The 263,872-nt window shown below is 49.8% G+C and overlaps 8 protein-coding genes and 1 non-coding gene across 18 annotated transcripts; 2 read left to right on the top strand and 7 right to left on the bottom strand.

Annotated features, from left to right (window-relative positions):
* Positions 1 to 12,564: 12,564 nt before the first annotated feature.
* On the bottom strand, positions 12,565 to 43,985 carry UACA (uveal autoantigen with coiled-coil domains and ankyrin repeats). Of its 2 annotated transcripts, none has more exons than XM_061376606.1 (19): positions 43,838 to 43,985; positions 29,719 to 29,852; positions 29,138 to 29,230; positions 28,130 to 28,190; positions 27,504 to 27,561; positions 26,932 to 27,002; positions 26,714 to 26,820; positions 25,575 to 25,756; positions 25,125 to 25,162; positions 24,627 to 24,713; positions 23,376 to 23,483; positions 22,334 to 22,366; positions 21,735 to 21,833; positions 21,514 to 21,550; positions 20,793 to 20,845; positions 16,739 to 19,426; positions 16,031 to 16,183; positions 15,133 to 15,198; positions 12,565 to 14,415 (listed from the first exon to the last, which is right to left on the bottom strand). In XM_061376606.1, exons 1-19 carry the CDS (start codon positions 43,892 to 43,894, stop codon positions 14,344 to 14,346), a joined length of 4,197 nt encoding a protein of 1,398 aa, XP_061232590.1. In that variant the 5' UTR covers positions 43,895 to 43,985; the 3' UTR covers positions 12,565 to 14,343. The 2 variants fall into 2 exon arrangements, with proteins under 2 accessions (XP_061232590.1, XP_061232591.1); XM_061376607.1 differs by lacking the exon at positions 43,838 to 43,985 and adding an exon at positions 33,719 to 34,054.
* Positions 43,986 to 57,815: 13,830 nt separating this feature from the next.
* MORF4L1 (mortality factor 4 like 1) lies at positions 57,816 to 78,164 on the bottom strand. Of its 2 annotated transcripts, XM_061376608.1 has the most exons (13): positions 78,017 to 78,163; positions 75,593 to 75,639; positions 74,200 to 74,267; positions 71,881 to 71,967; positions 71,262 to 71,342; positions 68,683 to 68,745; positions 63,491 to 63,516; positions 62,814 to 62,902; positions 62,431 to 62,532; positions 61,510 to 61,598; positions 60,554 to 60,726; positions 60,125 to 60,209; positions 57,816 to 58,452 (listed from the first exon to the last, which is right to left on the bottom strand). In XM_061376608.1, the coding sequence occupies exons 1-13, from the start codon at positions 78,054 to 78,056 to the stop codon at positions 58,368 to 58,370; spliced, it is 1,035 nt and encodes a 344-aa protein (XP_061232592.1). In that variant the 5' UTR covers positions 78,057 to 78,163; the 3' UTR covers positions 57,816 to 58,367. The 2 variants fall into 2 exon arrangements, with proteins under 2 accessions (XP_061232592.1, XP_061232593.1); XM_061376609.1 differs by lacking the exon at positions 68,683 to 68,745 and having other exon boundaries at positions 78,017 to 78,164.
* A 197-nt stretch (positions 78,165 to 78,361) lies between these two features.
* TRNAK-CUU (transfer RNA lysine (anticodon CUU)) lies at positions 78,362 to 78,434 on the bottom strand. The gene has a single exon. It is a non-coding gene; the product is annotated as a tRNA-Lys (tRNA).
* A 537-nt stretch (positions 78,435 to 78,971) lies between these two features.
* Positions 78,972 to 118,508, top strand: ADAMTS7 (ADAM metallopeptidase with thrombospondin type 1 motif 7). The gene is made up of 24 exons (XM_061376566.1): positions 78,972 to 79,076; positions 79,648 to 80,000; positions 81,313 to 81,484; positions 83,491 to 83,687; positions 84,702 to 84,785; positions 85,514 to 85,638; positions 86,611 to 86,760; positions 87,663 to 87,806; positions 91,137 to 91,281; positions 91,407 to 91,499; positions 92,358 to 92,503; positions 94,842 to 95,011; positions 95,224 to 95,357; positions 96,096 to 96,216; positions 97,228 to 97,472; positions 101,420 to 101,561; positions 103,298 to 103,424; positions 104,259 to 104,472; positions 106,954 to 108,750; positions 109,353 to 109,505; positions 109,901 to 110,074; positions 110,670 to 110,816; positions 110,948 to 111,107; positions 118,334 to 118,508. The coding sequence occupies exons 1-24, from the start codon at positions 78,989 to 78,991 to the stop codon at positions 118,489 to 118,491; spliced, it is 5,439 nt and encodes a 1,812-aa protein (XP_061232550.1). The 5' UTR covers positions 78,972 to 78,988; the 3' UTR covers positions 118,492 to 118,508.
* Positions 118,509 to 122,663: 4,155 nt separating this feature from the next.
* Positions 122,664 to 127,312, bottom strand: CIAO2A (cytosolic iron-sulfur assembly component 2A). 4 transcript variants are annotated; one of them, XM_061376576.1, is made up of 5 exons: positions 127,095 to 127,312; positions 126,035 to 126,199; positions 124,544 to 124,593; positions 123,946 to 123,991; positions 123,112 to 123,224 (listed from the first exon to the last, which is right to left on the bottom strand). In XM_061376576.1, exons 1-5 carry the CDS (start codon positions 127,219 to 127,221, stop codon positions 123,205 to 123,207), a joined length of 408 nt encoding a protein of 135 aa, XP_061232560.1. In that variant the 5' UTR covers positions 127,222 to 127,312; the 3' UTR covers positions 123,112 to 123,204. The 4 variants fall into 4 exon arrangements, with proteins under 4 accessions (XP_061232561.1, XP_061232562.1, XP_061232560.1 ...); XM_061376577.1 differs by lacking the exon at positions 124,544 to 124,593 and having other exon boundaries at positions 122,664 to 123,134; positions 127,095 to 127,311; XM_061376578.1 differs by lacking the exon at positions 124,544 to 124,593 and having other exon boundaries at positions 123,107 to 123,224.
* A 424-nt stretch (positions 127,313 to 127,736) lies between these two features.
* On the top strand, positions 127,737 to 156,399 carry SPG11 (SPG11 vesicle trafficking associated, spatacsin). The gene is made up of 40 exons (XM_061376565.1): positions 127,737 to 128,057; positions 129,007 to 129,188; positions 129,933 to 130,160; positions 130,548 to 130,746; positions 130,897 to 131,034; positions 131,794 to 132,257; positions 132,493 to 132,638; positions 133,140 to 133,272; positions 133,634 to 133,789; positions 135,074 to 135,252; positions 135,415 to 135,591; positions 136,102 to 136,173; positions 136,594 to 136,721; positions 137,378 to 137,553; positions 138,000 to 138,207; positions 138,710 to 138,913; positions 139,822 to 139,928; positions 140,700 to 140,845; positions 140,994 to 141,155; positions 141,884 to 141,950; positions 142,398 to 142,563; positions 143,386 to 143,591; positions 144,189 to 144,297; positions 144,814 to 144,973; positions 145,581 to 145,838; positions 146,047 to 146,247; positions 146,559 to 146,666; positions 147,228 to 147,390; positions 147,777 to 147,991; positions 148,352 to 149,096; positions 149,857 to 149,999; positions 151,450 to 151,648; positions 151,952 to 152,089; positions 152,539 to 152,672; positions 153,352 to 153,459; positions 153,856 to 154,024; positions 154,310 to 154,398; positions 154,863 to 155,018; positions 155,283 to 155,434; positions 155,591 to 156,399. Exons 1-40 carry the CDS (start codon positions 127,846 to 127,848, stop codon positions 155,769 to 155,771), a joined length of 7,284 nt encoding a protein of 2,427 aa, XP_061232549.1. The 5' UTR covers positions 127,737 to 127,845; the 3' UTR covers positions 155,772 to 156,399.
* A 612-nt stretch (positions 156,400 to 157,011) lies between these two features.
* On the bottom strand, positions 157,012 to 165,113 carry EIF3J (eukaryotic translation initiation factor 3 subunit J). Of its 2 annotated transcripts, none has more exons than XM_061376573.1 (8): positions 164,996 to 165,113; positions 164,810 to 164,910; positions 160,841 to 160,898; positions 160,526 to 160,617; positions 160,075 to 160,189; positions 158,910 to 159,068; positions 158,482 to 158,555; positions 157,012 to 157,977 (listed from the first exon to the last, which is right to left on the bottom strand). In XM_061376573.1, exons 1-8 carry the CDS (start codon positions 165,021 to 165,023, stop codon positions 157,846 to 157,848), a joined length of 759 nt encoding a protein of 252 aa, XP_061232557.1. In that variant the 5' UTR covers positions 165,024 to 165,113; the 3' UTR covers positions 157,012 to 157,845. The 2 variants fall into 2 exon arrangements, with proteins under 2 accessions (XP_061232557.1, XP_061232558.1); XM_061376574.1 differs by having other exon boundaries at positions 157,012 to 157,974; positions 164,996 to 165,112.
* A 4,413-nt stretch (positions 165,114 to 169,526) lies between these two features.
* On the bottom strand, positions 169,527 to 204,144 carry CTDSPL2 (CTD small phosphatase like 2). Of its 3 annotated transcripts, none has more exons than XM_061376603.1 (13): positions 203,984 to 204,144; positions 186,515 to 186,723; positions 182,680 to 182,818; positions 181,821 to 181,970; positions 181,172 to 181,387; positions 180,278 to 180,356; positions 179,890 to 180,001; positions 178,956 to 179,042; positions 173,899 to 173,961; positions 173,724 to 173,803; positions 171,534 to 171,660; positions 170,663 to 170,758; positions 169,527 to 170,214 (listed from the first exon to the last, which is right to left on the bottom strand). In XM_061376603.1, the coding sequence occupies exons 2-13, from the start codon at positions 186,698 to 186,700 to the stop codon at positions 170,149 to 170,151; spliced, it is 1,401 nt and encodes a 466-aa protein (XP_061232587.1). In that variant the 5' UTR covers positions 186,701 to 186,723; positions 203,984 to 204,144; the 3' UTR covers positions 169,527 to 170,148. The 3 variants fall into 3 exon arrangements, with proteins under 3 accessions (XP_061232587.1, XP_061232589.1, XP_061232588.1); XM_061376605.1 differs by lacking the exon at positions 203,984 to 204,144 and adding an exon at positions 203,140 to 203,266; XM_061376604.1 differs by lacking the exon at positions 203,984 to 204,144 and adding an exon at positions 199,974 to 202,742.
* Positions 204,145 to 212,865: 8,721 nt separating this feature from the next.
* GOLM2 (golgi membrane protein 2) lies at positions 212,866 to 235,292 on the bottom strand. 2 transcript variants are annotated; one of them, XM_061376601.1, is made up of 10 exons: positions 234,761 to 235,292; positions 228,642 to 228,696; positions 227,433 to 227,535; positions 226,374 to 226,464; positions 225,339 to 225,483; positions 224,699 to 224,779; positions 224,270 to 224,368; positions 222,712 to 222,885; positions 218,364 to 218,531; positions 212,866 to 214,476 (listed from the first exon to the last, which is right to left on the bottom strand). In XM_061376601.1, exons 1-10 carry the CDS (start codon positions 235,085 to 235,087, stop codon positions 214,406 to 214,408), a joined length of 1,314 nt encoding a protein of 437 aa, XP_061232585.1. In that variant the 5' UTR covers positions 235,088 to 235,292; the 3' UTR covers positions 212,866 to 214,405. The 2 variants fall into 2 exon arrangements, with proteins under 2 accessions (XP_061232585.1, XP_061232586.1); XM_061376602.1 differs by lacking the exon at positions 218,364 to 218,531.
* Between the last annotated feature and the right edge of the window lie 28,580 nt (positions 235,293 to 263,872).

The following is a 263,872-nucleotide window of genomic DNA, read 5'->3' on the forward strand; positions in this document are numbered from 1 at the left end:
GACCTGGGACACGCTTGTTCCCCATCGCTTCCCCAGTACCACGGCCCTCCCCGCTTCACCTCCATGGTCAGAGGCTCCCTGAACAGCCCCAGCCCCATTCCCAGCAGGCTGCTCCATCTGGCAATTAGAGCAGGGATGTTAGAGCCAGGTCAGGAGCTCTCCCCCTCCCGCATGCAGGCCGGCACATGAGCCCCTGTGCTGCTGCTTTGAGATGCTGCCATATGGCACAAGCACAGCACAGAACAACCGCAGCAGCTCCTTCCCCAGACCCAGCAGTTAAAAGCTGCAGTTTCTGACCCCTCCTGGAGCACCCGGGCCCTCAGCAGCGTGAGGATGGCTCAGAACAAGCAAAACAAGGCAGGAAGAATCGCATTTCTTAGAGCATCCAAGTTTTCACAGCTGGTGAGAGCAGCAACGGGGAAGGTGGGAGCCAAAGGAAGAGCAATGGGAGAGCAGCAGAGCCCCGGAGCTGAAGATGCACCAGCTATAGCTGGGAAAATTCCCTGCCTTTGAAGGCCAGGTCCTTCTGGAGACAAGCGGCTCTAATCCACGCTCCTGAGCAATTCTCTCTTTGGCAGCACATCATACCGGCCCGGATTCAAACCTCAGGGCAGCTGCACTGCCTTTAATCTAGGGTTTATTTCTGTAAACTACAGTTTCAAGGAGAGCGTTGGCAAAGCGGAGCTGGGGCTGGGTGGCAGGGAGCAGAGCCAGCGGCACTGGTGTCTGCAGTGCAAACACTTGAGCTTCTTCAAGTACAGGGCCCAAATGTGAAGTGCTTTGATCCTGAAGAGCCAACAGGCCTGTGGGAGAGAAAAGGGATCAGCCTCTTCCACTGCTGCTGGGGCAGCTCCCTCTGCTGTCTTTGCTGCTGCCCACAGCCGCAGGTCAGCTCCAGCACCAGTTCATCAGCACGTTCCCATTAGTCTCCTCTGTGAAGTTATCACCTAGGAAGGAAACTGCTCCCCATGGAAACAAGACTTGAGAAGGGAAATGCCATCCCCGCTGCCCCAACTGGCTGGACCGGCCACGGAGAATCCATCACATCCAGAGGCCTCCATCCAGCATCCCTTCCACACACGGTGCCATCGGCCGGGATTCAGCAGAGGAATCGTGCTGGACACGTGTGGCACGGCAGGAGCACGGCCATTGAGCGTGTTTTGACCAAGAAAGCCAGGTCCTCGCAGACTGGTTTGGTGCTGCCCATGATCAGCTCACCCAGTTCATCCCAGCTTCCTCCTAGGATGCTGCCTCTGGTAGGATGGGGTCCTAATATGGGGGGACATGGCAGGAGGTTTCAGCTCTTCTAAAAGAGAAAGAGGCATCCCAACTCTACGCAGTTAATGCTTCCCTAAAAGGCTGTGCTCAGCTGAGCAGGCCCACTGGTTCCAGTATGACCAGAGCTCCCATTCCAGGCTTGTGCTGGGAGCAGAAATCCCCAGGGATTTCCTCCATTGCAAGCTGTTGTTGACCCCAAGTTCCTACCAACTACATGTACTTTAACAGGAAAACAAACGAAATCTGACACCTTTGGGCATTAAGAGACCAACTATTTCAGCCTTGTGGTAGGTGGTAACCAAGGCAGAGATGCTGCTGCTCTCCAGACGTTCTGGCTTCTCAGTGCAGGAATAACCCATCAGCCTGCTTCACTATCCTCATTGGGTTGAGCTGTTTCACACTCTCAGACTCAGAGATTGATTAAAACGCCTTCAAGGACATTCAGACCCAGGGGAGGTGCCCATGAAGCAGCTGGACCACGAGGTGGGATGGGTGGGGGTTTGGTGTGCAGCCCCAGCACACGGGGCTGACAGTGATGTGCCCTTCTTTAGGTATAACCCTCCCCAGTGCATTCAAGAGCAAATCCTGCTGCTTTCTTTGCATCCATCACCCTCCCCTGCACAGGGCCAGGACCAGACCTCACTGGAACCCCCTCGGGTCAGATTTCCTCTCCATTTGCCCTCTCCTCCCAGTGTCACCGGGCGCAGCATCCCCCAGGAGCAGCTTCTGGGTGACAGCACAACCGGGAAGCTCTTGTCCACGGCGCTGGCACCATCTGCAGGTGCCGGTGCCATCCGCAGGCCAGGGCTCCAGCTCCTCCCAAGGGACAGGCAGAGGGTGCCCGGGGAGGCAGGAGCATCTTCAGACCCTGCCTTCAAGCACAGAGAATGAGCACGGGTCCGGTAGCTCCTCTGCTGCAGTCTGCACTGTAATAGCCGGTGTTAACACGGGAGTCACTGCTCTGAGTTCATTCAGGGGAGCAAGGGAAACCAAGAGCGTACATGCGAAGGGCAGTGTGGTGCTTCGGGTGTCTGCAGAGCTCCCTCCGCAGGAGCCAGCCCCATTGCTACCACACCCGATGCTTCCCAAACCTCCAGCGTGTTTCTGCCCCCAAGCCCCTGGACAGGCGCAGCGCTGCGTTGATCATCAGCACGCAGACAGGGAGCCAAAGCCAAGAGGGATTTAAGGACCGAAACCTGGCTGCGGTCAGGCCAAAGCACTGAGCATCTCCCTCCCGCAGCTTCTCAGCTTAGCACGCACAGAGCTTTGCAGCAGGACAGCCAGGACCGTGCAGAGCCTTCAGCATGGGGGAAGTGAATGTTTTCAAAGCCCATGAGCTGAGGCTGACCTGCGGGAGCCTCACAGGGCTGCAGAGCTGATCCCCCATGCCCCTTGCAGCGCTGATCCCATGTGCTCCTTGCAGCGCTGATCCCATGTGCCCCTCGCAGGGCTGCAGCACGCACCCAGCTCTCACCAGGGCTCACTAGAAGCGCTCACAAGCCCATGACAGGGCTGAAAGATGCCCCACGAGGTTCATCCAGCACCGGGAGGCAAGAACACAGCAACCGACAAAGCCTGAGCTCCCCAAATCCAGCCCAGTGTGCTCTTGTTTCCCCTCTCCTCTACTCTCCCATCCACAGGGAAGTGAACAGGCCAGGAAGAGAACACTCCGGGGGTGCACACCCGCTATAGCCCTCCCTTTGATTTGTCCCCCCCATGGTCAAGCCTCTTCCATGAGGAGGGGCCGAGCCCTCAGCCCTGGGCAGCAGCAGCATCCCTGCCCGCTCCATGAGCAGGGTTTCACTCACAGCATCGCCGGGTGCGGTACCCAGCGCCTCCCACAGGCACAACAAACACAGACCCGAGGCCCTGAGGAGCTTTTGGCTCCGGTTTTACCATGGAACGTGCTGAAGATTGCACACTTTCAGTCCTGCTCCTCTGAACACCTGCGAGTGCTTCCTCAGGTACCCACTCAGCATAGCTGAGGCCTGAGCAGACTCCAGAGCCGAGACCTGCACCACAGCATCCTGCATCTCTCAGCAGCGTTGGAGCTGTTCCTCCAGTGATGGATACCAGCTGCAGAAGAGGCAGAGCTCAAGCATGGGGATGGGAAAAGCTTTCCTAAGAAGCTGTGGCTGCCCCATCCCTGGCAGTGCTCAAGGCCAGGCTGGACACAGGGGCTTGGAGCAAGCTGCTCCAGTGGAAGGGGTCCCTGCCTGTGGTTGGAGCTGGATGGGCTCTAAGCTCCCTTCAACCCAAACCAGGCTGGGGCTCTGTGATTTATCCCACTTTATCACCCAAGAGATCTCAGCCATTCCCCCCAGCACAGCGGGAGCCGCAGCGCAAGCACGTTCCCTTCCCAAAGGCTTTGCAGAATACGCTTCATTTCCAGCGGCAGAATCAAAGCCAGGCCCAGCATCAGATGATTAAAGGTTAACTGAGACTTCAAACAAGCACCGAGGATGGGTCATTCTCCAAAGAATGATGGAACATAAACTCGGCTTTGCTTTTAATATCTGCATCTAATTAGGGCCGTGTCTGAAGGCGACGAGCAGAGGAGCACAAGCTTTGTTACAGATGTGCAACCCGCTCTGGAAATCCTTTGGAAAGAGAAATATTGCTGCACCTGCTAGGTGGAAACCACTGATGGCTCCTCAGCACCAGGCAAGGGGTCCTGAGCTTAGAGAGGAATGAAGTTGGAATTGGTTTGAAATGAGCAGGGGATCCCACTTCAATCCAGAGCTGGTTTTGCTCTCTGGGAAACAAGGCCCACTGGTGGCAGATGGGAGAAGGCAAACACGGAGCAGGCTGGAGGGAACGCTGAGCGCGTGGTGCTGCAGCTTGGCTTGGTTTCCCCTCCAGAAACCTGGCCTCTAGGAAGCACAAGTGACTGACACAGCAACGAGGGGAGCAGCCCCCATCACCAGCACTGGAACTCAGCATCTGCTTCCGGGCACATCCTGGTCACACTTCCCTGCATCCCTCACCAAAGCCTAACGGCAGCAGCCTCCTCACTGAAGAGGTGCCTCACTGCACCTTTTCTCCCCTTGATCTGGAGTCAACACCAAACCATAAACCCAGAAATTACAATACTAATTCATAGCCCGTGGCTGGCTCTGGCTCTGTGTGCCATATTGTACACAACGGCTTCCTGCCTCTGCCAATGTACAAACCCAATGCGACCGCTCCAAAAGGGAGGAAAACACCCAATGCCCCCAGCCCCATAGAGCCCTGTAAGGCTTCCTCTAGAGGATGGGCTTCAGCTCTCCCCTCGTCTGAAGTGGGGCCAAGCCTTGGTTCCAATCATCACAGCACAGAGCAGATGAAAGGCAGCGCCCTGCTCCTCCGTGGCTCGAGCCAGGTGTACAACTGGCAGCCGCTGCTGCGCTGGGGCGCGCTCCAGCGAGGACACCTTAAAGCAATAAAGGCAAACGAGGAACATGTGCCTGGAACCGTCTGCACATTCCCCTTCTGCCCCAGGAACGAGCTCTCTCGGGGCAGGGTTTGGGGTTTAGCATCGCCCGGTCCCATAGGGGCTTCCGTGAGAGCGCGATCCCTGCGAGGGCCCACAGTGCCAGCAGCTCCCAGCCTCCTGCTGACTGCTGTGAGCGGCTCCAAGAGCTGATTTGAAACCTTCAAAGGACACGAATTCCTGGGAGGCGAGGTGCCAGAGTTGAGCAAACAATTTGTATGGTATGTTAAGTGCGGGGGGAAGCCGCGGAGCTTGTAATGAAGCCACGTCTGGTGTTCCCAATCCGAGGCAGGCAGGACGAGAGGGGTTATGGCAAGCTACCGAGTGGAACAACAGAGCACGGCGGGTGGGAGAAGGGGAACCGAGGGTGGATTAAAATAGGGTTTGCTGCGGCTTGTTGAGCAACATGACGTCGGTGCTCCTCGCTATGGAGAGGATGGGTGCCTGCAAAGAGCACGGAGCCATCTGCTGCTCGGCACATTCCAAAGCACGTTGTGGAATCCGCGGGTTTGATTAAGGGAAAGAAAGGGATAATGAAAATAAATCACTTGTTTCTGTTGCCCAGCCTAGAGAGCAATGCTGGAGTGAGAGGGTGAGAGGGGGGCTGGAACCAGATGAGCTTTAAGGGCCCTTTCAACCCAAATCATTGGGTGATTCTGTCGGAAGTACTGAGGTCAGCCCCCCCGTGACACTTCAGAGCGGGTTTCAAAGAGCGGGTGGAGTGATGGAGATAGATGGGAAAGAGGAGCAGAACCACATGGAGAGCTTCCCCCACCGCCTGAGCGGGGCTGGTTCCCAAAGGCCGGGCAGCAGCAAGGCTCAGCTGTACACAGGAGGTACCCGATCCATCCTCCAGGGAGCTGCCCACCTCTGGTGTGAAAGGCAGCGTAAAGAACCCCTCCAAGCAGAGAGAGCAGGGAGCAGGCACTGGAGCGGCTGCATCAGCCTCCTCCTAGCACACACCGGAGCCCTCCAGAGCTCAGCCTGGGGATCAACGGGAGTTAACACGGAGCAGGTTGTTGAGAGCAGCTCCAGACTGAGCAGATGAAGTTGAGCCGCTGCCAGGGCTTGTGGAGAACAAGGATTCCCAAGCCTGGAAGAGCCTCACCACCCAGGGAGCACTGCAGAGCTGCTCAGAAACGCAGAGATAAAGCGGCAGCAAGCACTCGGAGTGCAGAACAGCATCTCTGCTGAAGGACAACATCAGCGTCGCATGAAAACGGGTACAGAGCTGGCCATGAACCAGCTCGGGCCAGAAGTGGTGAGCACCAGAGCCATCAAGCAGCAGCTGGGACACTGCAACCTCCAAGGGACATCAGCACCCCATCGCCAGGGTACCAAGAGCCAGACCCCAGGGCAGGGGGGGCCTGCACAACCTGCATGCACTGGCAGAGGTGCTCAGCGATGCTCCTGTGAGCCTTTCATGAGCTCACCCCACACAGGGAGGCCCCCACGTGAACCCCGCACATGGAACAGGGTCAGGGAGCCTTCACCAGGGCTTTAAGGAGTTGATGGAGCAGAACGGGAGCCTTCAGCCTCAAGCTGCTCCCAGCGGCATTGCAGATCCAGCCGTGGGGAGCGTGTCGGAGCAGGCACAACCCAGCTGCTCTGTACATGGCAAGCGTTCAAACCCGGGAGTGATCCCAAAGCACACGGCTTCCCGTCGGCCCGAGCTGCTCTGCTGCCAAGCCAGTGCTCAGCCACCCCTCCTCTTCCAGTGAATCCAATCAGGATGGGGCAAGCTACCTTATATCACAATTAAACACCTTCCCTGAGCCCTCAGAAGCCCTTCTTTCTCCTAATTCTTATTGATGGGAATTCCCATTGTGAGTTTAGAACTATTTCCTTTAAAGGAGTGCACCCCCCACCTCTTTCCCTTCGTATCATGCACATTCCCATAGCAAACATGGCAAGCTTTGAAGTGCCAACACAAGCACTCGCAGAAGGATCACCTCTTCACAGCACCTGACCGGAGCGTGCTGTGCAGCAGACACTCTTCTTCCTACATAACTGCTCCTGCCTGACAGCATTCGTTTCCTATTCATTCCCCTTGGATGCTGTAAGAGCCAGGACTTCTGCCACCTTCTTACCCTCTGATGCTCCTATTAGGCAACACCGGAGCCCTCCAATCCACCCGGCTCTTTCCAGAAGCTGGGAGCTGCTGGTGTGGCCAGGTCCTCGCTAGCCCGAGCTTCCCATGACCCCCAGTTACTGAGCAGAGACTTGGCCTTTGCGCTCCCACAAGCAGCAGTAACACAGCTTTGAGTCCTGCTTTGCTGGCCCCGTGGTGTGGGGGGTGTTAGATCACGGGCTCAGTGGCAGCCCAGGTCCCACACTAAGCACTAAGCTGGTCGGGGGCACACAAGGCACAGCCCTGTAGATGAGCTGCATCTCAACCCCTCCGTGCTGAGCCTCAGGGGGCTCCACATCCAGCCACAAGAGCATCCATCAGACACTGGCCCGCTTTCAGGGCTGCCTCACTGTCCAGCTCCGGCCTGTTCGTTGTGTTCGTTTCTGCTGCTCCTGTCCCCCTGGAGCACATTCCCAGGATTCAGGACAGCCACGTTTACACTTCACAGACAGAGGTAACCCTATTCCTTCTTGCAGCCAAAGGGAAGCCCATCTGCAGCAGCTCTAACCTCTGCAGGGCGGCTATTCAACAGAGACCCAGGAGCATCTCATGCCTGAGATGGGAAGGCACCAGGTAAGCACATTCCTGGGTAAGTGCTTTGTGTTCAGGCAGAGCAGAACCCTCCCTCCTGCGTGCCTGCCCCTGGCACGCTCCTTGGGCAGTGTCTGCCGTGCAGGGTGAACGCTGGCACTTAGGAAAGGGAGCTGGCACCAACCCCTCACAGCCATAGGGCAGAACAGCCTGCAGGCAGCAGCAGCTCTCTAACTACCCGGCAATTAAATGCATCTGAAACCAAGAGGGGGAAGTGCAGCTTTAAGAGACAAACCTGAGAGGAACCTTGACATCTTCTGCCCCCGAAACAGCCCAGCAGCTGGAGCAGCAGCTTTGCCAGTGAGGGTCTACAGCCCCTTCTAGTTCTTTACCTGGCGTAGGAAATGGAGCCTTCCTCCTCCTCCTGGTCCCAGAAACGATGATAAGAAGCTGTTATCTGAGCAATGATACGGCCAAACCCAGCCATGCGCAGAAGAAAACATCACCTCCAAATCTCACCCGCATTTGAGAAGAGAACAGGAATAAACCCAGCTTGCAACACAAGAGCTGCCTAACCCCGGAGGCAGCAGCAACAAGCACAGACATCACTGAGCGGTGGAAGTCTGCTTCAGAGCAGGGAGGCCGAGAGTGGGGTCAGATTTAAGGGGTAGGAAGATAGAGAGAAGCAGATGAGGTTGCCCTGACCAGGGTGATGCTCCTCCTTCAGGCTTCCCTCCCTTCCTTCCACACTAGCAAAGGGAGAGCAGCCAGAAGCGGCTCTGAGGAGACTTTCCCTTGCTGCTCTTGGCCCATGGCATGGCCGAGCCACAGGAGCTGCACCAGCAGCCACCAGAACCTGGATTCTGGGGTTGCAAGGCAGTAACTGCAGTGTCCTTACTTCAGTGGCTACCGGGGCAGGCTGGCAGGGATTAAACCCCAACATCTCCTCAGCAGCCACCCACAGCACTGGATGGGGTTGCTGTGGAGCTGTTGCCTTTTGGTTTTAAGGTCAACTCAACTAGGATGAATCAAAATACCCTTAAACCCCCTGCAGCCAGTCCATGTGTTGGAAGGCACAGGAGCACTTCAGAAGCAGATTGGTTTATTTGTTCCATGCAATTTACTTTACAATGGGTCCCTGGCTTCCCCATCAATTGCAGATGAGATACTGCAAAGGTGACCCGGGAAGTTTCTGTATCACACGCTCTATCAGATGCCACAAGCCATGAGGCAGCCGGAGCTGGGTGTGTGGCAGGGTGTTAAATACCTTCACTTTGCCTTGCCAAGGTCAAGGGAAGGGCTGGAGCCTGCCTGGGCTGTTTGAGATGCAGAGGAAGCATCCGTAAAGCGGAACAGGATGGATGCCCAAGCTGAAGCCCCAGCAGTTTTAAAGCTCTGCATCACCCTTCCTTTATCCCCAAAGTCCTCAGCTCTAGAGCAGCTCATGAGAATAAGCAGATTAAATGCAGGGAACTTACAGGATGAAGCTGTCCCGTGCAATGTCACATCTCTGTCCTCTCCAGGCAGACGCATCCCCTGCGAGCAGCCCACAGCTCTCATTGAGAGGGGAAACAGCACCAGAGGAATGCCAGGATTCCTTAAAGCTGCCCACATTAACATGGATCTGTCCTCCCCTCTCTCCCCAGGTAAACTTGAAGCCCTTGGAGAGCCCTGCTCCCTTTTCCAGACCCTGCTCTCCCTCCACCCTGACCTCCTGTGAGGTTTTGCTTTCCAAGCACTCCTCATCAGTGTCACTACTTAACTGCCCACTGGTTCTACCTTCCAGCAACAGTAGGATGTGAGAGACTCAACTGCCTGAGGCAGGAGGAGGCTGCAAGCAGAGCGTTACCATCTCGCTGCCTCAGCTCTCCTCGTACAGAAATAGGCCTGAGCACCAAAGGCCCCGTTTCCCGAGCACATCACACCCACTCCTTGTGTGCGTGGAAGGTATCAGCACAGCACCTCCAGGAAAGCCTCCAACAGCTTGAGTGTGTCAGACTCCGGAGCTCAGATGCCTACACACAGTTGTCTTCTAGTCACGTTTATAGGAATTCCATAACCCTGGTGAGCTTGGGATGAGAGCAAGCTGCCAACAGCCCAGGAGTCCTAAGGGGAGACAAGGAGATTTTCTTCTGGGCAGGAGACAACATGGATAGCATCATTTGAACAGCCAGGCCCCTCTGCAGTCGATGCAGGGATTCCTGGTCCTGCAAGGTCAGCATGTGAGGGTCTCACACCCATCACCTACCCTTCCAGTTAGCACATCTGCAGCCAAGCACTTCCCCTTGGGATCCAGTGCAAAGCTCCAGGTCTCCTGCCCAGCCAGCAGCAGGGAATTGTGCCAGACCCCTGGTTTCTGCAGGGAGATGCAAGACCAGAGAGCAGCTCCCTCTTGATCAGGAGGCCTTCTCCCTGCCCTGTTTCCAACTGCCCTTCACCATCCTCACCCACCTGGAGGCAGGATGAGGGAAGCACTGCAGGTAAACTCATGATGATAAAGGCAAGAAGTCGCAGCCATGGGGCAGCTTGTGCACTGCAGCAGTGATGCTGTGGCAACAAGCTGTTCCTCAGCAGAAGGGCATCTTCAAGCAACCAACCTCACCAGCTTGGTGGCTCACCCGAGCACACCGCACAATGCAGAGCACCCTGCTCGGTGGCTCGTTTCAGTACGTGTCATGCTAGCATCAGAAAGCACTCACGCATATATTACTTCAGCATCCTGTGAATAGGAGCAGATATGCTGGAGTAATTTCCACTTCAGCTTTGATATACAAAAGGCAGAAGTGGATTTATATCCCTGTCTTCCTGAAGGAAATTGAAGATTTCGGTAATTCCTTGTGTGTTACCATGCAGAACTCAGCCGAGGCTCCCTGTGTTTTTCCAGCTCTAACGCACTCGTAGCAATGCTGCATTTCCTCACTGATGAGCCAACACTGTGTCCTGCTCCAAGAGATGGAGGCTGCCAGCTACTTAAATACCACTTGACGGGTCTCTTGGTGCCTTCCCAACCACCAGCACCACCAGAAAGCAGCATCTTCACAAGCTTCTCTGGGCTGTGATTGCACAGAAGCAGTCGGAGCAGGGGAGGCCAAGTGCCTGTGAATGCTTTCCTCAGCTAAAATTAGAGCTTTCCAGGCTGGGATGGAACTGAGTCCACCCACAGACAGCTCGCTGTCTCCTTGCTGTAGCTCTCCAGCCTAGAGGACACTGCTCCCTCTGATTTTAGGCCATGCTCTGGTAGCTTCAATATCATACCTCAGCACCCATCCTGTGATTTCCAGTAGATCCCCCTAACAGCTCACCAACTGGAATGCATTCCAGTTTCAGGAGTTCAAGCCAGGCCCATAAATACTTAATGGGTATTTCTCAACCCCTTTCTTCTAAAAACCTGGCTATTGTTCTTGCTTGCAGCAAGGGCTCCTTTTAAGTCCTTGGCCTCCTATACACACACAAATAAAAACCACACCAGCTTTGGCTGTTTCCCTGAAGCTCAATGCTCATATTCTGCAGAGGTTTTTATCCCGGTATCCCATGACTGGCACTTCTCTTCCTCCCAGGTTCCTACCTCTCCCCAGGGAATTTTTGCTGACAAAAAGATCTATTTCACCTCTGTCATCCGTGCTTATTTCAGAGGAATTCAGAAGTTGGACTACATCTGCATGCTCAGATCACCCCTTTTGCACAGCTGTGATGTTTAGAGAGAGCTGCCCATAAAGCTTGAGAGCTGCTTGAAGACAAAGCTACTTGTTCAAGTCTGCCCTGACCAGATCACACTATGACTTTGCCTAGTCTATACTCATCATCTGCAAGTTGGCTAATGGGTACATAAGCCAGCATCTTACGAGACCAAAGCCCCAGCAAGTAGCATGGCAACAAAGACACCAACCAGAAGTATCTTTGCACCCAGAAGAATTCTTAGACTACACGTGACCCTCAAGATGAGAGCAAGATCCCATCTTACCCTGCACTGCCCCCATTACAGTATGAAACTAAGTTGATGCCCTGCTGAGAATGTTTAAAGTCTTCCCCACTGTATCCTAAGAGCACATAAGCACAAATCCCAACATTTAATGAAGTGTAAAACTAATTATTATGAAATAAAACTAGCTGCTCAGCGAGTGGAAAACCTTCACATTTTCATGTCCTATTTTCCTTTCTAATGTATTCCCATCATCCAGCATCCCCTGCAAATGTAAAAATAAATACCCTTCACAGCGGAGGGCTGGCTCAAAGGCTCTGAGTCCAACAAGAGAAAGCTTCACAACTTAATGGCCCTTAAATGCTCACCATCTTTTTCACTTAATGTAAAACCCATCTGATGTAATAGCTGCCACAATTACATGTATGTTTTTTCTATTAAAAGTTAATTTTCTGAGTTGGCAGAGCAATGCAGGCATTAGATTAAGGAAAAGAAGCAGTAATCCCTCTGAACTTCCCAGGATGCAGAGAGATTCCAAAGGCTGCTACTCCAAAACTGAAAAGAAGTCACATATTAGCTATAAAAAGTGCTATTGCATAATAGGAACATTGTGCCAACAATCACTTATGGGCTGCATTACCTTACTGAACCTGCTTTACTGGGGTACAAAGCAGCTCCTAAAATCCCTTAAACCTCTTGGATGCATTTCATTTACATTTGACATTCTTGTGCCCTCTCCTTTCTTCCTTCCATTATCAGTGATGTTTGTCCATGAATGCACAAGTATTGAAAGCTTCTTCACTAGGGAGGAGATGCCTTATGGATGTTTTTACCAAGCACATGGATTATCACTGCTATGGGAACTTCACGGCCCAGGCTTTACCTTCACCATCATGCATCCAAGTTCACAGCTTCACACTGAGAACAATCACCACTGAAATAATCTCCCCAGGGAAGAGGTGACTCCCCAGCACTGGACACTGTTAAGGTACAGCTGGGACATCCAGTCTGGGTCATGCTGTGCCTGGAAAGATTGGACCAGGTGGTCCTTGAGGTCCCTTCAACCTGGGATTCTGTGAAACTCTGGAAATAGATAGAAAAAACCCAATACCCCAGAGTGGACACCTAAACCCCAAATGTGTTACCTGGTATTTGGGAGGACTCAAGTGAGTTCAAGACCCTTCACTACCCAGACTTACATTTCTTTACCTTCTACAGAACTGACCACTACAGTAAGAAAAAGAAGAAAACACTTTATTGATGATGTAGGAAGGGAGAAATTTAGAAAAACATAGATAGAACTCCCTCAAGAAGGACCATACAATATCAAAATACGCGGCGTTAGTATATCAAAACAAAGGCTCTCTAATAAGAGTTTCAAGTAATGCAACCCTAAAAGAATTTGGCTAAAAAGTAACACATATACTGAGATGTTTTCTGTAATAGTCCTCTAAGAAATTAAAGGAAAGCAGCAGTAGATCTGTGTAACTACAGACACATACTTAGTAAATATATTAAGTGTATTTATATAATGAAAACTGCCCTGCACATTCATCCCTATGTCTGCATCCTCCTCCATGTGACAGTTGTCTCTTCAATCCCTCAAGACTACCCAAAAAGGGATTAAAAAGGAAACAAACATAACACTACGAAAACAATGGGACCTAAGCCCGCAGCTTGGTGGGAAGCTCAGTCACCACGAAGCAGAGAACTCCACGCTCTGACTTAGGTCCTCACTTCTCAGGAACATGGAAGAGGTTTCTCTCTTCTGCATCAGGATGCCAGGTTCCTAATTTGCTGGTTATAAGCAAATGCTTTCATCCACAGACTGAAGTTCACACAACTACCAACAGCTCTTACACTCTTTGCTCTATTAGAACCACATACCTTACCAGGCTCGTCTTCCAATTACTTCCTTTGAATAGTCCCAGATTTCATGTTTTCTTTCATAAAACTTACTTATGGGAACATCATCCTTCAGTTAAAAACAAAGCCCTGTTTGGCTTAATAGGTAGATTCCAAACAGATCAAAATTCTCCTTCAATTAATCTTTACTATTTGCATCTTTCCCCATAAATAAGATTATAGTACATAATTTACAGCTAAGAGGAAAATACCTTAAACTTCCATGAGATAGTGTTTGAAAATCCAATACCTGAATTGGCTAGTGTGCAGCTTCAGGAGCTGCTCAGTCTACACCCATAGGCCTAATGAAGAATGGAATTATACAGGAGCAGGACTATTGAGTTTAGCTCAAAACGCTGCTCTACAAACCGTGCCACTCCAGTCCCACTGCTCTAGCCTACAGTAATCAATATTACAAAGCATTCCTGAAAAACCCTGGGGGGAAGAGGAGGCAAACATAAAAGTTAGTGTTTTGATGGAAAACCTGATTTTAAATGTTGCAATAAGCAAAAGGCACTACAGCTTAAGCTTATATTTAAATATAAAGTCTGTAACTTGGCCAGCCAAGTTACAACATAGACCTAACCACCTTTCCTTTACCTTTGCAGCTGACTCACTAAACATGTTGTAGTATGTCCTGATCAGCTTATGTGACAAAATAGCCACTTTCTCTTAATCATTAAAGGAGACATACAGCTACAATACTCAGCCAAACTCATTTGAAGCCACTTTATGTTTTAACCATACCATGAGAGTTCAAGTTCTAGGATAAACAGGTTTATGGGTATAGGCCCTGCTTTAAGAGGTCAATCAGACATTAAAAGAATTTAACTACCATGTCATCATTTTGACAGTCAGCTTGTATACCAGCTTTAAAAGATGTTCTACATCTTTTATTAATCTAACAAGTGTCAGATCTGAAACTCAGTAGCCTTATTTTACCATTGTATATGAAGAAAATGTTTCAGCTTTGTAAGTTGTTTCATATTTGGAGGTCCTAATTGCAGCTATATTACCATAACTATATAAACCTCATGAAGGTTATCACTCCCATAACCACAGCACTCCTACAATGCAGCAGCCTTCACGAGCAATGGCACTAACACGTCAGCAAACAAGTCCCTGCCTCATCCGAATGATCTGTAGTAAAGCAGCTTGGACATCTTCATCCATGTGACCCTGGAGGGAGCAAACAGTTAAAAAAACAATTAAAATCCCATAAAGTGTCAACTATCCATCACTAACATTAGGAGATTCTTCAAGATTACCCAAAAGACTTAAATCATTGCTGTATTTTCACCACTCACTGGGAAAATCTGCAGTACTTTTGGCATCCTGTTATTTTTCCCCTCAAATAAGAAGGAGCTGCCTCTTTGACACAGCAGTTTCCTTCATGAAAATATGATGTGGGGAAGAAATTACTGTTCCTATACTCAGGACTCCACAGCCTGCTGCTGTGGTAGCACTCCCTCTTTTGCATGCTCAAGTATCTGGAGTCATAAGACTGGTATGAGTTGATCAGCTCTTTGTTCAGTGAGAGCCACTGGGTAAGCCTGCACTAGGTTTCCAGCTTCTACTGGACTTGTCTCCAGCATTACCTGGGATGATGCAGAACTAAATAACAGGCTCACACCACCAGACACCACCACCCTTCAAAGCAGGTTATGGTTATACAGAGTTACACATAGACCAGGTGTAATAAGAAGATGGCCCAAGTCTAGAGCTGTGGGGTGTGTTTGCTTTTGTTGGATCAGTTCATTCTAAATTAAAACTCTCAACATCAAAACAGGTATTTGAAGATGTTTGAGGTCTTCCAGTATGGCAGCTAGAAGTGGGTCTCAAGAACCTGTTACGCTGAGATGACAGTAAACCAATCTGACCCTGGGACTATCATACCTGTACAGCACTGAGAAGATGTGTCCGATAAACAGAAACTACCTCTTGATGCTGCCTTTTAGCGTCCTATAAAAAGAAGAGAGGAAGAAGAGGTGAAGTCATTGAGTTCTTTTAACATTTACTCTTGCCCATTTCCAACTTTGTGAGCTTGGATTTGTGTACTTACAGACTAGCCGAAGCAGAACATCAAGGTTAAAGTTAGCTGTATCCCCTCCATTAATCAAGAAGAAAGTCACTGCTTTACTTTTGTCACTGCTGATTTGCAGCAAGGCAGTTTTGCTGAAGGCTGGCAGAGGCAGGCTGATCTAGTGTGCTTAGCACAGGTGCCAGGGTGAAAACTTGTTTCACCAACAGCGTTAGCTGTTTGTTTTAAACCACCCAATATAAGAATGCTTTGCCTCATTCGTGAGGTCAACCTCACAAATACTGTTGAAGACACATCTTGCTCTGCACAGATTTACAACTAACCTTGCTCACACACACAGCTTTAATTATGAGCTTTACTGAAGTCACAGGGGCCACAAACATGTTTGTGCACAGTCACAGCACTTGAAGTATTCCCATTTACTGTTAGTACACTTAATGATAAGCAATACCCTTCTGTTTACAGGCAAGGGAACATGGAATCAAATCCATTAAGGAAAGACAACCTCACTTTCTTTTGCAGTGAGAATATACATGGCTGGTGGGCTTTGTAAGAAAATATGAGCTTAGAACTTGCATATAGAAATGCTCTTGGCACAAACTACAGCAGCGTAGCTCATGAGCACAGATTCCAAATTGTCTGTGTCCTTTTTACCTGGAAAAGTTCCCAAATGTTGCAACTCCAATGGGGAGGAAGAAGCAGAAGATTTACAGAGAAGCAAGGAACAAAAATCATGAGATCAGGATTACTTACAGCAAGCTGCTGCTGCAGTGTTTTCACCTGGTTCTGGAGCACTTCAACCTGCTGGTTCTGCCTCTTTGAGGGAATCCCAGTGGTATATGTGAGTTGAGACAAGCCATTAAGAGCTTGTTTTAACCGCTCCACATCATTAAGCAGCTCTGTAATCTTTAAAAACAAAAGTACAAAAAAACCCTCATTTAAGGATGTATCACTTACAAAAACCAGTATTTTTTAACGCTCTTTGAAGTCTGATGAAACCCAGACTGGTTTGTGCTGGAAGGGACCTTAAAGCTCCTCCAGCCCCAACCCCTGCCACGGGCAGGGACCCCTTCCACTGGAGCAGCTTGCTCCAAGCCCCTGTGTCCAACCTGGCCTTGAGCACTGCCAGGGATGGGGCAGCCACAGCTTCTCTGGGCACCCTGTGCCAGCGCCTCAGCACCCTCACAGGGAAGAGCTTCTGCCTAAGAGCTCAGCTCAGTCTCCCCTCGGGCAGGTTCAAGCCATTCCCCTTGGCCTGTCCCTATAGGCCTTTGTTCAGTGCCCCTCTCCAGCCTTCTTTTCGGCCCCAGTTAGGTATTCAGACCACCAAATACACCCACATCACCATGTACTTAATGCTCAGCAGACAAAGTCATGCTTGAACACTAAAGTAGCTGCATTTGCTGTCTAGTTCCTTACCCCTAAACTGAAAGCATCCAGAGCTTAACTGCCATATCCCACCTTGTTATCCTTGGCTTCCACCTGCTTTGCAGATTCCTGTATTCTCTTCTGCAAGTCCATAATTGTTGTCAATGATTTATCACACCTTTCTTTCTGGTCTTTGATTTCTTGCTCAATACTGCAGCTCCGTAACTGAAGCAATTCCTTTTCATCCTTTAAAGAAAGCTCACTCCTTTTAGCTTGCAAAGCCTCCTCACGTGCTTCCTCATACTTTCTATTCATATTGGACAAGCTTTCAGCTATGCTGTTAATCTGGGCCTCCAGAGTACTCTTCATGGATTCGTATTCTGACATGTCAATCACTTCTTTCCTCTGCAGGTCTGTTAAAGCTTGTTGAGTAAGCTGCACCTCCGACTGCAGCTTCGAGATTTCCTTGCTTTTCACTTGGTTTTCTTCTTCCTTTTCTCTCAAGCTGGTTTTCATTGCTACAATTTCTTGTTCTAATGTTTCCTTCATTTGTGCGTATTCTACCAAAGGGATTGAAGATTCTTTCAGACCCGACAACTCCTGCTGCAGTTGTTCTACTTTTAGTGTTTCTTTGTCGTAACATTCCTTCTTACTTCTGAGGGCTTCCCTCAGATCCTCTATAGTGTGGCCAAGAGCATTCTTCAAGGCTTCAATCTGCTCTGCTGAAAGATGCCCAGCCTGCACGGCCATGGGCTGCTCAGGGCTCTCCTGCAGCTCATCCTTCTCTTTTTCCCCTGTGTATTTCTGCAGCAAGTCCCTCAATTGCTTATTCAGCTCCTCCATTTTGCCTGTGAACATTTTCTCCATTTCATGGGATTTCTCAGCCAGGATATAGTTCTGCTGCAAGTCGCTCTGGATGGACAGAACACCGGTTCTGAGCTTCTCATTCTCCTCTTTGCACTTCAGGTTTTCCTCCTCCATTTCTCTGTACTTCTGCTCCTGTTCCTCCAACTGTGCTTTTAGTTCTTTCACTGTGGCCTCAAAGCTTTGTTCTCTGTCTTCAAAGGAGGCAACTGGGGCATATTTGGACTTAATGCACTCTTGAATTGTGTCAAGTTCCTTCTTCTGGGCTTCAATTTCTGCATGCAACTGTAAAATTTCTTCTTGACCCCTCTTATACTCAGCCCTAACTGCAGCATTGTTCTCTTGAAGCTCTTGCATGCTTTTATTTAAAGCAGTCACTGCAGTTTCATGGTCTTTCAAACTTATACACTCTGTTTGCAGTTGATTCTGTAAGAGTTTCACCTTATTTTTCAAGGTTCCATTTTCTTCATTCACCCTCTTGAGTTCCTGCTTTACCTCTTCCATTTTTCCCTTCAGCTCTGACAGCTCCTTGTTGGTTTTTTCGAGGGTGTTATTCAAGGCTGTTTTAACCTCTTCATGTGTTGTAGCCAACACATACTGATCCCCGGGAGTCTCTCTCAGGGCTGTGTTTTCAGAGACCAGTTTGCACACTTTGCTTTGTTCAGCATCATATTTTCTCTGAAGCTCAGCAAGCTGCTTTTCCAGCTCGATACCGCTGCATTTTAAAGCTTCCACCTCTCTTTTGTGCTGCTCTGGAGACAGGTACACAGCTTGGAAGTGGCTCATGTCCTCATTTAAGTTGTTCTTCTCTGCTAGCAACTTTTCAGCTTCTGCTTTGCTTTCATTGTACTTCTTTGTTAGTTCAAAAAGCTTTCTGGTCAGGTCACTGACAGCCAGCTCATTTGTTTTCTTCAATTCCTCATGGATTTTTAAAGGCACATTCTGGCTTTTCAGTTCAGTTTTTAGCATTTGGATTTGTTGCTTAAACACCTTGTTATCAGCCTGCAATCTTTCAAGCTCCTTCTGCAGAGCCTGGTTCTTGTGGGACAATTCAGAAACTGCCTTCCCAAGCTCTTCATTTTTCTTCTCAAACCCCCGCCTCATTTGTTCGTGCTCCTCTGGCTTTACGTGCTGAGCCAGTTTCTCTTTCTGACTCTCGGATTCCCTCTTCAGAAGCAGGATCTCTGCCTGCAGTTTCCCATGCTCTCCTTCCATCTCTGCTAACCTCCTTGCTTTCACATTCACTTCAGTCGATAACAAACTCTTCATGTTTTCAAATGTCTCTGAAGTTACCGAGCGGGCCAACTTTGCCGCTGTTTCTTTGAGCTGCCCTTCTAACTCCATGACATTTCTTCCCCTTTTATCTCGTTCCATCTCCAACTTCACAAGTTCCTTCTGCAACCTTTTATTTTCCTCCACTAGCCTGCCTTCATCTCTCTTGAATTCCGCCACCAGCAATTCGTTTTGCTTAATCTGGTTCCTCAGTTTTCCCACTTCAGCAGAGGCTCCTTCATACTTGCCTTTCATTTCTTTCAACTGCTCCTTCAGCTCCTCTGTTAGCTTACTGTTTCCCAAAGCAGCTTCGTTAGTCAGGTGATCTTTCAGAGCAAGAAAGTGCGTCTGCATTTGCTTAACTTTGCCTTCCGAGTCAAACATTCTTTTCTGCACATCCTTTAAAGCATCCTCCAGCTGTTTTATCTGTCCGTCAGATTCCGCCTTGGTTCTTTCACACTCTGATGCCAAAGCTTTACACTCCGACACCTTGTGAGACAGCTCTCGCTGCAATTTGTTGATTTCTTCCTTTGCAGCACCATAGAGGGTCCTCATGTTGTCAAGTTCCTTCTTTAAAGTTTCCTTCTCTGAAGTGGGTGATTGGTTAGGCAGGGAGAGCTCCAGGGGTCTCAGCATAGACCTGGACTGAAGATGAATTGGCACAAAACAGATACATGTTTACAGGTTTGACAAGCCACGTACATAACTGTCTTAAACCCATGGTGAGATGAGCATAAAACAGCTCTGAGATTTCTTTTCTCCTTAGGAACACGCTCCTCTATTCTTGTCCATATTACAGAACACATGTATTTCGGCTTTTAACAGTGAAAATCTTTGATAGAGCTCTACATTACCATTTCCCAACCACCAGACCCACAGACACTAAAGTTCAAGCACAGTGTATTCATTTCCTTTTCCTTCTTATATTCTTCATATTTATTCACTCATCTGCTAGGAGAAATTTCATTTATGAAGAGATTTCCCCTGGCCCTCAAGCATGGGAGAATAATTTTGAAAGGAATTAGAACAGATACTGTCATGGTTGATGGAAGCTTCTCCCTAAAAACACTCAGGAACACACTCATGTAATTTACCATCCAGGACGGGATCTTTCACAATGCAGTTTTGCCCTCCTATTAGGTGGTTTGCACTACCACCCATCACTTGTTCATGTTCCAAGGGCCAGAAAGCACTAGGCAGCTGTCAGGAGGCTGGAAGCTTGGCTTAGGCTAGCTTAAAGCCACTTAATTCCTCCTTGGGACATGGTTTGGGATTTTGGGTCAGTTTTGCACCCTCCCACCCCCTTTTTCCTTTGTTTTTATGTGAAGAATTACACATCAGTTCATTTTAAACTTCAGATAAAGACAAAGAAATCCTAAGACCACAGGGATAACCTTACATGAAACACAGCAGAAAAGACTGGATTTTTCTGTGTTAGCAGCAGAACATCAAAAACATCTATCAGTGAAATCCAGTCAGAAAGCCCAGGATGTACAGTTTTATTTCCAGCCACTCACCTCCAAAAGCATCACTGAAGTGTAAGAACAGCCTGTCAGTTAGAACCAGTCCCTGTCATGTATGACTCACTGTCAGGGTCTGATGGATCTTGTTTATAACTGAACTGCTGCTTTACAAGGTAGCTAGCTATCAGCCACCAAAGTTGTCAGGAAATAGTTGTAGAGCTGGCAGGAAAATCAAGTTTCCTGAATTTTAACTGAATTAAAACTGGACAAAAAGAATTATGGAGGTGAAAACCAATTGCCCTTTACACTGTTGATCCGGCAGTGTGAATGAGTTGTAAGGATGCTCATTCAGCACCCAGCACCCAGCACTCAGAGCTATGCCACATGTGTAACTCTAGAGGGCACCAGCACTTAAAAGTAACCAAGCAAGTACTAAGGAAAACGTTGTATTCCAAAGCAATGATTAATATACAGACGTTTATAACTACATTTAGCTTTCCCAAGCATAAATATCTTAGAACGCACTCAAGCAGCAACATGTTTATTACCTGTGATTCCCCAGCAAACACTTGTCCTTGTTTAAGTAATAAATCTTCTTTTCCTAGGTTTTCAAAGCAAACACCATTTAGTCTCTGGTTAAAAACAGTAACACAGTCACAGAAACTATGATTTTCCTTCCTCATTTTATTCTGCTCAGTGGGACTATAACGGGCTCAGTAAACCCTTCTGCAGAACAGTCATGAAGAGCACCATGAGCACCAGGGAAAAGCACCCCCTTGCACTCCAAATGAATGACCCCTCCTGACAGGCAGGCAAACAGCTCTCACCATGGCTCATGACAGGTTAAGTGACAGTTTTAAGTTACACAGGTACAAGACAGGCCTGTGACCAAGTTGGACACAAAAGACCATAGTTTTTTTTGTCCTAAGCTAGACAAAAGCGTTGGTTAAGACATAAAGGACAGAGAGAGGAGCTCAGTTGAGAGCACAGGTCCTGCTCAGTTCTTTTTTCATGTTATCAGAAGATGCAGCAGTTACAGTGCATATTTCACAAGACCAGCCACTCGTAAGCAAGACTGATCGATCATGCCTCATGTGCAAACCCAGCTGTGCCCAGCTGAAGCTGACTGGATTCTGAGGTCTCAAGTGTGGACACACACCTTGTGCTTGGCTACAGTTAAGACCAACAAAAGGAAGAGAGAACAGGAAAAACACACCCTTTATCTCTATTCTAACACTGCATGGCAAGATTTAATAACTAAATACTTACTATTAGCAAAGTTACTTCCAGATCCCACAAAATCAACCTAAAAGCAAACACAAAGAAACACAAAATTAAAGCTGAAAACTCATTTCAAAGTTTTACTCTATGTTAAACTAGGGATTAAAGCTTTTATAAGGAGATAACCACTTAAGCTTTTCAACAGTTGCTTAAGTATTTACTACAGTAAATACCAATTGCTGTATTACATTTCAAATCAATTCACATACTTCATAATACTTGAGTTTAGCTTTGAGAGCTTCAATAGTCCTTAAGCTTTCCTCCTGCTGTTTTTCCTTGGTGGTTAGGATTTTCTTCAGTTCATCCTTCTGAAAGAGAAAGAGAAAGAATGCCAAGTAGCCAAAGCCACAAGGAGAGACAGACTGATAAGAACTCAAGCAACTAAGCAACTTCTATAAGGTTTAGGAAGAACTTCAACCAAGACCAGCACTGAAAAGGATTCTTAAATGTTTGATTCTGAAGTTCTTCCACTGCTCCTCCACAAGAGGAGTCTTGAACAATGAGTCAAGGGAATAAGCACCATTATTTGCTACTGTTTAACTTACTCACATTTATTAACCTTGCATTACTGAAAGTCACTAAAGACATTTATAATATTAAGTCTGCTTTAAAGGTGCCACAGGGATTACATATATTATTTGTAGTAACAGAAGTGCTGTGCAGCTGTATAAGCTGAGCACGTACCAGTGGATATTTCATTTAGCATTTACAGGTAGCTTTGCTTTTCTCTCTAGTTTCATATACCATCAGTTAAATGCGATAGAACTGGAGGTAGGGAAGTGACTATCGCTTGCAGGTGATATCGTACCTCATTCTCAAGATCATCTGCAAACATTTGCTCCTGCAAAAATAACAAAGAAAATCCCCCCACAAATCATTTCTGCAATGATGCATAAGGGGCTCATACACAGTTCAGCAGCTGACAAGTCTACCCCATTTTTAATGCTACTCAGTTTACCATCTAAGCTCTGGAAGAGAGGACAAACAGAAGCTCAGAGTCTTTGACAGAGCAGTGTCTCTTGACATGCAAACAAGACAACTGGATTATCTTCAGGTATCTAAATCATACACTACTGAGGCAGAAGAGAACAGTTTCTCAGTAGAAGTTTGTTGATTTTGGAAAGTGAGTATAAAGGAGTTCATTTTATTGGGGCAATGCTTAGAAGAACAGCTCAGATAAGACCACAATTCCAGTAAGAAATATTCTATGCATGTGCTACTTTGAGGGGAAGCTGCACCCTCTTAAAGCGCACGTCTACAAAAATACAGTGAGGGAAACAAGTGCGAGCCTCCACAAAGAGGAAAAACACCCTTGGTTTTATTTTCTTCCTTAATTCTACTGTCAAATTTGTGCCTTTAAGAAGAGGGAACTTTTTTAAACCCAGGGTTTCAAATGTGGGTGAGAAATCCCCTATTGAAAACCTTTGTTTCTGTTTTTACTAATTAAAAGATTTTTCTCGTTTCCACTTAAAGTAAGAGCTGTAAAATGAGCAGCAGCTATGATAAAGGGTAACACACCACCTACATTTAGTGTGGAGGGGAAGTTTACTCTCCATTACAACTGGCCAGAACACTTCACAGTTCACATTATGCCTCAAAGTACAGCCATAAATGTTATTGCTCACATTTACGAGCACCACTGAATGACATTGTAACAGGTCAGATCCTGAATCCTCAGATGCTGATTATTATTGCAAGATGAAAGGCTTTTGCAGTGACACATAGAAATGATTCACGGGAAAGCAGTGAAGACCATATCCTAATCACATATGCTTTCCTTTCTACTTCTAGCAGCCTCCCCTGTCAGCACTGAGTAGCTATTACAGCCTCCATTCCAACATTAGGCTTACCTCACTCAGCTGCAGTTGTAGCCCACTGATTCTATCCAGCAGCATCCTTTGCTCCTCTTGCGCTTCTCTCATTCGATCTTTCAAGTCTTGATTTTCTAACTCCAATTCCTTAGAAGTAAAGATATAAAATTAAAACAAAGCACCACACAATCACACTACACACCCTGGGAAAACCAAAGAACCTGAACCAGCAGACTGAACAGTCACTAGAGACATCAAGCTTTGCCTAGTGAGTCCCCTAATGCTTTTGGGGCCTTACTCCACGTCTGGTTCATACTGAAGTTTTACATAAGCACAAGCTCCAGTCTTTAAGCTTTTCAGCCCAGATAAATCATTCTCTTGTAAGGGTACATACAGGCTTTGAAAGTATGAGCAGAGCAAGATTACATTCGATGCTGACAGCACTCAAGAGGCTGCTTATCTGCTGTCTGTTAACACATAAAAATAGCTGATGTTAAAACAGTTCCTGAAACCCAGCTGCTGCAGCCAAAGGTGTGATGAAAAAGCCTCAACCAGCATGAAGCACAGCAACCCTCCGGTGTGCTAACTGTTCCAAACAACCCCCAGAACCACCCTAGTAACAGGTAAGAAACCCAGCATGTGAAAGTGGTAGGTGTGTGCTCCATCAGTCAGCCCAGTGCTCACATGCAAACAACAAAGCCTCTTTAACTCTTGCCTGATAAGCGCCACCTTAACTGGGGCAACTACTTTAGCTCAAAGCAGAGAAGTTGCCTTTAGAGATCTTTATCCTTTAATTACAAAGCATTTCAGAATGCAGGCCTCTATTTCTCAGTGGTTTGTTCCCCAGAGCTTAAAACGTTGTTTACCTTTCTGAGAACTGCAATGACACAGTAATGAGATGAGAAAAATCAATACTGTTGGTAGAACCATTATAACAGGTTATTTTTAGTGAGATGCATTGAGAATGTTAAAAAATAAGCCTTCCTGGTTTATGATTCTGATTTCACTACAGGTGGAAGTAGACAGAAGGTTAAGAGTCAGGAAAAGTTAAGGCATGAAGAGACTTGCAACTATTTATTACACACACAAGTACGTTTTTCCTGAAGTTAACAGCTTATCTGCACAATTGCCACATTACACAGTTGTGCAATTAAGTTTTAAGTAAACAGCAATATATATGACCTTTAATGGAATCACTAATGCTCTCTTTACAAGCACATCTTGTCTTTAGTGTGTCTGGCTCATTATGCACATGGGAATATGCAAGTCAGAGAAATCCTTCTCACTTACCTGAGCGTTATGTTCCTTCTGATACAGCTTGACATTCACCTCCTCCTGCACATGCAGCCGATTCCACTTCTGTGGCACATTAGTAATCTGTTATTGCAACAGTAAAGTATTAATTTACATTCCTGTTGCACTCTGCAGACATCCATTTCTGGGTAGAGTGAGCTCTGCCTCCATCCTAGCTCCTGCAGGGGGGGGGGCAGTACTACCAGCATTTGCATTTGGGCAGATTGCTTCTCAGCAAGAGGTCACTCATGATCTCATCCAGACAGAAAACGGGATGCTTGTCAAAACTCTAATCCCAAATATGCACATCATCACATATTTCTCAAACAGAAATAACCAGCCCAGCTGATTACAGCGGGAATCTTCCCAGCTACAGATGAAGTTAAGAACTCAAAAATCACTGATCTAGTTTTGCATCACAGCACAATCTTAATCACCCTCTCAGCAACCCTAGGAATATACTGCCTTAGAGACATTTAGTACAAGCAGCCTTACCTTTTGCTCAGGCTGCCCCTTCTTCATGGTATCTCTTCCTAAAAAAGCACCACAAAAGTAGGAAGTTAAAATACGCATTTCAGGCTTATTGAAATTTGATCATTTCAATAATTAGATTTACCACCAACCCAATTAAACCAACATGGAAGCATTCACAAGTGCAGTTTTTCTATAGATGAGCCTAAATAACTCCTATGTTCACTACTGCAATGCCAGGTTCAAGCAATGTTAATGCCTCAACGCATCACAGCCTGCATTTACCTTAAAAGCTTTACTAAAAACAAAACCCCAAAGCCTTCTTTCACCTCCCAAACAGGCAGTTTATCACCTGTATGTTCAAAGGACTACAGCTGCCCTCCAGAAACATAGCTCCTGAAGACACAGCAGTGGGAAGATGCACAATTCAAATCAAAGAACAACAGCAAGCTGTTGTAGCCACGTTGTTCGTACCTTTGCTGGAATCCTCAACGGCAGCTTTTATTAAAGCCAAAATGTCAATATTGTCCCCAATCCTGGCATAGTAAGCACAGTCATGACCAAGGCCATCAGTCAAACTAACATCCGCACCATTTTTGAGCAACACTTCCACTGCATCCCTGCAGCCATATTCACAGCCTAACATTAAGGCAGTCCTGAGGATGGGGAGAAAGAGTGCGTTCAGAGATTTGGGTGCTTGTGCTTTAACAGAGCAATCACAGAAAGAATCCATCATACACTTCTATCTAATCACAGAAGCTTGAGTCAAGGAATCTCTCCTCTATCAAGAGAGGAAATAATCTTTAAGAAGTTATTTTGTCAACAGATAAATATTTGTTAAACAGCAACCAAGCCCACTGTAATAGCAGTATTTTGATGAAACCCAACATAAACCTACTGCCTGTGGGAGAGCCACCAAGTGTTTTGAACTCATACGACTTTGGCTTCCTCTCTATTTAGATACATATCTCAATAGACTCAACAAACAAAACAAGAAGTTTAGACAAAGTTCAGGGTGGGCCAAGTGCAGCTTGAGAGCCCTGGCAGTGCCTTAAAAACAACTTGCCAGCTCCAGAACACACAGTGCATGTATCCACGCTTTGTCCCACAGCAGCCTCGTGTCCACTGGACACCAGGCAGTCACCCTCCCAAAAAACAACTGGCAGAAGTAGCAGCTACAGATAGAAAACTCTTCCCCTGGCCCCTCTCCATGAACACAGAAGTTAAACATTTCAAGGTCCTTAGGTCCTTTTGGAGCTCCAATGAGACTCAAGTACTTCTTGTCAGAATGCTACCTTTGTCATGACCCATTCTGCATGTTGATCCCAAAGGGTGTAAGATGCAGCTTTGGACAGACAAACCCTTAAAACAACCAAGTGCACTTCCTCTGTTGGCAAGCACAAGCCTGTATGTATTTAGGATGCAAGAATAAGCAGTGAAATAAAGCCACGCTTCTCTGCATTATTGAACTGGCACATGTACTTGGAAACTAAATCCCAGGTTCTTTTCCACTGAATTTAGCATATTTATTCTGTAGCCTGAAAGCCAAGTGACAGCTTTTTATTACCCTTTAAATGTCAGTGGGCACTCTGACAAGCCCCTGCATGCATTACCTGTTCTGTTTGTCCCTGGCATTAACATCTGCTCCTCTGTCTAGCAGAAGCTGACAAACGGTGGGACGACACATCTGAGTGGCCAGCACTAGCGGTGTCCTCCCGTCCTGAAGAGAGGAAAGGCAGAAGAAATAAGGGAAGGAGGGAAAGCAGGGAAAGCACACGAACTCCAATAGGGTTTGTGCAGGAGAATGCAACGTTTATTAGCCCCAACTTACTCCATCTTTTGAATTCACTGAGGCCCCGTGATCACACAGTAGTTGTATGCTTGAGGAGCAGTCCGACATAGCTTTCAAGAGAAAAAGAAAAGAGCAGGTTACATTGCTGAAAACAGCCTTTGTGAAACCCCAAACACCTCCTTGGGTATACCTGCTTCAAAAAAATTCATGCAACCAACTTGAAGCACGACAAGGCTCTATGACTTGGCTCTCTCACAACCGTCTCAAAAGCATGTTAAAGAAACCAAACAGGATCATTCAAGACTCTGCATAGCACAATGCAAATGCAGAGTACAGGTATCTCAAACTATTAACATCGTTGCTCTATAACACTGCTCAGGATACTTAAGACTTTACAAGACAATTCATGGGCTCCAGAAGAGACTCAGATCTACAGCCTGTTAAAACCATTAACAGGCTGCTAGTGAGGACAAATATAATGACAGCATAAAACATTTTCTCCTACTACAGTCACAACAACTAAAAGATAAGAATCTGGCCCATCTGAAAGTTAATCCCTTCATTCAACCCAGATTTCATACTGCAGTTACCAGAAAAGCAAGGCCTTTTACCTGCATCATGCAGAGCAGTTCTTCCTTGAAGATCCACATTCTCCGTTGGACAGTTGTACTGTTAAAATAAGCAACCCCAGTTATCCTTTAGGATTTAGACTGCACTTCCAAAACATTAAATGTTTTGAGGTTTGAATTAAAGCATTAAAGAGCGATTGAAGAAAATGTGTTTGTAGTTTACAAATACACTGACGTACACGAAAGAAAAAGCCACAGGTACATGCACTTCCATGCTCTCAATACATTGATCAAGAGTTGTAGAAGTAAATTAAAACCATGCACAATCCCACACTGACTTTTCACAAACACTTTCAGCTATTCTATGTTTCAAAATCTCTGGCTAAGATTTCATGACTCCTTCACTACCAATATCACTATGAGTTCTGGCACTCCACAGAAGATGTGCCATTTGTATCTGCACCGAGACATGCATCATACAAGCACAAGGTGAGAAGAACACATTAAAAGCTAAATATTGAAATGAGCACAAACTGACCAGGAATAAATGCAGATAAACATCATACAAACCTAAGGCAAACCCCCAGTATTGTTTCATTAATGAAGTGTATTAAGAGCACCTTTTCCCCCTCTCAAGAATAAAAACACAGAAGTTGTATTTCCAGTACCTGCAACAGCTTCTGCAAACATAATGCGTGCCCGTACTTTGCAGCGAGGTGCAGTGCATTTCTACCTGAAAACAGAAATCAACATCAACTCAGGATCTATGTTAACATGCATTTAGAAACACCACACACAAGTTCAACATGCCTGTGCTGCTTCTCAGGAAGTCTGTTACTAACCTTGTAAGAATCATTCATAAGACATTCATTTGTACGTCACTAAAGCATTATCATTTCAGCTACAACAGTCCCTGTGCCCCCCTTCAGTTCTGTCAGTGCTATAGCCAGGTCATCTCTTCTGTATTTACTTGATTTTTTACAGTCTTCTCTTGCTTTAGAGAAACTGCAACCAAGGAGTCAAGGTCTATAATGAAGTTAATCTCAAAGTACTGTAAATGACTCCACGTAAGCATTTACAAAGCTGATGAAAGGAGCAGGCTGGGTTATTTCAGCTACGGGAGCTTAAAATAGGAGAATATTCATTAGCCATATTAAATAACCCAAGGCAAAATTAACACTTTTTTAATTACCTCTTCCCCAAGACCTTCACACAAACTCTGATATCACACATGCAAATCCCAAAGGAACGGAGTACAGCCATGCTCTGGATTTTGGTGGGCTCAGTATGGGTGCCCAAACACCTATCACATCATTTAGCTCCAATCCTTGATGTGTGCAGCACTTCACAAAGCTCAGTGAAATACACTTAGTATTTAAATGAACACAGATTCACTTAGAACTGTTCATATACTGGATTCTGAAGCAGAAATGCTCATCTCACAAGTGAGTCTGGAGAATATACCTAGAGCAGCACAAACCCCAAGTTCATGAATGTAGCAGAGCTCAATAACTTACAGGACAGGACATAAGTTTCCTCAAAGCTCAGCAACAAGTCACTATCATTGCTGCAGAAGGGAGGAAAAAAACCCTATCGCAAAGCTCAGCTTAATTCTACTCCAAAACGAAAACCAAGCCAAGAACTGTTGCAAGCTGCACTGGAATGCAAAAGGAAACCTACCTGCAGCATCCGTGGCTGTGATATCAGCTCCATGAATAAGGATAGTGTTCAAGCAATCCAGATTTCCCTTTGATGCTACAACATGGAATCTGCAAATAGAAGATACCTTGCTGAAACCCATCTGGTTTATACACAAAAATAGCAATATTAACCAGAAAAATCAGAGCTGTGTACTGAAATCATTACACAGTACAAACCCAACTCTGGACAGCATCCAAATCCAGCCAAGAGTCTTGCAGATACTACTTTAAGGAACAAGATAGTTTTCCTAAGAAGTAACCATTGAATCAGAGACCCAGAAGAAAAACCAATATGCCTTCCAAGTCTCCTTAATATTCAAATCTGGCAAGAGCAAGTATTTAAATACTCATCTTCTTGTTGAAGTGAAGATTGTTTATGAGAACATCACATTCTGGATACCTGGTATTCAAATCTGGAAGAGATTCTAATCTAACATGATGTACTACACAGGTTTATGTATTAAAAGAAGAGGTTTTAGAGCAGCAGCAAGATTTAGGAATTGACTGGCCTTCAGTGGCTTCCCAGCACCACTATTAGAGCACTGGGAGTTACTTACGCAGATCTCCCTTCCACATCCAGTTTGGTGGGACTGACTCCTTTTTTGGCCAGGATTGATGAAACCTTTTCCACATCTCCCCTTTCAGCTGCTTTCATTAACCTGTCATCATATTTGTTCCAGTCTGTGTTCAGCTGTGTAAGAGAACAGAAAAGCAAGTGAGCTTATGGTACACTATTGATCTACTAAAGGATTGCAATGAAAGGCAGGTTGTTGGCATTGCATGTACAGTGCTCCAAGACTGTCTGGTTAAGCTGCTTTGATCCTAAAGGAGACCTTGAGGATCAAACCTCTTCTGTTTTCCTCATTCTTTGCTCTGTCTAGTAGGCCTAAAACTAAAGCCACACACCGCAGTTCCCTACCCTCGTTTCAAAATGAATGATTTCAGATGGTTTCTCATATTAGGCTGCCTTCAGCCATCTCCTTCTAGCCCCTTTGTGTGCCACACAGAACTGCCTGGATAGCTGTCTTGTCACTGCATCTTTGTTTTCTCTCCTCTCATCATGGATACTTCCATTCTGACCAAAAAATACATTCTCCTATACATGCTGCATAGGGCTCTGATGAACTAAGGCCTTCACTCAACACAAGAAGGGCTACCATGTGCACTTGTACATGTACACAGTTCAGAGAAGAGCAACTTGCAGTATCTCAAGAACCCCACACTGGGGCTAAAAGGGACTTCAGAAGTCATGCAGAGAGGGAGCCCCACACAGCATAGAATCATAGAATGGTTAGGGTTGGAAAGGACCTTAACATCATCAAGTTCCAAGCCCCCTGCCATGCGCAGGGACACCTCACACTAAACCCTCTCACCCAAGCATCACCTATAGCCTGGTGCTTTAATACCTCTCAAGAGCTCCATTGAAGGAATGGTGGAGTGCCCAAGGAGACCTGCACTTCAGTCCTTCCTTCACTGTGTCAGAGAGCATCTTTCCTAATGCCTAGTGATCACTGTTTAATCTCTCCACTCTGCACATTAAGAACTACCCCCTCCTTTTCTCCACAGCAGCTATAGATTTGACAAGCTGTCTCTTCTTTGTCTCATGCCCTTCAGGGAAGGCACATCAACTGCTCTCACATCAGCAAGGCAATTAACTCCATTAACTGAATGAAAACAGGAGGGTTTCCTGCTCATCCTTATTGTCAGTTACTTGACTTGCAAGAGGCTAAATAAGACAATCAAATGTTTCACTTCCACATATTAAATATCTGCACATGCCTCAAAATTTACACATTAATAAACAAGATGCATCACAAAGGAACAGATAAGTCAGTAACTGCAAGTAACAGAGCCTAAAATAGTACTGCTAACAGCTTCTAATCCAAGCAGTCATCCTCAGTCTCAGCTTTTCAGTGTTGATTACAAGTGATTTCATGAGGAAGTGGGCAGATAAATCACAGCTGCTACAGTTTTCCCCCTGTCAACCCATATATAGTGAAAGTACCATGGAGAACTCAACAGGTGAGCTTGGTATGATACTTAAGCAGGACATTATGAAATGTGCAATCAACAGCAGACTGGTTTCATGGATTCAGCAAGACATGAAATATGTACTAAATTTAGCCCTCTAAATTTGTTCAGATTTATCAAGAACAGCTGAGGCTCCAGCTTTCCTGAAGTCACACTGGTTTTCACGTCCAACACCTAACTAAAACCAATGAAAAGCAAAAGGCAGAGCCCAGTTTTCACCTTGCCCATTCACACAACCCGCTTCCTGCTTTTCCTCAGCACAGGCTTCCATCCACTCACAGGATGCAGTTTGCTGCTGCTTCCCATTCCACCAACCCACAGGATGCTGCCAGGAAGAGCATCCCTTCACACCCCTGTGCTTCACATGCCTCAGATCTGATACAGTTGAGACCCCAAACCTGCACTCCACAAAGCTGAATGCTGAAGTGCTGCGAGTCATCATAGGTACACACATGCCATCAGCACAGAAAGGTACTTCATAACAACTCACTCAATTTGGCCAGTCTTAAAAGTAGACCTGAACCAGCTCCATTACGTCCCAAAGCAGGTTTCAGATGTTAACATCAAATGGAGGTGCTAAAAATACATGACAGGACACAGCTTTTCCTGTGTCAGACTGCTCCACTGGGCAAAATTTACCGAAGTGTGTTAGTCAAGAGATGAACATCAATTGAGCTGAGGAAAGAAACTCAAAGTTTATAGCTTTAAATTGCCTGCAATTACCAAAGCAATGTAGAGTGCAGAGGAAGCACGAGTCAGTTATAAATAGACCACTGCACATCTAGCCTCAGACATTCCTCACCCCTCACTTTCTCCTTGTTTACTTCAAATGCAGAGATTCGAGCCCCAGGCCAAGCATCCCACCCTAAAACACGGAGCTGCTTTGCCTCATTGCCAAACCCCCCTTCTGAATGGCTTTATACTCTTCAGGAAATTCTGTTCCATGACAGAAACCTCACAGCCAAGCTGGACACTGATGACTTGGTATGCACAAAGCTTTTAACAGAAGAAAAAGGCTTATGAGGGAATATTATATTCAAATATAACTGTACACAGCAGAAGAATTTACTGATAACAGTGAGACACAGGCAGCCTGCAGGTGCATGAAGTCACTTATCACTGTGGATCAGAAGTTCCACACCTCACTGAACAAAGAACATTAAAACTGATAAACCTAATCATTTCCATAATAGAGCAGCTGAAAACACTTCTGTTTCTTGCAGTGAGAAAGCAGCCCATCAACGCTGTGACCTTCATGCTGGGTTCATCATAACACCCTCCTCTGCCTCCTTAAAGTTCTAAACCTACTATTCAACAGCCTTCACAGTCATCATATGAAAACTAGAAGAACAGATTAAAAGACCCCCAGAACTGTATAATTTTCATGTTAAAAATAAATAGTGACATTCCATCAAGACAGACCTGTATTCCCCTTATGGCTTTGCTACCAGAAAAGACCAACATCTTCCAGGATTTAACATAATAAAGTCCGGAAGATCCACAAAGAACAGTGCCAATGACATGGACAGTTGTCAGTGGACAGAGCCCAGAGTTGTGCAAGGTCTCACCTTGCACCAGAGCCAAGCTTTGCTAGGCAAAAGAGGACATACAGAAAACAGGAGCACCAAAACCCCATTACCAGCCTCTAGAATGATTCATATAACAGAGCTGTAACCATTATTACCCCTATTCCCCATCCTCATGATAAAGAAAGATTACACTAATCATGAAGCCATAGCAATCACTTATTCAGTACAATACATGCTAAAAGTGACCTGAAGCAGTAAAAATAGACAGCTAATGTAATTACAAGCCCCAGTGTTATTCAGCAAAGTACAGAACCCATCTGTCAATCAATGAAAACATGCATTAGGTTAAAAGCCAAGCCAGATTGCTCGGTGTAATGCAGCATCGCACCATGACGTTACTGCTCTCACACAGTGCCAGGGAAGCAGAATTCCCTGGAGCCTCCACCAAAGCCTCCTCTGCCAAGATAACTTGGGCAAGGTTTAGGTTTTATATTAAATACCTTGGGAACTGCACATACCGAGCACCAAGCTCTGTACCTCGGAATTCTTTTGCATGTGACACACTCCACATGCTTGGAGGGAAGGGATCACATCCTGCATGTTTGCTACTGGCTTTAGAGCACCACATTCCACACTTACCGCATACACCTGCTAGCAAAAGCTCATGTAGATCTGCAGAAACCCCTTCACCAGCTATTCCTTGAGCCCATTTCATAAAGCTTCAGGTGAATAAGAGCAGTATTTAAATAAATCATCATTTTAATGGGTTCCCCCCCTTTGGTTGCAACACGTAAGTAAATCGTACCATTTCCTACGAATACTAAATCAAATACTGCCACCAAAACAGCTCACATTCAAGGAAAATTCCTCACAGGACAAGTTGTTAAAGACACATATTACACATTAATTAAACAGAAACTGCCAGTTACAAAACTCAAGCTTTTGCATTTTTGCAGTTGCAAACTGCTGCCACTGATGTGAAACCCAGGATACCTACTGTGTCTTTAGCAGCACAAGAAAACCAACAAGTCATCATCAAACCCACAGCGTCCCGCTGCCAGGAGCAATCAGTTTATCTCACATCAAGTTACAACCCAGGGCAGCTCACAAAGCACTAAGGCAGAGTTCAAGCAGGCTGCTTGGAGAAACGTGCTCTCTCCTCTGCCCTGAATTCATCTTGCTCCATCCTTCACTTCACTTGGATCCTCATGTAAGTTTTCCCCATCCTCAGGATCATCTTCAGACTTCATAACTCTTGCAGAAACCCGGGCTAGGGGCTGATGGAGCCCTCCGTGGTCCAGCTGCCTGCTCCAGGAGAGCCCTGGCAGAGCCTCCCTCTGTTTCTGAGTTGCAACAGACTGCTCAAGTGACTCAGACTCACAAGTAAATGTTGCCCAGACCCGAAATATCTTGTAAACAATGCGTAGACAGTCTCATCAGCCCAGATCTATTTCTGATAGTGCAGTACTTGATAGCCAAGTGATAGAAAGCAATCGCTATTAATACATTCCCCGCGTGCTCCTGCACTGAGTAACGCATTGAGATTTCATGTTAACTAATGAGACAAGCACGCAGGAAGCTGTACTACAGTGTTGTTATGATCTGCAGACATGCAAAGGCTCTCTCTGAAATAACAAACACGTTAGTCAAATTAAGTGTCCACTGACATTAAGGAAGGTCATGCTTAGCACCACTAATAACACAGGAGGACCGAAATACTCGCAGGAGTAATTTTTTCCTATTCCACAAAGCCGAGACCAGACGCAGGATCAGACTTCAGACAGTTACAACGCAGAGCAGATGGAATGCATGAGCCTATTGCGACAGAAATGTAACCCATTTTAAATTAGAAAACACACATGCCTTTGCTTTAAAAGAAATCCTCCTTTTCGAGCACTGAAACCCATCCGAATAGAACCCGGTTTCAGTTTACTGCTGCTGCCAGTCTGTCTCCCAGCATGTTCTAGGAGAGGAGTCGCAGAGGCTGTGAAAACATTCACGAGACAGCATAATGATTAACAGGAGGAGGATGCCGAGTGTGCCTTCACAAGTTTGAGATTCAAATGGAGGTCTCCCCAGTGCAATATTTAGAGGACCAGGTCAGCGTGACAAGCAACCTGCTGTTTAGTCTGCAGAAGAGAAACACGGTGCACAGGCAGGGAAACCACACACACGAGACTGGGAGGGATCCAATAAATGGATCTTCTCAGGGAAGATGCTTTAAATCATTCATTCATATTTGCACAAACTCACTCTGTCTGAGGAACACAATCCCAGGCTCATTTGGGTTGGAAGGGACCTTAAAGCCCATCCGGTGCCAATCCCTGCCACAGGCAGGGACCCCTTCCACTGGAGCAGCTTGCTCCAAGCCCCTGTGTCCAACCTGGCCTTGAGCACTGCCAGGGATGGGGCAGCCACAGCTTCTCTGGGCACCCTGTGCCAGCGCCTCAGCACCCTCACAGGGAAGAGCTTCTGCCTAAGAGCTCAGCTCAGTCTCCCCTCGGGCAGGTTCAAGCCATTCCCCTTGGCCTGTCCCTACAGGCCCTTGTCCAAAGCCCTTCTTCAGCTTTCTTGCAGCCCCTTTATGTATCACCAGACTCACCAGCAGTGCAGATCTCAAAGTGCTGAATTGCCAGACACACCATGGGCTTAACTAAGGCCAGTATTGCTTATTTGCTGTTACCTTTTTCCCAAGCTCAGCTTGACAGGAATTCTTCCCAACTTCAGGTCTCCACAGATAAGGGAGCACCCCATCTGCACCATGCTGCTCAGCTCAAAAGCAGTACTTGTTCCTATCAGCTTGTACCTGGTGTGCTCTCACTTTGAGGGCTGTGTATGAAGCAGACACTCTGGGTGTCTGCACGCACTCTGTGCATCCATCTGGGACCGCAGTGCCTTCGGGAGTGATGCAGAGACACATTCACAGCAGCATGCACAGAGAGAACATCAACTGAACACGCACAGAACACTTCTCCCAGTGCTCTCCTCACTTTCAGTAAATGATTTAAGCTTCCTGGGCTGGAGGGATTCTACCTACATGCTTTGTATTTCTGAATGAAGTGCTTTATTACCCAGTTTTTGCTCAAGTCCAGTCAGCTTTTAGCATCCTCGGCACCCTTTAGTAAGGAACTGTAGAGCTTTGCTAAACGTTTCATGAACCATTATCTACTTCTATTCTCTGAGCCTGAAACCCCTTATCTTACCAGGTATTTAGCAGATCAGAAGTCAAGCTACTTCATCTACCTGCAGTTCTCTTTGGACCACCACATCACAATTACTACGTCCTCCCACCGTGTGCACAGCAACACTCTCTACCAGCACCAGTTCAGGCAGCAGATAAACATCACTCTCAGTTGTTTTTTGACTCTATAGAACAGTTCAGACTTAACATTTATAGGACACTCTTTAAATTACAGCCTTCAAAAACAAGTCTGCTCTCAGCCATCATTACAATTAAGTATTTAAAGATGAGAGCATTGAGAGCACTAGCAATAGCCAACAGAGGTATTTACACTCAGGGCATGTTTGGTACCACTAATTGCTCTCACTGAGCAAGATGTTCTAGTGCTACCAACAGCAGTGAAAGGACACACGAAGGCTGGCAGCGAAAGCCACGGGGTGATACCAGCAGGAGTAGCTCTGACAGGCTACAGAAAACACACATTTGTACACTGCTGACAGCCAGGGAAGTGGAGTTAACCTTTGAAGTTTAGTATGGTTACAGGATATGTATTTACCAATAAACACAGCAGCATGCCTAGGGAATCTGAGCTTGAAACTACCAGGATCTTCTCTCTCTCAACCAGAAGAGGAGCAGGTAGTGTCCTGAAGCGTGCAGAATTTACTGCACAGACACCACACACCCTGGTGCCCCCCACAAATAACTCAGAGCAAGGACAGTGCTTTAGAAGTGATCCCAAGACACAAGAGGAGAGAATACTGGGGTTATGGAGCCCAAAAAGGACAGGCAAATGAGGACTCCAACCTGAAAGCCTCTGGAAAGCAATCCCCAATACCCTTTAATGACAGCAGCCGGAAAGGAGCTCACAAGAGTCCTCAGGCCACCAAGTGGAGATGTTTCTAGTTATCATCTGAGAATACACTCGGTGCACTTTAAAAAGCAACACAGGGCCAGGGATGCAAGAAACACAGGGCTACATGTTGCAGTGAAAAATACTGTGACAAGTTAACTTGCTGTTGAAACAGTATTGCTCAGGAAGCATCCACCTGAGCCCGAACTGCTCATCCAGAGTCTCCACGCACTTTTGGCCACGTAGCTGCAACAGTAATGACATAAACAGCTTATAGATAGAGCATGGGCAAGCTTCAGCAGCCGCCCAGCTCACTGCAGAAACATCAGCTGGAATCCAAAGCTGCTCTTACACCTTTCAGCCTGGGAGCTGACATGAACTTGTGAAAGTGAGCACAGCTCCTGGGCGCTGCTGCCCAGCCCATAATCCTATTAACGAAACCCCAACGGGACACGTCCTCCTCTAATGCCATTAGCGGGTGACATAAGCACATAAATCACTGGGAGCAAAGAGCTCTGGTAATGCGCTGCCCATCACCACCCACAGCGAGTGCTCACAAATGAATGGTCCTAAAAGCTCTCCAGGCAACAGCACTAACATCATAATTTATGGAAACAGTTCTAAACCTGAGAAGAAGGGTCGGGGAGATCTTATCACTGTGTTCCAGCATTTAAAGGACGGCTACAAAGAAGACTCCCTTTTTACAAGGGGTCACACGGAAAAGATGAGAGGTGATGAGCTCAAGTTATTCCTGGAAAGATTCCAACTGACACAAGAGGAAAAGTTTTCCCGATGAGAACAACCAGCCACTGGAATAATCTGCCCAGGGAAGAGGTGACTCCCCAGCACCGGACACTGTTAAGGTTCAGCTGCACAGGGTGAAGATGGGACATCCAGTCTAGGTCGTGCTTTGCCTGGAAAGGCTGAACCAGATGGTCCTTGAGCTCCCTTTGACCTGGGATTCTCTGCAAGCTGCAGTTTCTGAGCTCTGTGAAGACCATGAGATAGAACCCTCCTTGGCAGAGAACAGACACAGAATTCTTAATTTTAGGCCCATCTTTATCCCAAGATATTGTTCCCCAGGTCAGGTCTCATGCAGTTTTCCTACAGAGAAAGACACTCGTTGGCAAGGCAGAGTGACTCTGCAAACATAGCCGTGTCACCCAGCAAGGCGAGCAGGATAAGGGCAGACCCAGCACATCTCTCCATCCGCAAGGTTCAGTTTTCCTGCTCTTTCCACAGAGGTCAGGGTACATTTGTGCTCAAACCAAGGTCAGAACAGACACACCCTGGGACAGCTGCTTTTGAAGTGGTTTGATTTAGTTAAAACGTGCACAGGCTGACAGAATGAAAGGCTAAGTTACACTAACCAATCTGTTCTTGTACAGGTACTCCCCACACACAGCTTCCCCCAAGGTACAGGCACACATCAGCCAATATCCATCTACCTTATCAACTTGTGCTTATCAGCAGCTGCCTAGACAGGCACTGCACACTCCAAGTCTGGGGAAGCATTAGGTCAGTTGGGGAACGAACAGCATTTTATATTTTATAAACATAAGTTATCAGGATGTGTCTGTATTCACACAAATGTGTTGGAGTTTGAAAGTGCACAATAAGATGCACTGTTTAGTCTGCATAAGGGAAAACAGAGCAAGGACAAGGCTCTTGTTTCATCCACAGGTTCCCACAGGCAGCACACTGTTATCACCTCATTTACTGCAACTTCTCCATCATGAAAAGTCACTGCACATTATGGAGTGGGCAAGGCTCAAAACAATCAAAGCCATCAGCCTTCTGAAGACTGCTCTGGGTCTGCACTGCTCAAAAGCTTCCTGCCAAGAATGCATTCAAGAGTTGTGCTGCTTTAAAGGTAACTGTAGCCTGTAATTAATCCAGGTAATTTACTCCTAACGAACAGACTGAAGCAAAACAAACAGTAACCTTCTATAACCTCAACCACTGCTGACTTCACCCTGTTCTTACCCTCCCCCGTACAAGTTAGCATAGCCCTGTAAGAGCTAATTACTAATTAGCAAGAGTATTCAAATCTTCTTCTATCTCTCCCTGTGACATGTCAAACAGTCCCAAGGCTCCAAATCTCAAAGAACACATTTCTGTCTGCAAAGAGCAACATGTCCCGAGCAGCAAACCCGGTGTTGCTCTTTCCACAAAGTTAGGAGGAATAATGACCAGCACCAACTCCAACAGCATATGCGCTGCAGTGGAAGTGTCAGAAGAGCTCCACACACAGCTCCTGAAGGAGGCAAAGTCTGCTAAAACGACTGAAGGTATTTTCTGTTTTGCTTTGAACAACCTCCTCCTGTCTCATTGCCAGCACAGAACTCAAGTGCCCTTTCTGATAAACCATCCTCAAGGTCTCAGCCCTGAGATACAGACCAGCTTGGACACTAATAGAACCGACCAGAACGAGCTCTGTGCTCTGGAAACGAACCAGTGGCTTTGCAGCTGCTCTTAAGACAGATTGTTAAGTACATCTTAAGGTAAGTGGGGCCAGACTTGCACACCCCAAAGTACATTGCACCCTTTTACAGCAACAAGAGCATCGCAGCTTTCAGCACAAAACAGGAGGGAGCCCCAGAGCCCAGGTCCTGCTGCAGCCCAGCGCTGCCCCTGACACTGGAGTATGCCTGGGGGATGAATTTCCCCTTTAAGCAGGGAGAAAGCAGCAGCAGGTCAGAGTCCAGCTGCCTTTGTCTGCACTGAAAGCAGATCGCACACAGCCCTTCCTCGGGCAGCGAGGCCAGGCGTTAGCTTGAAATTATGGGCTCCCCGGTGAGGACTGATTGATTTTACTTCCATTTGTTAATAACAAAGGAGCAGAAAGTGTTAGGGGGGATGAAACACAACATGACTGTTCCATTCCTGGAGCAGGAAGCAGCCTCAAGCACATATGTATGGGGAAAGGAATACCACATTATAGCTTGACTCAATCCCGTCTGGTCACCATTCAGTAATGACAGTATGGAGACAAGTCCAGTCCCCTCCAACACCATAAGCATTTGCTTGCTGATAAATATCAATATTTAAACACTGGCAGAGTACTACAGAAGTTGTATCTGAGCAAAAGGTCAGATGAACTCAAACCAGATAGCCAGCTTTATCTGCAGAACTATGCCTGCAAACCAGCAAGGGTATTGAACCTGCACACAGGCATTCCTCCCGGCTTGAAAACATTTGTAATAGCTGCATTCCAAAGTGAACTGCATTGATAAATGCTCCCTGTCAGAGGAGCCTGAGAATCACAGCGCACCTGGAAACAGGCTGCTGCACAAGGCTTCTGCTGAGCCACAAACTGCCTTGCCTGACCTCCTGTTTGTCCAACATCAGCCACAAACATCACACAAACAAGCCCTAATTCCCTTGAAATGCAAATGAATCTCAAAGTTGTTTTTCCAAGGAACACACACATTACCAGGAGCCTTAATAAAGCTTCCTGGAACCCAAACAGACTCTGAAGAGTAACCAGGGCCAGCCTAGTATCTGCCATTTGAATATTAGTGGCACTTGTTGTGGCCACGTTGCCTGAAGATGGCATCATCCGGTTACCCGAGGCTGCCCTCAGCAGACACAGGGGCAGGGGAGGGAAGAACAACTCTGCTCCGGCCAACAGCAGCGATGCTGGGAAAACCCTGCTGATGGATCACAGCCCTGTGATCGGCGTGGCTGACAAAACCACTGCCTTTGCCCAGGGCAGAGGAACGCCAAAATACCGCAGAAACCTTGCTCGTTTACAAACAGCAGCACAAGCTGTCTTCTGCTTAAGAAGCTCAACACAAAAGTGATCCCGAATCTTTGGTTAAAACTAGGTTACCAAGCACCTATTTTTCACTAACTGAAAGAATGAAGTAATGTGTATTCCACACCACACAAATAATTGTTAATGAAGTTGTTCTGCTGTACATAAAGAGATGTAGCATTGCTGATTCAGGGGCCAATTCAGACCCAAGCAGCATCCTTTCATTCACTTAGTGAAAGAGTCAGGTCAAATGAGGAGGTGGTACCTGCCCTCTGCTGCTGACAGTAGCTGTTTAATTGCATATTGGGTCAACCCACAGAGTTTCACTCCTTACACAGAGGAAAAGTCACCACTGAAACACAGCACAACCTTAAACAAGTTCATCTGCCACTTCACTCCAGAACTTGTTCAGCTATTACATGAATAACCACAGCTCCTCATACCAAGACAAGTGCTCAGATGTCCACCTTTGTCTCTTACACAATGGTTTCCGCTAATTACACACGATGTTCAGTTTCTCTTAATTAAAACAGAACCCAACATCACTTTTCCCAAAGGAGAAAGGACTGATGGAAGTTCTTCCATGGTTTTACTGCTCATTCTCATTACCTGCAGGTGCTCCAGGCAGTGCTGCTGATCTCGGAAGCACACGTGCAGCTCGCACCAGCTCTGCCTTTGATGTCTTAACTCAGGATGCAAAGAGCTCCAGAGAGATGCAACCTGCTCAGTGACACAGCTTCAGCCCTGCTCAAAGCACTGCCAGGAATCCTGTATCCCACAGCAAGCAGCATCCTCAAGCAAGCCAGCCAGAAGCCCCCCCACTTCTGCAGGGAGACACCTTCCACTGGAGCAGCTTGCTCCAAGCCCCTGTGTCCAACCTGCCCTTGGACACTGCCAGGGATGGGGCAGCCACAGCTTCTCTGGGCACCCTGTGCCAGCGCCTCAGCACCCTCAAAGGGCAGGATTCTGCATGCATTCAGCACGTATTCTGGACTCGCAGAAGCAGCAGCAGCACACACTGCCATGGCCACCCCAACAGGACTATGGTAATTAAAATCTACCTTGTAAATACTGGTGCATGAGGCATCACCTCTGATCCAACATGAGGACCATGCCCTCAAGGCTTTGTGCCCCACAGAATCTGATATTTAAGCTCCCAGCCCACACTGCTGCAAACGACAAACGCTTCTCTCACTATTCAGAGCACTGAAGACACCAAACAGGCTGCACAGATTATTTTCCAGGCCCCCCCCAGCCAGCTGGAGTTGGCAAAACCAGATCATTCCATCTTCAGACACAACATTCTGGAGACTTGTGGAATTGGTAATAACTATCACTTTGATTTTCTGCTGCTTTTCGTGGCTCCCCTCCACCACAAGACAGGCAAAGCCATGTCTGACAGTGGAAGAGAGAGGACACAGAACTACCTTAACCTGGAGGAAAACGTTCGGAGGCACAATGAAGGGATTAAGTTTCTCTCCACCCCCCAGGAAATAGCACTGGGTGGGGACAGGAGGGAGGGAAGAATTTCTCAAACAGGGAACTCTTTTAGGCTGGATTTCCAGCAGGATCCCTGCGGCTCCCGCTGGCAGGATCCCCACCCACTTCTCCTTCCCCAGCAATTCCAAACACAGACCCAGCTTCACCCCATCACCCCCCTTCAGCCTCACTATTAACACCCACCCATGGGTGTGAAGTCTTCCCCTCCCCCGTATAGTATGTTTTAAGTTGGTGTTTGACGAGCCAGTGATCATGTAACCAAAATAAGCAATAAAGAGGGTAAGGAAGCATTTCATGGGAACTCACTGAAATAGAGATTTCTTTAAAATACCTTCAGCCCTTACAAGTATTAAGATTGCTCAAACCTCCATTGAAAGGAAAGCCTGTTGAGCTTTCCCCTATCAAGTAAAAGATCCCCATGCCTATTCAGACACAAATAGGGATCTGTTTGTCCACAGTTAATTAGTGTAAGCTTATTCTAAACTAATAAACAGTTCTAAAGTATAGGACAGCTAAAGAATAACATAACCCAGCGCCAGTCTCCACACTACAAATTATCATAACAGCCTCGTGAATCACTCCCCTGCACAGGGAAGTGCTGGGCACAGTGATGCTTCCACAGGAGCTGTCATCTTGTCAGAGGGGTTTGGTCAGCAGTTTACGAGCCTGAGTAGCTACATATCTTTCAAATGAGCTATTATACTCAAGTAATAGCTTCAGATCCAAGACAAACGTGCAGGAGGATTTCAGAGATAGCTAATATATTAAGAGAGGACTGATAAAAGTCAGTGTATCATATTAACCTGCCCTTTTCTGCTATTCAGTGTAGCCAGCGGCAAGGTTAGCAGACAGCAGTAAGCTTCGGAGTGCAACTGCCCCAGCAGACTGCCAGGGAAGGATTTACTGAGAGGTCGCAATTAGAGATGATTTACCACACAGTTATTTCCGAGTACAGCTTCCTTCGGTTACAAAGACCTCTCTCATCTGAGGCCATCGGCAGAGATGAATGAAGTGAAAAAGAAAACCAATAAAACCCTTTAAAGCCTGTTAACACTGCTCTGAGTTTTGGAAGCCACCGAGAACAAGGCACAGCCATCTGCGCCATCACAACAGTACCTGGTTTCCAGGGGCTGCAGCTCCCCCAGACCCAGTTTTAGACTGGATGCTCACAAATCCCAAGTGTGTAAAGTCACCAGCCACTCTGAGTGCTTCCTAAGCAAATCCTCCTCCTGTGCGCTGGGAGACTGGCTCCGATTTTGCCACAGAAATCACTGATGTTGAACGAGCTCCTGGCAATGCCGTGCACACGTACCTCGGCAAGCCCCAGGGCAGGCTGCCAGCCGGAGCTCACACCGGCTCCAAGGCTCTCACGGGGTGGAGGGGAAGGTGTTAATGTCTGCCGGGCCAGACAGCAGAGCCGACGGCAGCCGGAACGCGGTTTGCTTGGTTCCCGAGCCACCGGTCACCCCGGGCAGCCTGAGCAGGAGCCTGGCGCCAGGCTGGGGCACGCTCTCCCCCAGACCAGCGCTGGGACATCCCCAACACCCCGCAGAGCCCACCCGGGGCTCCCCGCCCTCCCTCACCCCCTGGGACCCTGCTCCACGCCTGCCCAGGGCTCGCTCCATTCGGACCCCAGGGACCCCCCCACCGAGCCCCCCGCCCCAGCCCACCCCTCCCCGGAGCTGCACGCTCACAGAGCCCGGCCCCACCGCTCCAACCCCACAGGGCCCGGCCGCCTTCCCTCCCACAGGAGCCCCGGGCCCGCAGCCCCGCGGGGGTGGAACTCTCCCCCACGCTTCCCCGGCCCGGCCCCGCCGGCACCCACCGTGCTGCCCCCGATGACCGCTTCGTGCTTCTTCAGGCGGGACTTGAGGCTCTTCATGGCGCGGCCCTGGGAGGGGGGCGGCCGCGAAACGGCCCCGACGCGCACCCGCCGCCGCCACGGCCGGGACGGGGCGGCTCTGGCCAGCCGCGGCACCTCTATCGGATCGCCCCGCCCACCCGGGACTCCACAGCCAATCATCACCCTCCCGCGCGGGCACTGCGGCCAATCACGAGGCGGAACAGCGAGGGGAGGGACTTCCTCCTTTTAAAGCCCGCCTGAGGGGGGTGTGGCAGGAGCGGCGTGGCGGAGTCGCTATTACCCGTGCGGCACCGCCCACCCGGCAGGGGGCGCGCCGCGGGCGGGGCAGAGGCACGGGGCGGGTCGGGGGGGACCCCGGGGGTACCATAGAGAGGTGGCGGGGCCTGCGGGGCCACGACGGGGTCCCTGAGGGGCGGCCCCATTAAACATCCTCCCTGTTAACAGAGGAGGTGTTTATCCACGAGCTGAGCAGAGGCAGCGCCCGAAGCAGTGAAATGAAGTCCCTGCCGTGGAAGGGAGGTCTGAGGGGGGCAGGCCGCTGCTTGGGAGGCCGCTTTGCTCGGCCCCAGGTCTGTGGAGCATCTCCTGTCCCGCTCGGTACTCAGAGCCCTGCCTCACACCGCAGCCGGCGCCGGGGGCTCTGGGGTCAGGCGGGGTTTGAGACCGTTTCATTCCAACCCGGGGGCTGTGTTGAAGCTCTAAAGCCCTGCTCGCTGCGGCTGGGTTTGAGCTACTCGGTGTGTCTAATGCAGGCAGAGCTCATGTCCCCTGCGTTTTAACCAGTCCAGGTAAGATGTGTGCTCAGACACCGGGGTTTCCCTATGGGTGACCTGTTAGAGGGAAAGAGAACTGTCTTTAAACACACAGCGGAGCTCCGTGCACACCAGGGGCACCGGGAAGCACCGAAATCCCATAGGTTCCAAACCCCACCTAAAAGGGATGAAATCCAGCGGTGAGCTCTTCAGATGCTCCTGCTCTCAACGCCAGGCAACGGGTGCGGGGTTCTCCCCCGGGAGCCGCGCTTACGGCAGCCTCTGTCCTTCCGGGAGCCGCCTCCGTTCCCCCCGGGATGCCTCTGCGCTGCCAAGGGCCAGCACCAGAGCAGGGGCTGGCACCGCTCAGCACCCCTGCCATGCAGCCAGCCCCTTCGAGCCTGGCGCGGCCACCGTCACTGCTGACACAGGAATCCCGCCCCGCCTGGCACAGACCGCAGTGACACGGGGGGGTTAAGGGACAGCAGCAGCTTGGAGCGGGTGGCATCAGGACCCTCCCCGTTGTTTCCACCCGTGGCAATGGGATCCCTTTGGCCGAAGGTGCCGAGCTGAAAACCAGTTCCTTGAGCGCACCCAAGGCACAGCTCCTCCGAAGGTGTTTGCTGGGGATGTGCACAGACGTGAGCCAGCAGTGATCGTGTCCACTCAGGAATCCAGGCGCAGAGCTGAGCCCCAGCCCCGCCTGGGGCACATGGACTGGTCTGAGGTGCTGGGGTCGGAACCACTGCCCAACGAGCTGTCACAGAAAGAGCTGGCTTGTTAAAAATGAGGTTTCATTGCTGAAAGTTGCAGCTTTATAAAATAGGAACTCTCAGGACCAAGCTTTCAGGAGCTTTCTCCTCCTTCCACCATATTTATGCTGTTTAAAGGAAGCTCCTCCTGAGTCACTCCAGGACAAGGGAAAGCAGTGACTCCTCGCTATAATGTCAGTTCAAGGAGCTGCCTCTGAGTGCTCACCAGTTCCAGAGCCATTCCCTGTCCCCACACAATCACACATTGGTCTCTGCTCTTTGGAGGCTGCAGAAGAGGACAGCATCAACCTCAGGAACCAGCTTCCTCCTGCCGGGTGGATGGGGGGGAAGCTGGTTCCAGCCACCCCGTGTTTCTCCCTGGCCACCCCTGTGCAGGGTAAAGCAAGCAGAGTGGAGCCTCCCCTGTTTTCCGCGCTGTTGAAGCATCAAGCTCCCTATCTGAACACCATCAGCCAGCCCCAGCGCCGCACGTGTCAGCGCAGGAACAAGATGTTTCACGTTGAATTACTAGGGGCTGACTTGCACATTTGACTGGCATCCAGGTCAGGCAGATGCAGGAGGGATCCCAGCTCATCTCACTGCCTCCACAGCACACACTGCATCTCCCACCTGGGACTGCCCAGTCCAGGCAGGGCCATAGCCCTGCAGTCCATGCACATGTCTATGATCTGCCTCAGGCCACAGCACCAGGACTGGTCCCTGGTTCTGGACACATCTACTACAGCCTTTTTCCCCAGATTCCTCTCTTTGGTCTCCAATTGATTCAAGCTGCTGCTGTTCACATTCTTGGCGTGTAGTTCCCACTACCTCACCCCTCTCCATGTCCCATCCCCTCTCTGCTATTAGCTAGATGCATCCTCGCTTACTCTGCAGTACGCTCTCACCATCGCTCTGTTGCTGGTTCTTGGCTTCTCTCGCCTCATTGTCTGCACAGACTTTCTCCCAGGTCTCCTGTGAGACAAGTCAATACAGGCTGATCTGCTATGCTTGTGACTGCTTTGCGTGGGCACAACCAGCAGAGCACAACCTGAGGCTGGTTAGATAAGGTCACCTCACTGCTGACAAACAGCATGGAAATCTGGAGATCTTGCTTGAGATTTGTTCCATTGTCTCCTCAAATCAGGGGAGACTTAAAACAGTCTTCCAATACCTAAAGGGGGGCTGCAGGAAACCTGGAGAGGGGCTTGGGACAAGGGCCTGTAGGGACAGGCCAAGGGGAATGGCTTGAACCTGCCCGAGGGGAGACTGAGCTGAGCTCTTAGGCAGAAGCTCTTCCCTGTGAGGGTGCTGAGGCGCTGGCACAGGGTGCCCAGAGAAGCTGTGGCTGCCCCATCCCTGGCAGTGCTCAAGGCCAGGTTGGACACAGGGGCTTGGAGCAAGCTGCTCCAGTGGAAGGGGTCCCTGCCCGTGGCAGGGGTTGGAGCTGGATGGGTTTTAAGGTCCCTTCCAACACAAACCACTCTGTTCTGTCCTCACCCCACAGGTGGCCTGAGCGCTGCTGGGCACAGCCACACTGCACACTGTGGTACCCACTCAGTGCCCTTTCAGTAACCGTGGCTAAACCTGATCTAAACAAGCAGCTTACGTAGGCCAGAAACTGTCACAGGCTGCATCTGCTCTAACGTTCCATGCCTGTGACAACGTGTCCTCGCAGCAGCACAAGGGCTGTGTTTACTCCAGCAGTGTTTGTGAGCAGCACTGACTTCATGGCACACACAATTTGCTGGCCCATTCTCTAACAGGCCTGGGATCTAGTTAATCTCTGGCAAGTCCCTCTGAAGCAGCAGCGGTGTTGGCCTGCACATGCAGCAGTCAATGCAACTAATTGGAGCCAAACGGTACAGTGAGATAGGAGGAAGGGGTGGCTTCAGGAGGGCTTCACCATGGTGGAGGCTTTTCAGAGTCACAGTGCCAAAGTCAGCCTTTCTGCTCATCAGAAGAGCAGCAGTTGTGCAAGTCTCTTACCTGCCATCAAGAAGTATTTGAATCGGTCACAGACTAGCCCAAGGTGAGGTGGTCACACACTCCCCCAAGCAGGGTGGTACCCACTGTGAGCTCATGAGACAGCAGGTTTCCATACTGGCTGTGCCTCCAGGACCTCCTGCCCTGCTCCAGGAGCTTTTCCACAGGAGCTGGCTGGGAGCATCCTCCCACAGACCAACAGCAGTCTGCAGGAGAGCCTGAGCGAGCTTTGGGTCTCAGGCAGAGCAGATCAGCCTGAATGTGTCAGCCTTCCCCAGGCATTTCACTGAGCAGTCACTTTGTACCAGGACATGGAACTCAAACCCCTGCACTGCTGAAAGGGAAACACGCTCCTCACTTTCTGTTCCTACCTGGTCACTGAATTACCCAGCTGCTTCCTGCATCACTTGCTGCCTCCATCATGCAGATAAATTAATCTCCATGCCAGACACGCATGGAGGACGGTGTAATTTTACCCCCCTTTGCTCCATGAAGAGTCACAGCCTTTGCTGCATGGGTACAGCGAGGCCTTGTTCTCTGAGGGCATCCTCCTCCCATCCCATGGCCAGGGTCACCACCGGACACAGCACACCTCTCCCTCCAGTGACCCTGCTGTGGGTGCACACAGGCGAGCAGCAGGAAGCATCCAACAACAGAGCCACAGCAACGCAGTGCCCACACCTTCGTGTTCCTCCTTTCACCCCCGTTTTGCTCTGAGTTCCAAGAAAGGGAGCAGGGAGGAAACACGTTCAGGCAGCAGCCTCCGTGCAGCAGGGTTCACACACTGTGCTCCTGAACCGGCCTGGCCCCGTGCCCAGCAGAGGGGAAAACAAAGCCGGTGCCAGCCTCCAGGGAGCCAAGTCTGACAGGAGCCCGGCTGCCAGCTTGGCTGCTCCCGGGTGTTACCAGAGGCTATTGCAGACAGGCACGGAAAGAGCCCTGTGCATGGAGCAGGGCCCATGGAGAGCAGCACCCATGAGAGCAGCGCCCATGGAGAGCAGGGCCCATGGAGAGCAGCGCCCATGGAGAGCAGCACCCATGGAGAGCAGCGCCCATGGAGAGCAGCGCCCATCGAGAGCAGCACCCATGGAGAGCAGGGCCCATGGAGAGCAGCGCCCATGGAGAGCAGCACCCATGAGAGCAGCGCCCATGGAGAGCAGGGCCCATGGAGAGCAGGGCCCATGGAAAGCAGGACCCATGGAGAGCAGCGCCCATGGAGAGCAGCACTCATGGAGAGCAGCGCCCATGGAGAGCAGCACTCATGGAGAGCAGCGCCCATGGAGAGCAGCGCCCACGGAGAGCAGCACCCACGGAGAGCAGCGCCCACGGAGAGCAGCACCCATGGAGAGCAGCGCCCATGGAGAGCAGCGCCCACGGAGAGCAGCACCCATGGAGAGCAGGGCCCATGGAGAGCAGGGCCCATGGAGAGCAGAGCCCATGGAGAGCAGTACCCATGGAGAGCAGCGCCCATGGAGAGCAGGGCCCATGGAGAGCAGCGCCCATGGAGAGCAGCGCCCATGGAGAGCAGCACCCATGGAGAGCAGCGCCCATGGAGAGCAGGGCCCATGGAGAGCAGCGCCCATGGAGAGCAGGGCCCATGGGGAGCAGTGCCCATGGAGAGCAGCACCCATGGAGAGCAGGGCCCATGGAGAGCAGGGCCCATGGGGAGCGGGGCCCATGGGGAGCGGGGCCCATGGAGAGCAGCACTCATGGAGAGCAGCGCCCATGGAGAGCAGCGCCCATGGAGAGCAGGGCCCATGGAGAGCAGGGCCCATGGAAAGCAGGACCCATGGAGAGCAGCGCCCATGGAGAGCAGCACCCATGGAGAACAGCACCCATGGAGAGCAGCAACCATGGAGAGCAGCACCCATGGAGAGCAGCGCCCATGGAGAGCAGCGCCCACAGAGAGCAGCGCCCACGGAGAGCAGCGCCCATAGAGAGCAGCACCCATGTAGAGCAGCGCCCATGGAGAGCAGGGCCCACGGAGAGCAGCGCCCATGGAGAGCAGGACCCATGGAGAGCAGGGCCCATGGAGAGCAGAGCCCATGGAGAGCAGGGCCCATGGAGAGCAGGGCCCATGGAGAGCAGCGCCCATGGAGAGCAGGGCCCATGGAGAGCAGCGCCCATGGAGAGCAGCGCCCATGGAGAGCAGCGCCCATGGAGAGCAGCGCCCATGGAGAGCAGCGCCCATGGAGAGCAGCGCCCATGGAGAGCAGCGCCCATGGAGAGCAGCGCCCATGGAGAGCAGCGCCCATGGAGAGCAGCGCCCATGGAGAGCAGCGCCCATGGAGAGCAGCGCCCATGGAGAGCAGCGCCCATGGAGAGCAGGGCCCATGGAGAGCAGGGCCCATGGAGAGCAGCGCCCATGGAGAGCAGCGCCCATGGAGAGCAGGGCCCATGGGGAGCAGGGCCCATGGAGAGCAGGGCCCATGGAGAGCAGCACCCATGGGGAGCAGCGCCATGGAGAGCAGCGCCCATGGAGAGCAGCGCCCATGGAGAGCAGCACCCATGGAGAGCAGGGCCCATGGAGAGCAGCGCCCATGGAGAGCAGCGCCCATGGAGAGCAGCGCCCATGGAGAGCAGGGCCCATGGAGAGCAGCGCCCATGGAGAGCAGGGCCCATGGAGAGCAGGGCCCATGGAGAGCAGCGCCCATGGAGAGCAGGGCCCATGGAGAGCAGCGCCCATGGAGAGCAGCGCCCATGGAGAGCAGCGATGGAAACAGGAACAGGTGGGATGTGCCTTTCCAAAGGGGTCCATCAGGACAGAAGTGGGTGTCGAAACCAGGGCTGCTGGCAAGACAGCCAACAGAACAGCCTGTCCTATGGAGTCATTACACACCCCGAGAGGAGAAAAGATAACACCCCAAAGGAAGGGGAGCTGCTTTGGCAGCAGGAGCGGGTGAGGTGCAGGCTGTGGATGAAGGCTGATGCAGAACAGCTCTTCCCACACGCACGTGTTTGCAGGACAGGGTTCAGATAATTTCCACGGCTCCATGGGGCTCCAGTTCCCATTTTAAGGGGAAGGTTTTGGAATAACACTAGGAAAGATTTACACAGAAAGCTTATCTTGGGTCTCCAGGCGTTGCCAAGCACCTCTGCTGCTGCAGGAAGGCAAATATGCTTTCAGGGAAGTGCAGCTGTGATGAGGCAGCGGTAAACCTGGGTTTAGCACTGTGCTCCACTGCATCTGTGGGATGAACTGTATTAACTAAGCAGCACATTGCAACAAGTATAATGGAGCAGAGTTTCCAAGTCAGTGTCACACAGACTGCAGCGCTCACCCCAGAGATGCACCTCGATTCATGCACCACACACAGTCCTTGTACCCGAGGATGTGAACGCTGTGGGGACAGGATCAGAAACAGAAGTGGGTGAAGCAACATGCCAGAAACTCCTCACATTCACTCATGCACCAGGAAATCACTGCCACTGGATGCGGGTTGCCCACAGCACAAACACAAATGGGGTTTGCTGCTGCTTCTGTTTACCAGCAGTAGCAGTGGGTGCTTCAGCAGCACAGGAGCGTGTGTCCGGGGCTCCGAGATGCTGCAGTATCCTGAGGAATGGCAGGGAGTGGAACAGCAAACACTGCGCAGAGAGCGAGCCTGGAGGGTCAGCAAAGCACTTCAGGAATGGCTCTGGAGGCAGAAGCACCTGGAACGCAGAGAGCCTGAGCTCACCCTGTGAACGCTCCCTGACCAGCACCCATCAGTGGCTGGCTCATTGCAGAGAGCTGATGGGGAACCCCAGGGGCTGCTTCATCCTGGCCTTCATCCCTGGCTGCTTCATCCTTGGCTCAGAGCAGAGGCAGAGAGAACCTCAGCACCTCCCTGCCTGCACCAGTGCTTCTGGGGTGGTACCCAGTGAAATAACAACAGAGGGACAAAGCAACGGACTGGTTTGGTCACAGAGATAAAGCTGTACCATAAATACAGTAACTGGGAGGACAGACAAATAGAAGGGATAAAGGCAAGTGATAAGGAGCCTAAAGGAATGTGGAGATCAAACGGAACTTAACCAGCCCCAAATGCCTTCATGCTCCTGATAGAACAGGCTAGCAGGGAGCGACCACACTCCAGTTTAACAACTGGCTCATTTGCAGTGGAAAAGAGAGAGAAAAAAGGTGTTTCAGAGGGAACACGAGCAGAGCTGCGGATGGGTGTGCAGGGGGACGATGCTCTGTGTGTGGGGAGCCAGCCTGGCCCAGAGGAGCTACTCCAGTAGTTGTTTGTCACTGGCACATCTTGCTCCATCCCCGCTGGGCTGGGTTTACTGGCTGGCTGCACTGGAAAGCAGAGCTCCAAGGCAACGCCAACGCAGTTTCCAAAGCTTTAGTGATGGAATCAGTAGCAAAGGGAAAGCTCCTCCTGAGCTTCTGATCCTTGTGAGTATGATGTCCTGGGTTGGACCATCACCAGCTCGGAGCCTTGTCTAAGCTCAAATGGATCAACAGTGAAACCAGAGCCCCACGACCTTCAGTAGCTGCCTCGCACTGTGTCTCCTGGGAGCTCCTGTCAGCACAGGAGAGGTCCTTGGTTCATTTTTAGGTTCACGAGGAGCAAAGCAAGCAGGGTCTCAGTTTAGCAACCATCCAGGCATGGATTTGCGGTATAATAATAGCAACCACGGTGTCTCCCACAACAATCCTAAGCAGCAGCATCTCCCGAAGCCACAGAAACACTACACAGCTCCCCCAGCCTCGCCAAACAGCGTCATTATCTCTGCCACACTTTGCTGTCCATGGTCTGGTCAGCAGGGAGCCAGGTTTGAATCCTTCCTCCTGCTTAGGGAGCAGCAGAACCTGCCACAGCAATGCAGGAGAAGGGGAGATGGAGGCAGGGTTTGCACAAACACAGGGAGGAGTGCTGGGGTGACCTGTGGGGCTGGCACCTCGCACTGGCACTGCCAGCTCCTGCACTTCATGGTGCTCTTTGCACATGGTACAAAATACACCCTCCTCCTGCGTGCTGGCCGGTGGGAACGGGCTGTGAGGTCCCTGTGAGCAGGACTGGGCGCTGGAGAGGAGCTTGGGCTCCAATCTGCACTGATGTGGGAGCTGAGCTGCTGCAGAGCAGTCCGCAGGCTCGGAGCAGCCCTGGATGCAGGCAGCCCCCAGCATCCCGGCTCCTGTGCCTCCCACAGCGTGCAGGACACAGCCGGAGCAATGGAATACCTGCGCCGTGGGCTCAGGGGCCGGGTAACGTGAGCCTGCCCTGCCCTGGCAGAGCTATTCAGGGAAGGCTTTCTCAGCCTTGTCCTTTCAAAGGAGAGGACAAAGGAAAATACCCAAAGTACCCAAAGCACCTGAGAACCGCTGTGAAAGGAGCCCTTCCCTCTGCCCTTCATGTGCAGGGCGCACTCAAAGCATCCACAGACTCCGTTGCGACAGTCAAGAGCTCCTCCAGCTCCCCCAGGCACCACGGAACCTGCGAGCACCCCACCGGCTCCCCAGGGGCTCGCTCCCCTGGTTTCTGTGTTAGATTCAGGGCTTAGGGCTCCTAAATTCAGGGCTGGTTTTAGCTGGAGAGACTCCGGCCCCGCGACCAGCGCCAGCGCTCACCTCGCTCGTGCTTTGTTACTCGAAGGGACCTGTTTGCTCGCTCGGGTGGAGCGGGCTGCATCGCGGCCCCAGGGGTAAACCAGCCTCTGTCCTGCTAACAGGGCAGCTCCTGCCCTATCTCCTCCTTGCAAGAGCCCAAGAGCGGCCCCTGCAGCCAATGCATCTGCTGGCCCCGCGCAGCCCCGCTCCTGCTCCCCCTTGCGCGGCCGGGGGAAGGCAAGAGGAGCGCAAATAAACCCCTGCAGTAAGGAACCCATCAGGATTCCCCTCCCGTCAGATTCCACCCTGAGCAGGCCGCTCCCTGCCCGCATCCTCCCTGCGCTTGCAGCCGGATGGTAACGCGAGGAGGGGGGGTACTTCAGTATTAACTGCAAAGACGTGGCCGATGCGGGTCAGGATAAAGCAGACAGTGAAAGGCACTGAGAGCAGGGACTGAACAGCCTCATGCCAAGTGATAGGAACTTTCCTTTCCTTCTGCAGCCCATGCAGCCCCTGCAGTGTCCACTGCTGCTGTGCTGGTGCAGGGCTGCTCTGGATCCTGGCATGCTGGTGTTGGTACCGGGGGGGAAAAGGCAATCACTCTTATCTTAAGGAAAGCTGAAATCCTGGAGCACAAGACCCAAACATCAGGAAAAGAGCCTGTGGCCACCCTAATCCCAGCACATTTAGCATTCCTGTTCATGGAATGTGGACTGCAGCTAATGCTGATTAACATTTCCATGTTACTTCCCATAACCACCTCCCCGGCTGTGGCAGTGACTGGAAACACACAGTTTGTACCTGTCCCATCACGGAGGAAGCGCGCTCTCCCAGCCAGTGCCATGGAGAATGAAAGGCTACTATGTTTAACTGATCCTAATACGGATCAATTCCTGAACGCAGGAATGGCATCCTTTCCCCATAGACCTCCCCCTGGATAAGCAGAGCTCGGTAGCAGGCTAATCCTGGGCTGGGAGGACGGCGCTTGGCATGGAGCAGGGCAGGCAGAGCGATGGATGGAGCACTGGTAACCGCCAGCCCATAAATAATGCAGCTAATTTTACACCTGCACTCCCTCATTCCTGCGTGCGGGGAGCTCAGGCCCAGAATTAGAGCAGCTTACAGACATGATCCCCAACGTGACAAAGGCAGAGCCATGCCAGTGGGTGCCGTGCCCTCAGCACCCCATTGCTCCACACCGCACAGCCTGCTTGCAGGGTTTGGGCAGCGCGGCACGGACACAGCACCCATGGCAGGGGGTGGAACTGGAGGAGTTTAAGGTCCCATCCTCCCCAACCCATGGCATGGGTCTGTAACGGGACCGCAGCTGCCAGACACAAGGCCCCCGTCCTACTGCCCATTCTCCTTCAGCACCTTCTCCTCCTACCTCCGTTTCCCCTGCTCCTGCAGCAGGAGCACTGGTTTCACCCCTCAGTGCTCAGAGGAGCGGCTCAGGCACTGGTTTGGGATCATTCTGGGGCACCCGGGCTTTCCCTGTTAGAATAACCCCGACCCGTGCTGTGAGCCCGCAGCTCTGGATCACAGTTAGTGCTTATGTACTATTAGTTTTCCCAGGATGGAAAACCCCATGCTGGCCCATGCAGCTGGCACTGGAAGTACTTCTGTTGTGTGGAGGAGGAGTGCTGGAGAGCAGAGGAGCCCTGCGGATGCTGCGTTTGGAGCCGTGCTTCATTCCCCGTGACTGAAGCGATGATGAAGGATGCATAAGAGAATGCACATGAAATGATGGGCAGGGGACGGTGGCTCCTGACCCGCGGCAGGCGGGGCTGCAGCTGCTGCTCAGGTTAAGCTGGGGCTGAGCCGCATCAGAACACATTACAGGGAAGAGCTTCTGATGTGGGACTCCATGAGAAGGAACCAGCGCGAGGAGCTCCTCCCGGCTGCACCCAAGGGCTCAGTGCTGCCAGGGAGGGACCAAGGAGCACGCGGGGAAGGCCCCAGCAGGCCCTGACCCTGCCTTGGGAGGAGGATCAGCACAGAGCCAATGAACCAGCCCCACACCAGTGCCGGGGCCAGAGCGAGAAGCAGCTGGTTTGAGGGCACCACAGCAGCGCTTTAAGCATCGTCTCATTTTGCTATTGAAGGAGCCAGAACTTCCTCAGCTGGGTCCATGTTCACCAATACAGCCCCATTGCTGTGGGGCAGAGGGAGGGCAGCGCCTTCCCCACACCCTGGCTCCCTCCAGGGCAATGGGTTTGGAGGGACCCTGTCCCGCTCCCCAGCTCCACCATCCCAGCAAGCAGCCCCGCAGTGCTGACTCTGCCATGCACCGGCTCCATCCCAGGGCTGCTGCAAGAGCCAAGGAGGGGGGAAGAGGGAAAGGGAACGCCATGGAAATGGAAACCCGGCAGTGCCGGCAGCAGCCAGGGGAGGGTCCCCCAGGAAGGTGGTTTCGGCCCCCCCCGCTCCTTCGCTGCCCCGCAGCAGCCCCATTTCCATGCAGAGGCGCTGACTGTGGCTCCCTGTGGCAGTGCTGACCAGGGCAAAGCCTTGGCTGGATCCCCACGTGGCAGCAGAGCCCCTGCACAGCCCCGCCAGTGCCCGCACTCCAAAGCCCGTTGGAGCCACGCGGGCACTTAACGGCCTTAGGCTCGACCTGTTGTTAGCTCCCGATTCCCGGTGTGAGCTCCCGCTCCCCGGCACGGAGGTGACACCGGCAGGGCCAGCACCCGGATCCTGCCCTTCCTGCGGCAGAGCCAAGGCCCCACGTGTGGGGCAGCTCCAGCCACGTGTGGGGCCGCCGTGGGATGCGCCAGCCCCCGGGACCAAAGCACGGGGACGCCAGGAACGCGCTCACCTGCAGGGATGCCACGGCCGAGCCGGGGGAAGCGCTGGGAGCGCTCTGCTACCTCCTCCCCTCTCCCGTCCCTGAGGATGGAGCAGCACCAGGATCCCACCCGACACAAACCCTGTGCTGGGCAGGCTCTAAACGGCAGCAGGAAAACAAGGCGAGGATGCTCCCAGTCCCCTGCTCCCTGCGCTGCAGGAAACCAGCCTGAGAACGGAGCAAAGGAAGGAAGAAGGTGAAACAATGCATGGGGCAGGATACGGGGCTGAAACCCAGCCGCTGTGCGGCACTGCCTTACCCCCCGAGCCGCAGGCACCCCGAGAGGCACACTGGTGTCCACGGCTCATCCACAGCCTCCCACAAACCCATGTGCAGGAGCAGGAGGGACCCCAGGCAGCGAAGCACCAAGAGGGAGGCAGAAGCCATGGGGCTGTGGTTCCGGCTCCCTGGGGATACACGAACCAGACACAGACCCTGGTGCAGCCCCACTCCCGCTTTCCCATAGGCAGCTCCAAAGAGACCTGGCTGAGGAGGGAGATGAGTCCCTGCAGGGCTCCCTGGGGCAGGCCATGTGCCCTCAGCGCTCGGAGCAGGGGATGCCCGTATCTCAGGGGGTACAAGGCCCATGTTTCAACCCTTCCCCTCAAGAAACAGCCTGGGCTTTAACTGAGCTGAGCCTGGAGCTGCTGCCTGGGAGGGGACGATGAACACCTCAGGCTGGGAGGAGCTCCCCCTTCCAGGAGGAGCCATCAGGAGCAGGCAACCCCCGGCCCATGGGGCTGGGCACCAGGCACATCCCCTCCATGGGGAGACTGAGCACGGCGGGAGCAAACCCTGGGACCCCCCTGTTCCTGCAGCCAAAGCAGCCCCTGCATGGAGCACCCTGGGCCGGGGCTGCAGCGCTGGTGGAGCCCCCAGGGCAGGGCACAGGCGCAGAGCCCGGGGCCAGCCCCCGTTCTTGCTCCCCAGACGCTGCGGTTTCCTGCAATAACAGTGATTAAAGCCTGGGCTCTTGCCTGGAAATAGCAGTGACTGAGAGCAGAGCCAAGGCACGCAACGCTTTCAATAGATCTGACCCAAAACCTCGCTCCTGCTCCCAAACCACGCTGCGCTCTGGGCACAAGGGGCAGAGGGAGCTCAGGGCCGTTACCCACAGGAGGTGAAGGCACTTCCAGGGCTGCTCCAGGTCTAGAATCCCAGTAGGAAAGGATGTGCCACAGAGCACAGGCCTGATGCAGTGAATTGGGTCCTGCGAGCTCCCTTTGGAGCTAAGGTACCGGCTTCAGTGATGAAGCAAGCAGCAGAGCTCACAAACTGGGGGGAGCCCCTGGAAACCTGACCTAAAGGAGCCCTTACAGAGGAGTCTCTGAACAGGCCTAAGGGCAGGAGGAGGTGCAGCCAGAAGCCCTGAGCAGGAGATGGCTCCCACACAGAGGGCTGGAATAGCGAGTTCCCAACGTCAGGATGCTCCAGAACAGCCCGGCTGCCTTAGGAAATACCCAGGGAAACAAAAGGCAGACAGGACAGAGGCACACACCAGGGTGAGGCACACACTGTACCCGGAGCGAATGCCATCAGTGACCTTCCCAGAAGAGGTGTGTGCTCCCAGGGAGCCTGCAGCACCCAGAGGTGAGGGTTACACACCTGATACCGGAGTCAAAGCCAAAAGCAACACAAACCTGCCCCCGGCAGTCACACCCCAAGGGCAGCATCAGCAGCAGTTCAGGCTGCTTATGGCCGTGTCTTCACCTCCTTTTGCCACGGTTCTTCTTGCAGCGCTGCCAAGACAAGAATCGGGAGTACTGGGAACGGCAACAGCTCCAGAACAACACTGAGCAGGCAGCCTGAGCAGTGCAAGTCACAGTGACCCCCACAGGCCTCCAGCAGATAGAATAGAGTGGGAATGGGAAAGCAACCTACAGATCACTGCTTATAGAATATAGAGCCATCCCTGAGAACCCCCTGAACTCACTGGAGCTGGGTGTGTGGCTTCGGTTCCTGCTCCTCTGAATGAGAACAGCAGCTCCAGGGCAGCACTGCAGAGCGGATCACACGCACTGGGTCACTGCCACAAGGGCTGAATGATGCAAACACAACTGGCCAGGATTTGAGGTTAAAAAAGTTTATTTGAAGGTTTGTAAAACAGCTTCTGTGAAAGAGCAACGTTCCCAAGACACGACAATGAGAATTCATTTTCCTATTGTGAGAATATAAAAAGTCACAGTCCTTCAACTACCTAAATCAAAGCACATGTTTATGGACCAGACATTTCATTTCCAACACCGAGAAAGTAAATGGGTTAGAAGTCAGATGAATTCATAGCAGCAGCACTGGCTCACATGAGGGTGGTGAAATCCCCCTGGGTCTGAGTCTGGGTCAGTGAGGCAACCCTTCCCATCAGCACAGACCTAGGAGCACGGCAGAGCTCACACAATGACGTTCACAACGCATCCTTTGTACATCCCACGGAGGCAAACACCAGAGAGCTCCTGTTAACTCCCAGCTTCGGGACAAGAGGTGCTGAGACCCTGCCCAGGCCAGCTCCATTTGACACACACAACTTTATTCACTTGACGTCTACGTAATCTGTGCAAGAGGAGGTGAAGGAGGAGATGTGGCAGCGGGCAGTGGCAGGGACCGGGGTGTCGCTGCGGTATTATACGGCTTTCCGGTGGTACTCGGGAGGAGCCACTTCATAGTCACTGGCACTGAAGAGGGCAGAGGAATTCTTGGCCAAATACCTATGGAACAGAACAAAGAGCTGAAACAACCTCCTTGCCTGAAGTCTCTGCTGTTCAGCACCACGTCTGGCAGCTGCTGAGACCACAAACCATCGTTTCCAGAGTACAAACCTAACGGGGTTTGAGCAAGGAATCAGCTGCAGAAAACACACGGAGATTTGACAGCTCCTGCCAAAACCTCAATCCCAAGCAAGCTGTCAAAACAGCCCTGGGGAGCACGGAGGGGTCATGATCAACAGCATCAAACAGCTCACGTTTGAGCTCAGTCAGCTGCTGTACCAAGAGTTCATTTACTGCAGCTTGTACTCAAGGGGGTGGGCACTGTGAAGCTCTGTCTGCATCAAGAGGGAGCCTGAGTGGCTGAACAAAGGCCAGCCAGAGCAAACCATGGGCCATCAGCAGGAGACAGGCATGAGGAGAGGCCATTCCTGCTCACTGAATGCATCTTTAAGGTCCTTTCCAATCCAAACCCTTCTGTAACTCAGGGGTTCCTGGTCACTGGCTTCACGCTCCTGTGAAGCTCTCGAGCACTTGTGTTTCCCTCAGACTGACCCAACAGACAACGATTACCCCTGACTCTGGGAGCACCTCTGGGCAGGTTTGCCCTGTGCTCGGGCTGTCCCACGTCCAGCTCTGCTGCAGACCCACCTCCGATTTACTGAGTGGTTTCTGTCTCAGCTTCCAACGGCTTATCCGGTCCATTGCTGTTCTATTTACAAGTCAATGTTGCCAAACACTGTCAGTGGGCAACCAAAGCCTTGGATGGAACCACAGAGCATCTCCGCATGACATAATCACACATGGAACTTTATGGCTTTAGTAAATTTGAGCAGGATCTGCCAGGCCAGCACAAGCAAAAGGCTGCACTGATGCCAGGAGCTGGCACACGGCTCAGCAGTGCTGTGCCACAGCCCTGCCCCTCATACACATGTAAATACATTGCAGAAGCACCATAGGAGGTTCCAACAGCGTGGAAGAGATGTGTGGGACACTGTGACACTTCAGGCACTAAACTCAGGTTTAATTCCAGTTCAGAATCTCCCATTCAGGAAATGCCTCCAGGTGAACTGGGCAGCACTGACCCCACAGAGGAAACGTTCCATCACCCACCTGAAATCAGCTCTCTGATTATTTGGTTTAGAACCCTTCCACATTAAATCTTGTATTACTATTTAGGGTGGAGTTTTCATCCTAAATATAACAGGTCTGCAGCACCACAGGGTACTGCGGCCACAGGCACCGTCTGCCCCAGAAATAACCTTAGCAAGGGTCACCAGTTTCTAACATTTGCCCCAGTGCTGTTGAGCAACTGTTGTGTAATGTAACAGTTTGCTCTAATTGTCCTCTGCTTTTCCAGCAGCTACAAGTAAACAGTGAAGCATTGCTTTTGAAACAAGTAACAGGCTGGGAGGGTTTAAAAGTGCAGGCTAATGGATACATAAACACAAAGTAAGTAGCAATAACCTCAGTGTAACTGATGAGGAATTAAACCCACCCCTAACAGGTCCTGGTACAGCAGCTTGAGAAAGCTGAGCTGAAATCCTAAGTGAAGGCCCCACACGCAGGCCCAGGATGATGTATGTGGGTATACACACTGCAAGCAGGCCACATCACAACAGCCTGTGCCTGCTGAGCAACTTCCTTCTTGCTGGAAGCTTGTACAAGTACTTACTTTAAGAAGTCATGCAGATAGTTTAAGAGCAAAGCCAGACTCTTCTCATCCAGAGGAGTGTAAGCAAGCATAGCACCAATTCGTACTGTGTCAAAAGAAGTAGCACTCGTTAGTCATGAACAACAGCTTCACAAGGATCTCAGTACAGGCCATAGCCTTGCAGTTTGCATATAAAAGCAGCCCAGGAATCTATTCCAACATATACACACTCACTCAAAATAACAAGACTGCTGGAAATCCATTTCCATTCCAAAGCCCTGAATGGCTCTGGACATTTTAGGTACACGGAGCAAGGAAAGAATGAAACCAGAGGTTTCACAGTGACCTGTTAAATGTCTGCAGCTCACACCCACTGAGCCTCACGATGGCAAAGGGAAGGGTCTGGATACTTGTGGCTGCCGCTCTTCAGTCCCCAGAGGTGCTACTCACCAAACAACCTCAGGAGGTGAGGGGCCCCATACACTTGAGACATGGGAGCATCCGGGTGATCTGCCAGGATTTCAGCATACTGGGGCCTCTCAAACTTGTAGAGGAGCTGAGTTCCCAGCATGACGTTGAAGTACTCCTTAATCCCAGCCACAACTTCATTGACAGCATACTCCCTGGGCAAGAGAGAAAACACTGCAAGGAACCGCACAGGAATGAGCAGTGACTGCAGGGCTGAGCAGTACAACCCGCACTCCACCCTGCAAACGAGCTCAGAACAGACATTAGGGCAATTGGATGAAAGAACATTCAAACACCCTGACAAGTCAGTAATGAGCTTCCTCTTGAACGGAAGAAAACAGCTTCACACTTCAGGTTTGTCTCCCCTTAAAGAGGAAAGCTTCCTTCAGGAATAACCACCCCTTGCTTGCTGCCAGGACTGCTGGGTAATTACAAACAAGATCTTCAAAGCTATCACTCAAAGCAATTAGCTTTGCCCAGCTGATTGTGGTAAGAGTCATTGCCTACCTCCCTGTCCCCCACCCCTCTACCTCCATGAGAGTCCGCTCATACAGAAACATGTTGTCATCTGCTTGCTGGCTCTTCAGAGGAGTCTGTGCAGCTTGTACACAGCGAGGGCTGCTGAGCCTGTGCTCACCCACCACGGGAAGCCAGAGCTCAGATGGATGGGTGGAGAGCTACTCACTGCCTTGTATCAGCTTCCTTTAGGAAAAGGCTTAGGGAAAGTGGGGGAAGCAGAAATAATGCCCAGAAAGCAGAATGCATCCCTGAATGGCCTCCTCACAGATTTCTACACTCCATATTCTCAAACCAAGGTGATGGAGAAGCTGGACGCGGGGCTGGGACATGGTTAACACCCTTCCTATATTTTCCATGGAATACAAGCCCAACCACAGCAGCAGAACAAGTATTTAAGGTCTGAATCGGCCACTGCTTACTTGTTATCGGTGTTTCCTCGTGATTTCTTGTAGTTTGCATAATCCTCTAAAATGGAGTCCACATTCTTCTTGGCAGGAAGATAGAAGAGCTACAAAGGAAGGAAAACAGAACAAATAATGGTCTAATTTATGCAGATGTTTGTATCTGCAGGCTAAATTTAAGCCAATGCACACAAGGATGAACTTGCTTATGTACACAGGACTGGAATCAAGTTTTTGTGTGTCTGGGATCATGAGAATGGAGACAGTACCTGGGCGCAGCAGTAAGTTAGAGCACGCAATTGCAGTCTAGCAAGCAATGAAAACCAGTATTGTTTTCCATGCTTCTTGCCAATTTTAGTAGTGGCTTCACAAGTAATGATTATTAACACATTTTATGTTCATGAAAGTGGTTTATATGCTTAAAACAGAAAGCAAAGTTTAATTTGCTCTCTCAGGAAGCTGTACATGGATCCAGCCTGGCAGAAGCTGACTCACTTTGCTAAGTGACAACTCGCTGTCAGAGCTGTGGAACAACTCCAGGTACTTGTAGAACTTGGCAGGGAGTGACAGGTAAACAAGGCAGAAAGGAGCTGAAGTAAACCAGGCACCACACGTGATGCACCTACAGCCCAATCCTCCACCAGCTCAGTAAACTGCTCAAAACATTCCAGTGGCCAAGCATGCATAGACTGAACACAGTTAAAGCCTAAATAAGTAAAATGATTTGCCTTTCCAGCTTGAGCTTGATTAGCCCAAGCCTATTCCACATGCAACTCTGTGGGGCCACAGTCCTACTCACAGGTGACCTTTGGTTAAAACCCAGCTAGCATGGAGCTGCCAAGCAGAGCCATGAGGCTGCTGTCAAACTCTACAAGAGATCTCCCTACCCTGCACTTGAAGAGGGGATGAAACTCTAGCTCTGCTCTTCTGCCGCATTACCTGCTTCTGCCTGGTGATCAGGTCCCAGTCATCCACCAGCCACGGCTTCAGCTCTTCTGGGATTTTCACCTTCACTTCAACTCTGTTCATAAATGTCTCCTCCTGAAAACAAGTGAAGGCAGACAAATCACGGCCAGACACCTGCCCAAGCTTGGAGTCACCCCTGTTCCTTGTTCTCACAAGTGAAACACACAACTGGTCTGTGGAATTCCTGCAGTCATTCCTGCAGGCTCCACAGGGAGCAAGGAAATGGCTTAGATTTTTCAAGGCCCCTTGGGAACCTTAGTCCTGCAAGTTGCAGCACTCCACACTGCAGGATGTGATACTGCTGTCTTTCTGAGCAAAGCAACCTTCCGGCTACCCTGTGAGTGAGGGATACCTACACTTTCAACCGTTGGATCTACTCGAGCCCTCTTCTTCCTCGGAGGCTGAGGAGTCTCACTGGTACTGCTCCCCTCTCCAATCCCTGGAGCTGCACAGAACACACACATGACACTGCTGAAGGAACCAGGCAAGTCAGTAAGAAACACCAGTAAAGATTTAGAGGAAGGATTCCAAAGTAAGACTCTGGTATCTCTCAGGTCACATCTTCACTTGTTTTAAGTATGAGCTGCGTTCTGGCAGTGCCACTCATTTGTGACAGTTTAAATTGCTGTCTTCACACTTATCTGCAGATGGAGGTTTCTGCACTAACACCAAACCAATGTCAGTATCTGCAGCACTCTTGGGAAGAGTTTTTGGAGCCAGCAGCTCAGCTTTGCAGATGTTGCACGTCTCCACCCAGTAAGAAAACAAACTTGACTTGTGAAATTGTGTCAACAGATCCACAGCTCTTTTAATCTTTGCTTTTAGTTTGCAAGAGCTCTGGACCAAGGAGTCTGTGTACAAACCAGGAGAGGATGCACTCCTCCTGCCCGACAGGAAGAGACAACTCAAGTCCAGGAGGACCAACACAAGGTGTGAGTAAGTAAACTTAGCTGGAATAAGACCTTAAACCTGCCTCAAGCAAGAATCCTTCCCTAAGGATATCCACTTCCATACAAAATAAAGCCATACTTACTTTTCTGTTTGTTCTTTTTTGTTTTCCTGCAAGAAGAACACAAATTATTGCAAATATAAAGATAACAGTACTTAAAAGAATCAAAAGAATAAAGCCAAAAAAACGTTCACTAAGTTCAGAACAATGAGCGATGCTCAGTGGCCTACAAGGTATTCAGATAAAAGCACATGAAAAGTGTCAGCTCTGACTTAGCATCACAATTATGACACTGCAGGATCTCTCATGTACCAGGGTTGGAACTCACCTGGTTTTGGGGAATCACTAAATGTAAACCTACAGCCCCTCAGCAGACAGGCCAGGAACACCTGAGCATTTAAAACCAGTGCTGACACTTTGCAAGCAACATCTACAGATGATTCCTACTTCCCAAGTGCTCTTGGCAAACCACACCAGATCTGTAGGTGGCTTCTTTCTGTGTTTCAGGGATCACTCAGGGCCAAGTGCTGGGAAGTGTCAGATAAATCTCAAGGCAACTGAATTAGCTTCCAGTGAGGCATTGAAAACACCCCACGCAGTTTTACTGCTACAGCAGAGAGGGAAGTTTAACTAGAACTCTGAGTTATGGGCATGAAGGTTACAATTCCATCACCAGCTCTCAGGGGAGGCCACAATTACACTTGCCACTTGTTAGGAATATTTGGAACAACACTAAATAGCCTTGTCCCTGGTTTTTATTTTCTTCCAGACGCTTCTCTCAGCAGCTATTGTTTGCAATTCACAGCCTTCCCACTCTCTAAAGTCTACCCTCAGCCTTTGCCTTTATTCTAAATTAAAAGCTGTATGTCCAAAAACTTAAGGACACCTGAAATACAATGCCCACAATGTGCAGATATTCAGGTGAGTCAAAAGTATCAATGACCAAACTAAGCTGTCCTATAACAGGTATTTTTGTTCTTACCTGAATTTCGTATAGTTACTAACCAGAACATTCTCATCCAGAGGACTACTACTCATCATGTTTCAATCTGCTCACTATTAGCAGGAGTCCAGTTAAACCTCCTGCAGACTGCGTGGATAAAATTCTTTACCAGAGCAAGATTATTTCCTTGGAAATTCACCCCTATCTCAAGTGACTTCTGTATCCAGCCTTTGAACTGGGTTTATCTGGGCCAGGAAGTAGGCAGAGTTTCTAGGAAGGTCTGCAGATAGCAAGTGTCAGACTCTTTTCAAGCTTCAAGTCAAACAATCATTAATTAGGCTTAAACTGTGGCCAGAATAAAGACCATTCCTCTTCAGGAAGAAGGAACAATTGCCAAGTTAAGTCACTGATAAGGGACTTGTGTATTGAAGAGAAAGTCTTTTCTTCCAAACCTAAACAAGAAGGAACAGAGAGTTCTTTCCAGAAGTAAAATCATAAGGTAAAAATGTCAAGCATTAGTCTAGAAGCGCTGTCTTAAGCTGGAACAGACAGGCTATATAAAGTACCTAAAGAACTACTGCAATTAAGATAGTAAACCACATCTACGTTACTGGAGCACAAAGTCTATCGCAATCCATTCTAGGGAGTTTTGTGCACTCCCACCTCATTCCTTACATTTCAAGTCATATGCCTCTGCTTCAAGTCAAAGCAGCCATCTGTCTGCAAAGTCTAGAACACAAATCTGAGTTAGGGAACAAGCAGAAAGAGCTACGGTTAAAGAGAAAACATCAGCATGTGGCAGGCTCCTGCCTGTACAGCAGGCTGCCTGGAATAACACCTGCATGAGGTGAAGGCTGCTGTGTGCACAGCACCAGAGGCATGGCAGGAAAAGATGCAGCATCTGTATCTTGGAGGCTATAGACAGCCCCACTGATAGAGCTGCAGCCTGACATGAGCAGTGCATGTCAGATAACTACAGCCCATTAATCACACCAGGCAGACTCTTATTTAAGACATACAACTGAAGAGCACCATGCACATTCCTCATGATGGCAGATAATGCCTTCCTGCAAGAACAAATGGAATGCAGGTCCTGAAGCGACACAAGATGAAGCAGATCTAGGGCAGGTTACAACACATCCTTTTGTGCCCCTTCACAGCCACATCACAAACAGCAAGCCTGATACCGCCGCACAGAAGCAGCATCAAGCTTTCATTGACTTCTCAGCCCAGCTCAGCTGCTGTTCTTCATCCACGTTTCTCCTCTGACTGGCATTTTCCCCCACAAACTGACAACTAAAAAGCAGCATGGGAAGTTTCAAGAGAGCTTCTGTGGAAGGAGTGTTAAAAGACTGAGCAGAGGAGCAAGGCGCTAAGGATCTCACAGCTCAGATGTGAAGGGTGCACCCCACTGCAGCCAGACATCACCTCCTCAAAGCAGGGCACTAGCAAGCAGCTCTGGCAAGAGCTACTCCAGCTCTCCTCAAGGGTTGTATTTCAGCAGAGCAAGACAAAGATCTAACAAGGATATTCAAGTGTTAGGGATCAACATGTGAGGCTGAATTAGAAAGCCAAAAATAACTGAACTACTGACATCTGAAATGGTGTAGAAGCAAGAGAAGCAGTAGAAACCAAACAGTGCTACAGTTCACAGAACAGCGCACAACAGTGAAATGCTGAGTATCAAAGGGGTCAGGGTTAGGGAAGGAAAATAAGCAGCCCATGCCACAGGAGCATAACACTGAAATTCCAATCTCAGCATCCAAACCAGGACTGTGCTCATGATCAAATGGCAAGAGTGAGGAGGCTGCCAGAGAAGACAACATAGAGAAGACTGCACTTCACCCTTCTGCAGATCAGAGGAAAGATAACCAAGTATCTGTCACAGAATCTCGGGTACCACCTCAGGAGGCCAGATGACCTGCAGGTCCTTCCCAACCCTGACCATTCTGTGAGTCTATAGAAGAGTGAGTGTTAATGCTCAGAGCTCTAAACTGAAGCGTCTGAAGTGGCTCCTGAGAGGTGTCTTGGGAACTGTGCACAGGAAATAAACCCAGCTTTGAAAACGGAATACAGCACAGACAAATGACACCAGGGACAAACCCCAAGACTTCGGGAGGTTTACTTACTCCACAACAGGTAGGAGTCCATGAGCAGGTAGATAAACATGTTGTGGACAATAACAAGCATTTTACTCTGCCAACATCCATGCACCTTTTAAAGGGACTTGGAGGCCTGTTAGAGCTTCCCTGCAACAGCTGGTTTAGTATGAGCAGCAGAGGATGAAGGTAGCTGCCACTTGGTCTCTGGCATTTGAGTTCAACAGTGCCAGAAAAAGATTAGGCACCAGTTTACTGATAGAGCAAACTAAGCTATATGAAATCAGAAGGCCTCTCCTAATAGGAGGTGTATGGTAATAAAAAAGTATATTAAAAGTGTGAAAGAAGTACACTGTAAAAAAGCACAGTATCAGCTGCTATTGCTCAAGCAGCTTGGTCACTACCTTAGCTGTGAGAAGCAGGATTCCTATGAAGATTCAATTAAACACTAGTAGCAAAAGGATAAAAACCAGAGCTGGGATTACATAGACACATCTCCTGTGCCTCGTCAAGAACCTACCTGTAGAAGCCACACAGTAAAATGAGGAAGAGGTAAAGAGAACAAAGAATAGCTGGCAGTGTACAACAGCTTCTATGCCAGGAGTAACCAGGCAGACAAGAGCTTTCTCAAGGTGACAGCTGGGCAGGAAAGAGAGGGGAAATGCACAAGAGGTGAAGCTCAAAGAACTAATCAGGCTTTCCTCAAGACAGATGAAAGACCAAAACCCGAAGCAGCAGGCAATTAAAGAGGCAGGAGGAGTCATCCTCTTTCCTCTCCTCTGCAAAACAGCACTGAATTAAAATGAGAACATGCTGTGACAAGATGATGGGATGCCAGAAGTCCAAAGGGTTCAGCAACTAATAGATAAATCTAACACAGTCCTACAAAAGGTTATTAAACCCATCACATGGCTACAGCCTCCAGCTCTGAAGACCCTTAATTACAGACTGCTAGAAGCAAGAAGAGTATAGAGGGAAGAGCACCATTCCAGACGTGACTCACTTGGTTATCCCTAAGTATATGTTACTGGTGACCATTAGAGAGCAGAAGAGGTGTGGAAAATCTCCAGCTTGAGCCTCTGTCGTTTTGTTACAGCCCAGGCAACTGGCACGGAGGCAGTGTTCATATGCTGCTTGACATTTGGAGGACTTGAAGTAGCTTGTGAGAGCTACTGGCTGTGCCAGAGACAGCAGAGGATGCCACGAGACGTGCAGCAGGAGCATATGCTTTTGAGAAATAGGTTCAGATTAAGAACAGGACTTCTGTTACAAGAGAACACAGTAACTCCCAAGCAGAGATGCTGTTTCAAGAGCATCTCGGACGAGACTGCTTGCAGATAGATCATTTAAAAACAGATGCTGTTCTCACATTTGTTATTCAGTGCCAAATCTTCCCTCCAGAACACTCTCAGTTGCCCTTCTTATTTGCCAAGCACCCATTAACTCTGACTGTGTACTGGTTTTTGTAAGTTAATCACAGTAAGCCCATGAAAGGAAGCAGAAACTCTCAGAGGCTGGAACTCAGCAGAGCTGAAGTCTGGATAAGCCAGTAGCTGTAGGGTTGTGTTTCATTCTCGGCCACCTGCTATAATCATACAGAAGTTTTCTCTGATAGCTTTTGGTTATCCTAAGATGAAGAATTATTTAAAAAACACAGGTACACAACCTGCATTGCTTGAATATTTGTTTGTTCCAATCTTGCTTACAAACCTCAAAAGCCTCTGAACAGACTCCAGCCAACAATAAAAATACAGCACATTAAGGAGCAGGTTCACACCTCATAGTTGTACCATTGTCCTGCAGCAGCCTCGCTCCAAGCCTTCCAGAGGACTGTGTTGTTTGTCACTGATTTCCACGGAAGCAGAAAGCAGGCTGCAGTGAGCATGCAGAGCAATGCAATGTTCTAGAACTGCCCAGTTTCAAATCTGAAGTCAGTTGTCCTCACTTTTTCAAGAGTGGACACACTGAGTGCATTTGACTCCTCATATTGTACCCTACCCCAACTGAAAAGGCAGACGGTTCAGAGAAACTGAAGTCTGGCAGTCCATACTGGCTTAAAAAAACAACACAAAACCACCCCAAACCAACACACCGCAGTACTTATCATTAACTGCTACCAAAGCTTACATTATTACAACTTAGGACTTTAAGAGTCTCTAAAAGAAATCTATGAAAGGAAGGAGATCTGGATTTCAGGATGAAAATCCTGGTTTGACAATCCATCCTTAACTCACCGCGTCGAGATTGTAGGGGTCTCCAAACAGCAAACTGTGTGCGCTCCATCTCGTCTGAAAAATCTAGGCACAATGGGGGTTGAGTTAAGGAAAGAATGTCAGACCTCGTGTTCAGCCTTAAAGAGAATCTATTTAGGATTCAAACATTTACCTTTTTAGCAGCATACTATAGTCTTACTGAACATTCCTGGAGGATAAGTTGTGCTTAGATTGCTAGTTCCTTTCCATTACTAGTTGGCTATCTGAAGAGAGACTTTCAACCTCTAAGTTACCTTCCCTTTTGCTCCATCCTCCAAGAATGCTACAAAAGGTAAATTTTGAGGCCTAAATAGAATAGTTGCAGGATCAGTTTCTCCCCCTCCCCACCACCAGTACTTTATGTATCTACAATGCCCTTAGATTTACAACAAGAGAACAATCCACAAGTTTTACTTAGGAACTGGATTTTGAGATTCCTCCAAAGCCATCTTGCCTTTAGCTGTAGCAGGACATAAGCACCAGTAGTTTGATCAATAATACATCAGTATCTCAGCCCTGCATCATGCTAGGGTAAGTCAAAGTGTTTCCTCTCCCTCAGCCTTCAAATAGAGAATAAAAAATAGGGAGACTTCATGGAAAGAATCACAGGTCTAATTTAGAAGGATACATTGGATGCTGGTAATGGCTAGAGACTAGGAGCAAGATCAGTGCAACAAGCATATGGGACCCTGTCATAAATAACTTTCCCAACACCAGACTGCTGTTCTAATGACAAGAGTTTTCCTTCTTCTCCTTTGCGACTGAAAATCCACCATCAAGGAATTAGCTTTTCCAATCAACATGAAACAGAAGTTTCAGAGAATTAACTTATTGTCTGGTTTGCTGTGCTGGAAGCTCAGGATAGTGATGACAGCAAAAAAGCAAAGCCACTCCCTTTCCCCAACTGGTTTCAACCAGAGAGTAAAGACAGACCTGGCAACATGCTTTCAAGCTTTATAGTTACACAGAGGCTTAAGTCCAAGTCATTTTTGCTGTGTGGGTCTCCCTTGGATGCCACATTATTAGGTGTGGTTGAGGAGATGAAGCCAACTTTGATTCCAAGCACAGGTTAACATTTACTCAGCCAGAGAGTAACTCATCCCACTGCAATCAGTCTGAACTACCAAGATGACTAAAGCTGGCAGTGTAGGGAACTCAGTCCTCAAGTTACTATCAGGATGCTCTCTGTAATGCAAACTGTAGACATTTACAACTGAGTCATCCCTAATGTGTCAAAAGTTACACATGAAATTAATCCTACGCCTGCTGACTAAAATGCAGACAGCTCAGGTGCAGCAACCCCTTAAGCAGTGAAATTAGCAACAGTCATAATTTAGATCTATTTTAATTAGATTTTAATGACATTCGTTAGGAACTGCCTAAACAGGCATTTGTTTTGTTTTTTCAGCCTCAAATGAAGCCAAAGGGGTCAGTAGGTGCCTGTGCTGACTGAGCACCCCAGACTGGTGGTGGTAAAGCACCTCAGCACCCACAGTGACAGCCCACAGGCGAGCATGCACACAGCATTACAGCCAGATCCATCACTCCTCATTCCAGGATCAAGAGCCAATTTCCAGCCTTGCCCAGGCTGCCAATAATGCCAATGTGAAATGTGCATTCAGGATCTAGAGCAATACCATGTTTCTGTACCCACTACCAGATCAACCATACACATTTCAGAGCATAAAGCTGCCCATAAATGAGACATGAAATCTGAGGCTGCTGCCAAATGCTCTTCATAAGAACTGATGTCATTTCAGCAGCTTCCTCATGAAGACTAGAATCATAAATGAAGTCAGCAGGTTAGAACATCACAATAGTAATGATGATCATCACTAAGTGAAGTACTACCCAAACAGAAGAGTTTCATGGCACATGAGTACAGTAGAGCTGGACTGATTGTATGAGACTCTACATATCACACCATAGAAGCCTACTCTGGAAAAACAAAAAGGATGGAATGAAAGAAATCTGACAGTTACATCCCGAGATCCATTTTTCTAAGAAATGTCTGAGCTTGCTTCTGGTCTCTTAAAGATTCCAAACCATTTTTAACAGCACATGGGTTTAGTTTTGTCAAAAACAGCAAAATAAAGACTCGTGCAATGCAGTTTGAACAACTGTACAGAAAGAAGGCAAGGCATTAAGGATTTTATTCCAAACTGCTTGCGCAGCCTGGAAGAACTGTAATGTTCTCTACAGAAAGTGATTTCACTGAGATACATGAGTCTTATGAGGACTCACCACTTTGAGTGCCAGTTCACTAACTTAAGAGGAACAAAGTGCAAAAAAAGCAGTGTTAGTGTCTACTCAGTCCCTTCATTCAGCATTGAAGAGTGCACAACCTAAGAAGAGAGCTTTCATAAAGTAATTCAACAAAGGCCTTTTGATATCACAAAAGTGAGACATGGCTTTTGTATGGGTTGTGTCTGAAGCAATGTAGTTCAGCCTGCAGACCCATTCTAAAAATATCCTCTTTAAAGATCAATAGCAAAACTGGCAGGTAAAAGTTTGGAGGGGGTTTTGGCTTTGGGGGGTTTTATAAAACAAAAGCTTCTTACACTTCAACATTTTTCTGCTGCAGCCCAGAAGTCTTCTTCCCTGGAGCAGCGCCTCTCATCTTCCCCTCTGCATATTGTTCCCTTTAAAAAGAATTTATCCATAAATCAACCTTTAATGGGAAAAGAAGCTTTTTCTCTCCCCTCAGAGGAAACCAGGTCATGCAAAACATTTAGAGAATGTGTAGTAAATGGATTTATGAAACAGTGTGTCAGGAGCAGGAACAAATTCAGTTCATTATCAGAAAGATTTAGGCTTCTTCATACAATACTTGGCAGTGTGAACAGCCATTTCCTCCCACTCCCACCATCCTCATTCTGAATCATGTGGAAGCAGCACAGTGCTGCTGAAAAACATCAACCAAGCTCTCAATTAAAGCATTTCTATTATAGAAACACAAGATTAGCACTCATAAAAATCAAAGTATTTATAGGTGTTCTGAAGCTGATCAGAGCACCTCTGTGAGCCAAAGCATCTCAACAGCAGATGAGCATAGGAACACCTTTTGAAAGTGTTTTGTTTCATTTCTAAACTCACTAACTTCCCTTGATATACACTGGTTGGATTGAAGCTCTATAAAAACCCCTACTTACTGCCAAGGACTTCTGAAAACATACTCACTGATTGGCCTTTTGAAGTTCTTTTTGTTTCTGCAGATTGGTATCCACGTATTTGAGCACTCTGCTTTCTGGAACCCATTCATCCCAGCTGAAATAAGAATCCAGAAATCAAACCATCATTCAAAACCATGACACAATTGCATTCTACACGCAACAGTCAAGTAAAAGCTTCACAGAACTGGAGGCTGAACTCTGCTTTGGTGTCAGGTCATGAAGTGTAAGTTACCAAACGCATTCCCCACTGACTGAAGCTGTAACGTTCTCTAGGGAAGTGGGACCCTCAGTCATTTCCAAAGTTTCCCAAAGTTGAAGGATGGGCAATTTAGGAGGGAGGGGAATGTCTTTCATTTAAAAGCATCATCTCAGGAAAGAAAAAAAATAACCTACACTTACTAAATGATGGGACACCTGTAGCCATAGCTATGTTACAAAGCAAGTTTCCTTTAGCTATTCCAACATTTTATAGGTTAACAAATTCAGCAATAATATCTTACTGTAAGAAGAAGAGTTCTGATTTCTGTCTGTGAAGAAAACCAAGATGGCATGAATATTTGAAGAATCTGAACGATTTAAGAGAACAGGTGTTGGGGAAATTGCCATTAGGAGCAAGAATTCCACTTGACAAAGAGTGGATCATCTAAGCAATCTGACAACTTATTTCAAATAGAACACATTAAAAGTGGCCAAGTTATTCTAAAGGACGCAAACTAAAGTTTACATGGGAAAAGTTCTGTGTCATTTTCATTTCATGGCAACAACTCTCAGTCTTGGAATACCAAGGTGGCAAAACCAATAATGCTACAGGAGTACAAGGTCTCCAGGAGCGTTAAGGCAAGACAAGCTCAGCAAACAAGGGTTACAGAGAACCTCCCATCCAGCTGTACCCCTCTAAGACTATGTGCTTAGGATAGTGCTCTAGTTAAGATATTTAAGCCACTTATCTTACTCCTGCCTGTATAGCTGCATGGGACCTTCAAAAGAAGTGCTATATAACTGTAGCACATTATCTGTACAATGAAGAAACTCTCTGGGATCCTAACTGTTGATATTGCAAAAAAACCCAAACTATTAAGTCAAGCAATTAACAAGTAACAAAGGACCATAATTACAGGAACCAAAGGTAAGGAGTCACACTGCCCCAGCTGTCTGATCTTGCAGCAATACCACTTTTAATGCAGTTAATTGGAAGCTTGAAGGCAAATAAACTCCAACAGTGCAAGCAAGGAAAGCAGGGATCATGGCATCACTTACAGCACCCTCCATCAGAGAGAAACAGGGGAGGAAGGATCCCATTTATGCTGCCTCACTGACAGACAGCAGCCTCCAGAAGAACCAATTACACTTCCTGGAACTGTAGGTGTTTACAGTAAAACATTTATCTCCTGGCAGGGTGTGTGGGTGCATTTGAACAAGTTACACACTAAAACATGAAGTTCAGCTTTTAGTCATGTCGCTGAGATTGAGACACCAGTGACTGGAGTCTGCAGCACTGAAATGACACAAACCCAAAGAGGGAGGTGTTCTCTGAAAGACTTGTACAGTCTGAAGAGCTGAAGCTTTTAATTACCAAGCAAAACAACTCCATTTTGTCTAAATTCAAACCCTCATGGCAGAACAGAATTTAAATGAAAGAAAAAGCCACAAGTACATAAATGAAACAAGCTCATGAAAGGGTTCACCTTTAGTGAGGGCTCAACGTTTATTTCATGGAGACACATGTATTCAGCAATCTCTCACCTAGAATCCTACCATTTTGCAGAGGGGGAAAGTATCTTTACCTTCGCATGAGAGGCAAGAACTGAAATACAGACTAAACCTGCTCCTGTGAAGGGCTAAACCAGAGAGCCTTCCCCACTCTGAACGCAGCCTTCTGTAACACATTCCTCCAAACCTCTGCTGCCAGAAGTGGTGTAAGAGTGAAGCACACTGTATCTGAGCAGAGTTTTGCTCCACCTCAGCAGGGGTTGTCTCTCCTACAACACGTAACAGGGAAGTTTTTGCACCAGCTATTTCTGCCAGGGGGAATTACAGCGGCTATTTTCAAACTAGAACAGACTGCCATACTAAAGCATTCCCATCACTCTCCTGACGCCCTGAGCTGGTTTGTCTCTACAAGCAAAGCTCTGGAGGAAACGGTTAGTTAGACAATGTTTTCTTTGTGTTGCTATAAATCATTTGCTGATGTGTAAAACCATCTAGGTCTATTTCAGAAACATACTCCTAACAGCAGGGACACAGCAGGGCTCATCCATCAAGCTGACAAAGCTTCATTTTCCCATAAAGGAAATTAACTACTGCTTTCATTTTATGCAATACTTACTTTTTATTCCAACCACTGTAATGGATAAAGTATTTCACTTGCTTGTCCTTTATGGCAACCTTTACACACTGGAACAGAGAAGAAAGTTCGGTCAGTACCAAAGAGAACAGAGAGATCTGAATGAGTTTTGCTTTTTCAGCTTCCAGAGTTCAAGCATGCAGAGATTTCCATGCAAGTGACTGAAATACCAGCAGCTATTTCACAGCCAGAAGTAAGTTCTCTACCACAAATTACTGCCTGGGTACAAATAGGGAAGGGCTGGGTGGGCTCAGCTGTCCAAAGGAACACCTTCATTCACAAGAAGGATCAGAAACCCCTGAGGAAGACCAGAAGAGTAAACAAGCCACTTCCCTACCCCCAGTTGGCCCAAAGCCATTCACTAGAAAGCTGGCTCACATGCAGGCCCCTACCTCACAGGCAGGTAAGCTGGCTGAAGTAGAGGAGTCTTCAAAAGTAAAATAAATGACATGGATCTCTACAGCCACAGAGAGAACACTGTATTCAGTAGAAAGAGTTGCAGTAGAACCATAGAACAGTTTGAGCCGGAAAGGACCTTAGAGATCATCCAGCTCCAACCCCTGCCATGGGCAGGGACACCTTCCACTAGAGCAGGTAGCTCCAAGCCCCATCCAGCCTGGCCTTGAACACTGCCAGGGATGGAGCAATCACAGCTTCCTTGAGCAGTCTATTCCAACCACAGTAAAGAATTTCTTCCCTATGTCTAATGTAAATCTCTCCTGTTTAAGTCTGAACTCATTGCCTCTTGTCCTAATTTGAACAGCCCCAACTTCCTCACCCTGTCTCTATACAGGAGGTGCTTCAGCACCTGCTCATCCTCGTGGTCTCCTCTGGACTTGCTCCAACAGCTCCATGTCCTTGTGTTAAGGATACCAGAACTGCACACTGTGCTGCAAGTGGGGTCTCAAGAGAGCAAAGGGACACAGTCACCTCCTCTGACCTGCTGGTCTCTGTTCTTCTGATACAGCCCAGGACACAGCTGGCTTATCTTCTGCGCTGTGGTCCCATGTGAAGCCCATCGATTGCACTCAGTCACCTACACCTCTGAGGAAGCTCAAACTGCAGCTTACTAGCTCATGCATTAGCACCAGTATCACATCCTATGAGCACAAATGCTTTCCGGCGTTCTGGCAACACAGGTTTAGAGGATGTTCAGCACACAAGCCCACCCAGCCTTTAGTAGTTCACCAGAATAACTGCATAGTAGCACTGGGTTTTCTGAAAGAACATAGAGCTCCAGGATTTAAAACCTATTTTCTACATTACCAGGTTTTCATTCATTCGAGTTTCAGTCCTTAATCCAACCTAGTGAGGTATTCCTTATTCTCCTGTTGAGCAGTGAGAACCACCTGCAGCAGCAAGCGAGCACACATACCTTTGCTTCATAAAGGAGAGGTCCATGAAAACAAAGCACCCGTTCACCTGAAAGAAAGTTGCAGACAAACATCTTAGAACACCACCAAGGTGCCATTTCTGTAAAACGCATCAAGTACAACACAGCATGAAGCTGGCGTCAACCTGGACATTCAAAGGCAGGTATTGATCTGAGAAGCTGATTCACCCTCATGCAATAGAGGATCAGAGCTCTGGTGAAGACCTGGCACAGGGTGCCCAGAGAAGCTGTGGCTGCCCCATCCCTGGCAGTGCTCAAGGCCAGGTTGGACACAGGGGCTTGGAGCAAGCTGCTCCAGTGGAAGGGGTCCCTGCCCACAGCAGGGGCTGGAACTCCCAACCTAACCCATTCTGTGATTCTATGAAGTGTCCTTAGTGCTCCTTTTCCTGCAGGAAGTTCACCACCTGGTATTTCTAGCTCAGCAAGTCAGGAAGAGAGACCCCAACATTGTTTCTCCATCCGACTTGTGGGACAGAATGCCAGCTTTGTGCAATGGCAAGAAAAAAAATGTTCACTTTGTGGTTTTCAAGTGGGAAGAGATTGTTCTTCAGTCTGTTTTCTTTTCTCCTTAATGGCAAGGTCTTATTGTGTGGTTACGTTGTGGGAATTTGAATGTACTTCACACAGGATATCTGAGTACAGATGTTTCCTTCTGGAAAGCTACAGGACCTCATTTTCAGAGGGACAGGCTTCATAATGCATTGCCCAGGACATTGTGGACAGAAGAGCTGCAGCTGCACCAATGCTGATCTCGCTTCTCATGCCTACATAAAAGCATCAGTCCCTTCATTTCAAGGGGTACTTGTACCTCCAGCTTGACAGTTAGGTTTTCCTGGCTCTTACAGGTCTCCACAACAAATTCAGACCCCTCCTCACTCTTTGCTTTGTGAAAAAAAGCCAACAGAGACAACTTCCAAGTCCACCTCCTGCTCCCTGATGTGCATTTAGCTACAAAATCTGCAATTAAAATCATTCCATTGGTCATGTTGCAACCAATGGCCAATAAAGCATTTCAGTTTCAGGCCTGCAGGAAGATTTATCCACACCACTTTTCTCCCTTTTAATGTTGCATTTCAGATCACAAACACATTTACAGCGTGGAAAAATGCCTAAAAACCTTCTGTACTAAATTTAGATTGCTCACATTCCTACAACTGTGAGCATAATTTCAGCCCGGATTTTTACTTAGCTTTCATTTCTGCAGCTCACTTAATTGCACATTTATTATTATACTGTGATTCATACATTAGAATCTTGATTATTTCTGCAGGTTAACAATTCCATTGGCATTAGTGCATGGCACGGAACGCTGATGCAGGACCGGACACATCCCCGTGCCAGCAGCCACGAAGCGCACACAGGGACAGCGTTGTTCCAGCTGCCCAGCGTGGCCAACTTCCCGTGGTGCTGCTGCAAACTGTGCTTTTAAAGCCAAATCACACCCGTGTGGGAAGCCCTGCTTGGAAACCAGAGTGAGGGGCGGCAGAGGAGAAAGGAGGATGTTGGTTTCTATTTCCCTTTGTCTATCATTTTCTTTCACATATAGTACTATCGACCACAATGATGACCTAAACCCCACAATGTCTGCAAAGTAAGGCTCCTAAAAAGCATAATTCTAAGCCTTATTCACCTAAAAATTTGCAATGATCTGGTGCTTTGTTGCAAATATGGATTCCTTCATAACCTGCAGTCCAAATGCTGCTCCCATGAATCCTCCTGCATGAGGATCCCTAACTGAGCTCTCCTGCAAGGAAGGGTAAGCAATAACCACGCCTGACACTCAATAAAATGAAAACCTGGCAGATTTCTGCAGTTTTAACGCCAATGAATGCCTATGGCTGCGGGAAAACGGTGCCTATTTAGAATAACGGGGGATAGGAAGGCCCCACCTCTTCTCGGCCGGGCAGAGGCTCAGGAAGCCAGACAAAGACCGCAGGAATTCGTTCCTTCCCCACGTATTCTCTCGGTGTCAGGGCTGAGCAGCGAGAGCCAGCCCCCAAACCGCCCTCCGTGCGGAGGCCGCGGGCACTGCGAGCCCGAGCTCTGCATCCCCTCCGCTCCGGCACAAAGGGAAGGCCCGAGGGCAGAGCCCCCTCCCGCCCGGCCCGCACCGGGTCAGGCCGGAGCCAGCGGCCTGCGCGGAGCCTGCCCCGCCACAGCGGCCCCGCAGCGCGGCACAGGCCGAGCCCCGGGGGGTTCACCGGGCCTTCCCCGCCATCAGCCCCTTGCCTTTGTTTCCTCCCGGCGCACCCACCCCGGCCAGGACCGGCAGCAGCGGATGAGAGCCGGCATTAACAGCGGGCGCTGCAGACGCGGAGCGGCACCCGCCGCCCCCTCAGCGGACGCGGACCCCACAACCACCCGCTCCTCAGGCCTCCTTTCCCGCACCCCCCCCCATGCACTCACCCTCCTGGAATTTAGGCTTGGGGTCCTGCTTGGGCGCCATTTATAAGTGGCTCTGCCTCCTCCCGCCCCCTCCCCGCGGGGGCCTCACCACCTCCGCCGCGTTCGGCGCGGCCGGTCCCGGCCCCCCCCACCCCACCCCGCGCCGCTCCGCGCAGCCGCGCTGCTCCCGCCGCTCCCCCGCGGCATGATGGGGCTTGGAGTCTGCGGCGGGGAGCGCCGTGCCCGCAGCCGCATTGCGGAGCGGTGCCGTACCGGTTCCACTGCCCGGGTTTGGCGGCGGGGGCTGTGAAGAGAGAGAGGGCGGGGGGGAAAGGCATAAAAAAAGAGAAGAGGAAAAATTCGATGCGCCCAACGTGGGGCTCGAACCCACGACCCTGGGATTAAGAGTCCCATGCTCTACCGACTGAGCTAGCCGGGCGCTGCGGTCGATGCTTCCCTTCACACTACTCTGCAGCGCCCCCATGCCCTGAGCGCTGCCCGTTCCCCAGCGCGGCCGCCAGGGAGCGTGCTCGCGCGGGGCTCAGGCCTTATTTGCATACTTAATAACGCTTTAATTAAGCGATTTCATCCCCCGGGGCTGGCGGCAGCGGCTACAGCGCTCCCGGGCACGCCGCGAGCTGCCCCCGAGGGGTGACTGCATTAGCACCAAATCATCCCGCTCCTCCGCTGCCAGCTCATTATCACTGGGAAACATAATTAAGGTAATTAAGCCAGGCGCACGCGCACGCACGCACAGACGCCGCACGGGAAGCCGCGGCCCCGGCTCCGTTTCTCATTCTCGGACCGAATTCTCCCGGGGCTCCGTGAGGGAGCTCCTCGCCGCCACCGCCAGGGGGCGCCGCTGCGCCGCGCCGTGGTGGCCGCAGGCTCTCGCTGCCCGCGCCCCCCTCCCCACACACCCCGAGAGGCGGAGCCGCCCCCCGCCACCGGCGTGCCCGAGCCCCGCCGCGCCGAGCCGCGCCGCCCGCACCGATGCCGGCCCCGGCCGCGCTCCTCAGCCTCGCCGCCGCGCTGGCGGTGGCCGCGGGCGCGCAGCCGGGCGGAGGCACCGAGCGGACAGGTCCGGAGCGGAGCGGGGCGGGGGGGAACGGACGGGCCGCGGGAGCGGGCGGGACGCGCGGGATGTCCGCGGGTGCGGGGCAGCCCCCGGTGCCCTCCGCGGTGCAGAGCGGTTGGCTGGGCAGGGAGCCCCGGTTCCCCGCGGTTCCCCGCGGTTCCCCCCGGTTCCCTCGCTTCTACCCAGCCGGGGCAGTGCTCAGCGCCGGGGGATGCTTTTCCCCCAGGGCCGGCTTCCAAACGCCGTTTCACACCGGGATTTGGGGGGTTTCGGTGTCTTTTGGCTGGGTTGGGTTGGGTTCTTTTAACCCGCAGCTGTAACGGAACAACGGGAATGTGCGTGTGGAAACGGGAGCTGCGGGACCCCCGTTACCCGCCTCCATCCTCTCGAAAGGGAGCCCGGCCCGGACCCGGTGGGGTCCATGCGCCCCATGGCTGTGGGGCTCTGCCTGTGCCCCCCCGGGGACACCAGGTCCAGCTGTTGTCTGGGTACCAGACCCCACCGGGCTGCCCCGGGGGTTCAGCGTGAGGGGGGATGAGCCCCAAAGGTAACCACCGGACCCCTTCCCCCCCAGAGCCCGCTCCGCCATACTCCAGCAGCGACATCGTTCATCCCGTTAAGGTGGACGAGAGGGGCTCCTTCCTCTCCTATGACCTGGCGCACCGAGCCCTCCACCGCAGGTCCCCTTCCTCCAGGAGCAAGTTTCCTGCCTTCTATGAGCTGCATTACAAAGGACAACCCCTGAAATTCAACCTGAGCCTCAACAACAACCTCCTGGCGCCCGGCTTCGTCACCGAGAGGCGATTCGGGGGCATCGCCAGCGCCAAGATCCAGTCTCACCCCTACAACTCCTGCCATATGATCGGGGAGGTTCGGAGCCGGGCGCTGCAGGGGGGTCCGGCCGCGCTCAGCACCTGCGATGGCCTGGTGAGTATGGATCCGTCCTGCACAGGACAGAGCAGGGGCTGCGGGAAAGCCTTTTTGCTGCTGAAGCAATAGCAAAGCTCCTCCCGACAGCAGTGAGCCGGGATCCTCAGCCCCTGGGTTCGGCGCAGCTGTGGATGAGCTGACTGTAGATTTCCCATGGATTCCAGCGGTTTGGGAGCTCTCCGGGAGTGTTTACTTGGTTGTGATCGAATTCCCAAAGAGCAGCTCTCATTTCGCCTCTGCCTTCTAGTACTGAACGTGGGATGATGAGGAACACATTGAGAGCAAGGTGCTGGGTGCCCGGGGGTGTTCAGATAGCACAGCTGCTGTGCAGGGAAACCACTTCGTGTTTTGTGGGCACCTCCACTGCCCTGTCCCACTGCAGAGGGGTTTGAAGTGTGCTGAAAGCTTTCCCCCAAGGAAAGGGAAATTCAGGACTTCAACCATAGAATCCCAGACTGGTTTGGGCTGAAGAGACCTTAAAGCTCATCCAGAAAACTCCTCTTTGTGCATTAAACACAAACAGGAGAGCAAAAGAAGAAGTTACTTGCTGAGTGATTTGCCACCCATCTATTGTGTCACTTGAAAACACCCATTCCGTTGTGGTGTTTGGTGAACACCATCACTGAGGTCTGTAAAGTGTGTTGAAAATGAACAGTATCGTGCTGGGATTACTACTGGTTTTTATGATGCAGAAGTTGTTCACTCACTCAAGGCATCAGCACAAGGTTGTGAGGGGTCTGCAGCCCATAATCGGTGAGCAGAACTCAGCCTGAAGTTGCTTTAAACCTTCTCTACCCAGTATGAAATCACCGTGGCTCTGTGGCAGCGAAGTGGTGCTGCAAAAGGCACAAAGCAACGGCTGCGTCTGAGGAGGTTTTGCTCAGGAAGCACCTCTGTTGGTGCAAGGCTTGCTCACAGCACTGGTGCTGCGCTGCGGTCAGAGCCATCCTTTGGGCTCCCCAGGGTGTCTCCAGGAAGGTCAGGAGAGGTGCAGGGGGAATGGTCTGATGCTTTATGTGTGCCCTGGTTCTCTGGAGGAGGCATTTCTCAGCGTCCCTGCATCCCCTGAGCTCTGCACTGTCAGACACCCCCTGGGCTCACCGCCCATCCCTACTTTGTGATGGGAGCTTTTTAGCTTTTTGCTGTCTTCCCGATTGCTCCATGCTGGTTTGTTCTCTTTTGTCTGGGAGTTTAGAGCCCAAAACAGCCACAGTACCAGCTGCAAGCCCTCTCCCATTCCCGGGTTCTTCATGTGGGTCTGTGCCTGATGCAGACAGCTTCACAGCGACGCTTTGTCTCTCCCTGCCAGAAAGGTGTGTTCCGGCTCATGGATGAGGACTACTTCATCGAGCCAGTGTCCAGCAGCTTTCAGGAGGATGGAGCAGCACAGCCCCACAGGATATACAAGCGCCAGGCACCCGAGCTGGGGACAGAGCCAGGCAGGAGGCCACCAGCTCCACAGGAGACTTGTGGTGTGCAAGGTAAGGTCCCCTTCCTCTTGCAGTTCTGCAGTGAGCCGGCAGCAGCTGGGTCCTGTGGTTCGTATGAAGCACCTCAAACACAAAGAGAGCAGGTCCAAGCCTTAACCCACTGCCTCCACACTCATTATATCTGGCATTCAGCTCCCATCTCAACTTCCAGCATCCACCAATGACGCTCATGGCTCTTAGTCTGAGTTTTTCTGAAGGTTCCCTTTGCCACGTAAGCTGGCAAGAAGGAAAACCCTCACCCCAAAATAGTGAACCACCACGATGCTGCTGGTGGGTGAGCATCTGACAGCCTGGAGCTGCCCATGGGGAACAGCCCCATGCCCCAGGGGTACCAATGCAGCCATTCCACAGGCAGTTTTATCATGGGAGGGCTCATCCACGAGCCACGGGCATTGCTGCACACAGGCTTGGGGTTATTTTTCTCCTGCCCAATTTCTGTGTTTGTTTGTCACATACCTGACTCAGCCCACGCTGAGCCTCAGGCCTCTCATTCCCCTCTCCTCCTGGCCCTGCTACAAAGCCCCCTGTGCCCTGGAGACTGAGGGTTCGTTTCCATTTCCTTGCAAACGCCGGTTTCTGACCTGCTGGGGCCTTGGACTTTGGGAGTGAAACCCGGTCGCTGCCCCAGAGTCAGTCAGTGTGGGGCAGAGGGTTCCTGCTGGTTCCTGCCCCTCTGTCCTGAGCAGATGGGCTGGAGAAACTCCCAAAGCCAAGATTTCAAGTGCTGAGGGATTCAGCGCATCCCCAGCAGCTCAGGGGCGCTTTACTCCTCATCTGCATCAGTGGAACTGCATCTTCCCACAGTGCATCTTGGTCTGCACACTTCTTAGAGCTCTCTGCTTCCAGAAAAGGGGGTTTTCCTGCAATCAGGCTATTTTGAGGCATTCTTCTGTTAATCTAAGTTTATTATTTAATCTATGATAACAACCATAAGGGCTCTTTCTAGACTTCAAAGTCTATTCATAGTAAATGAATTTCACTGGGTGTAATAGAGCCTGTGTGAATCCCTTTTGCAGTCTGGGCTAGCAGAGTGGATGTGAAGTGTGCCCTGGGAAGGAAACCAGAAGTCTGCAGGGCTTTAATTACTGCAAGCCTTTTGTTTTGTGTGATGGATTGCTGGGTTGCAAAGCACTGTGCAGCCAGCTGGTGTTAGGCTGTTAGGTGTTAGTTAGCCTCTGTCAATACTGAGGGCAGGCTGTGTGTGCAGCTGGGCAAGAGTTTAAGAGGGACCTCAAAGGGAAAATGCCTCCCTGGGAGCCCTCTGCCCCATCCTCTCTGCAGTACCTTCACGTCCTGGCTGGAAGCTTAGCAGCAAAGGACACAATGGGAACAAGCTCCAAGGAAGCTGTTGTGATTAAACTGTCACAGTGGTATTAGCAGTGCCTCAAATTATCGAGATAGTTGGGATTTTTCAGGCTGGGGGATAAAACTCTCTTTCCCAGCTAACGTACAGTCTAGTCCATGAAATGTGAAAGTCCATTGTTGAAGTAAGGCTGAGCCCGTAGAAACTGGTCATAAAAGCAATTCCCATTGTGTGGGATGTGGTTTGTAAAGCCTTTACCCAGCTTGGGACTGACCCTGACCTTGATCTTGGAGCAGTGTCACAGGAAAAGTCTCTGCTTGAGAATTCCCAGTTGTTGGTGTGCGTGAGGAGCATCCGAGCTCTCCTCCGGTCCCTTTTCAGCCCCATGAATGTTCCTGTTGTTTATCTATGGGAAGGAGCAGAGTTCAGTCCCTGTGTGGCTGAAGGGATCTCTGTGCGGTGCTGCAGCACCCCAGCCTGCCCAGGACACTGATGATCTTTGGGATCTGGCTCAAGGCATCAGTCCAGCCTTAGGGGTGCAGAGCATACGGTACTGGGGAGCTGCCTCTGCCTGGGGTGACAGTCACAGACACTGGGGGTTGTTTCTCGGTGGTGCACGCTCGGGCATCTCTTGATGATGCTTTAGCAAAGCCTCAAAAACCAAAGCCTTTTTTCCCCTCCTTTGATCCCTCAGAATCCCAGGAAAGCCTGGAGAGGTCTGAGAAGCGGAGGGAGAGATGGGAGCAGAAGCAGCACAGGAGGAGAAGAATAAAGCAGCGCTCCATCAGCAAGGAGAAGTGGGTGGAAACGCTGGTGGTGGCAGACACCAAGATGATAGAGTATCACGGGAGCGAGAACATCGAGAAGTACGTGCTGACCGTGATGAACATGGTGAGTCCTGCTCCTCCCATGGCCCAGCCACTGCCTGCTCGGGGACATGGCTGTGAGACATAGAGACCACTGGGCTTGCCAGGACTCATCCCTGGTGGGACCTCAGCAGACCTCTCTCCAGACTGGGCCATTCCCACCCGTGCAGTGGCTTTTCTGCATTGCTCAGAGCTGCATCCACCATGGGAGGATGGGTTGGTGTCTGAGCCTGAGGCCAGAATCAGTGCAGGGAGACTTGGGCACGGGGATGAAGCTGAAACCACCCTGGAACCTGTACAAGGGCCATCCATGACCCTCTGCATGATAAGGAAACCTCCTTAGAGCAGGAGAAACCCACAGGGACCTGGGAGTTTAGGCTCAGAGTCATTCACACTCGGGGCTGGCCATGTCCGCAGAGGGATCCGGTGCCAGCACTAGCCTGGTTAGCAGGAGAGACAGGAACAACGCTCCTGGGAAGGTGCCACTTAGGACGGTTAAGGGAAGGAGAACCACACTGTGGGGGGCTCCACTGGGAATCTGCAGGAACTTGCTGGTGCCATAAAAGAAACAGCTCAATCAGTGTGAGTTGGTTCAGTCTGTTCGTTCTTCAGCCGCTGTGGTAGCACCTATTTGCATTTCAGAAGAGAGCTTTGGTTGATGGCCAGAAAAGAGGGTGGGATTGGGCAGGGGACCTCAGAAACATCCCCGGGTTTCTGGGGTTGATGAAGGCACCCAGGGAGGTCAGGCTTGCTTTGAGATGTTAAACACCTCTGTTGGTGAAGGCAGAGGTGTTCCCCCAGGCATTGCTGGGTGAGTTTCAATGTGCTACACAAATTAGATCAGTTTTGTATGGGTATCATCACACTCCAAACACTTCAGTCCAGGTGTGCATCTGCTCTTGTTTTGGGGAAATCCCGGAGATGTTGTCAGCAGCATTTGGTGTTCCCCTCGAGCTGTGCTCCCTGCACTCCTTCCCAGCAGTGACACAGGGCAAGGTCTTCCCTTCAGGCTTCATTTCTTTGGCTCTTGCTGTTGCAGGTGGCAGGTTTGTTCCACCACGCCAGCATTGGGAACCCCATCAACATCGCCATAGTGCGACTCATCCTGCTGGAGGATGAAGAGGTAAGGAGAAAACACAGTGACTCACTCTCACCCTGGCAGCCAGGCTGGGGTGCACTGAGAACTGACCTTGAAAGCCCATAGCCTCTCTCTTGTGCTGCCTTCATGGGTTTGTGTAAGAGCAATGCAGGTGCCTGTGCCTTGCCTGTCTTTGTGGGCTGCAGCCCTGGTGAGGTCAGGGGCACGGCCAGGGGAGCTCTGCAGTCTGATTCCCAGGATAACTCACGGTAACTCAGCATCACCACCGGTAGCAGGGGGATGTGAATCACTGGATGTTTGTGCTCCCAGCTGCAGCGGGGCTCTCGGGGATCCTGATGCCACTCCAATGGGCTCCCAGCTGCATCCTTTGCCATCAGGCAGGATGGGAGATTTCCCTGCAGTGTTTCTTAACCCCCATTACCAGATGAGTTAATGTTTTGGTTGAATTAGAGATGACAGAAAAGCAGAAAGGGACTGTATTCCCAAACAGCACTGTATTCCCACCCAGCACTGTATTCCCACCCAGCACTGTATTCCCACCCAGCACTGTATTCCCACCCAGCACTGTATTCCCACCCAGCACTGTATTCCCACCCTGCCTACAACCTATAAATATGGAGCAATTCCATCCTCATGGCAGTTACTCCCAATTCCACTCTGCTGAGTCTGAAACCAGGCCCTTCCCCGCTGCATCCTAAAACCCAGAAGGATCCAGCACCAGTATCACAGCAGACTTTTATTTACATCGGCAGGAGGATCTGAAGATCTCCCACCATGCAGACAACACCTTGAAAAGCTTTTGCAAATGGCAGAAGAGCATCAACGTCAAAGGAGATTCCCATCCCCTGCATCACGACGTCGCAGTCCTGCTCACAAGGTATTGTGCATGTGCTGATTTTATGCTGTAGGTGCTGTTCTGGCGGCCAGAAACATCTGCAGGGAGGAGGACATCTCAGTGGGAGCTGTTGGAAACTTGCTCTCCATGCCTAAGCCCTGCCTGGACACCTGCACATCAGGTGTGTGACATGAAATGTGAAGGGAGCCTGGGCCTGATGCTGGAACTGCTCTCGCATCTCAGGTTTAGACCTGGAAACAGCTCCCAGTTGAGTAGAAGTGGAGGCTTCCAAACCAGGTTTTCACCATGGCCCTGTTGCCAAGCCCAAGAATGGCTGGATCCTGTCAGGAGATGTACACGGGGCTTAACTCTCTTTTTCCCCTTGGAAGCTAATGCAGGTTGGCAGAGGAGCTTCTGAAAAGGCCCCTGACCCCCCATGAAGCTCACAGGAATTCATACCCCTGGCCAAGTTTCTACACCTTGCAGTCAAAGAAAAGCAGTTTGATGGTTTCAGGCTGCAGGGACTTGGCTGCTGGAGGTATCCTGGTGGTTTGTGTGATGATTCACAACCCACAACACTTTTATCTTCTTTAGGCAGTTTGCTTTGTAGCAGAAATAAAGCACTTAAGGCCCTGCACTTCACTGGAGTTGTTCTTCCTGGGTGGCTGGAGCTGCTCTGCCCTGGACCACAGCACTCCTGGGATGTGCTTCCTCAAGCAATGTAGTAATTGCTTCATTATTCCCAGCATCAGCTTTATTTACACAATGGAATATCGTAGCCAGGCTGGCTAGCACTTCCCATTAATCAGGCTTCATAATAAGCCAGGGACCCTGGGAGAGTAAAGGGGAAGGGAAAGGTCGTAAATCTTTCCATTGCGGAAAGCCGTTGGATGTCCCCATTCTCACTTCTGTTTGGCCCCTGTCCATGTGTCTTCCTCATGGGCTGGGCTGCATCCCATGCTCCTGCCCGCCTCAACCCCCCTCTCTGCTCTGTGTCTGTGTTGGTCCCCCAAGGAAGGACATCTGCGCAGCGATGAACAGACCCTGCGAGACCCTGGGGCTGTCCCACGTGGCGGGGATGTGCCAGCCCCACAGGAGCTGCAACATCAACGAGGACACGGGGCTGCCGCTGGCCTTCACCGTGGCCCATGAGCTCGGACACAGGTACCTCAGCCTCCTCCTCCTCTCCTCTGCCCTCTGTCCCCTGCGCTGCTCAGGCAGGGCTCGCGAAGGCGCGGGTGCAAGCTGGGAGGAGGTTGCCAAGCGGTTCCTCACTGGTGCAGACCTTCCGCACCCAGGAGAGCTCTCGGGGGAATTCGGCTTCAGATTTAAGGTTTTGGTTGCTCCAGGTTTGAGGAAAATCACCCAGGGCAAGGCAGCCTGGAGGACCTGCGCGTGTCTGTTGTGTGTTATCCCGGGTTGCTGATGCTGAAGGTTCTGGAGAGGGGGCTGCCCATTGGGAAGTTTTAAAATAGGACCTGTGTATAGAATCAGCAACAAATTTGCTTGCCACAATGCCAATTACCTTTTGACAGACCACTTGAACATCATAGTAAATAATACGGAATCATAGAGTGGTTGTGATGGTTGGGGGATGATGTGCATCATCCCATGTGCTAGTACCTGAATAGGCAAGCTCATCCTGAGGAGCACCAGTGTCATAGAACCATGGAATGGTTTGGGTTGGAAGGAGCCTTAAAGCTCATCCAGTTCCAACCCCCTGCCATGGGCAGGGACACTTCCCACTAGAGCAGCTTGCTCCAAGTATCTTTGTGTGGTAAAAACCCCTACCCGGTCGGTTTAATGAACCTGATCTCGTTCCATGCTCCCATTACTTTGTGCTTGGCTGAGTTTTCACTAAGACAGCTGAACTCAAAGCACGGGACAGAGGTCGGAGCAGTGTCCCTGCTGTCACCGAGTGTCCCCCGCAGCCAGGGCCAGTGTCAGTGACCGAGTCCCCCAGAGCTGGGCTGGTTTGTGGTGTCCTTGTGCTGGGAGCAGAGAGGCTGCGCGGTTGTAGCGGCGTGCGGCTCACCTCTCCTTTGTGGGGCTGTGCTCTTACACAGTTTTGGGATTCAGCATGATGGAAGCAGCAATGACTGTGAGCCAGTTGGGAAAAGACCTTTCATCATGTCTCCACAGCTCCTGTATGACACGTCCCCACTCACCTGGTCCCGCTGCAGCCGGGAGTACATCACACGATTCCTCGAGTAAGTCCTCCCTTCCTCTTCTTCCTCACTCATGGGGTGCTGGGGCTGGCTCAGGGCTTGGGTCTGTGGGTGGGAGCCGACCCAGGGGATGCTTTTGTCTCCCTTGGTTGCCTCAGGCCTTGCTGTGAAGGATGGGTTTGAACACAGCAGCAGCACGAGTGTTTGGGCAGTGGCACAGGGCTTGGGGCTTGAACAGAGCCAGAGGTTTCCTTCAGTGCTCTGTGCAGTTCTCCTCGGTGCTCTGCAGCTGATGCTTGCATGGAGCAGGAGGCACCACGTGAGGGAACGACACTGAGCCAGATTCTTCTGTGCATCTGTGTATTTTTAGCAGCCCGTGGCTGTGTTCAGCCTGTTGTTCTGAAGCTCCTAGGAACGCAGCCCAGAGATGTGTGCTCCTCAGCCAGGGGCTTGCACTGGGGAATCGTTTCCCTTCCTTGCTACAGGAAGGTTAGAAACCAGTGAGAGCATCAGCAAGAAACAGCGGTGGGCAGAGCTGGGTGAGGAGCACGGGGAGGCTGCCTGGGGCTGAGCTCCGTTTCCAGATCCCATCCCAGAGCACATGGGCCTGGCTCCACGCAGGGGGATGGTTGTTGATCTGTGGCTCTTGGTGGAACGGAGCTTTCTCATATTCAGTGTTCTTGGCCTTCTGCTTTTAAACTTCACTTCGGAGTTAAGCATTTCCTGCTTGCGATAACCTTGGGCTGCGAGGGGGAAGAAAGGGAGTAGCTGGATGCTTCCCTGCTTGGGTTTGGGTCTCTTTGTCCCCAAAGAAGGGGCAGCTCTTCCTTGAGAGTGGAGCAGATCCTGGCAGGCGTCTTCCACCGGCTGTGACATCCCCCAGGCAAGGGAGAGGCTCATTGCCAGCACAGACATGAGTGCCTTATAATAGGATGTTGGCAGGAGGATGGGAAGGAATGAGCCAGAAAATGAGACCCAGCTGACCTGGGGTTGCTGGATGTGCTTGGAAGGGACCTTGTGTTTGAAAACAGGAATTGCACTCAGATGATGCTGATTATTTTACAAAAGTTTATTATTTTACAAGCACATGTAAGCATCTTTGAGCCCTTTTTGGCATTCCGTGGTTTCCCCCCCTCTAACCCTCGGAGGAGTCAGAAGATGCTGTGGGCTCTTTGCTCTCCACCCTCATGCTGACATGAGCTCTTTCACAGCCTGCCTGGTGGAATACCCTGACGAAACAGGATCCAGTGTCTCATGGATGCCCTGCCTGCACCCCAGGCGTGCAATGGCACAGAGCAGCCTCCCTTCATCTCAGCAGCAGCCTTGGCACAGCTGCAGGTTTCATCTCCCTTCAGCCTTTTCTCTAGACCAGACAACCAGGTTTTCAGTCCCTTTGCACAGTGCTGCTGCTTTTCTACCATCATCCTTCCATGGGCTCCTTCCAGGAGCCTGGGGATGACTGGTCTTCCCCTGCCTTTGAGTTCTGCCAATTCCCTGTTTGTGCAGCTGATTCTTCCCAAACTCCACTTTGTTTTTATTGAATTCCATCTTGGCTTTTTGGACCCTTCCTCCAGCTCTCCGAGAGCTTTCGGGATGTTAATCCTGCTCTCAGCTGTGGCTGCAGATCCTCCCAGCCTGCTCCCATCTGGAGGTTTAATCATCCTGCCATCCCCTCCATCACCCGCCTCATTAATGAACGGCTGAAGCAGGCAGACCCTGCGTGGTTTCCATGCAGAGTGTGGTTTACTGCATCCCCCTGCCAAGCCACAGGGAACCTTCTGCCAGGTTCTGCTGGCTCAGAAATGTGGTTTGGCCAATGGAAGGCACCAGTAGGATGACTGTAAAATATTTAATGAAGAAATAGGTTTTGAACATAGCACTGGAGAGCTGACAGCAAATCTAAATCACCCCCATGCTGGGACAGAGATCTGCCCCGTAAGCTGGGACAAGACAGAAAGTGACTCAAAGCAGATCAGAGGACAATGGGGGTTGTGGTGGTTTGGGGATGATGTGCATCATCCCATGTGCTAGTACCTGAATAGGCAAGCTCATCCTGAGGAACACCAGTGTCGTAGACCCATGGAATGGTTTGGGTTGGAAGGGACTTTAAAGCTCCTCCAGTTCCAACCCCTGCCATGGGCAGGGATGCCTTCCACTGGAGCAGCTTGCTCCAAGCCCCATCAACCTGCCTGGGAGAGGAAGGATGCTCCCGCTGTTGTGAACGTGGAACAGAGACTTTCAGGCCCCTGGACTGCTGAAAGCAATCTGATTCTTCCAAAAGGGAGGTGCTTATAAAGCAATACAAGGTATTTTAAGAGCTATCCCCAGCCAAGTGAGCTGTTTACAGTGTGGACTTCACTGGGGTGGGATGGGAAGGGACTGCCAGCCCCCCAGGCAGGAGCTCTGCCGTGCTGCTGACCCTTGCTTCTGTGTTGCTGGTTTGGGTTAAAAGAGCCTTGGTTCACATTCATTTAAACCTGTTCCCAATCACAACAAGCCCAAGTAATCTAATCTGCTGAGGAGCGCTCGCCAGGGGCTCTGCCTTGCTGGAAACAGGCTTGTTTGGATCAACACTGGAGGCTAAACCAGTGACAGCTTCTTGTGTGTGTGAAGTATGGTAGCGAAGGCACTGGGAGCAGAGAGCCCCATGCAGGGCTGTCCCTGCGGCTCCGCAGCCTGGCTGCCTGCCACCAGCCACCTCGGGGGCTCAGCTGCACCATCCCTTTGCTGTCCTGTCCAGCACAGGGCGGGAACAGTTTGCAGCAGCAGATAGGAGGGTGAATGGGTTTTGCTGCTGGCAATCAACCTCATTGCTATCAGCAGGGCACTGACACGCGGGTTGTGGCGTCCGGGGGGATGTTTCTGGGGTCAGGGTGATGTATGAACACAGGGACAGCATCTGCTTCTGAGCAGTGAGATGTTTGTTCAGCAGAGCTCTTGCCTTGAATGGTGGAGGCAGGGTCCTGGCTGAGGGCCTGTTCACAGAGCAAAAATCCAGGGGGTTGTTCTGAGGAAAAATGGCATTTCTGGCTCTCTGACAGGGGCATCTCAGAGGGGAAAAGGGGAGGGTGCAAGGCACTGGCCTGGAAGCTGCATGGGGAAGCTGCTGCTGCCTTTGCCTTCCCCATAAGCCTCTATTCCCAGGGCCTGTGGGGTGATCGCTCTGGGAGCAGGTACCCCAAGTGCCCACCCGTGTGCTGGAGCAGCTCTGGGGTTGATTTGAGAGCCAGGGTCATAGCAGCAGAAACACTAATTGCTGCTCATGGTGGTGGGACAGGAATGAGATGTTTGGGTCCCCCCTTAGCCACTGCTGGAGCGCTGTTATGGGTGTGCGGGGCTGGGGGTGACGCTGCTGTGACCTCTCTCTTTCAGCCGAGGCTGGGGGCTGTGCCTGGATGACCCCCCAGCCCGTGAGGTGCTGGACTACCCCTTGGTACCCCCGGGTGTCCTCTATGATGTGAGCCACCAGTGCCGGCTGCAGTACGGCGCCTACTCCACCTTCTGTGATGACATGGATGTAAGCTATGGGTACCCCCACATGTAACAGGGGCTGGTGCAGCTCTCAGGGCCTCTCCCTGCAAGTTAAATGGATGCTGATGCCATTGCAGTAACCGTGTCCTGCATGTCTGTGTTTCCCTGCAGAGCGTCTGCAACACGCTGTGGTGCACGGTGGGGAACACGTGCCACTCCAAGCTGGACGCTGCTGTTGATGGCACGGCGTGCGGGGAGAACAAGGTAACGGGGAGCAGAGCCCCCTGGTGCTGCACACAGGGACGGGCTCAGCTCACTGCCCCTGCTCTGCACAAAGCCCACTGCTGCCGGGGAGGGACTGCCTCCAGGGGAGCTGAAAATGCCTCGAGAAGGTGGAACCCACAGCTCATTGCCATGGCAGGAGGGCACAAGGCTTCTCCTGCTCCCCATCCGCTGCTCTCCATCCAGTGCTCGTCTGCAGGACTGGTATCCCTGCAGGGGAAGCGCCTCTCCCACATCTGGGGTGTGGAGGGTCCAGGAGCACCCATGAGAGCTCAGTGGGTGCTGCATGGGGTGTGGAGGGGACCAGGTGTCTGCAGCCAGGCCTGGTCACCCTCGCATGGGTGATGATGGAGCAGGGCAGCCCTGGAACGGAGCTGTCACATGTTGCTCCTCTAGACCAGGGTTTTCCTGCCCAAGACAGCGTAAAACTACAGGGTTACAAAACCAGCTGTAGATGTCTCTCATGGTCTGGTTCAGTGTCCCCTCTCCTGGCCCCAGAGCACCAGGAATGGCCACGGGCTTAGACATTGCTCCTTGTGACACCTCCACTTTGCCTGTGGCTGTGCTTGGCTGGTTCTCCCCTCCGGGCTGAGGGGTCCCAGGGCAGTTCTGGCTGTGTTCCCTCAGACAGATGCTCAAAGCAGCCCAGCTTCTCCGAGTTCCCCATTGCTTAGGGCTGTGCGAGGCTCTGGCCCGTCCCAGCTGACCCCAGGTACCTCTGTGTGAAAGCAGCACAGATGCTCCTGGAGCAGCATGGGTGCTGGGCACTCCCCTCATTCGGGCTCTCTGACTCGGTGTCAGTTGTTGCAGCCTTAAACCTTGCTTTGTGTCCCTTGGCAGTGGTGCTTCAACGGCGAGTGCGTGCCCGTGGGCTTCCGTCCCGACGCCATCAATGGTGGCTGGAGCCCCTGGAGCTCCTGGGCTGCCTGCTCCCGCAGCTGCGGCGCGGGCGTGCAGAGCGCAGAGAGGCACTGCAGCAGCCCCACGTAAGTGAGCCTGGGCCCCTGCACAGGGCCCTGCTGAGCAGAGGAGCCCAGCGTGTCCTCATCGCCCCATGAAGCATGGCAAAACCTCTGCTCCGCTCTGGGAGCCCCCCTGCAGTCCTGTGTCCAGCACCAGAGGGACCTGGAGCTGCTGGAATGAGCCCAGAGGAGGCCATGGAGATGCTGCGAGGGCTGGAGCAGCTCTGCTCTGGAGCCAGGCTGAGAGAGCTGGGCTGGGGCAGCCTGGAGAAGAGAAGGCTCCTGAAGGGGAGACCTGAGAGCAGCTCCAGTGCCTGAAGGGGCTGCAGGGAACCTGGAGAGGGGCTTGGGACAAGGGCTGTAGGGACAGGCCAAGGGGAATGGCTTGAACCTGCCCGAGGGGAGACTGAGCTGAGCTCTTAGGCAGAAGCTCTTCCCTGTGAGGGTGCTGAGGCGCTGGCACAGGGTGCCCAGAGAAGCTGTGGCTGCCCCATCCCTGGCAGTGCTCAAGGCCAGGTTGGACACAGGGGCTTGGAGCAAGCTGCTCCAGTGGAAGGGGTCCCTGCCTGTGGCAGGGGTTGGAGCTGGAGGAGTTTTGAAGTCCTTCAACCCAAACCAGTCTGGGATTCTGTGCTTACGCAGTTATTGGTCTGAATGATGTGCTTTTGAAGTGCTATGGGCACTCCAAGGTTATCCCACCACTGGGCAATGGCAGCTTCTGGAAGAGCAGTTTTCTCTGTCTCCTTCCACTTACAAGTCACTCCTGCAGGCAGAGAGCAGTTGCAATATGACTCAAAGAAAGAGCAAAGACTCCCTGCTTCCAGATACAAAACACATCCAGTGTCCTTTAGCAACAGGAAAGAAAACCCGTCGTTCTTTGAGCCTGACTCAGAGCCCTTTTGACAAATCCCACTGCTGTTTATCACCCCATTGCATTCCAGGAGGGATCTCTGCTCTGTGCCCGGCTGGAGGCTGCCTCCACCCAGCCTGCTGCCCCCACAGCCAGCACTGGCTCCCCCCTGGAAGCATCCAGGCAGTGATGGAGGAGCAGCCTGCTCCACCCCAGGATTTTTAGGGTGCCCTGTATGCTCCCCAGATGCCCCTCGGTCACCAAATCACTGTTGCATTGGATTCAGCAAAGCCCTGGCTGTCAGAGCGCTTTTCTCACAGGGGATGGGAGAGAAAAGGACTTTTGAGCATCGTCCCAGTGGCAGTGGCTTTTCAGTGGCTTGAGGAGCTCTGAAAGCTACGGGAGCAGGCTCTCTTGAGAGCCCAGATGTGCTTTCTCTTCCTTGGCCCGTTGTTTTTAGCACATGCAGGCGGGCTGCCTCGAGCAGCGCTGTCACCTCGGTCCCAGGTCAAGGGCTGGGTTAGTGTTTGACATGGGTTTAGTGGCAGAAGTGCTGCTGCAGTTGATGGAGTGTTTCAAACACAGCTGCGGGCAGGCAGGAGAGCAAACACTGGGAGCAGCAGAACTTCCCTGGCAGTTGTTTGCTTTGGCCGCTGCTGCCGAGTCCTCAGCTTTGCCTTTTGGATGGAGTGAACAAATGTGTGTGCAGGGCAGGCTCCTCCCGCAGGCGTTTCCTCAGGCAGGGCATGGAAACACAGCCCTAAAGTAATGGTGAGCTTCATTCTGTTCAGCAAAGAGTGCCCAGACCCTGCTGATCAGGGGCCAAGTGGTGTCCATGTGGTGTGGGGATGTGGGCATGGAGAGTGCTGGGGCAGGAGGAAAAGGCACCAGGAGGCAGTGGCAGCACTTTGGGAGCCTGATGGCATCAGAGGAAAACCTGTTGTTACCTTTGACTTTGAGAAGGCCATGGGCCATGGCTTCCATGGGTACCAAAAGCTTGCTCTGTGGTTTGGGGATCCTCCTGCAGTGGATGTCGGGTTCGCAGCCAGCTTCCTTACATGAACACTGCAGCAGGGCGAGGGGCAGGTTGGAACTGGGAGAGCTCCCTGCTGACCCCAGGGGGGTTCAGGCTTGATCAAACCTCAGCAGCAGGTACAAACCCACCCTCCCTTAGCTGTGAATAGAAAGGGAGTTTCCCCTTGTGTGTGGTAGGTCTTTATTTGATAGAACAGGGGCAACAGGTTTAACCTGCCCGAGGGGAGACTGAGCTGAGCTCTTAGGCAGAAGCTCTTCCCTGTGAGGGTGCTGAGGCGCTGGCACAGGGTGCCCAGAGAAGCTGTGGCTGCCCCATCCCTGGCAGTGCTCAAGGCCAGGTTGGACACAGGGGCTTGGAGCAAGCTGCTCCAGTGGAAGGGGTCCCTGCCCGTGGCAGGGGTTGGGGCTGGATGAGCTTTAAGGTCCCTTCCAGCCAAACCCTTTGTGACTCTGCTTTTCCCCCTTCCCTGTGGACAGGCCCAAGTACGGGGGCAGGTACTGCCTGGGGGAGCGGAAGCGGTTCCGGATCTGCAACGTGCGGCTGTGTCCCCCGGACAAGCCCTCCTTCCGCCAGGTGCAGTGCAGCCAGTTCAACCCCATGCTCTACAAAGGGAAGTTCTACAAGTGGACACCAGTGCCCAACAACAGTGAGTGGGGGCAAAGCCCGCTGCCAGGGTCCTGCCTGCAGCCCCAATGAGAAACCCTCTTGCTGAGGGCTTGACTTTGCCATTCGTGCGCAGGGTCTGCCTGGCAGCGTGTTATGCTGTATTGTATGTGATGGATGGGCTTGCGGGTTTGGGGTACGTTTGTGGCGATGGCCCCCAGCTGCTGGGGTCAGTTCCTGCTGTTGCGTTCCCAGTTAACCCCTGCGAGCTGCACTGCCGCCCCGAGCACGAGTACTTTGCAGAGAAGCTGCGGGACGCCGTCATTGACGGGACACCCTGCTACGAGATGAACGCCAGCCGCGACCTCTGCATCAACGGCATCTGCAAGGTGGGTCCCACACTGGGGAGGGAGCCCAAGGAGCCCCGGGCTCAGGGAATGCAGGGGGATGCTGTTATCCATCCCTTAGGTGAGCACCATCCTCCCCCTCGCGCACAGCGATGGGCTGAGCTGACTCGTTTTGTCATTCACCACTTCTAAAGTGTCCTGACGTCCATGAGATCCATGGTAAAGATTTATTTCATCTCTGTGCTGGCCTCAAGGGATTGAGCACAACCAAGGCCAGGTTGGACAGGGCTTGGAGCAAGCTGCTCCAGTGGACGGTATCCCTACCCCATGGCAGGGGGTTGGAACTGGATGAGCTCTAAGGTCCCTTCCAACCCAAACTATGATTCTGTGATGCCATCATTTGGCATGAGGTGTAGTGACTTAGCACAATATAGAAAAGGGTTTTGGGAAGTGTTTTGAAACAGAACTAGCAGGGCCAAGGACCAAGGGGCTTTCCCACCTTGACTGAGCACATAACCTCCTGAGAGGCTCTTGGGTAGGAAAAGGTGAAAATATGATCCTTATGATCCCCACTGTGTGGGAACAGGGCAGCAGGACCCTGAGGATATGCTGGAGAAACCTGCACTGCAGCCGATGTGGCTGTGTCACTGCCCATCCCATGTTCCTTATTCCCCATCACTGAGGACCAAGGCTGGTCCTCCTCTCCCTCGCTGGTGCCTGTGGGTGGGAGCAGGTCAGGGGGTGCACGGGGAGCGGGTACTGACGGGGCTGCCTTTGCAGAACGTGGGCTGTGACTACGAGATCGACTCGAACGCGGTGGAGGACCGGTGCGGGGTGTGCCATGGGGACGGCTCCACGTGCCACACCGTCCAGAAGACCTTCGAGGACAGTGAAGGGCTGGGTAAGGGCGCTCAGCTCCATCCCTGACACACTGTGTTCCACACCGAGCCAGGCTCGCTGCTGCTGTTTGCAGCCTGGGTTTTAATCCCAACTTCCCAATCGTGATGGGGTAAGACCCCAGCAGCAGCATGGGGAGATGCGGCGTTGGCGTTCGTGTTCCACTTCTTGCTCCTTGGAAGGAAAACATCTCCTGATGGCTCTTTTGTGTCTAAAGGCCTGAAACCAAATCTGTGCGTGCTGGAGCTGGTTTGGAGAGGTTTAAGGGGTTTGTGTGTTGACAAGGACACACTCAAGGTGTGGTAAATGCCTTTCCAGTGCCCACGTGGGAAATGCCTCACCCAGCAATGGGCTCTCCCAGCAGGGAACCAGCCGGGCTCAGTGCCTGCTGGTGCCTTACAGAGATGTCAGGATTGACATGATGCTGGCACCCAGGGGATGCTAGGACCCACCTAAAGGCACAGATCATCTCTGCCACATCTTTGACTTGGTTCCATTCCCAGGTTACGTTGATATTGGGATTATCCATTCCCAGGTTACGTTGATATTGGGATTATCCATTCCCAGGTTACGTTGATATTGGGATTATCCATTCCCAGGTTACGTTGATATTGGGATTATCCGTTCCCAGGTTACGTTGATATTGGGATTATCCGTTCCCAGGTTACGTTGATATTGGGATTATCCATTCCCAGGTTACGTTGATATTGGGATTATCCATTCCCAGGTTACGTTGATATTGGGATTATCCATTCCCAGGTTACGTTGATATTGGGATTATCCATTCCCAGGTTACGTTGATATTGGGATTATCCATTCCCAGGTTACGTTGATATTGGGATTATCCGTTCCCAGGTTACGTTGATATTGGGATTATCCATTCCCAGGTTACGTTGATATTGGGATTATCCATTCCCAGGTTACGTTGATATTGGGATTATCCATTCCCAGGTTACGTTGATATTGGGATTATCCATTCCCAGGTTACGTTGATATTGGGATTATCCGTTCCCAGGTTACGTTGATATTGGGATCATCCCTGTTGGAGCCCGTGAGATCCGGATTGAAGAAGTTGCAGAAGCCGGGAATTTTTTGGCACTGCGGAGCGAGGACCCAGAGAAGTATTTCCTGAATGGGGGCTGGACCATCCAGTGGAACGGGGACTACAGGGTGGCAGGAACCACCTTCACCTATAAGAGGACAGGAAACTGGGAGAACCTCACCTCGCCAGGGCCCACTGTGGAGCCTGTGTGGATCCAGGTACGCTCTGGGCGGCGCTGGTGGTTGGGATGCACAGTGGGAAGGGGACAGAGCCGATGGATCCCCTGCCTTCCCATGAGCTGCTGTTGTCCATCACAGCCCTCCCCTGCCCCCTGAGGGTGTGTTTCTGTGGGAGCAGGCATTGGGAGCAGCCAAGCACCCGCTGCTGCCCCAGGGAGTGTTTCCAGCCCACGCCTTGTCCCCTTTGCAGCATTCCTCAACCTATTTACACAGGAGAGAGAGCATGAGGAGAAAGAGCCCATTTCCTGAGGCCTTTCCCATAGCTTATCAAGAGCAGGGAAGAGCCCGTGGTGCTTCTGGCAGGGCTGGAGGTGGTGAGAGCTGGGAGCTGTTGTGGTGACAGAGGGCAGCTCAGCGGCTCCATCAGCAATGCTGTGCTCCCACCAGCACCGTGGCCAGGAGCTCAGCTCATGGGTAATGCTCCATGGCCCCCACACGTGTGCTGCAGGTCACTTCTGATTGCTCACAGAAGCCCTTGAGGCAGAAGGTAAAGATCCCAAAGGATCATTTAAAGTCCTCTGAATCCAGAAATGTCAAGTTTTTACTCTTTGTGCACGTTTGCTTCCTGCAGCTGGGAGCCTGCTCATGGTTTCTGAAGGCAAAATTGCTTCCCCAAGCTTGGGCAGCTGCCCAGGGGCTGGTCCTGCTCCAAGCCCCTTCCCTTCTTGCATTCCCACCTGGTGCATCCTCCAAATGCTTTACATATGAGCCCAAGTTGCTAATCCCCTCCTGCACTGCAGCAGCCGCAGCTCTGGGGCTGCTCTGGAGATGGCTTTATTTGGGGAGCTAATCCCACTCTCTTAATTTTCACCTTGTATCCATGGTAGAGGTGCCTGGGGAATCACTTTCAGCCTGGCTTTATATTTCAGTGAGCTTTACAGGGGTTATAAATATCAGGGGTGGGGGTAATGGGATGGCAGCACAGTGTGAGGACTCTGCAATTCCTTCCCCTGGGAATGGCCACTGCAATGGTCAGGGGTGAGGGATCTGCCTGTTAATGGCTGTCAGGAGCTAACATAGAATCCCAGCCTGGTTTGGGTTGGAAGGGACCTTAAAGCCCATCCAGCTCCAACCCCTGCCACGGGCAGGGACCCCTTCCACTGGAGCAGCTTGCTCCAAGCCCCTGTGTCCAACCTGGCCTTGAGCACTGCCAGGGATGGGGCAGCCCCAGCTTCTCTGGGCACCCTGTGCCAGCGCCTCAGCACCCTCACAGGGAAGAGCTTCTGCCTAAGAGCTCAGCTCAGTCTCCCCTCGGGCAGGTTCAAGCCATTCCCTGTTGTCATCAGCATCAGCCCTTTCGTGCAGTCTCAGGGTGAAATGTGAGCAGGATGCTGGGCTTGTCTGCTGCCAAGTGCTGCTGGAGCTGGGCACGCTGCTGGTGCTGGGCGTGCTGCTGGTGCTGGGCACGCTGCTGGTGCTGGGCACGCTGCTGGTGCTGGGCACGCTGCTGGTGCTGGGCATGCTGCTGGTGCTGGGCACGCTGCTGGAGCTGGGCACGCTGCTGGAGCTGGGCACGCTGCTGGTGCTGGGTGTGCTGCTGGAGCTGGACACGCTGCTGGTGCTGGGCACGCTGCTGGAGCTGGGCACGCTGCTGGTGCTGGGCGTGCTGCTGGAGCTGGGCACGCTGCTGGAGCTGGGCACGCTGCTGGAGCTGGGCACGCTGCTGGTGCTGGGCACGCTGCTGGTGCTGGGCGTGCTGCTGGTGCTGGGCGTGCTGCTGGAGCTGGGCGTGCTGCTGGAGCTGGGCATGCTGCTGGTGCTGGGCATGCTGCTGGTGCTGGGCGTGCTGCTGGAGCTGGGCACGCTGCTGGAGCTGGGCACGCTGCTGGTGCTGGGTGTGCTGCTGGAGCTGGACACGCTGCTGGTGCTGGGCACGCTGCTGGAGCTGGGCACGCTGCTGGTGCTGGGCGTGCTGCTGGAGCTGGGCACACTGCTGGAGCTGGGCACGCTGCTGGTGCTGGGCGTGCTGCTGGAGCTGGGCACGCTGCTGGAGCTGGGCACGCTGCTGGAGCTGGGCACGCTGCTGGAGCTGGGCACGCTGCTGGTGCTGGGCGTGCTGCTGGTGCTGGGCACGCTGCTGGTGGGCACGCTGCTGGTGCTGGGCACGCTGCTGGTGGTGGGCACGCTGCTGGAGCTGGGCACGCTGCTGGAGCTGGGCGTGCTGCTGGTGCTGGGCACGCTGCTGGAGCTGGGCACGCTGCTGGTGGTGGGCACGCTGCTGGAGCTGGGCGTGCTGCTGGAGCTGGGCGTGCTGCTGGTGCTGGGCATGCTGCTGGTGCTGGGCACGCTGCTGGTGCTGGGCACGCTGCTGGAGCTGGGCACGCTGCTGGGCTGCTGGAGCTGGGCGCTGCTGGAGCTGGGCGTGCTGCTGGTGCTGGGCGTGCTGCTGGTGCTGGGCACGCTGCTGGAGCTGGGCACGCTGCTGGTGCTGGGCACGCTGCTGGTGCTGGGCACGCTGCTGGTGCTGGGCATGCTGCTGGTGGTGGGCATGCTGCTGGAGCTGGGCGTGCTGCTGGAGCTGGGCGTGCTGCTGGAGCTGGGCGTGCTGCTGGTGCTGGGCACGCTGCTGGAGCTGGGCACGCTGCTGGTGCTGGGCATGCTGCTGGTGCTGGGCATGCTGCTGGTGCTGGGCATGCTGCTGGTGCTGGGCATGCTGCTGGAGCTGGGCTCAGCACCCACAAAGCCCTTTCTGGGATTCATGAGCTAATGAAAACCTTTTGACAGGAACGTGTCAATATTCATGGAGAGGGTTTGGAAAGGCGCCCTCGCTCCTGCCACAGCTCCAACAACAACAAAGCTTTGGCAATAATGGGAGCGCTCAGGCTAAGAAAAACACGGATAAACCCCCAGCCTTTGGGAGCGGGTGCAGGAGGGGCTGGGCAGGATCTGTCAACTGCAGGAGCCGCTTGGTGGGTGCTGAGAGCAGCAGGAGCCCGCTTCAAGTTGGGGCAATCAGGGAAATCCCTTCAGATGTGTGTCACCTCCAGCCATCACTGGAGTTTGCTCCCTGGGACACACGGAGGTGAGGAGATTGGAGACCTCCTCCTCTGGGCTGCACTCGTGCTGCCATCCCGAGGCACACATCACAGTGACTGATGGTCACCTGAGTGTGCATCCATCTGGACCAGCCTGCATCAGCTCAGCACGTGGGGCTGGGAGCAGTGAGAGCCTCCCTGCAGCTGTACCACCCCTTGCTGGAGAGCTCAGGAGGGGTTATGGAGAGGCAGATATTCAGCATCCTCCTGGCCACCAGGAGGGTCATTCCTGCCCCACGGCTGCAGCCTGGGGGCGAAACCTCCTGCAGCAGCTGACTGCAGGGTAAGGGATGGAGAAGAGGATGTCTGGAGATCCCAGGCCCTTCACCATGCTCAGCCTTGAGAAGGTCCTTGGATGGGGCTGCATGCATCAGTAGCAGGGTTTACAGGGGATCCTTCCAGGCTCTTCATCAGGGGAGACACAAAGCCAAGCTCCCTGTGGTCACAGTATCACAGTATCACAGTATGTTAGAGATTGGAAGGGACCTCAGACCATCATCCAGTCCAATCCCCTTGCAGAGCAGGAACACCCAGATAAGGTTACACAGGAACGTGTCCAGGCGGGTTTTGAATGTCTCCAGAGGAGACTCCACAACCTCCCTGGGCAGCCTGTTCCAGTGTTCTGTCACCCTCACTGAGAAGAAGTTTAAGTGGAACCTCTTGTGTTCCAGTTTGTACCCATTGCCCCTTGTCCTATCATTGTTTGCCACTGAAACAGTGGTCCCCAGTGTAACCATTACCTGACATTGCCCAAGCCCAGCGCCCTGAGCAGGGGCAGCTCCTCTGCTCCTCCGCTGCTCCAGCTGTTTGCTGCCCCATTGATGAGATGCTCCAGGGCTGCTGCTGGGGTGCAGGTGCTGCAGCCACCCCCTGACCGCTGTCCTCCCGCAGCTGCTGTTCCAGGAGACCAACCCGGGTGTGCGGTACCAGTACACGATCCAGCGCCCCGCCGACAGCGACAACGCCGTCGAGCAGCCCGAGTTCCTCTGGCGCTTTGGCTCCTGGACCACGTGCACGGCCACGTGCGGCACCGGTGAGTCCGGTTCCCCAGCCGCGGCGAGGCCTTAGGCATCCTGCGGCGGCGGTTCCAGGAGGTTTGGATGGGGGGATAAAACGGCAACAACTGCTGCAGCCACTGCACTGCAGCCGGGACCCCAGCCTGAGCAGCGCTTGCCTCGGTGTCTGTTACTGTGCCGGGTGCTCCTTGGCTCAGGGTGATGGGGACAAAGGAGCTTTGGAGGATTCCAGGGAGCGTGGAAGGGCTCCTGCCTGGCTGGGCATCACTTACAGGGGTTTATGGGGGGAACCATGGGAGGGTGCCTGGTGCAAGCAGAGCACTGGGCTCCCGCACTGACCCACTTGCGTTCCTCCCATCCCACCCTATTGGGCATCCCAGGGTCCCCAGAGCAGCTTTTGGGGTGGCCAATGGAGGGCGATGGTCCTAGCACTCTGCAAGAGGGGAGGCTTGAACCAGCGAGTGCTTCCTCAAGAGCTGCTGCCACTGAAGGAAGGGAATTGAAGGACACTCACACTCCCTAGGTAGCACAGAGTGCTGGGAGCTGTTTCCTGCCTGTTCCTGGGAGACAGGGGTGAGTTCCTGCTTGGAGCAGGACGGTTGCAGTGCACCAGGAGCTGGTGGGGTGTTTTACATGCATTTATGCTTGAATTTATTGCTGTGGGTTTGTATGGGCACTGCAGTGCGGGGAGACGAGGAGGATGGGAGCGGAAGGCACTTGATTTCATTTAAAACCAGCTTTCCTTTGCAAGGTTTGGCTTCCAGAGCAGGAGGGAAACACAGGTCAGGCGGTGGGGTGAGGATTCTCACCCTGTCCAGCTGCAGGCCAGCAGCTGGAGTTCACTGAGCCCCTCTCCCTGGGCTGGGTGATGGTGGGAGCCGGGACATGGGTTTGGGAGAGCTCCGACTGAGCTGATTCTGCAGGGCCAGCCCCAGGGCTCCAGCCCCACTGGCCCTATCAGCTCTCAAGAGCTTGAGCCCAAGCACAGCTCAGCAGCTTCAGCAGGGCTGCATCAATCTCAGCTGTTGGCAGGGGTTTCGAGCTGCAGCTCTCCAAGTCAGGGGTCAAGTACGTGTTGCAAAAGGAAGGCCAGAAGCAGGCAGCATGTTGAGGGGGAAATGTCACCGTGTAAGCACTGCAGATGGGGACACGAGGCTTTGGCAGTGATTTATCCGTGAGCTGGGGCAGAAGCTGCCAAAGAGAGCGGTGCTGCTGCCAGCTGGCTCCTCTTCGGACACAGCCCCAAAGTCTCGGGGTGTGTGTGTGTGTACATGGGTGCCCTGTCCCCCGCTGACAGGAGATGCAGGGTGCCCACTGTGATGTCCATCCATGCCCACAGGGGTGTGTGTGTGTGTACATGGGTGCCCTGTCTCCCGCTGGCAGGGGATGCAGGGTGCCCACTGTGATGTCCATCCATGCCCACAGGGGTGTGTGTGTGTGTACATGGGTGCCCTGTCCCCCGCTGGCAGGGGATGCAGGGTCCCCACTCTGATGTCCCTCCGTGCCCACAGGGGTGTGTGTGTGGGTGCCCTGTCCCCCGCTGGCAGGGGATGCAGGGTCCCCACTCTGATGTCCCTCCGTGCCCACAGGGGTGGGTGTGTGTGTGGGTGCCCTGTCCCCCGCTGGCAGGGGATGCAGGGTCCCCACTCTGATGTCCCTCCATGCCCGCAGGGGTGTGTGTGTGTGTGGGTGCCCTGTCCCCCGCTGGCAGGGGATGCAGGGTCCCCACTCTGATGTCCCTCCATGCCCGCAGGGGTGCAGCGCCAGGTCGTGCACTGCGTGGAGAAGCTGTCGGGCATCGTGGAGGAGCGGCACTGCGACGCGCTCACCCGCCCCGATGACCAGCAGCGCACGTGCAGCGAGGAGCCCTGCCCGGCCAGGTCTGCTGCCCCTTGGGCCAAGCGTTGATGTCCAAAGGGGGGACCAGCGGGGGGGACCTCGGTAGCTGCCCCGCTGCACTGCAGCATGATGTGTGCAGTGATTTGCCCCCTGGGTTTGCACCTCTCCTCAGTCTCCTGCTTGAGAATGGATCCCAGACCCTGTGTTGGGCCAGGAGAGCTCATCCCTGTGCTTGCCCGACCACCACGGTGTGTTCCTTGCCCACATGGGAAGGCACCATCCAGGCAGGGCCTCTCCATGTAGATAAACATCCCTGGACCAACACAGGGGCTGATCCAGTGAGTCAGAAGAAAAGGAGGCTCAGACAGGACCTTATTGCTCTCTGCAGCTGCCTGGCAGGAGGTTGTAGTGAGGTGGGGTTGGTCTCTGCTCCCAAGGAGCAAGGGATGGGACAAGAGGAACCGGCCTCAAGCTGCACCAGGGCAGGGTTAGGTGGAGCTGAGGAACAATTCCTGCCCCAGAGGGTGCTCAGGCATTGGAACAGGCTGCCCAGGGCAGGGCTGCAGGCACCGGCCCTGCAAGGGTTCATACCCCGTGGAGACGAGGCCTCAGTGCCATGGGGTAGGGGTGGCCTTGGCAGTGCTGGGGAGCGGTTGGACTGGATGAGCTTGAAGGGCTTTTCCAAGCTGGTTGATTCCATGGTTCCATGATCCCTGCCTCTGGGTCTCTGTTCCCTGCCCTTGGGCTGCAGCGCAAGCTGCGCTTGGGACCATAACTAACTCCCCCATGGCCCCAGCTCATCACTGCAGGCTGCCGAAGCCCACGGGCACCTCGGACACCTCCTGGCTCAGACCTTTCCCTTCCTCGTGTCCCAGGTGGTGGGTCGGGGAGTGGCAGGAGTGCTCGGTCACCTGCGGGCCCGCGGGGCTGATGAAGAGGCCGGTGCTGTGCATCCAGAGCGTGGGGCTGGACGAGCAGAGGGCCCTGCGGCACGCCGACTGCCAGCACCTCGCCAAGCCGGACGCCACCGCGCCCTGTGCCCAGGACATCCCCTGTCCCTCCCAGTGGGCCGTGGGGAACTGGTCCGAGGTGAGGAGGAGCATCGGGGGGGTCTTGATGTCTTGTAAAGCTGGTGGGAGATGGGGACAAGGCACCCCCAGACATCCTCATCCTCATCCTCAGCCTGCCTGGGAGCACTGGGAGGGTTCCTGGATGTGTTTCCATGGGTGCATGCCCTAGCACCAGCTCACAGGCACGGGAATCCCATTGCATATGGAGGTCTTAGGGTGAGGAAGGAGCACCGGGCTGCTTGCCTCTGCCCCATCGACTCCAAACCTCACTGCTCCCTCCATCAGCGTGGAGCCTGCGCTCCGTGCTTCTGACGCAAGGAGGGCAGAAAGAAGAGGCTTCCAGCCCTTCCTTGTGTTTTCCAGCACCACAGCTCTTCCCCTTATTTGTAAGGCTTGTGCCAAAACAATTTCTTGCCTGAGGCACATTGATCAGGGCAAGCCAGGATCTGGGTGCACTGTGATGTGTGTGTGTGCTGCAGGGGTGGTCGGACACGGACCCCTCAGTGATGCTGCTGGGGAATGATGGGGGCATCCTATGTTTTTCAACACCTTTTTTATGAAAGAGAGGAGAAGGCCCCAAAGCCCCATGTATAAAACACCACAGCCCTGGGACACCCCGGGTAGCCTTCATTTATTTCTGTGCTGCTGTGGATCAGCTTAGCCACAGGTTGAGGCTTTAACCAGAGAATCACCACTGCTGATGTAAGCAGAAGCTGCCGGAGCGTTCAGTGCGAAGGCAAATACCAGGGGAGAAACGTGAGCCTGGGAAGGGAGCTGGTTGCTAAGAAACAAAGGGAGTCCAAATGTGACCAGAAAACTGAAGGTTAAATGGGAGCCGGTGGGAAAGGTTTTCCTTGGGCCCCCCAAGAGCCACAGTTGCAGGGCTGAGGCAGCGCGGAGCCAGCACAAGGCACCAGCTGTCCCCCGTGCTGGTGGCACTGATGGACCTGGAATGTGCTGCATCTCCGGAGGTGGCAGGCACTTTCTGCCCTGTTTTCAGAGCCTCCTCCTCCTCCAATCCCCCCACTACCAGCAGGAGGGAGAGGAGACTCCATTTCTCTGCCTACCATGGGAAGTTGAGAGAGATCTGAGGGGCCTGGGAGCTTCCCAGGAGCGCGGTTCTCTGCCCAGTGATGATAACAGGGGGCTGTTGCTCTCTCCCTGCTTGCAGACCCTCTGGCCAGGCAGCCTGTGAAGCCTACAGGGTTATCTGAGGTTTGGGTAGCTCAACAAAGTGCTCAAACCAGCCCTCGGTGCCTTTGAAAGGACCCTAAAGCGATGTATGCCCAGCTTCATGGCCCTGCCAAAGCAGTTACCAGCGCAGCCTGGAGTACAATGTGTTGTCCATTAATACACAGAGAGGGGCATCTGTCTCCTGGCAGGAGCATGTGCCTCCATGCCCCCTGAGTGATGCCTCTGGGAGGAGCTGTGCCGTGGGTGGGCACTCATCAGGACAGGCACAGCGAGTGGGGCAGGTCCCGGGGCTCAGAACCCAGCAGGATGCATTGCCTGAGGAGCACAGCTCCTGGCCAGCCCAGCGCAGTCCACCCCAACCCCTTCATTTCCATCTGCTGGTGGCTGTGCATCAAATCCTCGCCTCAGCCCATCCATTCTCATCCAGATAACAGGATTTCAGCTCCGTTGGGTTTGTTTGCCTTGCTGACCATTTGTTCTCCTTGGCTGGCTTGTCCAAGGCGCTTTGATGTACGTGACTGATGCTCTGTGCCTCTGTCACCCAGACTGCAGGGCCTGTGGCTTGTGCAGCCACATGTGACGTTGGTAGCACTGGGATTTACTTACCCAGCCGCAAGCTTTGCTGTCATCCCTTCCAGTTTGTGGGGTTTTTGTGTTCTGAGCAACCTCAAAGAGACTCTTATGTAGGAGGGGCTGCCCTCAACAAAGCTCCTTATTGACCCTGGCTTTTTCCCTACTAGGACTACACCCATGTTATTATTCCCTGCTTCACAAAGTTCCCTTCTAGAAGAGGAGATGCAATTCATGGTGATAGGTCACACAAAAGACCTATTAGATCATCTTACCCCGTGCCCTTCACCATGGCCATCTCCCGGGAGGATTATTTCTGGCTGGAGTGCAGGTCAGGGATCACCCTGAGCAAAGTACCCTGCAATTCCAGCCCTGCCTGGGATGGGCTCCAATGGGGAGACATCCCCGGCTCTGGATGTGGCCAGTAATAACACTGCTTACTGGTGTGACCGGTACCTCCTGCTCCTGACTCCTGGTGCAGGGGACCCCATGCCGTCGGTGGGACTGGCACAGGAGATGTCCTGGGACTCAGGTGGGGGGTGGGAGTGTGGTAGAGGGACCTGGAGCCCCTTCTCCCTGTGCCCAAAGCATTGTGGCACGTGGGATGGTTGGGTACCTGCTTTGGTACCTCAGAGGTGAGCATCAGTGAGGGGCATGGGCTCCTTCCTGGCTCTTCCTGCTGCCCCCTGCATTGGCTGTGCTCCCATCCCTGACACCGCTGTCTCTCCTTTCCCAGTGCTCTGCCACGTGTGGCAATGGGACCCAGAGGCGCCCTGTTTACTGCAGCAACAGCACTGGAGCCGCCTGTGACCCTGCAGAAAGACCCAGCTCGGAAACTATTTGCTCCTTACCACAGTGCCAGAAGAAATGGGACAGTGCCAGCACGGACTGGTCTGGCAGCGGGTCCTCCAGCAGGGAGATACTGAATGAAATCCATTACATTCCCAGCAAGCACATTCCTAAATTTAACCCCTTAATTCCAAATATTCCGGAGTCCAATGATGTCAACATCATACCTGAGGAGGACTTCTCAGCCAGAAAGGGAAACGTCTTTGTTGATGATTTTTACTATGATTACAACTTTATCAACTTCCATGAGGATCTCTCTTATTATCCCTTCACGGAGAAGGAGACCAAAGGTGGGGAGCCTAAGCCAGGGCTGAGCACCAACGATGTGGAGGGGCCCCATGAGATGCCAGCTGATGTCCTGCACAGCCCTGTGCTGGGAGGAGCAGCAAGTGAGGACCCTCTGGTGCCCAATGAAGCAAACACTTCTGCTCCTGTGCACGGTGAAGGGGAGACGGAGCCTGAGGGTTTTCATGCCAACGACCTCCTGAGCGTGGTCCCTGAGGATGCGGGCACTGCTGTTCCCAGATCCACCAACCCCAGCTTTGTGGGTGAGGAGGAGGAAGTGACACCTCTGCCCCGCTCTGGGCAGCACTCACCCACCCAGAGCACCACGAGTCACAGCCGTGACCACCCGCCCGTGGATGAGCCCTGGGGAGCTGTGCCCACAAGGACCAGTGCTGGGCAGGATGCTCCAGCCGAGGGCCTCGCTCCCCAGGCTCCTTCCCCAGCTGAGCCCTCCCCACCACTGCCCACTGGCAGGGGCAGAGCTGGCACAGACGCGTCTGACAGCCATGGAGAGCGGGGGAGCCATGGTGAGGGGCACGTGAGCACCGAGGGGATGGCTAACACCAGCAGTGAGCAGCACCACGTGGCCGGGTCTGCAGGGAGAGCCCATGGAGGCACAAGGAAAATGGCTCTTGTCATCACTGGTGATGCTGATGGTGCTGCCCCCAAGACCACAGAGCAGGAAGGGTGGGAAGAGATGCCAGAGGGGCCAGTGGGCACACACACAGTGCCAGCAGCTGATGAGCAATCCCATGGGACAGAGCAGGTGGATCTTTCCTTCCCCACTCCTCAGGGACCGCGGTGGGAGATGGAGATGGGAAGGGGCACTGGCAGCACCCATCTCCCTGCAAGTTCCTATCCCATGGGCGCTGATGGCAGCTCTGCAGGGCAGCCAGAGCTCCCCACCGCCCTGACCTTGCCCCCCTTGGTGGCCACTACAGCCCCTCCAGCAGCAGTGTCCTTGTCCCCTGCCATGCCCGGAGCAGCCACCCCGCTCACCTCCAGTGGCCTCACCCAGCAAGATGCCCCCGCACCAGCCATGCCCACAGCTCCAGCTCACAGCCCTCCTGTGCACCCAGTGGGAGCATCAGCCTCCGAGTCCCCCCCGCCATGGTGGACCATGGGGGTGGCCCAGAACCCAGAGCTGGGATCATTCCATGAAGAGCAGAGCTCCCATGGGGCCCCACTCAGCAGCACCACATCAGGGGAGCTCTCACTGTGGGCAACCTCAGGGATGTTTGCTTTCCATGATGGGGAGCACGAGCTATCCCAGCCCACCCCTGTCCCCCCGCCGCCCTGGGAGGATGAAAACATGGAGAAGGAGGAGGCTTTGCTTCTACCATTGACCACGGAGGGAGCCACTGTGATGCCCAGCTGGGAGGTCGGGAACTGGAGCGAGGTATGTGTTGAGTCCTGTTTGATGTGGTTGGGGTGGAGGTGAGAGACCTGTCCCTCTCCTGGCAGATCTCTGGGGCATTGCTTTTGCATGCAGAAAACATGCAGGGCTCACACAGGCACTTCTGGGGTTTCATAGAATCACAGAACCAGGGAATGGTTTGGGTTGAAGGGACCTTAAAGCCCATCCAGCCCCAACCCCTGCCACGGGCAGGGACCCCTTCCACTGGAGCAGCTTGCTCCAAGCCCCTGTGTCCAACCTGGCCTTGAGCACTGCCAGGGATGGGGCAGCCACAGCTTCTCTGGGCACCCTGTGCCATGCCAGCCAGTGCTGGGCACAGTGTCTGGGTAAGCTCCTCTCTCCACACCCTCCCACAGCCCTGCTCCGCACACCCTGGTTTTACTGGCACCCTCCCAGTGCCTCCCAGGAGCATTTCTGCTGGGCCACTGGTTTCCATCCTTGGCCAGAGCCAGGCCCAGGGCATGGGGGCACCAGGGAGCAGCCCCGCTGGGGCTGGCGGGAGGGGAGAGGAGAGGATGAGGATGAGGATGAGGATGAGGATGAGGATGAGGATGAGGATGAGGAGCCCATCTCCTGTGTTGCAGTGCTCGGTCACATGCGGCGTGGGTGCGATCTGGAGGAGCGTGCGCTGCAGTGCCGGCAGTGATGCTGCTTGCGCTGCTGCCAACAAACCCGTGCCTGCTCGGAGGTGTTCCCTGAGGCCCTGCTCCACGTGGCGTGTGGGGAACTGGAGCAAGGTAAGTGGGAATGCAGCCGGTGGGGTCCTGGAAAACCCTGGCTGCTCTGCACTGCCAGGGGCATTTGCAGTGGGGTTGGGTGAATCTGGTGAGTTCAGCAATGGGGAACAAACCTTGCTTTGGGTGGCTGCTGTTTCTTGGCACCGTCAGTTATCCGATGTGCAAAGACTTTGTTGCTGTTACAGCTGGAAACCAATTGTGTTCAGAGGGATGGTAACGACAGGCTCGGAGCTGCATGTGCTTTCCTGTAGCTTGGTCTAGAGAAAGAGGTTGAGCATCAACCCAATCCAGCCCAAGGCAGAGCGTGTCCCTGGGGTCAGCTCCCGCCGCCAAAGGGGTCCCCCTGCACCAGCCCTCGCTGCCTGTCCCTGCCTGATGCCCCTGCTGTTTTGCAGTGCTCCAGGAGCTGCGGTGGAGGCACGAAGGTTCGGGACGTGCACTGCATCGACACCAGGGACCAGCGGCTGCTCCGGCCCTTCCACTGCCAGGCTGTCCTGTACAAGCCGCCTGCGCAGCTGCCCTGCCGCAGCGCGCCCTGCCTGGACTGGTACACGTCCTCCTGGAGAGAGGTGCGCGCTGCTGGGATGGGGATGAGGCGGGCGGGCAGTGCTCAGCACATGCTGGGCTCCAGCACTTCTTTTTCCTCCCTGCCCCGAAGCGAGCTCGGCCGGTGCTCGGCGTTTGCTTGCCCAGAGCAGGTCATAGAACCATGGAATGGTTGGGGTGGAAGGGACCGTTAGAGCTCATCCAGTCCATCCCCTGCGGTGAGCAGGGACATCTTCAACTAGACCAGGCTGCCCAGAGCCACATCCAGCCTGGCCTTGACTGCTCAGTGCCTGGGGCAGAGCTGCCTGCAGGGATGGGTCTCACTGGAGCCCCCCAGTCGTTGCTGCAGGCATGCAGCAGCCTTAGCCTGTCCCTTCGCATGCCTGCAAGGCGTCAGCCGCAGTTGCAGTGGGTCTGCTCCATCCTCCTGCCTCCAGCCGAGCAGTTGCAAGCACGGAGAAGGAAATGCCCCCCTGGCAGCAGGGGAGGCTGCGGAGCGAGTGCTGCACGTGGGAAGTGGGGTTTGTGCATCCGCAGCGTGGGGTTGCAGTGTGTCCCCTGAAGCCCCCATGCATGGAGTGCGTTGTGCTTCCCCTCCCATGGCTTGTGTCTCGGCAGTGCTCGGAGCCGTGCGGCGGCGGGGAGCAGGAGCGGTTGGTGACGTGCCCGGAGCCGGGGCGCTGCGAGGAGCCGCTGCGGCCCAAGCCCACCCGGCCCTGCAACACGCACCCCTGCACCACCTGGCTGGTGGGCTCCTGGGGAGAGGTGAGCGCAGGGCCTGGAACGCAGGCATCGGGGGGGGGAACAGCCCTCAAAGCCCAGCGGGAGGCACTGGGGGTGCCTCTGCATGGTGTGGGACGGGTCCCCCGGGCTGATGGGGCTGCCCTGTTCCGCAGTGCACGGCTCCCTGCGGCGGGGGCATCCAGCGCCGCCAGGTCAAGTGCATCAACACCAAGACGGGGCTGGCCGAGGAGGACAGCAGCCTCTGCGACCACGAGCCCTGGCCCGAGAGCACCCAGAAGTGCAACCCGCAGGACTGCGAGAGCTCCGAGCCAGGTAAGCAGCACCCCCCGGCCCTGCCGCCCCTCCTGCAAGCTGAACGCTTTGGCTGTAGTGGGGTTACGCTCCCCGTGCAGCAGCAGCACCCGGGGTGGAACAGTCTGGGTGCCACAGCCAAGCCTGGCATCCGGGCACAGGGAAGGGCAATGGGGACATTGAGCTTGAGGTGCTGCCCAACGGGGAGCTGCAGCTGCCTGCAACAAGGGGGTGAGGGGAGGGAGGAAAAGGCAGTCAGCCACTGAAAGCGATGTCTGTGGGAAGATGGAGGGGATGCTTTGTGCATGAACTGTGTAAGGCTGGCTCGGCTGATCGATAATGAAGTGGGAATGTTATAACCGTCTATAAACGTCTGGAGTGTTTGGGTCTCAGGGGGCTGAGTGTGGTTTTATACTGGCATGAGGATGCGCTTGTTGGGGAAGCCATGCTCCAGCATCTTTGGGTCTGTCTGCGCAGGCTCTGCAGGGAGTTGGTGGCATGAGAGCCATGCAGAGTGCCCACAGCTTCATTTACCTGCTCTGGCTGCAGCCGCAGTGCTTGGCCATGCCACAGGCACTCACTTGGCTTCTCCTCTTGCTGTCACTCAGGGAGGTAGATCCCAGGGCACCAGGCAGTTCTGTGTAAGCCAGGAATCTGTGGGCTGCAGGGGGTTAACAGCACTTGAAGGGAAAGCCGTGTAATGACAGGATTAGATGTCATTGATATGAGGATGCACACCTCCGTGCAGGTTCCCCTCTGCAGCCTGGGACATCCATCCTCATCCTTTCAGCTGGTTTTGTTCTGTATCCAGCTGTGTTTCCCCTAACACCTATCCTGGGGAGGGCAAAAGCATCGGCTTTGGTTACCTAGGATCTGGAGACTGACTGCTGGCCATCAGGATGCTTTCAGCCATCAAACCACTCCTGCTGGTTTGGCTGCGTGTCCCTCCTGCGTTTGCAGGTCCGTTGGGGAGTTCAGCACTTAGGAAATGATTACTCAGGCTCGCTGCAGAAATGATGTGTGGTTCCGGCTGGTTTTGTCAAGGGCAGATTTCCGTGCAGGGTTTGCTGATGGGAGCTGTGGAGCCACGCAGCGCAGCCAAGGCTGCACCAGAGAAACCACTCACTTGTGTAGGAAGCCCAGAAATAAATGTGAAAATCCTGGATTAAGGATGACATAAATGCTCTGGCTGCAGCCCAGGGCAGGAAACGCCTCTTGGAAATACAAACATCTCCTGCCAAAGCCTGAAGAGGAACAAGACTTTCACATGGCAGGAAATCACAGATGTGTAAATCCACAGGCAGAGGCTCCCAGAAAAGGCATGAGCACAAACCCCAGCCCTTTCCTGTCTTCTAAGGGATCCTCACTGCACAAGATGAATGCAGGCTGGAGTGATTCTTGTGTTTGTGCTGGGAGCGCAAGGAGCCTCCATCTCTAACATGAGCTGCACCGATACCAGCAAAATCATGTTTGCCTTTGGGAGCAGTCGTGTTCCTGCTGGACACACAAATACAGTGACCCCAGTGGAGTCTGAATGTTACAGCCACCATGCACTGGAGTTTGGACAGCGGTGGAGCAGACGGAGCACAAAGGAACATCTGCCCGGCCAGCAGCTCAGAATTCATTAGAGCAGGGTCCTGCTCTGCTCCCAGCACATACATGGGTGGAAGGTTACACAGAGGGTAGTTTTAAACGTGCCTGTGGTTTTACAGCTGCACCCAGCTGTGAGCAGAGACATTGGGGTTGGCCATGTCCCTGCATGGCTCCTGGGGAGCGCTGAGCCCATCAGGTACCCATGTACCTCCGTGGGATGCCCTTGGGAGAGACCAGGGACATTTCTAAGACAAGGAGCTCAAACCAATGCAACTCCAGCACAGGAAAACCTGCCCGAGGGCTGGGAGCTGCTGCTCTCACCTTGCCCTAGGGAGCTGGGAAAGCCCTGAAGCTCCACACTGGCATCCAGAGAATGGGGAGGACATCGCTGTCCCCCTGACAGCCCAGCCAGGGCAATGGGAGCTGGAACAGCTTCGCTGGAGCTGGGCAGGTCTGCGGGAGATAAGAGCAGCTCTGGCTCAGGAAAGCCTGTTGCTGTCTGATTGCACCGTGCCGAGGCCGGGCCCGAGCAGGGCTCTCACCCCCACACCGCTCACTCCCGTTACCGGATCATTTCTTGTAAGTCAGAGCTGGAAGGAAGCCCTCAGTGTGTTGACTGCTGTGCTGAAGAATTACCCGTTGGTTTATGGCCACCTTGGAAGGGAGGAGCAGCAGGTCCCACGCGAATGCTCGGAGAAACCGGTGCTGGGTCATCCAGCAGGTCAAAGAGATCTCAAACACAGGAGCAGCAATTGCTTCACACTGGAGGAGGATGGATGGGCAGGACAAAGGGAATGGCTTTAACCTGCCAGAGGGGAGATTGAGGTGAGCCCTTAGACAGCTCTTCCCTATTAGGGTGCCCAGCGAAGCTGTGGCTGCTCCATCCCTGGCAGCGTTCAAGGCAGGTTCAGCACCAGGGCAAACCCCTGGTGCCCTTTCCAACTGCTGCTGTTTGTGCTGCTCTGGGCTCACGATTCAGGCTCTGGTTGTGTTTCAAGCCTAATTGGCAATTAAAGGTTATATTCCTGCTTGCTTTGAGTAGAGAAATGAAATTATCCACAGTTCTGCCTGTGGCCGCGTTTGTCCACGGGGAATACGTGCTCAAAGTAATTGCAGCACATTCCAATTTTCTCTGTCATTTGAGCACGCAGCTCTGTGTGCAAGTGGCAAGACAGAGAGGTGCTGCTGGAGTTAAGTGCCCTTTACCTACTGCTAACAGGAGGTGCCAGTGGAAAAGGGATGCTTGGGAGAGGATTCCCCGGGTTTTGTTAAATGTAAATCACAATGGACCTGAGCAGAGTACAAGAATCTGCTTCCCTTCTGCCTTGGGAGCTTGTGTGTGGACACCAAGCATCCTGTGTGGGCACCCAGGGGACACCTCTGCCAGGATCCTCTTGCCCAGGCTGGCAGGGAGGAGGCGAAGCCTAATCCCAGCAGTGCAAGGTTAACCCCTGCTTAGCTTTGAAAGCCCTCCAGAGTGCATCCAGAGCGTGTTTTGGGGGCAGAAGACTGCCCTTCAGCAGAGAGGATGCTGCCCTTGGAGTGCTGCAAACAGAGAAAGCAAAGGCCCAAGTGCAGGAGTGGAGCACAGGTACCTGGCTGGAGGATGAGCCCTGCTCAGCCACCGCAGTTACGCTCTGGGGTCCTGCCTGGGGTCGGTTTCCCTCGGTGTTGAGCCAGAGGAGGGCTCAGGGCTGCTGCCAGGCTCCGTTCCCCTCCCTGACCGGTGTCTTTAGGGAAAGCAGGAGGAGCAAAGGCTCCATTGGTGGGTCCTGGATCTGGCCCGGCTGTGGGAAGCTCTGGATGCAGCGTGGTCAAAGCGGCTGGGGATCCTGGAGAGGCAGGCAGGTCATGGCCAGTGACCCGTTTCACAGCGCCGGCTGCTTCTCCCCCTCCCTGCAGTCGTGAGAATCAAGGGGAACACAATGAGGAGTGAAGGGAGAGGCCTGGCTTGGCTGCAGCTCTTTGGAAATGAGAATTCCTCTCTCTTGGATCCAGGGACTCTAAAACTGGATAATCCCCTCTCAGCATCTTAGAGAGCACCAGCATTTCCTCCTCCCAGGCTGGATGCTATGGGGGGGGTCAGTGGGAGCTCTGGGATGGTGCTGAGTGAGACGTGCCAAGAGCAGAGCTGACACTGTGCAGGCAAACCTGGCAGCTCGAGTGCTGCCTTCGGCAGGGCTCATTCCCAGGGGAGGGCACCGCAGCTCCAGAGCAGGAGCCTGGGATAATGCTTGTTAAAGCCTGGCACTGGCTCTGGGAGCATCCCCAAGGGCAGAGGTCAGCAGTTTAACTCGCTGGTTGTGCTGAGCTCAGCTCCGAGCCCCACCTATCCCTGTTCTCACACAGCCTGCTCCAGGGAGTTTATTGTCCCCAGCACAGGGGTAAATGCTTTAGGGCTGGACGGCAGGAGCTGAAATGAAATTTAAAGCGGCTTCCACTTGAAAAAACAGCCAGGAAAGTGGGGGGCTCAGCCTCCAATGTGCTGACTGAGCCTGGATGCTAAAGCCCTGCTTTAAGCTATTTCTTTAGAGGAGAATTTGGCACAGGCTCGCAGAGCCCGTGTTCAAATGAAGTGTTAGGATTGCATCAAAAATTGTTAATAGGAAAAAACCAGCAGTAAAAGGATTAAATGCACCGTGGGTCGGTCCTGCAGGGACCTCTGCGGAGAGCTGACAAATGAAGTGCTTATTGCAGCTTCCCTTGCCCAAGAGCAGATTCCAGGGAGGACTCGGGAGCTCCGCCGGGGTTTCAGACCTGAGCGTGACCCCGTGCACACCCAGCTTAGATGCTGCATTGACCAGAGCCTGATGTGGGACTGCAGCTCCCCTTGACCTCGTGCGATGCAGCACGCTGGGAGCCCGGGTCCCACGGGAGGTGATGGAGGGGTTGTGGCGGTGCCTCTTCCCCACCCTCTGCTCAGCCCATCCCCGCTGCTCCTCCGCAGCAGGCTCATACCTCTGCAGATAACGTGGTGTGGGAAGAGCAGTAACTCCTGCCGGCACACCGATGGGCTCATTCCCACTGTGCATGGCTCCGGTAGAGCGGGTACCGAGCTTCCTACGGGTACCCAGGGTTTTGTGGCATAGGAAAGGGATGGGAGCAGAGCCAACCCATCACCCCTGGTCCTGGAAAGCGGCGAGCGGCCCCAGCAGCCTCCCAGCTCTTTCAAGGGAAGGCAGGAGGCAACTTGGTTGTGATCCATAAATAGCTTTCTAGGAAGGCTGCTGCGATAAGGGAGGGCTGGTGCGTGGGGACCAGCCCAGCGAGGCACAGCGGCAGTGACTGCAAATAGCGCGGTGCTGGCAGGGGGCAGGCACTGACCCCCCGGAGCACCGGCGGCATTCCCAGCCTGCCAGGAGGGATTTTGAGCTGCGTTCTGAACGCTGGGGAGGTTTTACTACTGGTACACTTGTCCCATGCACTGCAGTGAACAGTTAACCCCCGGAGCACACCAGTGTCTGTGCCTGCCGGGAGCCATGGCTGAGTTCTCTGTTGCTCCTGTTCAATATTGCTTCCAATCCCAGCAACCTGAACCACCGGGAGTTCTAAATCCCATGGGAAGCTCAGGTCGGGCAGGTGGGGGGTACCCAGCGGTCATGCCCCGGTGAAGAGTCAATGATTAGTGAATGCTGCAGGAGGGGGGGATGGCTGAGGTCAGGGAGCTCAGGAGCCATGCAGTGGTTTGCATTGGAAGGGACCTTAAAGCTCCTCCAGCTCCAACCCCTGCCACGGGCAGGGACAGCTTCCACTGGAGCAGCTTGCTCCAAGCCATGTATTGGTGTGCCTCAATGTCCCAGTGCAGAAGGGTCCTGGCGGTTCAGAGAATGCTCTGCAGAGCTGCAGGGATGCTCCCAGGGAATCCCATCCCTCAGACCCCAATGGAGCATCACATGAGCAAACTATTCCCCTTTCCTGAGCGGCTCTGCCTGCACCGGGATTTCTGCTCGACCAGCAGGATAAACCCGCATTGTCCTGCAGCTCCCAGGGCTTGCAGCAACCCCCAGCCCAGGAGTCTGCTGCGGGGCTGGGACCCAGAGCTTGATCCCGGCCTGGAGGCAGCCGTTGGATCCAACAGCACTGGCAAGGAGCAGCTTCTGTGTTAAAGGGTTTGTTGAGGGCACAGAGATGCTCTTGCTGGGCAGAAAGAGCTGGAGAGGAAGAGAGGAAATACCTCTGCCGAAAGAGGAGGTTAATTTTAGAGCCCTCCCTGCGGAGGGGTGGGGGGAGGGCTCTCATTGAAATCCCAACGGGGGAACAGTCTCTGCTCTGCATCTGCTGCATCCTTCACATCAGCGGCTGCAGCCGGCTCGTCCCGTGGGAATCGGGGCTGCAGCTTTTCCCTGAGCACAGCCTTCCTTCACAGAGGGCTGATGGTGAGAGGTGACGCTCACTGAGAGCCCCCCAGCCCCATCCCTGTGCTTCCCAGCTGGGAAGTGTCCTGAGAAAGAGAAAAGCCCGTTTTTGCCCCATTTGTGCCCCACGGTCCCAGGCGGAGGGTGCCCAGGGAGAGGCAGTGGAGGGGACTGGGGGGTGATGGCCCTGGGGAGCACCAACCCTTGTCAGACACAAACTGTCATTTAGACTGATCACTTGTGTGGGAGGCACAATCAGAGCTGATGCAGGTTAAATGAGTCTCACACAATGGGGTGAGGTGCTGGAGGCCTGGTGAGGTGCACGCTCGTTTTGATATGGAGAAGAACAGGAGGAAGCTAAAAGTTAAACCAAAACCATGTTCTTACAACAGTGGTGATGGGTCTGGGTTGCCTGACTGAGCCTGGCCTGGCTGGTGATGGAGCTGGGAGCTGCTGGGGCTGACACCTGCAGGAAGGGAACCAGGCGCTGCAGGCTCTCAAAACAAACACAGTGGAGGACAATGAGGTCTCTCCTAGCAGGGCTGGCACTGGGAGCAGTTTGTCACCTCTCCCCGGCCTTCAGCATGGAGCCTCCTTGCCAGGAGCGAGCCCTGGGCTCAGCCCCACTCGCCCATACCCAGCCCTAGCGAGGTGTGTCTGGTTCTGGGCTCCCCAGTAACAAGAAAGACAAGGAGCTACTGGAGAGGGGCCGGTGGAGGCCACGGAGCATCTTTCCTATGAGGAGAGATCGCAGGAGCTGGGCCTGTTAGTCTGGAAAAGAGCAGACTGAGAGGGGACCTCATCAGTGCAGATCAGGATCTCTTTTCAGTGGTGCCCAGTGGCAGGATGAGGAGCAATGGCCATAAACCAAAACACAACAAGTTCCCTCAACATGAGGATGAACTTCTTAATGCTGAGGGTTGGCATAATGCTGAGCCCTGGCACAGGCTGCCCAGGGGAGTCACAGCATCCCTCTCTTTAGAGACACTCAAAACCCACCTGGGCTCCTGTGTAACCTGCTCTGGGTGGCCCTGCCTTGGCAGGGGTTGGACTGGACGATCTCCAGACATCCCTTCCAACCCCTATGGTTTTGGTACCCTGAGAAGATGCTGCAGAGAGCAGCGCAGGTGTTGCTCCTGCTGGCAGTTAGAAACGATGAGGATGCTGGTACCCAGGTGAAGGTGGGCTCTGCAGTCGGTGCCGGCCATCCTTGTCTCTGCCAACCACACCCCAGTGTTCACATCCGACACCAGTGACACCGCTCACAACCCCGTCCTCTCCTTCTTTGCCTCCCTCCAGGCCTCGCCTGCGAGCGCGACCGCTTGACATTCGCCTTCTGCCAGACCCTGCGGCTCCTGGGCCGGTGCCACCTCCCCACGGTCCATGTCCAGTGCTGCCGGAGCTGCCGCCAGCACGGGCCCCGGGAGCGCGGGGACGAGCGGGCCTCCCGGAGGTGACAGCACCGTCCCCACGGACCAGGGGACCCGGACCCACGGTGCTCATCCCCCCGGGAAGGGCTCGGTTCTTGTGCCTGTGCTACACTAACGGTGCTCAACCATCGCTCTGAAAGTAAGGTCTGGCGTGGGCCGGGTGTGCGGGTCCCACCGCTCCCACGGGAGGTGCTGGGGCAGCCGGGACCCTCTGCCAGGGTCCCACTGCTGCTTTGGGGATGGGAAACTGAAAGCAGCAACAGTCATGGGAGACCTCTCTGCCGTGCTCATGGTGCTATCATTGGACACTCTCAGCCTCTCGATGGTGTTGGCAGGCCAGCACAAACCCCCTGACCTTTATTGTTATTTTAGGTGCCTGAAGGAGCACTCAGCGCTCCAGCAGCGCAGCCACCGCTCGGGTTAGAGCATTGCCTTTACTCCTTATGGGACTTGAAGCTGACAGCCCATTTCTGTAACTTGCATTAAAATGTTTACACACTGAAGCTAAACAGCCGTCATTTAGGATGTGGAGACAGAGCAGAGGAATAAAACATCGGCTTCGGTGACCCCCATGAGGCCAGAGCTCGTGGTAGGTGCAGAGGCTCCATCCCCTCATCTCCCCACTGCTGGCTTTCTCTGCTGAAGCCATTGCCTGGGTATGGTCAGGGACCCCAAGGCATGAGCGAGGTGACAAATGGGTCTGGAGTCCCACAGTGGGTGTGTTTGTGAAGGAGGGGAACGCTGCTCTGCCCCAGTGGTGAGCAGCAGAGCACTCACATCCCTGGGTTTCTGTATGCAGTTGTGGTGTAGCAGTTGAATGGTTGGTTAAGGTGTTTTTCTGTGTTCTTACAAGCTAAACCCCTTTATTCCTGCGTATATAGATTCACCTCTGTTAAGTTTAGCTGACTTTTTTAACTAGAGTATCCAATATTGCATGAAGAGTGGCACTCAGCCAGCACAGGGAGTGCCATGTGTAAAACCCTCCTGTCTTTGGGAACATTTGCTCTTGGGTTGGTCCCTGGAGGGGGGTCAGGAGCATTTAGGTAGGAATCCCTTTCCGTGTTATCTTCAGGCTATGAGAATGGCCAAAACTGGGGGATCCTGGTTGTATTGAAGGCTGGAGCCCAGCATCGGGCCCACAGCTCAGGGTGCTTTTCTTTGCCGGTGCTGCCAGGAACAACACTGAGTCCCAGAACGGGAAATTCCTGTGTGTAATGTGTATGTAAAACACAAGCCATGACTTCACCATTTGTGTTTGATTCCTTTCCAACATGGTGTAAATCTGTACGTCACAAGAGCCTGTGTCCAGTGCTGGTTTCCTTCGCACCGGCTCCATCCATCCCGTGCTTCTGTCACACTCCCAGGTCGTGCTAAGAGACAGCCACTGTGTCGGGGTTAATGGCTGGAGCTCATGGGTGTATTAAATTGAACAGTTACTGAAGGAAATAGCAGGGTTTCAGGGTTTCTCTTTCCCTTGGGGGATTTGTCCTTGAAGGCACGGTTAAGTGCAGCCAGTTCAGGCCCTGGCAGCAGCAGGGGGGTGGTTACTCTCACTGCAGCAGAAATGGGCCATCAGTTTGCATCTGGGCATCACTGAAAGCTGTGGTTTGCAGCTGGGGTTTGTGTGATTAAAACCTGAGCTGGGTCGATGGGGAAGATGCTGGTGGACCGAAAGGCTCCAGCTTCTGTGCCGTGTGCGTGCCTACAATGGCTTTACAAAGCAGTTCATTGCAGTGGTAACGGTGCTGGTGAGCATCCCCTGCAGTACCTGTCTGTGCAGAGCAGGTCCCTGCAGCACAGGGAATGTGGTGATGCACTGGTCATGCCAAGAACACCAGCAGAGCCTTCCCCTCTGTGCTCCCAAAGAGCCCAGACAGAAGGGAAGCCCTAAATCATGCTCCTCATTAGCGGTACAGGATGCGCGGCGACCAGCACCATTCACTTTGTCATTCTAAGATACTTTTGGTTCATTACTTCAGAAAGAGCCATTGAAGAGCAGCGCTGCGAGCTCACATGCTTCATTTGGCACACAGTAAAGGGGGGATTCCCCTCATTGTGAGCTCGAGCAATGGGGGTGTCCAAGTCTCCCCGACCTTTGGCCACTGGGTTTCACTTGGCCTGTTTGAAAACCAGCTGGTTTCTCCACTAGGCTGTGGGAGGTTGCAGGGAATTGTGCTCTTGCAGCCTGGTTGCCAACTCCAACTGGGTTAACTGGGGCTGAGGGCTGGGGTTTGAGGCAGGAAGGTACATTTATCCAGATTTTAAACAGCCACCTTGGCTGGGTGACTGGGAGATGGGTGACTGGGAGATGGGTGACTGGCAGCAGCATCCCAGCAGTCAGCACCAGGATGATGCTCACAAACACTTTGAGACTCCTCCTGACTGCAGCATTGCAGAACCTGCACAAGGTGTTAGGGCACTTACCTGTAGCTCGTGTTTTGCTGTTGCTTCTGTTTATTCACCTGAGAGGAGCCAGAAGCTTTGGCTTCAGGTTAGAAATCAGACATTGTTCCTCCCCTGGTCAGCTGCAGACACTTGCAGAGCTGGAGCCAGGAAGGAACCATGAGCTCGTTAGCTGGGAAGCAGCATTTTATGGAGGAGGTTGTTTATGTCTCATATTAACAATAACACTTGAACCACTTCCGCATCTCCAGCAGCATCTGGGTCACCCCATCAGAGCACCTGCGCTGTGCAGGCCCTCAGCCCTTTAACCAAGTGCTTCTGTCCAGACCAGATGATCTCAGCTGGAGTGTTCTAATCCCCAAAGTGCCAGGGGGGTCACCAACAACCAGTTGGACTCGATGATGTTAAAGGTGTTTTCCAACCTAAATGATTCTATGATGGGTGAGGGGTGTGGACCCATGCACAGGAGGAGGAGGCAAAGACGAGGAATAGCTCACCCCATCCTTCCATGTCTCTTCAGCTAAGAGATGGTTTAATTTCCCTTGTTCTTAAACCCTCTAGCCCTGTGTGACACAGACAGGTTTGCTCCCCCTCCCGATGAAGCACCCAGGAGGTGCCATCCTGGGGACAGGGAATCGGGTGCAGGCCGAGGTGGGCAGCGGGAGCCGGGGCAGGGGTGCAGCAGTTACCTACTGTGGTATCACTCTGCAACTTGTTGCTGCCCTCTGCAGTTGTCTCTCCTTATTGTAAATGCAAAATATTGGTAAATTATTGGGATAATTCTACCACTTTATGATAGTGAGTGAAGGCAGGGACACGGCCTGTCTACTCGGGTTTGGAGAAACACCCCATGTTCCTCATGCACCCCAAATCCTGCCCACGTGACCCTCCTTCCTTCTCCCCCACGCTGTGTAACGTTCAGCACTGCTGGAGCCCACTCAATCCTTTCATGCCTTGAGGAAAGCATTATGTGGCTCATCATTAAAATGGTTACAAATCCCTGAAATCTCAACAGACGTTTGCACTGAGCTCCCAGGAACTCTCAGTGTGTAACCAAGTTCAAGCCCACCAGACAATCCCTGTTTCACAAAGGAACTAAATCCCTCATGAACCGCTGCAGGAGGGACTACTCTGCACTGACCAGGAAACACACCCCTGAGATAGCCGAATAGTTCATGGGACATGTACCACCGAGGGCCTCCTGTGGCTGCACAGGAGCATCAGCATGTGCTGAGCATCACTCCCACTGGGATGACAGCTGAGAGAGCAACATCTGCCTAATTCGTCAGGAAAAGGTAAATCCATGGTCAAATCCACAGCTGCGATGGAATCCAACCCTGGGGAACTTCCCCAGTGAGCAAATGGTAAAGCTGGCAACAGTTGGGACAGCCCAGATCAGATTAGAGAGCAAGCAGCAACAAGAAACAGGACACTGGGAACCAGAGGGATGAAGGGCTGGGGGATTGTGTCACCTCTGCCTTACAGGGAAGTTGTTAAGACAAAGCAAGGTCAAACTGGCAAGATCTGTCCCGTAGGAAAGCTTTACCCTCAGGTAACAAGAAAGCAAAGCCTCCAGAGTCAGAAACATGAACTTAACAGTTGGAAAACCATAAATATTTAGCAGGAACAGTGCCCCAGTAAGGATCTACCTTGAATAGCCCAGTCCTTTGGTTCCAAACTCTTTTTCTGAATTCATTTCAGCTTCCCCCACGAGGAAGTTGAATGAAATGTTTCCTTCTCTAACAGCAAGCTAAACCTAAGCCTAAAGAGAAAGTCTCTGAGCTCAGAAAGCAGCATCTCCATACAAGAATCTCTTTTATTTTTACAGCGCAGTGATTGAAACAACGTAGAAATTCCCCTCTCAAAACTGCATTTACATCACAATGTCTGTCAGAAGGCAATGCCTGTGTGTTGCTCTGTTTTTAATCACAAAATACTTCTCTGGACACCAGAAATCAGAGTTCTGAACACTATAAACTTTACTATTCCAAAGACTAACTCGTCATAATTTAAATCTATCTTATAAACAATTCCTTTAAAAAAAAACATGGAAGATAAAAAGAACTCAAGTATTAAACTCAAGAATTTGATTATTATTATTTTCTCCATTTTTTAAACAAAGATACTTTAAGAAATGTATCAAAACGGTAAGTGTGGCTGCCCCAGCTGCTAGTCAGGCTCTGTGACACACTGCTCCACGATTTCACGCAGGTTCGGGTTCTCCATCGCAGCTGCTACTCTCTCCTTGTCATTGATTTGCTTGTTGACTGCAAAACACCACATGAGAAGGGAAGTCAGAAGCAGTTTCTTCTCAGTTTTCTCTTTAGGTGGAAGATGTTATTTGCATAATGCCCCAGCTGAAATCAGAACAAGAGCTGACAGGGCACTGGAAGTTCAAGTTACACGGGTGAGTATAAGCAGCTTGTGCCAGGCACAGTAGAAGGATGACAAGACAAGAAGCATATGAGGGTGCTCAAGAGCCAGCAGTCAAAGGAGAGAGGGTTAATAGGGGATTGGGAACAAAGCAAATGAAAGCTCAGTCACAAAAACAACCACCAGAAACCAAACGTTTTTGTTACTTTTCTAGTTCAGGAAACAAACGAAGATGCTTTAATGACATATCTTGAAATGAAGGGTGAAATTTGTGGCTAATTAGTACCCCAGGTGCTATTTCTAGTCACTGAATCAAAAAATACTTGATTTTTGCCAAAGACAGCTGATGCTTAAGAACAGAAAGTCCTGGGACACTGCCTGGCCAAAGGCTGTGAAAACCTCCTTCAGATGGTGATGGGCCACAGCTCTGCAAGAATTCCAGTGTCCTCTAAGCTTTATTTTAAACACTGATTGAGAAACATATATTTTTGTATGATGATGCTAAGATAGTGAGATTAACCAGTCAGGCAGCTCTTCATGTTAATTATTCAGCAGCACAGACTGCGGGGATTTCTGCTTGTTTCATTTTAAAGCTTTGACAGTGTATGCATTTAGACAAGGTTTGTAAGGTAGGGGAAGAAAAGGACTTCTCAAAAGCACACAGACACAAGGCTGAGGCAGCACTCATTCACAAGCTCCACTTACTGTCTTCTTCAGTGGAATGTGTACCTTCAGTTATGTAGATTTCCAGCTGGAGGGGAGAGCAGCAGTGTTAGATGCACACATCAACAGCTGAATATATTCATTCCTGGAGGAAAAACTTGCACAGCACACAAGCAGTGTTTGTCACGAACACTGCTACAAGTGTACAGACAATGGAAGGGGATCAGCAGCAAGAGCTGAGCTTAGACTTCACTGCAACACAGTCACAAGACAACCCCCTCCGTCATCTCAGAGCAACAGCACTAATACTTCAATTATTTGAAACACTGGATTTGAAATCACCCTCTTCCATCAGGCAAGAACCCAAATGACAGCTGCTGAGGTGAGGAAACCCCCTGAAGCCCAGCATTCAGACGTGCAGCAAGAAATGGTCTTTTGTAAAGGAAAGAACCAAGCTATTCGCAGATCCCTTCAGATGCTACACTGTGCTCCCAACATCCCCTCCCTCCACAGGCAAAGGACAAGCTCTAAAAAGACCCCACAGCTTGGAAGTTAGTTGACCCTGCAGCACACACCCTCTTCAAGAGAGCTTGGCATGCACTCATGTAGTTTAAAGGAAGTTCTACAAAAGGTACTTTACCTTATGTCTAAAAGGCAAACATCTCTGAAGTTTTATTCTTAAACAAAGGCCTGTTTAAACAAAAGAGAGAAGAGATTTTCTTCTAAAATTCAAGGTTTGAGGTGCATTTTCAGAGAGTTCACATTTAACAACCAGAAACCAGTATAATTGAGAACCTTCTTTTGTGTTCTGAGCAGCACAAGCCACAGGAGACTGAGCAGTTTGACCCTTTGGATGTGGCTTCTCAGTTAAGCTCACACCTGCCTGACAAGCTTAGGAGGTCTCTAAACACCTCTTTAGATACAGGAACGTGGAGGAGTGCTGTAGTTCATCTTTGGGAGTGAGATCTAAGTTCAGGGATACCCCAGCACCAGCCCTTTGCAGTTTCCCCACAAGGCCTGGCTTTGCGATGAGTTACACACAGACACAGCCACACCACAGCTCCAGTTTGTCCTTGGGCTGAGCCAGTGGTACCAGCAATAGAAGATACGCCCCAGAAGAGAAAATACTCCTCAATTAGAGTACTCTGTATAGACAGAGAAGTTTGGGAAACAAAACCCAAACTATTTACTGCCTCCATTCTTACATACACTACCCAGCTCTTCCCACAGCAGTGTCGTGTAACAGCAGGAGTTGCTGTGCTTCAAAGGTCACAGGACACTGATAACAACTCACAATCAAACAGCCACCACAGGTGTGGTGGACATTTAAGGGCTGAGAACACGATCAGCACAATGTTTAAGATCTGGTATGTGCATCATTGATCCTCAGGCCCGAGCCTTAACCCAGTGACATTCCTAACAGGGTCAGCCTATAAATAACTTACTAGTGCTTGGCATGCTAATGCTTTACTGCCTGTACTTTACTCCCTGCATAAACTTGCAAAGGTTTATTTAGGCATAAATACATGTACTTCTGCATTACATTAAAGACTTATTTTCCCTTGAATCTTTAAGATGCACTGGGAAGTCTCAGCATTGATATATAATGGTAAGAGATGATAATCTTGGCACATTTAAATCATTTTAGAGAACTCAGACATGATTTTCCAGATGCAATCTCAGCATAAATAAGAAAAAGAAAAAAAAAAGGAAAAGCAGCTAGTGTAGATTCTCATTCAACTCAATGGCTTCCAAACTCCTAAGGGTTCCGACCCTTCTTTGGTATCCTTGTTTTGCAGCGTGGGCTTGTTGTATGTGTGTGGGAATGAAGAACAGCCCTGCAGGTAAGGGGAAGATCAGAGAGATTTGGAGAACATGAAGAAGGAATTCTGGGCTACTTCCCACCAGATTTGAGAGCTTCTCTTTGAAGAGTTTCCCTAACTTGCTGAAAACAGATGGGTGTCCCCACATTTCCTCTGCTTTTGTGTCTGTTTCACTGCTGGCAGGGCTCTCAAGATGGTCAAACTGCTGACAAAGAAATACTCACTTTTAACCAAGACCGGTATTATTCAAACAACCTAAAGTTAACTTTACACTCACTGATGCAGATGTAATGAAACGGGAATCTTACCAATGAGAGTAGCCAAAGAGCAATGAGGTACTGTTGGTGTAAACCTGATGATAACCAGATACTCCTCTTCTCCTATCTCCTGCACTTCAACACAGTTTTCTGTTACCACTTCCAGTTCTTCCAAAGTATTTGGCTTCTCCGGGTCCCGGATAGTACGGATTATATCTACAGCAGAGCACAAGTGACCAACGATAAAGGTGAAAGGCTCTTTTATTAGAAACCAGCCTTTCTGTTGTTTGTTTGCCACTCCTTCCCCTTTTATTCTTTTTAGATAAAGCTGCAGGGTGCTGCATAAACTCCTCAATGCCTACAACCCAGCAGTGCCTCACAGCTCAATGATGCGTTTGGAATCCTCCAGGATCCTCAATGCAGCATTTCCAGAGGTAAAACCTCTCCATACTTTACAGTAACAGCAGTCACTCAGTAACAGCGATCTCCTCTCCACTGGCTCACTGGCTGACCCTTCTGGAATGACTTGCCTTTCCAGGTGTGTCCAGCTCCTTTTATCCAAGGTGATGAAACATTCCGGGAAGAAGCAGCAGCAGCACCCACGGCTCAAAGGGAGCAGGGATTCAGTTCCCAGCACGTTCCTTGCTCCGCATCCCACTAACAGGGACCGTGGCACATGCCCCGTCCCAAGGTCACAGCATCCAGCCACAGCCGGGGGCTGGCGGTGGGGCTGGGGGAAGCTCGCAGGCGCCCACGGGAGGCGCTTCCCGTGCTCCCCAGCACCCCAAGGGTGCCCCCTCCGCACCCCACAGCCCTGACAGCGGTTCCAGCCCTCAAGCGGGACAAACACCCTGCCCTCCAGCCCCACTCCCCGAGCAGCCGCCTGCACCCCAGCCTCTCAGGGCCGCAGGGCTCCACACGCACCCCCTCGGCGCCCACGGGGGCTGGTCAGGGCAGGGCCCTGCTTTCCCTCACCTCACCCCGCCAAGGGCACAGCAGCCGCGGCCGCCCTGTCCCCCCGCAGCCCCCCGCTCCTTCACCATCCGTCCCACAGCCCCTGCCCCATAGCCCTCTCGCCCCAGCCCTCCTCGAGGGACCCCCCGACACTCACCGTAAACCTCGAGCGCCTTGTCCTGCTCCATGGCGTGGCTCCGCGGGGCATGGCAGCCCCTACGCAGCCCGGAGTACCTCAGCACCCTGCTCAGCGTGTGCGACAGCAGCCCCAGCACCAGCGACATTCTCCCGCTCCGCCATGGGAGAGCGCGAAACGGGCCCTCGCGGCCACCGTCCTCCGCCAGCGGGAGCGGCTGAGGGGCGGAGCCTGACGGCGATGGGCGGGGCCACGCCACGGAGCTTCCGCTCACTGTGGGGTGTGGCGCTGGCGCGGCTGTTGCCCGTTTCCCGCTGTTGTTGACCCCTCTCCGGTACCGCGGCGCCGTTAGGCCCGTCCGCTCCCGCACAAACACCCCGTCCCGCCGGGCTTTGCCCCTGGGAGCCGCACGCTTGGCAGCGGTCAAGCTTCTAACGGGCCATGTCGGAGGGAGCCCGTTCCAGCTTCCTCAGGCGGCTCAGCCGTTCGCAGGGCCTGCGCATAGGCCGCCGGAGGCAGCCGCCTGCCTCGGTCCCACCGGCCTCAGGCAGGGCAGGGGACGGAAGCGACATCCTCGCCCGCGGCGGCTCAGAGAGACTGCAGCTCCCAGCGGGCATTGCTTCCCCGCCGGGCAGTGCTGGCCCGCGGGGCCTGCTGGGAGTTGTAGTCCCGGCGCGGGACTGGTGAGCGCCGTCAGCTGAGAGGAAGGAAGGGATGTCCCGCCCAAGATGGCGGGGTGCCGGTAGGCCGGTGGCGGCGGCTCCCTGAGGAGATGGAGCGGGCGAGGCGGGAGCTGCGGGTGCTGCTGGCGCCCCTGTCCCGGGACGCGCGGGGCTCCCTGAGGGACGCGGCCCGCGTCCGGCTGAGCAGGGGCCAGGACGCTCTGGGCAGCCTCCTGCTCCCTGGTGGGATCTACCTGGAGTCCCTGGTGCCGGGCGGAGGCGGCCGGACCCGGGGCAGCGTCCTCCCGGGCGCCTGGGCTGAGTAAGTGACGGGGTGCGGGCAGGGCAAGGGGAGGGGAGGCCGGACGGGGTTCCCGGCACCGCCCCGCTTCGGCGAGAGGCGCTGGGTGGGCCCCGGGGCCGAGGGGGCGCCCCGGGAGGGAGGAGGCGCATGGCAGGGGCTGAGGGGGCCTTACAGAGCCTGGTTTGGAATGGGAGGCTCTCCATGGAAATCCCTTTGCTGGAGGAGCGTTGGTTTATATGGAGTTGTTTGTTCAGCTGTGGGTGTATTAATTATGGGAGATCGCAAAGGGAAAAAGGCAAAGAAGAAAATGTGTGTGGTTTTGTCGAGTTTCTGGTGAACAGTTTCATAGTGCCCTGACTTCCCTGTCCGTGAGCAGGGGCAGGCCCCTGTGTGGGACAGCCGGCAATCACATGATGTTTTTCATCTGCTTTGGTAGCTCCTAATGCTGAGTCAAACCCACGGCCGCACGGCAATTCTAAGTGTCTGGTGACGAGCAATAGCAGCACTGCTGGGGGTTTCACTGAGGGGCCTCTCCCTGCTTCCTCTGCTCATTTCCCTCTTGTAGGAGAGCAGGGGTTGGAGACACACCTGGAGAGTTTCTCAGCCTGAGCCAAGGGGAGGCAAAGCGTATGGGAATGGGTAGAATGCTCTGACAGTGCTGGTGCTCCTCGTCCAGGTCCCGAAGCATGGCTCTGCTCACACTCATGCATGACTAAAAGAAAGAAACACACAAGGATAGAAATCCCCTGTATTCTTGAGAGGAAGAGCAGTAGGGATTCCTCCTGTGCTGTCTTGCATTGCAGCCTCTGCTGGGGTGAAATACCTTCTAGTGTTGGGGAGGGATGGGGCAGGGGCAGCATCTGCACTGCAGAAGGTTAAGGTTACAATGTCCATCATCCAGAACTGTTCAGTGTGTGGAAGGTGGAAAGAGTGAGGTCAATAAACATACTGACTGTTGTCTCTTCAGCTTCATGTGGGAGAGCACAGAAGATGATCCACAAGCGGGCAAGACCAAAATACTGGCTCTTGGTAAAAGTCATGAGCTGTTTGTCTATGAGTTCACTCTAGAAGATGGAAAATACAACCCAGCTTCCCTGCACAGTTGTAAGGAAGATACACTTAGAAAGCTCCTTGAAGTTAAAAACATTAGTGAGTACATTTCCATGTGTATTCTGTATTTGAAAGTATTCTACTTCTGCTTCTCCTGGTGGAAAAACGGAGGCAGTAGTGTTGCACGGGAGGGACATGTCCCACTCACTTGAAGTGATCAGTAGCAGCGTTAGTGAAAAATAATAGTGACATTTCTGTGTTCAAAGATGATGTTGTTGGGGGGAATGAAACTGTTGTCGGGTGAGAGGAAATTAAAATACACTTTAATAAATGATAATCATGCACCCTGCTAGCTCAAACTTCCCCTTTGATCCTGGAACTGATGGGAAGGAAACAGAGAAGGGTCTTCTCTAACCCTTCAAAGAATAATGATGTGTTCAAGCTCATGTTCTATGATTAGCACATGTAGTGTGCAGTTAGGATGCACAGTCACTGCAGGGCCTTTGATCTTCCACATGTTAAACAGTCTCTCTGGCTAAAGTGTTTATTTCCTAAATGTAGCTTTTATTTTCAGTGCTGACCATTATGTGGTGATTTTCTGTGTTCTCCGTAGTACTCCACATAAAATTCCAGCACTATTTTAGGCAGCTGTTGTAAAATTAGTGCTCCTGGTGTAGAAAGTGGGATTTAAACCAAAGCAAGTCATGTGTGTGTCTCCCTCCATGCCAACTTTTATTAAGGTGGTAGCAGAGGCAGTGAATTTGAGCTGCAATTTTCTTGAGCTGTCTTTACAAGTAGAAGGTACCAGACTATTATAATCCTAAAATACCTTTACATTTACAGGTGTGTCTTCGATTTTCTCTTTGAGGATACTGTCTTTTAAAAACAACAAGTGCACGCTGCTGCTCAATACGTTCATTGTTGTACACCTTGCCTTTTGTGGAGAAGACTCATCCTTAGAGACAAGCAACTGCTTTACCCTTGATTTACCTCCACAAGTTTTGGATAGAATCACAGATGTCCACTTCTGCAGAGGGATCCTGTTCCTGTTGGATAGCTCCGGCTGGATTTGTATCCTTTGTGGCAGTGAGTAGCTGTCAGTGTAAATGATCTGGAAGTACAAAGTTGTTTCTCTTTTCTGTCATGGTTAAGCAGAAACTTCTTCAAAGACATTGGGGCATCTGTTTAGAAGATGCTTTCAATAAAAGGTTGTGTAGGGAAATGCCAGATATTGCTGTAAAAATGTTGTAGTCATGTATCAAATGTAGTTTTACAATGTGCCACTGGGAATCATTTTCACACCAGAGTAATGGTTTTCAGTGTTTCGATAGGTGGGTTCCACATGTTGTGTTGTGCAGAGATGGACCGCAAAGTCAGCAGCAGGTCACCCTCTTCTACTTCTATGTCATTTTTGTTGCTCAGTCTCAGGCCTGGTGTTTCCTTTGACACTTTTTAAAGACATCTTTGACTCTTTTGATGGTGCAAATCTAGGAAGCGTCAATGTAGCACTGTGGCAGGGGGACGTGCAGGGTGAGGCCATGGGTCCAACCACTGCAGTGCCGCTCACTGCATTGAGAGTGTCTCACGATCTCAGTGCTGCTGTGATCATCAGTTCCTCCCACTGCGCCATCCTGGTGGATCTGAACATGTACTTCAGGTGTGTTTGTAGCAGAATTCCTGAGTGAAAGGTTTGAGTACAACTAACAAAAAGTGCCTGACCTTGGTACTGTAGTAGTTGAGGTGCTGAGCTTTTTAGTTTCAGTTCCGGCTCTGTGATAGAGGTGAAGTTTAACATATTTCTTTTCAGACAGTTCCCTGAGCATTTGCTCTGTAAGAGAGATCCTGAAAAACTTCCACTGAAGCCTCCTGAAGGACTTGATGAGGATGACCTTGCTAGTTCTGACTATAGCATGCAGCTCCTGTCCTTGCCTTTCCGCACAGACAGGTAGGTACATAATGAACATACCTCTAAACCAGGCTGGGGTTTGCCTCCTTTACATCACTGATAACAAACTGCTACCTCTTCTTTAACTGGAGTTGTGGCAAGTAAAATCAGCTCACTTTCCTTTAAATCTTTTGATGTTAGGAAATGGGCCGAGACAAGTTTACATATGTCATGCAGCAGCTTCCAAATTGTAATTGCTGTTTAGGGTGTTACTTTTAGTTTGAACCAGTATTGACAGATCTTTGTATTCCAGGTACTTCACAGTTGTGTGTTTAGCACAGATAAGCGCATGTGTATTTTGTGTTCATGTAAAACTTTTTAACCATGTTGTGACCATTAGTATTAGAGGCATTAATATGGATAAAATATGTTAATTATAACTAGATGCAAGTGTAAGAAATACTCAATTCTGGAATTAATTTAATCTCACTTTTTTCTTAACCAGTGGGGCATTTTCTATGGAGAAAAGAAAATATTCTGCTAAAAATTCTCAGCTTGAGGGACATTGTCAGCTAATGCAGCTATGATCATTTAGCTTAGCTGCAAACAATATTTACATAGAAATAAACAGGACATGTGAAGGTTAAAATGCAAGGTGCTGTGTGGCATCTATAAGCTTAAAATACATGTTATTTAACTGAGAAAACTCATTATTCTTGGGGTAATACCTGGTGCTGTAATACATGTTATTTAGCTGAGAAAACTCATTATTCCTGGGGTAATACCTGGTATTGTAGGTTACTTGTTTCTTCACCCCAGGTCCTGGAAGGCACACTTATCCTCGTTGTATGATAAAGTAAGGAGAAGAAAACCAGGTTCTCCAGATGTGGTGAATGACTTGAATTTACCTTGGTACCAGTTTTTGAACCATCTTGAAGATCATCATCCTGAAATCTGTGAAGATTCTAAAACAGTGGTATCTTTTGTTCCATGGGTTCTTACCTGGGCACTGTCCAAGCCATCACAGAGCAGTGGTACAAACCCCAGGAATGCACCACAGCAATGGAAGCGAATCCCCAAAGAAGCACCACAAGAAGTGGTGAAACTGGAGTGTAAATTGGTAACTGGAGTTAAAGCCCTGTTTGTAGTACTGACAAATAACAGAGGGTTGACTCTTGCTCTCTGGGATTTCGAGTCGCAAGATGTGACCTATTACAGCTTTGGCAAAAATAGCGTGTATGTGGATTGCAGTGAGGAGCTGCCACTGTCTCTGCTTCTGACAGGTGAGGGGGTTTATAGAATTCTCCTGTAGCCTTCAGATAAAAGCCTTTTTTTTTTTTTCTTACTGCTCTTCTGTCCCCTGTTGTCTGATTTTTAATGCATTCTTGCTGAGGTGAAATCCAAATGGAGCCAGTGCAGCTTTGCATCATTATTTAGGAAGAGAGGCGCTAGATAGAAATGCTGCTGTGTAGCAACTTGCTGACTTATTTGTAATTGTGGTTTCATTCTTTCATTCAGAGCATGGTCTGTCCTTAGTTCTCTTTGGTGTAACTCAAGAAGAGTTTCTGAATAGACTGATGATCTACGGCAGCGCTGGAGTTGTAGATGCTGTTTGTCACCTCAATGGATGGGTTCGGTGTTCAATTCCCATACAAGCACTAGAGGTAAAGAAATCTGGTTTGTGTCTTACAGATGACAGAAATGCTTCTTTGAAGTAATGAATGCAGTTTAGCAATGTTAATGGTAGGTTTAGATGCAATTAAAAGTATGCTTCAGTAACCTAGGGACAAAAAGTAGTGGTTTAGTTATTAAATAAACCATTCAAACAACGAGTAACGCAGGTGAATAACCCAAAGGAAGTATTCAGAGTCCTGATTCTCACCGTACTTATTTTATATCCCAAACCAAACTCTGTAATAAATTGCTAAATTAACATTTTGCCTCTGAAGATAAGGGGCAGGGTTTTTGCAAAGCCTGTTAAAGGAGCATGGCAGGTACCTACCAGGTCACCTTGTTATTTTGGGCTACAGGTACTCATAGTTTAAATGTCTTCTTTTTTTATGCATGTTCACTTGTCACCAAGTCTGAAGTACAACTATGAGCAGTGAGCATACAGTATGTATTTTAGAATACATAGCTAATTGTTCTGCTGCATGTTTGTCTAGGCAGGTTTGGAAAATCGTCAACTAGACACAGTAAACTTGTTTTTAAAAAGCAAAGAAAGTCTTTTCAGTCTGTCTGCACCCAGCTCTGGACCAGAGCAGTCTCCTCATAGCACATCCCAGTCTTACCTGAAAAGTAAGTAAAAGACTTTCAGCTACATAGAGGTTTAAATTTAATTGCCTTGGTATCTGTGGCTGTGTTTGTAAGAACAGATTGAATTGCCTGTGCCCCTGTGTGTTTGGATGATGCTATATGGCAGCTTCTCTACTTCTGGAAAATAAGGGAGAAATGATACATAATGTAAGGGGTTTTCTGGTTGTGTTCTGGTATTGGCGTATGCATTGTAAGCATCTTGATGTGAAGGCAAAGCATATTACATACATTGTTTGGCACGTTTTGTAGCATACCTTTATGACTTTCCACTGGAAGTTTAAATCTATGTGAGCAGACATATGGTGGGATGCAGATGGTTTAACTTCTTGTGTAAATGTTGCAGATTTGGAAGAGCTGAGGCCAGCTTTAAACTTGCTTTGCTCAGCAATCAAAGAAAATGATACAGAGTCTCACAGCAAACACTTTTCTGAGCAGCTGCTAAACCTCACCTTGACTTTCCTCACCAAGCAACTGGACGAAATCTTTGTGCACACAGAGGGTGAGATTACTCATTTTGAACCATATGTAGTAATGTGTCATTAGTTGTTAGAACCACTAAATTTTTTATATTAAAAAGCCTAGATTTGCCTAGAAATAACAACCAAAAAGTGCTAGAAAGAAGTGAGTGAAAGATATTGCTTAAAGGGAAACATGAGAAATTAATCTGGATAGAGTATCTGTGTTAGCCCAAACAACTACAGTCAGGTTCTCAGATCAGCCAGGATACTATCAACAGGATCCTTTTGGGATGCCTAAGAATGGCATGATGGGACTTGCAGCTATTGCTAAATGCTTGGTGGCAGTGCTGTCAAGTGGCATGAGCAGCCCTCAGCTGCTCCTGCTTTTCACAGTTCTACCACTGAAAATACTCTGGCAAAATATTTGTGTGGCTGTGGAATGGAATAGACCAGTTTAAGAAACTGATACAGCTGAAAATAAGTAGCCTACCAGGTTATTTTTTATCTGGATCACTTCCCAGTCCGATTAACTGTGTGGCAAGAGGGTCACACATCCCAGGATAACCCGAGGGGTGGCTGGGAGCAAGAGGCAGTGTCTGGTAGGTTGCAGACTGGATGTGAGAGTGTGGGAGTGCTTACTCTGGCACAGTTGTGGAAATATTGCTCTTTGCACTACAGCCTGAAAGGTTCAAGAACAGACCCACAGCTCATAACTAGTGAGTATTAACATGACAGCATTCCAGAGGGCAATTCTGTTTTGCTAGAGAAAGCTGTTGAGAGGGAGTGCCATGTCCCACCATATACAGCATGCTGTCCTGCTGCTTGGGTCTGGACTGCTGCCTCAGCAATGCTTCATAGTCAGTGGACCAACAGGCTCTGCATGTTAAAGCAGAACTTATTTCTTCCGAGAGTAAATGGTGCAGACCAGTAACTGTTCCTCTCTTTTTTTCCTACATGATTTTTAGTAGTCTTTGTTTCTTACTGCATGAATGTTAAGTTGAAAAGTCCCTGCATTTTAAATGGGACTTATCGTGGTAATAATGGGTTGGATTGATAAAAAAATTCAGTTCTTGTTTGCTTGTCCCTGAAGGAGAAAACACACAGTGAGGACAGGGGATGCCTCTGGAGAATTGTGACTGTGTCCTGGCAGTGTGCTGGTAGCGGTGGGCAGTATCAGTATTTGCCCAGGTCACACTGCAGGACAGAGCTCCCACCTCTGAGGTGTGTTCTGCTTATTAGTCAGGAGAACACACTCAACATTGCCAAGCATTAAAAGTGCTGTATTGTTCATTCTGTTTAACTGGTATCTTGGATGCTTTTGACAGAACCTGATGAATTCCTGCAGAAGGCTGCAGATATTTTGACTGATTACGTTATTAAACTGAGACAATTCCAGAGAAAATATCCTCAACCACAAATAAATCCAGTGCACCCAGGAAGTGATCCTGACGAAGAACTGCCTGAACTAGAAGAAAGCCACATGTGGGAAAAACTCACCCCAGAGGTAAAAATGAGTAATCAATTTTTTATAATGCTTGTTAAGTATATTTAAGGAAATTACTGATATTGAAATGTATTTAAAATGTGGAAAAAAATCGATGTAAACCAAAGATAGTAACCCTGAAGATTATTGATATCAGTTTGTTCCTTTTTTTCCCCTTTTTAGGAAGTCATTGCTGAGGCCATCTTGAACAACAAAATGCCAGAGGCCCAGACCTTCTTCCGGAAGCATCAGCATCCTGCTCAAAGTCTTCAGGAATTTACTCAGACGGGTTTGAACCTGGTCTATGACCGGCTTCTGAAGGACAACACCAGAGAGGCCTCCGAACTGTTAAGAAACATGGTGAGAGGTGTTCAGTAAGCATGCTGATCTCAACCCTTCTTGGTGACTAATGAAATAAATTAGTGCTGAAAGGATGGGGAGAATTTAGGTGTCTTATGGATGCATCAGTTCTGCCACATACATGTATCACAGTGAAAATTAACTTGTTTTAAAGAACTGTTCAATCACTAATGCCTTCAGAGTGCTGAGGAGCCTATTTATGTGTATTGACTGATGTGATGTTCAGCAAAGTGTAAAGGTGATTCTGGCAAGTCAGGTAGTAAAGGGTACACATGCTGGAGACATATCCAGCATATCCTGATGTCATATCCAGACATGCTGGAGACATCTGGCAGACCCCTGAGTTATGCCATCTGTGGTAACTGGTGAAGTGAATATCACAGTTTGCCTTTAAAAGGTTATGTGCTTTGGAAAGTGAGCAGATGCCTTTATTCTGTCACTGTACAGTTTCTGTACACTGCACACTGCATTTGTACAGTTTGCAAACAATGAGTGTCTCCTTTTTGTCAGGGCTTTGATGTGAAGGAGGAATTGCGTAAGATCTGTTTCTACACAGTTGATAAACACGTACGAGATCTGTTGGTAAGTGTAGCTTTCTGTCCAACTGATGTTATCAGGTCTGAAGTCTGATGTGTAGTTATGCTGAGAAGTAACTGTATTGATCATGCTTTCAGAATGGGAACAGGCAGGTTTGTCCCTGCGTCCTTACAGTGCAGTCGCTGGAACACGCCATTCACATGCCTGTGCTCTTTTGTATTTGCAGTTAAAGTAAAAACGGATTAAGAAGTCATTTCTGTGTTCTGGCTCTGATCTAGTTCCCATCTGCTTGCACACAGTGGGAAGTTCTGGCCCTCTTCTAATTTCAGTGCATTCACTCAATGTTTCCAACTTTATTTCCTACAGTTGGTTGGTTAACTGCTTACACTTACAGGATCATTTACAACTTTAATATCTTATAAGTAAAAATTGTAATTGGAGATTATACTTTAATTTGAATTAAAGGTGAAAATTTTACGAGAAGAAAACTATTTTTCTGAGAAAGAGAAGAAAATGATAGAATTTGTGCATCAGGTTGAAAGCTTTTACTCGGAATCCTCCCAAGAAAATAGAGAGATTCAATCTCTTGCCAGGTAAAGCGGGTTATCAGTTCTCATTATTAATTAATAATGTTAATAGGATTTATAATATGCTGGTTTCTTCATTCCTTATGATTTATTGCACTAACAAACACAGTATTCTGTAATTTAATTGTTTTCATGCTGGTCTTCATTTGCAGAACCAAGGGTCAGTGTGGGAACTGATTACTTGTTTCATTAATGTAACAATCAGTTGCTGTCATGTTCTTTCCAGACTAAGCCATGATGTACTGTTATCAGTGTAACAGAAGTCTTCTCTTCATGTCATCACCTCCATAAATGAAGTATTTTTATAACAAATGATATAATTAGCATTATTAATCAAATGAAACATGTTCAGATGGAATATTTGCTCTATTTTTGATTGCCATAATAAAGCAATCTCCTCGAAAAATCATTTTACAGTTAATTGGAAAATGTCATGGTATTTATCAGTTGCTATGCCAGTTTGGGAAAATGAGGTAATTCTCTGCTCATTGCTCTCGCATGAATTCTCAGACTTGTAGCTGAAGTAAGTCCCTCTTCAGGGGGAAGAACAACCCTCTTCAAAATGGACTGGCAAAATTTGTTGACCCTTGCATCATCCTCTATTTGTTAGACTGTTTTTAAAAGAGTACTAAAGAAGGTTCTAATGCAATTCTTCATTGCAGTTTCAAGAACTGGAGGAAGGAACAAGACCTTTCTGGACATTCAGCTGTTCTGGACTCCTTGAGTTACGATAGACGTCGGGTTCCCAATAGGAGAGTCAGAGTGATGTTTAACTGGGCCCAGTGGTGGGATGAGCTCATTCAGGAAATGATTCTTCTCCCCAGAAAACCACGCCAAGGCAAGTGTTGCGTTACTGAGGATTCAGAAGAATTTGGAACTAAAAATGGGTCTTTGACATAGTATTGTGTAGGAGTGGCACTGATACAAATAAAGTTTTGTGCTTCCACAGTAGCTCATTCAATTTTTGTCAGTGAAAATGGGTGAAACAAGTGCTTTTATTCTGTTGTCTTCTGGCAGGGTTCTGTGTTTTTCCTGTAGAGAAAAACTTGGAACTAGCTGAAAGGGACTTTTAAATGTCATCTTCTGCTACATTTTGTAGAGCTTATTACACTGTGGTATTACATTTAGCTTTTCCAACATAAAGCTGTAGCAAGCTGTAACAGCATGCTTAATCTCAACGTGATATTTGCAACTATTCATTAAAACTATGTACATGCATAAGTGTCACTATTTCCCTTGGTGGTGTCTGTGCTGGTTTCATCACTTTGCCTTTCCGAAACACAGAGCTCAAGACATGTAATCCTGAGGTCCTTTGGATGCACTTGACAGCCCGGCATGATTGGCTTAATATTTGTTCCTGGATTGAAGAATCTGAGCTCAGCCAGGCCTTGTGTGGAGAAGCTAACTGGCCCCTACTTACTCCAGACATCATTGACAGGAACATGTTATGTAGTAGCTACATGAGGAATGACATATTAAACAAGCTGGCGAGGTATGTGCCTTTGATGCATTGTACAGCTTTCAGTCTTAGCTGAAGCCAAAATCAGATATTTAGAGCAGTACATGTTAGTAACATCTTTGATATGTATTGATTTTTATATTGTATTTAGTGCCTTTTTTTAAAACGGCACAAATCCATTAATAAATTGAATTTTAGTCTTGTACTTGCACTTTGTTATCTGAAAACAGTGAGAAACATGAGAGCAATAAAAATCCTCCATCAGCCCTTTCACAATGATTACATTTCTGATGCCCATTTTAATGCACAGAGCATGTCACTCTTTATGCCTCATTCTCTGCAGTGAACTGTAGTAACTGTGGTATTGTTTGATACTGTCAAATGTATTCTGGCATGTTGTGTTTACCTCAGTAGTGAAGGTACTTCCCCAAGAAGGAAAGGTCTGCTTTGTTATTTTGAACTGAAAACGCCCTTCAGAGCTTGCTGGAGAGGTAACTGTCTCATCAGTGCCTGTGCTTTCTCTCTTCCCTGATAGAAATGGAGTTTTTGTCTCTTCTGAGTTGGAAGATTTTGAACTTCTGCTCCAGAGACTGTCCTACCTCGGGGGAGTTCTGCAAACTCCTCACCCTGTTCCGATGCACAGTGCTGCAGGTGGTTTGGACTTCCACGCTCATTTCGTCCTTCACTGTTTAGAACATAATTTGCAGTATCTGTTATACACTTACTTAGACTATTACAGGTATGGAGGCTTTTCACCCCTCAAATCTTGTGCATATTTAAATAATGAAACACTTCTAATAGTTGGCAGTGAGAGTTTCCTCAACCCTTCTTGTTTGGCAAGAAAGGCTGCTTGGGTCACAGCAGGGTCGTGCAGTGAAACACTGTGTGAGGGTTCATGCTGTATTCTGAAGCTTTATTTAGGTCGTCTCATCAATATGAATTTGTGCATCAGTCATCAAAGGAAACAATTACAGTTGTAGTTAGTATAATGTTATAAGCAATAGAATCTTAAAGGCACCAGGACAGATGGTTCTTCAGAAACTCTCTCACTTGAGCACAAGTATGAGTTCAGTCTTGATACATTCACAAAGAAAGAAATTGCTGGTTTCCATCTAAATAAGGATTAGCTGGGGTTGGAAGGATAAAGTAATATTCGCTATTGCAACTATATGAATGCGTTCCTCTTAATGAGTATCTTGCAGTTACAATTTCTTAGCTGTAGCTCCACTGTAACAGTGTAATTATTAAGAAAATAGAAATGGACCACAAAAAAGCCAATAAGCTTTTTTGGGGGGGATTGTTTGTTTGTATAATCAATTTTAGTTTGCTTAAAATACTTAGACTGTGCAGAGTGGTATTTGTGAGTCAGGTCCCTTCTTCAGAAAGTGTTTGGGGTTGGCAGGTCTGGAAACTATTAGTTTGATTTACAGAAGCAAACAAGCACAGGAACAGAGAAGGGAGATGTCAGTGATGCCACATGGGCTAAAGCTGCACATCTTGTGGAGAAGGGTGGTGTGATTTGGCTCTTTCATACAAGTGAATGGAAAAAGCCACTGTAGCACCAAGTTAGATGCTCTTAATTTTTTAATGCAGTGTTATACTGGGGCAGAGGATGGTTACAAATCCTGTAATTTCACTCGTTTCCAGTTTAACTTCTTCAAATTGTCCTATTTTGGATAACAAGGAATTGCATGAAGCACATCCCTGGTTCGAATTCCTGGTGCAGTGTCGAGGTGTTGCCAATAACCCACAAGGTAGGAGTCCAGCCATGCAGGACCTGGTCCCATGTTTATGCTGCTGAGTCTGGGGCACAGTTGGGTTTAATTCTCTGCTTTACTGCAGACCCTTTCCTGTCCATGGCAAATCATCTGTATGTGCATTAATTCCTCATCTCTAAATTGAGGATTACAATTCTGCTTAAACTGGACATAAAGATTTGGAGGCTGTAGATATGTGAGGATTTTTTTGTGTATCATCATTACTTCTAATTTGGTTACATTCCCAGCAGATTGAACAGGAGAATTCGTAAGAAAATCCATATATGTTAAAAGTAAAGATTCCTCTAGTTCTTGTGGTGCATTTTTAGTTCACTGCCCCTTGGATTATGTGTTTGCTTTTGGGGGGTTTTGTTCTTGCCATTGAAAATCAGTAGAATTTGTGCCCTTTCACTTTTTTGGGGAGCATCTCAGCTTTTGTAGAGCCACACATTGACAAATGATAAAAATAAGCTCAAGTGAAGCTTTTTCAGGAAGTGTGAGCAGTGTCGGATAAAGAATTGAACCAATACAATGCTGAACTGTGGCACTCAATCCAAATCCACCTGTGTAGGTTAAGCTGTGGTTCGAAACTGGGAAAAGCTTAGTAAAATTTAGGACAGCTTTTCTGTGTTTATAAGTAAATTGAGAAAAATAACTGTTAACGAGAAAACCCTAACATTTTTCCTGGTCACAGAACAGTTGTAATGCATGATTTAATGATGTAGTACTGGTTTTGCATGAAATTAAATCTTTCTGCTTTTCTTTCAGATCCAAAGATGATTTTTCAGGCTAGTCTAGCAAATGCTCAGATCCTGATTCCTAGTAACCAAGCTAGTGTGAGTAGCATGCTACTGGAAGGACGTACACTGTTAGCACTTGCTACTACAATGTATGCACCTGGAGGCATCGATCAGGTACTGTGTGCAGCAAATGAGACTTTCTGTGTTATCACCATATGCCAGGTTCCCATGAGGTAGTTTGGTGCATTCAGAGACTGTTTTATTATGATCTTAATGCAGTTACTCCTTCCTAACGGAATCATTTTGCTTCCTTGCAATGCAGGTTCTTCAGAATGAAGATACAGAAAATCCTCTAAAGAAGGTTGATCCACAGCTCCTAAAAATGGCATTGACTCCTTATCCCAAGCTCAAAGCTGCTCTCTTTCCACCATGTACTCCTCATGGAATTCTGCCACCTGACATCTCTCTCTACCATCTTCTTCAGGTACACAGAGTGCTTCTCAGTAGTGCTTTTTGGCAGAACAAAAGTAAACTAAGAGCAGCTTATTTTCAGCTAATGCCTGGAGGGTGGGGACCACATGTTATTTCTTTGGAATCCTTCACTTGGAGCTAAAGCTTATAGCTTCATTCTGAACAGGTTTTTAAATGGTATCTAAGTGGTGTGAGTCGCTTCCCCCTGTTCCCCAGACAGGTACAGAGAGTGTTTAACCGCAGCAGTCTGGCCTGTCGGAGCAGTGATACTCTTGCTGTATTTAGTGGGTAGGTTGTTCAGTATTACAGAAGTTAAAATGTTTTTGAAATTTAGGATTAAAGGATAGCGTCTCCTGGAATGCCCTAGCACATTCCTGGGCAAATGCCTTTCACTTCAGATCTGTGGTATGAGATAACCTGAATGCTGGAAGAAATATTATGTATTATTCATTATTAGGGAAGTGCTGGCCTTGCTAACATCACAGTTTAGAAAACACTTAAGCATGTTCTTCCCCTTTTGCCCTAGATCAAAGTTTAAACCTTTCCTTGCACTTGTTTGTATTCAGATCATGCAGAGTAGATAAATATGCACCTTTGAGAGAGAGCTGCACAAGGTAGATCACTGCCGGTTAGCAGCACAGGCCATTCCTGATCCTCTGCTACTGTAGCTCCCTAAAATATTCCATAGTCTGATGTGAAAATCTTAAGCTGTCTCAATATATTTTGTTTCTAATCTTTCAGTCATTAGCGCCCTTTGATCCCACTAAACTGTTCGGCTGGCAGTCAGCAAATACTCTTGCTGTGTCAGGTATGTTACTTTTCAAGTTTTCTATGCTTTCCTAGCCTGAGCACCTGGGATAAAACACCTTCCCTTGGAGTGATTTGGCAGATAAAACTTACTCAAAATGTCAATTCTTTTATGAAAGAAAATAGGGTCATTTACTAAAATTTCTTTTGAAATTAAGTTCTCAATAGGTTCCCTTTCTCCATTAAGCTCTTCACAGAGTTCTGTCTAAAGATATTATGAGACAGAAAAGCAGTATTTTCTTTTAAAAGCAAGTTGAGGGTTTATAAGTGATCCAGAGTTCTGATTTTACAATGAGAATCGGAATTTCAGTGGGTTTGGGTATGCTGAGATTTGAATTAAAGCAAGAGGAGGGGTGCCTGATTGTCAGCTCATGTTTTGTAGCTGCAAGTCATTTTCTGTATGTAATTCAACTGTTTATCAGCTCATAATAATAATGATTCTTTCTAGATGCATCAAGTGACTTTCCTCACTTTTCATCCCCTGATCTGGTGAACAAATATGCTATAATGGAACGACTGGACTTTTTGTACTATTTGCACCATGGACGTCCATCATTTGCTTTTGGTACATTTTTGGTCCAGCAGTTAGTAAAGAGCAAATCCCCCAAACAGTTGTAAGTCTTCTCAACAATGACAGTCAGATAGTTCTTTTGAAGTTATAATCTAGCACATGGAGTAACATTTAATCCTCCCCAACAGCCATCAGGTGGTGTGCATGGCATCACTTGAAATTTTAGATCTCATAGGAGACTATTCAGTCTAGCATCGAGTAGGATAAAAATCAAATATCACCTGAGTGAGGGTGAGCTTTGTATTGAATTGCCTAAATAAATCTGCACAGTGAAAGCAAGGGATGAAAACGATTCCAGTCATATCAAACACAGGTAGGCTTCTCTTCCAAGGACCTGAGCCTCTAGATCACTGTAGAAACAAGATGCCCCTTTGACTTTTCGTTTAGTTATATTAATAATACAAATTTACTGGAGATTAAGAAGATAAATCTACTGGAGATTGAAGGAATTAAATGTTCTGGCTGAAGCTTCAAAACTTTGTGGTCAAAAGGATACTTTCAAATTACACATCTTGCTTGAATATGTTGAATTTACTATGAAGTATATTCAAAATCAGTAGGAGTTACATCAGAACAAATCGCTTTGTTTCTAGAATGCCTAGAATGCAGCTGTGCATTAGTCACTGTTTCTTTTCCTCATTTCTATACAAATCAGTTTCTCTTATGTAAACAGCAAAGATGATAAAATATAAATACGAAACTTGTTATTAATATAGATATGAAACTTATGGGTTGTAAGTACCTTTCATGCTACTAAAGGCTGTACATTTAGTAAATCTTGTAAGTACTTGTTTATGGGGGGAATATTCATGTTTGGAAATTGGTTACAAATCATGTGTGCTAACTGTTGCTCTTTCTGTTCCAGGATTCAGCAGGCAGGGAACGAAGCCTACGGTTTAGCTCTTTCTCTCTTCAGTGCACCTTCAGTAGGAGCAGCCTGTGCCTGTTTCCTGGAATTACTCGGTCTTGACAGCCTCAAACTCAGGGTTGATGTTAAAGTTGCAAACATGATTTTCAGTTACAGAACAAGACATAAAGATTCTCAGCACAGTCAAATAAGAGAATCTTTGGGTAAGGGTGTCTTCTGTTTGCTTTCAGATAGGGTACTCTGTATATGTTGGGAAGAGAAGCAGGGATGGGTTGAAAGATGCTTCTCAGGAATGCAGTAAAAGCATCCTGTTCATTGAAGGGCTGAGAATTTTGCTCTTTTATTCCTGCTATCATACTGATTTTGAGTGCACGTCAAACAGGGCAGAAGGACTGTAATGTGACATGCAGCCAGAACTGCAGGAGCATCTAAAAGACACTATGCAACAGCTGCTGAAGGCTTAGTTTAATACTTAGTAAGATTCAGCCTAATGTAATAATACAACTAGAGGATTAAATAAGGGGTCATTTCCAAATCTCTTTTCTCTGTCATACTTGAAAACTATCTTAGAGCTCCAGTGAAATCAGATGTTTAAAGCTTTAATGGAATTATTAAATTTATAATAATAATTATTACTAAGGATTTATCCTAGGAATAACTTTAGAAACTTGAATTTCTAACGATAGGTCCACAGGTGTCTTTTTGTCCTAACTAGGAAACTATTTGGTACTTTTGAAAATATTACCCTTACTCTAATCCCAAATAACATCTCAGAAATAATCATATGTTCTTTTAAACAGTTGAAAAGTTAAGAAAATTGGCTGATGGTGAAAAAGCAGCCGCAGCAGAAATTCTTATTTCCTTAGAAGAAGCCTTTTGGGATGCAGTTGAGCAGCAAGGAATAAAGAAGTGAGTAAAACATGATTTAAAGAATTATGCTGGCAAATGGAATTGAGCACTGAATTTTACCATATATGAGTTCAGATAATACTAAAAATATCCACATGGGCTTTATTGCAGTAAACTGAACAACAGTGTTTGAATTTAGAGTGTTGTCCTGGTATTTCAAATACTAGAGGCAGTACAGGTATGTGGCAAGAATAAGGAGGTGCAGTCAGCATGTTGGACAAGCTGCTCCACAGAGTTCTTGCAGCACATTGAGAAGGGAAGATCATTGACTTAATTTCAAACCAAACACTGTCCAGGTAGGACAATGTATGTGCTGTAGTGGGTGGGAATGTCCACAGGGTGCAGTACTGGAGCTCCCACAATGGAATGTGACTTAATCTGTGGTGAAGTCCACGGAAGTGCTGGTGTGGCCATTTGCAGGCAGTGGATCTCAGGCCACGTGATGAGATTGTACATTGTTAACATCTGATATAAATACCAGTTTATTACAGCTGAAGCTCTTTAAATCCCATACAGGACATGCAGTGACTCTAGAAGGCAGTGGTCTTTGGTAATGCAGTTCTGTAAACTCCATAATATCAGACTGAGTACGTCTTACCTGAAGGAATGTGCCAAATGCAATGACTGGCTGCAGTTCATCATCCAAAGCCAGCTGTACAGCTACCAGCCAGATGAGGTAAGCTAACTTTGTCTGATTTTAATTGAAGACAGAGTTTGTCAAGAGTGTTCTTCGCCTGTGATACTGAGAAAAAAGAGAAAAAAATAGATCCTTTTAACAAGGGAATATTACATTGTGGAGACAACATAAAGAGAAACCAAATCTTCCATTTTTGGTTTAGAATGTAATTTAAAAATTAAGAAGGTATTACCAATATGTAAAAATGAAAAGCAATTTGGGAAGGGTAATGTGAGGAGGCTAACTGGAGAATTCCAGGTAAGATGATAACGAGCAGGCCTAGAAATTTAACTTGGATCTTTTCACTGTGATCTTGAAAAATGTGTAATTACACAACAGCAACTAGCTAGACACTTTTCATGGTGTGTTGGTAGTATGAGAGAGGTGACAAAAACGAGTGTCTCTATGAGGCATTTTAGCTTCATATAGGAGGATGAACTTCAGTATTTTATTAGACAGAACACTTCTCTAGGTCTCCAAAATTGTTCTAAAAGTCAGAATTGAAGAATGCTTTGTATTTTCTATGTATTTAATGCTTTGGTCCTTCTGCCCCCTCTTTCTCTTTGGATCTCACTCTGTATAGATGCTTTTGGTTCTCTTTTCCTAGGTCATTTCTGTCCTTCAAGATTTCACTCCCACTTTACACGATCACTTGACGTTGGCTTTGGAGAAGCTACCGGGTGTGTGTCCTGCTGCAGGGAGTGCTGGAAGCAGCACTGCCAGTGTGCTCAAGGGCAGACATGCAGATAGCCTCTTCCAAATCCTTCTTCAGTGTCAGGGGAACTCAAACCCTTCACATTACCTTTTGACTGCAGGATTGAGAGAGCAGGCTCCCATTCTGAGTGTCTTAGCAGCATGTTTCCAAGTGAGTATTGATGAAGTTATTCATCTCTTAGAAGAATAAGTAATGAAAAAGTGATGGTTGTGCATAATTATGTGCAATGGTAGATATGATTCTGTGATTCATTGAGGGGTTTTCTTGGTGTTTGTAACAATTGTGACTATTATGACACATTTCACCAAGTAGTACATAATGAGGTTATTCTATAAACCATCATTTTGTCATCTGCCAGGATGCAAACATTCTTCATTGTCTCTGCGTTTGGGTAATTACTGCTGTGGATGATGCTACCAGAGCTGAAGCAACAAACCATATTCAGAGCTCAGCAGAAAACCATGAATGGGATCTTCATGACCTGGAGGTTATCTGGAAAGTGTTTTTAAGACAGCAAAAAAGTAGAACACTTCTAAATGGCTTCCAGCTCTTTTTAAAGGTAAGGTAATGTCTTTTTAATGGTATCTTTAAGTGTATCTGATATAGTGTTGAAGAGGTAGCCTACAGATTCTCTCTGTCTTACTGTTTGTGGCCTGGATAACCTGGGTGCAGTCCACTGAAAATCCCAACCAAGTAGGAAAATCTTGAATGGAAGTTCTTCCAGTTATTACACATTTGCAAATCATGTATCAGCCTTGCATGCAGTTTTAGTAAATTGGAAGTTTATTGCTCTGCTACTGAGGAAGATCAATGCTACATTTATTGAAGTACTTTTAGAAAAGAATTCTAACCTGGTTTTGTGTCTGGAAGGATTCCCCTTTACTGCATATCCTGGAGGTGTATGAACTGTGTATGAACTGTAAAAAATACAGCGAAGCTAAAACCAAACTGGGCAAGTTTCAGGAAAGTCTCACAAAAGTAAGTACTCGTTTTCTCTAAATGCCATTTAGAGATGGGAAAGAGATCTAATGCTGTATATGAAAATAGTGGACAAGATGTTTCACAAATGATTTCAGTTCTTCCCTTTCCATCACAGTTTTCTAGTTCCCTGAGTATCCTGGTAATGAACATTTCATGTCATTAGTGGTTTTCCTTCCTGCAATTCAAGCTAGAGCTACACCAGTTTACCTGTGTGCTGCTCACACAGCATATATGCTTATCAAGTATACAGAAGTATGACAGGAGCTATTGATCTAGCAATTTATTTTATCTATCAATTTCTGATCCTCCTTGCATCTTTAATCTCTTCCATGATTGTCAGGAGTAATTTTTGGTCACCCTTTCATAAAATTTACTACTTTCAGATCAAAGTCAAACTTGCATCTGTAATAGATTGGTGTCCCTTTAGCAATGGCAGTTCATTGTTTCTTAAAGGAGGAAACAGATCCGGTACCTTCCATTTCCAGCACAATTCCCACCAAAATGCAGAGTACAGTTGCAAAAGAAAAACCCAACTCTTAAAAGACTTTATCTACACAGCTTAGAACTGAAGATGAACCAGCAGCTTCAGAATTCCCCGTGCAGTGGTTGGAATCACAAACCTTGTTTCTTCTTGAATTGATGATGCAGCAATGTAGAACGGAATATGAATTGGGAAAGCTCTTACAGCTGCTTGCTGCAGCAGATGGTCTTCTGCTTGATGGTAAATATGGCTTCCTCTGTTAGCTGATGTACCTCTTTAATCTAAAGACCACATAGAGTGTTCCTGGAGTGACTGAAAATATTTACTTTAGGTGTATTCATGCTGTCTAAGGATTTATACAACCAGACTTGGTCCTTAGAGTGGGTTGCAGTCGTGAAAGTATAACTGTGTGTAAGTCTGGGAGAGTGATTACGTGCAAGTGTTGTGGAGGAGCACACAGATTATCTGTAGAAGTATTTTAGTTATGGATTTAGAGCTGACTTTCAGTCTTGTGAAAGCTTTAGAGTGTAAGGTCTGTGCTCCTCTGGCAGGGTTGCACGCTGAAATAAGCAACACTATTTCCTCAGGTTTAAAAGCCTTTAGATGTTTGTACTCTCTTACAACAGGCCCCTACGTGAAGAAACTCTGTGCACTCAGTGAGATCCTGAAGGATTCCTCCATAGCAATTAATCGCTCCATCCTAACCAGTTCTGATCTGGAGACATTCCAGAGTGAGTGCAGACTGATTCTGGAACAGCTGCAAGAGAAAGGGATGTTCTCACTGGCTCGGGAGGTAGCAGCACTGGCCGAATTGCCCGTGGACAGCGTAGTTACACAAGAGGTACAGTAGAGTTAAGTAGTGATACTCACCTCTTACTCCTCCCAGTACTGGCAGTGTTGAGAATGTTACTTCTCAGCCATCTTGAAAACCAGTTTTTTCTTTTAATCACTTTTTATTTTAAGTGCAAGTACAGCAGACAAGTTGGCTGTGGGTGCTGAGCTGAAAGGGACAGTGTAGCTTTCCTTATTCTCCTACTCTTTTTCCTTGCTATGCAATCAGTTTTATTGGGTGAGAAAAATAGGTGGATTTGTTGCATATTTTGAGACACTGAATCTCAGTTCAGTTTCTCACTATGTTGGCCATCCAGTATGAATTTCCTTTTTTGGAAAGATGGGTGTTTAAACTCTCTGAATTTTGCAGGTTCTAAGAGATCTGCACTGTTTAAGAGAGCTTGGATTGTGGCACCAAACCCAGACAAGAACTGAATTCTGGAAGAAATGTAACGACAGCTTCATGAAAAACTCAGTCTCCAGCAAAGCTGCATCTCGTTTCTTTTTTGACCAGGCAAACACGGTATTTGAATCTTCAGCTCATGAGAAGGTAACCAGCATCATGGAGAGGCATTTATTGCTTACCCTGGCTGGCCACTGGCTTGCCAAGAGTGACTCAGTGTCATTGCATGAGTTAGAGGCAATAGAGAAGCAGATCTGGATTTGTCGCATCGCACAGCAACCATCACCCACTGCTGAGGGGTCAGCCACAGCAAGATTCTCCTCCCCTGTTGCTGTGAGCCCAGAGCTTACCTTTGATGACTTAGCAAAGGAATTTTCTTTCTCAAAGCTACCTGCTCTCAACACACCAGAGTACTTAAAATTAGAGAGGCTTGCATTCAGAGAGTCTCAGCAGACCTTGACTCGTGATGAGGAGCAGTCACTCAAGGTTCTGGTTGGGTGCCTCCTCGATGAAGGCAGCGTGCATGAAGCCAGCCGTGTTTGCCAGTATTTCCACTTCTACAGCAGAGATGTTTCACTGGTTTTGCACTGCAGAGCTCTGGCCTCAGGGGAAGCTGATCTAGAGAGCTTACACCCAGATATTCAGACTCTCCTTATAGCAAGAGAGAAGTCATCTGAAAGCAGCATGTGCGAGCACAGCAGAGTCCTGAGTGGTGAGTAACTTCAGCCACGTCACAAGTAATACTATTGTTGGGTTCCACTGGATTCTCCTCTTCTGTGACGGTGTTAATTTCCCTCAACATTTCTGCAGGAAATAAGGTGTCTATGGCAGTGGGTTATCTCCTTGGTTCATAAACCCTCTCCTGAAAGGAATTTCAAGCCTTGTAATATACATTGCTTGTATGTGCTGCAGGCAGGGTGCTTCTGTAAAAGAGTATCTATAGTCTCTTAACCATTCATTTTTTTATACTTCACATTTCTGTTCTGGTAAAGTAGCACTGAGCTTCGTCAATGGTCCTGCTTTTAGAAGACACACACTAGTAAATCTTGAGTGTGTTTCTGGAGCTGAAACAAGGATATGCTTTAAGTAATGATTCTCTGAATACTTTGTACGTTGTAAAGGGTTTAGTGTTTTGTATTAATAGCAAGGCTAAGGCTGATAATGTTGATATATAAAGTACTCTGTGCATATTTATGAAGTCTGAATGAGAAAGCTGTCAGCTGGAACATTACTTTCTGATATTAACATATGTAAAGTTTAATAGAAGGGAATAAATGAAGCCTAAGCTGCTGAACCCTTATGTTCTTGGATGCCTAGAAATTGTACATCCGAGGTATTACTGAGTTCAGTTTTCAAAGACCGAGGAAGTGCTATGTGTTTGCTGCAGATACCTGGAGTCTAGCTCCAAGGATAAAGCTTGTTGGTGTTACCTGTCTTCATGAGAAAGGAATTGACAGTGGTTTTGTTTCCAGCATCAGGCTTAGAAGACTGGACACACATTGTGGCTCCACCTCCAGAGGATCAAGTTGTTATCAGCCTGAAGGCTCTTATAGAAGAATGTGTCCATGGCAGGAATTACTGCAGACAGGTTCTCTGTTTATATGAGCTTTCTAAGGTATGTGTCTAGTAACATTACTGAGGAAACATGTGGTTTGTATCAAGCTGTGCTGTGGAAGTTTCTGGAGGAAAGAATAATGAGTGGTGGAAGTGCTCACTGGGTGCCTGCAGCAAGCTTCAGAGGGGGAAATGGCCAAACCTTTGTGTGGGAACATAGCCAGACGCTTCCTAGGTGTGAAGTGCTGGGGTGAACTCACCTCCCAGGCTCCCCAGGCCCCTGCTCTGACTCCTCTGAGCCAGATTGCAGCCTGGCTCTCTTTGATGTGCCTTTTTCATAATCTTTCAAGCAGATGTTGTTCATCTCGCACTTTGCTTCAGGCCTTTGTTGTGGGATGCCTTCATAATGAGCCCCAACCCAGGAGCAGACAAAGAGATAGCAGCTGCCTTAGAAGTTTAGCACAGAAGTGCTCTGCAGGCTCCACAGTGACAGCTCCTTACTCAGAGGCTGCTCAGAGGAGTGGGTAATAACTTCCAACTGATTTGACCCAGACGGTGTCAGGACGGGCAGCAGACTGTTGTTTGCTGCCTCTGTGCTCCTTGACCTTCATAACTGCCTTCAGCCCATCTCTGCTTCTGCTTCAGAGGTGTTGCTGAACACTTCTTTCAGGGTGCAGAACCCTTTTCCATGGTATTTGCTTGTACTTTTGAAACATAGCATTAGGTTTTCCTGAATAAAAGCAGCAGTTTGTGTGCTGAAGACTTTAAAATTGCCTTTATCACAGAGTTTCCTTGATTTTCCTACAGAATTTTGCATACCTCAGATATTCAGAGGGAGGGCTTTAGGTTTGAGCTGCTATGTAGTATGGTTGGCTTGTTGCCTTTTATACCACTCATATACTTCTTGCCTGAAGCTGCACGTGTCCCTACTATTGAATTAAGAGCTGATCATTGTGTTTAGGAGGTACATTTTTCAATGAATCTGGACATATATAAAGCTGTTGTTTGTCACAGGAGAGTATTTACAGAGTCTCACCTCTGCCAGATGTAAGCCAGTGTAAAAACAAGGATGTCTTTTTCACTGTGAGCTTGTGGTATGTAGAGAAGAGGAGAAAGAACCTCAGGAGTAAAACCTACTCAGTAAAACACAATTCTTCCTTTGGGAGGAAATGCTCCTGTCTTTCTTCTATGTATTTCAAGGGTTAAGGTTTATATTGGGCTAGGAAAATATCTCTGTTCTCGACAACCACTCTGTGAGTATTAAACTTCAAAGGCAGAGTAGTTACATGTCACCCTGATCTGGAGAGCACTAACACTTAAGATACCCAGGTGAACGTTACCTGACCTAAGGACAGATGATGTTTGCAGGTTTTGAACCTGGGTTCTGTCTGTTCTCCAGCTCTCCTGTCCTGCATCACCTCATTGTTACCAAGTCATACTGGAGGTCAATAGATGTTCTGCACTGGACCCTTTGCAGCGTAGGACATTCTAAGTGCATGTGTGTTTCTTAGGAGCTGAACTGCTGCTACAGTGAGATGTCAGCCCAGGACCCTGAGAAGCTGCTTCGTGCCATCCTGTCATCCCGCCAGCCGGAGCGGTGCAAGAAGGCGCAGGCGTTCATCACCACACAGGCTCTGCAGCCCAGCACCGTGGCAGAGCTGGTGGCTGAGGAGATCATGCAGGAGCTACTGGCATCTTCAGAAGGGAAAGGTAGTAAAGAGGCTTGGTTTTGTATGTTAGCAGGTTTGGTTTGTAAGTGTCATGTTCCTGTGTCTGCTAAACAGCCCTTGCTCTCGAGATATCTGAGTGTTGATTAGAGTCAGTAATGTTTGGGCAGCTCTTGTACAAGGCTTGTAAACCTTGTGTACCTTACCTAGGGTTTCGTATAAAATGTTTGCATACTTGTTCAGAGTGGATGAGTGGTTTGTTTGATTTATTTTTCTATTAACATAGCTAATCTCACCCTAACAAGTAGCACTTGGAACGTAACTCACTCTCCCTCTGTGGACACAGGACAGAAACAGGTTGTGAACCCAGCAGCTGAGAGTCAGGCATTCCTACAGCTTGCTAAGCTCTGCCAGGATCATACACTGGTTGGCATGAAGTTACTGGATAAGATTTCCTCCGTACCTCGTGGGGAACTGTCGTGCAGTAAGTAAATGGCAATTAACACTTGATGTAAGTAGTGCGTTACTGAACATGGCATTACCTGGGTTAAGATCACAGCACAGAGCACGGATGCAGAGCTGCCTGGTAGCAGTGGGGTGCTGGTGTATTCCTACACGTTTGTCAGCCTGCTTCTGCTGGGGGAGGTTGGAAGTTTTGAGTGTGGAATAAAATAATGTGTCAGAAAATGATCCAGAAAAACCCAGACTTTCCCACAGCTTGAGAAGCCAGACTGGATGCGCGCTGTTATAGAAACTGTTACTACTTGAAACTGCATAGGACAGACCATAACAGCTCAGCTTTCTAATCCAGTTCTGCTGTCTGTAACTGGAAGGGCTGTGTGTCCTCAGCAGCAATAGCATCAGTGGAGTGAGGCACAGGAATTAACCTCCTCGGTTTATTAACTGAAGTACCTGAGCTCTTCCATTCTTCAGTTACAGAACTGCTGATCTTGGCTCACAGCTGCTTCAGTTTGACTTGCCACATGGAGGGCATCACTCGAGTCCTCCAAGCAGCACGACTCCTCACGGATGAGTATCTGGCACCTAATGAAGAGTACGGAGTCATGGTAGGGGTCTTGATGCCCTGTGTGGTTATCCGGGTGTGTGCAGAGGGTTCCATGTGCACATCAGCAGTAACTCTGCTGATGAGCAGTGCAGGGGGAGCTGGGGGGGAGTGGAATGGACACAGTCCTCCTCCTCTGCACAACTGCCTTGTCCTACCTGGCCCTAGAAGCTAAAAGTGGGTGTTTGGTCTGATGTGTGCAGGTCACAGCTGCTCTTAGAAGACTTCTCTGGAAAACAGAGGAGGAGACAGGGGAATGGTGAAATGGCAGCAGTGAAGTAGATCAGGATGGGAATGTCAGAGTAATTCAGCTGCTGGTCAAAGTGAGGATTTGCGTCACTGGGCTGTTGCACGTCTTTAAGTCCTGCCTTGGAAGGACTCCTGGAGTTGGAGACATGCCCAGTGTGAAGGTGGCATTGCTGAAGGGGCACTGCCTATTTTCATTTGGTTAGATTACATCCTCTCACCTCACAGGAAAAAGGATGCAGGTGGTTGGTTGAAAACTTAAACCTCCATGGCTTGAGGGAGCATCTGCCTGCCTGATGCCCCTCACTGTGCCCTGTATCTGTATCAGCCAGCCCAGCACTGCCGCATGCAGCCTCCTCCCTGCCATAGCCCTGGCTGCTCAGAGAGCAGGGTTTCTGCTTGCTTTGGGCTTAAGGTTCTCACTGCTGTTTCCACAGGTTCGTCTTCTCACTGGAATTGGCAGGTACAACGAGATGACCTACATATTCGAGCTGCTGCATGAGAAACACTACTTCGAAGTGCTCATGAGGAAGAAGTTAGACCCAGTAAGTGGAGGGGTACAAAACAGGGGGGAGCTTGGGGAGCTGTGTGGCTGCATCAGAACTGGTATTTACACAACAGAGTGGAGTTACCTGGGGATTTGAATTGCTGGAGTGTGGGAAACCTCAGTCAAGTTTTGTAGGAATAAGCTAATTGTGGGGTTTGTTCTGGTTTTAGTTCAACGATTTCAAATTAGTCCAGTGCTGCACCAAGTGCAGTGTTGAAACTTCAAGCTCTGCAATGTCACTCAGAGATTTCCTGTCCTGCTTTGGATTTACTTCCAGTTTAAGGCTTTAAAAATCAGAAATATTTAATATTTAAAAACATCAGAAATACTTACTAAAATGGGAGTAAAACAAAGGCTCTTCAAACCTTGATGGGATTTTCCTTCATCTGACCAGAGCGGGACGCTGAAGACGGCTCTGCTGGATTACATCAAGCGCTGCCGGCCTGGGGACAGTGAGAAGCACAACATGATAGCCCTGTGCTTCAGCATGTGTCGAGAGATCGGCGAGAATCACGAGGCTGCTGCTTGCATACAGCTCAAACTCATTGAATCTCAGCCCTGGGGTGAGTGGAAACCAAGTCTCTTTCAGGAGGAGGACATGCAGGGTGACTGTGGGTTTGATGCCCTGTCTGGTCCTCATAACATCCTTCGGCTTCCAGCAATGGCTTTGCTCCATTAACCGAGCAGTCAGTGCTGTTTCTTTGTGCTTTTTTAGTACAAAATATCTTTTGTCAGACTTTTGTTGCTCTGAGGCTCCCCTCGGGGAGGGCACACTTGATATCAGGAGGTATTTTTGTAACTTACTTTGTCACATTACAAATAATTGGTTCTTTTTTCCCCCATTTCAGAAGAGTCTCTTCGGGATGTTGTGAATTTAAAGAAACTGCTGATGAAAGCCCTGACGCTCTTCATCGATGCAGCAGAAAGTTATTCTAAGGTAAAATGAGATGGAATTGTAGCTGTACAGAACAGGGAGCACATACATAAGGAGTGAGCTGAATGGGGAGGTCAAAGCAAGCTGTGCTAGGGAGGGAATGTGGAATCCTGTCCCAGGAGAAGAGGAGCAGAGGAATAATCTGTCGCAGCATCCCCCTGGTAGCACTGCTGTGTCCACAAGCAGATGACTGTTCCTTGTTTAGGTTCTACACTTTAGGGTTATAGTTGGGTTCCCCACTTTTAGGAGTGGCCATGAGCTTAACTAGCAGGAGTAGAACAATATAATGAGTTTAAAACCTGGGCTGGTTATGATGAAAGTAGTTCTGGTGGTGCATGAAGCTTTGTTTAAGGCTCACAGTGATAACCCTGCAGTGATCCAGAAGGTGAAGTGCTGGGTAACTGGACTCATGCTTGCTGTCAGGAACTTCCCTTGAGAAACAAGCTCCTGTTTTGGTGTGTTTACAGGACTCCTGTGTGCGCCAGGCCCTGCGCTGCCGGCGGCTGACAAAGCTCATAACGCTCCAGCTGCACTTCCTCAGCACGGGTCAGAGCACGAGGCTCATCAACCTCAGCAGGCAGGAGCTGATGGACTCCATCGTGGCCTTGCCTCGGTTCTACCAGGTGAGCTCAGCTCCCTCATCTGTTGCTGCTTCTGACCAGGGTTGTTTTACACAGCGGGTACCTGAGCACAGGGCTCAGCTCTGCCACGTGGCCACCACGCCTGTGACTGTTATCCCATGATACTGCCCAGTCAGGAGCCAGCCTGGAGACAGAAGCACAGCCCTGATGGGGACCTACAGTATTTTCAGTATCCTAAATACAGGAATGTCTCTGTGCCAGAGCCACCTCTTTCTGCTCGGTCACTGCAGCTCTGTTCCCCTGCAGGCAGCCATTGTGGCCGAGGCATATGAGTTTGTGCCGGACTGGGCTGAAGTTCTGTACCAGCAAGTGGTCACCAAGGGAGACTTCACGTACTTAGAGGAATTCAAACAACAAAGACCACTGAAGGCCAGCGTGTTTGAGGAGATCGCCAAGAAGTGAGTATTGTGTGGACAAGCTGGGATGTTCTTTCCCACTGGCTGCTTTAGAGGAGCACAGCCTCTTTTTAGGAAGTGCAGTTCTTAGAGGTCTGGAGCAAATCAGTGGTGACTGTGAGGCCTTTCTAGTTCACGTATGTGTTCAATTATTTCCAGAGTTAAACAGCACCCACCTACTGAAGCTGCTCTGAGGAACCTGAAGAAGCTGCTCACGTACTGCGAGGACATCTACACCTACTACAGGTTGGCTTATGACAACAAGTTCTACGACGTGGTGAACACGCTCCTGAAGGACGCTCAGACTGGCTGCTGCCTCAATGACATGTTGTCAAACTAGAGCCCAGCTTCCCGCAGGGTTGGTACTGACTCTTTAACAGGTATTTTATCCATCTGCTTATAGCAACGTGCTGCTACGTGAAGGCTGCTCCAGAGAACTGGTGGTGGTTGTAAATATTGCAAGGGCTGAGAGTGGGTTAACCTAAAACTGTGTTTTGTATAATAAATCTGTTTACAAAACACGTGAGTAAGGAGCCCCTGCAGCCAGGGCCGGCCCCTTGGAACCACGGGGAGCCAGCAGCCACTCATGTCAGGCTGTGGCTCACCAGGGGAATGGTGTCCAAGCCAGCAACCAGCTGGAGGAGCAGGCACAGAGTAGCCCGTACGTGGTGATGGAGTCAGTGGGAGAGTTAGTGAGCTCCTTTGGAAGGCTGAGGTACGTGCCCAGATGATCCATGCTTTGGCTCCCATCTGATCAGACTGGTTTTGGTTCTTAGCTTAGTGATCGAGTGAATGCCTTGTACAACAACCCCTTAGGCTGTACAGCAGATACTAACCTGCTGCTGGGAGTAAAAAAGTAGGGATGTATTCTTATGGATCCTGAGTCCCCTCCGTGCTTGGGGGGTGGTTGGCTCTGACACCAGCTCAGGAGCTGCAGTAAGCACCCTGCTGCTGAGGTGTTTTGGCAAGTCGGGAGGGCGGCTAAGACTTGGATGCTGCTTCAGGCAGAAACTGGGGTTCAGCTTGGGTTCAGTACTTGCCCCGAGTAACAGCAGCCTGCAGACCTCCTGGCTCACATAGACACTGACTCCTGCCACAGAGCCGGGGGGGGGCTCACAGCTGGCACCACAGACACAGATGGCTTCTAAGTAAAATCAAGCAATGGGATCCCACTATCTCTAAACACTACCCCAGCAAAACCACCATTGCCATGGCAACCCAGCTAATTAGCAAAGATCTTAACTTGGGTTTACAGCTTAGAGCCTCCTCCTGGTTGCTGCACACCAGTGAGGATGCTTCCCCTGTGCAGTGGGCCAGCTCTAGGGGTTGTACCCAGGTATGGTCATGGGGCACACAGGTACCACCATAGTTCAGGTCACTGTGCCTCTAAGAAAGAGGATGTGTTGGGCAGGGAGGAGTAAGCCTGAGCAGAGCCCTACTGCAAAGTGCAGTGCTAGTCAGGCTTGTAAGAGAAATGAGCCCAAGCTGTTGTGGTTAGCCCAAGCTGGGAGTCCCAGCACCGCAACCCCACCACCTCTTATTTTAAGACACTAAAAGAACGGGTCCAAAGGCAGCCGGGGTGAGGTCCTCAATAGTGATTTTTATTAAATTAGTTGCTTTATAAAACACTGCAGATGTTGTAATTGTTAACATAACAATTTGCCCAACTGTAGCAACTCTTGCAGTTTGCTAAGCAAGTTTTGTTGGTTTTAAATGAAAGAAAATGGCCAAGTTGTGAAAGATCTACCACAACCCAGGACAGCCCAAAAGGAAGTCCTGGGTTTTTACACTTAAACCAGGCAATTAACTGTTAAGGAATCCCAAACCCATACTGCTGCATTAGTAGAAATCCAGATGAATGGAAACTAAACTTCATACTCAAGCCACAGAATCGTTCCTTTCCGATCAGGTACCCCCGGGTCATGCCCACCCCGTGCCCACTCGAGCAGCGTCTCGAGTGCAGGATCCTCACACTGAAGTTAGTGGCTCTCCTTCACAATACCCCAAATCCTCAAGCTCTACTGTAAGACAAAGCAATCGTAATACTAAGTGCACACCACACCCTGGCTGCAAACTGCGCTGGTTCAGCACAGGTCACTTAGGTAAGGCCAAGTCACTGAACCCTGCTGGGAGTAACATTGTGTGCTGTTGAAACTCCAATTTAGTGGCTGTTACTATTGAGTCAAATAGCAACAGTTACCCTGCATGAGAATTTGGAGGGGCTTACTGCAATTTACATAGCTTTGAAGCATCCTGGGTGTAAGCCGTGACCAGGCACCCATCTGGAGTTAAACCACCAGCACAGATACTGCAACTCTGATTGTAGCATTTGGCAGAATTTAAAGGAAGAAAAGTTGTGCTACATGTTTAAGGGATTATGGGCAACAGAAAAACAACAGAAAGGGAGATAAATGTCACATGAAGTCTTCGAAGTCTTGTACATATTCACCATCGTATCCTCCATAGTCAGCCAGGTCGTCTTTCATCGTAGCCTTTAAACCACCGCCCGGAACAACACCTTTTTTCTTCTTTTTGGCTTTATTCTGCTTAAATAGGAAGAGCACGTTGACTTTCAGCTCCATAGCAATGAGTCATTACCCCAATTCCAGTAACACCTCACGTCTCTAGGTATGAGCACTCACACAGCCACGCAATGAGCACCACTCCTACCCTGTGTTTCACCCTGCAATGCCGTCAATTACAATCCATTCCTAGCAAAGCTGGGGTATTTTCATGTGTCCCACAGCTCCCTCGTGGACTTGCCCAGGTTTTGTCTGTCATCCTATTTTACCCAGGCTCTAAACAAGTAGAGTAACAAAGTAAATGCAGCATCTGGAGTTCAGCTCTGTGGAATCACCAGTTTAATGAAGGAATTAAATGGTGCCCAGAGAAGCTGTGGCTGCCCCAGCCATGGCAGTGTTCAAGGCCAGGGTGGATGTGTGATCCTTTAATCTCCTGCTACTCCCAAACCACAACCAGCAGCTGGAGCAGTGTCCAAGCAGTGCCCTCACCAGCCCAGCCCTTGCAGCACCACCATGCAGAAGCCTTACCTTTTCCTGTTTCTGTTTTTCACTGCATAGTACTGTCAAGGTATTTGTGATCTTTTTCAAATCATCAACTTCCACTAAGTCAGGAAAAGAAAAAGGAGTCTGTGTCAGTATCGTTTTCAAAGGCAGTTAAAGAACCCAACACCACCACTCTCCAAAATGCAGAAGTAAGCATCCCTGAGGAGGATGGGCAATCACTTGGTTTAAATCAGCAGAACACAGGCTGCGTGAGTCTGGTCCCTGGAATCACAGTTACTGTTTGAAGGCCCCCAAACAAGCAGCCTCCTGCACAGGGAGACAATCCTTAATGCAGTTTGTGGGAATGGATTCCTCCTTCAATCAGTGTAAAGTACCCAGCTCAGTCGTGACACAGCCTCGGGCATTACAGCTCCGGCAGCAGCATGCTCTAGAAGGGCTCCCATGACACTTACATGAAATACACACGTCCCGAACTAAGGCTTCCAAGAAGCTGGCGTAATGTAAGGACTTCTCATACTGTGTGATTTTCTCTTTTAGTAGTTTGCCAAATTCCGTAAAGTCATCTTTGGAGGAGGGATTCATGGCATCTATTCCACAAGTGTTATTTACACCTGCACGGGAAGACAGAGGTGTTACACAAACAGCTGTGAGCCCCAGGGTGACACCAGAGGAAGCAGTAACCTCGCTGATATTCGGGTCCAAACCCCCAGCAAAGCTCCACAAAGCCAAAGCTGAGCTCTGCTCACTGCTTCCAGCACATCAAAGCCAACAGCCCCAGTTACGAGCCTCTATGGAAAGGTGTTTTACTCCAGAATGTAGTAATTTGCACCAGCTATTCCCATTCCCTGGAGCAGTGCTCTCTACAGGAAGCCTCTTTCCCTTAAATAAAGAATTCCCATCTTGAGCTCCCCAGTGCAAAGTTTAGCTGGTTCTTTGCAGCTGTATTTGGTGCATCCTCCGCCTGTACTCTGCCAAGGACTCACAGAGCAGCATTTCAACCGAGTAGTAGCTGGATAATTCACTATAATGAAGGAAACACGCTTTCATGTGTGGAGGATGCTGCTGTGAGTCAGGATCTCTGCTGATGCTGTCAGAGCACAAAACCAGGCTGATCTGCTCTAAATCTGCTTCGTCTCCACCATCTCACTGCTCTGACCTGCCTGGCTTTCCCTGCTCCTGGCTTGCCACAGTTTGCCTGAAGGGAAGCACACTGGAGCGAGTTCTGCTGTGCCACCCTCCTCTGAAGCCTTGTTCAACCCCTCTTGTAAAGCACTCAGAACATTCAGAGACAGCACTTCTTGGTTTTCTTTTTACACACTCGTCTCACTCGGCTTTACCACAAGTACCAATATATACCAATGCAATGTTGGAAACTTCAGCCAGCCACCTCTTTCTCCTATGGGCTCCTACTATGACCTGCTAAGGAAAAGCGCCTCCTGTGCTAAAGATGGTTTTGTGGTTCTTCCAGTTAGTCCCTATCACCAAGACGTGGCTCCAGCAGCTCCAGTGTAACCCCTCTTTAGTCTGTGTGTGTGCAGTCAGGTCCCGCTCAGTTCCCTCTGCAGGTCCCCCCCCCAGCCCTCCGGTGCTGCTGCAGTTGCACCAACTCGCACTTACCAAAGGTTTCTTTTGCTAACTCCAGGTCTGACTCCTCTTGCAATTTCTTTAGTCGTAGCTTGTCTGCTAACTGTTCTTCTGGGCTGAGCTCCTTCTGCTCCTCGGGGGCCTCTAACTGCAGCAAGGAGCATAGACAGGGACAGCGCTGTTATTTCTGCCCCGGAGCGGGGTGACAGCACCACATCGCTTAACAAATGGTCTACAAATGCGAAGCAGCACCTTAGTTCTGTGTTTCAGCACTGCATGTTGTACCATGAGCAGCAGAGATGAGCATCACTTCAGTAACTGGCCCAATGACACATATTAAAGCTGATGCCCCCCACCCGTGTTACTCAGTGCAAGACTGAGGTTTGTTTTATCAGCCAAGAGCTTTACAGGGCTTGTTCAACCTCAAAGGAATCAAACCGCCCCTGTCCTCTACACCTCAGACCCAGAAGGAAACAGGAGTTACCCTTTTTCTAAGCTCCTCTTGCTTCTTCTTCTGTAGCTTTTCTTTTTCTTTTATTTTTTCTGCTATTTTCTTTTTTTCGGAGACTTTTGGTTCTGTAACACATGGACACCAAAGCTCTCAACAACCAGGGCTTACTCCCAGCAAGCGCAGTCATCCCTGGAGCTCCATCAGTGACATCTGAACCCAGGGAGCTCCAGGACACACTTTGTCAGACCAAACCCAACCCCATCTAGTGGGTTTGATTCTTCAGATACACTCCAAACAAACCAACGTCTGCTCTGCTGTGCACAGAGCCATGTGTGCTTTAAGTCTTACCTTGTTTTACCTCCGTCTCCTTGACTTCCTCCTCTTCCTCCTCATCATCCCAGTTATCCTACAAAAAGAGCCTGAATTAAGATTTTTACAGATACTTGTTTAGGTAACAAATGCAAAGAGCAGCAGCTCATGTACCCCCTCTTTAACTCCATTAATCTTATGCATGGAGTGAGGAAGTGGGGAGGACGTTGAGAGCTGGGGAGCAGCAGTGGGCAGAGGGGATGCAGGGGTCTGGTGCCACACAGGAATACCGGCCTCTAACAATCCCCACGCCGATGGCTCCTTCCTCACCAAGGAGCTATTGACAGACTCTTCCCACAAACAAGTCACTTAAAAGCTCTCCAACAGCCACCACGTCCTCAAGCAGACTCGGTTGCGATGTCTGCAGTAACTCTGCCTCCAGCTTTCACCTCCAGCAACCTTCAAGGCCAGGTTGGACACAGGGGCTTGGAGCAAGCTGCTCCAGTGGAAGGGGTCCCTGCCCGTGGCAGGGGTTGGAGCTGGATGGGCTTTAAGGTCCCTTCCAAGCCAAACTGTTCTATTCCCACTGTCCCTCACACCTCCTGGCCACAGTGGATGATCCATGGTTCAAGCAAATACAGAAGCAGCACTGTGTCTGCAGAGCTGAGCTGCCAGTGTCACCTGCAGACTCTATAGCAGTAATTCCAGTTTCTTCCTGGTTGTTCCCTAGACCAGGGTTATGGGAATCCATATTCTTGTCCTAACCCCACTGCACGTTCAAGCCCGCGTCCTCCATGTGGAAATCACTGCTCTAAACTGGATCTGAAGGCACGTGCCAAGACCACACGATGCTCACACCATGAGTTAAAGGCAAGAAACTCACAGGAGTTCAAACTTCAGTTACTGGTTTCCACTCAACTTGCAGGCTCACGCGATGGCATCTGACAAGACCTCATTTACCCCAAATCACACTCACCGTCAGGGCACCATTACAGACAAGCTTAAACCCCAGAAGTCCTGAACATCGTGATTTCACCTCACCCAGCAATGCACATAATTGATTAAATCAAGTGATTTATTCAATCCTGAGGTTGCTACAGCACAGCAAAGAGAAGGCAGTGGTGGAAGCACTCAGGACTTCAATGTGCTGACCCAAGCAAGGGAGCCACCGAGTCCATCCACCAGCTCACTCCAGTTAATTGGCACCTGGGAGGGCTCCAGCTTCCTTCCCCATTCCAAGGAGCTGACTTGAATTTGGAGCAGCATTATTTTAGCTCCCAACTCATTAAGAGTTTGTTACACCCACTTCTTAAATAGCTCCTTCCATTACTGCTGCCTCAGCCCTTGCCCCGTCCTTCATGGGTCTTAAAGTCAAGTACCAGAGAGTGCAAAACCCCAGAGCAGGGCACCCTGACCCTGTCCGTGGGGTAAAGGTACCCGCGGGCTGAGGGCAGCTATTGCATGTCACCAGTATGGGATGAGAGGCTCTCCCCTTCCCCACGTGCCTGCGCAGGGACAGGACACGATGGCAGAGCTTATTTGAATGGAGAGTATTTGTAACTGGGGGCAGGGGAGCACCCGCACCTATTCCTGGGGTTCAGGAATTGCAGGGAACCTTCTAGAAGGGACAGAAAACTGCTCTCCTGTTGTATCTTCGCACTGATACGAAGTAACTCAAAGATGGCTTCTTTATCCCAATGTTTCAGCAGTACATAGGTGTGCTGAACTGAATTGAGGCTCCTGAAAACACCTTCATGCCGTGTCAACAGGCCCCTGAGGAGAGCAGCTCCCTCATGACTTCATACGCTCCATCACATGTACCTTAAACACACAATAATGCACATGCTGCCCCCCAAACCCAGAAGACACAACTGGGGAGCAACAGCCCCTCCAGCACACAGATTCCCACCAGACCCATGAGCTCTCCTCCCTTGGGAGCTCAGTGTCCGGGTGGCCCTGGCTTTGCTACACACAGAATGGCCCAGGAGCGAGATGCGAGTTCCTTGGCTGGAGGCCCATCCTCTGGGAAACCGGTGCTCTGGGAAGCACCAGAGAGTTTGGTCACTGATGAAGATGCTAATTTTAAACCCAGGGAAGCCAAAGTTTCCCAACTTAACAGCTCCTGCAAGTTCATTCCTGAAAAATCTTCCAAAATAAACGCCAGGATCTGAATATAGAAACCCCGTTCCAAACTGGGAAATACCAACCCTAAAGCTCCTGCTCAGAAACCACACAGAGCTGCTGGTTTAGACCATGTCCTCTAGCTCACACAGGCACTTCCCAAGGTGCAAACAGGGAACGCAGAGCCCAACAACCACCACAGGCTCAGCTCTGTGACCTTAGGCCTTCTGCAGAAGAGCAGATCAAAGAACAGAGCAGCCTTCTCTGCTGGACCACTTCTCCTCTCCAAACACAGCTCCAGCTCTAAACCATGACTCCTCTGAAAGAGTTAAGTAGTTGCATGCTTACTACATGTGGAAGAACCTTGTGTCCTTACCAAAGCCCAAGGCAGAGGTGTCCTTGAAGGGTAACCCCTGAGAGCAGCTCTCTTGGACACATTCTATCATGGCAGAGAAGTGCCTCGATTTCAAAGGCAGGAGGAAAAGCCTCACAGAAACAATGTCTCTAAGAGAGGTGTGTGCATACACAGCTACATAGAGAACTCAGGTACATGCCCACAGTTACATGTTAACCACACTTCAAAGGACTGCAGCTACTCTTTGCGCAGACACCTTCACTTTGCCTGCTGCAGTGAGATACTTTTGGGAACTGAAGCGTGTGGGTGTTGCTACATTGAAAGAGGGAAATGGACAGCTTGTAACTCACACCAACACCTTCACTGCTCTTCTGAGAGGAGAACTGCTTCTGTCACAGCGACTGCAGCTCGGCCCCCACGCAAGGGCAGCGGCGCTGCTGCTATCAGAGGTCCGGAGGCAGCCAGTGGCCTCACCAACAAACCCAACGTGGCCTCACCCCATGAGCAGCAGCACTGCTCCAGAGGTGACCAACAGCACCCAGGTCACCGGGGCCTGGCCACTGCTGCACTGAACAGAAAGGCCTTTTCAGTTGGCCTGTTTCCATTCTTTGCACTCGCTCCTGCCCTGCTGCCTGGCATCAGTTCCCTCCTGTCCATACGAACGTGGCACAAACCGAGGTTTCTGTGGCCTCCAGCCACAGGGGCAGCTGGAACGAGCTTTTGGAAGCATCAGAAGTGAACATCTGCAACTTTTTAACCCTGATTCCACGCAGACACCACTCGTGAAACACAGCAAACCCCCCTGTCATATAATAAACCGGTTTTAAGCAATTCAGGCACTACCAAATGCACAACCACACAGTGAGGCTGCTGCCTTTTCAAGTGATGAGGCCAAAGTGTGTGTGAAGTAGGCAAAAGGGGGGAAAGGACAACGCAGACGTCTCTGGTCAACAACAGAAGCTCCGACTTAAAGCGTCCTTTAAATCCCGTCCCAGCGCTCCCCCAGGAGCTCACCCACACTCAGAGCAAGGGTCTGTAGCGCTGCGGGAGGCAGCGGGAGGGCAGCCAGGGCTGGCAGGCAGCTGGGAAGCAGCAGGTGGATTCCCCTGAGCCTCTTGAGGCCTGTAAAGCGCCTCTGGGTCCGCCCTTCCCTCCCCGGGAAGGCCCGCGGGCAGCGGGGTGCAGCCCGGGCGGCTCCGCCCGCTCGGAGCAGGGACTGGGGACACCGGGCCCTGTCAGACGCGTCCTCCCCCTCCATTCCGGCCATTGCCACCCGCGGCCGGCGCTGTCCTGTGGGGCACCGGCACCCGGGCCCGGAGCGGCCCCGCCGCAGACGCGTGGCCGCGGCCGCCCGACCTCCCCCGCCGGGGCCTCCCCGCCCCACCCGCGGCCCCAGCCCGACCTCCCCCGCCGGGCCCGCGGCCCCCGCACACGAGGCACCATATGGCAGCGGCCCGCGGTGGGCCCGGCCCCGCTCCCCGCCGGCCCCACGGCCACTCCCGGCCCGGCGCAGGGCGAGGGCCCGGCCGCACCTTCACGTCGTCCTCCTCATCCTCGCCGGCCCAGCGGTCTCCGGCCACTCCCGGCACCAGCCGCTTCGCCACCGACTCCACCACCTCGAAGCTGTCGGCATCTGTAGGGAAGAGGAGAGCGGGTGAGAGCGGTGAGCGCAGGGGGCGCGGACCGGGGGCACCGGCGGGGGCAGCGCCCGCACCTACCCCACGAATCCACCGCCTCCGCCGCCATCTTCCCCGCCACCACTCGCAGGGCACGGTGAGGCGGCCGCTCCAGAGCGGCACGGCCAGAGCCGCGCGCGGTGCACGCCGGGACGGTGGCGGACCGCCGGAGCTCCGCCCACCGCGGGGCGGGGCGGGCGGCAGTGGTGGAGCTGAGCGGCCCCGGCCCCGGCCCCGCGGGCGCTATCGCGGGGCGGCAGCTGCGGAGGGAGAGGGTCCCGATGGCGCGTTCCGGGGGCCGATACCGGTGAGTCCGGACCAGGGCAGAGCTGGTCTGGCCGCGGCCGCACCGGTGCGGGCCCTTCTCCCTCCTCAAGTGACAGCTGGGAAGGTCCCAGGCGCCTCCCAGAGCTGCGGGAGCCTGAGGGGGAAAGGAGAGGGAGGAGGTGAAGGCGGCCGCTTGAGCACCCGCCTGGGTTTAGCCTTTGGCCAGGCACTACAGGTACCAACAGCTACGGAGCTGCAGCTCAGGTAACCCCGACCAGAGCAGCACCAACAGCCCAGCGGCATCCGCACCTCCGTGAGCTCCCTTCGCCTGAGGGCAGTTATGGAAGTGCCAAGAGCCGTGGAACACGATGAAAACCGTGCCTGGATTCACACAGCACACCTCAGGTCAGTTCAGCGTCTGGAATAATGAGTGAGGAATTGCTCCCATTGCGCAGATGGGGAAATGAAGTCGCAAAGGCCAAAAAACCCCACTCGAGCCCAGCGTGGAGTGAGGGGAAGCACCCTGGAGGGCAGCAAATGGCTCAGCCTCAGCATCTCTGCTTAGGAGAAGAAACTGACACTGTTCATCCCATTCCTGCTTTATTCTACTCACAGAATGGGTCTGAAAGCCCCTTTTAACTCCAGTCCTCAAAGCAGTCTCTCGGTCTGAAGAGACACACGATGGATTCCTTCTCCCAGGAAGAGGCACTTCCAAACCCAAAGCCATTCACCTGCCTGCCTGTGTGACTCCAGTTTTTCAGGTATTGGTCTGTGAGAAGGGGTTCCATGGCATGAAATACGGAAGTGGCCTCACTGGGGATCAAAGGTGCCGTCTGTCATCCTGCCACACACATCCAAGGAAGTCCCTTCACCAGAAAAATGCTGCTTGTGAAGCCCAGTGCTCTCCGTACAGTGAAGGCATTAACAGAGGAGTGATTTGTGTCCCGTGGCACCTGCTGGCACACACTCCTCCCTCCGAGCTGGTTTCCCACAGTAGGTACTGTCAGTTTTAAACCGGCAGCAGGATGTGGGTGTTTGCTCTGGGGCTTTGACTTGCATTGGGTTCCAGTTTATCCATCTGCACCACACAGGCATTCATTTCACGTGGAAATCCAAGCTTTGCAAAGGTCTCCTCTCCACGTCCTCCAAGGGGAGCATCCCAGGAGCGCTGCAGCGAGTGGGGGGATGAAGGCACAGTTCTCTTTTCTCATTCCCCATACTTGGGCAGTCTCAGCACTAATCCCATCCTCACGTGGGAGAGGAACAGTCCCAAGGGGCACAGGGCTGGTGCAGGCTGGGGCTTGCCTTGGGTCCTGTAGAAACATCCAAGTTCCAATCCCATCATCTACTTCAACACGCTGATGTTGACTCAGGTTTGTTCAGGCAGAGTAAAGGCTACGACTGGCCACACAGTGCTGTGAGGAGGGCAGAGCCAGGAGGAAAAGGAAAGGAATCTGGGTATTTACCTGGTAAAGTCACAATGGGTTTGTGTTTCTGGACGGGTCTCTTTACTGCACAAGCAACTCCGCTGCTAAAGGCCCTGCCGGAGGCATCCACTCACCCTCTCCTCACCCACAGCTTCCTGGTCTCACACTTGGGCATCCATTGGGAAGAGCTGCACACAGGGAGGGGACACTGTGTGTGCCATGGAAGGATGCTGGCTTCTTGCAGCAGGAGCAGCCCCAGGTTTGCCTCGTCCTGCTCCTGCAGCCCGGCTGTGGCTGCTCAGGGGCTTTGTTTGAAGGCAGTCTCCCTCCTCAGTGTGCCTGTGCTCCACAGCACTCATGTGGGAGACCTTTAATCAGGTCTTGCCATGTTCCAGCCTTTCAGATACATTCCAAAAGTAATGACACGTTTTCCTACCCAGATGGAAGGTGAGATGAATCAGTGGTGGAAAGGAAGCTAGGAACACCGAGGTGCACACTGTTCTAGCTGCAGAGCAACTGAAAAAACCCCAAACACGTTGAACATGTACTGCCAAAATAAGCATGAAAGACATTACTTTGCTGTCAGAACGGAGAATGCTCCAACCTCCAACAGAGTACATATGGACACGATTGCCAGGCTCAAGGAAAAGGCCACAAAACGAGACAAACTTTGGAAATAGGATGCTGTGTTTTCTAAGATTACACAGAATTGGAATCAGGGATAGAGCTGCAGGACTGCTGCACAGCTCTGCATGCAGAACTCGAGCAGTGCATGGAGTGGAGCCTCCCCACCACCCGTGCCACCTCTGGCACACACAGTCCATCTGGACCCATGTCAGAGGTAAAGCTGAGCCTCCCCCTCAAGACTAACCAGGTGAAACTAGACCCTGAAGGGTTATACCTTTGCTCCATGCAAAGAGCCTTCACAGCAGGGTGTTTGACGTGTTCAGGAGCTTACATCTGGGGAAGGTGGACTCATTCTGCAAAGGAAGCTCAGGGTGATAAATACCAGACTTGCAGCACATTACAATATGACTACTTCCTATGTTCAGTCAGCAGTCTCTGTTACTTCTGCTCTGCAGTGATAGAACTAAACCCTCTGCTTACGTTTCCCCCCCCAGACACAGCTGTAATGTGCAACGTATGCTTTGGTTTCCTCAACTAAAGCAAGCACTCCTAGAATGGGTCAGCCAAAGAGAGGACCCACGTGCCCAGGGACACGCTCTGAACAGATGATGGTCTCTTTACCGGTAGAGAAGAGCACGAGCTACTCAACAAAACCCTCTGGCTGAGCAGTGAACCTTGAAGCAGCTCTGTCCTGGCACTGACTTGGGAGCCAGGTGGCAGGATTCCACAGCACGCAGGCATTCACTGGTAAAGGAGTTCACAATCCCAGGTTTAGGTTTACACTGTAAGGAACAACCGAAGAAAGGGTTGGCAAAGCATGGAGCGATTCAAACCCCGACCGCTTTCAGACCCCACAAACACTTGAGAACCATCTCATGGCCACAAACCCGGGGCGGGGGGCTGCAGGAGGACGCGTCTGTGCAGAAGCAGATATAAAGGTCATGTTATGTACAGTTTATTTCAATAAAGACATAAGACAAACAGCGTAAAGATGCCCAGATGCCCTAGAGATAAATACATTTAAAAGATTCTCATTAAAATGAATCCATAGTATTTCTTTCCTGCAAGCAAAATACCTTTCTTTAAATACAAAAAAAATCAGTATTCTGAATTGCAAATGTTTTCACTTCTTTTGCAGAAAATCTGCCATGATGGTTTGCTTTTTAATGAGGAAGGATTTTCCACAAAACAGGCTTGCTCTACATGCTAAGTTCTTTAAACAGTTCAGTGACACAATGTGCTAGCTACATACACAACAGAGAATATAGTAAGAAAACACTCAACCTGATGAAAAGTTAAAATCTTCATTAATACACTGGAAAAAGTTGACATAACTCATGCCTTTTAAAATCAAAAATACAAAAATTAAATGTTTTCCTAAAAAGATTTTCCTTATTTTAAGGACTCATTTGAAAATGAAGCTGCATGTAATTTGTACAATAAAATTGTACAAGTAAACAGGTAATATACATAAAAAATTAATTGACATACTTCTCCCTTAGCAGTTGTCCACCTTTAATCTCCAATACTGTACTTTCTGAACAAGCATACAAAATATCAAACTTCTCTTTAGAAAAAGTGCCGTTCTGTGACATCTCTTACACAAAACCAGTCCGAGCCTGGGCCGTGGTCATGCGGTCGGAGGCGTCCAACGTCTGCAACCTAAACCCTCGGGGGAAAGCCTCCTGCGGAGGAGATGGACTCGGACTCACCGCTGGAACCGCCCGGCGCCGAGGCTGCCGGCCCCTTCCCGGGGAGCGCAGGGCCCACGGCGGCAGCGAGGGGCTGCGGAGCGGGGGTACCCCGGGGTTGTGCGTGGCTCCGGCCGGGTACCCCCGCCCTGCACGCAGCTCCGCAGCCACCGGCACCACCACCAGCAGACACAGCGGCAGGAGCCCAGCACGGCAGCGACCCCGCCGCCCGGCCCCGCGCCGGTGCTGTGCTCCTCTCCAGACCTGCACCCACTGCATCGTCTGAGGTATTCCTTGTCCGTCTGTGCCACCGCGAGATACTGTCTGTCCAGCGCACGGGCCATCAACGCTTTAAAATAGTCTGAATATTAGTAACTCTTACATCTTCTTATCTAGCCAGTCTCTTGATTTGCTGAAAAGATTCCAACTACAGTAGAGTATTACAGAAAGAAAAGATAAATGCAGGGTGGGTTTTTTTCCTCTTTCTAAATGAAACTTACGTGGGCTAAAACTAGAGAGTATTTTTAAACAAATATACAGTATGCAGGCAGACAAAGCAGGAAAACGGCCATCAACTGTTTAATAAAAAACTAGGAAAATTTGGCTATTTCCAGAAAAACTATGAAGCGCCTCAACTAAAAGGAATGCATAATGAAATTCTAATCTAATACAGGTCAAAAATGTAAAAAGGTTATAAACCTTAACAGGAAAAATAAAACAACTTTTTACTGGCCATTCCTGTTGAAATGAGAATCTTAAAAGTAACAGAAAAGTGGCTACAAACCCACTTAGAGCACCGAACAGAGAGAAAACACGAGTCCATTTTCAATCTCTGTTGTATCATAAAATCCTGTGTTTCTACAGGTCAAACTGCTGGTGGCAGAAACAGAATTCTTTATAAACCGCAGATGTCCTGGACATACAAAAACGTGTTGGAGTTGCACTAGTTCTAAAGACTCTTCTGTTCTAGCCTACCCACGGGCTTGTACGGTGGAGTACTGAACGTGTTCAACCTCAGCCATAGAAAGTCTCTTCCTGTAACCCTTGATTATTGTTGGGCACCAAAGATAAGAAAAGCAAGACGGGGTACAAAAATGCAAAATTTCAACAGTAATGGCAATGTTTTGTTTTAGTCCAAAAGGGTCCTGCATTTTCTCCCCCTTCAGTAACGAGGCAAAAGGCTTTAATCGGGGGGTAGCAAGTCATGCAAGCGAAATCTGTCTCTGATGTGAGGTCGGACATCTTCATTCTGCAGGGAGGGGAGAGAGAAAACAAAGGTGCAGGTTTCAGGACACACACCTCTGTAAACCCCACTACTTCAACAAGGTCAACTTTCTACCACTGGCATTTTAATACAACAAAACATAAGCAGTCTCCCACTGCCTAAAGGGGCCAACGAGAAACCTGGAGAGGGGCTTGGGACAAGGGCCTGTAGGGACAGGCCAAGGGGAATGGCTTGAACCTGCCCGAGGGGAGACTGAGCTGAGCTCTTAGGCAGAAGCTCTTCCCTGTGAGGGTGCTGAGGCGCTGGCACAGGGTGCCCAGAGAAGCTGTGGCTGCCCCATCCCTGGCAGTGCTCAAGGCCAGGTTGGACACAGGGGCTTGGAGCAAGCTGCTCTAGACCATACAAATACCTAAAAGAGATACCTAAGGTTTGGGCAGTGGGTGGGGAAGAGCCACCTCAAGGAAACACTTACCAGCTCTACAAGTTTCTCCAGAAATGGAATCAATTTTAGGAGTTCATTGTCATTTTTATCCATGAACCAGCTTTCTATAGGAATTCCATTCGAAAGCTAACAAAGAGAGAATAAAACCATCAACACATGGTTTATACTTAATTTGTCTAAAAATGTAACTTGTGAAATAGCACTCTGAGGAAAAATGTTTCAAGCTGAAGTTTATTAATATATATTTTCCCTCTGAAGTTTGCACTGAACTTCACTTCCAAAATGCCTGCTTCCTTTGCATACCTCACTACACAGATTTCCACCTCAAAGCTGCAACAGAACTAGCTCTCAAAGCTCTGCAGATGGGAAAGGCGCTGCTGTTCTGAGGCACCCTCACACTAAAGCACTGGTGGATGCTGTGTGTGTGCAAGTGAGGCTGAGCCAAAGAACTCTTTGTTTTGCTGCTGCTTTGATGGAGGTGAGACGTTGGGGATCCCTCTCTGCATGTCATCCTCAGTGTGACAGGCTACCTGGCTGCTGGGAATGTCCCCCACCCAGTGTGTAACCCCATAGTACCTCAGCAGGAGCCATTTTCACAGCTGTGGTCACCTCAGCCAGAGATCTGATCCTAATCCCTTCACTAGCATTAAGGAATGAACTCCATGCTAGAGACCAAGCACCAGACTGCTGGCTTCTGCCAAACAGCTGAGTGAGAAGCAAACGTGACGGGTTACATGGTTCACCAGAAGTCACTCGCTTTGCACTTGATCAGCTCTTCACTAAATATAAGAGAAAGGCAAGCAAACCTGGCTGCTTTGGTAGGATTTGGCTCACGAGCCATGTGGAAGCTGTTAAATCAGGCTGCAGTGTTTCACCTCTCCCCCAGCAGCACCATCCTCACCTGGTAAGCAAAGGCTTGCGGTGAATTGTCAATGATGATGGTTTTTGAAAGGTCTCTACCAAGAATGTTTAAATCCTTGATGTAGTTTCCTTGTACACAAACACAATGCTCGCGGAAGAGTCGATGCCTGCAAGTAAAGCAGAACACTAATGAATGACACCAACTTACACAGCATGGGGAAGAGCTGACTCTGCCAGACGTTAGCCAGTTCTCCCATCCACCAGCTCCTTTTAAAAACTCTTCCCTTTTTCCCGTTCTCTTTTGAGCTTTTTCCCAGTAAAATGACCATTGAAGGTGATTTTACATCAGCCTCATTCTGAGGGCAGCTCTTTGTATTTACCCAGAAAAGCTCCACTCGGATGCAAGCAGTATCTGTGAGCAGGGCCCCCAGACTATTGTGATGGATCAACACAGGGACCCATGATACTCAAATGGTTTTGCAAGGCTCAAAGAGCAGAGATTCATCCTGCACAGGAGCCAACTTACTGGCTTTTATTGTCCTTTCCTTTTGCTGTCACAGCCTGTGGCCTCCCCACACCACTACATGCCAGAATACCATGTACCACAAGTGTCCTATGCTACCCCTGCTTGCAATTAACCTATTTCAGTTATTAGAACCTGAAAAAAGCCTTGAAGCCAAAACATTCCAGTGAGTTCTTCCTTTCCCATTAGCCTACTCCCTTTCCATTTATTACACAAGAAATGGATGGAGGGACTAAAAGGACCCAGTTTTAAAACAAACCAGGAATAACACATTTCATGGAGCATCACTATAACTTAGAAACAAATTGTAAACCAGACAGATGTGGGCTCTCACGGGGTTACTTCAGCATGCAGTGTCTTTAATGCTGCTTGCATTTTTAAGTGAAGCTTTCAGAAGCTGCACACAGTGTGCTCAGCTTCAGAGAGGGGCTGAGTTCCTAATGTTGCTATGGAGGAAAATAAGCTGATGCCTCAGCAGCGAATGAATTTAAATATAGATTCTGAGTCACATGTGTGGAGCGCTGACAAGTCTACCTTGAGGCTGATGCCAAAGGGACTCATGCCTCCATGTCAGCTTTTCAGTGGCACATGATTCACAGCTAAATTCATTCATCACATGAGTCTTTGTGCAGTTCTCAGAAGACTCTCTGGCTGTGTGGTTTGTTGCCATTCCCCTGCTCTAAACCCAGCTCTTGGAGGAAGATTTTGAACACTAGGGACGCACACTTGGACATGCAACCTTCCTTAACACGCATCCCCTCTGGCCGTGTGACGCAGGTAAGCTCAGACACTCCCAGGACTGGAAGTATCTGAAAGCCCAGTTTTAGCTGCCTGCTCAAAATGCAGTGGCAAGTCAGGCTAGCAAAGCCAAAGCAGGGTTCTGCTGTGCACGCCGTGTGAAAACAAGCAGTGAGATGACTGTTCCTGGATGAAAACCAGCAAACAGTTTATCTTCACACTCATCCAGAAAATGAGTTACTATGTGCCCAAACTACCCAGCGAAAACAATGGATGCAGGCATCATCTCTGTCCAAATGGTTGCTTTATTACGTGTGTAATTAAAATCAAGTCTTTCCTGACAACTATTACAATAAAATGCTGCGGTGACATACCAAGGGCAGCATTTACACAGGCCTGGCCCTGTCCAGTTTATGCCCTTACTGGGGTTACCCTGTGCAGGTGAATCCCTGAGAGGAGTCCTCTTTGGATTCAGCTTCCCCATGTAACATCCCACCTCCTAGATAGGAATAACAGGAAGAATCTCATCCAGCACAACATCTTTCTGCCCTAAGGAGCTGTTCTTGCAAAATGCCCATCACTGCCAAGCAAACTTGCCTATTAGGAAATGAAAAACTAAACCAGCTCCAATAGAAAAGCCACAAACAAATTACTTTGTGAGTAAGAAAGAAAACCATGCTGACTGTAAGGGTAACTATACAATTCACAACTTATAAGCAATCAGTAGTTCAGACCAAATGAATGGCTATGGGGTTTGGCCCCAGAGGGCGGTGTGAAGCTGCCTGGATTCATTCTACCCCCAAGGCAATAGCTCCATTCACTTCATTTTTCTCTCACTCTTAGACCAGACAAACCCACAAAGACTCAGTTCAGTGAGACATGCCATCAGCACATGCTTCAGCACACTGGATGGGAAACAGCACTTAGTTTGCTTAGAAACACCAGGTACATTCAGTTTTCTGGGTTTACCTGACCAGTTGCTTTTTAGGGTCTAGTATGTTCAATAACTTGTCTGCATACACCTTCTTAGAAGCGGTAAAAAGAATGATCTGTGGATTCAAGAGGGAAAAGCAATCATTTTGGGTATAAGGGTGTGAATATAATTTGACAGTGAAATTCAGAGGTAGCATCTGATGGGTTTTACCTCATAAATCTGAGACATACGTTCCAGGAATTCTCGGAAGAATGGCCTTAATCGGACATACACCTGCAGCAGAAATAGACTTCAATGAAGATTCAAAACACCTCAGCTATCACCTGCACTAAGCACCAGTTTGTAAAGACAAGGTCAAAATGAGCATTATGAACAAGGTAAACAGCAAATACTGACTCCCTGCAGAGTAAGAACTGAATTAAACCAATATTGCATTAGCTCACAGCCCAGGCAGCTCTAAGTGAAAGCATCAGGTGATAGAATCAGGCTTAACAAATTCACTGGAACATTTGGTGGAATTAGAAATAACTTCAGCTACAACCTAAAAGTTGGACAAGCCAAACCGAAACTGGTTGCTTTAAGCAGACATCCTGAATGAGCTTCACCAGTTGGACAACAAGCCAAACCGAAGCTGGTTGCTTTAAGCAGACATCCTGAATGAGCTTCACCAGCTGGACAACAAGCCAAACCGAAACTGGTTGCTTTAAGCAGACATCCTGAACGAGCTTCACCAGCTGGGCAGCACCAAAGCAGCTTCCAGCTGATGTGTGCCAGCACTGAAAGGGTATTAATGCTTTCCCTGCACACAGATTACAGCTGCTAATGGGAGTAGGTAGAGAGGATGGTATTTGGTTTGGAGATCTTCTTCAAGGGCTTGATTTCAAACTGAAAAGCTTACCCCCCGTTATGGAAGAAACACAGATGTCACCTCAGGAACAGCCTCTTCAGTATCTCTCCTACAAACTCTCCTGGCAACCAAAGCGGGCAGCCAAGTGATCTGCCAGTACTTCAACTGCTGCTGATCTCATTTATTGTTCCTTTTACAGCTGGATGGAACTGTATCGGTCACAGCAGCCAGTTACAAGGGGTTTTAGCATCACTGCGTTAGATCAGAGATCAGTTACGGCTGTCGGGCTCCTCGGGTGGACACTGCTCCTGCCTTGGTTTTTAGTTTGGTTTTTTAGTCCTGGGATAACCGCAGCATTGTAAGATGTTTTAGTTGTGATACTGCCAAGCAGTTATAAATGGGCATCTACCTTAACACAACCTCTATCTCAGTATCGATCTTTCTCTAAGGTGACATCTGAATGCAAATGAGAGATCCAGGAAACCCACTTTCCTGTCAGAACCTGTATTTCTCATTGCCACTTGCACAAACACACACTTCATTTAACAGTGCCCCCGGGTGCAGGCTCACTGCTCTGCTTTCTCTGGCTTGCGGCACTGGCACAGCGTAAGGCAACGACATCACTGCCCCAGCTACACCGACCTGGCACAGAACTCTGACCCAAGCAGAGGAATCAAGTAACCAAAGCAGAACAAAACACATCCCTCCCTGCCATGACTAAATGTGAGAGTACTTTTGAAAATAGAAGCCTAACAGTCATTTTCACTGGTTTTAATGACTGGAAGTTTGTCAACAGCAACACGTGCTGTCGCCTGCTTCAAAGTCACTTCACACTCACAAATGAACAATATGTATGCAAAGACCCCTCACAGCTCTATAGCAGGTTTTCTTGGTTATGTTTCTTCCCCCCCAAACGATCAACTCATGCCATTGTTTCAATGGCAACAAGATCTGAACTGTCAGTGTCTTCCTTGTTCAAAACACACAGGACTTGAGCTCTTTCCAGGTGGAACTGGAAGGAAACAGTATTCCTTTCTGCGTTAGAAAACCTGAACAAGACACGTGTGTTCCACTTGGTGCCAAAATCCCTGGAATTACCAGACAGAAGTGCCTGAAGCGCAGCCAGCTGTGGCTCTTCAAGGGCCAGAAGTGTAATTCTAGAGGCTCTACTGGACTAAAATGAAGTTATAGAATCAAATAGGTTGGAAAAGACCTTTAAGATCATCAGGTCCAACCACTGAGTGAATGCTGCCAAATCCACCACTAAATCATGTCACTAAGTGCCACATCAACATGAGACCTATCCCCACCTCACTACAACCTCCTTTCAGGTAGCTGTAGAGAGTGTCTTCCCAACCTAAGCCCAGATTTCTTGGTGGATATGCCAAAGAAACACCAATGCTTCCTGGCCTCCAGATCCAAAGCTTTATGGCTCTTCTGATATTCCCAAGAAACAGAGGGGGTCACTCAAAGGGAAAGCCAGAATTCCCAAGCATTGCTTGCTTCATTCCACTGCAGGTACAAAGTAAAGCAGTGATTGGTGACAATGAGATGGAACACATGTAACCCTGTATTCAGTAACTACAAGTGACCTATGGAGTTCCATAACGTCTTTCAAGGATCACAAAAGTCAAAGGGAATTATTCTGAGGCAGAGCAGTAAAGATGCACTTCCAGTGAAGAACAGAAAGGACCTGCCTTTTGACTACAGGCAGGGAGCAGGGAAGGCAGCTCCAGAGTGAAACAAAGGGAGGAGACGATCTCATACGTGGGACCTGAAGTCAGCAACAGAAACAAAACCTCTTTACCAAGAAAAAGATAAATTGCTTCAGAAGACAAGCTGCTTATCTCACTTATGTAAAGTAAGACAAAGTCTGAAGTCTACAGCTGAAGACCTGTCATTGGTTTTTGTTTTCCAGTCAGATGGAAGGCAGCACTTCACAGCGCTTAAGAAAACTTGAGCTGTGCAAAGGCTGGATTTTTACTAAGCCCAGAACTTAAAAACTGCCTTAGAGACTTTTTTTTTTCCCATGCAGAAAACAGGAACAAATTCATTGCCTCAGAAGCCTGACCTAAGCAAGCCCAACTGTGCCCGTCTCACAGATAGCTTTTTTAATAGAAATCAGCTCCGTGACTCAACCCAAGGTTTAAACCCTGTGTGTCAGTGCTGGAATCACACTAATGTCATCTTTCAGCTGGCAGAACGCTGCTCCATGCTCAGTTCTTCTGCGTAACTCCAGGGAAGTTGTGAGAAATCACTTGGAGCAAACAAACCTTTCTTTAAAACCAGACCCTCACCTGCAGTCACTGAAGCAAGCACCAAGAGAGCCATGTTCCTGGATGTAAAACTTGTGCTTGACTCACAGGCCAATGGAGTTTGGCTGGATTTTATAGGAGGCCTTCTAGAACCTGAGCCAGTCTGGTTCTTATCATTGCAGTACCCTGGGATGGCCAGGTCTGGAACATCTTTTCAGGAAAGTGCCTGGTTTGCCATACTCTTGCTGCAAGAGCACTGTCTTGATGCCTTCTGATTGGGAAGGAAATGGAAATGCTATGAACCCAGGCTCCCATCTGCAGTATTAACCAGGCCTAATGTGAGAAAGAGCAGATATTCAGCAGCAAAAGAAGTGCTGTTTATTCTTTCTTAAAAAGAATGAATAGAGAACTGTCCAATATTTCTGGAAAACCTACATGGAAGTGGTACATAATACTAATGGAAAACATCTTCAGCAATGTCTCTTCCACATCTTGGAGTTTTTCAGTGGGATATATTATGCAATCCTTTATATATAGTAACTTGCTGGCTTCTACTTTGCTGGGACAGCTCAGTTGGCTGCTTCTCTGCTGCCAGCTGAAATTACTGCCAAAAGGAAATGCGGAGATGTGAAATCAGCACAGGGCTGGTCCAGAGGTGCTGGTCAGACTGATAAGCAAAAGAAATACGCAAGAGAAAGTTTTATAAGCTGGTAAACAGCCACTCACTGACTAAAGCTGCTAAGAAGGGTATGAAATAACAAACTTCTTTCCAACTTTCATCACAGAAGATTTTTGCATATTAAACCCTAGTGAAAGATGAACTTAACTGTACCCTTAAGATACTCATCTTGCTTATTAGCTATTACCTAGTAAGAGATGAATGTTTGTCAGTGTCTAGTGATGAAAAAGCAGTAAAAACCAAATAGTGACCAGGAGAGTGTGCTTGAAGATAGCAGCTGCCTTTCTCAGGCCTGCAAGAAGCTACTGTTCCTCAGCAAATCCAGGCTGGACTCCAGAGAGAGCTAAGAGAAAACTCCAGCACCCACACAGTAGCTGTACTGTGTCAAGGGCTATACAGGCTTGTGTACAATGCCACTGAATAAAGCTTTAGAAATACTGCAAGTCACTCTCTCCATTGACTTCAGTTTCCTAAAGGCAAAAGCATAAACACACAGTCACTAAAAGAGCCGGTTATAGACAGAAAGTACTTGAATCATACTGAGATCTAAGAGAAGGAAGGGAAAACCTGAAGCTTTAGTCTTCCTGATGCTGTTAACAGTGTCAAGAGCCTCTAAAGAACTACTTCTAATGCTCCTTCCAAGGTCACCCTGGGAAGGAACTGTGCATGGCCATCACCAACTAAGTGATATGATAAACCCATGTTTAAAGTTTATTCCAGATTCCAAAGGGGTTTATATGCAACAGCAAAGAAAAGCACTTTTAGAATCAGGAAAAATACCAGGACAAGTGTCCTTTTAAGATGCCTGATGACTGCCTCATTCTTCAAAGACACTACAGTGGGGTCCAATATCGTGTGAACTACATGGTGGGGAAGCTGTGGCTGCTCCCACGTACACCACACAAAGGGACCTGAGAACAACAGCCTGGATCAGTGCAGCATCTCTGGTAGTTGCTGGAAGACAGCTCCTTCTTCCCACTTGTTCCTCTAGAGCAGGTCAATGTAAGACACACACAGCAACCATCTCCTGAGGCAGAACAAACCTGAACCCTAGCAATCCCCACAGGACAGTCAAACCATGCTAATACCCAGCAGGCTGGGTACATCACTGGGGAGTAACGAAGTAGAAGTGGCATTGGTGAAGTGTGCAACAAGACTGATGACTGGTCAGAACCTATTCAGTGTCAGGTACTGAAGATGTCTTCTCTACAGAGGGAAATGCCCAGCCAATGTGGACTGCTTTTCCCTGCCAAGGGAGGAATGTTAACAGTTGGCAATGAGCTGCTCCTGGGCAATGGCTAAACCACTGGTGCTCCTGCCTCCACCTGCAGCATCTCTAACCCAGGACAACCCCATCTGCCAAAGATGATACATTTATAACCAGACTAGACAGTTTGTTACCTCTCTTGAAACAAGACGGTAACAAATACACACAGCAAGAATTCCTATGTTAAAAGCTCTGTATTTTTCCATGCACAGTAATTACCTGGTAAATGACATCTTGAAAAAGAACTGGAAAAGTGAGTGCAGCATCTTCTAATTCATTTAGACTACAGTGCACTAATGTTTCATCCTATTAAAACAAGAAAAGATGGCATAAAGGAAAGAAAACACTGTGAAAGGAGTATTAAAAATAGATGTGAGTTTCTGGATTTTTATGCTCATTTTAAGGTAGGTTTATTTAGTCTAGAAAATATTTTTATGCAAGTGCTGTCAAGATTGAAGAACTCTTAAAATGAATAAATCCATTATTCTTGCAGGGTTTTTTAAATCACAACTGTGCACTGGGGGCACAGTTATAAGCAGATATCTTCATTTTGTAGGCTCTCCTGTCAGTCAAACCTGCACCCATCATTGTGAATAACATATCTGTTTATAGGGCACCAGCATCACTTGCCATGATAAACTAAACTAATGTTCCTGCAATCATTAACAGGCTCTGAAACGACTTTTCAAACAGGGAGACAAAGAGAACTTATTATCAAGACAAATATATTTTCTATGGATATTTGAAAAATCAACTTGTGACCTCTGAGCATAAAAACGTTGTAAGAATTAAAAGATTTGTTCTTGATCAACCCTGATGCAAGACACGAAGCTGAATTTTCCCAGTTGTTCCATCTCAGTTTTCCCACACTGGATTTAGGAAAGCTTTATGGGGACAGATAACTCTTTGTTTGAGACAGTAAGAGTTGTAATGCTTTTCTTCAGGCAGGATGCTAAGCACGCAGCCCGCACAACAAGCTTTCTGCTCTCGCCACTATCATCTTTTCCCAATGCAAACTATATTTAACTGAAAATTGTGTAACATTGACAAAGCCTTTTTGTTGAAAGCAAACACTTCTAATTTCAGCAACAAACAAAATGACAGAAGTGCTGCAGAGCCCCTGCTTTTGGAACGTGTTTATAACGACACTTACCAAGTCTAGAACTAAGGAGAATTCTGGTGTGCTTCTTGTTTTCAGTGGAAGAGCTGGCTTCCTGTTCAGTTGTTCTTCTGTTAGTGGTGGAACGTGTTTGATGAAATAATACCTGGAAAGAACACAGATTGGGCTGTAGATATTTATCTCACATTCATTACATTATGTTGAAGCCCAACTTAATATTTCAAATATTTAAGGCTGCACAAGACGTATTTTAAATTGAAAGAACCCCACATCAATATACACTTCTTTTTTTTTTTTTTAAGTTAAGAGCTTTTGGAGTTCATTTCCATAATATAAAAATCTTCCAACCTAAATAAGAACGCCTTAGTCTAACACCCAAAGCCACCAATTTAGTATTTGCAGTACAAACAGTAGCACTTACGGATCAAAGACTTCCCAGTCTTCTTCATAGGTAGCTTCTGCATGGGCTGATGAGTAGCCACTGTCTGGAGATACTGGTGCTAAAATTCAACGAAAATGACCAAACCAAAAAATAAAACAAAACACCACAAGAGCTGGTCTTATTAGTGCAGTCTGCAGAAGTGACAGCGTGCCCTTGGTATGCCATGCCCCAGACAGCAGTGCAAATCTCTCCCTGCAGCCCACCCTCTGTCCCCATGTGTCCTCAGAAATGGCCTGCACAGCTCCCATGGAAGCCACCTGAGAGCCCAGTGTCCTCTCACGCCACAGAACATCATGACCTGGCTGAGCTGGGAGACCCCACACAGCCTCTGGTGGTGGCTGGATGCACACACACACCAGCCGAAGAAGGTAGGCACAGCTCTTCCACCAGCACCTCCCACAGCTGAGGGGCCCTCTGGAAACACAGCAACACACCAGACCAGAAGGTCTGCACCAGACCCATGTATCCCACACCAGCCCCTCTATGCAGAGGTTAAATTCACTTCCCTGGAATTTCTAATACAAGAGATCAAAATGCTGCAAATTGCTCTTCTGTGATCAGCAAGCTCAGGATGTGCATTTCTAATGGAGTGGCAGGCTTCAGTATTCATTCTGGAATCTTTTGTTTTCATCTGAGGAAGTGTTATGAAGTCTACTGAGCCGTACTAGGAATAATAAGCTTTGACAAAACTGTGTCTTGGGTGCATAAACCAGGTTTGTCTATTAGAATAAAAATCACTGTTCCTACTGTTTGCATGCCCTAAGCAAATGTGAAATATTAGTTTCTAGAGAATGCAGGTGTTGGGGTTTCCCAGAGAGTACAAATCACACACAGCTTCTACACCTGAGTGCAAGGCAAGCACAGGTTTCTTACCTGTAAGTGGTGGCAGGTCCCGATCATTTGTTTCCTCCACCTCTTCCAAACCATTGTTGACGGTGGACCTGACCTGCACTGCTTGGCTCGTGTAAGCTGCCCCGTTGGTTGATGTTGCAGTACTTGTGGTAATCTCATCAACCTGTTCCATATCAAGCTGTTTGACTATCTCTTCAGCTTCAACAGCTTGTCCTGGAGAATCTGATCCTGATGTTCCTGGATTAAGATTTCAGTACATTCACAGTCATTAGCAGGCTGAGTTACCCACCAGAATGCTGGTATTACCAACCACACAAACAAATGATTCCAGAATAACTGAAGACAGTCACCTCTGACCCATGTTACAAAAATAAGACCCAAAATGAAGGTCATGACAAGTGCCTCTTACGTTTGGGACAAGGAACTTAATACCAGTTACTATCACATTTTTTTAATGAAAGATACACCACTGGGTACTTACACCTATAAAAGAAATAGCCTAAGGCTTCTTTTATTAATTATCAACCCTTCAAACCCTTGGGGAGCCCTTTATCAGGCAGTAGTAACTCCTGGTCTGTAAATCAGCACGTGAAGCGTACTGCTACTCAAAAGAGCTTGTTCCTGAAAACCCCTACCATTCTGAGCTTTAACACGACCAGATAATACTCACCATTTTTATTTGCTGGTGAAAAAAAATTGAAAACAGGAGAAAATATGGTTCCCAGTAACGTGGTTCGGGGGGGGCTGCCAGTGGTAGGATTATCTTCTAGTTTCCCATTTTGCTTTACATGTTGGTTTGTCATTTCATAACTTCCAGCTTCTGTAAAAGAAAACTCATGAGGTACAACGCCACCCTTCTGGTTTTCACACATCCTCCCTTTAATCAGTATCATTTTCATCATAGGAGAGATCCCTCTTGTTTACAGTTCAACTTGGGCAACAACAACAACAAAGCAGCCACCCAGTCTCGAGATAAAAGCTTAGCACCATCTCAGCCCTACAAATTAGGAAGCACTCCTTGTTTATAGAAATTCTGCTACACATTAACAAACAGTAGAAGTTTTAATCCTTTAAATGAGCTTGATAATGGAAGACACTTCAAGCAGCTGTGCATCCTTCCCAGCACACAGCTGACAGTATCAGTGGGGTTCCACTAGATGGAGGCAAGAGAAAGTGTCAGTGAACTCCAGTGCCTGGAACCTCTAAGCTTCCCTATAATTAATGCTTCCCACACACAAACACACATCAAATACGGTTATGAAGTAAAACCCTTTTTAGTTGTTATCACAGATAACAAAGGGCACAGAATAAATCTTCACATTACAAAACAACACATAACAGTAAAGGTTTTCCATAAATGTGCATGTGCAGCAAGGTACATCCTAGAACTAGGAACTGCCATCTCAGGCCTGAGCTCCAAGACACAGCTCTGAGCCTGGAATAAAGAGGAGTTATTTACTTCCCAGTAACAGGTCTCTGTGCTGTCTGTACAACTACTGCAGCAACACAGGATTAGAGTGTTCACAAACCTCCATTCATCTGACTTTTCCGTCGCACTCGAGAGATCTGTTTGTTAGGCTTTTCTCCTGCTTGAGGTGTGGATGTGATCAAGTTGTTATCGATATCCCGCTCGATCCTACTTCTTTTTGCAGGATTTTCTCTTTCTTCCTTAAAATAGAAAAGGAGGAAAAAAAGGAACATACTGAATAGTGCCTCTTTTCTCCAGTGGATACTACCAGAAAATGTCAGCTGTTAGAGGAAGTTTCACAAAAGATCCATTTATTGTTCCACTTCTAGATGCACAACATGCGACATGTATCTGGCCAGCTGGACATTCAAACTGACACAGCTCAAGGTAAACAGCAAAATATCAGGAAAGAAAACCTGGAACTTCTGTAGTAGAAAAACTGGCTTTAAGTTCTATTGCTCTGGATAGCCCATTTATTAATACTTGAGTGCTGTGCAGCTTGGGATCTGTAGGTACAAGGCAACTAAAATTACAGGGAACTTGATTTCTCTGTCTGTGAGACATCCAGGAAGCAAAGTTTACAATAGCCCATGTGGAGGTCGCCACCATGCTCCCTACACAAAGTGGGTTCCTCAGTTGTATACCTGGACAGAACCTGCTGCTATCCAGTCCCTATCAGATGGCAAAACTCAGCTGTTAAGAACACTGTAGACAAGGGTTATGGCTCAGTGAGTCTTCTTACCTTAAGTAAATGGCTACTCTTTGCTGTGGCACTTGCATGAATGATACAGAACCAAACATTTTTGCCCGTTTTCTGTGCGTGAGTATACATACAGACACCCATGTTTAAGACCCAAACCATTCTACGAGTGTATTCCATGATTCTAAGACAGGTTTCTTGCTCTCTTCCCCCAAAGCACCTACTACAGCTTAATAAAATGGCAATCTGAAATCTAAAGCAGAACCATACAGAGGACACTGAAATGTAAGCTGTGAGACAATGCAAAATGAATTACAGATCAAAATAAATGAGGACAGAGACCATGCCAAAGTCAATGAACATTTCCATTTGAGAGTTACAGAATTACCCTCCTGGAACTGCAGTTTCACAGCTTTAAAAAGAAAAAAGGTTTTGTGTGCTCCAAAAAAAGTAACTGGATCTTGTAGAAAATTTAATCTAAAGCCCATGTGAAGAGTACAGTGGCTGAGAGAAATACTAACACACATGGAAGCGGGCTGCCATGTGTCTCCCTGACCTGATATAAGAACAGGATGGCAGCTCAGCTCCTAGGACATCTGTGCAAAAGTTCAACACTGGGGAAAATGGGGGAAATTCACTTGTAAAAGCTATCAATTGGCCTTCATAAAATGAGCTGTGCTCTTGGTCTGCTTTATGGAAAACAAGTGTAGAAACACTCTAATAATTACACTGGCAACAGGTACCAGCAGAGGCAGGAAGAACTCACTGACCTGGGAGGTCCCTCTCATGCTCCAGAAGAGGAGCTGTCACAATGTGGTCAGACAGCTCCCACTGCTGTGCCTGTGTTGTACTGGTCAATAGAATTCAATTGTGAGATCAGTGATGATGCTATTGTGCTACTTGCTTTATACACTGAAAATTCAATTGGACAGGTATAGGATTAAATGTACCCTGTTTTATGTATTTATATAACAATCTATTTGAATTCTATGATCTATTCAACTCAGGATAACCCATTATGATCAATAACTGTGCCATAAGAAACACGGTGATGTCACACCAACACAAACATGTTGTTTGCTGTTAGGTTGCTTGCAGAAATCCCGTGTGTATCAGGGAATGGGCTACACTGAGTTGGAAGGTTGGAGCTCAGTGCACTGTCTGACAGCGCTAGTGCTAGAGCCCCAAATCAGGCAAGTTGAGAGGAACCTCTACAACATCTCCACTGTTAATATTTAGGAATGCTCACAGTACTCCCCACAGGCACCCATGTAGTGGTTTTTCTGGTGTATCAGATCTGACATTTTGGAAATGACACTGTTGTGTTCTCCATGCTATTGCTGACTTGCCAGTGGGCTCTGTGCTAGTAAAGGACCTCAAGACCAGACCTGTCACCATCCACACTCAGAGCCATATGTTAGTCTCTGGTTTCTCCAACTTGAATAGCTTGAGGCTTTTTCAGGGTCTGTTTGTTTGAGGAGTATTTCCAACAAGGCATCTTTACCACACCAGATAATGACCTGTGACTATGATCGCAACCCAGATATACTTGTTCCAGAGACAGTTATTGCCCTAAATCCACATCCCCTCAGTGCACACCCAGAAAGAAGCCACTCCTCAAGTCATACCCATGCACTATCGCAAAGAGTTCTAACGTTTCCATGGCAGCCTCCAGACTACTTGGTTAAGTCATTAGCACTCTGGAAGATAGCCCGGCACTATCAATATCGTGCCATACTAATGCCACTGGAACCACTCCAAGTCCTGCTAGGAGAGGACATGAAAGGAAACAGAGGAAAATGTGGACACTTTATATTAAAAAACCTGTCAAGGAAATGAAGAACAAAATGTAATCCAAAGCTTTGGGAGAGGAAGAGAAGCGGGGGAGAGGGAAAGTGAACCCAGCCTCCCAGAGACAAAGGGAAGGAAAAGCAGACATACTTCCCTTATCTTAGAATTCCAGCCTAAAATGTTTTGCTTAGATTTCAGCATTTATTGCATGGGTTTTGCAGCCAAACTGTTGCACTGCTGAGCTACATTATCGATGGTGAATGCAGAAGAGATTAATTGTCGTGCCGTAATGAAAACCAAGATGTGATTTAACCCTTTCTCCTCACTGCAGTGCTCCTTTGTGGGTACCTCAGTGTTTCTACGGCAGTTAACACACGCCAGGAAACATGAACTTCCACTCTAGTTTTACAATTTAAGAAGACACTGTTACTTTAACTGAAGTTATTTCTACTTCACCTTGTTACAAACTTAGGGCTTCAACACTTGGGTCAAACCTCAGAAAATACTTCAGGACTTTCGATTTTTAGGTCTCATCTAGTTACTTTGGGATACATTTTAACTCACTTCTGACTTCGTGGCTACTCTTCTTTACAATGTACAGCTACATAATGACAATGGTTGGGCTGCTGTGACCAAATTAAACCTCCTTTTTCAACTGGCCTCCCTTCACACAAAAGAAACTTGTTTCTTGAAGGCTTTGGAAGCAATTGCAAGGTTACATTCAGCCCATCAAAGTTACATATATATATATATATATGTGTGTGTGTGTGTTTCACTCTCAAAACATACATTAAACAGGTTCTAACAAGTGAAAATGAGTAAGGTTGGGGTTTCTGAATGAAGACAGCTGAGATACAGTGGTTTAGCCCTGACAGCGTTTGTTTGACCCGCTGAGGGGCAGCATTCACTGTAGTAATACACTGAGTAGTCACAGCAATGTCAGGAGAGTTGAACTTGTGAGGTTTAACCTTTATTGACTGAGGAACTCCTACACAACTGTGAATCAAATGGCTAAAATACTGAGCAACTTCATACTTACAGAACTGCTTTTCTTAGTTGCCAATTTTGGTAATTCCTAAGTTTCGGGAATGCTTCAAACAGAACTTAAAAATCTACTGAATTTATCAGTCAACGTTTTCACAAAGCAATACCTTGGTGGTAAATCCTGGGCCTTCCTGAGCTGCCTTAAACACACCTACCACTGACTCCTGTAGGCTTTGCAGGTCTGCTCTGGGTCATTTAATACCTGCTACAACCAGCACAGGGGTTTGCTGTCTTCTAACTCTTGACAAGTATCTCTTGCTTCCATCACATTAAGAACAATTTCTTACAGAAACGTTTTAAATCAGATTTAACTGAACGTGCCCCAGTGAAACAGCAAAAGCAGCAGCCCCCTGCTGCGTACCTTGGGCGTGCTTCCTTTGATGAACTTTTTGATGGATGACAGCAGGCCGGTGTCATTCTTGGCGGGCCTGCCTCCGCTGACAGGTAAGCTCTCCTCCACCTCCGAGTGTTTCCTCTTTGCCCTCAAAGCACGTGCTTTGTGGATCTGATTCGACTGCTGAGAAGCTTTCCGCGTTCTCAGCCTCATTTTCCTGTGTACCACATGTAAAGCTATAAAAGGAAAAAACACCAGGAATACTTTAGTCATTGAAGAAAAGAACTGAGCTCCAGAGCCTGAATTCAAAACATTATATAACACTGACAGTGTTCTGATGCACTAAGCTTTTACATCATGTAGATGGCTTAATTTAAATCAAAGAGAAGAGCTATTTAAGTTAAAGCGTAACACTGGCAGAAGAACAAATGAGTATAATCTGGCTGTGGGTACATCTAACCATTAGATCAATGAGGTTTTTGCATAACCCTCCAATCCAAGTAGTAGGAACAAAAATTCTACCTGCTTTTAAGATGAGGATTGTGTGTTAGCTGGTGTCTTCAGCATCAAGTGACTAGACCCAGTGACCTAGGCAGCCCTCTCCAGCCCTGTCCTCCTCATAATACTTCATTTTAAGTCTCCACATTAAATTTGAGCTGAGGCATAGATCTATATTCATGTCAAGTGTTCATAGAAGAAGAAATGAAACAAGACTGTGTATTCAGCTTGGTGAGGGTACAGCAGCCCAGCAACAGAACCCACGATTGCTCTTCAATACAACTCTATCTGGGGATAAGATCCAACCACAGCAAAACTTGTGCAAGGGTGATATTTATTAAAGCTGACTAAAGGACCATTCCAGGGAATGTGTCCCATTTATCTCTAACCTTTAACTGGACCCCTGGTACAGCCAAATGTAACTGCTCATCTGGGCCGAGGGACACTTCTCCAGCTGACAGAAGCTCCCACTCAGGTCAGTTTGAATGGGGGCTACTCCTGTGCTTAAAATGATGCACAGACAGGATGAGGAGCAGAAAAAAAGCAGCAGTAAGAAATCCCTGCGAGCTGTACTGCACACAAACACTGGTAAGCCACTAACAGGCATTTCCCAGCTGAACTCATGGCAAAAAGCATTTTTTTTAAAGGAAAGCATATGCTTATCCTGATGGGAATGGGTATTTGCTTTTCTGAAGTTCATTTAGCAGGCATCTTACTGCTGAAGAGACAGAATAAATAGTCTGTAACGTTTAAAATACAAGCAATGTCACAACAGCTCTTCTGTTCAGGAAAAGGCAATGGTGGCACTGGAATGATTCAGCCACACTGGGATAACAGCCTTCAAAAGCTGTTCACAGCTAATGAGGAATACAATAACTACTGACACCACTGCTGGAAGGCTTAGCAGAAAAAGTGCTCAAGTGGTATAGTCAAGAGTGAAGTACTTCACTTACATACAATATTTAACTGCCAGCAAACAGGGGATTTCAGTTCTCAGAGGCACATGTCCAGCACTTTCCATCAGCACATCATACAACTGTTTTCAGGGGAAGTCAACATTCCTAAAGGACAAAGCTACAGTGGAAGTGGACTCGTATGTGAGGTTCAAGGGAAGACAACAGAAAACCATAGTCTACATTGATAAAAACTGGTTCTCACAACCTTGTGTCCTCTAGTAACAGAAGCATTAGAACTCCCAAGTCCATGAAAGCATCTTTTCATTATTAGTATTTGCACTTTGTTTAAAAGGATCCACTGTCCATGGAGGAAAGCGATGCAGAGAAATAATGAAAATAATCCCAGAGATTTTAGTTCAATTTCCTGTCCCTGCTCCTTGCACCAGGAAAATAAAGAGAAACATTCCTATAGCAAGACATGAACTCACCCTGCCCGTTATCAGAACCTGCATCTCCACTTTGCTGTCTCACAAAGCGCTGCCAGGGGAAGTTCTAATTAATCACCTGTGGTCTCAAGCCACTCCAACTGCACAAACTACAGTCAACCCTCTGTGCTAGAAGCAATCTGCAAAGGGTGTGTTACACACAACAGCAGCAGTCAGAGAGATCGCTCATCCCTAAAATAGATGTTGAATATATAAACGTGTATACAAGTGAGATTCTTATTTACCTAGTTCATAAACCTCTGTGAGGTGGGAAGAGAGCTGCACTGAATTGCTCCAAGTTTATGATAGAGGATGAACAACTGCTTCCCATGGGGAATTAGGAGTTAAGTAAATGACACTAAACCGCAGTGGGATTTCCTATCTTCAAAGACGTAAAGCACACGCACTGAAATGTTACTTACACATTTTGAAAACCTGGAAAACACCCTGCAACGTGACTGTGTGAAACAGCAGGCTTAAAACGCAAGGGGAATATGTAAGACACCGAAAGACAACCGACACCAGTGAGATTCCAGTGTGAGAATGAAACTATTGCTTCATTTGCTATCCTGCAAGTTGCCCAATTTTTCTAGAACTGAAGGAACTATCAGGCAGCCACAAGATGAACCAATATAATGTCTGTCAATGAGAGTATGTATTTATCCAGCAAGGAACCATTCAACTCATCTGTATACTGCTGCCAGAGTTCTTTGGCTCATTTCACACCCTGGATATCAAGCCTGGGGTTATAAATATCTCTAATGGACTTAGCAACAGCTCCCTACAATCCTCTCAGTGACAGAAGTTTGCTTTCCTGATGCCCGAGACCTTTGGCATGGATGGGTTTTGACTTACAGCCGTGTTTCTTTCCTGAAAGCAGCACAATGCAGACTCAGACACTTCACATCCTCACTCAAAGCACTCAAGCCTAAACACGCAGGTGATTTCCTTCCCTGGGCTCACTCAGGCTGGGTCTCCCTGCTCATGCCATCAGTGTGAGCCCCTGAAGGGCTGTGTCACCACAGACTGCCACAGCCACCCAACGGGGCTGTGCTTGGGTCTTGCACTGGGACAACAACCCAACAGTCAGTGCATGGGGGCATCACACCAACCTACCCCAAGTGACTTCTGCTCTTCAGTTCTCTTTCAACAGGTTCTCTTTCAAGAGCTTGCAGCTCAAAATCTTCCCTCTGTGCAGCCCTCTAATTCCTCCTCATTGAGAAAAGTTGGTACTGAACCACAGCATCATGAACCTGAAGCCAACTAAACACATGAGCAGCAAATATGCTGAACATTTAAAAACCCAACTGATGTTTCTGTTCTATGTGTTAAATTCTCAAACCCCCTTCTTTCCTGAATTCCTTCTACAGTTCCAGTAAACCCAAAGAGTGGGGGGAAAGAAATCCCGCATCCTTCAAAAGAGAAATACACAGCAAAGAGGGACTAAATGGGATTCTCACTGAACAACGCATGAGACAGGAAAACAAGGAATGAAGGAGCTGTTAAAAAGCAGCAGCAGAGGAGCTACAGCTGCAGTAAATCCCCATTTTCCTGCATCCCCACACCCCAAGCTGTCAGGCACACCACCCTGTAAGTACTGCTCTGACTCCATGGCATGGGTAGGGTGTACCTACAGGAGAAACATTCCTGTGAATGACTCACTTCTCTAAGAGCATGCCTCCATGAGCTTTTCACTTGGGGAACTACCCCCCCACATGCAGTACTACTGCTTTACCTGCTTTTCCCCAAAGTGCTGAAGGAAATGAGGTGAGGCCCATCTAATGACAGGGTTTAAGACTTCCTGATACATTGGATGGAAAGGGTGCATTTGTTTCTCTCTCTCATCAGTTTCTCTCACACTGCAATGCCCATGCCTCTCCCAGGCAGACCAGAGGCTACAAGCTCTCCCTGCACCTTGGAGAAGGTCCCAAGTTCCCCAGCACCAGCAGAAGGGATATGCAGAGCTGGAGAGAGCTCGGGCACTCACCCAGCCACGCTCCATGGGGCTGAGATGGACTCTGAGCTTCTCCTGGGAAGTGAGAAATAAATGGAAGAGGAAAGGATGGAACGTGTAGGACAAGAGGAACCGGCCTCAAGCTGCACCAGGGCAGGGTTAGATGGAGCTGAGGACCAATTCCTGCCCCAGAGGGTGCTCAGGCATTGGAACAGGCTGCCCAGGGCAGGGCTGCAGGCACCGGCCCTGCAAGTGTTCACACCCCATGGAGACGAGGCCTCAGTGCCATGGGTTAGGGGTGGCCTTGGCAGTGCTGGGGGAAAGGTGTTTTCCAACCTGGCTGATTCTACAGTTCTATCGCATCAGCTCTGCTGGGACCCTCAACAAGAGAGCTTCTGCTGCTACAGATGACATTAACCTCCCCCTGTGGACATGGCCTGTGTTGAGGGAGTATGTTTTCCTACTGCCATAGCACACCTCCTTCTCAAGCAATGCAACTCCACGGCATAAGGCTCCCTGTGCCCATTCATCAGCTTTGGCCATCACGGGGCTGATGATCAGCGAGTGTGAAAAATTCACACTGCAAAACAAAGCATGCTGAAAAAAAGCTGTGGAATACATGCCATTAACCATCACAACATTCTTCTTGCATTCCTTCCACAGCATTTCTTGAAACATTTCTTACACAAAGCCAAGAAGGCAGTAAAATTTGTTCTTTTTTCAAGATTTTTGAGTGAGTGTCAACACGTGCTGTATATGCTGTAGACAGAGATGGATATGTGCCCAACGCACACAAAGCTGGGAACCATCCCCAAAGCTGACAGCATCAGTGACAACTGATGTCTGGCTTTGAATCTGTGAGGTACCAGTGGCAGGTTCAGCATCCCACCATCAACCAGTTCAGATAATGCGGACTTCACTGCTGAGAAACTGTGCTCCCTTCTCCAGGGATTTGAGGACACACAAGCTGGAGCACAGCAGATGGATCCAGAGAAAGAGGAGCCAAACCCAAGTATTTCTTCCGTTTCCTTTTAAACAAATAATGCCAGTCATGTTTCATCAGCACATTTCCTTACTGTGACGTGACCCAGATTTCGAGTATGAAGAAACATCCCAACAAGACGATGTGCTCATGGAGCTGGCTCCAGTCCATTCACACTGGTGATGCTTTCAAGAAACACGAGATCTCATGCTAGTGTACACAGAAGCCTGAGGCACCATGGAAAATGGACAAGAAGGTGGTAAGCCTTTGCCTGGTGGGGAGAGAGAAATACGGGACAAATGATAATCCTTGTGTGATGAGATACCTGCCTGGACTCACAACAAAGCCAAGGAAAATGACTTACAGATAAAGCCTTTCATGAGGACAGGCCCCAAAGCGCTTCACAGACTTGAAGGAAATGCTTGTTGTTAGTTCAGAGATGTTGAGACTTTCCCCCCTCAAACACTTTTGGCCTTTCTTTACCAACTTATTCTCCTTCCCTGGAAAACTACAGCAATTTCATGCTACTGCAGGCGACGTATTTTGGTTTTTACAACACACTGGATTACTGGCCACATCTCAAATATTTCAGTGTGTTTTCTGCAACTGTCTGCTAAAGAGACAATTACTAACCAGGAAACCACGATTCGAGGAAGCCTGCAGTACAGTGCAGGTAAGAGCAAAATGAAAAGACAACGATTTCTAGAAACAGCCGAGCACACTATGTGCTACTCAGCTGGTGGTGCTTGGTTATGAAATCTGGATAAACATGTAAAGAAACCACAAGGTCCCTCAAAACAGTAGCTGGCAACTACAACACTGGAAGATGCAATGCAACCCGCACCTCTCACTTCCCATCTTTCATGGAAAGCACCTCTCCTCCTCCCCATCTTTCAGGTTACAGTCATTCCAATCCTAAATAAAGTCATGCTTGAAGCCCCTGGTCTTCAGCCCCTCATGTGAACCCCTGCTCCTCAGGGTGTCTGCCTGGGGCTCACACCCATCCCTCTGCTTTCCCAGAGCTCAAGCACTTCCCCTAAAAGACACACTTTCTAAGAAAGACTTTGCCAAACAACAAAGAAGGCTTTTTATAACTGGCCTTAACAGGAGAAAGCTTTTCTGGTACTTCACTCTCTACCCCAGCAGTCACATTTCTAGGCACCATTGTTCTGCCAGTGAGGCTTTGTTTTGGATATACTGCACGCATTAGGAACCAAAAGTTTATTCCCTCTTGGCCAAGATATTTTTCTCTTTGCAGCTTGTAATTAATTCAGTCTTCTCGCTTTGGATCTGACCACTAACCAAGCAAGAGAAATGGAGAGCTAGGTTGGTTGTAGGAGAGTTAATGTCAGAGCAGAACCCCAAAACCTGCTGCTGAAGACAGATCCTATTCACAACGAGCGATGTTCCTGAGACAAGAATTCGATATTAGTCATCACTGGACCCTGGCGCTCACCAGTAGCTGTGATGGTTTGAGAGGGGAGTTTGCAGCACCCGAGTTTTAGCCGAGAGGGTAACAAATCCCCCCAGAACCAGCAGTGATCCTGGGCTGGGCTGGAGCAGCTGTCCCCAGGCACACTGGGTGCTCCGGACACTTAATCCATGCTGCAGGCACAGAGCAAGCCTATTTTTGGAAGTCATCTCCTTCTTGTTACAAGCCGTGGTAGAGCCAGGTTGCTAAACACTTCCTGAACAGCCCTTCCAGGATGCTGGCTGACCACAGACAAATCCTAATGACTTACTGGGTTTGATTGTTGTTTAATTGCTGCTCCGCACCAGTTCTCTTTTTAATTGAGAAAAACCCAACTAAACCACCCAACAGCAGTAACAAGCCCCACTGAGTCCTTGTTGGACTGTGGAAGCCACAGAGTAACTGGTGTGTTTGTTATGAGAAGCTAGTAATTTTTGCAAGGTCCACACAGAGAAGAGAGCTGCATTTTGCTTAACTGCTCCAGAAACCCTAATCTTGCTGTTCTTCACCTTAATCGCCCTGTGGGATCAGAACCACAATCACACATCCTGCAGGACTCTGTCGGGTTGCTACCTTTTAAAGGCTAGATAAGGCTTTCGGCTGCTCTTTTGGCCTTAAAAACAGCAGAGGGTTTTATTGTAGGATAAAACCTCTTTAAATGATAATACCATTCTTACTGCCCTGGAAAACAGTTTTCCTTGGTGCACTCTGTAGCTTCAGAACCTTTACAAATAGCTTACACCGTGCTCTCTGCCTCACCAGGGGCCGCTGCCATGCTCCTCTCACACCTGGCTTTCCTGATTTCAAACACAAAACTCAAGCACCTCTGTTGTTAAAAGCAGGGAAATGCCATCCCAGCCAAGATTCCATCAGCCCCTGTCGCACACATTTGAAACTTGCCCTTTTCCATGAACATGCTGCTTTAACCCTGACACATTCATTGCCCTTTCTGGCCTGTTTCTCACATGGAGAGCTTCATTCTTATAAACCGCAGTCTCCGAGATGAATGTGCTCATTTGTGCATGTACACAAGTTAAAACGGATATGAACACAACTGCTCAGGTTTTAAGAGCCTTACCAGTGAGGGATGGTGTGTTTTTACACCCAACCTTAAAAACACAATGTTGATACATTAGGAACTTGAATCACATTGTGTTTCAAGAAGGAACTGAACTGAGGACCTGTCTGATCCCATCCCAACGAGGCTATCTTACACACCTTATTTTCTTTCATTATTCTTTTCCCTATTATATTTTGGGTGAAAAATCCACAAGGAGAAAACAAACCTCAGTGGCTACTCAGTGGGAAGTCATAGGACATTTCAATATGCCAGTATTACAAAGTGTAACAAGCACAAGCCACTGACAGCAGCAGAAGTCCTGTACCCAGAACTGATTCACATCCACACTATAATCTTCCACTCTTTGATGCTCCCCTGAATTCTGCTTCTTTATTTCCCTAGGTAATTGCTTCCACTTTGGTCTAACATATCTCTGCCACTTTGAAATGCCTGAGGTGTAATGAAATAACTTTATGGCTGTAGAGCAGCAGATATGGCTCTGGAAGCAAACAGGGAACTGCTCTGTTGAGCAAGAAGACAGTTTGCCTCGTGCCTTCCATTGGAAAGCTGCATCTGAGGAAAAGTTGGGAGCTACAGAACTATTAATGTGACTGTCAGTGATGCCTTGTGGTGCGGGTTTACATCCTGCATGCGTCTGTCACACTAGTAAACCCCAATGGAAGAGAGGTGGCTGAAGCCTCCACCTCCACACTCAACCCTTAACCTGTATCTATAGATTTTAAAGCAGAGAAATGTGCAAGAACCAGAAGTGCTGATGCCACCCATAAACCTACACAGTTGCTGGATTTTAATTCCTCCTGGTTTGAGGAAGAAACCTGGCCTCCCCATCAGGGATCCCACAGAACAGGAGGGCCCAGCCATGCTCCAAAGCAATGCCAGTCTGTTTGACAGCGGTTCACTCATTCCATTCCAAAGCAGTTACACTAATTTGGAAAAGCTTTCCAGATACTGAGGAGAGCTAATTTATCTTAAATAGCAAACACTTGGAAGCAAGTTAGCTGTCACCCATGTGCCACATGCTACAGACGATGATACGCCCAACACTTTGCATTAGAAGCACTGCAGAAACAATTTAGCAAAATCACACCAAAGTATTTTTGATATTTAGAAGTGTTCTAAGGAAAACAGCAGGGATGGAGCCCTCCCTCCCCTGCACCCCCTCCAGCTCAGGGGTACTTTCTCCCTGTGCATTGTGGCCAGGCAGAAGGAAGGGGAAGGCAGTTCAAGGAGCCAGCTGTCCATGGCACAGGGGGCTCAGCGCCTGTCCCCGCTCAGCTCTCACTCCATGGCAGGGCTGCAGCTCTGGCACAGCCCAAGCCCATCTAAACACCACCATAGCCCTGTACCCTGCCTGAGGCCGTGCTGGCACACAGGAGCCCTTCATTTAGCCATAGCTTTAGGCCAGCTTAGTAAACTGCAGTGTTCCAGCACAGGAACAAGGGGTGGAACACAGCTCCTGGCAGGAGGCAGGGCAGCTACAGTAGTAAACCAGCAAGCCCAAGGCATGGGGGTGAAGCACTGTACCACAACCTCCCATGGTTAACTGCAGAACTTAACACAACTACTCACTGCTGAGCTCTCTGGCAGTCAGATGGTATTGCTGGCACAGGGCTCTCCTGGATGGGGCTCAGAGCAGCTCACAGCAATACACAGGAGAGAGCTGGTCCCTACAGGCAGGACAGAGGAGGTCTCCCTGTTTAAAGCTTCACCAGGAGGATACAACCTGCGTCACTGTGTGCTCTCCAGGCCAAGGAGCACATCCTGGCCTGTGCCACTGACTGGTCAATGGGACTGTAGCAGCCCTGACTGCTCCAGGCTGCTTTGGAAGCACAGCCTCGTCTGCTTCACTATCAGCATGAGGCTGGGCTTGTGCTGATGCGATCATTGAAACTATTCAGGTTTCAAGTTTTCCTTTTCTAGCACGTTATTTTAACTAAGACCATCCATCACAGATTTTTTAAGCAACAGTATTTTATGCCATGGGTTTCATTTGCTTATTGTACTCTTTGATGGGCTGCATTCTTTAGCATTAACATGAACAAGCTTTTTCTGTTACAGCTGATTTTTTACAGCCTTGTTTCTAGAGAAAATAAGGCTTATACAACAGCACTGTCCACAAGTGTGTGCCAGTCCTCCTCTGGGAAACGGAACCCACTGACCGACAGCAACCAATTCTACAGGAGGGAAATCTCAAACTACCAAGTTCCTCCAAGTTCAAGGGAAATCAGAAGCTCTGTAGGTAGGTCAGACCCTTTTAACACCTCCAACAAGCATCAAAAGGGCCCCAGCCCAGCCCTTCCCCACATCCCCTCTGGCTGCACTTCCTAGCCTAACTCCAAAGGCCAGCTCCCAGCAGAGCCTGGGCAGTGGAGGAACAACCACACACCCACTCCCAGCACAGCCATCAGCCAGCTCCCAGTGCAGGCACTGCAGGAGGGACTCCAGGGGAGGTGGGGGTACCCAAAACACTGCAGCCAGGGTACTGGGCAGAATTACAGGAGAGGAGGGGCTGGAAGGCACAGAGGACTAGAGCCTGTGCAACAGACTGTGCTAACTCTGCTGTTCAAGAAACAATATAAAACCAACTGGAATATTTTAGCTTGTGCCTATTTTATTAACAAGATATTGATGATGCAACGTGACAATAACTCAAAAGCAGAGTTTGCAGAAAAATGCTGAGCACACCATTCATGTAGACAGTTAACATCTTTTGCCCCTGTCCACTACAGGGGTCGAAACTCCCACCCACATTTCAAAACCTGCACATTAAAGTGTGTGTGGGGGGAATCATTCTCATCCTTTCAGTTTCATCTATGTTATAACACAGAAATCAGGTTTCTAAACTCTCTGAACACAGAGGATAAACCAAGTCCATCCTGACTAAACAAGCACCTATCTCAAACCAAGTTAGCCCAGCAGCCAGTGGGCAGACCCCAGTGACGAGTGTCCATCTATCCACACGGAGAAGAGCAGAGCTAAGCTATGAACTCGCGTAGCAGATGAAAAAGCATCTGCTCAGACATCCAGGAAACTGCACAGATTCACAGAGTCTCATTCTATCCTGGGATGGTTGACAGAAGGCTTTTAGCTGTCTTTTACACCCCCTCTTCACACCAGATTTACCTCTTCTTCCATTACTGCCATGTACTTCTCCTTTCACAAGGAGCTTAACACAAACAAAAACTTCAGAAGTGGCAAGGCATCTTCTGCCTTCCCATAAAGCAAAGTGATGTTTGACACAAACCTGCACCAACGCTTCAGTTTGGGTCTAGTGTAGGCTTTTGAAACAATTCTTACCACCCTCTTTTACAGTGCTTGGGTGCCCATAACAAAGCACCTGGAGTGCTCAGAGTGAAACTGAACTGGAACATACACATCAACCACTGAAGCACATAGGACCAGACCACAGTAAAGCCTCCAGAAATGCAAACAATATGGACATGGGGTCCTCGGCACCAACAGGCTCATTCTATGGGCCCATTCCTCCCGCACCACAGTACTTGACAATACAGATGAAGACTGACAACACCCTGAGTAAGCTGATGTAACAGTAGCGGGCTCATCAGTGATTACTTTAGTTTAAAACTAAAACTAACCCAGCAAACAAAAAAAGCCCATCCCTTTCCCCTGTGATGCTGACAACGCATCAGCTACCTGAGGCACAGAGCTTCCAAACGTCCAGCAAACAGCACACGGACAGCTACACGCACGCCTCTAACCCCACAGTACCTGAGCTAAAAGGGAACAGAAAACACACGAAGAGGAGGCAAAGCAAAGGGCAATCTGCTTGAATAAACTTCCTACCATTGCAAGTGTGGACCACTGATGACAAGTGGTTATTTTCTAGTCTTAAGCTGTTTTCTGGTTTGGAACCCTATTATGTTAACTGACTCAGGACCTTTGAGAGTGAACATTATCAAACATTTTCCAGGTATATAATAAACCCAGCTTGTATCAAAAGAGAATCATCTTCAAGTAAGTCCAAGAGGGTAATTAAACACGACACCTCTTCACCTGATCTGTATCTACAGAGCCCATTCTCCAACTGAGCTTTCAAAGGCTTTGCTCTTAAGAGCGCTAGTAAGCTTTCTAGTCCCCAGCAACACAAAACTAAAGAACTCAACATCCAGTAACTACAGCTGCTTAAGTACCACTGCAGCTACACTGGAATCTTCCAAAGCTTCTTCTAAATCTGTATTTTTAAGTATTAAAAGTATCAGATTTCCATTATGCTTCTTGTTTTCTTCTTTAATATTCCTCAGCTCTGTCTTGATAAGGAAAATGCACAAGCTTTCCCAAGTGTATTTAAAGTGATTTAATTACAACTACTTGGTCTTGATGAGAGCTTAAGGTGTCAAATAAATTGAGCTAGGTAATTCAATCAAACATCCTATATTTAAATTTAGCTACACCAAGCCCCTAACTTAAATGTTAAAGTACCTTTCATGTTCTCACAGGTAATTCTGCTACCTGCACCTCCCGCCCCTCACCGAAAACATACCTTAAAACTTCAGTCCATACTAAGCTTTTCTTTTGCAAACACAGAAATACAACTGCTGCCCGTGTAACTACTACTAACTAACTTGCTCTTACACTCCTAATGTATTGCTTAACTAGTAACAGACGCTGCTCTTCATCATTTCTCAGGCACAGACAGACATTCAAGAGAGCAGGCTGAGCCCTCACCTACAGGATTTATCTCCCCCCAGGTGATGGATTTGAGTCAGGTGACCAGGCACTGCACCACAGCCCAAAGGCATTATTTCAGATAAAAGGAAGCCTGCTGCACCTAAATGAGCTCCCCCAGGACAGCAAAGTGAGAGAAGTACCTAGGAAAGGGAGAAAAGAGAAGCACCTCAGGTAGTGTTACCTCTTATGAAAAGAGATATTGGGAAATGAATTGAGGACAAAGGAGACCACGGAACCTTCAGAGCCAGCCCACTCCTTCCTGAAACAGTGAATACTTCAAAAACACCAGCTATAAGATGTAAACTACAGAAGAAAGAGCCTAGAGGAAACTACAGTGGATGAGGATCCCACCACAGGGGTAAGAAATAAGTACACCTGTATTAGACTGTCTGTCCCAGCATCTTCAGCCCCCAGGTACCAAGCAGGAAATACTGAGTGTCTCTGAAGCTCTATCTAAACTGAGGAAATCTACACTGGACTGTGTCTAAACCAAATGCTGCCTGTTAGAAATGTGAAAGGAAGGGGAAATACTGGTTTTCCCTAGTCACCCACAGCTAGGGTTGCAAGCGTCCCAGTTAGTACAAGTGCAACTCGTGCTGCCAAAAGGAACCCCTCTGTGTAGGGGTTTTACCACTAACTAGGCTGGTGTGGCTGTGCCAGGGAAGTCCTTGTGGGATAGTCTAATCCTCAGATTGAATTACCTGCCTTCTGCTAATTAGCACCTTCTAAAATACAGGGTGAATCAAAGCAATCATGTTTAGAATGGCCTCAAGTAAACAGTTATGATTTACACTGAATCAGTGCAGCTGAAGCTTACAACAACTGCTCTGATTTGATGGGAGTTCCTGTTCATTTATTAACTTAAATTAGCTATTCCTAAATGTAGCCTAAACAAGGACAGGTTCCTTTCCTTGCATGCGAGGCTTCAAGGATGCCAATGTGCCCTGCAGTATCACCTTCTGAGCCTCACTCTGCCGATAATGACACTCCTGCTGTGCTGCTGCTGTGTGTGGTTGTGTATATAAAATAAAGTAATTTATTTATAGGTAAATTCTAATCCAAACGTCTTCCACTCAGATTTTTTTCTCCTTCTTACACTTGGTACTCTGGCAATAAATAGCAGGATCCACTTTTTAGCATTGTACTGCTTTAAGCATGCACAGCTTATTTTCCAGAGGCAGTGAACAACTCCTTCTACTTACCCTCGCTTTCATTATAATGTTATACTTGTAGTTTGGAATTCATATTTATTGTAGTGCTGTAATTTCAAGTGGTTTACGCCCTCTAACCAGACCCCTCACCCAACAGAAAGAAGTTCTGACTGCACACAGGAGTTGGGAACCCTTCAATTTCCATCCTCTTACACATGCGCCTCAAGTATCCCCACCCACCCCTCAGCAGGCTGAGCATCCTCATTGCACTGAACTCACCAGCTAGCCAGCTGCCCTTCAGGGTCTTTCTTAGCCAGGTGCATGGTGCTCTGATGGGGCTGAGCTCTCAAACATTTCCCCATGGGGAGGTGGATTTCTTATGTCACAATACACCAGAACCCAATGTGGTGGCTGGATTAAGCCTGTCCTCCAGTGGCTGCCCATCCTCTCCCCTTGTCCCCAGACCACAGCATCACCACAACTGCTGACCCATCATGCAGTGAAACTGAGGCAGTGAGGACCAGTATCTGATCCCACAGCTGGTGGGGCTGGCAGTGGTGACACTCAGCTCATTACTTGCTTGCACCAGATTGTCCTGATAAGTATTTTCCTGGGATCACGAGGTGCAATGAAAGAACTTCTCTGTAGTGAAGAGGACCTTCAGTTACTAATCAAAGTAATTACTGAAACCGATCTGATTGGGAAGTCATTTATTTACACCAAGTTAGGACTGCCAACTGGGAAGCCACTATCCAGCCCCTGAGACTGATTGCTTTAGATGGGGATGATTTCACACTTAATTTTTCAAGTGCTATTGAAAATGTCTTCATCTGTGAATGTAAAATATTTATTTTTCTAGAACACTAAATAATGGCCACGGAGGCAGCTCAGCCTGCAAACAGCACGCTGCATTGGCTGCAGAGTACCTCGCCTATGGGAGCTTCTCCTCTGGGCAACCACAAGAGATGCACCACGCTGCACTCAACTCTGCACTTGAGCAAATTAACCCATGTTCATTTGGGTCTGACACCACCAAACCCTCTCCCTGAGACAGCTCCTCTTTTGAACGAGCCTGGAAAGAGCTTACAGCTCCCTTACAGTAGCAACAATGTGGTTCAATTTAAACAGTCTGGCCCTAAACACTGCAATCTAGGATGAATCTGATGCATCAGCTGGGCACTTCAGGTGGGTATGTGCATTTCCTGAAGACTTAACTGGGATCTATAAACATCAAAGGAACTTTTCATATGCAAGAGATGGAAAACAAGCTCCCATTTAAAATTTACAAGAGATTGGTGCCAGCACTTAGTGGTAATGGAAGCTGCCAGCAAATGAAAGAATTTCATTCAGACTTAGTCCTTTACTTTCTGGGCTAACAGGAGTAAGAGCCATCATATCTGATCTAGTCACAGTAATGAATCAGAAAGGCACTTGACAGAGGAATGCTCCTGAGAAAGTATGGAATAAGGATGCAGTGGCAGGGCAAGTATGTGTGTGTGGGGGGCAGCCTTTGAATCTGGGATGATCTTAATAGTCCTATGGGGACATGATCCAAGCCAAAAACCATCGCACATAGAACCAGCTCCCCTGTGGGGACAAGGCTGAAACCACACGGATGGGGAAGGACTTGCAGGGGTTTGAACAGGGAAAGCTGCAAACCCGTACCGTCGGAGAGGCAGTGTTAGAGTTGTACAGTCCCTCTGGCTCCAGCTGGGATCCTGCAACTATGACAGTGATGTCTTGGAACTTCCAGATATTCCTTCAAAAGGGCAAGAAATCACAAGCTCCTGTCAGAGCACACGTGTGTCTAGAAATGCACATGAATTCTGAACTTCTGGGGAATTCCAGCCCTACTCCACACATCCTGATTTTACGGACTCCTGGAATGGTGGAGGTTGGAAGGGAACTCGGGAGGTCACCTCAACCCCCCCTGCTCGAGCTTTTCTGGTGAGCTCTTGCCAAAGTAATTCTGTTTGACTGTCGGTACCTGTTCTTACAAAACCAGGCAACTATTCCAAGTTATTATTCCACTTATACCTATGGAAAAAGTTTCTTCCACAGGAATGAAATCTTTGCATAGAAAACGTGATTCTCAAAGTCTCCTGCAAGCACTGTTTTTGCTGGTGTCGACCTCAGCAGCAGCACAAGTGATCAGAGAAAAGAGAAGGCAGTACAGTATGGAAAAACTCCGTAAGATGAAGACTACGTTTCCTTTTGAATTCAGCAGGCTCTTTTCTTTTTAACTGCTTAATGCTCCTCAGCAGTGGTCGCATCAGTGTGGAGTTATCAGCACTTGTGGTGGAAGTCTGAAGGTCGAAAACTACTTTTAAATGATGAAAAGCCAAGTCCAGCTCCAGCATTTGTGGGGTGTTTCCATGGGTGGAGAAGTGACCCAACTGTGCCACTAAATCTCTGGGCCACACTGACAAGGGAATTTGTTCGCTAACTACAGAACCTTCTCAAATGAAGCAGGAATGTCAGCTTCAGTGCGTACTCCACCAACTGGAACGGGATCAAGTCTTAACTAAGTTCCACACAATGTTTTCAGGGGAAAAGTGGAGAATGTTTTATGGAATTTAAGTCGGGATTTGGCCTGCGTCCTAGAACATATATCTTGTTATGAAAACTGCTGAAACACTTTCAAGTGGGCAAGCCACAAGTGTCCTTGGAGCTATCCAGTCAAGTGGAAGTCACACAGGCAAACCCTCCTCAAGCAGAAAAGCTTGAAATTGGAAGGGGGGGGAGTGAGGGAGGGGCAAATAATCTTGGAAACTTATCTGTTATACAGAATGGTTCGCTTGTGCCTACAGCATGAAGTAGTTACAACTTGTTTTCTGCTATTGTCACAGATCCAATATGTTACTCCAGCTAAATCATAATCTCTTCCTGCCTCGGTTCATCCATGTGTAAACCTGGTTCACTAACTCTTACCTTAATGTGTCATGGGGCTTAATTAATAACACTCAGGTCTTTTAAGCCCTCTACAAACATTAACTACTTCTTGTAACAACTCTCTGAGGTATTATTATCCACATTTTACTGATGGAGAAAGGCAAAAGAGGCTGCAAGTCGTCGAAGGTAACAGAGGAACAGTTACACTTAGAGATCCGCTTCACAGACTAACGTATTGTTAACAGTGGAAACTTATCAAGAAAGGCAAAGGCGATAACTACAATCTCAAAATTACTTTGTGAAGTGCATCACAAGCAACTGAAGACTGTGAAAAACCCCACCAGACACAATAGGCTTGGGATCAGCACAAGTGCTACAACCATCATCACAGAGGAAGAAACAGCCGAGGCTGAAGCTCACCAGAACAGCCACAAAGAAACGCTAAGACCTGTCCTCTCACGCGCTCCCAAGTACCATCAATTCGAGCAACAGGCTGCGCAGTCCTCCTTAGTAAGCGAGCAGACAATCAATGCGGCATGCAACATGCTAATACCTTCCGCCGCGTTCCCGGTATTGACAGGGATGCCAATACCGGGCTGAGATGGCGGTGGTCCCGCGCGTTACCGGCACAGCGCGGCCGCCGGCCCCACCTCACGAGTGACAGCACACAAAGTTGGTGTCCGCCGCCCGGGATCTCTGCCCGGGCAGCCCGCGGCGTCGCGCCGGGGCCCGGCATCCGCCCGGGAGGCAGCGGGGCGGCAGCCGCCCCCCCCGGAGCCGCTGACAGGCGCGTCCAGCGCTGCCGCCAGCAACAGGCGCGTTCTGCGCGCTCGCCCCGCGGAGCCGGGCTCGGCCCGCCCGTGCGCGGCAGGGGCCGGGATGGAGCCCGCGGAGCTACGCCCCCTGAGCCAGCCCAGCCCGGCCCGGCCGGGACGCGCCCCTGCCGCCCCCCGGGGCGCACAACGCAGCCCCCGCGGCGCGGAATGGGACGGGGCGGTGGAACGGGACGGGACGGGGGGCGGCCGGGAGGCGGAGGCGCTCCGCAGGCCTCGGCCTAGAGGGGGAGGCGGGGGGTGTCGGCGCGGGGGTGACAGCCGCGCCGCCCGCTCCTCCGGCGGCAGGGGGTTGGCCCGGGCGGGCTGCGCCGCCGCTCCGGCGCGGCCGGGGCTGTCCGGCCTCTGCGGCCGGCGAGGGGAGGCTGAGCGGGGAGGGACGGGGTGTCTCCGCAGGCAGCAGAGCGCGGCGGGAGGACGGCCGGGGCCGCGGGGCGCAGGGGCTCGCCGCGGGGCAGGCCCTGAGGGGAGGCTCCCGCCGGTCACTCCGTAGCGGCCACCCTTCGCCCTCCCACCTGATCCCGGGCTGGGACCCCGCGCTGCCCGAGCCGCCGCGTCGGTTACCTGCGGGTGCGGGGTGCCGGGGAGCAGGGCCCCGGTGTCCGGGCTCCCGGCGGCAGGGCCGGGCCGGGCCGCGCGGGCCGGGCGGGCTCCGCTGTGTTTACACCGCCGCCGGGGCTCCGCGCTCCGCAGCCGCTCAGCAGCCAGTCGCCATTTCCCGCCTACCGACCTGCTACACCGCACGGAGGGACCCGGATGGGGAGAGGGGCCGCCGCGCAGGCGCAGCCCGGCCGGGGGAGGGGGGCCCGGGGACGGAGGCGCCGGGGCAGGCCGGGAAGGAGGGAAGCCGGGGCCTGGCGCGGGGAGCGGCGCCCGGAGGCGGCGGGGACGGCGGGCGGGCCGAGCGCGGCGGGGCTGCGGGAGAGGGCCCGGCCGCCTGTTCCCCGGGCCGGGAGCCGCCGCCGAGGGCGGGAGGCTGCGCTTCGGGCGCCGGGACCGAGGGTACCTCACACGGCGGAGGCAGCGGCCGCCTCGTTCTGTTGGCGCCGGGCCGAGCCGGCCGCCCGCGGCCCCTGAGGTGAGGCGAGGGGCGAGCGCTGCGGGGCCCCGCGGAGCACAGGGAGGGGGGACGCGGGCGGGCACGCAGTGAGGTGCGGGGGCGGCCGCGCTCCCGCTGAGGCGCCCCAGGCGAGGGGAGGCCGCCGCTGGCGGCCCCCGGGAGGGAGCGTTCCCCGGAGGGGCGGCGCGGCTGCGGCCGGGAGGAGCTTCCCTGCGCTCCCCGGGGAGGAAGCGGCGCGGCGGGAAGCGCCGGGGAGGGTTGGTCGCGGCCGGAGTGCGGCCGCTGCAGCCGGAGGGGCGGGCGGCCCCGGGGGAGGCAGCCCCCGGTCAGCGGCCGCTTCCCTCCCTTCCCCGGCTGCCGCTCGCGTTCCGGGCTCGTGAGGCTTCATCTCTTCCGAGCACAGGCAGCGCTGGTTCTGCGGTTTGAGCGGCTGCTGCAAGCCCCAGCGGGGCGCAGTGTGAAGTTGTAGTTGCACTTTCTCTTTGTTCTGTTTTGTTGTTTAGGCAGCCTTTTCCGTGTGAAGTGTTGAGGATGCTGCGGGCTGTAGCGGGTGAATGACTTAACGAAATAGCTTGACAGTCTCATTCAGCAAAGTTTTAAGAGGGTGTAGTGAGGTTTAGGTGTATAATGGGAATCCTGCTGAACCTCTAGATTTGATTTTTCTTTCTGTTGGGGATCGGTTTTATTCATGAACCTTTTCAAACAGGAATCTTCAGCTCTTAGGTTAAAGCATGTTACATTAGGATAACTCCTCAAGGTATTGCTCAAAATGGCATGTTTTTACAGAAGTAGCTTGTGTCCTCATTCCCTAACTTAGCTGTATGCAGAACCCCACACAGGTGCTGTTTCCTGTTCCTAGTACCCGTTCACTGTCTTAGCTTTTAAACCTGGGTCATATTATGGCAGTCCCAGCTCTGTAATCACTTCAGACATTTATTGGCTTGTTAAACTGAGCCACATCTGCGGCTGCAAAGCCAAGATTTGGTTTAAAATTCTAACACGGGACGCTATATTCTTTAGCAGAAGACATAAAGCTAATTTTACCCTAGCTTCCTAAGGAAAGAGGGAATAAGGAGGCAGTGGAACGGTGCTGTCCTCATTCGGAACAGGCAGCCTTGTTCCTTTACAGCACTGAAGGATTTCTAGGCACACTCATTACCCACAGCATCTGAGTGCTTTTTCTGCGATCAGCTGTGAAGGAGGTGAGTGTGGACATGTTAGACCTGCCCAAAGGGTGTCAGTCCTTTCAGAGGAACGAGTACGGCGGGATAACTGTGTGATGGCTCACAGCGTAAGCCTAAAAGGACATTCACTGGTGCTTAGGAAGTAGGAGTTCTGCAAACTGGTAGGTGGAAATGCTTCCTCAAAGTGTGTAATTAGAAGGAAAGTGGCTGCCAGGGGAAATCCTTCAGCAGGATCTGAAGTAAGCAGAGCTGCGTGTGAACAACAAACCAGCCACATGCATTTATAATGAGAGCCAAAAACCCTTCAGAGGAGAGATTAAAGCCTATGACTGAGGGTTCAAACTCATCTCTACGGGTACGAGTTGTACTTCTCTGAGATATGGAATATTAAAGCCTGCCTCCTGCAGAGGTGGTGTGCTCTCATTGTGTTACCTGGTGCTGAGCCGTGTCAGGAAGGGGGCTGGGAGCTTTGCCACATGCCAGGTGGGGATGTGTGAAATCCTACTGCTGATGGGCAGTGCTGTGAAGGCAAGAGTTCAGAGGTCTGCCTGCTGTAACCTGCTCCCCACACTGGAGCATGTACCGGGGGAAGAGCATCAGCTCTTCAGTGTGTGAAACGGCAAGAGGCTGCATAACACCGTGTCTGCCTGCGGACACGGGAAGCGTTAGAGGCTTGGACCATGCAGTTGGTTCAGCAGCAGTGGGTTTTCCCCTGGCAGCGGGTTTCAGGCTCTCTGTCTGAGGTGTTCTAGGTGTGTATCTTCTTCACTTTACAGGGAAATGAAGGGAAGGATGTGTAGCTGCCAGGACGTTGGGCACTCCTGAGATGGTGTACCCCGAATGTGCACTGGAAGGGCCGCTCATCAAGGTTTTATAATTTCCTCTCACCTTTTTTCCCCCCAAGTCTTGTTGATCCATTGGCTTTGTGTTCATATGCTCATGTAAAATGACGTGCTTTAGAGCAGTGTCCCTGTCTGTTGTTGAGATCGAGCTCTGGTGAGTTCACCAGTTTCTCTGGTACTTCAGATACCTGCAGTTAGAGGATGTATTTCATTTCAGGTTCCAGTTTGCCATGCAGCGCTTCACAGCAAGATTCACGCACTGCTGGAGTCCTCTGTGTGTCAGGACCCGTGTGCAGGGATCGCATTGTCCCTCCGAGTTCTGTCCCATAAGCTAAAACCCTAAACCTTGCCTTACCTTTTCTTTTTCAGGTGAAAAAGGTTTGATTCCCTGAGTAATCTGGGGGTTAAGACTCCTCATTTAAGTTCTCTCTGGTATCTCCCCATCCTTGTTGCAGAGATGCTTTGTGCTTTGAGTACAGTGGTTCAATGCAGTTTATTTGGCTAAACTGCAAGCAGCTGTGACAGACTGAGAGCTGTTGTGTAAACAAACCAGTTCTTGTCTGGGTTTATATTCCTTAAATTACCTATTCCCAGTATTTGTTGTTTCTTTGCTTATCTGAGGGGAATAAATGTTGTTCACCAGGTAAACAGAGCCCGGAGCCTCCCTGAACTGAGAAGCAGCTCCCAGGCTGTGATGGCTGGGATCCAGTCTGTCCAGCCAGAGACTCCCCGTTCACACTGCTGACAATCCTGCTGATGGGAGTCAGGGTTCAGATGGCACCGTATCCCCCGACAGGAACCAAGGCAAGCACAGCTTTAAGTGAACCTTTATGTGTGTTTGATCTAGCACATGTTTGATCATGAAACAATCCTGTAGGAATAGAAATGAACACCCACAAGTGGGCAGCTCCAGCTTTAGGAGGTTAAACTGAGGGGTATCCACACTGGGAACCCTGGTGTGGCTGGGGTTTAATAGAGGCTGAGGCATTAGAATGTTATGGGGTTTGCATTGGCATGAAGTTCTTGCATAAATACCATCACTCTGTTTCTGGCTGGCCTGAAAATTCCACTGCATTCTAGTCAATAGACAGAGGCCCCCAGGTGGGTGGGTGGGTTTGGGGGTTTTGTTGCTTTGCTTTGGGATTTTTTTCCTTTCTATTTTATTTGGTCCAGTGCTATACTAGAGAAATACTTGGTCTCCCGAGTCCTGGAGGGAGCTGGGAAGCTCTAGCTAGTGCAGAGCACTGCTGTTTCTCCACAGTGGCATACTGCACCAGTCTCACTTTTCCTAGTTAACTGTGGTAAGATGTTTTGATCCTATTCAATATTCTCATCTTTCTCCTCCACGAAAGGTCCCAGGTTACTTAAGGTTTAACTGAAAGTTCCATACTTGGATCCCAGGTTACTTTAAGATCCATATGTATCCTGGAGTAAGGACTGCAGGTGACAGCTGGATTTATGGCATGCTGGAGTTCTCCACAATGCAGGTAAAGTAGTTATTTGCCAGGTACAGATGTTTTTCCAGAGGCTGGTGTTGAACAGTGAAATGGAATCTGTGAAGAGAAGAATTCGGGACCTCAAGGAGCTTACTTCAAGTAAACCAGCATTTTCGGACGCAGCTTTTCTCCAATACATAAACAGTTATATGAAATGTGTAGAGCAAAACCTTTTGTACACTCCAGCACTTAAAATTCTCTTCCCTTGGGAACATGTAAGAACATTTGGACAGCTCTTAATCACTTTTGTTGATTCACTGCTTTGAGGATGTGCATCTGGCGTTGATGCACACTGTGTTTTGAGTAACACAGTGTCAGGAGTTCAGCTGAAACCTGGGCTTTTCTGGTAGCATATGGAAGTTGAAGGGATTGCTTTTGCTGTGCTCTGCTGGGGGGTGTAAATCCTTTAGCTGCAGTAAGATACTCGAAGGAGTGAACTTGTGGAGTGGCAGCGGGTTCTCCACAACCACCAGCTCGCACCACACTTGTTCAGGCAAATCCAGGAGAGCTTGAAGTGAGCAGGGAACAGTTACGTGCGCAGAGAAGTGCCTGATTGTGGGTGTACATCAAGTGACAGACAAAGACCTGGCTCCTCTTTTAGCACTGGTTTGGCCTTGGGCAGGCCACACTGGATGGGGGAGGAGATTTAATGTAGCATGGTATAACTGAGTTTATGCAGAGGGTCTCCTGCACGTGGCAGTGCTAAGGTGAAGCAGAAGCAGATGGTGACGTGTGTCAGGTGTAGTCAGCCTATTTTCCAGGCATATTGTGGTGTGATTCACCAAAAACAATGTTCTGTTGCCAAACACTTGCTTAGGAGAGGGCTTTTGTTCTGCAGGCTTTGGGTTTTTCACTGTTGATGGTTTTGGCTGTATGGAAATGTGAAATGAGATTTAATAAAGTACACCATTAGCTATTTAATGTCTGTTTCCATCTGGTCATTTTGAAGCAGAATGCTCGTTGCAGCTGCTAAAGTCCTGAAGGCTGTGGTTGGGTTTGCTCCATTTCACATGGAGCCGGTTTTACCTTCTGCTGAGAGTTCACCATCAGCTCCTTTGGGTTTCCAACTGTTTAAACTAAACCAGGCTCGGTGGCAAGTCTTGGCTCTTGTGGGATCCCTGTGACTTTGGGAAGGCCTCAGCAAAGCTGCGTACTGCAAACCACAAGATGGGACAGCGGGGAGGAGCTGGAGTAAATGGAGTCATTTGTCCCTGCAGGTGCCTGCATCTCATCCTTCAGCCTCGGCAGCAGAGTCCTTGGCTTGCTGTTGTGTTCTGTCTGTGTTACAGAGATACTTGGAATCATGTGGCCATGCCTGTGCTGACCTGGCAGGATGGACCCCTCTGGCTTCACGCTTAACTACATTCGACGACTGAGTCAAATTATCCAATTGCTTTAAGAGGCAAATGTAGTATTTAGCATCATCAGTAGTTAGTTTGCTCTCAATTCTTTTTTCTGGGGGGTAGAGGAAGGGCCATGGAAGCAGGGAGGAGGTGAGAGAACTGGCAGAGAGGACACAAAGTGAATTCTGGTTGGTGGGAGGATTTTTCCCCTCCTCAGCAAGCTCAGCCTTTACCAGCTCCAAGCTCCCTGCGTACCTCTGAGGTACAGGGAAGGACCCGTGTTTTAAACTGGAACACAGATTTATTCTCTCATCTTCAGCAACCTGATTGATCCGAGCTGCAACGGAGCAACTGTTGCGTAAGCTCAGGGCCCATGTGTATGCTAATGTCTCTTCACATCAGGTTTCTCTCTGGGGCCAGGCATAAACCCAAGGATCAAAACCGACTCAGGAATATGTAGTTTCTTAGTTTAACCTTGGGCAAAACGTTTTGGCACCTCAGCATTCATTTACATGGCTTGGGAGTGCTTTTCCAGTACAGCCCTTTGTAATGGGGGTGGCAGGTTTGGTTCTTTATGCAGAGGTGGTTTGTTCCATAGTTTTGCATTTGAAATCCTGAGGAAATGGGACAATTGCAAGAGTTTTCTTGGCCTTTGATATGGTACCAGCTCTGGGTGGTGGAGGAATGCGGTGTTTTCCTCAGCCAGGTGCATGTTCATGAGTTGCTGCCTGGTCCGTGCTTTAAGGCTGTACAATGCTGCTGTTCTGTCATTAAAACATGGGTAGAGATGCTGGTGTTCACATGGATGCAGATAATTCAGTGTGTTCAAAGCAGCTTACCCATACCCTGCTGCCACAGGGTTGAATATCCCCATTAGTCCCCTGGGTACCAAGGCCCGGGTTGTGCTCCTTATCCCTCAGGGAGGATGAGGCCCTTGGCTGTCCTCACACTTGACACCACGTGTAACAGCTGTCGAACCTGTGCAGCTTCCATCCCTCCTTGGGCTGGGCATGTAGGAGCCCGTAGCTCAGGAGCTGCCGTGTTCCAGCACAGCGGCAGAGCGCAGCATCTCTCTCTGGAGGAGCCTGTTCCCTTCTGTGTGTTCATGCAGTAACTGACATCATTCCAAGCTCTCCAGTGCACTCACAACACAGCGGCTGATGCTTCCTCCCTTTTCCTTCGGCTCCAGGTCTACCGTTGGGAAGTCTCTGGGCTGTTGTGGTGAGGAGCCATGTTTGATTCCTCTTGTGAACCAGTCCCACCCAACCCAGGAGCCAGTTTCATGTCAGAGCCTGGCTGGTGCTTTGGGGGAAGCAGATGTGGAAGTCGCTTGCTCAGGAATGTGGAGAGGTTTTGTGTGCTGCCATTTCCATGGAAACAGGTACAGGCTCGGCCCAGGGACCTCAATCCCATTTATAAACCAAAACCTGACAGGTTCAGCACTTTCAGTCATGACCACAGCCAGTGGTGCTGAGCAGAGCCTGGCCCTTGGCTGGGTATCCTCATGCAAGTCAGCAGAGCAGTGACTGTTTCAAACTAATGCTTTTAAAGGTGAGGTGGTGTTTGTTCACCTTTTATTAGGGAAACAGGCATTGGTTGAGTTGTGGTCAACACATGCTGTTCTGCACAATCACACTTTATCACCTCTTCAGGCCTCACCCTCCTCAAAGGGGGGGCAATAGGGGTTGGATGAGAACTGTGCTAGTGACTCCACTTGTAAAGAGCTGGTAAGTGGCTCCTAAGCACAGATGGATCACTGGATGGCTGCAGCCCTTAGCATCATGTGGAAAGAAGCAAGCCCTATTTCTGGGAGCTACTTTGCCTCTGGGGACACTTGCTTTAGTAAGAGCCCACCTACAGCCAAAGAGGTTATCCCCATTCAAGCATCACTACAGCACTCACAAATAGGGTAAAGCTAGCAGGATTTTGCACAAGAACAACTCTGACCTGGAGGATGAGGAGCTCCTGAATGATGAAGGTGCCTGGCTGTGGTCCTGCACCTTCAGCGTGATGGTTCAGGTGGTGTCTTCCAGCTCAAGCAGTGGCTGGATGCTGCTCCTCACTGAAGCAAGGGCCCTGATGCTCTGGAGCCATGGTCCCAGCTGTTGGAAGCAGGCACAGTGGGAGGAGGAGGGCAGTGAGGAACCGCTGCAGGCTGGAGGAGCCCCAGGAAGGGCAAGGTGGGACAGGGCTGGCTGGGGGAAGAAGGAGCAAGAGCCGCATGTGAGAGAGGGGAGAGGGAAGAGCCATGAGGAAGCCACCTCCAGCCACCCCGAGCATGGGGTGTTGCTCAACACAATCTGGCCCCTTCCCAAAAGAACACAGGATTGGCTTTTTTTACCAAAGTGGAATTTGACAGAACAATTCCCCTTAGAAATAAAATTCTTTAAGCATTGTATCACGGAGTAACGAAGGGTAAAGTGCTTGGTCACCTAAACTGGATTCCTTAAAAGGATACCCACCAAGATCAAACTGCTTCTGCAGGGGCTCTGCTAATGCCAAATACTTCCCAAAACAGAGGCAGAGCAGGCGCTGCTGCTGGAGGAGCTCAGTGCTTGTGGAAAGGGAAGCAGTAGCACTCACCCTTGGTGAACCTTCACTGAGCCTGGGGGTGCGTCATGAGCCACCCTCCTCCTGCTCTCCCAGGAGGCACCGGCCACGGTAGAGGTGAAATCTTCCTCCAGGACAGATGCTTGTGTGTCACCTCCATGTCTGTATTGCCCCTTCCTTGGCTGATCATGAAATAAGCCATAAAACTGTATCAGTTTCTCAAACAAAGAACAGAGTAACCCACAAAGTGCAGGAGTTGAGGCCAAGCATCCCCCTGCGCCAGGGTCAGGCTGTTTCACCAGCTTCAAATACTATGAAAAACACCAATTTCTTGGTTTGCCCAACCAATTCTGACCTGTAAGTACATGCCCAGACCCAGTGGGTGCATTGCAAGGCTGCTGCAGCAACCATTTCAGCGATGGAGGGGCAGGGGGTCAGCCCAGGAAGCTAAGGATAAGTGTCCTTTTCAGTTTTACTGTCGCTGACCTGAAGAAACAATGTAGGGCTTTTTTAAACATAAAGTAAGAGACAGCCTGGGGCAAGAAGACAAGAAAAGTTCTATGTAATGAACTGATTGTACATACAGTAATTATAGCAAAACTATAAGGATAAAATTCCCCCGTTTCCCAGCATCAGTTATCCAACAGCTTTGTCACTCTGCATCATGTCCAGCAGTAACCAGGCTACAGAGAAGGTCAGAATGAACAGAAGCACCTTAAGGAATCCGTCCTGCCACTTACCACCTCGCTCAAGATGGTAAATGTACTAACACAGGCCCTGGGCACCAAGGGACCACTCTGCTTGTGACACAGAAAAGGGGGGGTCTGTTGTTTTCCAAAGCCCCCAGTCGAGCAGATTCAATGAAATGGGTTTAGTGTTCTAAGAGGCAAGCAGCTAAAAGCACCTCAGCTTTCACAAAGCCCAGTTAGTCCAACTGTAGAAAGTCAAAGAGAAACACCAGAAGCCTCACATACCTTAAACAATTTATTAGAACCCATAACTGTCGCTTTCATTAGAAGAATTCAAGTTAACACCTAATTCAGGGTGAAATTACATTGTAAGACAAAAAATAAATCATAGAGCTTAAATAGAGCATTTGCTGAAGGCTGCAGTTCCTGGAGCCCTGGCACGAGTTCCTGCTTCTTGTGGGGTTTTAGTAAGGGAGCTAATGCTGAGCAGGTTCAGTGTCTGGTTTTCACACCATGCAAAGGGCTCTTCCCCATCTGCCTCCCAGAAGCGTGGAATGAAGAACTCAAGCCTCAAACAAAACCCCCTTGGGATGCCGTGCCAGAGGCTGAAAGGTTTATTTCTTCTCTATGTGAAACCGGGGTCAGAGATCCCTGCAGCCTAATAAAGAATTGTACAACTTGTGGTCTGTTGGAGGTTCACTGACGGGCACTGAGCAAACCTCAGCTGTGGCTCCAGATCAGAACCTGAGTACAGAGAGAACATCCACCCGCCCGGGTCCCGGGCCCCCTGTTCACAGTAGCCCTTTTGGAGAAGCAGGTTGGGTTCAGAACCTTAATTTCCACAAGTGCAGACCAACAGAATCATTCCCAGGAAGTTCAGGAAGTGCTGAAACACAGAATGCAACAAGTATTGAACTTGCAAACCTGCTACAGCAAACCAAAACGTGGAACGTGGCAGACAGAGCTGCATCAAAGCATTAAACTACAAATTAACTCGTATGACAACAGGATGGATGCTGCTGGACAGCAGGAGCACACACAACGTCCCTGCAGAGCTGCACAGACCTGCCCGCCTCTCCCTAACACAAGTGCTCTCTTTAGCACATCCCCACAGGTCTCCTACAAGCCCTGCTGCTTTATTTCTATCACCTTTTAAACCAAGCTATTACTTACACAACTATTTCAGGCTGTTTCAAAGCACTGCAGTTCTAATAACTGCTGCTTTCCAGCTCTACCTATGAGATTTGGTCGCTGTGATGAGAACTGAGGTGGTTTGTGCTGCCAGGGAGCGGCACTTCCCTCGGATACATGGAGGAGGAAGCAGTTCAAACATCCTGTTCTCATTCCCAACTGATAGCTCACCTGCAGAACACAACACGGCACGCATGAGGAAGGTGGGAGTGCTGGCCCTCAGACAGGTACTGTAGAAAAGGAGTCCTTTGGCTGTACAGTGTTTCCACAGTGGATTTGTTACATGAGATACAAACTGTACAAGTTCTCCAGTTTATAAAGTAGTCTAAATGGCAGAAACAAGTCAGCCCGTATTTATAACACCAGTTGGAAGTGTAAAGATTATTACAGAGAAGGAACAGTCTAAGTAATTGGCTCAATGTAACAACAAAAATGTAGTTTTAATACAATCTGCAATAGTACAACTATGCACATATGTACACAACGGCCTCCTGGTACTCGCTGACTTTGAGTATGTGATGCTTATTTGTTACCAGCTCCCTTTAAGGTGAGGAACCTGAAGCAGGAATGGTTCAGTTCTGCAGCACGTCGGGTCCCTTGGGTGCAGCCTCGTCCTGTCCCTGTTCACAGCTCACAGGACGCCATCACTGAAGCGGGGCTTGCCATAGTCGAGGTCGTTCTGTAGGTCCCGTTCTTCATCATCTACAAGTGAAGCACTCAGGTCAAACCTGATGTAATGCCACTAAAAAGACATCTAAGCAGCTACCACGTACATCCACACTTAATGTGTGCCTGGGTTTGGGAATGAACTCATTGGGGAGCACACAGAGAACACACATGAGCCTGGGGTGGCTGTTGGCTCCTGGGACAGCATCCTCAGCTCTGCTGCTGCAACCCTGCTGCAGAGATGGAGTTAACTCAGGAGGTGATGAAATAGTTTAAACTCACTGCTGTGATTTGAGAGTTTTCCTATGAGGATTTCAAACTCGCCCACTACAGCCCAGCTCCACGCCCAGCTGCTTTGCAAAGCTCCATTAATGCTTTCAGCCCATTCTGGAGCTCAGAGGCTGGCATCTCATGTGCACCTCAGGGTGGTAGCACCCCCTCCAGGCTACAGTGGCACTGTTCCCACCCACTGCTCCGGCTGCACCACGGGTGACTTCCACCCCAAGGTGGCTGCTGCATCTTCCACTGCTGCTGAAGCCAGCCCTGCTGTCAGTGCCTCACACACCGCCACCTCCCATCTCTCACCTCCAACCCGCCGGTGAGAGTTGGAGAAAGGCTTTTAACAACAGGAACAGCAGCTCCCACCCAGCCCCTTCCAGGCTCTTGCCAGTGAAATCCCCCTTCTCCCCCCCAGCACTGCTGAAGAACCAGCAACACATTCTGCTCTTCACAGCTGCACAAGCCTACACTGATACACACCTGACCCACCAGGCAAGATGCCTCCTCTTGACCTGCACAGTAGCTGCGTGCTCCGCTGGGAGCACAGAGCAAGGCCAGTACATTGCCACTCCAGGCTGCCACATCCTTCAGCTCATCCTTACAATGGATTTAGAGCTTTGTCCTGGATAGGAAGGGTGAAGATGCCCCATCCCTGGCAGTGCTCAAGGCCAGGTTGGACACAGGGGCTTGGAGCAAGCTGCTCCAGTGGAAGGGGTCCCTGCCCATGGCAGGGGTTGGAGCTGGAGGAGCTTTAAGGTCCCTTCCAACACAAACCAGGCTGGGAATCTCTTCAGATGTTCCACCTTGTTTTTCAGACCCACACTGCCCATCTCTCCACCACTCTGCTCTGTCCTGCTTCTTGATTTCTGCTCCTTGGATTTTGGTTTTTGAGCCTCATGAAAAACCATAAAGTTAAAACCCCCACCTGGTGCACCTTCAGAACACCCATTTCCTGCAGCACATGCAAAAAATCCATCATGGAAATGCACATTCAGTGTTTCTTCAAGTGATGTTTTAAAATACATTCTAATACTCTGCCCTCTACCTGCACTAACTCCACTCTGTCCCGAGCGGGTTCCGGCCTCCTTCCCCCAGGAACTGACCAAGCCCTAAAACTTCCCTTATTTCCTTTCACAGCTTCCTGTGCTTCAGAGCTGGGCTGTGCCTTTACGGTCAGCAAAGATGCTGGTTCACAGGAATGGAAAGCAAAGATGTCCCTTGGTGTGAAGCTGTCTGAAGCCCTACAACACAACAACAATCCAGCAGCCCTTGAGCGAGGTGGGCACCTGCTGGGCACCTCCTCCCAGCAGCAAGCCTGAAGCTGACCTACAAGATGTGCTGCTGTTAGTGAGGAGCCACTCGCACAGCACAGGGTACCACTTGATGCATGGGCTCCTCCACTGCCCGCCCACCACAAACCACACTGGCTGCAGCAGAAGCCAACACTGTTCCAATCCCCGCAGGCAGGGGCAGGGATGGACACTGGGCTGCCAGGCTGGACACATCCCTCAGGGTTGTGTGTTTGCCTCTCGTAACTTCAGCCCAAGGCCCACACGTTCCTAGTGGCCACAGAAACCATGTCTGATGGAGCTGCTTTGTTTGCATGTGCCCTGTGCCTTGCTCCAGCCTGATGCAAAACCAGGTGATGTTTTCCTAATCATTTTTAGACAGGAATTATTTCTTTCCTCCCCTACCCAAGTCCAACCCCCTCCTGAACCCCTTCCATGATCCCACCCTCACACACGTCCCTGTGAAGAACACTACCCCTGGAAGCACCTCTCCCTGTGCTGTTGTGACTTGTGCCTTGGGACAAGTCAGCAACAAGTCATTAGAAACAGCACAACAGAGGGCTTGGAAAGCTGGGTTTGAGGCAGTAACATGCGCTGCTCAGGGCACTGCTCGTTAAAAGGCTTCCAGAAGTCACTCTGTCTTCACCACCAGGTAGTCAACCATTATCTCTGTACAGAGATACAGGGCAGGGGGATCAAATAACAGGTTTTCACCAAGTCCAAATGTAAGGCCAGCCCAGCAGTGAGCTGACAGGTACCACATCTATGGGGAGCCTGCTCTACAAAGCCACTTTCACCAAGAGCTCTTACTTTTACAAACATCCCTTGCACAACAAGCTACCTGAGCACAATCTGTGGTCTTTAACACTTCCCTACACTAATGCCTGTATCCTCCCCACCCTTTTGTACATGGTGTGCAGGAACACTGTTCACACTGCTGGCAATAGCTGTAACAAGCATGGGATTAACTCTTGCTACCTAAAGCCCTTAGTGATGGCCACTGTAGTGATGTCCTTATGCCAACAAGGACACCAGTGCGGAGCTCTGAGGCCTCCTCCTGCCTCTTCCCATACACCTGGTAAGACAGGCCCCAGGGCTAAGGCGGGTGGTAGAAGTTGGGGCAGCTTCAGGAACAGTTCCTTGGCCTTGGTTAAAGTGCCAGGACTTGTCTTGTGCAGTCCAGTTAGGGGCCTGGTGAGGAGCAGGGCATCACCCCCTGCTCACCAAGGGGAACTGACCTAAACCTGAAGCATCCAAGCCACTGCCTACTTGGGCAGAGCTTGCACACACACACAGTGACCCACCCTTGCCAGTGACACGACCGTAACCACTGCTTGAGGGTACCAACCAGAATGCACTGCTAGCTCAGAGCAGAGTGTAACAGAGCAGCAGCACAGCTCTCATTTCTATCAGCAAGTGCACTGATTGCCCTGGTTCTGATCCACGCTTTCCTTTCGCTTGCTCAGGAGTTTCAAACCACCAGCCTGGCCAAAAACCTGCTTACACTGCACAGCTCAATGCGTGCCCACAGGAATCAGGTGCTTTGTACCAGCTTTCCCCATTAATTATGCTCGGACAGCAACTGAATACATGTTTGAAACACTACCATGAGAAACTGCGTTACAGGGATAAAAATCAGGATGCCCACAGAACATCAATGAGGGTTTGGAGGGGGGAGGTCCCCTCTATTTCGCACTCAATGAAAATACTATATATGCTTATGGGAATGTTTTCCCCTCCAGACATGCAAACCTCTCAGACTGTGACCAACAACAGGTGGAGGATGGCAGAGAGCATGGCGGGTCCACAGCACACAGCGATGGAGGTGATGCTCAGCAGCACATGCAGAGGTGGTGACATGCACGGGTGGGTGTTAGGCTGCACCGGGTCAGCCGCTCGCAAGGTGGGTTAGAGGAAAGCAGGAGCCTGTTGAATCTGTGTACAAGGCACAAAGATCACACTGGGGATCTCCAGCTGAGACCTTGCTGTGTGCGGCCTCAGGGTGGATACGACAAAAGGAGTAGTCACAAAAACTACACTTCTGTGTTTGAAATGGCTTTAGGAGCATCCAAGGCTGCATCCCAGTGAGCTGGGAACCACATCTGGGAAATTTGAGTGCCTTGATTCTCCAGCAGAAGCTGCACAACCAAAATAAGGTACTAGAAGACTCACTGCCCACAGCCAGGGCATCGCTCTCAAGCATGAGCAGGGCCAAATTTAAGGACTGCCTAAAGCTCATTCATTTCATATGGGAAGTTTGGGATCAGGTCAATGTAGAAAGGCTTTACACAAATTCAACAAGTAAACTCAGAATGGATTTTGTCACAATGGGATGGAGGTAAGGCCCAAGCTCACCTTGGACGTCTTCTTCTCCACCATCACCATCCTCTTCCTCATTGTAAGCCAGCTCAGCCTGTTTGTCTGCCTCATACTCACCCACGTTACCATCATCCCCATTATAATCTGCCAGTTTAGAACCCTGCTGCGGATCAACAGGGGACTCATTCTCATCAAAGAATCGGCCTGTGAAGTAGGCAAAGGATTAAGTCAGAAGCAGAGAGAAAAGAAACAGGAAGACTCTAAATGAAAGCAGACGGCAGGTTAGGAGAGGGCTGGGGTAGCTTCAGCTGGAGGAGGAAGGGGGACAGGGGAGAAGCAAGTCATGGAATATCTCCATGCTGAGTCCCTCAGCATTTGGCTCATTACAAGCTTCACTCTCAGAGGAAAGGGCTGGAGTAAGAGCCCAAACAAAACCTCCACCTTCCATGACCCAAGCGCCAGCACAAGTTCTCTGAACACGCTGAAGAGCAGACACAGGGGGTTGGACCCAGGCTTTATGGCTGAGGACCACCAGCATTTTCCTACTTACAGCAGAGCAACAGATTGCAGACCCTGTATGCGGGTCCCTCTGCTGAGCACACGCTGCACCATCAAGGCTGAAAACCCAGCAAAGCTCTGCCTGGTGCCTCTGAAGTGACTGTTTTTAACTACCTAATTGATTTGGCTTTACACTCGGGTTTCCTATTAGGCTTCAACTGTTTCCAAAATGTTCTGAATCCAGTATTTTTGTCTCCCAGCAAAGAATTAAGAATAGTTCCAGACACTGAAACAATGCACAAAAAGCCACAAGAATTAGCTGGAGCTCCGCAACAACGAGAGAGTCGCCCAAGCACACAATGAAAGATTAATGGTGTGATGTCAAGTTCAGAGCTGGTGGTTAATGGGGTACAAGCAGATCTGTTCAAGTCAACGCAGTTCACTCTGCGTGCCCGTCGCTTCAGGAATGTGACACTGGGCCTGCAGAGGATCTGAGTCCTGAGGGATGATGTGGAAATGAAACAAAATAGGATTAAAGTGCGATACAATCGTTACAGGCTGGAAAGGGACTGAGAACACACTCTGCTGGGGCAAATGTTAAGCAATTCACAGTGGAAGCAATTAAAGAGGGAATTAAAGCTGAAGGACATGAGTTTAGCACCAGGATTAAAGAGAAGCTGGGGTTGCAATGGACAGGTGCAAAACTGGAATGATTTCTTAATGAAAACTCTCCGATGTGGCAGCACATAAAGCCCAGCACAGAACCAGTAACACACTGCTGTTTGGAGGGGGAGGAAAAGCAGAGGAATGGCATCTAGTGAGGCTCAGGTGTACAGAAACAGGAATTAGCTATTTTCACAAACTAGAAGAAACTATGATCTGCTTAGAAATGAGAAGTGTAGCGTCTTATTCTCTGATCACCCCCAACCAAGTAATCCTTGCTGTTTGTATTTTTGGCCTCTACCTCCTATGTAAAAAGCAGACAGAACTGTACAATTCACACTTTTCAAATATAAAACAAGCCATGGAAGACACCCAAGTGCCCTGAAAAACTGTGCCCAGCTCTGTACCTTGCTATGAAAATTTAAAAGGAAAACACATTTTGGGAAGAAATTCCCTGATTCTGAAAGCAGGGAGATAGGCCAGATCCCCTGACCACTGGTTACCGGTCCATGGGCTGGGTGCACAACAAGGTCTGAAGCATTCAGTAACCAACACCCAGCCAGGCAACCACCTCCAGTGGAAGCTGTGTGCCAGACTGGGCTCCTCCACATGAGGGGCACGGATGTGCCACTGATGGACCCTCCCAAACAGCCACTGCTGACCACTGGGAAATAAATGTGCCACAAACCTGGAGCAGCTGTTTGAATGGGTGATAAAGTCTCTCCCTCACTGCATTGTTACATCAAAGCTACTGCAGATATGAAGGAGCAAAGAGAAAAGGAAATGTGACGATAACCGACTTGCAGCCTGCAGTGGAGCCATCCCACTCACTGCTCCTGCCTGCAAAGCCAGGTCCCTTCATTCTCCCTTTCCCAGGGAGGACAGCGCATCCATTTGAAGACCCCAACCACTGAAACATGAAGCTCTGTCACTTCAACTGTGGGCACCTGGCAAGCACAGGGTCTCCAAGCAGCTCCTTTGATAAAACTGTGTTGTACCTCTCAGGATACAGGGTGGAAGCACAGCTTGCCAGGTACACGTCGGTTCTGAATACACCTATCCCTGCTTCAACAGAACATCCATAGGGATATTAAAATCCCTGAAGCCTTCCCAAAAGATCTGTTTCTGAAGACAACACTAAATTAATGCCTGTTCCCTACCTCTTCAGCCCTTTGCTTTTCAGAGCTTTTTCTCCTCTCAAACTAAACCCTGTTTTTTCTCTCCCCTGAATTCCTTCCAGCTTCCCATCACCTTTGATATTTAAAGCCAGAGGATGGCCTAGGTAAAACAGAGTTAGCTACTGCATCTCATCATCCTGACATGCTGTTATCACATCCCAGAGGAAAATCCTCACTTCAAACGTTCATTAGTGACCAACACCCACTGTTGCCCACATCGGTTTGCCCCAACTGCTCACTTGCTGTTCATCACTCACTCTGGGCAGGAGCTCCTCTGTTCCTGATTGCAGACTGCTTCATGTTCACAAGCTTTTATGTTGTGAAGCTGAATCTACATTGGTGGTCATCCAGCACTCAAAATACCAACCACCACCAAGCAGAGGATGCACCTTTGTGAACCTCACAGAAGCTTCGCAAATAAAACCATTAGCAATACCTATGCCTGGAATAGTCTTTTGTGCACCCACCAAACAGCAGTTTGTTCCTGACCAGGTCTCCATTCATCTGCCTACAATAAAGCCACGTTCCTGCTTTTACTGCTCTCTTTGCTTTGAAGACACACTTTCAGATCCCTTCCCTTGGTCACAGTCTGTTCCTGAGAGATCCGTGCTAACCACTTGTCATGTTTAAACTGATGGAGGACTTGTTCTGGTGCCTTTCCAGGTCGCAGAGCTGCTGGGTCTCTGGAATTCCTCACATCCTCCCTCCATTCACTTTCTAAAGGTGTCTTTCTGAGAGAGGTGACATCACACCACAGAGCTGTTAATGGTTCTGAAGCCATTCCAAGTGGCCTCTTAAACCTCTCAGGCACTATCAATTATCTGCAAGTTTACTCTAAGGAAGGGAACTTCCCAAGCTAAAACTTGTGACAGAAGTGAATTCACAATTTCATGTCCCTGAGAGTGACTCCAGCTTCCAGAATCCTCTTCACTGGTCACTGAAACCAGCTCAGGATTCTACTTCAACAAAACCACTATTTCTGTACCACTGTGTATCTGACCCACAGCATTCATACAGGTCTCTGTTAGGAGGCTACAGAATCCTTTTCTCCTCACAGTTCTCATGGCTCTGAGGATGCTGCTTTGATGTAACAACCTGTCATCTTGCAGTACAGAACAATTTTGGTAATAGAAACCAAAGCCTAAATGGAAACTACTGAGCTGTGAGCACAAAGTGGTGTAAAGTTGAATTTATAACATCTATAGAAAGAAAAATATTATTTGGCTTTACAAAAACCCCACAAAACAACCCAAAAATATGTTTCAGTACATGGTTTCTTTCTTCCAAGTTCCCCTTCCTCACCCAATGCTTAACAATCAGAATTAGGTTTTTTAAAATAACTAGGTTACAGTATACCCAGTCAGAATACTCTATACTATACTGTATACTAATACTTAGGAGTGTTGTATCTCCACTGATACCATAGGAAACTTCAGTGTGATGTTCCTACAGGAAGATGCTGTAGGTGTTACGACAGAGACATCTCACAACCATGCATGGCTGTGCAAGTTCTTACCTGCTGCCTGCCCACTAAGCCTCAGCAGCATCACCCCCATCACACACAACACACACATGATTTGCTCCTGTCTGTCGGCTTCTTCCTTGAGCAGACACGGAAGAGAAGGGTTCTGGAAGACTTCTCAGAGAGAAGGACAAACCTCTGGCCAGTACAAATGCACCACCCAAAGACCCTCTATATAAGGGCTGAACTCTTATGATACTGTCCAAAACATCATTTAAGTAATAGTGTGAATATAAGTAACTATCATACACGTGTCAAAGGCTTTGACTTAATCTATTTAAATGTGTAGTAACTTCCAAAAGCATTTGTAATTCCTGTAAGCAAGTATTTTTCTTAATGCCTGAATATATATATACATATATAGATGAAAGATGCCTCATTAAGATGTATCTTTTACACACTAACACATTACATCTCCAGAAGACCACCCGCTGTAATGGTTCCCACTTCCCAGACAGGCACTATTACAGACAGAAACTGAAGTGATTTTACTCTATTGAAGCATATGATATTAGCAACTTACTTTGCTTCATCTTCTGCAAGTCACTAACTCTGCTCTTTGGGATTTTGATATGGTCTGTCTCAATTTTCTGTTCCTTCTGGCCTTCCACGTTTTCTTCAAAATTCAAGTGCTGGAGAGAATTGGGAGGGATCTGCTTCACAATGTCTGCGTTTCCATCAGCATCACTGTGCACACCTACAGAACAAGGAAGCATGTTTGGTTTTACATGGTTCCAAATGCAGGCTGTAAAGTTACTGCAAAAGAGAATTCATCACAGTTAATTCACAATCAATCCAAGTCATCACCTTCTCAGGTGATTTTCTGTATGTACTTAAGTGCTTGATGAAGCCCAGAACAATCATACGTTCATGTATTTCTTTATCCTCCTGGTAAAATCCAGCTTTTCAAGTCTACTGAGCATCATTTCTTGTTTCAGAGCTATGATATGAGAAGAAGCTTGCAGAGGTCACCGCAGTTATGCTGCAAATAATAACTCTAATAACACATAACCAAGGAATACAGAAAGCCCTGATCCCCCCTGAAATCCCCATCAACCTGCTGCTGCTGAACTCCAAGTTTCACTCAGCAAGCTTTTCACTTGCTGTCTTTAATGTTTCCTCGTTAATCAAAGTCAAAAAGCACTTCCTCAGAACAACAGGAAAGGAACTATTTAAAAGATTTGACATTTAGAAATAATAAACTCTAAATGCATACAGAGGCTTTGAGCTCACCAGTTCTGGTGCCCTCATCTGCTTATGCAGCCACTGCCAAAGGAAAGAAATGCTTCTGCTGCCCCTTTGTTCAAAGGGCCCAAGGATGGGCATAATAAACTTGAAGCTGTTTGTTGTGTCACACACATGTAACAAGTGTGTTACACTGAATGGTTGTTAGCAGGGCAGTATTTGAACTTGCCAAAGGTGCAGATAGCACCTAACCTTATTTTTGACATTAAAGCAAAGTGACTTGATCCATGAGCATTAAATTTCAGTGTATTTTATATGGATTCATGCCTTTTCTAACTGCAATTCTTCAACCCCTTTCACTGCAGTACTTTTAATTCTCTCATATCCCAACTCTTCCCCAGTCACCCTCAAGTGAGCTGCTCACAGGAACAGGAGGACATTGAGCAACTTAACCACTGTTTAATCTCCAAATAGAACAGGCTACCAACAGATCTACAATCAACTCCCAGTGATGTGTTGCAGCCCTGTGTAATGAGTACCCCCAAGGGGAGATACCAATTACACCAATTTCAATTACTCTCCTCTGCACTGGGCAGAGATCTTGAAGCACTTTTCTTTGAAACTTGTAACCCTCACAGTTGGCTGAAGTTGGTCAAAAGACTCCGAAATGACTGGGGGATGGACAAAAAGATCACAGAACCTCAGTGCCCCAGGAAGCCAGGCTAAGGACACACACAGCCTTGTATCCTGCAGAGACTGATCATTGGCTTGCTCTTTGCAAGCACATCAAACACCACGAAGGGTCTGGCTATGCACATCTGACACTCAGGGCAGCAGACATTAACAGTGGGTTTCCTACAAAATGCTGACTTGCCACCTGCTAGTAAGAACTTTACCTGCTGCCAGATTTGGAGCATGGGGCTGTTCAGTTGGAAGATTTAACACAGGTTGATGAGCTTCACTTTTAGGAGCTGAAATAAGTGGCTTCTTTAAAGCTAAAACAAAATGCAAGGACAAAAGCATGAAAGAGGCAGTGTATACCAGGTCTTCCCCTAACAATCCTGCCAACTTTGTTGTTTTCTTGGCTTTAAGCCACAGATTAATATATAAAAGACAAGATTTCTGGGATGAAAAGAATGAAGTTATCAGCATTCAGCTGAGAACTCAAACCTCAAAAGCACAGTAAAAAATTACCCCGTTTTACACCCCACTTGAATATTATTACCATAGATTTAAAACTTTGCTTTCACTATGAAACACGGTATTCAAACAGAATATATACAACACCAAGAACCCAAATGTGAAAGTATGAGAATATTTCTAACCAGTGGGAGTGTCTTCAGCTTTAGCAGGGTCATTATCCTCTATTTCAGGCATTCCTGCATCTCCTCCTGGTTTGATTTTCTCTGTAAGACAAGAACAGAATATGCTGCCTTATTAATAGTCAATCTCCCTCTTGTGGAAGGCCCTAGGATCAGGAGAAAAGTCCTTTATCCACAGAACACATCCGATATTGATAACACAGCTACAACACTCCTTGTGCTGCACTGCAGACTGCTCTGGAGCAGCACTCCCAAAATCAGTGCAGTCTCCAGAAAAGGATGGGAAACAGATGTACTGCTCTTGGGAGCTGAGTACAAAAAGCCTGCTGCAAGAAGCTGACTGGAACAGACACTGAACTGATACCAAAATGTGCTGATTCAGCAGCACAAGAAGTAGAAACAGAGGGAACCCCCATCTGTCTTTCAATGAGGCCTTCAGGGAGGACACAACCACAATAATTACTCATTAGGAGCCTCCTGTACAGCTGCTGATAACCAGAGGTTTCCACTGTTCCTCCCAGCTAGACATTGCTCAGTGGTTTCAAGGCTCCTCACCCCCAGCCACCAGAGAACTGCAGGATTCTGTATGAGGACACCACAGACTGGCTCATTATCCATCAGAAATAACAAACCTGACAAATACCTTTGCCATTTGCAACGTGATCTGAAGGCTGCTCATTCTTTACTGTGTTTTTATCCTCTGTCTCTGGAACAGTCTTAGGTATCGGCTGGTCATCATTATTGGGACTGACTTCAGTGTCTTTACTGGACTGAATTTTTTGTGTGTCCTGTTAAAACAAATTCAGAAGGAACCAGCATTAAACACATCCCTGAAAATGACAAACCAAACACCCTCAAATTCATGATTACTTTGGGTAAGCAAAATGGCATTTCTGAATTATACGATCACCGAAGTGACCAACAGCAGAATTCCTCCATCTACAAACCTGAGTCCTGGGGTAGGAGATGACAGGATGGACACAGGACACAAAATGTGAAATAAAGCGGGGCTGTGAGACATTTATATTGGTGCATGTGGCTCAGGTGTAAAACAAACAGGTTAAGGTGTCACTGGCCTTGAGCTTCAGATCAGAGACTTTGAAACTATTCTAGATTTTAAGACTGAAATCTACTTTATCTTATCATTGCCTGTTTGTAAACAGAGACAAGTAAGGAAACTAGATTTAAAGAATTGCAGGTTATTTCATCTGCTTGTAGGAAAGAGGCCCATGTTCTACTGGCAGCTTGCACCACATAATTACACCCCTGATACCATTCAAACGCCATTGTTATTTGCATCACATTAGCACCTCAAGGCCTCAACAGAGATCAGGTTCCCCTTTGCAGTAACCTATACAAGGCTGTAAGGACACAGATCCTGCCCTAGAGAGCTGTAAAGTAATATCCATTTTACAGAGAAGAAACTGAAATCCTTCACAATGATGTCATGTAGGAAGGCTGCAGCAGATCAAGGAGTTAAGCCCCATCTCCAAGGCTCAGTTCACTTACTGAGCACAACAGGCAGATGTCTGTACTCTGATACTCATTTAGGGCTGCTCAGGAAGATATTTAACCAAAAGTTAGGGCAGAAATGTCCAAAGCCTCCACATATTTGCAATGCTCAGTCAAACAAACAGGACATCAGACTCTAACTCAACAAAACTTTGCTGTGCATTACCTTCTGTTCCCGCACAACTTGGTCCATTAATTTCTTGATGTTTTCTTCATGCTGCAGTCTCATTTCCTTGATCTGCTGCCCACACTGCAGACTTGATTAGAAACACATTGTTAGTTACATTTCATTTGTTGCATCTGCTCTCCCAGAAATAAAATAAGGGGAAAAATATGAAGCACCACAGAAAGCCAAACCTGAGTTATAACAAGAATAGTGCGTCCAAAAAGCCTTGTCCTGGAATGGAGTGGAATGGACTGAATACAGAAAGAAAGCAGAACTGGATAAAAACAGGGACAGAGCAGAAAAAACAGGAAAACCAACAGAAAGGCCTTGAATGTGTCTCCAAACCCTGGAAAGCAAAGGGAAAGTCAAACTCCACAGTTAACCTGTCAGCATACATTAACTCCTCCAGGAAAGCAGGATCTCCCCTCATGGCTCTCAAAAAAAGAAGATGCACAACTACCACTATCAGTTACTGACACCAACTCAAATAACAGGATCTGGATGACACAGCTCAGGATCCCAATTTTTCCAATGAGCCACATCAACATCAACCCAATTCAACAAAACTCCTGTCTCCCACAAACCCACTAATACTCAACACCACACAAAGAGTAAAGAATAAAGAATATAAATAAAGGTTGAGGTCAGCTTCAAATTTCAATCTACACAATGCTTTCTACTTCAGCGAGAGAAATAAAATTACACTCCTAGAGCTGTGTCCTAGAGAATCACAGAACAGTCAACTGGACTCCTCCAAGCATTTGTTAACCAAGATCTTCTAGTTAGAAAAAATGCATTGACTTAAAATTGTCCAGTGTTGAACAGCTCCAGGAAGTGAGATTTTTCTTGGATCATGAGTTACTTTAGGGGGAGGAGCAGAACACCACGAAAAACAGAACTCTGAAATCAAACAACCAGCTAAGTCATGGTCACACCACCAAGTGAGCACACGCAAATTCAAGGATTAGCAGAAACAGCATTAATTGGCACTTTTTGCTAAGCACAGACTTCCACTACACATACAGAAACCCACAGTTACCATCATTTTTGAAGCCCTACCTGTCATACTCCAGCCTCCTTGCAAGGTAAGTGTTGTTCTTCTTGTACTCGTGCAGCTGATCCTCCTGGCGAATGAACTCCTGACGCAGCTCTGCCAGTTGCTCTATAGCAAACAGCAAAAACCAACATGGAACAGAAACAGAAGGAGATACAACTGGCAGTATTGCCAAATAAATTAAAAATACGCTCAAGCTTTATGTTACTCCTTCTAGATATACTTGAAAGATTCTTTAAGTAACTTGACAAAGATGCCAATTTACCCGTGTTTGCCAGATGCTGGTGTGAACTATAGAACAATTCTCATACCATGCCAAAACCCCAAAGCTTTTCTTTCCCTTTCCACTCAGAAGACTCACACAATGCTAGTTCACCCATCTGTTGGAAATCTCCTTCATTTCCTAAAAGATTCTGCCATTCTGAGTGACACAGAAGCACTACTAGGTTGGTGATGATGAAATATTCTTTCTCTGCAGTAAGTGTACAACAAAAGGTACCTTCACACTACCCATAAAGCCAATACATATTTCCTGTCTTCACAGTTGTTCTGGAAGTTCCTCTCCCTGCTCCTCAGGCTACAAATAATTGTCATGCTTCCTGCTCTTTTAACTAGCACCTCCAGAGACAGAGGCAGAAGTGCCAAGTATGTTGTCTGCAGGCGTGTTCAAAGTTTGGCATCAGCTGCTAGAGGTCACTCTGAAACCCACACAGGAGCACTGCAGGCACTGTAATCATGGCTGCATAGAACAGCCCCAGCAGATGTTTTCTGGACCTTTTCCAACTCAAACGTTGAGTATCACAATGCTGCTGATTCAAACTGGACTGAAGTGTGTATTTGGTCATGAAAATGATTCTAGTCTCTTGGAAGTGAGCAGTGTCAGAACATGTTCTTTCTGCAGAGAGTAGAGCAAAAGCCAGCCTTTTGCTTACCCAGAGTAGGCAATAAACACATATAGTGACACTTCATAGAATGGTTGGGTTGAAGGGACCTTAAAGCTCCTCCAGCTCCAACTCCCCGCCATGGGCAGGGGCACCTTGCTCCAAGCTCCATCCAGCCTGGCCTTGAACACTGCCAGGGATGGGGCATTTCACTTTATACGATGCTCCAGCACCACTTGGTCTCTCATTTAAGATGTTTTCTGCAGTACCCAGGCAATGAAAACAGAGAACTTCCCAGCCTGCCAAACCACCGTTTAGCCATGAGTTCCTTACCCTTCAAACGATGTATGTCTGCCATTTGATAGGATATGTTGTTCTGCAGCTTAATCTGAAAGGAAGAAACAGTGGTGTAAGTACAGAGCATCAGCAGGTCAGAGGCTGAAGGCTCAGGCATGTTTGTTTGCTTTGTAAAGACATTGTACATAAAGGATTATCAGAGTGACGTGTGGAGCTCTGTAAACACAAGGGATGTATATTTAGTTACCTGTAAGTGATATCACCAACCTGAGTGCTGTCTTTAGGCCTTGCTAACAAGGACTTCAATTGATTTCCAGAACATATTTCTATCCAAAAAAGCCCATTCTGTCAGCACTAAAGAAGCACACTGCATCCTGACACTGCAGGAGGCCTCGGAGCATCGCCAGTGTCGAAGGCAAGAGTATAAAAATAAGCACAGCATCAGCAGCACAACCACTCTTTACCTAATGGCTATTTAAAGTAAATCAGTGATGTGATGCTACCAAATATTCCCCACACATGCTTTATTTTTAAGAGGGAATCCGACACCACAGCCTTCCACACCAGCTTTTCATTGGGTATTTTTAGTAAGGAAATAAATAGCAGTTACAAGAAATGAGAAATGCATGTGCATTAAGTAAAGATGCTTTGTCTTGTTCTTACACAAAGCCATATGTAAAGAAAAAACACAGCAGAAACAAAGAGAAAGATGCACATGTAGAACGTACTGAGAAAGGAGGACAAACCCCACAGCTCATCAGGCAACACTGATGCTGTAATTCTTTCTCTTGCAGCTTCATGATGGATGTAAGCAGTAACTCTAGAAAGGGAGCTGAAACAGGGCTGTGACTCTCGGGTTGCAAGGTCAGAACTACCTCTCGAATAGCAAACTGAGGCACAAGCAGCCCTGCTCTGGCATGGGATGTACTCAGGCTACTGCAATACCCACAGGGATTCTGAGGCTCAGTGGCTGAGTTGGTTACCTACGTTTCCTGTCGAACCAAACAAGAGACATATGTCCTTACTTTAAGGCTTCCTCCACCCACCTCTGCCTTCCCTTTCAGTAAATTATTCATGCCTTTAAACACAAAACCATGCATGAAGTGTTTTTAAGAGACAGACAGACTCTGGACCCTGGGATTCAATGCGTCCCACATGGCTGAGGCAGCACTTCCAACTTCAGGAGCTCTCCGGCCATAGCAGAGCTGCTGAGGCCGTGATGTTCCGCAGAACACAGCGTACAGAGAGGCACGGGTCCAGGGAAGAGCTCCAGCCACATCCCAGAGGCTCCTCACAGAACAGAGCGCTCCGGCCAGCACTTGCTCTGCGCCAGACTGCAGCGCCCGGGCTCAGCACTGCATACATGGGCAATGCTGGCAGCAAACCCTGCCCCAGGCTGAGAACCAAGCCAAGAGGTACCACCACAACGCTCCCACCTTCGGGGGGAAGGCCCAGCCACTTCCCAGGCTTTTCCCAAAACTAGGAAGAATGGCAAATGATGCAATCTCCTGGTAACCTGAGATCCCTGACCACGTTGCTCTGAAACACATACAAAACAGGAACAGCCCAGGGATGCTTCAGGAGTAGCCTTGGCACATCCAAGCCACGCATTGGAGCAACCGTCACACACGTGCTCTGCCCACCAAGAGGTTCATGGCACTCCAGTTACAGGATGCACAAGAACAACACCCAGTTAAATGAAAGCCTGTGTTGGACTTCCCATAGAAGCACAGGCAGAAGTAACCATCAAGCCCTTCTATTCCAACAGGCACCAAGCTCTCCATCAAGCCAACACCAGAATGGGTGAACAGGTATAAACCATGATTGCTGAGCATTAACCAAAAGCAACCTTGGTATTTCGCAAAGCCACTGGCAATAATGACCAAATCTTTCCTCTCCTCTGCTCTAAAGTGGTTCTTTCCCAGAGCCCAGTAAATCTACCAACAAAGGAGGGAATTGGCAGGTTCTGTTTTCAAACCTTCATCTATCAGAATTCATCATACATGAAGTCTTCCTCCTGGCTTGCTTCTGCCCATCCCATAAAACACTGGACTCGCCACAGGCTGGGGGAGGGCTGCCTGTCTGCTACAGGGTTTGATTTGGAGCTAGCATCAGTTTTATCACAATCTTTCATCTCGGTGATGTTGAGTTCCAGAGAGAAGTGACAGGATTTATATCCAAAACAGCTCAGCTGACAGCAACCGTCCCTCATCTGAAGGAGAGGAAGGGAAGAAGCTTTTTTATGATTCATGGGATCTGTTCCACCTACACATGCAAAAAACCACACTCCACAAACCATGGCACAAGTCCAGTTCTTTCTGAGCTGTGTCCTCCTTTAGTCCTATTTGTATGTTCTGTTTCTCAGCGGCTTCTCAGATCCATTCCAAAGCATTTGGGATGTACAAAAGAAATTCCCTGGAGCCCAATGAGCTCCGAAAACATCGGAAATCTTGTGCATGCCAGGGCTCTGTACATGCAAGACAACCCTCCCAGTGCTGCCTGGAGGGTAACATAGTGTCATGTAATGAAAGGTGAGGTGAGAAGAGGAAGTCAGGAGCAGGCTGGAGCTTATCTCTATGGATGGTGGGACAGAACACAGGTGATGCTGCTTTCTGATAATGATAAACAGTCACAAGGTAACTTCCTCGGGGAGCATTTCCTTACCCAACAAGAGCACCCATCCAAACAGCACAAGTGTCCATGCCAACACATTGCTAAGGCATGTGCAGGAGCAGCACAGGAGAGCTGCTCAAAAGCCTCTTTGCACAAGACTCTCCTAATGTTGCCAACTGCCTTTTTCAGAATAGACTCTGCTCTGACCATGCTATTAGTATAGCATCAGGGATGACACTGAGCATCAGGAACATGTGGTAAGCACAGAAGATCATTCAGTATCACAGCTTTGCAAACTGAGGAGCTATCAGGGAGTTCTGGCAACAAATAACATAGCCAGCTGCTCCCAAGGATGTTTTACCCCACAGCTCCATCCTGTGAAGCACCACTCAGGGCACCAGCCATAGCTCTGGGATGAGACAGGCGCAATGGCAACCACAGAGCTCTGAACCCCCACACACCGGGTGGCTGCCATCTGGCAGCTCTCCACCACACATCCCTGCCCTTCAGTCATCTTACTGAGCTTACTGCAAAGGGATGTGTAAAGTGATGGGGGGGAAGCCTCCTCACAGTATGCTGCAAAGGAAACTAATGGTACCCACACACAGCAGGGCAATCACTGCCTGCCTGCCTCCAGGAGAGCTCCTCTGGTTGTTCCATGGTCCAAGAGACCACCATGAGCTCATCACATCGTGACAGGAGAAGAAAACCCCAAGCACTCAGGCGTTTTGTTTTCTAACTGAAACCCCACAAGACACTAGGTCACAATCCTACACTTGCTCCCAAGAGCAAACATCCTGGTGCAGTGAATGGCATCCTGCAAACGTGGCAGGAGGGAGGAGACACACAAGGGTCTGGGCTCGAGTACAGACACCACTGCCTGCAAAAACCCAAGTTGCCTCAACACTGGGAAATGAACACCCAGTTTGCATTAGCACAAGGCAAAGAAAGCATTAAAGAAACCACCAGAGAAGCATCTCTCACAGGAGTCTTCTACGAAACAAGCAAAGACCTGCTGTGATCACTTGCTACCTGGGAGTTACCAGCGATGGTGTTTGGGTCTGGCTTTTGCATTTTACAAATGGATTGTTGGTAAAACCCAGTTTGTTCCAAGAACATCCTTGCCAAATTCTGAGAGAAAAGCAGTTATCCTTCAAGCCTTTTTTGGTCAGACACTTTATACCTTCTACTCACTACTTCTTTCTATGACAGATCTTTATTCCCTGAAGCAGAGCTTTACTCCCTAATCACTTAAAGGGGTTTTCTTAGAAGGAAAAAAAACAACCAGGATTGTTGCCACTGAGAACATTATAGGAGTTCCCATGGGAGGAAAGGAGAAAGGGACAGGGACTGGTTATTGATAAACCAGGCTGCTGCTCTTGCCTGTTAAGGCCCACTGAACATTATGAGCAAAAGAAGAGGGGATATTCAAAAGCTACTGGCTCCTTTGGCCTTAAGTGGCAGTTTCTAGAAGAAAGAATGAGGATCCAAGGCATCTACTGCAGCATGCACACAATAACCATAAAATTAAGTGGTGCATTTTACTGCTCACATTTCTCCTGGTCCCCTCCCGACTCAGAGTGTCCAAAGATTGGACAGGTTTATGGAGAACAAAGTGGTCAGCAGGCAGGTGCAGCTCAACAGCACCTTGGTTTGCATCATGCATCAGAGCAGGCTCTGGCTTCCAGCAACCCTTGCCAGGCACCCTCACCTCACCCCCTCATTTCCTTGCCTGGTGTCCTATTGTAAAACATCACAGACTTACAGAAATATACAAAAAGTCTTGTATTAAAAGCCACACAGCCCAGTGACTGACAGCTTACTTGAACATCACTGAGGAGCTGGATGCCTGGCAGCCAATGATGCACGAAACAAGTTCATTGCCCTGTGAATGCAGGCTCAGTAACAGGAACCCAACCTCATCCACAGAAAGAACAGCCACACCACCAGCATCCACTTACAGTACTCCCCTTGAAGATCCTTGTCCACTTCTCCAACAGCCTGCAGCTTGGAGGCAGTTTCAATGCATCTACCAACCATCAGCAGCCTTCCTCCGTTGATTTCTCCAGCCTAGCTTTGAGCTCCCCTTATTTTAGTACCCTCAACAGCCCAAGAAAGGGAGCTCCAGCTCGGGGCACTGATCACTGCCTGTACTGTTTTTAAGCTACTCCCACCTTTGGATGCTTGCTTTTACTGAAGAGGGCAAAGAACAACTAAACCTATTTGTCCTCTATTTGCATGTAGAATTTCAATTCAAAAAAGCCAACAATGAAAAAAAAACAACAAACCCAAACCAAAACACCCAAACGTTTTAAAAGCTACTGGTTTTCTGCCTTCTACAAGGGGAAACAGCTTTGTTACAACCTAACTGCTCTGGAATCACAGAATCATTCAGGCTGGAATACAACCGCTTCACTCTCAGTTCAGCTCTTACTCAGACTTTGATGTGGATAGAATACTTATTTATTAATTAAACCTAGATTTCAGAGTATCACAGGATTATTCATCCATCCCGGTGTTAGAGGCATTAGTTTCCAGCGGAGAGCACTGGTATCTCCTGTGACAAATCTGATCAGGCTTTTTATTCCAATCTCAGAAAACAAACTCAAAGTGCCACGTTTGCTGAACACACAAATGGGTTCATTTTAATGGTTCAGCAGGAAAGAAAACATAACTTCAACACAAAGTTCATCGGTTTGAAGGAGGCTCATCCTGTAATGAGATGTGCATGTATTCAGCTTCTTCTGGGACAATTAAATGCATTTTCTTACACTGCTCATCAAATGTGTCTTATGAAAGGGCCCGAAAACAAATTCAGAGAGCAACGAGACTGAGAGCGTGACATTTCCATAAATCCCATGGAGATAAACAGCGTTCACCCAGCAGAACCGGGAACTGCATACAAATAGAGTACCCGCTGCCGTGCACAGCTGAGTACAAGAGCTCGCCCGTCTAACTCCTCTGTACCAGCTGCCTGGGATCATCATGAAAGTTGATGCACGAACTCCTCCTCCCTTCCACAACAAAAGAAAACCCCAGGCCGCCCCCACACAACAGGGCAGGCTGGATTTCACACTGGCCTGTTCCTTCCCAGCTAAGGAAAATGACACGTTGCCTGAGCAGGGTTTTATGCCCCAAGCACAGGCAGGGACCAGGCTGTTCTGTGCCAGGGGAGCTCGGGGCGCTGCACCTGAGCGTTAGACTTGTGTCATTTTCCTTGAGGCCAAACTAACCGTTGTTTTAAGGCTGTGAGCAGCTTTTTGATCACATAAGATCAGCAGACGAGGAAAGCTGAAGGAAAATGAACACATTTAAAAACAGCAGTCTGGAAAGCAGCGAGCTCTCGGGTTTCCACTGTCTGCACACACACTGCCCATGCTGGGCATTTTCAGCTCTTTCCTGGGATGCTTTCAGAAACCCGAGCATACTGCGAATGTTCCAACTGCGACCAAGCCCGACACACCTCCGGGGGTCCGGTTCACCCGCCCGGGGCTGCGGGGAGCCCGGCCACCGGGCAGAGCCTCCTGTCTCCCCCTCTTTACCTTGCTGTCCTCGCACTTCTTCACCTGGCCGTCCCTGGCCTGCAGCTGGCTGCTCAGGTGGCTGTAGTCGGCCTCCTTCTGCTCTAGTTGCTTCTTGTGGGAGTCCACCTTGCCCATGAGGTCCGAGTTCCTCTTCTCCAGCCGGCCCCGGGCCACCTCGGTGCGCTTGGCCTGGCTCTGCAGCTCGGCCAGCTCCTCCTGCAGCAGCGCCTGGCGGGACGAGGCGTTCCAGCAGTTGAAGGCGAGGATGGCGATCACCACCACCAGCGCCACGAACACGAGCGAGGGCAGCCGGCCGCCCCTCCGGTTCGCCCCGAAGCCCACCATGGGGGAGAGCGCCGGGCGGGGCCTTCACCCGCTCCCCGCCTCCGCCCGAGCCTCACAGGGGAGCAGCAGGGTCAGGCTGGGGGCGCGAGGAAGGCTGCTCAGGGAGCCCAACGCCGCGCAGAGGCGCTGCCCCGGGAGGCCGGGCGCATCCCCGGCGGCGGGGGAGAGCGAAGCGGCTGCGCGGGGCGGGCGGACACGGCTCCAGGCCGGGCTCTACCCGCGGTACCGGAGCTGGGTCAGGCCGCAGCGCTGCGCTGGGGCCGCCACCGCGGCGCCCCGCCCACCGCGCCGGCCGGCACCGGGCTCTTCCGCCTGGAGCCCCGCCTCTTCCGCCGCTGCCTCTCACGAGAGCCTGGCTTCCTGCCGGCACGCGGCCGCCATCTTGTGCGGGAGAGGCGGGGAGGGCGGTGTGGGGGGGCTGGTTTTGTACCGGGACACAGGCACAAGGAACCGACACCAACAGCAGCACCAAGGCGTCCATCCCCTGTGGCACCGGGACCCGGGGCTGCGGGCTGGGCCGAAACCACAGGGGAATAAGCGGTGTTGGCTGCTCAGCGCTTCTGACACGCGTTTCCTGAGGGGAGGCGGATGATAACAAAGTCGGGCTGCACCGCCTCAGAACCTGCACACACACCCCCCTTTCTGTGGTGGTAGTCAGGGAGTTCCACTGCACTCCTGTGCCCAAGTACTTCGGGCAGGAGGGAGGGCTTGAAGCGATTTGTACAACCGGAGCCCTTCAGGCTGCAGGACGGTGCTGGGGGGATGTGCAGAACCAAGGGGAGCGGTTTTCCTCCGGAAAGGAGTAAAAAGAACACCATTTAAGGAATAACGTGCAAAACACATTGCTGAGGTGCAGCACACAACATGCAGAATCTGTCAGCTGTGGTGGTGTCACACTGTGTATGTATCCCTTTCTCTCTTGCACCTCACTCTATACCATATTCGCATGCCAATATTTGCATATTGGCACTTTTAATTGCTTCTGTGCTGGTAGGCAATTAATTTGCCAATCTGCTTGCTGCAGATGGCGGTGTCGGTTCGTGTTCTAAATGTAGCTGGCAAATCCCAGCTCATGGTGCAGCTGAGCCTCACAGGGGCTCCGCTCCGCTCCGTTGAGGCCGGTCTGTCCAGTGCACCCCTTTTGTGCAGACGTGAAAGCTGTGGGGAAGGAGATGTTTGTCTCAATAATGTGAATGCAGCGTAAGCAGAACGAGATGGAGCTCAGAACAGCAGGGGTTCAGGTGCGCTGGCTTCTTATCAACCTGTGCAAGTCCGCTCAGAAATCTCTCTTCATAGAATCACAGAACCAGGGAATGGTTTGGGTTGGAAGGGACCTTAAAGCCCATCCAGCTCCAACCCCAGCCACGGGCAGGGACCCCTTCCACTGGAGCAGCTTGCTCCAAGCCCCTGTGTCCAACCTGGCCTTGAGCACTGCCAGGGATGGGGCAGCCACAGCTTCTCTGGGCACCCTGTGCCAGCGCCTCAGCACCCTCACAGGGAAGAGCTTCTGCCTAAGAGCTCAGCTCAGTCTCCCCTCGGGCAGGTTCAAGCCATTCCCCTTGGCCTGTCCCTCCATCCCTTGTCCCTCTCCAGTGTTCCTGCTGGGGCTTCCTTTGGTGTTTCTTGGCTGCAGCGTTGCTCTGACTCACTCCAGAGTATTTTTTCTTTTTAAATAGTGGAGCTACAACTGTCGAGTTAAGAATGTTCTACATAATTAGATCTAGAATAGTGGGTACACTGCATGAGAGAGCACGCTGATTTAATAATCTATTCAGCACTACAGAAAATTAAGAGGTTTTAAAAGCATATAATTAAATAGCCTAAGATACTGTTCCCTCCCAACTGCAGCAGAGCGAGCTCTTCTTCTCGCATGTATTACAAACTTGTATTTTTTGCAAGCATTCTGAATACAGAACTCAAATTAGCCCCGACTTTAGCATACACTTTCAAAAGCGATTAACATGCTCCATCTGTTGGTAAGCGGAGCAACTGTCCAGATGAGCCGCAGAGCCCACTACCGTTCCTGTGCAGAGCCGTAAGAGTGCAGTGAAGGAGCAAGGCATTGGTACCCAAAAGGGAGTAGCAGGGTGGTGCAGGGGTGCTCAATGTGATTGTTTCAGCTACTGGCTGAGGGAGATGCTCAGCGTACAGGGGTCTTGCGAAGTGGCTGCCACCTCCTCAGAGCTGTGTCAAGCATTTTGGTTGTTAGAATAGCAGTCAGTAAAGACAGTTAATTTCAATTTCAGCCCATTTCAGGAGTCCTCACATGTGCTCATTTTGGAGGATGCTGTTAGGCCTCTGTAGGGACCATCCAGTCACAGCCTGGGTTTGTGTCAGCTTGAGAACGACATACATCACAGAGCTGGGGTACGTTGGAACCCGTTGTGTACCATTTCTACGTTGAGCATCTACTCATACTTTGATTACCATTGTCTGGTTGGTTTGTCTTTGGGTTGAAAAGCAACAACTGCTGTGGTTTGTTCCCATAAAACTTTGTTAAGTCGGAGCACAGGTGAAGTGCTTGGTGTGATTAAACCCAGCAGCAGTGGAGCTCTAAATGAACACTAAATATATATTGAAATGAATATATCTGGCACTGGGCACTGACACAGCACTCTGCAGAAAGGTGAGACATTTCCTCCTCTTACAGCAAAACACTGAAGCATAAAGTTGCAGAAACAGTGACACAGAGAGAGGCATGATGGGCATGCTGCTGTTACATTAGTGTGCTGTTCTCACGAGCCGATGCTGTGTTAGTGTAATCCCATACCTTCCCGACAACTCTTCCTTCATTTGGGTTTGTATCAAAACTCATTGCAACAGGAAGATAGATTGAACAGTGTTTTGAGGGTTAGTAAGTGTTTGTGTCTTGGAAGAACCTTTGTGTCTTTAAGGGTGATCTGTCGTGTCAAAATCAGAAGAGGCTCCATTCCTCCAGCACTTCCAGAGAGCTCAGGTGCTACTTCCCGTGTGCTGTTCCAGAGGGAGCAGAGAGGAGCAGACTGTGACTTACAGAGAGTATGAAAGATGTGAAAAAAGCTGCAGGCTGTCACACCATCACATCGTGCACACGTGTGCCTGGACATACATGTGCATGTTACAAGTACACATAATAATAAAGCACTGCATGCAAGCTCATCACATTTTATGCTGCTGCTTTTTCCTTACTTACTTCCAGGCATTTTGCTGTATTTGCACGTTCCCATCATGCATCAAAAGCTTCTTTTATCCTTGGAGTAGTGACAAAAGGGGAACTTCTGAGCCCAAGGTCAGGCAGGCAGCCCATCAGTTCAGGCTTCTCTTTTGAGCACACCCTTGGGCAGACCTGCTCAGCAGGGTACCAGTTCTTAGGGCTAGAGGGCAACATGCAGTAGGGATTACCTACCTGTACCTTCAGTTGTGCAACCCCAATTGAATACTTAAGGGGGGGGGGGGGGGTGGAAAGAAAAAAAAATAGGGAAGAAAAGCTAGAAAGAAAACATCATTTGAGGAGTGGAAGAAGGAGTGAGTGGATCGTGGTACCTGGGTCAGGGTAAAGAATCTAGGCAGAGGTGCACAAGGAGGCACAGACCCACTTCCTTGGTTCTGAGTGTGATTCAGAAGCATCTCAGCCCCATCTTCGCCATGTCTGAAATGAAAGGTAACTTTGTCTGCAAAAGACATTTAAGGCATGTTGGCTTCTAAGGAAAATGTTTGCTTTTTCCTCTTAAGGATAAAGGTGGCATTTAGAACAGCTTGAAAAGAGGGTGCGATGGAAACAGTCCATTTTTATGTATGTGGCTGAAATGGTATCAAGTTTGTTTATGGGCACCTGAGATCTGTAAATCTGGCTGAGGATCAGTAATGTGGAGCGGGGTATCAGCATCGCTCTCCTGGAACACGTTGCGTTATGAAAACAAGCACAGGAACATCTGGGCTGCCTCATCAAATGGCAGCACCTTCTGAAGAAAGCCCTTCCTGCAGAGTGCAGCTGTATCCCGGGAATCGAGCTTGGCTCGGAGCCCCTGCCAGGTTGGGAGCGGGAGCGCATCTGTTGTGAGGAGCAGCTGGGGAGGTGCAGTGCAGTTTGGCATTTAGGAAAGAGGTGCTTTTCCACATGTGGAAGGTTGTTTTCCTTTTCACATGGCAGCCACAGCTCCTTATGCAGCTCCCAGGTGCCTCTGGAATCCCTCTAACAGCAGGTGACATCCACAGATGTTGGCAGGAGCTCCTGTAGGTTATTGCAGTAATTATTGACAAGGCAAGGCACAGATTTGGGCTGCCTGTTTGCAGGGAGCTGCCGTGTGGGGAGTGAAGAGCCAGTCTTTGTAACCGGGCTTCAGAGGGAAGCTGAGGATGGCAGCTGAGGATGGAGGCTCTGTGGTTCCTTCCCAGAGGAAGGAGCTCCTGGGGGATGCAGACTGGACTGGGGATGCACGGAGCCGGTGCAGGGAGGGAGACCTCCGTTTTCCCTGGAGCAGGAGGGGAAAGCATCGCTGCAGGTTTCTATGAAAAGAGAGCAGCCTCAAAAGCACAGAACTGCAGCAGGTCCCTGTGGCTGCAGGAATCTGGGGTGCAGGCACACACCAAGGGGATGCTCCCTTCTGTGCTGGGGGAGCTTGCAGGGGGCAATGCCACCCAGTCCCCAGGGCAGAGAGCCAGTTGTGAACCCTGCAGAGAGCCCAGAGCGGGAGGAAAAAGGTAGTATCCCTGGGGAAGGGGGAAGCTGAGGCCCCTGAGTAGGTGTGGAAAGCTTCTGGGGATTCCCTGCCCTCCAGGGGAGAGGTTCATGTGCTGTGAAGAGGCTGCTGTGGCTCAGCGAGGGTGAGGACAAGTATTTTAATGCGGTGGTTGTGGCTCTTTTGTCTCCAGTGTGGTTGTGGCTCCACAAAGCATCCATATTCCATTGCTGGTTTGGTTTGTTGCTGGGAAACGCAAGCAAAGCAGGAAAAGAGCAGTTCACACTTAACTTTGCTAAATGTAAATGGGATTCTGTGGGACAAAGGGAGCACTTCTCTGGCCTGAGGGGGTGATGCTGTGCCAGGTCTCAAAGGCCCCACTACAGCCAATGGAATTCATGGAGCAGCTTAAAACATCATGAGCATTTATATAGAAACGTTTTAGGCAACACAAATCGCAGGCTTGGCTGTCAGGAGGGGGTGGGATGGTTCTGGAAGTCACACAAGGGTGTATCCGTGTGGGGGGAATTACTACTGGATGTCCTAGAACCACAGAACGCATTCATCTGTGGGAATTAGAGTCCAGGGTGATACAAGTTCCAGACCATGCCCTTAAAGCTTCAGGAAGATGTACCAGGATGCGTGTGTTACCTGCTTTCCCCGTTCATTATGGTCATAATACACACATTTATACATTCCAAGGGCAGGTACTCTCTAATTTTCCTCACCCTAGGACAATGAAGCCCTGTCTCAACGATGGTTGCTGGAATTGCCTTCTAATAAAGACTCCATATGCAGAATTAAATCAATGCATAAATTTAAATGCTCAATCTAGATGGGGTAACGGTTGCACTTGATGATCTTAAAGGTCTTTTCCAACCTAGCTGATTCTATGGTTCTGTGACAGTGTCCTGGTGTCCAGCGCCTGGCATCCTGGCACTAGATGGTGCCAGGCACCACCGCGGCTCCATGGAGAGGAGATCCAATTGCACAGGCAATGAAGCGAGGCTTCCATCTGCACCGAGAGCTGTAAAACCCCTCTGCAAACAGTGCTCATCAGTTATGGCAGAAGTGCTGGGTTCAGATAAAATCAGCAATTAAGGACAAACACTTATTAAGGATTAAGGGATTCCAGGAGAGCTGCTGAGCTGTGAGAAGTCGTGCTAGAACCTGGCTAATTCTTTTGTTTTCCCCAACTTACACACAAATGGAGGTGCTCTTTACTGCTGATGCTCTGGAAGACAATTGGAAATGCCAATTCCAAGGAAGAGTTTTAAACACAGAGTAATTTGGTACATGCACGTGTACCTGATTTGTGGATCTGCTCCAACGTGTCCAGAGGAGGCCATGGAGATGCTGCGAGGGCTGGAGCAGCTCTGCTCTGGAACCAGGCTGAGAGAGCTGGGCTGGGGCAGCCTGGAGAAGAGAAGGCTCCTGAAGGGGAGACCTGAGAGCAGCTCCAGTGCCTAAAGGGGCTGCAGGGAACCTGGAGAGGGGCTTGGGACAAGGGCCTGTAGGGACAGGCCAAGGGGAATGGCTTGAACCTGCCCGAGGGGAGACTGAGCTGAGCTCTTAGGCAGAAGCTCTTCCCTGTGAGGGTGCTGAGGCGCTGGCACAGGGTGCCCAGAGAAGCTGTGGCTGCCCCATCCCTGGCAGTGCTCAAGGCCAGGTTGGACACAGGGGCTTGGAGCAAGCTGCTCCAGTGGAAGGGGTCCCTGCCCGTGGCAGGGGTTGGAGCTGGAGGAGCTTTGAGGTCCCTTCCAACCCGACCCAGTCTGGGATTCTCTGATACTATGTCTGCTGAGTGCAGAAGTGCCACTGTCTCTACAGGTGAGTTCCTGACGTTCCTCATGCACCTCATGCAGTTTCCAGTTATGATTCCTAGGTTAGGTGGGTTTGTTTATTTTCTGGTAGACACCTTCCTTTGTCCTCAGCAGAAAGGAGAACAAGTGATAATTACAACACAGGGATGGGAAAGCGCTTTTGTCATCCTGGAGAAGCTCCTGTATTTGTTTCTTCCTTCACGGTAGAAACCCCAGAAGTTGAATGATAAACCCTGCTCAGGATTTTGGCAGGTTTTCTGCATCGCTCTAGAGGAACTGGCATTGCAGTGTGGGAAAAGCAGCACTTTATTGAGCTGAGGACTGCAGGAGCCGTCCGTGCACGTTGTGCCTTGTCCTGTTCTCAGTGATCTGAAGCGTGTGCATTTCCAGGTTAATGGGGGTGTCAGTAAAAGAGCAGCCATCGCAAGGGTTGACATTTACTGCCTGTCCAGCACAGAGCTGCGCTCAGCCCTGCTCCCGCTGTGCTCATCACCTAATGGAGGGGTCATCCTGGCTGGGACTCCTGCAGGCTGGGAGCCTTCCAGAGAGCAGCGAGCAGCACCGACAGCCTGGGCAGGGGCAGAGGAGGAAAGAGGAGACCCTTGGCAGTGGTCTCCCCGCTCACTGATGTGCTGCGGTCTGGATCAGGTGGGTTACAGAGCCCTCAAAACCCAGAGGTGCTGGAGTCCTTCTGAGCAGAGGCAGACAGGACACGTGCTTTAAGGTGACTTCCCAAGCCTCTTCTAGATCCCTTAACTGTCAGTCGCTGTAGGGAATCCTGCTCTCCAATCTGAAGGGCAGCAGAAGCTCGTGCTGTGTAGATGCTCCTGCGAAGGTGAGAGGAGTATCGAGCTGGGTTAAGGAAAAGCTGACACCGGTCAGGAATGTGATACGTTTTCAAGAGCAAATGGCTCCATTAAGGTCAGGGAAGTGCTTGTGTCCTTGGAAGTTAGAGCTGGCCTGGAGTACCATGTCCGTGCAGGGCACTGGGGAACTGAACAGTCTTTGATGTGATAAATTAGGCTGCAAATGATCTAAATAATGCTTCCAGAGAATATTTCTATTACCTTACCACTGTGAATATGATTCTTCCTATTCCTGCCTGTGCTCCCTGGCCTTCCTTAACGCACCCGCTCCAAATTCCTTGTTGTTTTCCAAGTGCCAAATAGCTTCCCTGTCGTCACCCACTTCTTTAACTGGTCAGTCTCATTAAGCCCTGTGAGCCACGAGATGCAGAACAAGAGGGTCAATTGTGCTCCTTGGTGTGCTCCCATGGTGGGAGCCTGGAGGAACCCCACGGAATGCACTGCAGGGAATTTCCATCAGCTTCAGCAGTTGCTGGGGACTGGCGGTGCAGGGGGAGCCGGCTCAGAGCGCTCGCACCCTCCGGTGCAGGGGGAGCCGGCTCAGGGCGCTCGCACCCTCCGGTGCAGGGGGAGCCGGCTCAGGGCGCTCGCACCCTCCGGTGCAGGGGGAGCCGGCTCAGGGCGCTCGCACCCTCCGGTGCAGGGGGAGCCGGCTCAGGGCGCTCGCACCCTCCGGTGCAGGGGGAGCCGGCTCAGGGCGCTCGCACCCTCCGGTGCAGGGGGAGCCGGCTCAGGGCGCTCGCACCCTCCGGTGCAGGGGGAGCCGGCTCAGGGCGCTCCGGAGGGCAGTGAAGAAAAGCCATTCCTGTGAGGAGCTGCTCCCAGGAAGCTGGGACACCACTGCACGGGAGTGGGAAGAGGGAAATGCTGTGGGAGCCAGCCAGGCTGCCTCGGAACTGAGGTGTCCTGGGAGTGCTGCTGCAGGGGAGCCTCATCCTGCCAGGGTCTGGGAGAGGGAGAAGCAGGGCAGGTGGACACAGGGAAACACCTTGAACAGCCGGAGCAGCCTTCCCTCTCCCATCACCAGTATCCTGCCCACCTTTACTGCACGCACTGGTTTCTCAAGGAGCAGAGCAGCCACTGTGACTGGGAGAAACAGCAGTGGTGCCTTCGAGACTCAGCTTCTCTCTTCCGAGAGCAGAGCTGATGCCTTCTGACCTCCCTCCCTCCTTGAGGGCATGTTAGAAGCTGAGTTCTTGTTCCTCCGATGAGGAGAAATGATGGAGCTTTTCACAGCAGCTGGTTTACTTTTCTCCCTTCTAAATCCTTTTTCCAGTGGACTGCAGTTGGCATCAAGAGCATTCCTGGGAGGAGCAGAGAGATCAGGAAGAAAAATGACTCTCACGGCTGCTTCAGCAATGGGCCTAATTTAATGGGATGGCTGCGACCCAGGTTGAAGGTTGAGGAGTGAAGAGATGCAATTCAGAGAAGAGAGGATAGGTCATGTAAATAACACTATCACCCAGTGTTGCTGTGAGCAAGCAGAATGTGAGCTGGGGAGGAATCTGTCTTTGTCAGGGACTCCTGCTGAGCCATTTTTCTGTGGATCAGCTGCACGTAAACTTAATCTGCTTATACAGCAGCTGAGATGCCCTCGATGCCCTCATCTCTTCCCTGCATCTAGCTGGAGTCACCAGATACCAGGGGAGCACAAATTCCATCTACATTTGGTGTGTGAGCACTCTCAAGCCTCTCTCCACCGCAGGTCACTGGGCAGGACAGGCTTGAGGGGTGAAGCCCTGTCTGAGTGGAAACGGATGGGCAGCAGCATCACCAGGACTCCTGTGGCTGAGTCCCAGCCTCACAAGCATCTTACCCCGAGCACTGTGTGCTGGGGGCTCAGCAGAGGAACGCCTGGGCAGTGGGGTTGGAGCAGCAGCACTGTGTGCCCTGGGTACAACCCCAGGAGCTCAGCGGTCACAATAAGAAAATGCAGAATCGATCTATTTTAGTCCTAATTTTAAATCACCTCAGTGTGTAGGTTGTGCAGTTCAGTATCATGTTTGTAAGCACGAGTAACAAGTGTGTACTTTAACCTGCTTCCTTTTCTGTCTCTTTCATTGAGAGTCTCATTTAGCTCACCCTTTGTTTTATAATAACATCTTTAATAGCATTGCAAGGGCCAGTCAGAATTAACCCATGATTCTTCCCCCCGATTCACTGTTGATTTGTAGACAGAAACACAGGGATTCATTTGCATTCAATACAGTCAATTGTTTCCCACACACGATCCTTTGACCTGTTATTACCTTGCCTGTATGGACCAGTACAACTCCTGGCCTTCTGTAATCTAGTGCTACCTTCAGGTGCACATGGGAGACACTACAGTGGCTATTCAATCCACAGTGAACTCATCAAGGCCTGTGCTCCTGTAATTTCCTGTAACAAATGCTTGCAAGGTCATTGCCATGGGGATGATTCACGGTAGAGTGCCAGGGATGCTGCTACCTGCTCCTGCAGAGCTCTGCAGCATCCAGCTCCACGCTGGGCACGTTCCAGTTCCAGTCTCCAATACTTATCTGTGCAAAACACCTGATGTCAGGACACTCCTTTCCAGCTGCATCACAACAGAGCAGGGAGGCCTTTGGAGGGACTGTTTGACAGATTGAGGGAACCCTGTGTTTCCGTGGCAAAGCGTTTGGATTGGGAAGGTCTGGGGTCAGTCCGTGCACCCTTGACTTCCCTGTTGTAGCTGGTGTTCTGTAGGCACGATCGCATACCCCCCAAAATGTGCTTTAAGGGGTGCTTTTTTAGCTTTTCTCTCTGGAGGAGGCCCACGGCCTAAGCAGGCTGAAAATGCTTCTTCCCATTGCTTTACCTTTCCAGTCCTATTTTAGAAGATCAGCAAGGCCTCCCTAGCTTTAAACTGCTGTGCCCTAAGAAGAACACACAGCTTGTTTTTCACACCCCCCCCCATCCTCACAACCCTTGAGAGTGCTCTTGGTTAGCACCACACACAGCAACACCCCCTTGTCATCACCTGAGCTCCTCCAACAGTCTCAGTCTCAAAATTAATTAGATTAAAGTGTTTAAAAGAATCCCTTTCACATTGAGCCATGGGCAGGAAGCAAGATGCTGCTCACTGAAGAAGGCAGGACTCATATCAGTTAATTGGTTCAACTAAAACCTGGATAATTCACTTACTTCAGAGTGACTGGGATTTAATAACAAGCCCCATTGATGTAATAGCATCGCAGTGCTCAGATGCATGGAGAGGGGCAGCAGGTTCCACGCAGGCAAAGCCGCACGCATGGGGTTGGGACGATGAATCGAGTCCTGTGTGGTGCTGAGCGTGGCTGCAGCTGAAGAGCAGGCGCTGAGGGCAAGAGCCTGATGGGGATGAAGGGAGGAGACGACAGCAGGCGGCCAGAGAAGAGCAATTACTGCTGGGGACCTCTTGAGAGAGGTCAGCCTCAAGTGGCTTCGTGCGGCCTCCAACGCCGGCTCCTCAGGACTGTTCCAGTGATCTACATTCATAGCCCAGTTCTTCCGTGCAGTGGAGCTCTGCAGCCACACCATTGCCTGTCTGCAAGACCCCCCCATGGTCTTGTGCCTGCTCGTGGCAGCAGTGTCAGCCTGTGTGACCAGAAAGTGGTGCCTGCCACTGAAGCCTGAGGGAAGGACTGGAGACCCCTCAGGAGGTGTATGTAGGGGCAGGACATGGATGCTTTGGAAATCAGGCGGCTTTAGTTCTGCTGTTCACTGAATTATTGTTCTTTCTCCCCAAAGAGACACTCGGCTGCTTACTTAGAGCTCTGGTGAGACCCCCCTGCAGCCCTGCGCCCAGCTCTGGGATCCAGACATCAGAAGGACTTGGAGCTTCATTCTAGCAATTCTAGACATCATAGAGTTCTGGAATCATTCTGTGATTCTATGATTTCTGTGTGTAAGTGGGCCTGTACCTGACATGTACCTCTCAGTCCTTTCTGAGCCTGGCTTCTTCCTCTGAGCTCCTCTACAATCCACTCTGCTGGGACTTGGGACTCTGAGCCAGGACTGGGCCATGGGCACATCCCACACTGGAGACCCACAGCTCCATCCCAGCTGTACCCTGGACCCTGCAGTCCCACTGCCGAGTGTGGAGCAGTGTGAATCCCTCCTCTCCACCAGCCCATTCCTGAATGAGTTTCTTTTGAAGGCTGGATTAGGTTGCAGAGAGCCCTGGAGCAGAGGCTGGGCTGGCTCTGATCTTGCCATGGATGCCCTGTGCTTGCGGAGGAGCTCATTTGTCTCCTCACCCCTGGAAGGTTTCTATTCTGGCCATTCCACTGTGTTATCTCCCAATGTCTTTGTGCAAGGTTTGCTCTCGGGGCCTCTCTTTAATCTGGGCCAGACACTGAGGTTATTGGTGGAAGTTGTGAGATACCCTGACTAATCTGTCTGTGTACTTTAGATTTGTGGGTGATTTCACTGCAAAGGTCAGTTGTGCCATGGTGCTTGGTAGCACCATTCATTCAGATGTACAAAAAGATTCATTTTTAGGTTAGGCAATCAATCAACTTCTTCAGGAGTGTTCTATGAAGAAGAAAGAATACGGCTCCCCCCAGGTCCTATCCTGTTGCGTTAACACAAGATGCAGCCTCTACAAGGTTGGAAAGTGCTTTGGAATGCATCTTTTTATCTACTTGGCTTTTATCTGCTTCAATGTTTTTCCAAAGTTGACACTATTGAAGCTTACTTTTAAAAGTATTTATGCCAAAGACAGTGGGGGAATAGGACACAGCAGGAAGAGGTACCACAGGTAGGAAGAGGTACCACAAGCAGGAAGAGGTACCACAGGTAGGAAGAGGTACCACAGGTAGGAAGAGGTGCCACAGGTAGGAAGAGGTACCACAAGTAGGAAGAGGTACCACAGGTAGGGAGAGGTACCACAAGCAGGAAGAGGTACCACAGGTAGGGAGAGGTACCACAAGTAGGAAGAGGTACCACAAGCAGGAAGAGGTACCACAGGTAGGAAGAGGTACCACAAGCAGGAAGAGGTACCACAGGTAGGAAGAGGTACCACAGGTAGGAAGAGGTACCACAAGTAGGAAGAGGTACCACAAGCAGGAAGAGGTACCACAGGTAGGAAGAGGTACCACAAGCAGGAAGAGGTACCACAGGTAGGAAGAGGTACCACAGGTAGGAAGAGGTACCACAAGTAGGAAGAGGTACCACAAGCAGGAAGAGGTACCACAGGTAGGAAGAGGTACCACAAGCAGGAAGAGGTACCACAGGTAGGAAGAGGTACCACAGGTAGGAAGAGGTACCACAAGTAGGAAGAGGTACCACAAGCAGGAAGAGGTACCACAGGTAGGAAGAGGTACCACAAGCAGGAAGAGGTACCACAGGTAGGAAGAGGTACCACAGGTAGGAAGAGGTACCACAAGTAGGAAGAGGTACCACAAGCAGGAAGAGGTACCACAGGTAGGAAGAGGTACCACAAAGGGGTGTGAAGTGTATGAGATTGTGCTGGGAAATGTGATTCTGAGTGCATCCTTTGACATACATTTGTTGTGGTCACGGTGAAGTTGTGTTCATCTGAGCAGCTAATCCTCACCTTCAACTTACCAACTTTATGAACTTCTAATAAAGCTTTTTACTGAAGTTTTCAGCTTCACAATCACCAGATGCCACCATCGGTGAGGATACCTGACGTGAGCCCAGGGATCCTGGCACTGGCGTTTTTGTCCTCTTGGCCAGTTTGTGCTGGTTCAGACCAAGGTGAAGGGAGGCACTTCAGGGGGCTCTGCCCATCCACCATGTTGCCACTGGTGAGGGTCATGCAGAGGAGCTGGACGTGTTCCTTGGCTCCAGACCTGTGCTGTGAGCCAGGCAGTAAAACATCAGATGCTGCCTGAGCCATGGATCCGAGCCAGAGTCCGTGTTTCCTCCCAGCAGCTCTGCAGTGCTCCCCTCTGTCTAGACTGTTTCATGTCCTTTTCAGTGCCTTTTCTATGCCTGGATTTTTGTGGCAGCAGCCTGGGAGCACAATAGCCTAGCCCTGGAGAAACAGCCCTCGAGACAAAGGGATGCATTAAGATGGTTTACACTCACATGCAGCGTTGTATCCATAAGGAACAGCTCCAGCCTTTCTTTGAGGCTGTCTCATACACAGCTTATGCAAATACTCCCAAGGCTGTTTTGTACCTACCTGCTAGGGAATCTGCTGGAAGGAGATCCGCTCACTTCCCTTCTACATCCCACTGAGCACAGAATCAGAAGGGTTAAGGTCTTTGTCTGGTAGAGGACATGCTAGAAACTGCTGGTTCAAAAAGATTAGGCACAGTAATTAAAGCATAATTGCTATTAATAGTTGTCTTCCTAATCAGACTTATCTCTGTGTTGCTCCCTACCTCAGAGGAGGTTTTCCTCTCCATGGTTTTCATTTGTTATGGATTAAACTGAAGCCAAACCCTGTCCCCAAACACGTTTGGGTAAGTGTGAACTGAATGAGTCCTGCACCCACACGGAGATGGTCCCCGGCAGAGCTGCAGAGAGGGATGTTTTCCTCTGCTCACCTAACACTGCTATCGGGCAGCAGCTCCTGGTAAGCGCAGTGACAACGGTGCACTGAAAGCAGGGCAGAGCCTGCTTCTTCATAAATAAGGACAAGTGGCTCCTGAATGTGTGTGTGCTCCCCTGCAAACCATCACCACACAGCAGTTCAGGTTCTGGTCCCTCCCTGTCTCTACCCCAGCAGAGCCACTTGCTGTGTGTCTGTCCCTGCCTTCCCCTTAAGCTTGGCATCCCTATATCCTGACAGTAATATCTATACTGCTTGTATAGAGTGTTCTATACATGAGGTATCCCACTGCACCTAGGAATGCTTGGGATTTCTGGTGTCTCTCACAAAGGGGGAAGGGTTTAAGTGGTCAGGGACTATCACCAAATCAACCCAGGGCTTCCCTTGACAGTGTCTGAGCTCAGGGCAAGGCCCCTGCTCACCCCACAAAACCAAGCTGCTTCCAACAGGATACCTTTCATTCATTGCAATCCTGCTTTTAGACAGGGCATCACCTGAGTGATTCTTGCCTCGGTGGCTGTATCATTCATCCGAGCTGTTAAGCGGGAGCTGGCTGCTCAGACAGGGGCATCTCCATTGCGAGTCTCAGAGGAGCTGGTAGTGCCACATGTCCCTCATCTCTTCTGGAAGCAAGATGCTAAGGAGGACAGCTTGTGAGACCTGCAGATCCCAGCCCTTGATGCGGTGCTTGCAGAGACTTCAGACGTGCAGTCCAGCACAACTCAGTCTCACTCCAGCTACGTTCTGTGGGAACATCTGCATCAGCTCCGTGGCAGAGCCTCCTGTGCTCTGTCATTCCTGACTTTCCCCACGTCACTTAGTGCAAGGAGAACAGATTCTCCTTTCTATTGTTCCTGTCTATCACACTCCTCTGTTCTTCCTCACTTTCTGCTCTTCCCCTGTTTCTGCTTGCTTCCTTCAGCATCCTTTCCAATACTCACCCCCCCGAAGTGCAGCTGTGCAACTGCAGGAGAAATCCCCAACCAATCTGCCAGCCCTTTGAAGAATGGTTCTGTTCTTCCATGTCGCCTTAATTACTGCATCCCATTGAGGACGTGAAGGCCTTCTGGGAGGGGGGGAGAAGAGGCAGCTCTGAATGTGGCATTCAGCCTGGGGACTGTGCCTGGGGATCACAGTTCTCCACTGGGATGCTGCCTGTCATCTGGCCTCCAGCATCTTTCTGTGCTGTATTAATAAGGTTGGATTCTTACGGACCTGCCCTTCAAGTGCTGAGCTCTTCAGCTGTAGCCTAGAAAGGTGCTTGGCAGTGTGAGCAGAACGGAGCACCTTAACCAACCCCAGCTGGCTGAACTGGGTTGGAACTCACCGTGCCTTGCAGGAACAAGCCCATGCTGCACAAAATACCCAAGGGTAAATCAAACCTAACAGAGGAGCTGGGAGCAGCTCCTACCTGGTTTAGATCGCGTGTGATGGACCTACTGGCTTCTCTACATGCATATGTAGGTTCTCATTTTCCCCCACCCTGGGTCATGGGACTGCCTCGCTTACCAGCCATTGCCAGTGTCATAGGATCATGGTGTGGTTTGGGTGGGAAGGGACCTTAAAGCCCATCCAGCTCCAACCCCTGCCACGGGCAGGGACCCCTTCCACTGGAGCAGCTTGCTCCAAGCCCCTGTGTCCAACCTGGCCTTGAGCACTGCCAGGGATGGGGCAGCCACAGCTTCTCTGGGCACCCTGTGCCAGCACCTCACAGTGTTGTCCTGGGCCATGGGGAAGATGCTGATGTCCCCTGTATCCTTCTCTGATGTCCGCCACTTTGGGCAGGATGAGACCCAATGGCGCAAGCCATCTTCTTCAGCAGCAGCAGTTAGCCCCTGAGAAGCCATCGGGGTGCTTTGTTGCTGTGCTCCGTATCAAACCCGATAACCCCATGAAAGTGGGGAAACTCATCAGAAGCCTTTACAAAGAGCTTTCTCTTAAAAAAGCCCCACAAGAGAAGGAGCATCTCAGGTTTTCTCCTGGCCATGCACACTTCCAGCCATCAAAGCATGTGATGAACTGTGACACATCAGCGTTCAGTTACATCTCATGGCAAGGAGGCAGCTTTTAAGGGGGTTTTAACCATGACCCTGGATGAAGAAAGGTTTTTCTCCCTGTGGAAGTTAACAAACCAGCTTGCAGAGGCCTGGGAAGCTGGGGGGGGGTCACTACAGCCCTCTCATGGGTCATCAGGTGGGTGTCCAACTCACCAGGTCAGTTGGGTGGTTTTCACTCCTGCCACCTTCTCTGACATTTCACTTTGTGGGTATAAGGTGATGCCAGAGGGTGAGAGACACCTGAACCCTGATGATGAAAACCAAATCCTTAGCAATTAAACAGCAAATAGGCAGAACCGTGCCTGTGCTCTGGGATGGGGCGTTCAGCAAAGGGTGATGTTGGGGATGTACAGGAGTGTGAGATGCAGCCTGGAACGCTGTGGGGACCCCTGTGATGCTCAGCCCCTGGGTGCTCCCACCCGTGCCTTCTGGGTCATGTGAAAGGATGAGGATAAGGCTGCTTTGCTCCAAACCCTGGGAGACATTGGCCTCCACATCTTGTCATGCTTCTGCAGGAACAGATGTAACCTATTTGCTGGATGCCTGAAGGGCATTAGGGAAAGGTCAGTGGTTAGGATGCAGATGACACACTTTAAAAGTGCACTAAAATAGCACAGTTGGTTGGATTGGAACTGTGAGGAGCAGAATGTTTGGTGTTAAGGGTGGGATTGATTTACAGCCCTCTTTGAGCTTCAAGGCCTGTTTTGTGTGGAGGAATATGAAGAGCAGCTAGTTTTGCATGGGGATAGTTGCCTTGTTATAAGATATTCATCCTGTTGTTCAAGGGGCTAAAGTCAGAACTAGAGTCAGCTTCTGTGAGTGATGTGATGTGCACCCATGCACTGCCTGGATTCCTCTTGTTTCCTGTACACAGGCCAGACCCTGTTGGTGATCCCTATGTGACCCTCCCGTCTGAGTTTTGGCACCAGTGAGCAGGACAACCTCACACCACCGCTGAGCATCGGCCACTGATGGGTGTGCTCCACCTCTGCACAGCTTACGGTGGGATTATGCAGTTTAAAGAAGCAGGATGCTTCCTTCCCTAAGGGACCATATTGATGCTGAAAACGCTTTTGTGGTCTGTCACCGAACTGCACATGTGGGCAAAGGGGTACGTCCTAGAAATCATCACCAAACATCCCTTAACAAACACATTTCTCAGTTAGGCTGCACTGGAACATGAGCTCTCTCTTTTTTCACTCATTCTAGTTGCACAAGTCACGCGCTCGGGCAGGCTCCATGTGTCACTCACTGCTTGTTGCTGCTGCTCAGTGCGAGTGGGAAGATGAGCTGTTGCAGCCGGGACTTCCTCTAACAGCTCCAAGGTGGTTCCTAAGGAAAGGAACCAGTTTAATGGTGGCTGGAGTTTGGATGGAGAGGGGAGATGGAAGAGACCTCCACTAAGGCAAAGTTATTCCCTGTGTGGTGTGCTGCTGGACCAGCCTCTGCTACCTGATTCCCACACAGGACTGCTCCGATCCCTAGCCTGAATCCTCATTTTCTCAGTCCCATTTGTGTCTGCTGCAGCAAACCGACCTCTCAGCTGAAAGGACTCCTCTCATTTTCACTGTGCTCATGCTATCACAGCAGCACATTACGGGTGTGAGACCGCATGTGGGACCACACTGAGGCACTGCCATTGTAAGCTGATGCAGCCTCAGGAATACAGAGGAGCTGCTTCCTCCCTTCCCCTGGTGCCTGGGGGGGTGACACCGAGGCAAAAGTGACCTGAAATGGGAAGAATCAGGGTGTGGAGCTGAGCTCACACCTGAGTTAGGATGAGGAAACCGTGCCCACAGACTCCTGCCCAGGGCAGCGCAGGTCAGAATTCGGCTCAAAGCAAAAAGCTGCTCCAACACTGCCCCATCTCCTACAGCTTCCTTCATCTTCAGTCCCCAAACAAGCAGTTGTGGAGCAAACCCATCAGTGACAGCAGAGTCTGTCAGCATGTCTTCCTAGTCCTGTCATTGGAAAGCCATCCTTGGTAAGAGCAGATTGTCTTCTTTCAACACGTCCACATGCTGAAGGAGGAGGGGATTTGCTTGTCTAACTCCAGATTGGAACTCTTTCTCTGAGCCATGAAAGCAAAGGCAGAAAACAGCTCCCTGGGAATAAAACCAGATTATAGCCCGAGCCAATCAAACAGACAAGACCACTCTAGTTTAATGAGAGTGGCCCAGTGAAGCAGCCAAGGGACTTCCCTCCAGGAATGCTCTCTGCAGGGCATCCATCACTCACTGCCAGCACGGACCAGGATTGAGGTTGGCATCCAAAAGATGGAGACAGAAAAACTCATCCTCCTCCAGCACAAGCAAACGAGAGCAAGTCCATGACAACCATTTCCTTTGGGCACCCCAGGGATGTGGTGCTCCAGGCAGCTGCCTGCAGACAAAGCAAACTGAGCAGCACTGCAGGAGCTGCAGGATGTCTCCATCCTCCTGCCTCTGAAACACGGGCAGTGGGATGGGAACTGCCTCACCTGGTAGTGTCTCAGTGGTAGGACTGTCACTAATTCTTCCTGAAGGTGGCAACAAGTTGCTTGCTGCAGGTGGGAGAGTTGGTGGATCTGAGGAGGATCTGGGGTGGATCCGAGGAGGCAGGGATGCTGCTCGGTGCCTCTGCCAGGACGAATCCCTGATAGGTCTGCATGGAGCATCTCAGTCATGGCCAGCAGTGAATGTTACCTCCACATTGTCTCAAACTGTACTGTAGCTCCTTGCTCTGGGATTCATTAATTGCTCCCAGTGATGGATCTGCAATGGGCGGGGGGGCTTTACCCTTACTCTTGTTTGTTGTGCAGAACCCCCTGAAACACTGAAGCGCAGCATTTCCTGCCCTGCTTGCTCCCGCTCCTTAGGGAGAGATGGGTCAGCAGCCTCTCGTGGATGGCCAGGATGTGTGTGTGAGTGATGAGTCAGTGTCTCCAGCTGAGGGATGCTGCCCAGCCCATGACTCAGTCCTACTGCATCGATGCAAATGCTGCAGTGTCCAGCTGGGTGCTCCTCACCTGGGAAGTCTTTCCTGCTCAGTCCCTCCTGGGGAAGAGGCTGCTGTGCTGAAGGTGCTTTTTAAGGTGTTCATAAGGAGCTTGGTCTGCAGAGCCCCTGGGTGGCTGTGGGGGTCCTCGGGAGCAGGGATGCACCCACCAAGGGCCCTTGTGGAGAGCATGGATGCAGGAGATGCCCACCCCCACCTCCGATGTGTATTTGAGGAGTAGCTGCACACAGCATCAATAAACCTACTGCTGCTGTCACTCAGCAGCTGCACAGTCAGACTGGGGGGAGCAGGCTCCGGGAGGAGGGTGGGAGCAAGGCATGAGCTGGGTTAGGAATCAGGCTCTGCAGCATCCAGGAGCGTGCCTGCCCCCAGCTGCCTGCCTCGCCCTGGGGCTCAGTAATGCACCCTTGCTGTAAGTGCCCCTGTTATAATTAGAGGTGCGCTGACCTGTGTGACAGCAGCGAGTTGTCAAATGCCACCCACAGGCTAGTGAGTGGATGAGTAATTTGCATCCCCACCGTCTGGAGGAGGAGCAGCAGGAAAAGGAGGAGCAGAAGAAGCCGGAGGAGAGGAGGAGAAGGCGAAGGAGAAGGAAGAAAAAGGAGGAGGAAAATAGGAGGAGGAGGAGGAGGCAGGGTCACGCTCTCACCTGGTTACTGTTGCTTGGGAAACCACTCCCTCCGCATCCACTCCTTCAGTACTGTGCTTCTGCCTTCCACAAAGGCAATATCGTGATGGGGCATCGTCAACCCCAGCCCGGGTGCCAGGAACAGCGCAGAAGAGGGGTGGGAATGCCCTGAGCGATTTGTGAGAGCAAGTCCCGGAACATATTGGTGTTTTCAGGGCAGCACCAGGGAGCACACTTGTAACTGCGGGGTGTGTGCCCCGGGCTGCCGGCGCCTGCTGCGCTCTGGGCTCCACAGAAAGAAGGGATGAGCTTCCTGTGAGCTCCAGGGCCAGGGTTTCTCCTGGGGACCAGGAGGAGGGTGCGAGGGGAGGGAGCTTGGCTTGGCTGGGCTCTGCTCCCGGAGGGACCCTTGGCTTAGCTGGGCTCTGCGCCCAGAGGGACCTGTTCAGGCACGTTTATACCTGGGAGATTCCAACTGATGTATCTGAGAGGACAGAGGGCTCCAGGGTCTCTGGGTGAGGTGAGGAGAAGTCAGTGCCATGTGCTGGGGGATGTGAAAAGCCTGGGGACACAGAGGACCCCGGCTCCAGAGAGGAGGCTTTGCTTTGTGCTGTGACTCCTGACGTTCAGAGCTTTGGATGGGGAGGGTGGCTGTTAGCGATGGAGCCTTTGTGTCCTGCAGGTAGCCAAGCCTCCAGCTGGCAGCAGCACAGCTTCCCTCTCACATCGGCTCCTGATCACAAGCGCTGGCACTTTCTGAGATTCCGAAATGATGACATTAATCATTTGCTATTTTTATCCACTCTATCAGAAACATTTGGTAATCCCATTTTGTTTCTCATTTTCAGGCTGCTTCCCAGGGACTCGCACCCCCCTTCTCCTTTGCTAGATGCATCCTCTGTGCCTCCAAATCTCCTTTCCATGGCTCGGGATTAGAGTGAGCAGAAGTTAACAACTGACTCTTCATCCGCTCGACTTCCTCACTTTGCAAAAACATCACTGGTTTTAATGTTGAAGCTGTTTGTGCTGTAGAAAAGAACTGTCATTGCAGCACCCCTTCCCGTCCATGAAGGACCAGTGTGTCTGGGGCAGCACTGTGCCCTTTTGCTGGAGACATGGGTGTCCAACGTCAGCATCTCCCTTGAGTCACCATCACTTCTAATGTCACTTTGATCTGGCAGAAACATCCCTGAGCTCAGGATCTTCCTATCTGCAACTGCAGGACATATAACTGCTGAGCAGCAAGTGCGGTTTATGCTGCTGTAACAAATAACTCAGCTCCAGCAATATGGTGGCTCGATTTGCCTTATTTATCTCCATCATTTTGCATGAAAGAGAAATGCCCCCGTGTGACTTCATGTGGATGCTTTGTCTCCCTTCCTGTGGTTACAGGTAAAGGCTGCTCCGTAGATCCCTGTATAAAGATGACCTTTGGGGTCAGTTGGCCTGAATTAACCCCCCAAACCAGACAAACAGAAATGGTTTTGCCTGTGGCTGGGAGCCAGGCTCTAAGCTGGATACTTTGGAAGTAGCTCTCCTGTGAGCACAGAGAGGGCAGAGGCAGGACGTGCGCCCGCAGGTCCTTGGCCACTGCGTCCTGCTGAGCTCCTACTTTGCTGCTTCTTTCCTGCTTCACTTTAGAAATGTCAGCACTTCCCGTTCCCATGGGAACCCCGTCTTTCCCATTGGCACTCGGCTGCGTTTGAGGATGCTGGGACTCGAGGGGCTGTGGTCTTTTGGGAGGCATGTGCAGACCTTCCTGGATCCCAGCTCAGTGGAGAGGGCTGGATGCTGCTCCTCCGGCTCCAGGCTTGCAGGGCAGCCTCGGCCAAAGCTGTACCAGGAAGAAGGGGTCAGAAACTGATGGAAACCATAGCAGGCCTAATGGGAAAGGGCAGGATCATCCCAGGACAGAGGGAAGTGTGGTGGGTGCATAAGCACCATGTGAAATGAGTAACTGCTCCAGTGGAAGGTGTCCCTGTCCTTGGCAGGGGGCTGGAACTGGATGATCTTTAAGATCCCTTCCAGCCCAAACCAGTCTGGGATTCTGTGGTTCTATGAAATGCCTTTCTGCTGATGAAACTCACATTCCCAGAGTAAAAACCTCATTCTGCTGCTATTGCAAGTCTCCAAGTCAAGAGGATCCATTTGCTATTGAAGTAATCTGTAATGTGATAAAATACCAGCAAGACTTTGTGAGGTTCAGCCAGTCAGCACTTCCAGGGCTTTGTATCCTGGAATACACTGAGTTAATACAATTCACCAACCACACACTGAGTTCACTGGGTTTGTGGGTGCCAAGGTGGGGTGGCAAGATAGTTCTATCTGCATTGCTCAGATTTAAAATGCTGCTGCTTAAAAAAGATCCTTTTCAGAGCATAGGACGTGTGAAACAACGCTGTGAGCTGCTGACAGGTACCATGGCAATGGGCTCTGCCAGCAGAGCTGCTTCTCCTATTGACTGAACTCTTTTCCACTCCATATTTATGAGTATTCCCACTCCTGAAGGATGCTGACAGCTCCTCCAGGTGTTGTGAGTGTCTCGGTCTGGGGGTGTGCAGCCTGTACCCCTGTTTCTGCTGGTTTCAGGTCTGTCTGTGCCCAGCATGGGATGGTGGGAACCGGGACACACACCGTGCTCAGGCGCCAGCCTGGGGAGTGACACTGAGATCGGGGTCCCACCACTGATGCTCTGAGATAGCGCTCGCATCCCACTGTTCCCATCAAACACCACCCCGCCTCCGGAGCCCCATCCCTGCCCTCGCCCACAGCACGTGCTGGGAATTCTTCACCTTTTGCTCTTTGCCTCGCTTGGTCTCCCAGCTCCCTTTGTGCTGCACCAGACCTTGCTAGCGGGCAGGCTGTGCCACCTCGCCTCATTCACCAGGCAGCGCTGGCACGGTTACTCTCTAGTGGGCTGTATCTTTGCTGAGTGCTTGCTAGGTGCAAACTGCAGCTTGTCAGAGCTGCTCCTGTGTTGGGGAGGACAAGAAGCCACCCTGGTCATTGCCACTGTGCCAAAGGGAAGAGCCCTGTGAGGCTGTGCTCTGCTCCTTGTGGCCATGTCTGTCCTGTGCTGGTTGTGCCGAGTCCCCTCCTCACTGCCCTGTGCCCCTGGACCATTTGACCACAGATCTTTGCTCTGGGACCATTTTGCCATGGCTGCAGACACTGATGGTTTCTGCTCTGTCCCGGTGCCCCCTGCTGAAGTGCATCTGATGCTGGTTTTTGTTGTGTAGGGTTTCCTCAGTGGCACAGTGGGGGATTTATTATGCAGGGGTGTAACACGGTCATTTCAGCTGACTAATAAACTGCAGCGCTGTGTAATGCCATCTTCCTGTTCTGCTGGGAGATGCACATGGGCATTACATCCGCAAGAGGCTGGTTCACCCCCCAGAAGAGATGCTATGGCAGGGATGGAGAGGGAGGACTTGTGTGTGCTTCCAGGCAGGAGAAAGCAGCCCAGTAGGGTCCTGTGCAAACCTGAGCATAGCTCCTCCAGCACACACGTGCCTCCTGTCCTGACCCACTGTGCCCCATGGCACTGCACACTCGGGCTGGGGGGATCTCCATCCAGTTTGTGCTGGGTTGCTCCCCCATCCCCACCAGCCATCCATGCCCATGGCAGTGGCCAGACCAGGGCCAAAGAGGCACCAGCAAAAAGCTTAATGGGGCCGGGGCATGGATGCCCATGCCCCAGTCTCAGTGTCCCTGTGGGTACGGTGGTGACGTCGCTCCCTGCCCCCGGTACCCACCCTCAGCGCCCATGGTCCCAGCACAGTGTGGAAGCCGAGCAGTGCCATGCGTGGTGCTGAGCCTGCACTGCATCCTGCGGGGGGGGCACACTGTGCTCCCCCGGGTGCCGTGTGCCTGAGCTCCAGGAAGCTAGATGTTCAGAACGGGAAGGTTAATTGCTGTTTGCTTTCAAGCCTTTATCTCCGTTTTTAACTCTCTCTCTTTCATCTTCCCCATCTCCTTTTTGAAGAGCAGCTTTCAGAAACCTGGTTTTCAGGGTGCAAAGCAGCTGCAGGCCCAGGACCAGTGGGAATAAGCAGAGGAGCCCCAATTCAGGGCTGTGGTGGTCCCATGTGCAGGAGCCTGCCTCCCCCTAAGACAGGTTCTGCAGAAATGGGGTTATGTGCGGGGAGCCATTGAGCCCAGCTCCCAAGGGTGGTGTGAGCCCCGTCTGCTTCATCGCTCATCTCAGCCTCTCTGCTTTGATTCCCAGCTGTCAGCACCATCTCTGCCTCCCTTTGTTGAATAAAAGAACCTTTAACCATCGTGTTTTCTTTACCATAAAGATAGTTGCATACTTTAATAAAGCCAACTCTCAGTATTCGTTAGAGCTTAAACAGATGGAGCTCGGAGGGTATTTTTGCAGCCTCTCAGGGATTTTACTCATTCTCTTCTGTGCTGTCTGCACATCTCTTCAGCACCCCAGCACCAGAGTGTGGATTTCTAGGGCTGCTCTGAACACCGGGTAATTGAATTTTCCATGGGCAAATTCCCTGCCCTGCTCTTCCTGCTCTTGGCTTTGCCTGCCAGGGAGCTCCCTGGACACTGCCTGCTCTGCTCCCCCAGGAGCAGCCTCAGCCGGGGGGGGGCCCTGCCCTCCCATGTCCAGTTTGCTTCCCAGCCGTGTTGAAACACGCTCTGCTTCGGTGCCCTGGCTGCTCTCGGTGTCTGTCCCGCCAGGCTCTTGCTCCCCTGTGGTTTATCAGCAGAGATCCTGCATCTGCTGCCCATTACCTGATGGAGAAAACTGCCTCCCAGTCCCTGGCCAGCGCCTCCGGATGCAGTGCAGTGCAGTGCAGTACAGTGCTATGCTGTGCAGTGCAGTGCAGTGCTGTGCAGTGCAGTGCTGTGCAGTACAGTGCTATGCAGCGCAGTGCAGTACAGTGCTGTGCTGTGTATGAGATGAAGATAATAAGCAGTAACTCCTCAACCCGGGCTGTTCAATGTTTAGATGCAGAGGCACCCCAGGAGCCATTTCCTTCAGACAAGGGGCTCCTACAAGAAATACTGCAAAAAAAAGTAATTCTAAACATATTTAAGAGAAAAATAAAAGTGAGTTATGGAAAACACTCTTTGTGCAAAGGCATTTTCTTTGCACGGTGCACAAGAGCCGCTCACTTTAGGAAGATGTTTGATGCTGAGGAGCATCCTCTGCTCTTCCCTGGTCTCAGGTCTCTCAGATCTGTGCCGTGTTTCTATTATGGAGCTTCTCCCATTCCTCCCTCCTCTGGAAGGACACGACTGGAGCGCTGCATTCTCTTGCTGTTGGCGCTGTGCTGTGTGTCCCCTGGCTGAGGGGGGTGGATGGCTCCATGGCTGGGGGTGCACTGGGGCAGGCGGTTCTCATTGTCATTCCACATTGATCTGCAGAGCCCGGGCTGCCGGAGCAGGAGCCCTCTTCACACCGAGGCTATGAAGGTGCTTACAAAGGGAAAAGAAGAATCTGCTGTGATGCTGAGCATCAGGGGCAGCATTAACAGCTCCAAGAGCTCATGCCTGAAAACCAGGAGCCCCCTCCAGGGCTGCTTTTCCTGCTGTCGTATTTCTGGCCCTGCTGAGCACGCTCTGGTCCATATGCCTCACATGTTCAAGCCTTCTTTTGCAGTCGGTGTGACGGGTTGTTTTAGTTTGACAGACACTGTGATTCCTGTCAGGCACAGGAGCAAGAACTGGGACTCCCAGACAAATGCCACTAAATATCACAAGAACCATAGAATAAATCCCAAGCTGTGGGATTGCAGTGGCGGTCATGGCAAAACTGCCCTGGGGTGTTGGTACCACGTTCATACAGACACCCCAGTTTATGATAGAGCCCCCAGACACAGACACAGAGAAACCCTTCCCTCTGCCTGATACAACATTGACAGAAGCAGTCTGTAAATAGAGTTACAGGAGTATTTTAGACGGATTGCTGGGCTGGATTCAGAACTATTCCCTATTTGTATTCCCTAAATATATACCAGATCATATCTTGCTAGCAAAAAACTGCCGAGAGCGCTTTTCAGCGTTACCTCTGCGAGTACCCAAGGAGACTGAAGTTGTATTTGCACTGTTAAGGACTGGAGATGTAAATGTCTGCCAAAGCAGTGACTCAGAGAGAGGAGAAACCCCTGCGTGCCCCTTCTAGCCAGGCAGCAGCACAGAGCCTCCAACCTGGAGCAGTGTTTTCTGACGTGCTCATGATGAGCTCTGCAGCAGGGAAGGAGTCAAAGCAGCAGCTCCCTGCGAATTGCAGACCTGAAGAGTCACGCTCGTGCTTTTCTGTTGAGATTTCTTTGTTGCTGAGATGTTTTAATATAGTTCTTTATTACAGAGGACGTTTAGGTGAGAGATGAGGAAGAAGCTGTGAGGGTGCTGAGGCGCTGGCACAGGGTGCCCAGAGAAGCTGTGGCTGCCCCATCCCTGGCAGTGCTCAAGGCCAGGTTGGACACAGGGGCTTGGAGCAAGCTGCTCCAGTGGAAGGGTCCCTGCCTGTGGCAGGGGTTGGAGCTGAAGGGGCTTTGAGGTCCCTTCCAACCCAAACCAGGCTGGGACTGTACCTGGGATGGTGGTCCTGGCGCACAGGACCCATTGCTCCTTCCTTCATCCTCATTGCAGCAGCTGACCTGCAGTGAAAAACCCCCCATGTGCTGGGAGATGATGCAGCCCTTTCTTATCAGATGGGGCTGCTAGAAATAGTATGAGGGTATATGGAAGTATGAGTGTATATAAAAGTAGTAAAGGGACCAAAGCCACACAGGAAGGTTTGGATGGAGCACATTACCCTCCTTCCCCCTGTGCTGGGAGAAACCATGGCAGAAATAAGACCCAAGAGGTTTCTTGTTGGCTCGGCATGTCCCTTCCCAGCCAGGCCCACCAGCACTGCTGCCAGGGATGTGTCTGTGGGATGACAGCTAACTAAAGAACTGGGATTCATGACCTAATCTTGCTGGAGGAGGTAACTCAGTCACTGGACCTAATGTTTCCCATGGCCACTGGTGTTCAGCTGAGAGTGAAAGATGTACACAGAGTAGCTGAAGGGCTTCCACAGTCCACAAACATTAACTGATGGCGGAACACTCCCTCCTCTGCATCCCCTGCAAAGCCTCCTGTCTGTAAGCAGCATGCCACGCTCAAATCCTGGCCTAAAGCCAGTGATGGGTCCCTCGTTGGTTACCAAAGTGTTTATAATCATTCACTGTTGTAGAAAAATATGGTGTGAAGAATACAGAGGCACTTGTTCCAAATCCAGAGCAAATAAAGGGAACTCAGAGGTGCTGGTTGTGGTATCTCAGTATTTGAAAACACACAAAGTCTTCTTCTCCAAAACTTTTCATCAACAACAAGTAATTATGGGAGGGGGTTGGAACTTGATGATCTAAGGTCCTTTCCATCCCTAACTATTTGATGATCCCATGATAAGTGAGAATTTGCTCTTGGGTTTCTATCTCTTAGCAGTGTATAGAAAACTGAGAGCACCTGAGAGCTGCTGAATCTATGCCCACTTCCCACCGCAGATAACCTGGGCGAACAGAGCAGGACTGACTTCAACTGATTTGGAAGTATAATGACCACACTGGCAGCAGTATTGACCATTTAAATGATGGGCAAACCCTGTGAGCTTGGGCCGTGTTTTGTCATCTCATCTGGATGGTGCTGGGTTCGTGCTGGAGCTCAGGTGATAAGAAATGCTGCTTTTCCATCATTTCAGATGCAGGTACCTGCTGAAAAGCGAAGCAGAGCTGACAGCCTCGTTTCCTGGCTCCAATGAAGAAAATGCAGAAGGTATCTAAAGAAGAAACGCCAGATACAGCAGCGCTGCATATTTTGGTCACCTTGATCACAACAAGTACTTATTCCTTACAAACACTGGCGTACCTTAAAGCTCAGCAGTCGTCCTTTAAGGCTGTGCGCTGAAATACCCGAGACAGGCAGAAAGCAAAGCATTAGCTTTGAATTTAAGGCACTTGTTGCATCTTTGCTCCTGCCAACAGTGAATATTCACACAGCTGAGTGCTTCCCAAACCTCACCTGGGCACCCCAGGCTGGAGCAGCATTAACTGTGTCAGTGCACCATCTATTACTGCACCACACAAATGCAAAGTAAGACAGTACTACAGATGTATTTGGTTTTCAGTAAACAGTCCCCAACCTACTGGAAAACAAATACATCAATCCACTTGAAACACACATTTGGGAAGCTGTGCTTGGGATCTTCAGCTGAAAACTGCCGTAGCAGAGAATCCAAATGGGGAGAATTTATGGGATTTGCTTCATTCATTATTAAAAAGAAAACAAAAGGACATTACTCGTCAAAGCTGCGTCCTTGGCAATGGGAGCCGGGGAACAGTGTTTTATAAAGGCATCTCCCAGCCTCTGATACGCTCGGTGGAAACCTTTTAGGTTTCCTTTTAGGTAGCTTGAGAGAGAAGCAGAGATGCCCTCAGATTGCAGCTCCAGCGACATTCCCTGTTCTGAGGATGCAGCTGAGGAGATGGACTCAGTCAAGGGGCTCCTGCGAGGGTCTCTGTAAAGAGGAGGAGTTTCTGTGTTGAGAATGGGAGCAGCAGCAAAGCCCTGGCTGGGCTGAGGACACCGGAGCGTGGCACGGCCGGGGGCTCCCTGACAAAGCCGCCCGTGAATGCTCTGCATTAAGGCTGCTCAGCTGGCTCCGGAGCCTCTGTTCCCCATGAAAGCAGCACCTGCCGGCGCCGAGGAGCCCATTCTTCGCTGGCAGTTCAGCTGGTTCAGAAGGGAGCTGTGAGGCAGATGAACAATTCATGCCGAGTGGGATGCATGGCAAAGCCGCAGCTACTTGAGTGAATACAAGCATCTTTGTAACAGTGCCCAGATGGTTCAGGAGCCAGGCCCATTCTCTTGAAAAGCGCCGTTGTTGTTCTGGGCTCTGCATCACGCCTCCCAACAACGTGCGGGCTCAGCCCACCCTCCCGCGGGCTGCACAGCCCAGGCTCCCCACAGGCAGCCCACACGGGCCAAGCCTTTGCCACCATTTATCCCAGTGGAATAACATCCTCTCCAGGATGGTGCCCACTGCTGCAGCACCACCGCCTGCAACAGCCTGTTCCCACTCTGTCCTTAGCATGAACTGGACATTGTCATTAATCGCTTCTTTTATACCAAGATAACCAAGCCTCTGTGGTCCCTCCAGGAGCAGGGTGGTGGTAGAGTGTGTCCTGATGGGCAGACCCAGAGCATCCAGCCCACTGCGGAAGGGGGAAAGCCTCATCTCCTGTTAC

Source organism: Neopsephotus bourkii, unplaced genomic scaffold (genome assembly GCF_033783945.1).
Source record: "Neopsephotus bourkii isolate Nb327-2 ecotype Australia unplaced genomic scaffold, CSIRO-AGI_Nbou_v1 NB_1723, whole genome shotgun sequence".
Classification (NCBI taxonomy): Eukaryota; Metazoa; Chordata; class Aves; order Psittaciformes; family Psittacidae; genus Neopsephotus; species Neopsephotus bourkii.

Bases quoted from the DNA above. Each gene is read 5' to 3' on its own strand.
- CIAO2A (XM_061376576.1), bottom strand. From the start codon at position 127,221: ATGTCGCTGGTGCTGGGGCTGCTGTCGCACACGCTGAGCAGGGTGCTG. The intron at 124,594-126,034 runs GTAAGATTCCCG...TTGTTTAAACAG, and splicing joins CTCTTTGGCTACTCTCATTG to GCCTTTGTTTAAGAATAAAA. The intron at 123,225-123,945 runs GTAAGTGGAGCT...TTCTGATTTCAG, and splicing joins ACATTCCACTGAAGAAGACA to CTGGGGCATTATGCAAATAA.
- UACA (XM_061376606.1), bottom strand. From the start codon at position 43,894: ATGAAGAGCCTCAAGTCCCGCCTGAAGAAGCACGAAGCGGTCATCGGG. The intron at 27,562-28,129 runs GTACTGGAAATA...TTATTTTAACAG, and splicing joins GTTTGCAGAAGCTGTTGCAG to TACAACTGTCCAACGGAGAA. The intron at 25,163-25,574 runs GTACGAACAACG...GTGCTTTTTTAG, and splicing joins CGTTGAGGATTCCAGCAAAG to GAAGAGATACCATGAAGAAG.
- GOLM2 (XM_061376601.1), bottom strand. From the start codon at position 235,087: ATGGTGGGCTTCGGGGCGAACCGGAGGGGCGGCCGGCTGCCCTCGCTC. The intron at 228,697-234,760 runs GTAAAGAGGGGG...TCTTCCTTTCAG, and splicing joins AGAAGTGCGAGGACAGCAAG to ATTAAGCTGCAGAACAACAT. The intron at 224,369-224,698 runs GTTAGAAATATT...ATTTTGTTTTAG, and splicing joins AGCTGAAGACACTCCCACTG to CTTTAAAGAAGCCACTTATT.
- CTDSPL2 (XM_061376603.1), bottom strand. From the start codon at position 186,700: ATGAGGCTGAGAACGCGGAAAGCTTCTCAGCAGTCGAATCAGATCCAC. The intron at 180,002-180,277 runs GTAAGTGCTACT...TGTTCTTTCCAG, and splicing joins GACTGGGAAGTCTTTGATCC to GTATTATTTCATCAAACACG. The intron at 171,661-173,723 runs GTAAACCCAGAA...CTTTACTTGCAG, and splicing joins CCTAAAAAGCAACTGGTCAG to GCATCGACTCTTCCGCGAGC.
- MORF4L1 (XM_061376608.1), bottom strand. From the start codon at position 78,056: ATGGCGCCCAAGCAGGACCCCAAGCCTAAATTCCAGGAGG. The intron at 62,903-63,490 runs GTAAGTATGGCT...TGTTCTGTGCAG, and splicing joins AAAAAAGAACAAACAGAAAA to CTCCAGGGATTGGAGAGGGG. The intron at 58,453-60,124 runs GTAAGTACTTGT...TCTGTTCCATAG, and splicing joins TATCTGCATGACTTCTTAAA to GTATTTGGCCAAGAATTCCT.
- ADAMTS7 (XM_061376566.1), top strand. From the start codon at position 78,989: ATGCCGGCCCCGGCCGCGCTCCTCAGCCTCGCCGCCGCGCTGGCGGTG. The intron at 81,485-83,490 runs GTAAGGTCCCCT...TTGATCCCTCAG, and splicing joins GGAGACTTGTGGTGTGCAAG to AATCCCAGGAAAGCCTGGAG. The intron at 96,217-97,227 runs GTAAGGGCGCTC...ATCCGTTCCCAG, and splicing joins CGAGGACAGTGAAGGGCTGG to GTTACGTTGATATTGGGATC.
- EIF3J (XM_061376573.1), bottom strand. From the start codon at position 165,023: ATGGCGGCGGAGGCGGTGGATTCGTGGG. The intron at 160,618-160,840 runs GTAAGACTTAAA...CATGTGTTACAG, and splicing joins GGAGACGGAGGTAAAACAAG to AACCAAAAGTCTCCGAAAAA. The intron at 159,069-160,074 runs GTAAGTGCGAGT...CTTCCCGTGCAG, and splicing joins GTTAGCAAAAGAAACCTTTG to GTGTAAATAACACTTGTGGA.
- SPG11 (XM_061376565.1), top strand. From the start codon at position 127,846: ATGGAGCGGGCGAGGCGGGAGCTGCGGGTGCTGCTGGCGCCCCTGTCC. The intron at 136,722-137,377 runs GTAAAGCGGGTT...TCTTCATTGCAG, and splicing joins GAGATTCAATCTCTTGCCAG to TTTCAAGAACTGGAGGAAGG. The intron at 151,649-151,951 runs GTAGTAAAGAGG...CTGTGGACACAG, and splicing joins GGCATCTTCAGAAGGGAAAG to GACAGAAACAGGTTGTGAAC.